This window comes from Budorcas taxicolor, chromosome 24, assembly GCF_023091745.1.
Source record: "Budorcas taxicolor isolate Tak-1 chromosome 24, Takin1.1, whole genome shotgun sequence".
NCBI lineage: Eukaryota > Metazoa > Chordata > Mammalia > Artiodactyla > Bovidae > Budorcas > Budorcas taxicolor.
Window position 1 is genome coordinate 14,453,652 of NC_068933.1, and position 288,358 is coordinate 14,742,009.

A 288,358-nucleotide genomic window follows, 5' to 3' on the forward strand; every position below is an offset into this window, starting at 1 on the left:
GGGGTTGCAAAACAGTTGGACATGACTTAGTGACTAAACAACCACAAAGAACGGGCTCAACTGTCAATGTACTACAAAACTACAGCTTTAACAGAGTCTTTCTTTAAAAAGTAATTTGCAGCACACAGGACCTAGTTCCCCAACCAGGGACTGAACCTCAGCCTTCTGCACTGCTAGCACGGTCTTAGCCACTGCACCACCAGGGAAATTCCTGCAACAGCCTTAAAGGAGTTATTCCTGCTGCTCTCTACTCCTCGGAAATAGGAATCCCTTATTCCCAATTAGGAGAATTTCAGTTTTCTGACTTAAAAGTAATGTACGTTTACTACAGAAATATTAGAAGAAATGCAAACCACTCATGTTTGCACTTACATTCCTTTGTTAAGAGGGAAATTCTTCCCCTCTCATAATACCTCTCCCAGAGCTGACCATCGGGGAACATAAATGGTTTATTCCATACCTCCCCTCCCCCATTAGCCCTGTTAACAATTTATGGGTAGAAAATGATTCATTTCAGTGATAGCCTTTATACTCTGCTATTCCCCATTCCTCAAAGCAAGGAAACAAACAAAAATATGGTCATATTTAGGGGCTGTGGTTTGTGAGAACTTAGTATCCTTCCTGGCATCATGTAATTTTAGAAACAGGGCCTTCTGAGAGGGCCCTAGAGGGAACAGGAAGGCTCCTTTACCCTATTTGGTAATTTACCACCATCTCAAAGTGTTTGATTAAACGGTCCCGTCACATCATCGTCGGTCCTCCCAAATCAAGCTCTTGGTTAAAAACATTTTAACTTCAATTAGCAGCATATCAGAAACAATAACAGAAACTTGAACGCATTGGTCATTTTAAATTAAAATTTGTATTTGGAAACAGAAATGCATAATAACAAACTTTTTACAAAATTGTCACATAGGAACATACCTTCTGATCCCACAGCATGCTTCATTCACTCAGAAAAAGTTACAGACACAATCAAAACAAAGAGCGTTCATTTATAAATGTGAGCACCGTTGTTTAGCACAAGAAAGCTCATGGGAACCAGTGGGTTACAGCAATGCAGAAGGTTCAGCACCTCCTGAGCAAGCAGGCTCAGAGCCTCCCCGGTCTGCGTCCCATCTCTGGCCTTCAGTTTCCCTGGGCACCAAAGCAGGGAAGATTGGATGCCTGCTCAAGTCCTGGGTGCCCTGCTTCTTGCATTTCAGAGAAAAGTATATGATCATAACAGTATCATTCTCCCTTGATTGTAAACATTAACAGAATAAAAGTTAACATGCTCAAAAATTTTACTGCCGAGGGTGCTATGATTTTTTTCCCCATTTTCTGCAAAGGATGGATGAGGGTCCAGACCATTAGGCCACATTCACTGCTTATACTGGAAAATGAGGAAATGCTAATGAAATTGCTTTTACGGGCTGACATTCAGGAATGGCAGAAAGGGATGTTTTGGAGTGAGTGCAGGACTTGTTCTTCGGGAGAACCGTAGCTCCTGGACAAAGTTCCGTGGTGAGGTGCACACTTGGGCACATCCATGCCCATGCGTAGCAAAGGTGACTGAGACCTTGTTAGCCATGAAGGGCAAAGAGAAACCTTAGTGTTTTCCCCAAACACTCAGAGCCTTTTGTAAACCATATTCAGGTACTTAAGCATTAATTTACGCAATTCCTGAGAAGCTGAAAACTGCAGACCTCCTCCCCCCCAGCGTCAAGTAAGAAGTGGACTGATACTCAGTGGTAGTGATGTCAAGTCTATTTTATAAAATGGACTATCTGCAGAAAGGTGGATAAGAATTCGCTTTAACATCCAATTAAAAGCCATCATTTGAAATAAAACAAAAATTAGAGGGCTAGGATTTTTATGATGACTCTTACCCTCTTTGGAAAATTTCCATTTCAGAAGTTTAATTTGATTCACTTTCTTGGAGCTTCTTGCCTTGGGAGCATCTTCCACACACACCCGTAGCTGTGAAGAATCTAGCCCGTATTCTTTTTCTTGAAGCAGTAATCTATGGCTCTGACCCCACCACACAGAGGCTGCGCAGTGTCCCTGGTCAGGCTCGAACCATCTTCTAATTATGGAGTGCCCAGCTGACGGACTGACTGTTTCTTCCTTCTACCTCACTGTTTATTGAAGTGGTGTTTTAGTATGTCCCTACAGAATTTCTTCAACTCACGCTCTTATCAGTGTGATCGAAGTCTGAGGTTTTGACAGAAGAGCCCTTTAGATACTCTGCAGGCACATGAGGCCCAGCAGCTGCTGGAAGAGTTGTATTTCAGCACCTTATAGTCCTCAATCCGTCGCCCTTTATGATTGCTGCATTTACCCTCAGGGTCAACTTAGTTTTCTCACACCTTCCCAAGTAAGACATTTAGTTCTTTTTCAATGCTAAAACATGATTTCTTTTAAACAGCAAAGATATGCTCAGCACAAACTTCACAAAACCATGAGCTCAAACAGGTGATGTAAAAATACCACTGTCTTAAGATCCAGGTCTTCACGTCTTAGACCACACGTATGGACCACCGAGTTCTAGGATACCTCATTCCATATCATCACTGCTGTTGTTTGACAAAAACCATGGCATGTTCCCTGATACAGTGGCATACCCACATGACTGAAATATACTACTGCAGTGTTTAACTTTTTCCATCATTGCTTGAATATGTGTAGCATAGCATCAGCACTAAACCTCGGTAATTAAGAGAACTGCTAATTTACAGTCATTTTCTTCTCATAATGATTTCTACGATCCAGTTTTATTTCATCTTCGTTAAACTCAGTCTCAACTACCCAATTGTGTTTGAGGTAGCTGCAGAGTAGTTCTATTGCTAGGAAGGTGGCATGTTTCAAAGTTATCACCTGGGTCATTAGGTTAGATTTAGAGGTGTGAGGAAAATATAGTATCAGTTACACCGTTTGGTCACTTGGCATACAAGTTAAAAACAAAAATCATCCGTGTCTTTAGTGATTAGAAATACAGTTCTTTTGTGAGCATAGACATAATACAAGGAATCTGTTTCTTTGCATGAAAAGCAGAATCGGTGGAAAAGGACTCATATTCTGTCGCTACCTTTCGGTTAACCCGAGTAAGAATGTGCATGAGCTCGAGCTTGTGAGCGTACTTTTTCAGCATCTCACAAAGAGCCTGGATGAACCAGGATCCGTACTTTGAGTTTCGCCAGGAATAGTAACCTATAGGGCAAAATATAACCAAAATATCACAGATAGTTGATGTCAGCTGATTTAATCAATTGTGACATATTCATGAAGGTAAAAAACAACATAAACATGCATTGGTATTATTAGCCATAAAAAGAAAAATATACCATAACTTTGGTTCCAGGGGAAAACAAAACAAAAACCAAGTAGATGTTGTCTATATACCTCTGCTTCTGACAAGGAAAACAATTGCAGGCTAACTGCACCACTGAGTGAGAATTCTACTTCCTGGGCTTCCCTTCCAATAGGGAAGAACAGGTTTATAGGCAGAAAATGCAAAAGCAAAGAAATAAAAAAGGATCATTATAAGTAGCATGGTGTTGCAGTGAGATGATTGGCTTATCCAACAACCTGCTTATGTATGCACATACATTTGAGGGTCTTAAATTTGTCTACAGGGAAAAGAATGGAGTATAATAAACATATTATAGCATATTCAAAAGTCCAAAAAGGGGAAATAGTGTATTTATCGTTATTTTCCCAGATAAACTAGTGGATTCATTGCTGTGTTTTTCGCCACGTTGAGTGGTTTGGGGGACCTAATTCCTGGACCTGGGAATGAAACCCGGGCCCACAGTAGTGAAAGCACCAAGTCTTAACCCTTGGATTACCGGGAAGTCCCTGGATCCATTGCTTTTAATCTGAACTGGAAAGATGCCTGGAGGTTAAAATAAATCATATCAACTATATTTTAAAATGTTATACTGTTTAAAAATACACTTGCCCTGTATTTCCAAACACACCCTGAGTTAGTTGTATGAGTAAACAAGTACATGATCAATATATATTAATTTATATGATGACAAGAACACACACACATAACGTGTAATACAACCACAGACAAAGCGCAGGTTGATAACCTAGCCATAAATCATTTTTAACCTTATTTTCTCTTGTTCCACTTCTACCCACTCATATGCTATTCATGTTTATCCTTTCAGTTTCCTAGCTCCCAAAGAATTCCTGGAAAACACACCTCTCTCCTATTTCAGGAAGTGGGTGAAGCTCTGACTTGGCCTGTATTATAATATGGATTCCAGGTGGTGTCAAGTTCATGAATGACATTATGCAAATGTGCTTTCTTACACGGGCACATTTTCTAGCCAAACTGGGCTAAAGACAACTTTTTGAGACTTTTCCGTGGTTAGGGTACCCTAAAACAAGACACAGTGGCTTTTTATGGATATCAAAATCCCTATAGCCTTTGGAACACACTCTTCAGTGTTTAAAATCTACCTATTTCAGTATCTGTAAGTTTCTTACCAGGTGCTGTAGAATATGCATACAAGAAGTCTGCCTCAACTGGTATTTTCTGACAGGCCATGTCGTCCTCAGAACCACTGTCTGTCTCAATACCACAGTCCAGTTCTGTGCCTCGGCAGGCCTAGAGGTTAGAAAATAAACACCTATTTAAAAATTAGAAAAAAAAGAAAAGAAACATTTATTGGAAAAAAATGTGTGTACGTGCAAAATGCGTAACTTATTCCTAAGAAATGCAAAGGCTCTATAAAAACTGATGTTAATTATTCAGAATCATTTTGCTAGAAGTCTAAAAATTAAAGTTTATGCTATGTCTCCTAAGCAGTGGTTTAAATAAATAAAAAAGTAGCAATAGTTTAGTAGCTTCAAGGAAAAAAAAAAAAAATCCTTTGGATAATCCACAATGGAGTAAATTAATCCCTAAAGAAGCCTCAATAACCAAATCGCTCGGTTATCTATTACCTGAATAATGAAAAGTTTGGGTTTTCCAGTCAGACTTCTGCAACAGTCCCCTCTGAAGAAACTTGCTAATTTTTTCAGATCGACGGGTCCATTGGTTCCAAAAATGATTCCTTCTTCACCATGGCTTAGAAGCACGCAAATAAAACTGTTCCTTTTGCTATGGTCTTCTTTAGAAACTGGAAAAACATTTATAGACAAAAAAAACCAATGCAATTTTATTCAACAATTTCATATGTACTGTATGGGAGTAAGATGAAGAAATCTGAGAACCGAACTAAGAGATCGTGTAAACCCAGCTTGGGGAAGAGCAACATACCTCAGACTACTCTAGGGAGTCGGTATGAATACCTCGTTTTACTTACATAAAATGTACAGAGTAGGGCTGTGTACTCTTTAGTTCCACAATTCTCATGCTTTACTTTCATGTAGGTTATAGCTAGATTGTACATACATTGGACAATGAAGGTCATTCTTTTCATTATTTCTTACCGTCGCTCATTAATTCCAACATTTCTTTACATGTAAGATCGTTTTTAATCCTGACTTCGTATTTCAAGCTCGTGAAGGTTTCCCTGAGGTTTGCTGCATCCACGTCTGTACCGGATCGACAGGCCATGCCTTGAATAGAAAGTTACTTTTAATTGCATGAAAAAAAAAGATAAACTGCTTTGAAATGAACTATTCAGGGATCCACACAATCCACAAGAAACTCTTCCTTTCAAATGCTAAGGAAATTCAATATTCTGACAGTGGTGACACTAAGTCTCTTTCATTTCTTCGCATACAAGACACTTCATGATGTAATCTGTTATCTGTGTTCTCTGTTACAGTCACAAAGATGTTTTTCACAGCTGCTTAGACAGTGATAAACAAATGACTTAAATGCCTAAAAAGAGAGATTTGGTTAAATAAATTACAATTCATTTATAATATGGGATACTATGTTGCCACTGAAATTCTGTAGACAAAATTTTGCCATAGGAAAACGGTCACTATTATTAAAAGAAAAAAAAAGAGTAGAAAATAAAAGGATCCTACTTTTAAGAAAAAATTATACACACACACATAAACATACACAAACACATACACATCACCATACACAGACGTATATATCAACACACACCTCACACACTCAGAGGAACTATTTCTTTGATTCTAAGTTTTCAGCAATTCTAAGATACATCAATAGTTTCATCGTATCTTTTCGGGGGAAACAAAAAACCCCCCATAAACCACTAGGCCACATTAACACTTCAAAAGCTTCTAAGCCTTCCGACCACCATGAAACCGTGATCACGACCGGCTTCATCTGCAGAGATGTGGGACCCACAGCACAGAAGAGTCCAGCAGAACTCAAACAAGGCTCTGCAGCTGCTGTGTGGCCTGTACCCCGTAGTCCTGGGCTTTCCTCGCCCCTTAGAGCGCCTTCCACACGCATGTATGGACTGACCGAACAATGCCCTCAGATTTAAAAATCTAAAGTGTTAGGCATAGCAGGGGGAAGGCACTCAGATAAACTTAACACATATGGAGGAGGCAATGGCACCCCACTCCAGCACTCTTGCCTGGAAAATCCCATGGGTGGAGGAGCCTGGTAGGCTGCAGTCCATGGGGTCGCTAAAAGTCTGACACAACTGAGCGACTTCACTTTCCCTTTTCACTTTCATGCATTGGAGAAGGAAATGGCAACCCACTCCAGTGCTCTTGCCTGGAGAGTCCCATTGACAGCGGAGCCTGGTGGGCTGCCGTCTATGGGGTCGCAAAGAGTCAGACACGACTGAATTGACTTAGCAGCAGCAGCAGCAACACATATGAAAAAAAAAACAAAACTAGGTGTTTCCAGCTCCAAATTATTGTTGATTGTCTCTGAGTGGTGTGATTATGAATGATTTAAATTTGTTTCTTTCGCTAATCTATAATTTCTGAAACTTATCACCATATATTATTTTTACAAAATTAGAAGTAAGCTCATCAAGGTTTTGACATTGGAAAAGGGAACACTGGGCACTTGTGTGACAAAGCAATTAAATTCTGGCCCTGGTTTGTGAGACACTTAATAGTTGAACAGAAGACACCAGGCTGTCAGAGATGGTTTTGAGAACCCGACCTTCCCATTTCAAAGCAGAAAAGGAGCTCACTGTAAAGGTAAAGTCAGATTATGGGCCAAAGTATCTTGGGGAGAGAGTTGAACAACGTGCCCCACCCCCTTTAAAGATAAGTAAGTACTCAGGCTGTTGTTGTTTAGTTGTGTTGTGATCCCATGGACTGTAGCCCGCCAGGCTCCCCTGTCCATGGGATTCTCCAGGCAAGAATACTGGAGTGGGTTGCCATTTCCTTCTCCAGGGCATCTTTCTGACGCAGGGATCAAACCCACGTCTCCTGCATTGGCAGGTGGATTAACTACCACTGAGCTGCCTGGGAAACTTGGGCTGTAATGTACACATGATAAACGTAACCAACAATGCTGTACGTTATACATGAAAATTGTTAAGAGAGTAAATCCTAAAAGTTCTTATAACAAGGAAAAGACTTTTTTCTATTTCTTTAATTTCATATCTATATGAGATGATGGCTGTTCACTAAGCTTATTAAGGTCATCATTTCATGATGCATGGAAGTCCAGTCACGCCGCACACCTGAAATTTATGCGGTGCTGTGTGCCAATTATATCTCAATAAACTGGAAGAAAAACACAAGACTCCAGTAAGTTCAACAACGTAAAATTCTATGGGAAGAGGGCATTATAATTAGCAACGCGGGTCAGAATACCTAAGGTTGAAGGTGGTCTCTCAATTTAGAGCCAAAAGCAATATAAACGGGCCAGTTTTAGACACTCATTTTCAACTATGCTTTCCTCATTCCTTATAATGAATCTACACCCAATCCTGCTAATCTTTCCAGTGTAATTTTGCTTTTTCCCCTTTTCACCAGCATTATGATAGATAGCCTCCTAAAGTGAATCAGGAGATTCTAATTTCTTTAATTAAAATTCTAATATGATTAATATGCCAATTCAGAGTTAATCACAGTACCAATTTAAAAGTGAAAAAAAATGAAGGAACAGTCAGTGTTGATTCATATGGTAAATTATGCAAGTCAAGTGAACACTCTATTTCGGGAATGGGACATTATATAATCATTACAATAGCAGATATGGAAATTATACAACAATACAAAAAACTCTTATGTTACATTAAATGGAATAACCAGCATACCATATTGCTTACATGTTATGGATAAAATTTAACTTTGAAACTGTTAAGGAAAAATTACAAGTAATACAGTAGGATGTTAATTAGCTTTTTTAGGATAATAAGCGGAGAAGGCAATGGCACCCCACTCCAGTACTCTTGCCTGGAATATCCCATGGACGGAAGAGCCTGATTGGCTGCGGTCCGTGGGGTTGCTAAGAGTCAGACACGACTGAGCGACTTCACTTTCATGGGTTGAAGAAGGAAAAGGCAACCCACTCCAGTGTTCTTGCCTGGAGAATCCCAGGGACGGGGGAGCCTGGTGGGCTGCCGTCTATGGGACTGCACAGAGTCGGACACTACTGAAGCAACTTAGCAGCAGCAGCAGCAGGATCATGAGGGATTTTATTTTTCATATACTCTTAAAAAAAAAGAAAAAAACCTCTGAAATATGCTATTAGATTCAAGCCAGACATGTACAGGGACTGAGACGTGGATCTGGGAATCAGGCTATTGTGACCCTAAGAGCAATTTCTATAGGGCGGTCGAGGTGATGGAAAGAAGAGGCCAAGTTTAGAACATGCGTTGTCAAGACTTAGGGAAGGAGACAAAAATCAGATCAAAGCTTTGGGGGCAGCAGGAATAAAAAAGATAAGGTCTCTTTAAGGTGGGGAGTCTGTCTTCTTTTCAGGGGAAGACAAAGTCAACAGAACAAACAAAGGCCCAGGAGGTGAAGTGATACAGGGGTGGATTCCCAGCTCAGGCTGGGGGTCGGGCACACCAAGGCCGAGAGGTCCAGCTACTAAATTGTCTGTGGGACTCTGTGCAAGGACTCTTCACCTTTCGGTAACTAATGGTGGTTACTTTCACGGTTGCTAGAAGAATTAAATAAGATTTCTGTGAGGTGCCTCACACAGTTCCTGGAAAGGAAAAATACTTCTCCTTACTATTTGGTGAGATCCTTCCATTAACATGAAAGAGGGAGCAGGAAGATAAAGAAGCAAGGGTTACACAGAAGTCAGGCCTGGGACTTCCCCGGTGGACTGCTGCTGCTAAGTTGCTTCAGTTGTGTCCGACTCTGTGCGACCCCACAGACAACAGGCCACCAGGCTCCTCCATCCCTGGGATTCTCCAGGCAAGAATCCTGGAGTGGGTTGCTATTTCCTTCTCCAATGCATGCTTGCATGCTAAGTCGCTTCAGTCGTGTCCAACTCCATGTGATCCTATGGACGGCAGCCCTCCAGGCTCCTCTGTCCAGGGAATTCTCTAGGCAAGAATCCTGGAGTGGGTTACCATTTCCTTCTCCAATGCATGCTTGCATGCTAAGTTGCTTCAGTCATGTTTGACTCTGTGCGATCCTATGGACGGCAGCCCTCCAGGCTCCTCTGTTCACGGAATTCTCTAGGCAAGAATCCTGGAGTGGGCTGCCATTTTCTTCACCCCCCACCCCCAGTGGTCTAGTGGCTAAGGATCTGCCTGCTTGTGCAGGGAACATGGGTTCAGTCCCTGGTTGGAAAAGATCCCACATGTCACGGGGCAGCTAAGCCCCGTGGGCCGTAACTACTGAAGGCCGCACACTCTATGGCTCGTGCTCTGTAACTAGAGTAGCCCCCGCTAGCTGCAACTAGAGAAAGCCCTGATGCACCAATGAAGACACAGCACAGCCAAAAAAAAAAAAAAAAAAAAACCAACAGAGAGAAGTCAGGGCAGAAGAGGTCAACGTTCGGATAGAAGAGGGAGATTTTGATCATACAGAGAAGGTTTACGAGTTCCTGTTGAAGGATTCGTAGGATCCTGGCTCTGTTTTTACTTCATGGCTATTCTATGTCATTAGTTTATTAACTAATAACATGAGTTCTGTTTTTTTATACTATACCAAATATAAATGGTACAAATACTTGTAAAGGTTTAAAAACTATCACGACACATACCAGTATTTTCGTGGAAGTTCTTATTATTAATTATTATACATAAACCCATTTCAGGATAATCCATTTTGTAACTCTCTTCCAAGGATATTCCGGAGTCCACTGATTTGCTTCCGTGTAAGATCGTTCTGTTTGTAAATCAGACAACAGTTTACAAAGAGAGAAGTGACCAAATGCTGCTCTTCGCATGAACAGAGACTTCTCTAACACGTAAGAACAGTTAACACGTGTTGAATGTAATGTGCCAGGTTGTATGCAACAGGCTTCTCCTCCCTAAAATTTCACAAAAACCCACTTCACAGATAAGGAAGTGATTACGATGAGGCTAACAGTTATGCAGCCCGTGTAAGACACAAGACTGAGAGCATCTGTCGAACTACAGGGTTCACGCTTTATATTGTTTTCCTTTACATTTTATTAAAATTTCATTAAATACATTTTATACTTAGCCACTTCATCCAGCTGGTGGAAGTGGCCCTGGACAGTATGTAAATAAACGGGGGTGGCTATTTTTCAATAAAACTTGATCAGAACAGTCTACAAGCCTGACCCCTGACCTGGCCAGGAATCAGGAAACAACAACGAAACACTGATACCTATTGTTCATGTACCCCATACACTCAGCCTAGGAGTATTTCACATTATATGCAATTTTTTAAAAAATTGTTGGGAAAAGAGTAAAGTAGTAAATTATACTCTGTATCATAGGAAAAGGTAGCAAAATGTGTAAATCACTTTAAAAGGGTTTTTAAAAAGACAAAAGAGGAAGACCAATCTTACCTCTAAGATGAGATTGCATTTCAACAGTTTAATTTTTAGGCAAATTCTTTTGCTAAACAAATACTGCAAAAATCTTTATTAGTAATCTAGTAATAGCTCTGCTGTAACTGTTTAGTACTGTTTAGTACTAAAATTAATATAATTCCCTAGGTGGTCCAGAACAATAATACTATACCTCAAGAAGAAACGTTTAGAATTAAATGTACCCCAAGAGATCCCAAAGGGATAATAACAGACATGGATTAAATTAAGAGTGTTTTGAGTTTTATCTTTTCCCTTTATCCATCTATTGAAGTATTAATAAACAGAATATTCCAAAAAGGAAGACTGGGAAGGAAACAAAAAAGGGGGAAAGATAATCTATAACCAGGCAATTCTTCCCCAGACTGAGAACTTGCATTTTACCTTAGCCTTAAAACTCATAAACAGGAGACCAAAAAAAACCACCCCAAAACACAAACCTCTTATCCTGCAGAGATTCAAGAAGGTGCATCTGCCTCTCCTGGGTCATCCCGCTACCAGAGAGGGGTCTCCAACCACAGGTCAGGCACCCCTCAACCTCCCCGTATTCTATCTAAGTTTTATTTTAAGGAGACTCAGAGAGGACAATTTAACATGTGTACAGTCACACAGCTGTCACATGAGGTAAGAAGTCATCTGGGCCTCTCCGGTTTGAAAGCCCCAATTCTTTCTGCTTCCTCTGAGTTTGCTGTATCATACTACACACACCCACCCTCCTTGCTGGTATGAGATTCCTTTTAAATACTCACGTCTCTGAAGTTTTAATGGATTTTGAATCCACTGAATTTTCAGTGTTCTCCATGGATACTTCTTATTTACTAGAATATAAAGAAAATAGATGTCAATCAAAAGCAGTCATTCTAAGATCACAGCATTATATTAATTATGCCAATGATTATTTATCTAAATAAACGCGCTATATGGACATTTTCACATCAGCAGTACCGTCACTCCCCAGCTTCATCCCTGTCGTGCAAGGCTTGTTTGAGTCAAACCTGAGAACAACAGTCTTCTATAAAGGTGCACACAATGTAGCCCTTTTCTCTCCTTCCTTTTTAATTGAGTTATGAAATGCATGCAGAGCACAGATAAGAAGTGTGCGGCCTGATACAGTTTTACATTTGGCTGCTCCTCTAGATCAAGATACAGATCGCGGCTCGTTTCTACTGCAACAGATCCCATCATTGGTTAAGAACTGTCTTCTAGTTCAACACAGTTAAGACAAAACCTGAAAACTTCCCATAGCAATGGTATGCCTCAAATAACACAATTTTATGATGCTTAGATTCCCAAGAGATTCGGTGCCAGAAGTTCCAAACCTCCACAAAACCTTTACTCTTAAACTAGACACGAGAACCCTACTTTCTCATTTAAGGTGGTCGACTGGCTTGACGAAACCTGGAAGTAAAAACTACAGTTCCTGCTTCCATTCTCCCATCAGGTAATTCTGTTTACCTTGCACAGTGAATGAGTCCTTCTAGTCAAAGCAGCTACCACTTATTGACCATTTATTACACAGCAGGTGCTGTGCTAGGCATCTTATCTTTTATCTTCCCAACAACCCAAAAAGCCAGGAAATCCAGCCCTTAGTGGTGAAATGACTTTGTCTGCAGCCATAGAGCTAATGATGGCGGTCTTCTTCTTCCCTCTCCCGCTGGCTGCCTTGGGAGAAGCCAGTCCCTCACTATTTGTCTGGAGTTCTGCCAGATCTTCTCTGGTTTTCCAAAAGCAAAAGGTACTTCCTATGACCATTAATCTGCCTCCTTAAATAAAGAATATAGAAAAACAGGGACAACAACCTTTCTCCAGCCTCTAGAAGCCCTGCCTATCTTAAAACTCCAACCTAAACAGAACTTTTAACCTTACTCTTATGCTAGAATCAGAAATCCCCATCCACAGGACTCCCTCCTAGGGAGGGAGTCTAGGACTAGAGTTGAACAGTGGATATAGGTAATTAAGAGTCTGGAACTCAGAGAGAGCTCAAGGCTGGAGACATACTGGGGCACTCTGACAATGAAAGGGTTACTAGAGGAAGTAGAGCCAGCAAGAGACTCAAGAGAGGTACAAGAAATGAGAGGACATCAGGTAACTGGGGTGTACCAAAGTGTGCAGAAGTCTTTCAATGAGCATTTGATCATTACAAATCTCGCTAAAAGTTCAGTTCAGATGGGAACAGAAGACCATTAGCTTAGGCAAGAAAGTTATGGGGACAGTAGAGATTGTCAGGAAAAATTGTCCAAGACTTGGAAATAGGCAAAAGAAATTACTGGATATTATTTTCGGGTTCAGTTCAGTTCAGTCGCTCAGTCGTGTCCAACTCTTTGCGACCCCATGAACCACAGCACGCCAGGCCTCCCTGTCCATCACCAACTCCCGGAATGCACCCAAACCCACGTCCATTAAGTCGGTGATACCATCCAACCATCTCATCCTCTGTCGTACCCTTTTCCTCCTGCCCTCAATCTTTCCCAGCAGCAGGGTGATGCTGGGCATAATTGTCAGAGAAAGCTCAGGGATTATCTGATTTTATAGGTTTTTTTTTTTAAAAGATTAAACATTTTTTTTATTTGAGTATAAGTGGTTTACAGTGTTGTGCTACAGCAAAGAGAATCAATTATACATATATCCAATCTTTTTTAGATTCTTTTCCCATATAGGTTATTACAGAATATTGAGTAGAGTTCCCTGTGCTATATTGTAGGGCCTTATTAGTTATCTATTTTATATATGACTTCCCTGGCGGCTCAGACAGTAAAGCGTCTGTCTACAATGCGGGAGACCTGTGTTCGATCCCTGGGTCAGGAAGATTCTCTGGAGAAGGACATGGCAACCCACTCCAGTACTCTTGCCTAGAAAACCCCATGGACGGAGGAGCCTGGTGTCCATGGGGTCACAAAGAGTTGGACACGACTGAGCGACTTCAAATATATACATATTTTATATATAGTAGTGTGTATATAGGGTCTCCCCAGTGGCTCAGTGGGTAAAGAATCCGCCTGCAATGCAGCAGACACAAGAGACGTGGGTCTGATCCCTGGGTCAGGAATATCTCCTGCAGGAGGAAATGGCAACCCAGTCCAGTATTCTTGCCTGAAAATTCCCATGGACAGAGGAGCCTGGTGGGCTACATTCCAAAGGGTTGCAAAGAGTCGGAAGCGGCTGAGAGACTAAGCACACACACTGTGTGTATGTCAATCCCTATCTCCTAATTTATCCCTCCCGCCCCTGCCCTTTACCCCCTGGTAACCGTTAAGTTTCATTTTCTACATCTGTAACTCCATCTCTGTTCTGTAGATAAGTTCATTTGTACAGGGCGTCCTCTTTTGACTGACTCCCTGACTAGGCTATTTTACAACTTGTAGGAAGTTAAGCCACAGGAAAGGGAAGCCATGCAAATGACTCTTACTGACAGCAGTGAAAATAAATTTTGTCTTGAAGTGATATAACTAATTTGCAACTTGCAGAAAAGATGACCCTCTCAAATAACACTTTATTGTTCTACAGGATATTAACCAGTTTCCCTTCTACTAACAAATTCATTTCATTGTTTCCAACCATTTATATCTATGTTTGTTGTTTAAAGTCTCCTTTGAACTGGTCTTATCCTACTAGTTCTATTATCAGTTAACTGAATAAGATATTTGACATGTATTCCATATTTACACAGCATCCAATTTTATACCTTTTGAAAATTATACTTTAAAAGGATTGTTGCTGCAGTGGGTACTCCAGTGTTCTTGCCTGGAGAATCCCAGGGATGGGGGAGCCTAGTGGGCTGCTGTCTATGGGGTCGCATAGAGTCGGACATGACTGAAGCGACTTAGCAGCAGCAGCAGCAGTGGGTTGAGGAGACAAAGGGAAAAGAAAAAATGAATAAACACAACATGAGTAAGTCAACATAGTTCTACTGTGAAGGGGCAAGGAGAGGGGATGATAGCTGAAGTGGGACCAGGAGTAGAGGACACTTCCTGTTTGGCCTGGTTTTAAAGACGAGCCATCTTAGGCATGCTTTTATGCTGATGAGAATCATCCACAGAAAGTGAGAAATTAATAAGGCAATAGGAGAAAAAGAACAAAGTTCTTGAACGAATGAGAGAGTCTGTGAATCTAGTTCACATATGGAGAGAGAGGTATTGGCCTCAGGTAAGAACAAGAACACCTATGATAATCCTGGACAGCATATTAAAAAGCAGAGACATCACTTTGCTGACAAAGGTCCGTCTAGTCAAAGCTATTTCCAGTAGTCATGTACGGATGTGAGAGTTGGACTATAAAGAAAGCTGAGCACCAAAGAATTGATGCTTTTGAACTGTGGTGTTGGAGAAGACTCTTGAGAGTCCCTTGGACTGCAGGTGATCCAACCAGTCCATCCTAAAGGAAATCAGTCCTAAACAGTCTTTGAAAGGACTGATGAGGAGGCTGAAGCTCTAATCCTTTGGCCACCTGATGCAAAAAGCTGACTCATTGGAAAAGACCCTGATGCTGGGAGAGACTGAAGGCAGGAGGAGAAGGGAACGACAGAGGATGAGATGGTTGGATGGCATCACCAACTTAATGGCCATGAGTTTGGGCAAACTCTGGGAGATAGTGAAGGACAGGGATGCCTGGTGTGCTGCAGTCCATGGGGTCACAAAGAGCTGGACACGACGTGGCAACTAAACAAAGAACAAGTAAAGGCTCGACAGGGAGGCCTGCCGTGCTGCAATTCATGCGGTCGCAAAGAGTCAGACACGACTGAGCGACTGAACTGAAAGACTCATCCATTGTCATGCAAGGAAGACAAACTGTGTGGCACAAAGTATGAAGGCTGGTAACCTGGATGCAAGGAGGATGAGGAACTCCTCGTAGGATCACATCCACTTGCTCTCTCGTTAGAAAACAGAGACAAAAATCCCCAATAAATAAATGCATTTTACCACGTAATACAAAAACTAACCATGCATACATCTAGCACAGGTGTATGAGACAGGCGTGTCCAGACATGAGTGGGAGGGACACAAGTTGGTATTACCTCCTGAGAACATGTTGATAACATGTCTCGCCATGTCTCAACAGAAGCCTTAAAGTGTGCTCTAGGAGACTTATACTGCTAAGAATGCAGCCTAAGGAAGCAAACATTTCCAGCTCAACACAGTTTAAAGCAAAACCTCTCGCTGGCCCTACTTCCTCTAGTAACCCTAATCTAGAGATTAGGGAGAGGAGAGAAGGGGAGGCATATGCACTACTCATCAAAATATTGAAAACTTGGACAGAGAAACAGTGAAGCCTCGATGTAGCCAATACACTGGTTATATAGCATCTTTACCTTTTAACCTGTTTATTAACAGTAACTATCTCTGGGTGATGGGATTACTGGCAACTTAATTACTCTTCAATGTTTTTGTATTTTTTTTCTGTAACATCTTTTTAAAAGTTAGGAAATAGTAACACAGATTATTTTATAAAATATATCTTTCAACAGTGGTGGACTGTATCAACCAGTACTGTGCTAGCCAATTTCAGCTCTCAGCCCTGTTTCGAAAGCAATAATAAGGGTATGTTACGTATGAAAATCCCATGGACAGAGAAGCCTGAGAGGTTACAGTCCAAAAGGATCACAAAGAGCTGAACATGACTGAGCGGCTGAACATGCAAAAACATGCACTCTTCTGAAAGCAACAACACTTCCTTGACTGCTGTGGATCACATCCCAGTCTGTCTTTCTCTTTTTCTTCCATAAGTACAATAAACATGTATTATTAGGTACAGAGAAATCTCAAACTTCCTCGAACCAGAAATACGGAGGCCAACTTGCCTCAGTGCATGTCAAAATAATTATCTACCCATAGTTGAAAAATAAAGCTTTGGTTAAGCTTTGGTTTATTTTTATTTAAAAATAAAGCTCTGATTAATTGAGAGAACAGTACAGGGTAGCTAGTAATTGTGGAAACGTAGGCAGATACATAACAAATGGTTTATTGATATTATATTGTAATCCATGAGAAAACAGTATTATCTATATTTCGAGACTTTCCAGCCAGCTTGTGGAAAATCTGGAGTGAAAACACAGTGGAATGGGAAAATAAGACTTAATAAAGATAATTTCTGAAGGGGAACACAGAGCTCCTGCCAGTGTCTTTCTGGCTCCAGGGTTTTGCCTCAAACTGGCCCTTTGAGTAAGTTTGCCAAGTGTGGGGTATACTGTATATATTCAGGAACCCCTAAATGCTGCTATGTTCCATCAGTGATCAAGGCCTTAAGGTCTTTTTACCAAATACTTCTGCAAAGAGTGATTATTGGACTGAAATACTAACTTCTAACAATTTTTTATTTCTTGCCATCAATAAAGCTCTGGGAATAAAGTTATTCTATCCTTGTGACTGATAATAGGAGGTTTAGATTTACATAGCAGCCAGCTTTCCAGAGTTTTAAAATACAGCTGTCTCTTGAACAACTGGGGTTTGAATGGGACAGGTCCACTTACACGTGGATTTTTTAAAATAGCAAATCTACAGCATTACACCATCCAAGGTTGGCTGAAATCCACGGACATGGAACTGTGGATACGAAGTGCCTGCTATAAATTATACACTCAGATTTTCAACTGTGGGGAGAGTCCCTTCTGTTGTTCAAGGGTCAACTGTGTTTGGCTTCTTGGTTTACACCATGGTTAAGATTTCATCTAAATATAAGGTGACTTTCAAGTAATAACTTCCTTTTCATACATTTAATCAACTTTCTTTAACCAAATCATTCTTAAAAGTTAAAAAAATTTCAGCTAGATTATCGTTAATATAAGTAACTGTAATTAATAATTTCCAAAATTAGACATCAGAGACAATTTTGTTTCAATAAGGTATTTGATGGCTGAAAGGAAAAAAAAACACCTGAATTCTCTTAGAATAGGATTTTTCTATTTGATAAGGATTTCTCAGGAACAAATACTATAATGTATTATTTTGTTCCCTTTATTATTCATAGACTATTGACAATTTATATAATGGTAAGTAAAATCCTCACTGCATCAGACATTTGCTTTCTGCCTGTCACCATCTGTTTTTCCCACACGAAAGCATCTAATCCACACTCTTGGGAGCAGCGCTTTGGTTTCTGCAGAACCAAAGGGGTTAAACTCAGTATGACCTCATCTCCATTAACGAATGCCTGGCTGAATATAAGTTATTCTAGGTGTGGTGATCTCATCTCAGAAGGATAAAAAAAATTGTCCCCCAAGGGGGAAAAATGGCCTGTATGATGACAAGGAGTTTCAATTCTTAGAACACTGTCATTTGACCAAACATAAATAGGAAAAATACACAATAGGGGCTTAAAAATACATTGCAGCATACCAATGGACTTAACACTAACTGCTTCTTACTGTACTGAGTATATAATTCTTCCCATCAGTTCAGGGTGCTCATGATAAATTTCTGAACACATTTTGGGTCCTAGGGGAATTCTAAGGTAGACCAGTTGCTATTAGGTGGGAGCCTGGAACCTGGCTCTTATAATCAAGCCTCTGAATTCCTAGATCCATTAAACACTTGCCAATGAAGCTCTAAGAGCCAGATGATTCGAAAGCTAAAGGTCCTTCCAACGATGCTTTGAGGCATAGTGATTTCCATTTTCATAGTTCAGCTGACTGAGGCTTACAGCAGATAAGTAACTTAGGACTCTGTCCTAACTAGGATCTGTCAGCTTCCCTCACTTCTCCATGTTACTACTACCTAGGAGGAGTAATGCTATCACTAATTTCAAGGAAGGAAACAAATCCATGACCTAGAAATACTGAGACAGAAAGCATAAATAACATGATAGAAACTGACTGCAGGGACAATGAAATAGTATAAAGTACACTTTCTCTAATTCATGAAGAAAACAGGAATGATGGTTATGGTGTTTGGGGGGCCACTAGGTAATTTACTTCTAAAAGTAAAATTACAAAATAGGAATAACTTTCCTATTAAGCATCGAGCAGTTTTTTCTATATCTCTGCTTGTCTCTAAAGGAAAGGTGAAGACTTTTCGCTATGATTTCTGGGGAGATTATTTAGTCCTTCTTCAGTATCTGTGGAGGATTCATTCCAGGACACCCACCTCCCCTTCATTCCCCACCCCACCCTTGCTGCCCCCATACCAAAATCCACAGATGCGCATGTCCCTTCATGTACAGTGGTTCCACATATGGTTACAGATCCTACAGACAAGACAGGTGGCCGGTACTTTGGCCAAGGAACTTGAAAAACATCGGGATTACATTTATTACCAACTAGAGAGAACAAATGATGAAGGACTGGTGCTGAAGCTGAAACTTCAATACTTTGGCCACCTGATGCGAAGAACTGACTCATTTGAAAAGACCGTGATGCTGGGAACGACTGAAGGCAGGAGGAGAAGGGGACGACAGAGGATGAGATGGTTGGATGGCATCACCGACTCAATGGACATGAGTTTGAGTAAACTCCAGGAGTTGGTGATGGACAGGGAGGCCTTGCGTGCTGCAGTTCATGGTGTCGCAAAGAGCTGGACCACGACTGAGCGACTGAACTGAATTGAGAGAGGACAAAAATCTCAAAAGCAGTCATGTTTCTAGATTTGGTAAGTGAAAGAGAAACAAGATTTTCTTTTTTTCACAATAGTTTGGATAAGTGGAGATTTCCGCTGTGACATCCTAGAGCTTTTACTGAAATAATTTCCTAACTCGTCCCTGCATTTCTTTGGGAAGAATCACCAAACTGGATACTATCATTTGGCCTGGTGAAGTCAGATTGTTAATATTTATTTTGTAATAAAGGAGGAATTTCACACATGGCAAGTAAAATTAAATACAGAAGAAACTTAGTTCCGTTGCGCCACACGAACAAAACCATTCTTTCCTTTTCTCTGGCAAGGCCCACACCACCAGGGAGACAGACAGGAGGGCTGCCCACTACTCGAAGCCACAAGCCAGAACGGACACAATGCTTACTGAGCGCCAAGGGGCTACATCCCCTCACCTGATGCCATCCTAAGATGGTATCCCTGACGGGGCAGAAGAAGAAACGGGAAGTCCTTGCCGACCTAAGTATTATGAAATAAACCTTGAATGAAGGCTCTGGGATGCCTTTTATAAAAATTACAGATAACCTCTAAGACCTCCTTCCTCCCACTGAAAATCAATCCTTTGTAGAAACAATTCAGTTTTACAACCACCTGCCAAAGAAAGTCTGAAACTGCGAAAAGCCAGGGTCAGTAATGTTTATTCATTTGTGCCGGAACAACTGACTGAACACCAACTGTGTGGGGGTGTCATAAACCCTGAGTGTTTGAAGTAATGGAGAATAAGATCTATCCCTGTGTGTGACCTGCCCTGAAGCTCACTATATTCAAAAGTGGCTCAACAAGACAGGTGCCGATGTACAGTACCAAAAAGAGAACTTCGTCGTGTGCTCAGCTGTGTCTGACTCTTTGCGACTCTGCGGATTGTAGCCAGTCAGGCTCCTCTGTCCATGGGATTGTCCAGGCAAGAAAACTGCAGTGGGCTGCCACTTCCTCCTCCAGGGAACTAACCTGTATCTCCTGCACTGGGACGTGGATGCTTTACCACTGAGCCACCAGGGGAACTTTGTCTTACTCTACTCTAATGCAGATACTCTCAAAACAATTTGAAGAACAAAATAGGTGGAGAATTAAATAACATTACATAGAGATTTACAGAGCATTGTCACAGACATTATCTCATTTTATCCCCATAATAACCCTCCAAAGTACGTATATTAACTGCTGCCTGATTTATGGATGAACCAGGAAAGTACTGCCTTTGGGAAGTGGCCTCAGGTTCTATGACAGCCCAGCCCCTATCCCCCTCCATTTTACTTGGATTTGTTGCAAGCGTGCACAACAGTAGCTAACAGTCTAAGCACTCTACGTCTTGTAGATCCAAACACCAGTGCTTCCATCTTCGAGGCAGAGCCTAAAGAACTCATACTAGGCACCAGAACTGACCTAATGCCATTCACAGAAAGACTGGTTTTCAGCGTCACAAGGGGCTGAAGCAGTAGGAGGTTGTGTTAAATTAGGTGTGAAAGCAAAACAGTGAGGAAGCATTGTAACTGCCTCTATCAGACGTCAGTCTCTTAAAATCAGTTATAATTGCCTCTATCAGATTGCAGTCTCTTAAAATGCAAGGAGGCTAGGCCTCTTTTTTCAGGATTGTGAAAGCAAATCTGACGTAGCTAGATATGTTTCTCTTCTTTCTTACTGGGAACAGGTTTTATTGCTACACTGCAACTTACTGTTCATTCCTTCATTCATTAAAACACATTTTAACCTTCAAAAGCCTTCATTGCAAAAGAGCAAAGCAAAACCAAATCTCAAACAGCAGGTTGGGGTAGGGATGGTTTAAACTTTTACATTTCATTCTTAGAGATCACGTAACTCTAATATATTCAAAGTGGCAGAGTGCATTTTGACACAGGCAGGTCTATGCAGCTTGCTCAGCACCATCCTGCATACACACACTGTCAGAGCAAATCCTGTATTTCACCTCTACCATTCCTTTCTAGTACGCATCATTTAATTATAATTTGCTAAGTAACCTTAAAATACATTCATTTTTTTCTAGATAGGGCATAATTATCAATAAAAAAAAGCATAATATTGTAGTATTGGCATTCATTTGTACCAGGTCCTGGATATGAAGAAAGACAAGCAACAAGATAACAAGCCAGAGTTCCGTGTGGAATTTGCTTAGGAGCTAATAGAGGAGAATGTAAAAAGCACCTGCAAAGGATATGACTCTTTTTCCTCTCAGGACCAGGCGGATGCAAAAGGAATACAAAATAGATAAGACTTAACCAATGGCACCCCACGCCAGTACTCTTGCCTGGAAAATCCAACGGATGGAGGAGCCTGGTGGGCTGCAGTCCATGGGGTCGCTAGGAGTCGGACACGACTGAGCGACTTCCCTTTCACTTTTCACTTTTATGCATTGGAGAAGGAAATGGCAACCCACTCCAGTATTCTTGCCTGGAGAATCCCAGAGATGGGGGAGCCTGTCGTCTATGGGGTCGCAGAGTCGGACACGACTGAAGCGACTTAGCAGCAGCAGCAGCAACCTTGAAATGTTGAATCAGAACATAAGCATCAGAAGTTTCTCAAGGAAAGGTGTCGTTATGGGAAGAGAGGGGGAAGGCAAGACTGTTTGAGGAAGAGGATAGTTGCTGTTGAGATCAGCATGGCTGTGCAGAATGTGACAGATAAGGCAGCGGAATGGACCAAGGAGCCAACCTGTGCTTGACTTTGTTAACTGTTAAGGGGCTGGATTTATCCTTCGGGCAAAGGAACAGCTTTCTGGATTTTTATTCTGTAAGATGCCTCAGCGACTGGAGAAGGGCAGAGGACACAGACATAATGGAGGCCAATGAGGAGGCTCCTATAGCCAGCTGAGCGCTTCAGTCAATTCAGTTCAGTCGCTCAGCCCCATGAGTCGCAGCACGCCAGGCCTCCCTGTCCATCTAGGGTGGCTTGAATCTGAGATGGAGAGAAAAGGCTAGATCCACTGGATTTCAGGAGGTCTAAGAGGCTTGGCCACCAACTGGAGGAGCCGGGAGAGTTAGCTGAGAAGGTTGGTTCCTAGTTTTTGGCATGGGAGCCACATCCTGAGAACTGGGAAAGAGGCTGCTGCCTTGGGAAGTAAGGTTTGATAGCAGACCCACTGGAAACAGGAGTGACTAAGGAACTCTTATTCAACTTGGGCTGAGAGGATTTCACATAGGCTTCCTTAAAGTGATTCAGACGTTTAAAAAGCCTGCGATGTAGGAGATGTGGGAATATCACAGCCTAAGGGATTTGGGCCAGGAAAAATAGTCATCAGCACGAGCTAGAAGGATTCATGTAAGCCTTCAGGTCTGAAAATGAACAGGAGTTTAATACTTGAAACTGGGACTTCCCGGGTGGCTAAGTGGTAAAGAATCCGCCTGCCAATGCAGAAGAGGCAGCTTCCATCCCTGAGTAGGGAAGATCCCTTGGAGGAGGAAATGGCAACCCACTCCAGTATTCTTGCCTGGAGAATCCCCTAGATCGAGGAGCCTGGCGGGCTATACAGTCCATGGGGTCGCAAAGAGTTGGACACGATTGAGCGACTGACCACGCATACACTTGAAATCACCTCTTTGAAAAGCAGAGTCACACCATTTCAACCTGAAAAAAAAAAAATCTAGACAAAGGCAGCAGAGGCCAAATCCTCGTCTGAAACAGGAGGATAAGCCCCGAGGGCCAAAGCCTCGGAAACAGCGCCAGCCAGGCTCCTGCCCTCAGGCCATCTACCCTCCGCGCTCATCTTCCTCACCACCTTTCCTATTCAAATTTCAGCCTGCGATTTCCTCTGCCTCCCTCTCCCGAGTCCCACCTCCACCACTCAGCCTCGGCGCTCCCGCCTGGCCTCCCCGCGCCTCTCCTCCCCCAGCTCAGCCACCAGGGTCAAGCCTCCTGCTACCAGGCTTCAGCGTTCCGACCGGGTCTCCCGACCCTCCCCCCCTCCCCCCATTCTCGGCCAGGCCACCTGTCCCCCGGGCTCGGCGTCTGCGGCCAGGTGTCCGCTCCCCAGCCTCCCGCTGTCTGGCCGGTCTCCCGCCACCCCCCGATCCAGCCTCTATCCTCGGCTCATTCTCGGTCCCCCGGGGTTCGGCTCCTGCAGCCGGATCACCGTCTCCCGGCCCGGCCTCCAATCCCCCGCCCCAGCCCCGTGTCTCTGCATCTGCGGGCTTCAGCGCTCGTTCCCGCCCTCGCTGTCGTGGCAAAACAAAGGATCCGCCGCCGGATCGTGCCTGCATCCTGTCTCCTCCTCGGGGTAGCTGCAGGCCGTTGCAGGTCCCCAGGGCAGGCGCTGGGCTTGGGGGCAGGGGGTGGTGGTGGAGGGAACCAGCCTAGGACTGACGGCGCGACGGCATCACTCACCGTTCAGCCACAATGTTGCAGCTCTGCTGGACTCCACTCCTGGTCTGCTTCCGCCGCAGCGGCGCTCAGAGTTGACCCTCAGAGCAGGCCCCGCCCCTGGCCCCGCCCATCACCCGCCCCTCTGCTTTGAGGGCTCAGTTCAGCCCCGACACGTCCATCAGACCCCGACTCGCCCCTCCGCGCGCCCCGCCCGCCCTTGAACCCCGCCTCCTCAAGGCCCCGCCCCACCGGAACCCCGCCCCCTCATAGACCCCGCCCCGCACGACAACTCTGTCCTCTCACGGGTCGAGCGAGCTCCAGCGTCCCGGCGACGGTGCGTAAGCGGTTCCCGGCTGTTGCTTGGTTGTGGTCCCTGTTCTGCTCTAGGACGCCGCCTCCTTAGAGGCCCGTGCGCTCCCCTACTTCCTGCTCCTGCCCAGTTCCCGCGCTCGGTTTGAAGATTCCGTCCCGCCCCCGGAGGCAGAGCTCGTGTCCAGCCAGCCGCAGAGGAGCCACGGGTTCCGCCCCCCGCGAAAGTTTTGGAGGTAAACGGAGGCCGGACCCCTGGGTAGAGAGCAAGACGTTACCAGCGGGCCTTCCGGGAGGGCAAACCGTCTCTTCCCGCCCATTCTCACTGCCCCTTCCCCCACTAGCCCGCCAGGCTCTTCTGTCCACGGGATTCTCCAGGTGGGAATACTGGAGCGGGTTGCCATGCTCTCCTCCAGGGGATCTTCCCGAGTCACGGATCGAACCCAGGTCTCCCTCATTGCAGGCGGATTCTTTCTCATCTGAGCCACCAGGTATTATTTACTTCGTTCTGTGTTATGGCTACCATTCCTTCAGTGCTTATCTGTGCTCTAACATTGTGGTAATGTCTTTTCAACAACCCCTGGAGGTAGGAATAACAGTTCGCACCTGGGCTTTAAAAGGTTAAAAAGGTTGGTTTGCTCTTGGTAAGGGTTATGCAACTCAGATCCTAGGAATAAAGCCTGTATGCCTCCCAGATTGAGAGAAGACCAGTGTTTGGCAGTCCCTTTGATGCTGCATAAAACTGAAGACTAGGACCTACTCCCAACGTGAACAGTGGTTGGCATGCAGTTATTTGTAAGAGATAACTAGTGGGCTAGCTTTTTAAAACCAGTCCCATCACCCTATAGAGAGGCTCAGGTCGCTTCCTGTGCTAAACTTGCTTATCAAATGATGCTCCAGTTAAAGCAGTAGGAGGGGCTTTTGTGTAAATTACACTAATTTACTTAGAGAAACTTTAGAGGAAAACAGCTGGCAATGTCTTCTCAGTTTTGAGATTTCTTTTTATAAAGGTGTCTCAACTTGATCTGGGCCTCCAGGGGAAAGACTTTGGGGGAAGGTGGGCGGCACTCCAGCTGAGGGAAAATGTGCAGGAGTGGGCCAGATCTTGCAGGCAGTGGTCATTATGGTTCATTTGGTGAGAAGGCTGAATAATAAGACATCAAATGGGCAGTGGTTTAGGGCAAGATTTTGAAGAGTTTGGACTTACTGAGGTAAACTTGAGTGTGCATTTAGTGATGATCTGAATCATTAATGAGTGATTAATTGTGGAAAAGTTATGTAAATAGTCCTTAAAATTTTTTTTTATTGGAGTATAGTTGAGTTACAGTGATAATTTCAGGTGTACAGCAAGAGTGATTCAGTTATGCATGTATCATTCTTTTTCAGATTTTTTTTCCTCATATAAGTTGTCACAGAATATTGAATAGAGTTCCCTGTGCTACTCAGAAGGTCCTTGTTGGTTATCTGTCATCTGTATAGTGTATATGTGTTAATCCCAAGCTCCTGATTTATTCCTCCCACTCTCGCCACATTTCCCCTTTGAGATGGCTGGATGGCATCACCGACTCGATGGACATGAGTTTGAGTAAACTCCGGGAGTTGGTGATGGACAAGGAGGCCTGGTGTGCTGCGATTCATGGGGTCCCAAAGAGCTGGACACAACTGAGCGACTGAACTGAACCATAAGCTTGTTTGCAATATCTGTCTGTTTTGTAAATAAGTTCATTTGTATCATTTTTAAAAAATACTTAAGATTCCACATATGAGTGATATGGTAGGATATTTATCTTTCTGTGTCTGACTTCGTTTAGTTTGATAATCTCTAGATTCATCCCTGATGCTGTAAATGGCATTATTTCACTCTTTTTTATGGCTGAATAATATTTCATTGTATATGTATACCACATGTCTTTATCCATTCCTCTGTTGATGGACATTCAGGTTACTTCCATGTCTTGGCTACTGAAAATGGTTTTAAGGGTGGTTAGTCTGGCAGAATTAGGCTGTTTGGTTGGGAAATCCTGTGAGCAGGGTAGAAGGGTGAAAGAATCAGAAAAATTCTGATTTTCTGAATCACTGAATGTTTTCTTCCTTACAGGAGACTTTTGGGAAATTTAAATTTGAGTTACTCTGTTCAAGCATAGACAAAATGATTGAAGGAAGGGGGAAAAAAAGAAAAAGTCAATTAGTATACTTAATTATGTAAAGAGTATATTTCATCTGGGAAATAAACAATTACTGTAAATGAAGTTTTAGTCACATTATTATGAATACTTTAGCAGTGGGAGAAATAGTATAAATGTATTACAAGAGGCCCTAAAAGGAATGATATTAAGAAAACATTGCCAAATATTAGAACTTGAACATATATATCAGAAAACACAAAATACTGTTGAAACTATTCTCAGGACAGAGGGAGAAGTTGTTGTGGGGAATAGAAATTGATTCTGAAGGAGATCAGCCCTGGGATTTCTTTGGAAGGAATGATGCTAAAGCTGAAGCTCCAGTACTTTGGCCACCTCATGCGAAGAGTTGACTCATTGGAAAAGACTGATGCTGGGAGGGATTGGGGGCATGAGGAGAAGGGGACGACCGAGGATGAGATGGCTGGATGGCATCACTGACTCGATGGACGTGAGTCTGAGTGAACTCTGGGAGTTGGTGATGGACAGGGAGGCCTGGCGTGCTGCGATTCATGGGGTCGCAAAGAGTCGGACACGACTGAGCGACTGAACTGAACTGAACTGCGATTAGACAAAAAAGAAACTAGGAGAACTGGGCTGGAGAGAACCTTGGGAGTCAGGCTTCAGCTCTTCTGGTGTGTGTGTGTGTGTGTGTGTGTGTGTGTGTGTGTGTGTGCGCGCGCGCGCGCGCTCAGTCAGGTCTGACTCTCTGCGGTCCCACAGGCTAGCCTACCAGGCTCCTCTGTCCATGGATTTTCCAGGCAAGAATACTGGAGTGCATTGTCATGCCCTTCTTCAGTGTATCTTCCCAACCCAGGGATCCAACCCTCTTCTCCTGCAATGCAGGCAGATTCCTTACCACTAGCATGGAAGCCAGTAATCATGAAGCACGTACCAACTGTCCAGGTGGTAAAGTGTCAACAGATGAGCAAGTCTAGCCATAATCCTAGGGAAACCAAGGCTACTTAGGTTGGCTTTCTGAGTTATCTCTACACCCCCGTTCTCACTGCCCTCTCTCTCACTACAGTTACTCTAAAAATACTCAGCCAGCCTTTTTCCAGCCTGACTACCTTTAGTTATAAAATCGGTATGCAGAATGGTTAAACAATCTTTTCTGTGCAAACCTAGGAAATAAAAGACCTCTTAAGCCTGCTGTTTTAAAATACAACAAATATTTTTCTTTGGGGCTTGGAAATGGTTACAAAAATAGTTATGGTCCCTATGTGAAAAGGGGTTTTCATGTTTAATTATATATATACAATAATAATGCTTTCCCAACAGGAGTGAAAAGCACTTCTAACGTGGTGATATATTCTCCCAGGGTGTAGGGATAAGGAATATGACAGTCCAAAACCAGAATGCCAGATGCGTTTCTGTTCTCCACTTCCTCTGCTTTCGTCATTCACCCCTGCTGCTTGAATGTTCTAAGCTCCAGTTGTCTTTCAACCCAGCTGCTACAATTTTAAAACTGCAAAGAACAAGAGGGCATGACGTATTTTGAACGTCTCTCTCTCTTTTTCTGTTGACATGTATGGTTGCCTCAGTCTAGTAAGTGTTAAATTGGTTTTCTGTTGTGACCCTGACTTTCATATATACTTCTGTGGTCATTCTTACAAAACCAGAAAAAATTTTTCCTGATACTGTTAAGTGTGAACATTGACGTGGTTATTTCTAGCCAGTTATTTGTTAGACACTAGTCAGTTCACATCTGATTGGATTCTGTAGTTTATTTTCTTCATTATGTAATTGGTGGACGTTATTAAAGGTTAGTTTCATAAAGTCAGTTCTCAGCTAGGAGACTAGTGGTCTCCTAGCTGTTGAAATGGAGGAGACTTTTATCCATGTGTGAAGCAGATTAAAATAATACTCAGAATCTATCTAGCAGTAAGGAGCAGCAGCACTTACATTGAAAAATTAACACAGTTGTATTAAAAATTGCCCCATCTCTTCAATGAAATTGTATTCCTTTCCTAGGCATATGTGTTATGAAATTTATGTTGATGGAATTTTATTTCTGTTTCTTGGTTTGTAATTTTCATGTGGATTGAATCTAACTCAGAGAATGAAATTTCTTAGTCTGAGTCAAATTTGAAATCTGTGGATAACATGGATTTTTTTTTTCCTGATAATGTCATATTATTCCCACCCTCTCAATCTTCTAGGGTGATTGTGTTTTTCCTTCCAGAAAATATGTCATTTGCTTGTGAGTTTACGTTGTTGTAAAATTTTCTGCTAGCATTCAAGAGTATGTTTATTAACATAATAAAGTCCTAGATATGTGTTGCCAAAGGAACATGGGGATTTTGCCTTCAAATCCTTTAGTATATGATACTGTGTCACTTAAGAGAAACAAATATATCTGTTTTCTGCATGCATAAATTACAACCTAGTTGAAACTAGTGAAGAAGGAAACTATTAGTTATTTCTATTTTTTGGTAAAAACTAGGCCAAAGCTTGCTGGGTTTAAAAACAATTTTTGGGGCAGTTCTTTGGATCTCTCACCTGAACTCACTTAGGCTTACTCGAGCATTGAGTTCAGGTGATGGTTTAAGATGGCTTAACTCCCATATCTGATAGTTAGTGGTACTGGCTAATAGCTGGGGTACCTTGGTACCAGGAAAAAACTCTAATGTGAGGCTTGAGCTATAGCGTGAGGTTCTCAGAGCAGGACTCCAGGATCGCCAAATCCCATGCAAAATCACTTATTAAACCTCTACTTGCTTTACATTTGTCGATGTGACCTTGGCTGAAACCAGTCACAAGGCCAAGGCCAGAGTCTATACGGGAGTGGTCTTAGCTGGCAGCCCTTGATGGGAGGAATGCCAGAGAATTTGTCCCTATTTTTTTCTTTACACTAGCAGCTTTTCCCCTCTTCTAAAAATCCTTTTTTCCTGTGTAAGTAAACCATAATCCATCCCAAATTGGCAAAGTATTGCTGGACTCCCTTACCTTGGTATGGCTAACATGGAAGCTTTGTATTCAAACAAAAACATATGTCATTAATAAAAGGGTTAAAATGCAATCATTTCAATTTACTAATCATGAAAATACAGTTATTAAATTAACAGAGATGAAGATTGATTTGGGGCTTCCCTGGTGGCTCAGATGGTAAAGAATCTGCCTGAAGTGTAGGAGACCGGGGTTCGAACCCTGGGTCGGGAATATCCCCTGGAGAAGGAGCCTCCCAACTTCAGTATTCTTGCCTGGAGAATTCCATGAACAGAGGAGCCTGGTGGGCTAAAGTCCATGGGGTCTTTTCTAAAACCATGCTTATGATTACCATACATCCCAAACCAAAACTAGCCAATATTGTAATTTCTCATTCATACACTGGGTTATCCTCCCCACTAATAGCTGTTTGAGGAGAAAAGAAGAACAGTGGGCCAAAAAGGAAAAGGGAGCTAAGAATTGTACAGTGGTGCCTTAGAAATGAATTCTGCAGTAGGAAATAATAGCACAGGAATACCACCCACCATCTGGGCCAGGTAGATGGCACTTGATGTAACAAAATGGTTATAGTAATGCATAGGGATGCAAAAAAAAAAAAAAAAAAACCACACCCCACATATTTACATGAAGTATTGTAATTTGCAAAACATTTTCATATTGCATGTGTCCTCAAGATAACTACCTAGAGATCATGTTGCTTCTCTTTTTGCAGCTGATTACAGTTTAGGGAACTTCAGGTCTCCTGCATTGCAGGTGGATTCTTTGCCATCTGAGCCAGCAGGGAAGCCCACGAACTTCATTAACGGTTCAAAACTGTAGCACTGTCAGATGAAAGAGCCAGGATCTAAAGATTTCTGATACTCAGTCCTGTCCTTGTTTCACATTAAAACTTCATGCAAAACACGCTGTGGAAGCAGACAGAGAAATAAGCAGAAATGAGTTTTGAAGTTTTACAAGACACAATATATTCTAAAGACGGAAACTGATGTCCTTGTTTTGTTTTGTTTTAGTTGTAATTGACAGAAGTCGTACACGGGACAGGATTTAGTCGTCCCATACTCCTGATCCAATGAAGAGAAAATGGGAAGCAACACTGAAGCAGATTGAGGAACGAGCATCCCATTATGAGAGGAAACCGTTGTCCTCGGTGTACAGACCGAGGTTGTCCAAGCCAGAAGAACCACCTTCCATTTGGAAACTGTTTCATCGGCAAACTCAGGCTTTTAATTTTGTTAAAAGCTGTAAACAGGTAATTGTACTCATCCTTTTATTTAGGGCCACTATAACTTAAGATTTCTAAAAAGACTCTGTTGTCTGTCTGCATTTCAGGCCACATATTTTACCAGAAGAATTTAATTGCAGTCTTTTTATACTGTTTAGGAAAATTATCCCTATGAGTCATTAACCATTTACTTTATATGAATAATGAAAAAGGGTGACGTATCTGGTGCCAAATAGTTTAAAAAATTTGTAGTGACATGGAAATGAAGCTATGCTTAGAGGAAAAATGACTGTGGACTGAAAAATAATAGTATGCGTTTAAGAGTAAAACTAAAATAATACCCACAGAAATATCAGCAAAGAGAGTGAGTGGTGTGTGGGATTTTAAGGATGAAATTAGGGATCAGAGATTTGAATTTGAACAGCGGCAAATGACAGTGTCTCAGATGTCATAGCTTAGCATTGATAAGCCCTGGAGCTTAAATCATGCCACCAGAGCACCCATGTTTCCCTTTCTTCTGTCCCCTCTGTGTTTTGGAGTAGTAGAGTGGATTTCTCATCATTTCCAACACATTAGGAAAGTGGGAGGAAGACGTGCTTGCTGTGTGCTGGCCTGACAAAGGGGATGGTACTCACAAATAAACAGGCAGCTGTGTATTGCACATCGTTTGCTTCTTGGGCCCTGTTCGGAATACAAAGAAATATAATGAAAAGATGCATGTATCCAGCATAAATGAAATATATTGTGATTCCACTCATTGATCATCTGTAAAAATAATGCTAAAAGTTTTTAAGGAGGAGGACCTTCTTTTCCTAGTAACTTGTTAAAGTTAAGCATTTTAAAACTTTCCTTAAGCTTTTGAGATTAACATGCAAATATATTTTTTAAGTGGTTCCCATGTGTTTTTGTATGTTCTAGGGAATTTATTTAGGTTTAGCCCAAATTAGAATAGTGTTCAGGTAGTTTTAAAAATTACGTAAATTAGTAAAATTACAGCAGGAAGTCAAATGATTACAAAATATTTATTTATTTTCTTTTTAGTCTGGATGTTCTAATTGTTTGCACCTTAAACATGTATTACCTGAGTGAATAAATATAAGTAAAAACAACTAGATTTTGACTGGCATTGATTTAGTGATTTTCTTATTTTTAATAATACAAATGTTTCAGTTTTTGAAAATTTGAATGGTAAAATTCTATATGAACATTTAATAGCTATAGTTGATTTTGAATTTGCACTTTTACTAATTTTTGATAGTTTTGATTTTATAAAGGAAGTTCATGTATTTGCTTTGGAATGCAAAGTGGGTGATGGACAGCGTATTTACCTCGTAACAACCTATGCTCAACTTTGGTTTTACTATAAATCCCGGTAAGTAGCTTTTAAAAGACAGCATGTTGAAGGTACATTTCCTTCATCTGGAAATGCTTGTGAAGTTAAATCAGGCTGCCTGGGCGTTCATAGTTCTCAGTCACCAGTTCGTTACTCCTTCCCTATTATCATTGAATTCTGAAGTTACCTTGTCATACGCAACACTGACTCTCAGCAGGTGCTAGAGGAGAAAAATTGTGTGTGTTTGAATTCCTGTGCCATGTGATCATGCAATTCCCCCGTCACGTTTTTGTTCAAATTGGTATAAATGTTTTATTTGCATTGATATCACTAAGCAGTTTATCAATCAATTCAGCATCTGTTCTTAATAACCCATATTAAGGTCATCTTTTTTCAAATTACTCAAATGACACCTTTATTTTTAGTTAATTTTCATATATGGATGCCTTTCAGTTTTCTATCACCTGGACAGAGCCATGAATTCTGTCAATTTTTTCCATTTCTGGCATCTGTTGTAGAGATCTCTGCAAATAGATAAATCTGTATATATATCTTCCCCTGGCTAACTTCACACCTTTTTCTCCCCTGAGCATTCTTAACATTTAAGGCCAGAGTCAGGGCCAGACTCTGAGAGGAGAGTGGGCACATTATTTTTATTGCTGCTTCTGTTTTACCTTTCCCTTCTTAAAGTCAAACCCTCTTGGTGAGGTATTTCATTCTCATACCAGTGAGAATGAAATTGCAGATGTGAGCATTGAAAGCTCCTTGAAGTCAGATGATTCAGAATGTGTGTAAGCAGTTTTAAAAATATTCTTAATGAAAATGTGAAAGTTAAAATTTTTCATTAAAAATTCAGTGACTCCCAAGTATACGTGATCCTGGGATCCCAGTTTGAGAAAATTGTCTTCTCAAACAAAATTTGCTTCATGGTAATATCAAAAGCAAATGTAAAAGTAATGTCTGATATCAAAATCATCTGTAAATAAATAACAGTATGAAGTTAGACTGTATTTTCGTTAAGTAGTGTTACAGAATGTGATTACTATATCTTGTTTGATGGAAACTCTTGATACTGTGATCCATAAACTTGGGGTCAGCAGTTGTTCATTTTATCTTGCCTTCACAATGTCATAGTTATATGTCATTAAATCACAGTTAATATGCTATTTTGAGATACAAGAGCAGCTTCTATGATTTAAAAAGAATGAGATATAAGCCTAACAATCTTGAATTATTCAATTCAGAAGAAATCTCTTACACTGCTATGAAGTCATTCCTGAAAATGCTGTGTGCAAGCTTTATTTTGATTTGGAATTTAACAAACTTGCCAATCCAGGAGCTGATGGGAAAAAGATGGTTGCATTACTCATTCAGGTAACTTTCAGATTCAGGTTTTTCTCCTTATATCTACTTGTATATTTTTCCGTCATTCAGTCATTAAAAGAATTAAATGAATCCAGCCCGTGTAACATACAGGTTCAGTGTTTCTCCTGCTTTTACTTTTGATTTTCATTTCCTAATAGCACTCCTCAGAGTAAACCTCTGAAAAGGAGGAAGTTTCAGTTTATGTTTGTATATTTCATATTACTGTATCCAATTAAGAAAAACTGAGAAAAGTGGCAGTTTGGGAATTTTCTGTTTCTTATATATCCTTTTACATTACAGTTGATTATGAATATCAAATGAAAGTAATTTTTACAGTAAAAATTGAGTTCTGAGATAAAATTTCAAGAAAATTCGGATAAAAATAGTGTGAGAATTTTTGAGCTGACAGAAATGTTGGGAACTATTCTTACATCATCATAAGTGAGGACGCTCAAGCCTAGAGAGACTTAATTCCAGTTCCAGGTCCAACAACTAGTTACTGGCAAAACCTGGTCTAGAAACATAATTATCATTATTTTTAACAAAGAGAAAAAGTGTAGTTCTAGTGTTTATTTTTGATTTAGCAATGTCAACTAGGAAGTTAGTAATAAAAGGAATATGGGCTTGTGCAACCAAGCTCTGTTAGGTTCATTTATAAAATCTTTTAAGATTGTATTGGTTAAGGTATACTATATTAACTATTATTTGGCCTCAGTAGATATTAACATTAACTATTTTTTGTTTTAGATGTTAACTGTAGATGACTCATAATGTTAGAAATACATCCAAATTAAAATGTTTTTGATTAAGAATATCTGCTGATTATGATCGATGTCTGCATGTTTTATTATAAGTTTATTTGAAAAAGATATGCAAACGCTGTTTAAAAAAAAATCATGTTAGCTTTCTCCTGGCTTTGAAGCAAAAAAAGTACACATAAGTTCCCCTAACCCTCCCAAAAAATAGCAAAAAAGTTATGTTTTTCTTAAGGTAGCCTTTGGACTCTTAAAAATAAATTTAAATGTTTTATTTCATTATAGTTGTTATGTTTACTTTTTAACCTTAATTACAGTTTAAATAATCGATAAACACTGACTCTCTTCTGATGTATGATATATACTCTACTACCTAAGGAAGGATTTATTAAGTGGTCTCTGGCGAACAAGGAGTTAAGATTGAGATTTTTTTTTTTTTTTCCTACCGACACTTTAATACGGTTAAAAAAGAAGTACTTCATTGTATTATAAACTAAAAACTTATTCCTAAAGAAATCAATACTAGTGCAAATCCTATTTTTAATAATGATTAATAAATATTGATATGGCAAAGAACATGTAGGTATTTAACTTACCTTTTTTTCCTTTTCAGTCTTTACAATCTTACACAAATTAGTCTTGAACCACTAATCTTTTACATCAGCAAAAGTTGGAAAAAGTTGTAGAAATCTGAATTTAAAATTATACAGCATTTTTATTTAATACATTTACTGTGTTGGTAGAAAAATTATTAGGATTATTTTACTTATATGATCTTGTAAATGATTCTATTGAAATTAATTTCATTTATTGGTTAGTTGAAACAAGCTTATAATCCAATAAGTACTTTTCCTTTAGAGTCTCTGTGAGGAGGTATAAGTTAGATTAACTGTTACAACAGATTGTTAATAAGTAACTGGCTAATCATAACTGGTGATAATAAATAATGCCCTTTGATTTAGTAACTTAACTGACAATTTCCGTAAGCAGCTTCTGCCAAATGGAGTGAATTCTGGTGCTTAAAGTGTTTTATAAAACGGTTAATAAGGTAGCATCACTCAAATAATCATTTATTTTAACATCTGGATTTTACAATTTAAATATTTAAATAAATTAAAACCTTAAAAAATTGTTATAGTTAAGTTACAGTATTATGTTAGTTTCAGGTGTACAATATAGTGATTCAAAACTTTTATAGATTATATATTTTATTTTAAATTTAACTTGGAAAAGAGAACTTAAGGGAATAATGAGTATTTTTATTACCTCAGAATTATTACATTTATTCTGTACAGCTCCAAAGTTCAAAACTCCACTTTATTAATTTACCAAAATCCTTTCACTCTGTACTGTGTGTGTGGCTAGGCGTTGAGAATACAATGGTTAGCCCAAAGAGGCATGATTTCTGCTTTCGTAGAGTTTATCGTGTAATGGAGAATAATAAGTTAGGATAGGTTTACTGCCGTAATAAAGGCCTAAAACTAAAATGGCATAAACAAGATAGAAAGTTATTTCTCTTTCATGTAACACCTGGATGTGACTCCATTGTATTAGAGATGAGGCTTGTTGCTTTGCTGTTCCTAAGATGCCTTTATTTACATTGTCCAAGAGGGCTCACCACCCCTCTGTCTGCATTTTAGTCCGTGGAACAGGGGAAAGGGTGAGCATGCCCCTCAGCTTTCAGACTGTAGTGTAGAAGCGGAATATTTTCCTTCAGCTCACATCCTGTTGTCCAGAACTTGGTCACATGGCTCCCACCTTACTGCAAGGGAGTCTGGGAAACGTGGTCCTTTTTCTGGATGATATTATATCTATCCATAATCAGGGTTCAATGACTACAGAAGCAGGAGAGAACAGATAGTGAGAGAGATTCTCTGTAATATAGAGGAAACTTAGCAAAAATTCCACACAAGTTAAGATAAAATAGCAGCTGTATAAGTGCTACAGCTCGAGATAGAGCATATGGGGGAATTTGATGTAGATAAGGAAATTGAGGAGGCCTTCTCAAAAAATTTACTGAAGGAGAGTAGGATCAGAGAGCCTGGTGGGAGATGGCATGCTATAAGAATATCAAAATAACATTAATAAACACAATGTATTGCTTAACTATTAGGTATCTAGGGCTTTCCTCAGAGCTCACTTGGTAAAGAATCTGCCTGCAGTGCAGGAGACACGGCTTCAATCCCTGGGTCGGGAAGATCCCCTGGAGAAGGAAATGGCAACCCACTCCAGTATTTTTGCCTGGAGAATCCCATGGACGGAGGAGCCTGGCAGGCTACAGTCCACAGGGTCGCAAGAGTCAGACACGACTTAGCAATTAAACCACTACCACCACTGGGTGTCTAACCCCAAGATAACCCTGCATGGTGGTTCTTAGTATGTCCATTTTGCAACAGAGAAGACTGAGGCTTCATAAGTGACCCATCCAGTGACTGCACAGCCAATGCTTTTACGCAGTTACGTGTACCAAGCACTGGGCCAACTCTTTACTCTCATTTTTCTCTTTGCTTCTTACAACAACCCGAAAAGTTGGGTTCTATCATTATCCCATTTTGCAGTTGAGGAATGTTAGGTTTGGACTTGACTAAAGTGACTGATCTGTTAAGTGGCAAAGCTAGAACTCCAACCTAGGTCTTTCTGATTTCTTTTTAATTTTTTTTTTAATTGAAGGATAATTGCTTTACAGAATTCTGTTGTTTTCTCTCAAACCTCAATATGAATCAGCCATAGGTATACATATATCACCTCCCTTTAGAACTTCCCTCCCATCTCTCTTCCCATTCCACCCCTCTAGGTTGATACAGAGCCCCTGTTTGAGCTTCCTTAGCCATACAACAAATTCCTGTTGTCTGTCTATTTTACATGTGGCAATGTAAGTTTCCATGTTACTCCTTCCATACATCTCACCCTCTCTTCCCCTCTCCCCATGTCCATAAGTCTGTTCTCTATGTTTGTTTCTCCATTGCTGCCCTGTAAGTAAATTCTTCAGTACCATTTTTCTAGATTCTGTATATGCGCATTAGAATATGATATTTATCTTTCTCTTTCTGACTTCACTCTGTATAATAGGTTCTGGGTTCATCCACCTCAGGACTGACTCAAATGCATTCCTTTTTATGGCTGAGTAATATTCCACCGTGTATACGTACCACCACTTCTTTATCCATTCATCTGTCAATGGACATCTACGTTGCTTCCATGTTCTAGCTATTATAAATAGTGCTTTAATGAACTGTGGGATACATGTGACTTTTTCAGTTTTGGTTTTCCTCAGGGTATAAGCCTAGGAGTGGAATTGCTAGGTCATACGGTGGTTTTATTCCTAGTTTTTTAAGGAATCTCCATACCGTCTTCCATAGTGTCTGTATTAATTTCCATTCCCACCATAGTGCAAGAGTGTTCCCTTTTCCCCACACCCTCTCCAGCATTTATTGTTTGTAAACTCCTTGATGATGGCCATTCTGACTGGTGTGAGGTGATATCTCATTGTACTTTTGAATTGCAAATGCAACTCACTCTAATAATGAGTGATGTTGAGCATATTTTCATGTGTTTGTCAGCCATCTGTATGTCTTTTTGACAAATGTCTGTTTAGGTCTTTTTCCCACTTTTTAACTGGGTTGGTTTTTTTTCTGGTATTGAGTTGTATGAGCTGCTTGTATACTTTGGAAATTAATCCTTTGTCAGTTGTTTCATTTGCTGCTATTTTCTCCCATTCTGAGGGTTGTCTTTTCACCTTGCTTATAGTTTCCTATGCTGTGCAAAAGCTTTTCAGTATAATCAGGTCCCACTTGTTTACTTTTGTTTTTGTTTCCATTACTCTAGGAGGTGGGTCTTAGAGGATCTTGCTTTGATTTATGTCATCAGGTGTTCTGCCTATGTTTTCCTCTAAGAGTTTTTATAGTTTCTGGTCTTACATTTAGGTCTTTAATAGAGTTTATCTTTGTGTATTGTGTTACGAAGTGTTCTAATTTCATTCTTTTACATGCAGCTGTCCAGTTTTCCCAACACCATTTATTGAAGAGGCTGTCTTTGCCCCATTGTATTTTCTTGCCTCCTTTGTCAAAAATAAGGTGAAAAATAAGATACCCATAGGTGCATGGGTTTATTTCTGGGCTTTCTTTCTTGCTCCATTGGTCTATATTTCTGTTTTTGTGCCAGTACCATACTGTCTTGATGACTGTAGCTTTGTAGTGTAATCTGAAGTCAGGAAGGTTGATTCTTCCAGCTCCATTCTTCTTTCTCAAGACTGCTTTGGCTATTAGGGGTCTTTTGTGTTTCCATATGAATTGTGAAATTTTTTGTTCTAGATCTGTGAAAAATGTCATTAGTAATTTGGTAGGGATCACACTGAATCTGTAGACTGTGTTTGGTAATATAGTCATTTTCACAATATTGATTCTTCCTACCCAGGAACATGGAATATCTCTCCATCTGTTAATGTCATCTTTGATTTCTTTTGTGTCTTATAATGTTCTGTGTACAGTTCTTTTGTCTCCGTAGGTAGGTTTATTCCTAGATATTTAATTCTTTTTGTTGCAATGGTGAACAACCATTGATTGATTCCTTAATTTCTCCTTCTGATTTTTCAATTAGTATATAGAAATACTAGTGGTTTCTGTGTATTGATTTTGTATCCTGCAACTTTGCTAAATTCACTGATTAGCTGTAGTAATTTTCTGATACTATCTTTAGGGTTTTCTATGTACAGTATCATATCATCTGCAAACAGAGCTTTACTTCTTTTCTGATCTGGATTCCTTTTATTTCTTTTTCTTCTCTGATTGCTATAGCTAGGACTTCCAGAACTATGTTGAATAATGGTGAGGAAAGTGGACGCCCTTGTCTTGTTCCTGATCTTAGGGGGAGTGCTTTCAGTTTTCACTATTGAGAATAATGTTTGCCATAGGCTTATCATATATGGCCTTTACGATGTTGAGGTAGGTTCCTTCTGTGCCCGTTTTTTGAAGAGTTTTAATCATAAATGGGTGCTGAATTTTGTCAAAGGTTTTTTCTGCATTGATTGAGATTATCATATGGTTTTATCTTTCAGTTTGTTAATATGTTGTATCACATTGATTGATTTGCATATATTGAAGAATCCTTGTACCCCTGGAATAAACCCAACTTGATCATGGTGTATGAGCTTTTTGATGTGTCATTGAATTCTGTTTGCTAAAATTTTGTTGAGGATTTTTGCATCTATATTCATGAGTGATATTGGCCTGTAGTTTTCTTTTTTTGTGTTGTCTTTGTCTGATTTTGGTATCAGGGTGATGGTGGCTTCGTAAAGTAAGTTTGGAAGTGTTCCTTCCTCTGCAATTTTTGGAAAGAGTTTTAGAAGGATACGCATTAGCTCTTCTCTAAATGTTTGATAGAATTCTCCTGTGAAGCCATCTGGTCCTGGGCTTTTGTTTTTGGGGAGATTTTTGATCACAGCTTCAATTTCAGTGCTTGTAATTGGGTTGTTCATAATTTCTATTTCTTCCTAGTTCAGTCTTGGAAGATTGAACTTTTCTAAGAATCTGTCCGTTTCTTCCAGGTTGCCCATTTTATTGCCATATAGTTGTTCATAATAGTTTCTTATCCTTTGTATTTCTGCATTGTCTGTCGTAACCTCTCCTTTTTCATTTCCGATTTTGTTGATTTGACTCTTCTCTTTTTCTTGATGAGTCCGGCCGAAGGTTTGTCGATTTTGTTTATCTTCTCGAAGAACCAGTTTTTAGTTTTATCCATCTTTACTGTTGTTTCTTTTTCATTTGTTTCTGCTTAGGTCTTTGTGATTTCTTTCCTTCTACTGATTTTTTGTTGTTGTTGTTCTTTTTCAGTTGTTTAGCGTAAAGTTCGGTTGTCTGTTCGATGTTTTCCTTGTTTCTTGAGGTGGGATTGCATTGCTCTAAACTGCCTCTTAGAACTGCTTTTGCTGCATCCTGTAGATTTTGAGTTGTCATGTTTTCATTGTCATTTGCTTCTAGAAATTTTTTGATGTCTCTTTTGATTTCTTCAGTAACCAGTTGGTTATTTAGAAACATATTGTTTAATCTCCATGTGTTTGTATTTTTTACAGTTTTTTCCTTGTAATTGATATCTAGTCTCATAGCATTGTGGTCAGAGAAGATGCTTGATACGATTTCAGTTTTTTTTAAATTTACTGAGGTTTGTTTTATGACCCAAGATGTGATCTATCCTGGAAAATGTTCCATGAGCATTTGAGAAGAAGGTGTATTCTGCATTTGGATGGAATGTCCTGCAGATATCAATGAGATCCATCTCATCTAATGTATCACTTAAGACTTGTGTTTCCTTATTAATTTTCTGTCTTGATGATCTGTCCATTGGTGTCAGTGGGGGGGGGGGCGTTAAAGTCTTATACTGTTATTGTGTTACTGTCAACTTCTCCTTTTATGTCTGTTCGTGTTTGTCTTATGTATTGAGGTGCTCCTATGTAGGTTGCATAGATATTTGCAATTGTTATGTCTTCCTCTTGGATTGATCTCTTGATCATTATGCAGTGTCCTTCCTTATCTCTTGTAATCTTGTTTATTTTAAGGTCTATTTTGTCTGATATGAGGATTGCTACTCCAGCTTTCTTTTGCTTCCTATTTGCATGGAGTATATTTTTCCATCCTCTCACTTTCAGTGTATATGTGTCTTTAGGTCTGAAGTGGGTTTCTTGTAGACAGCACATATATGGGTCTTGTTTTTATATCCTTTCAGCCAGTCTGTGTCTTTTGGTTGGAGCATTTAATCCACTTACATTTAAAGTAATTATTGATATTTATGTTTCTTTTGCTATTTTCTTAATTGTTTGGGGTTGATTTTGTAGATCTTTTTCTTTCTCTTGTGTTTCTTGACTATGTAAGTCCCTTTAACATTTGTTGTAAAGCTGGTTTGGTGGTACTGAATTCTCTTAATTTTTGCTTGTCTGAAAAGCTTTTTATTTCTCCATTAATTTTGAATGAGATCCTTGCCAGGTACAGTAATCTTGGTTGTAGATTTTTCCCTTTCAGTACTTTAAATATATCCTGCCATTCCCTTCTGACCTGCAGAGTTTCTGCTGAAAGATAGCTGTTAAATATATGGGGTTTCCCTTGTATGTTACTTGTTGCTTCTCCCTTGCTGCTTTTAGGATTCTTTCTTTGTATTTACTCTTTGTTAGTTTGATTATTATGTGTCTTGGCGTGTTTCTCCTTGGGTTTATCCTGTATGGGACTCTCTGTGTCTCTTGGACTTGATTGACTATTTCCTTTTCCACGTTGGGGAAATTTTCAACTATAATCTCTTCAAAAATTTTCACATGCCCTTTCTTTTTCTCTTCCTCTGGGGCCCCCATAATTCCCAGGTTGGTGCGTTTGATATTATCCCAGACATCTCTGAGACTATCCTCAGTTCTTTTCACTTTATTCTGCTCTTCAGAAGTTACTTCCACCATTTTATCTTCCAGCTTACTGATTCGTTCTTCTGCTTCAGATTTCTGCTGTTGATTTCTTCCAGAGTATTTTTAATTTTAGTAATTGTGTTCTTTGTCTCTGTATGTTTATTCTTTAATTCTTCTAGGTCTTTGTTAATTGATTCTTGCATTTTCTCCATTTTGTTTTCAAGGTTTTTGATCATCTTTACTATCATTATTCTGGATTCTTTTTCAGGTAGTTTGCCTATTTCCTCTTCATTTATTTGGACTTCTGTGTTTCTAGTTTATTCCTTCATTTGTGTAGTACTTCTCTGCCTTTTCATTTTTCTTTTTTTAACTTACTGTGTTTGAGGTCTCCTTTTCCCAGGCTTCAAGGCTGAATTCTTTCTTCCTTTTGGTTTCTGTCCTCCTGAGGTTGGTCCAGTGGTTTGTGTAAGCTCCTATAGGGTGAGATTTGTGCTGAGTTTTTTGAATGTTTTTCCTCTGATGGGAAAGGCTGAGTGAGGTGGTAATCCTGTCTGCTGCTGATTGAGTTTGTATTTTGTTTTGTTTGTTGTTTAGATGAGATGTCCCGAATAGGGTGCTATTGGTGGTTGGGTGATGCCGGGTCTTGTATTTGAGTGGTTTCCTTTGTGCGAGTTCTCACTGTTTGATCCTCCCTAGGGTTAGTCCTCTGGTGGTCTAGGGTCTGGGAGTCAGTGCTCCCACCCCAAAGGCTCGGGCTTGATCTCTGCCTCAGGAGGAGCCCACGCCGCCCTCTGCTCTGTGGCCAGGGTGGGGGCTCCTGCAGTCCTTTCCCGCTGCTGACTTTTTCTCCACGGCTCTGCCGCCGTTTCTCCAGGACCCCTCCTGGGCTCCAGGCCTCACCGCATTCGCGGGGTTGCTGGGCTTCCTTCCCAGCATCACGTGGAAGCGCTAGGCGCTCCGCTCACTCCCTGCTTCCCGCTTCCCGACATAGTTTCTGGTCTTTCTGATTTCTAGCCGTGCCCTCCTGACCCTGCGCTGGCTGCTTCCCTGCGGTGCGTAGCTGCCTTCGTCATCGTTTTCTAGCCCCGGAGGCCTTCCCCTTGGAGGTAGACTTGGGCTCAATGTACGCGAGGAACTTTCCGAAGACTAAAGTTATAAACAACAGAATTAGTGACTTTTTAACTCATAGATAATATTTAAAGAGCTGCTTAAAAATATTTTTATTTTGATTTTAGAGATTAACATATAAGGTAAATTATTTGAATCTTGAGAGGCCTTTAATCTGGAGAGCCTATGAATTTTTAAACATAAATGTGTAGTAATAATTTGGGAGAATGGCATTGAAACATGTATACTATCAGGTAAGAAACGAATCGCCAGTCTATGTTCGATACAGGATACAGAATGCTTAGGGCTGGTGCACGGGGATGATCCAGAGAGATGATATGGGGTGGGAGGTGGGAGGGGGCTTCAGGATTGGGAACTCATGTACACCCATGGCTGATTCATGTCAATGTATGGCAAAACCAATACAGTATTGTAAAGCAAAATAAAGTTTAAAAAGTGTAGTAATTTAAATATGCATATTTCAAAAAAGTAATTCAACAAATTGTTATATAATCTGATATCAAAATAGGTTAGGTTTATTTGTACTAAGATTTGAATTTTGCTTATGAAAAAATTTTAAAACAAATTAAAAATGTTTAATTAATTTTCCTTGCATTCTCAGCATGTTTGTAAAGCACTTGAAGAGTTTTATACAGTTAACTGTTCAGCTGAAGATGTTCTCAACTTGGATTCTAGCACTGAGGAAAAATTTAGCCGCCATTTAATATTTCAGCTCCATGATGTGGCGTTTAAAGATAATATTCATGTTGGTAAGCGAGCTGTCTTTTTAAGTTGCAGTTATACTGAAAACTTATATTTTCCTTTCTTCTTAAAGTTTTGTAATTGTCACATTTTTGATGGTCATTAATTAACCTACCCTAAAGAGTACATCATGACTTTCACGTTTTAGGTACTTGCCTCTAGTTCTAGACTGACTTCCGTGCCCGACACAGTTTAGATGAATTCGTGTACTCAGGGTATCCTTGGCAGTGGTGCCTCTTGCTTTGGATACTGGGATGGTCATGCATGCCACAGGCCTGGTTTTTATTCCAAGAAGAGTCGTTTCAGAATTTTTCTGGGTGATGCAGGAGAGACCCAATTCAGGTCTTACCTGTGATGCCTCAGATTGGGATTTCTGACCTTTGCTTTAGCATTTTAGCATTGCTTTATCCTTTAATACATGAGGGCTGGGCTTGAGTTCCAGGCCACACTCACGAAGCCTTGTTTGTTGTTCCAGGTCAAATGTTAGGGTGGGGAGAAGTCTAGATGTGTAACCCTGAAAGTATAACCAGAGGATTAATTCCAGGACTGGACATTTAGGGGTACAGGCCCAGATATAAGTGAAATTGGTGCACAGGAGAACAAATAGGCAGAAAGGAAATACTGAAAACCAAGGTCTGAATAAAAGTCAAACTCCTGAGTGTTTGTCTTAGCAGAGGTAGGGCAGGCAGGTGATTGATGGAAGTTCAGGTAACAGGTAATCCATTCAGAACAACTATCTGACAATTTCAAGGGTACCAAGGGCAAAGGCATGAACATAGCTATTAACAGACTGGCATAAAAGTCAAAGGTCTAATTGTTAGAGTAGGGTAACACGAGGTCAGGTGGCCTAGTGTGCTGTGTACCAGGGACTCATTATCTTCCCATTTTCTGTTTGCTTAGTTGGATATTTCTTCTCTCTTTAATCCCTAGTTGTTGTTCAGTTGATCAGTCATGTCTGATTCTTTGAGATCATACGGACTCCAGCACACCAGACTTCCCTGTCCCCCACTATCTCCTGGAGTTTGCTCAAACTCATATTCTCTGAGCCAATGAGGCCATCCAAGCATCTCATCCTCCATTGCCCCCTTCTCCTCCTGCCTTCAATCTTTCCCAGCATCAGGGTTTTTTCCAATGAGGTAGCTCTTCACATCAGGTCGCCGAAACATTGGAGCTTCAGCATCAGTCCTTGCAGTGAATATTCAGGGTTGATTTCCTTTAGGATTGACTGGTTTGATCTCGTTGTCCAAGGAACTCTGAAGAGTCTTTTCCAGGACCACAGTTTGAAAGCATCAGTTCTTTGGCACTCAGCCGCCTTCATGGTCCAACTCTCACATCCGTATATGACTACTGGAAAAACCATAGCTTTGACTGTGTGGACCTTTGTCACCAAAGTGATATCTCTGCTTTTTAATACACTGTCTAGGTTTGTCAGAGCTTTTCTTCCAAGGTGTCAGAGCTTTTGTTCCAAGGAGCAAGCGTCTCTTGATTTCATGGCTGCAATTACTGTCTGCAGTGATTTTGGAGCCCAAGAAAATAAAGTCTGTCACTGTTTCCACCTTTTCCTCTTCTATTTGCCATGAAGTGATGGGACTGGATACCATGATCTTAGTTTTCTGAAAGCTGACTTTTAAGCCAGCTTTTTCAGTCTCCTCTTTCACTTTCATCAAGAGGCTCTTTAGTTCCTCTTTGCTTTCTGCCATTAGAGTGGTGTCATCTGCATATCTGAGGTTATTGCTATTTCTCCTGGCAATCAGGATTCCAGCTTGAGCTTCATCCAGTCTGACATTTTCCGTAATGTACTCTGCATGTAGGTTAAATAAGCAGGGTGACAGTATACAGCCTTGATATACTCCTTTTCCAGTTTTGAACCAGTTCATTGTTCCATGCTTTGTTCTAACTGTTGCTTCTTTTCCTGCATACGGGTTTCTCAGGAGGCAGGTAAGGTGGTCTGGCATTCCCATCTCTTTAAGAATTTTCCACAGTTTGCTGTGATCCACACAGTCAAATGCTTTGGCACAGTCAGTGAAGCAGAAATAGATTTTGTGGGAATTCCCTTGCTTTTTCTATGATCCAGTGGGTGTTGGCAGTTTGTTCTCTGGTTCCTCTGCCTTTTCTAAATCCTCTGCCTTTTCTTATACATCTGAAAGTTCTCAGCTCACATTCTGTTGAAGCCTAGCTTGAAGGATTTAGAGCATTACCTTGCATATGAAATGAGTGCAATTGTGCGGTAGTTTGAACATTCTTTGACATTGCCCTTCTTTGGGATTGGAATGAAAACTGACCTTTTCTAGTCCTGTGGCCACTGCTGAGTTTTCCAAATTTGCTGGCATATTGAGTGAAGCACTTTCACAGCATTATCTTTTAGGGTTTGAAATATCTCAGCTGGAATTCCATCACCTCCACTAGCTTTGTTTGTAGTGATGCTTCCTAAAGCCAACTTGACTTCACATTCCAGGATGTCTGGCTCTAGGTCAGTGATCACACCATTGTGGTTATCTGGGTCTTGAAGACCTTTTTGTACAGTTCTTCTGTGTATTCTTGCCACCTCTTCTTAATGTCTTCTGTTAGGTCTATGTAATTTCTGTCCTTAGCCCATCTTTGCATGAAATGTTCCCTTGGTATCTCTGGTTTTCTTTAAGAGATCTCTAGTCTTTCCCATTCTGTTGTTTTTCTCTATTTCTTTGCATTGATTGCCTAGGAAGGCTTTCTTATCTCCTCTTGCTATTCTTTGGAACTCTGCATTCAGATTCTTATATCTTTCCTTTTCTCCTTTGCCTTTTACTTCACTTCTCTTCTCAGCTATTTGTAGGGCCTCCTCAGATAACTGTTTTGCCTTTTTGCATTTCTTTTTCTTTGGGATGGTTTTGGTCACCACCTCCTTTACAGTGTTACGAACCTCCATCCATAGTTCATCAGGCATTCTATCAGATCTAGTCCTTAAATCTATTTTTCACTTCCACTGTATAGTCATCAGGGATTTGATTTAGGTCATACCTGAATGGTCTAGTGGTTTTCCCCACTTTTATTCAATTTAAGTCTGAATTTGGCAATAAGGAGTTCATGATCGGAGCCACAGTCAGCTTCCAGTCTTGTTTTTGCTGACTGAATAGAGCCTCTCCATCTTGACCTGCTAAGAATATAATCAATCTGATTTCAGTTAAGACCATCTGGTGATGTCCATGTGTAGAGTCATCTCTTGTGTTGTTGGAAGAGGGTGTTTGCTATGAGCAGTGTGTTCTTTTGACAAAACTGTTAGCCTTTGCCCTGCTTCAGTTTGTACTCTAGAGTCAATACTTGCTAATATCCAAGCTGTCATCCCTTGGGTATTGGTCGTTATCCAGTCTGTCCTTGTCCTTCTGTCTGTGACCTTCGTGACCATCCACTCGTGGCTTCAGTTCCCATTTGTGTGTTGATGACCCTCACATCTTATCTGCAGCCAAGATGGGTCTCATGGTAGACATCCCCCCACACTTCAAACGCAGCCTGTCTTTAGCCACACTTCTCATCTTTTCCTCCAGACTTGCTCCTTCTCCTGTGACACGTGTATCTGAGTGCTGTGAGCGTCCTCCCAGTTACCTCAGTAGAGATGCTCTCACCCACTCCCTCTAGTCCGATAGCGAGAGTGCTCTGGTCATACCACTTGTGTGCCTGGAACTGTTCCAGGATCTTTCCTTGCCTTCAGGGGAAGGTGCAGAGGCCCTGGCTCGCAAGGTGCGGCCCATGGGGTGCTGGCCTCGTCTCCGGCCGCTTGGCTCTTCTTCCTCCGCCCTTCACTCAGCTCCCACCCGGCCACATGCTCCCTGGTGCTTTGCACTTTTGTCACCGCTCTCTGGCCAGTTCGCTTGGTCTGTTGAGATTCAGTGTAGGTACTGTCATCAGAGAAGCCGTGTCTGTTACCTCTCAAACCCGAAGACTTGGGTTTGTGTGTTATCTGGGTTGCAGAGCGCACCCAGGACCTGTTACATCAAAGCATCCACCGCCTTCCAGGGTAATTTCTTGTTTTTGTTGTGTTTTCTCTCTTCTAGTTAACGTTTCTTTAGGGCATGGATTGATTCTTACTATTGTATTTCCAGATCTTATCAGGTAATAATGTCTTTATCAATAACATTAATAAGATAACAATCATAAATACGACTGCATGTTAGGTGGGCTCTACCGTCAGGGTGTGGAGAAGGAGCCCTCAGCAGGACATTTCTTTGATTCCTATTTACTCCTCACAGTCTGCTCTGTGACTTCTAGCCCCAAGGCTAAAGATTGAGATTTGTTGCTGGGGAAGAAGGGGAGAAGGGAACTTGGACAGGTAATTAGCAGTCTCTGCTACAGCAACTTTCTCAAGGCAGCTGACAGTTAAGCTGGGCTTGGAAGCAAATTCCATCATACAGACTAAAATAAGAAAGGCTTTACTGTCAGCAACATAAGCAAAAGTACAGAGACGAGTCTGTGACTAACGTGGGGAGCAGTGGGGATCTAGGGTGGTGAGAGTGAGAGAGAGAGTCCCAGGTGATTAAGCTGGGTGCCGTCTGAGGCTTCGATCCTCTAGCATTATAAGCGGCCAGAACCAGAGGTGCAGAGACTGTGAAGTAACCCCAGCTCTCCACTTGGGTTCCTCTCTCTCAGTGTTTCTATTCCCTGTTGTCAGCCTTTCGGAAAGAGGGATTAGGCTAGTGTAAGAGCACAGACTGTGAGCAGGATGGACAAATCTGGTCTGCTTGAAGCCGTCTGCTGCCAGCCTGCCACAGAACCTGACATTCTAGGATTGATATGTTCTTTTGGGTTATTCCAAGCCAGTAGTCCCTGTGTGAATGATGAGGGGAGGGAAACACGGACCGGGGAAGGGCAGCAGAAGGCAGAGCTGTTTGCAGAGCCGGTGTTGATGTTAAGGTGACCCCTCCGTGGTCCCAGCCTAGCCTGGTTGGCTCCGTGCCACAGGTCAGAGGCTTGAGGTCAGGTCAGGTCCCCTGCTCAGCACGGCCTTCACAGCCACGCCTTCTGAAGTATCAAGTGATACCCAGGAAAATGGACTTTAGCAATTTATTGCTTTACTGTCCTTTGATATATCACGATTACAGCTGGTTCAGTAACCATGCGTTCTTTCTGTCACGTAGGTGTAATTTTTTGTACATTTCCAGGAAAATTGACTTTATCAGTTTTTTGCTTTATTATCCTCTGATATAGCATGGTTTGTTTTTTTTTATTCAGTATTTGTTTCCCTCATCCCAGAGATAATCTTGTCTGATATGATTGCAAGCATCAAATGCTTTTGCTTTCCTTTTGATGCTTAGTGTTATACAAGATAGTGAATTTGTTCCTTTGCTTAAGGAACTAGTTGAGTCTAATTTGGAGGAAGAATTTTGAACTTAGAGCATGTGTATCTTGTAATTTAAGGGTTCAGGCTGTCTGGTAAATAAGTAACAAACGCAGACTGTACTAGCTTTAAAGATTAAAGTTTGGTTTGTCTTACAGTGGTGCATTTGTCCTCTGTTGCTACGCATGAAACAGCCTAACCAAATTATTTACTTGATTTTTGTGGTATAAACAATATATGAACGTTTAAAGAGGCTCCAGACTGTCATACCATCTTTTCCAGGTACAGATATCACTACTGATACTTAGAGCTCTTAGAATAAATCTTGACACACGGTAAATGTATTTACTTGCTTTAGTTCTGGATGTCAGTTATTGGGCCACAACCCAGCTCATGGCCACGTAGAAGCAGGGAGGAGGAGCATGAGCCTTGAACTGATGGCTGCGAATGTCAGGGTTCTTGGGGATGTCAGGGCGGGTAAAGGAGAGAGAAGCAAGCTCTGAGAAATTTGCTGACCTCCTGATCAGGAGAGTATGGCAGAGCCTGATAGAGGACTGTCCACACATATAAGCCTTGTTTTATTTATTTTATTAATAAATAAAATTCGTTAGTCATTGATTTGAATGTAAACTCTATGCAGTTTGTATTCATCAAAGAGCGTTTTTGATGGTGACAGAGCATTAGACCCAGGCCCACACTAGCAACAGTGACGAATCTCACGTTAACCTTCCCTTCTGAGATTTGATCATAAGTTACACAAGCTCCCTTGCGAAAGGGAGTTTAAAAAGTTAAAGATTAAACAGAGGAAGGACACATAGGAGACGTGTGTTACAATTTGTAATAACTACTCAACCTTAAAACCAGAAATCAAAAATAGAAGCCCTACTGCGTAAAATTGCCACGTGTGGCTCTGTGCCTAGATCTTGGTATGGTTTGCAGAAAAGAATTTGATTAACCTTTTTATTTTTCCTTTAGGTAATTTTGTGCGAAAAATCTTGCAGCCTGCTTTTCACTTAATTGCCAGTGAAGATGATGATACGACCCCAGAGACGACAGGCTGTGAATTTACCCATTTTTCTGAAACAGCAAGTGAACAAGGAACTTGCTTTAGTAAAATGTCCACAGATAACGACGTAGGAAAGAGTGGGACATCGAATTCAGAGAAACTGGGGAGGCTGGGGTCGGCTCAGCAAAGCAGTCCTGGTCTTTCGTTTTTAATAGTGAAGAATGACATGGGAGAAAAGCGCCTTTTCGTGGATCTAGGTACGTGGAATTGGCCGCTTTCTGTTAGACGGAGCTGTGTGCTGCTGTGAGGCACTGCTCCGTGCCCGCTTGTCACTCGCCTAGGATCCTCACCCCTAGCACTGCCCCTCGGTGAGAGCAGGGTCACGAGCAGAATGGGATCCGTGAGCTCAGGTGCTGGAACTCTCGGAGGTTTCTGGGCTGAGATCTCAGAGAGGGCCTGGGGGACCCACAGACAGGCTGGCCGGCGCTCCGGAGGAGGGTGGTTGTGGCCGGCTCCTGCTCTGAAGTGCTCACAGGGGCACAGTTGGGTCAGCAGTCTCTAGCACTGGTGACAGGTTTAATTAGATGAAATAACCTATAAAAAACAGATACAGTGTAACAATGACATGCTCGGTGGGCAGAGTAAGGCTGACATGTTCTGCACTGAGGAGCTTTGCAGGGGCTGCCTCCTCAGCTTCCTGCTGCGACTGCACCAGGCTTCTTCAGCTGTGCTCTCTTCTGTCCTGCCCCTTTCTGCTTGCTGAATCCGAGGGTGTATGTATGAAACACTGCGTGAGACCTCAGCCTTGTTAGGTAGCACGCAGGCCAGTCAGCACCCCTAATTCAACTGAGCTTCCATTTGGCAACCTAAACCTGACTTGCTATTGAGCTCTAGCTTGTGATTTGAAAAGCTGTTAAGAGCAGCATTTTTCCATTGATGGTTAGAGCAATTCAGAGAGCTTCAGTGTCTACAGCTTGAAGACAACTGAGTTTAAACCATAAGCAAGGTTACCAGGCCAGCCAGGCTGAGAGTAGGAAAGTGTTTCTGTTGTATGGCCTGTCTTCCCAGCACCTCTTAAGACCAGCTATAAGAATTTAGAAGTATAATAGCCATACCTTTTATTATATTTCACAGACACTGCATTTTTTTTTACAAATTAGTTTTATGAATTAATTAATATCACAGTTTTTCCAACAGCATTTGCTCACTTTGTGTCTTTGTTTCATGTTTAGTGATTCTTGCAGTATTTCAGACTTTTTCATTGTTATTATATTTGTTTTGATGACCTATGATTACTGGTCTTTGATGTTAACTGCTATGACTTGAAGGCTCAGATGATAGCACTTTTTAGTAAGAAAGTATTTCATAATTAAGGTATTTACATTTTTGAAGACAATACTGTTTGCACCTTGAATGAACTGCAATGTAATGGAAACATAACTTTAATATGCACTGGGAAATGAGAAATTCCGTGGGACTCTGTTCTGGTATCTGCTTTATTGTGGTGTTCTGGAACTGATCCCGCTGTAGCCCAGAAGTGTGCTTGTGGGTTTCCGTGCACAGGTCTTTTGCTTCCTTGGTTAGATTTATTCTTAGATATTTTGTTCTTTTTGATGCAATTGTAAATGGGATTGTTTTCTTAATTTCTCTTTTGACATTTGTTATTAGTGTGTAGAAACACCACAGATTTCTATACATCGATATTATTTTCCGCAGCTTTATTATAGTCATTTATTCTAACAGATTTTTGCTGGAGTCTTTAGAGTTTTCAGACAGACAGTCCCCGACTTATTGATGGCTTCACTTAGGTTTTCTCCTCCACTTCCTGATTCCACGATGATGTAAAAGTGGTATATTCAGTGGAAACCATACTTTGAATTTTGAGCTTTGACCTCTCCCTGGCCTGGTGATATGTGGTGTGTGTCGCGCTCGTCTGAAGCTGGGCGGCGACGGCGAGCTGCAGCTCCCGCAAGGCCGGGAGACTGACGCGCTTGCACGCGGCCTGTATGCGGACGGCAGGTTTGCTTTTCGCTTTCAGTATGCTGTTCAGTAAGTCACATGGGATATTCAACACTGCGTTACAAAACAGGCCTCAGGTTAGATGGCTTTACCCAGTGGTAGGCTAATGTAAGCATTCTGAGCATGTTTAATGTGGGCTAAGCTAAGCTGTGATGTTTAGTAGGTTATTTAAAGGGGGTGAGGACATTTACCTTCGGCAGTTGGCTGCCTGGAAGTCAGCTGTGTTTGGCATCTACTTCTCCAGTACCTACCCCAGGATGTTTCCTGAGGGCAGCTGTCATTAACCCAAACCCAGGTCCTGTGGAGTGAGGTCCTTTGAGCACCAGGGATTATGTAGTAGTTACAGAAAATGGAAACAGTGACAGACTTTACTTTTTCTTGGGCTCCAAAATCACTGTGGATGGTGACTGCAGCCATGACATGACGCCTGCTCCTTGGAAGAAAAGCTATGAAAAACCTAGACAGTGTATTTAAAAGCAGAGACATTACTCTGCTGCAAAGGGCCGTATAGTCAAAGCTACAGTTTTTCCAGTGGTCATGTGTGGATGTGAGAGTTGGACTATAAAGAAAGCTGAGCGCCAAAGAATTGATGCTTTTGAGCTGTGGTTTTGGAGAAGACTCTTGAGAGTCCCTTGGACTGCAAGGAGATCCAACCAGTCCATCCTAAAGGAGATCAGTCCTGAGTGTTGAAAGACTGGAAGGACTGATGCTGAAGCTGAAACTCCAATACTTTCGCTACCTGATGTGAAGAGCTGACTCATTAGAAAAGACCCTGATGCTGGGAAAGATGGAGGGCAGGAGGAGAAGGGGACGACAGGATGAGATGGCTGGATGGCATCACCGACTCGGTGGCCCTGAGTTTGAGCAAGCTTTGGGAGTTGGTGATGGACAGGGAGGCCTGGCGTGCTGCATCCCGTGGGGTTGCAAGGAGTCGGACACGACTAATGACTGAACAGCAACACAGAAGCCGTGCCGAGGCTGAGCACTGTCTCGGCCGCCTCTCTTTCCTGCAGCAGCCAGGGCCGTGGGGAGCGTTGGCTTCCTGGGCGTGAAGTGGAATGGACTGTGCCTGAGCAAACATGAAAGGCTGTGAGTCTACCTGCTGTCTTCCCCTAAAGCAGCACACAGACACCCCGTCCAGACCAATCTGTTCAGTCTCCACAGTACGCTGTTGCAGGTGCTGAGATGCTAGCAGGCTCCACTCTCAGGAAGGGGGCTTCAGCTGGGATCCCCAGCACAAGAGAGATGCAGACCGGCTGAATTTTGCCTTGAAATTCCTCGAGGACTTGATGCCACACCGGCCTCTTGTCCCAGCCAGACCTGGCACACCGTAGACCCTCCCATGGGGTTCCACCCGGGGCACCGAGCCTGGCTGTGTGGACCCCACCTTCGTTGAGCAGAGGGACCCAAGCCTGCTCGGTCTCCAGGGATGGGACAGCACCCGTAGTCTGGGAGGTGGGAGATGATCAAGGAGGCATTGCTTTTCTTTACCATCTTGCCGATGCTCTCCTGTAGCTGATTTGCTGTGTTGTGGTAGCTGTCAGCGTACAGCCCCTGATTCAGGTATTATGTTATCTGTGGGCTAGCTCTACTGTTTTCTCGAACTTTTTGCCCTAGAAATTCGAGCAGAGTGGTGAGCATAGGTCCTTATGAATCATTTATCTCCGAGACACTTTTCTGTGAATACCAAGCAGGAAGAGAGGAGATAAGTTTTGTGGATTCTCTTGTAGAGATACAGAATCCCTGTATATGTCCAAGGAAGGAAGGAAGAGGGTAATCGTTGTGGATTATTTGTTACAGATACTGATCTCTTAGCGATTTACATACTGACCTCCTCATTTGTTCCAGCCCTTCACTTTGGTTTCTTCGTTTTTCGGCACCATCTGTTAGACTTTGCCTTTTCAGACTCTCTTTTTGAATTGTCAGTTTGCTGCCTTGTATGTCTGTTTTTCGTTTACCTGGAGAATTCCTCATGCACCACGTTCTGCCTCTGCATGACTGACTTTCCTTCGTGTATGAGCCCATCCCTGCGGCCACCAGCGTCATAATTCCGTAACTTCAGGGGCGGTTTTACAGGAATGAGAAATAGCCTACCACATCTAAGTGGCACGTCCTGTTTAAGCTCTGATCCCCTGTTCGAAGTGCTGGTTGTGTGTCCTGGCGATTAGAAGCGGAGCTGCAGTGTTCCTTGGGGCTCATGTGCCTCTTGCTCTGTGGTTTTCTCAGGATACAGGCCCTGGTGTGGGAAAGTCAGATTCTAAGCTTAGCCTGTCTTATCAGTTTTATTTCAGTCATTTGAGGCCTCTCCATTATACTGGCTGCTGCCAGTGTGTATTTCTACCGACAGCTTAGCGGCATTCTTTGCTTCTCCAGGCAGCTTTCTCTGGCAGCATTGATTGTTTTTAGAGTTGGAAAGATGGCCATTGTGATGGGTGGGATGTGAATTCCCATTGACTTTTTTTTTTTTAACAGTTTTTAATGAAAGCTGTAGACAAGATGGCTTCATTCCTGCTGCTTCTCAGTTGTTTCTTCCTTATATTTGCCCTTTTCCTTTCCTACTTGGCGAGGTTTGGCTTTGCGTCCGAGGATCTTTTTGCAGTCTTTGTCCAGTTTTAGTCTGGTGATAACCACCTTGCTGGGGTCAGTGCCCGCATGGACAGTCGTGCCAGTGGCCTTCTCCCGCTGCGCTCATTCAGCGTAGATGACGTATTTCTTCCTGTAAACCTGGGCCACTTTGCCAATGTGCTGCCCTTTGTAGTGCCCTCGTACAACCTCAACTTCATCATCCTTTCGGATGGGCATGGATGGAACGTTGTACTTCTGTCTTAGCTCTTTAGAAAGAGGAGAAGACATAATTTTCCTGTGAATGTGGGAAGGTGTAATGAAATGTCTTTTTTGGTTTTTGCTTCGGTCAGAAGTCAAAGGGATTGAACTTCATTTTGGCAGCTGGAACTTCAGCGATGGCTACAGAAGGGAAGGGATCTGCGGGCTGCCATTGGCTTTTTGATTGACATTCCTGCAGCAGTTAGGGATGCTTAGCATCTTACCTGAGGTGGAAGTTTCAGGTTGTTTTTCCTTTTTTTAAAAAGGGGGAGAGGACAATTTACTGTTGTCAGTAGACTTCTTGGAAGTCAGCTGTGTTTGAAATTTACTTCTCCAAAGGCAGGGCAACCAGAGATCAAATTGCTAACATCCGTTGGATCATCAAAAAAGCAACAGAGTTCCAGAAAAACATCTACTTCTGCTTTATTGAATGCCATAGCCTTTGAGTGTGTGGATCACAACAAACTGTAGAAAATTCTGAAAGAGATGGGAATCCCATACCACCTGACCTGCCTCCTGAGAAATCTGTATGCAGGTCAGGAAGCAACCATTAGAACTGGACATGGAACAACAGACTGGTTCCAAATCGGGGAAGGAGTACGTCAAGGCTATCTATGGTCACCCTGCTTATTTAACTTATATGCAGAGTATATCATGAGAAATGCTGGGCTGGATGAAGCACAAGCTGGAATCAAGGTTGCTGGGAGAAATATCAATAACCTCAGATATGCAGATGACACCACCGTTATGGCAGAAAGTGAAGAACTAAAGAGCCTCTTGATGAAAGTGAAAGAGGAGAGTGAAAAGTTGGCTTAAAACTCAAACATTCAGAAACCAAAGATCATGGCATCCAGTCTAATCACTTCATGGCAAATAGATGGGGAAACAATGGAAACAGTGACAGACTTTATTTTTTGGGCTCCAAAATCACTGCAGATGGTGACTGCAGCCATGAAATTAAAAGACGCTCGCTCCTTGGAAGAAAAACTATAACCAACCTAGACAACATATTCAAAAGCAGAGACATTACTTTGCTGACAAAGGTCTGTCTAGTCAAGGCTATGGTTTTTCCAGTAGTCATGTATGGATGTGAGAGTTTGACTATAAAGAAAGTTGAGCACTGAAGAATAGATGCTTTTGAACTGTGATGATGGAGAAGACTCTTGAGAGTCCCTTGGACTGCGAGGAGATCCAACCAGTCCATCCTAAAGGAAATCAGTCCTAAATATTCATTGGCAGGACTAATGTTGAAACTGAAGTTCTAATATCTGGCCACCTGATGAGAAGAGCCAACTCACTAGAAAAGACCCTGATGCTGGGAAAGATTGAAGGCAGGAGGAGAAGGGGACAACAGAGGAAGAGATGGTTGGATGGCATCACCAACTCAATGGACCTGACCTGCTCCGGGAGTTGGTGATGGACAGGGAGGCCTGGCGTGCTGCAGTCCATGGGGTCGCAAAGAGTCGGACACGACTGAGCAACTGAACTGAGTACCTGCCCCAGGACATTTCCTGAGGGCAGCTGTCTTTAAAACAAACCCACAGTTTTATGAATTTAGGTTCTGTGAGCATTCGGTAATTAAGTTCTGATTACTGTAAATGTCCACAAAGCGGGAGCACTTTTTCTCACCTACCATTTTATCCTGAGGCCACACTCAGTCATGTCCAACTCTTTGCGACCTCAAGGACTGCAGCACACCAGGCTTCTTTGTCCTTCACCATCACCATTTAGGTCACACGACCTAAATGCTCAAAGGACCTACTCTTTCCCCCTAAAGCATCACACAGATGCCCCGTCCAGACCAATCTGTTCAGGCTCCACAGCACACAGCTGCAGGTGCTGAGATGCTAGCAGGCTCCACTCTCAGGAAGGAGGCTTCAGCTGGGATCCCCAGCACAGGAGAGATGCAGGCCGGCTGAATTTTGCTTTGAAATTCCTCAAGGACTTGATGCCACACCGGCCTCTTGTCCCAGCCAGACCTGGCACACCGTAGACCCTCCCAAGGGGTTCCACCCAGGGCACCGAGCCTGGCTGTGTGGACCCCACCTCCGTTGAGCAGCGGGACCCAAGCCTGCCAGGGATGGGACAGCACCCGTAGTCTGGGAGGTGGGGGATGATCAAGTAGGCACTGCTTTCCTTTCCTTCCCTTCACGCCTTGCCGATGCTCCTTTGAAGTGCATAGTGGAGTTGCCGTGTTGTGGTGGCTGTCAGCGCACAGCCCCGGGTTGGGGTGTTATGCTACCTGTGGGCCAGCTCTACTGGTTTTTCGGACTTTTGCCGTAGAACATCTAGCAGATGGTGTTCCTCAGGTCGCTGTGTATTGTTAATCTCAGAGACACTTTTCTGTGAATACCAAGCTGGAATATAGGAGATAAACTTTGTGGATTCTCTGTTAGAGATACAGAATCCCTGTATATGTCCAAGGAAGGAAGGAAGGAAGGGTATAATCATTGTGGATTATTTGTTACAGATACTGAGTTTTCAGTTTACATACGGACCTCCTGATTCATTCCATTCTTTCACTTTGGTTTCCTTTTTTTTACCGAAACCATTTGTTTGACTTTGATTTCTTAGAGTCTCTTTCTGCATTATAGATTAGCTGCCTTGTATGTCTGCTTTTTGTTGACCTGGAGAATTCCTCACACATCACGTTCTACCTCTGCATGACTGACTTCCTTAGCGTATGAGCCCATCCCTGCGGCCACCAGCGTCATAATTCTGTAACTTAAGTGGCGGTTTTACAGGAATGAGAAATAGCCTACCGCATCTAAGTGGCACGTCCTGTTTAAGCTCTGATCTCCTGCTGGAGATGCTGGCTGTGTCCTGGTGACTGGCAATGACGCTGCACTGTTCCTTGCTGCACGTGCTTTTGCCGTATGGTTTTCTCAGGATACAGGCCCCGGTGTGGGAACATCCGATTCTAGGCTTAGCCCATTGTGACAGTTTTTTTTTCCAGTCATTTGAGGTCTCTCCATTATACTTTAGGCTGCTTCCAGTCTGTATTCATACCAACTTAGGGGGATTCCTTTCTTCTCTAGGCGGCCTCTTCCGGCAGCGTTTATTGTTTTTAGAGTTGGGAAGATGACCATTGTGCCAGGTGGGATGTGATTTCCCATTGGCCTTTTGACTGACATTCCTGTGGCACTTAGGGATGCTTACCATTTTACCCGTGGTGGAGGTTCAAATTGTTTTTCCTTTTCTTCTTAAAGTGGTTGAGGACAATTTACCTTTGGCAGTTGGCTTCCTGGAAGTCGGCTGTGTTTGGAATTTACTTCTCCAGTACCTGCCCCAGGACGTTCCTGAGAGCAGCTGTCATTAACCCAAACCCAGATGTGAACTGAGGTCCTGTTAGCACAGGGATTAAGCTGTAGTTCCTAAAATGTCCACAAGGCGGGACCACTTTCTGTTCACCCACCTTTGTTTCCTGGGGCCACCACACCGTGAAGGAGTTCGCTTCTTGGTTGGTGAATTAATGGATTGTGCCTGAGAAAATACTAAAGCGTTTGAGTTCTAAAGCATCACACAGACACCTCGTCCACACTTATCTTAGGGGTTCACAGTACATTCTTGTGGGTGCTTAGAACCTAGGAGGCTGTGCGCTTAGGAAGAGGGCTTGACGTGGGCAAGGAAAAGTGCTGCCGCCTTGTGGCCATCTTCGGGAACTACAGCTTAATCCCATGGAGATCACAGGAGTTTAATTCATAGGACCTGGGTCTGGGTTAATGACAGCTGCCCTCGGGAAATGTCGAGGCGGAGAAGGCAATGGCACCCCACTCCAGTACTCTTGCCTGGAAAATCCCATGGATGGAGGAGCCTGGTAGGCTGCAGTCCATGGGGTCGCTAAGAGTTGGACACGACTGAGTGACTTCACTTTCACTTTTCACTTTCATGCATTGGAGAAGGAAATGGCAACCCACTCCAGTGTTCTTGCCTGGAGAATCCCAGGGACGGGGGAGCCTGGTGGGCTGCCGTCTATGGGGTCACACAGAGTCGGACACGACTGAAGTGACTCAGCAGCAGCAGCAGCAGGTATTGGAGAAGTAAATGCCAAACACAGCCGACTTACGTTAGTAGCGTTGTTATTCAGTTGCTCAGTCCTGTCGACTCTTTGTGACCCCATGGACTGCAGCACTCCAGGCTTCCCTGTCCTTCACCAGCTCCCAGAGCTTCAACTCTTGTCCATCAAGTCAGTGATGCCATCCAACCATCTCATCCTCTGTCGTCCCCTTCTCCTCCCACCTTCAATCTTTCCCAGCATCAGGGTCTTTTCTGGTGAGTTGGCTCTTCTCATCAGGTGGCCAGATATTGGAACTTCAGTTGCAACATTAGTCCTTCCAATGATTATTCAGGACTGATTTCCTTTAGGATGGACTGGTTGGATCTCCTTGCAGTCCAGGGGACTCTCAAGAGTCTCCTCCAACGCCACAGTTCAAAAGCATCAATTCTTCCACACTCAGCCTTCTTTATGGTCCAACTCTCACATCCATACATGACTACTGAAAAAAACCATAGCTTTGAATAGACAGACCTTTGTTGGCAAAATATTTCTGCTTTTTAATATGCTGTCTAGATTTGTCATAGCTTTTCTTCCAGGGAGCAAGCATCTTTTATTTTCATGGTTGCAGTCACCATCTGCAGTGATTTTGGAGCTCAAGAAAACAAAGTCTGTCACCGTTTCTATTGTTTCTCCATCTAAAATGCCATGAAGTGATGGGACAGAATGCCTTGATCTTCGCCTTTTGAATGCTGAGTTTTAAGCCAGCTTTTTCACTCTCCTCTTTCACCTCTTTAGTGAAAGAGGCTCTTTAGTTTGTGCTCAATTTTTGCCATTAGGGTGATATCATCTGCATCTGAGGTTCTTGATATTTCTCCCGGCAGTCTTGATTCCAGCTTGTGCTTCATTCAGTCCAGCATTTCACATGACTTACTCTGCATATAAGTTAAATAAGCAGGGTGACAATATACAGCCTTGACGTACTCCTTTCCCTATTTGGAACCAGTCCATTGTTCCATGTCTGGATGTAACTGTTACTTCTTGACCTGCATATGGATTTCTTAGGAGGCAGGTAAGGTGGTCTGGTATTCCCATCTCTTTCAGATTTTTCTACAGTTTGTTGTGATCCACATAGTCCAAGGCTTTGGCATAGTCAATGAAGCAGATGTTTTTCTGGAATTTTCTTCCTTTTTCTGTGATCCAGCAGTTATTGGCAATCTGATCTCTGGTTCCTCTGCCTTTTCTAAATCCAGCTTGAATATCTGACTGTTCTACAGTCACGTACTGTTGAAGCCTGGCTTGGAAAATTTTGAGCATTACTCTGCTAATATGTGAAAGGAGTGCAGTTGTTTGAGAATTCTTTGGCATTGCCCTTCTTTGGGATTGGAATGAAAACTGACTTTTTCTAGTCCTCTGGCCACTCCTGAGTTTTCCAAATTTGCTGACATATTGAGTGCAGCACTTTTAACAGCATCATATTTTAGTACTTGAAGTAGCTCAGTTGGAATTCCATCACTAGTCACCTCCACTAGTTTTGTTTGGAGTTATGCTTCCTAAGGCTCACCTGACTTTACATTCCAGGATGTCTGTCTCTAGGTGAGTGTCCACACCATTGTGGTTATCTGGGTCATTAATATCTTTTCTGTATAGTTTTTCTGTGTATTCTCACCACGTCATCTTAAGCTCTTCTGCTTGTTAGGTCCTTGCCCATTCTGCCTTTTATCATGCCCATCTTTGTATGAAATGTTCCCTTGGTATCTCTAATTGTCTTGAAGAGATCTCTAGTCTTTGCTGTTTCGTTTTCTTTATTTCTTTGTATCATTCACTGAAAAAGACTTTATCTCTCCTTGCCATTCTCTGGAACTCTGCATTCAGTCGGGTGTTTCTCTTTCTCCTTTGTGTTTCCTTTCTCTTATCAGCTATTTGTAAGGCCTCCTCAGACGACCACTTTTCTTCTTGGATTTCTTTTCTTTGGGATGGTTTTGCTCGCCGCCCCCTGTACAGTGAGTGTTACGAACCTCTGTCCATAGTTCTTCAGGCACTCTGTCTACAAGGTCTGATCCCTTGCATCTGTTCGTCACTTCCACTGCATAGTCATAAGGGGTTTGATTTAGGTCATATATGAATGGTCTAATGGTTTTCCCAACTTTCTTCAATTTCAGTCTGAAATTTGCGATAAAAAGTTCATGATTTGAGCCACAGCCTGCTCTCAGTCTTGTTTTTGCTAACTGTATAGAGCTTCTCCATCTTTGGCTACAAAGAATATAATCAGTCTGATTTCAGGAGTGGCCATCTGGTGATGTCCATGTGTAGTCATCTTCTGTTTTCTTGGAAGAGGGTGTTTGCTGTGACCAGTGCGTTCTCTTGGCAAAACTGGTAGCCTTTGCCCTGCGTCATTCTGTACTCCAAGGCCAAACTTGCTGGTTAATCCAGGTATCTCTCGACTTCCTACTTTTGCATTCCAGTCCCCTATGATGGAAAGGACATGGTTTTTTTTTTTTGCTGTTAGCTCTCGATCTTATAGATCCTCATAGAATGGTTCAACTTCAGCTTCTTCGGCATTACTGGTTGGGGCATAGACTTGGATTACTGTGGTATTGAATGGTTTGCCTTGGAAACAAACAGAGATCCTTCTGTTGTTTTTGAGATTGCATCCAAGTACTGCATTTTGGACTCTTTTGTTGACTATGAGGGCTATTCCATTTCTTCTAAGGGATTCTTGCCCACATTAGTAGATAATAATGGTCATCTGAATAAATTTACCCATTTCCACCCATTTTATTTTTTTTTATACATCATTTTCCTCTTTATTCATAAATATTTACAGAATTAAGGTATTCACATGTAGCAATTAATTAGCAACTAATGAGGCACCAAAAAACCCCATTTCCATCCATTTGTTCACTGATTCCTAAAATGTCGATGTTCACTCTTGCCATCTCCTGTTTGACCACTTGCAATTCACCTTGATTCATGGACTTAACATTTCCAGAGTCCTAGGCGGTATTGTTCTTTACAGATTTGGACTTTCCTTTCAGCACCAGACACGTCCACAACTCGGTATCCTTTCTGCATTGGCTCAGCCTCTTCATTCCCTCTAGAGCTATTTATCTACTCTTCTCCAGTAGCATATTAGACAGCTACTGACCTGAGGGGCTCATCTTTCAGGGTCATATTTTTTTGCCTTTTCATAGTGTAAATGGGGTTCTCAAGGCAAGAATGCTGAAGTGGTTGGCCATTCCCTTCCCCAGCGGACCACATTTTGTCAGACCTCTCCACCATGGCCCGTCTGTCTGGGTGGCCCTGCGTGGTGTGCATCATAGTTTCATTAACTACATGAAGCTGTGATCCATGTGGTCATTTGGTTAGTTTTCTGTGATTGTGCTTTTCATTCTGGGTGCCCTCTGATGTACTTATTGCCATGTTGTTCATCATTTTCTGCTGTTTCATACTTCCTCTGTTTCTTTCCAGCTTTCTTGCTCTCCCCCTTTGCAGTTTGATGCCTGTCTAGCGGGCCTCCCGGTGGCTCAGCTGGTAAAGAATCTGCCTGCAATGCAGGAGAGCATGCTTCATTTCCTTTTGTCACGTTGTGTATGGACTGTAGGTTTTTACTTTGTGGTCACCATGAAGCTTACATGTAACAACTTTTAACAGTCTGTTTTAAGTGATAAGAACTTAGGTTTGGGAATACTCTTAATTTCTAACTTCTAACCCCACCCCTGTCATCTGTGTACCCCTTAACTAAGTATAGTATTTGTACTACTTCTGTCTTTTAACCTTCATACTAATTTTATGTCTTAGTCCACCTCCTGTACTATGTATTTGCCTTTACCAGTGATTCGTACCTTCCTATGTTTTCTTAGGGCTTGCCAGGTGGCTCAGACGATAAAGAATCCACCTGCAGTACAAGAGACCCAGGTTTGATCCCTGGGTCACGAAGATCCCATGGAGAAGGGAATGGCAACCCACTCCAGTGTTCTTGTCTGGAGAATTCCATGGGCAGAGAAACCATTAATGTCTTTTATTTTTTCAGTATAAGGAAGTCCCTTTAATATTTTTACAAGGCTGGTTTGGTGGTGAACTCATTTAGCCTTTACTCATCTGGAAAACGCTTCATGCTTCCATTATACATGGTAACTTTGCCAGTAGAGTATTCTTGGTGGTTTGTTTCTGTCAGCTGGATTCAATGTATCATGCCACTCCCTTCTGGCCTGGAACATCTCTTAAGAATCTGGTGATTGTCTTACAGGGATTCCCGTGCAGGTAACAAGTTTTTTGTATTGCTAGGTTAAGATTCTCTCCTTGGCTTTAACTTGTGACATCGTATTTGTGTGTCTTGGTGTGGGTCTCTTTGGTTTGATCTCATTTAGAGCTCTCTGGACTCCCCATATCTGTATGTCTGTTTTCTGCCCCAGGTTAGGAAAGTTTTCGGCCGTTACTCCTTCAGCTAAGTTTTCTGTTCCTCTCTTTTTCTAGGACTCCTGTAATGTGAATGTTAGTCTGCTTGATGCTGTCCCATAAGTCCCTTAAGCAATATATAGTTTTTTTTCTAGTTTTTTTTTTTTTGCTACTTTGATTGGGTAAGTTCATCTGCCCCGGTTTTGAGATCATTGATCCTAAAAGCTCCCCTTTGGGAGATACTGGCACTCTGGAGCAAGGTAGAGGGGTGAAGATGATACCGCTGATCCAAGAAGGGAAGGTGACTCCCTCCAGCTTTAGCAAGGGAAAAGGCGGGAGGGAAGGTGGTGCCCAGCAGCCTCCGTCCTTCGGGATACCAACGAGACCTTGCCCCTCAGGCCAGTGCTTTAAAATTAGCCAACGAACTTCTCACACGAGGAATGGGTGCTTTTCAAGGGGCTGCTTCTGGACTTGACTCCGAGGCAGGTGAGTCTCACACTGCCTCCCCTGTGAGCCCCTCAGGAACCCAGTAGGTTTTCACAGCCCCACGGGTTTCTTGCCTTTTCATCGTGTTCGTGGGGTTCTTGAGGCAAGAAGTCTGGCATGCTGGAGGTCATGGGGTCACAGAGTCAGACACAGCTTAGTGGCTGAGCAACTGCGGCTCTCGTGGGTGGGAGCCAGGGGGTCTTCAGATCCAGGTGTTTTGTGGGGCTCATCTCTCAGACGCTGGTCTTAAAAGTTGAGGTACCTGAACGGGCAGTACTTTGATCCTTGGGGAGAAGTTCCCGGTTTGAGTTCCCTGCAGGCTGGGAGCTGCTGTGTCTGGGGTGGGGTTTATGGCCAGAGTGTGTCTCAGCCTTTCCTAGCAGCTTCAGTGTGATTTCCCTCTCGCTGCCTGAGAAGGGGTCTTCCACCCAGTAGATTTAGTCCACTTGAAATTGTTTTGTATATTGTTGTAGAGTGTCCATAGGAGAAGGTGAATTCAGGATCTATGTCGCTGTTTGGAACCAGAACCATGCGTTTTTTCTAATAATGCTGAACAGAATTAATATTTGCTGACTATAGAAATACACCACTGAAACCATGTACTCATACTGTTTTTTAATTATATAGGAGTTTACACAAGGAATAGAAACTTTCGACTCTATAAATCATCAAAAATAGGAAAGCGTGTGGCTTTGGAAGTTGCTGAAGATAACAGATTTTTCCCTGTACAATCGAGGGATATTTCGAAAGAGAATCAGTACTTCCTGGCGTCTTTGGTCAGCAATGTCAGGTGCGCAGGATTGTGTGTTCAAGGATATTTATTAAGCAATGAACGGCACTGTGAATTCTGAAGTGTGAACTGTACGAAGTTTCTATATTTTGAGTAAAAGAAAGTTCTGAGAATTCTAGGTTAACTGTTCTTTTTTGCCTACTAACTAGAAAATAATAGTAAAAGTTATTTTAACTACTTATTTTTCTCTTTATATCCTTTTATATTTGATATATTTTCCAGGTTTTCTAAAATGATTATTCTATTAAAAAATAAAAACTACTTATTGCATTTGGAAATGTAATTATTGTTAAGATAAAAATTTTTTTTATATATGCACATACAGAAATATAATTTACATAGATCCTTCACTTGAAACATATTTCTTGGGATTATTTATGATTGTCACCTGTCTTGTCTACTCAATATTATATCATAAATATTTGTCAAATGAATAATTGACCAATAAATTATCAATAATTTCTCTAGAATTTTCTGTTATACTGACACACTAATTTATTGTCAAGTCTATTACTGAACTTTTAAATTCTCATGTTTTGGTCATTTTAAGAAGTGTGAAAGACATCTTTCAGTAGAAATATGTGGCCTTCATTTCTCTTCACTCTGAGCTGGCAATTTCTGTTAATTTAAGACTCGTGGTTAAAGATCAGAATAAACTGCCTTGCTAAAGTAACTTGTTCTGATCCTTCTCCTTTTTGCAGCTCTTAGATATAATTTTAAAGAGAAATCCCATAGAAGTAAATTATAATAAAAATATTTAAGACACTGCACAGGGAAAGTTGTGTCCAAGTGTCCATTTGAAAGTGGTAGCTCAGGAGGGTGGGAAGATGCATTGTCTATGTATTTATGGACTGTTTTGAGTTTTCGTAACAAATCTTAGAAGTTACATCACCATCTCAGTTTCCTTACCTTTAAAATGGAAATAATAATAACATCTACTTTATGGGGCTGTGAGGATTAAGGAAGTTAGGACTGTGTGTGTGCTTACAGCAGCGCCTGGCACACGGTTGGTGCCATGGCACGTGACGTTGCCAGTCAATGTTGTCACCTCTAAGATTCTAGTAGTACGGTCCTAAAACTTACATGATTGTTGCTCCCCAACAATCATGTTGGCAGCAGAATAAGGTCACATTCTGTCATGTATCGGAAAAGCAACACAGTTGGCATCTAAAAACAGCCTGAAGTACAGGCAGTCTCCTGATTCTCAAACCTCATTTCTCTCATAGTTTCAGTATTTTACAGAAGTGCAGAGGGCTACCCTACTGAACAAAGTAACATTTGCTGTCATTGTGTATCTGACTAAATACCAGGTCTTGTTCTTCCTGAAAGAAAGGCTGAATTCTTTATGGTTGTGAACGTGTTTTTCTTTTCAGTTAATTTTTAAGCTATTTTCCCTTTGCTTTTGTTCCTTTCTTTTTTTCTTCCTATTATCGAGACTTTTAAAATTAACAAAAATTTCAGAGGCTTCTGTGGCTTCAGCATTTCTCAGGTCTTCTGACTGACTCTGCAGTTGAAAATACTATAAATGGTCTTTTTGTAGGGGTTGGATCGGTGCTTTTGTAGGCTAGTGTGGGATAAACACCCAAGAACAGTTAGCTGTTGAGCAAAGGATTTTATTATGAGACTATCTGAAATTGTGTTCCTTCAGTAGTCAAATCCCTCTAATTCTAATATTACTTTCTGTTGTACACATTTTCTTCTTCAGATTCTCAGATGCTTTACGAATTCTGACATGTGACACACCTCAAAGTAACCAGCGAATTCCGTGTTTCAGTCGTACCAGTACTTCAGGTAAGTTTAAGAAAACAATCTGCTGTGAAAATTTAAGGATGCAAAATCGATTTTTCTTCAAAATCTTATGTATATGTACTGTTCTTTCAGAACAACTGCATTTCTCTCCAAAATGGAAAGTGTAAAAGAAGTTTTTTAAAGCTTACTAATTTTCATTTTATAGTGTTTTGGGGAAAAGTGTGAAAATAATGTAGGTTTGTCTAAAATAAGCACATATTAAAATGAAAAATCTTAAAGATCTCTTCACTCCTGTGCCCACAAAGATGGGTCACTGCTGTTAACAGTTTCCTGTTTAACCCAGTAGAGCTTTCCTGCATTTCCAGCACATGAACAGCCTCTGCATTCTTTCAGTGGCCATATAGTTTTTCATGAAATCTATACGCTCTTCATTCCTTTACTGAAGAAAACGTCTTTTTTTAAGATAAATTTAAACTCTCCAGCAAATATTTTTATACACACACTTTAGGCTATCATTCTAAGAGACTGAAAATTTAAATAAACAACAAAACTGGATTGGTTACATACTGTAAAATACTCTGTAGCCATTTGATTTAGATTTATACAGCCTATATAGTATGGAAAATGCCCATTTAAGATGTTGAGATAAGGCTCTAAGGTTATATGAGGTGCGATCACAAGTTTATTTTAAAAATATGGATAACATTTTCTTATCTGTTTACTGTCTCCGCTGTTTAACAGTTGTTTCTAGACATCGATTTGAAGTTTCTCATTTCTGCTTTAATATATTTTCCGAAATTTAATTATGTATACTATTATGTGTACTATTTTTGTAAGCGAAAGTGGTCTTTAAGAAAAGTAGATCACTCTGTCTTTAAAGATTTTAAATAGTCTTCCTGAGAGTTTGCAGAAAGAAAATGTGAGACGTTAGAGCTCTGCAGCTACAGGACGCTGGAGAAGGCGCCTGTGGTGAGTGAGGTTATCACTGGTTACCTCGGTGGAGACTGCACACCACAGGAAACGGGCATCTCAGAAAAAGGGCGTTAGAAAGGACTTCTTAAGGATCCAGGCTTGCGTTAGATGCTTTGAGGAGTCTCCAAGGAAGAGTGGGCTTGTTTTTTGAGTTGGGCGCTGTCAGTGACAGTTTTAAAATCTTATCTAGAAAGAAGACTAAAGCCACAGTTGGTAAAGGAGGAGCAGCTGCTGAGACAAAATAGGCTGGCGTTTGGTCCTTTTCGTGGTTTGGAAAATGTTGATGTTTTGTCTTTGTTCACACATGATTACAGAGTGGTCTTCATTCTTGTCCTGAATTATCGTGGCCACAGGGTGACCTTATATGACGCTGAAGTTCTGTGAAGCAGTTTATGATTAATGGGAGAATACCAGGGCTGAGCTCTGAGTCCCCAGCCAGCTTGTGGCCACACCACGGTCTCAGTGACATTATTAATTACAAGGCCAGCTCCCAGGTGTAAGGGGCTGTTTTTCTCTTTATCAGAGTGAAGCAAGCAACTGAAGTGATTCTAAATGCTTTTTATGAACACTAGCTACAATTTGATTTGAAAGGTTTGCATTTTACCTGCTTCCTTGTGAGAATACACAACTGATTAAAAGACAAACTGCAGAGAAGCAAAAAAACTAAAACACAGTTGTACTGAACAACTTAGATAGAAACTTAACTCATCTTTTAGCTGTTGATTTATAATTAATTTTTCTGTTGCCCTAGAAGCCATTGAAGGGTTTCAGTGCTCACCTTACCCTGAAGTGGATCAGTTTGTTCTCTCACTGGTGAATAAAAACGGCATTAAAGGAGGTAAAGATAAGTTTATTCTTTATTAACTGTTATATGATAGAGTAATAGTACCTTTAGAAACATTATTTGTGGTTCAGGAATTCGGCGGTGGAACTACTTTTTCCCAGAAGAATTGTTGGTTTATGACATTTGTAAATACCGCTGGTGTGAAAACATTGGAAGAGCCCACAGGAGTAATAATATCATGTAAGTAGGTATTGCTTGTTAATGAGTTCTATGTATTTAACCAGTATTTTATTTTAAGTGTTTATAATTTAAGGTGAAAATATAAACATGATTTTGTTATAACAGATTTAGTTGTAACTCATACAACTTTTATTTGGCTTGGGCTTTTGAATATTTAATTTTGAATATCTTAATTATTACCTTGCCTCAGCACATATCGTCTTTATTTGTACTTTATTTGGTAAAATAACCCCTTAAATAGTGAAATCTTGAGGAAACTACAGCAGAATTGAGTGGGGCTAGAAAGAAATGAGCCACCGTAGACACCTATGGAGTCTAAATCAAATGTGAGCAAATTTGGGCAAGAAGGAAACTACTCTGTTAGGGTTTAAGAATTAGAGTTAAAGGTTATGTTAACATGTTCAAGACAAAGAATAGTCCAGAAGAGAACCAGTATTTATTGAATGCTTGCTGTATATGCAAGGCCTTGTTTTTGGAGTTGTCTTAAATGCCCCTGGCAAAATAAGAGGAAATAAAGGGTGCGGTAAGACCAGAAGTAGAATTTTACGTCATGTAAGGAAATAGTCAGAATAGGGATAAAACAGAAACCCAGTCATTATCATTGATGATGTTAGCAGAATTTCTATGTTTTAATATCTAACATCTGGAGGAAATGGCAACCCACTCCAGTATTCTTACCTGGGAAATCCCATGGACAGAGGAGCCTGGTGGGTTACAGTCCATGGGATTGCAAGAGTTAAGACACAACTTAGCAACTAAACCACCACCAGCCAGTATCTACTATCAAAGCTCAGACTTCAATATATAAAGCTTTTACAGCACATGGGCCAGGTCTGAGAAAACAATCATGAAACTTTTGTTAAAAAGCTGGAAAACATCTTAGATATTATGATTCAGTGCTATAATGTATACATAGATTAATTCAGTTAAAAAAAAAAATTTCAAAAACTCAGTGCACAAATCTGTAACAGAAAAACATAAAGGCATAGACCACCTGTAGTCCCAGAACTATGGTTGTGATTTTGGTGTATCTTCCTAGTCTTTTTCTCTGTTCATGAATGTTTGCCAGAAAGTCATTTCATATGATTATTTAACTTTGAGATTCTCAGGTTGCTATGTTCTTTCTTTCTGAAGAATTACAGGTTGTATTATTATCCAGTGTATTCCTTTTAAGTGTGAAATACATCGTGTGTGTGTGTATATATATATATATATATGTGCATATACTTGCCATATCTACCACTTTTAACCTCAGAAGTACCTTGTGGGCCCAGGTACAGATTCTTTAGAGATAATAGCTGTTGTCCTGAATTTTGTGGTAATCTTTCCCACTTTATGATTTTTTTCCATATTTGCTTGTATCTCCAAACAACATAATATTTCATTTTACATTTTTTAATCTTATGGTAAATTGGTTCTTTGACTTGCTTTTTGGTCAGCATTATATTCATGAGGTTTAGCTGTTGCTTGTCTTCATTACTGTATATGTTAAGTAGACCAGTTCATCTGCTGTCCTGCTGGGGACACTTGGCTTGCTGCTGTAAACAGTGAAGCTACAAATACTGTATATATCACTTGGTACACATATGCAAGTTTCTCAAAGTGTATTTCTGAAACTAGAATTGCTGTGTCATAGAATATGCATGTATTTAATTTTATTAGATAAATTATTTTCCCAAATGGTCATGCTACTCAATATTCCCACCAGCAGTGTTTTCAGACTTTGTCCTGCCCCATATTCTTATCAAAATTTTACTATCGTTATGTTTTTTAAATTTGTTTTGCTAAAATGGTGACTTTAAATGGTATTGTGGTTTTCATCTGAATTTCCCTGATTACTGATAAATTTGAGGATTGGATTGTCAGACCTCCCTCATCCAAATCGGAGATCTTACCCAGTGGTAAGCTTTACTCGGTAGTTTTAAAGGCATAAGGAAGCAGAGTCAGGCCTGGGACACCAGGCGCGGCTGCCCACGTCCTTGATCCACCGGACGCCTTCTCTAACTCCAGCTGCGAGCCGAGGCAGGCGCCAGCGCCACCACACAGCAGGGAACCCTGAGGTTAGGGGCCATCTGTCTTATCTTCATGGTTGCATAGCATGTGTGACACGTGCAGGGAACCCTGTGTTATAAACTCACAGACTCTAGGCTTGTTTACCATATACAGCAATCAGAGACCTCCGGCCAAGAGCATTCTTTATAGACAAGGACGCTCAGCTGGGCAAACTGCCACTGGCCCAGTGGTTCCCAGACTGTCTCAGTTCATGGTGCCTTTAGTATCTTAACTTTTTCACATTGCTCCAAGGACAAAAGAAATACCTATACTTATTAATCAGTTTCAAGCAACTTAATATTTGCCCTGATAATTTAGTAGTACTTTGAAAAAACAATATTCATCAATTGAAACAAAGTATTCTTATTTCATTTTTAAGTTGAGATATAACTGACATTTAACATTATACTAGCTAGCTTCAGGTGTAAAACATTTGGTATCTATGTACAACTGCAAAATGATCTCAGCAGTAGGTCTAGTTAACATCCATCACCATGCATAGTTACATTTTTGTTTTCTTGTGATGAGAACCTTTAAGATTTACCAATTTACAAACATGCAATATAGTATTAACTGTAGTTGCTGTGTGTATATTACATCACATTGACTTGACTTATACTTGGAAGTTTGGACCTGTTGACTCTTAAGTACACTTATTAATGGGCTGTGTGTCCTTTTGAACCCTGCATGCATAAACTCAAACTTTGGGCTCAGGCTGGACACTGCCAGCCTCACCGTCACATCTCATTCTACATTTATGCTACTTTTTTTTTATCACCACCGCCAGTACCAAACACCCAGCTCTACAAAGACAGGACATCACTGAAAGGAATGGAGAAGGGTGACGCCATACTGAGCCTGTGAGTTACAAGCAAGCGGCTGCGAGGTGCCTGACAGATGTCAGGTGTCACCCTATCCCCTGAAAGACAGAAATATCCTGCATCGCCCTGGGGCACTTCGGTGCACAGTTTGGAAACTGTAGCGTATGTCTGTTTATTAGGAAGTCTATTATTGGAATGTTTATGGACCCTTAGACTGAGTTGCCAGCCCATTTTTCTCTCCTTGGTAAATGTCCCAAACACATAGTTAGCCATTTTGTGTTTCTTTTCTATGAAATGTGGGAAGATCTTAAACTACGTAAAAAAAAATACTAGTGGTTATAGGATTGTTTGGGTTTCCCGTAACTGCTTGGTTTGGTATATTTTTATCTAGTACTGTGTCTATTCTATGAAAATTTTCAGCGTTACTAGAAAAAGTTTGTAATATATATTTTTAATATATTTTATATTTGTAGTTATATCTCAATTTCTAATACCACTTATGTCTTTATACCTTTTTTGATTAATCTTGAGTTTTACTAGTCATTTTGTCCTCATTGACTTTTAGAAATTTTTGTTCTTTATTACTTTCTGCCTTTTAATATTTGTTGTTCATTTTCTAAATTATTTGTGTTACTGCTAAAGATTCTAAATTTATTTCTACAGATCACTTTAGCTCAGTTTCACATTATTTATTTTTGGCACCACTGTGAGGCTTATGGGATCATTGTTCCCCAACCAGGGATTGAACTTGGGCTCTTGGCAGTGAGAGTATGGAATCCTAACCACTGTACCGCCAGGGAATTCCCCTCACATATTTCAATATGTAATTTCAATTCATTCAGTTTTAAGCATATTCTAATTTCCATCATGAATTTTCCTGAGTCACTTGGTTATTTAAGAAAAATGTTTTAAATTTTTAAGTTTTGAGTTTCAGTTTTTATTGCTTATTTCTAAATAATCTGTTTTGTGGTCAGAGAATGTGTGAGTACTTATAAATTTAATGATTCATACTGTACCTAGCATAGTCAGTTTTTTAAATTGTTTTAAGTTCTCATTCAAATTTTTGATATCCTGAGTTTTGGGGAGGTTGTTTGGTATCAATTATCAAAAGAATGTTTTCTTTTTTAAATCTTAAATTATGGTTAAATATTTGTTTACCCCTGAAGTTCTGTAAGCTTTGCTCACATATTTTGAAGATCTCTTAATTGGTGGGAACAAGTTGAGAATTTCTTCTTCTTGGGAGAAACTTTGGTCAGTATGTAATTTTTGCCCCAAAGTTCATATTTTTGGCAAACATCATGTGCCAGATATGTTTGCATCCTTTTACTTTCTATCTTTTCTCCATCTTTAAGTCTTAGGCATCTCTCTTGTAAATGGCATGTAACTGAATTTTGCTTTTTATCCTGTCTGGAAAGTACTAATTTTTACTTTTTGTTTTAAATGTAAAGGATTTTGGTTGACCTGAAAAATGAAGTTTGGTATCAAAAATGTCATGACCCTGTCTGCAAAGCAGAAAACTTCAAATCTGACTGTGAGTTACTAATTTTTACATTTACCAAAAGGAAAAATTAGATATTATATCAAACAGTCCTACTGTCTTTCTGATTCAGGCTTTCCACTACCTGAGGAAGTGTGTCTTCTGTTTCTTCTCAAAGAGGTAAGTGCAGTTGGTAGTTTCCTTCTGGTTTCTAACTAGTTCTTGGTACAGTGGTTCAAGGAGCTGATGGTATCCAGGCACTGTCTAAACACGGTTTGGTCCTTTGTTCCCACTTGGGAACATGCTGCAGTGATTGTGCCACCTCAGCACACATCTGCTATCAGCCTCATTTTTTCCCACTGCTGCATAAGAAATTGTGTAGATAGCTATTAACCAGTTTCAGACATTTTAGTTTCTCATTTTTTGCTTTACAAATATAAAAATATATTTTCTTTATATCTAGAAAGAATTTCTTGGAATAGTTCTAGGATTTCTAGAATTGTGTCAAAGGATATATATATATACACTTTAAACTTTGGTATATATTACCAGATTGCCAAACCAATATTTTCCTTTGAAAAAAACTTTTATCTTACTTACCCAAGTAATTCACATTCATTGTAGAAAAACATTACAAAATACATAAAACACAAAAGGAAAAATCATTCTCACTCATAATTTTACCCCTCAGATAAATGTTTTGGTCTGTAGCTTCCAAAATTAATAGAGTATATACTGTATTGTGGACTTCCCTGGTGGCTGAGACGGTAAAGCGTCTGTCTACAAGGCAGGGAGGGATTTTTCCTACTTAGACTGTCATATTTTCTGTGAAAGTGAAGTGCGCTCAGTCGTGTCCGACTCTTTGCGACCTCATACACTGTAGCCCACCAGGCTCCTCTGTCCATGGGATTTTCCAGGCAAGAGTACTGGAGTGGGTTGCCATTTCCTTCTCCAGAGGATCTTCCCAACCCAGGATCGAACCCGGGTCTCCCACATTGTAGGCAGACGCTTTACCATCTGAGCCACTAGGGAAGCCTGTATTACCAAATTGTTCTCCATGAAAATGATAGGAAATTAGGTTACTCTCCACTTGCCATTTATTTTTACCTTTTAATCTGTACCAAGCTGGTAGACATAAAGTGGTATTTTAGGTGTTTTAATTTACAGTTTAACATTCAGATTTCTACGTTTCTATTATGGATTGCCTATAACTGCCCTCTGTTTACTTAAATATGAGGTCTAATATTTTACAAGACCTTTGTATTAAGTACTCTTCTGTACTTTTCCCCCCACATCTATCAGCCGTTTGTTTATAGTGTTATGGTTAAAATCAAAGTTACCTGCTATAGCTGCATGAGTGCTTAAGTTTATAATCTAGGTAACTGTCTGGTACATATTCAACTCTAAAAATGTCTCTCCTGAAAAAATTTATACTGAAATGGTAGAAACCTCCTTGATCTGTAGGAGCCGGATGGATATAAAATACCTGATTGCCAGTCTCTGTTTTCAAAGAACCAAACTTTGTCTCTGAGAATATTTCATCCTTGAAGTGTTATTTTGATAAATGGCTGTGGTTTTAGACATTTCTAAACGTTTTTTTTTTTTCCTGCTAATCCAGTAATACCTTGAAAACACCAAATTGTAAGTACCTTTGGTGTACAGTATTACCACTGCTTGGATTTAACTTATTTTAGCTTTTTACTTAAAAACTGATAGGTTTATTGTACTGTTTAACAGTTAACGCTTTTAGTATTTTAAGCTAAACTCCAGTGTTACTGATATTTGCCTGTTTTTCTATTGCAATGGAAGAGTTTTAACCTGCAGAAATGCTGAAGAACAAAGAACCCTCCTGTGCGCCTTTTGTCTAGATTCGTTCTTAAACACTTGGCCACACTTGTTTCCTCCTGCTACTGGACACGTGACACATTATTTTTGATGAATCTTGTCCTCGGCATTTCAGGCTGCTGTAATAGAGTACCTCAGACTGAGTGACTTAAAAACAAATTTCTCACAGTTCTGGAGGCTGGACAGTCCCAGATCAAGGTGCTGTGGACTCACATCAGCTCCCTGGGCCACTGAGTTGTCCCTGGTAGAAGGGGCCACAGAGCGCAAGTGCCATCCCCTCTGATCTCAGCACCTGCCTCCTGCAGACCCCACCTAATACCAGCACCCTGGGCGTTAGGATCAAGCCAATGAATCTGGGGAAGGGGGTGGCAAATGTTCAGTCCATAACAGGTCTCTTTAGAGTAAGAGCAGACATCAAAACCCTTCATCTCTTAATACTCAAGCATGGAGCTGGAGAATAAGAACATTCTTATACATCTGTAGTGAAATTATTCAGGAAATTCCATGTTAATACAATACTGTTTAATACTCAAAATCCAGTCATGCTTTGACAGTTATCTCAAAACTTTTTTCAATCCATGTTAACTTTAAAACTATCAAGAAATTAGAGAAGTTAGTCTGTTAAGATGGCAGACACCAGTTTGCCTTCAGCTAGACTACAGACTGTCCACTTTATCAGCTGCCTTTGTGGAGCCCATCTGTGTACACGGGGAAGAATGGGCCACAGGAGCAGCAGGCATTTCCAATGTGGAGTTTTGTGAGTGTCCCACAAAGGCAGCAACGATGAGCCCATGATGGCTGCACTGGAGACAGTACCGTCCAGTGTTTAGTATCTGTTGAACTGAATACCTTATTTCAGTATAGATCAACTGTATGGTGAAATTATCACACATTCTGTTTGAATAATCGGTATTTTCTCCCTTCTGTTCTCCCTCCTCTTTGGAACTACAGGAAGAGGAGTTTACAACAGATACGACAGCAAACACTGAAACCAGGAGTCCTCATGAACCATCATCTTCTGTGTCGTCAAAAGGGGCATTTTCCGATGCTGACTGGGAAAATGGCATTGATGATACCTACATTTTGGAGGCCACAGAAGATGCTGAATTAGCAGACGCTGCAGAGAACAGTCTTCTCGCTTATAATGGGATGGATGAAATTCCTGATGAACTACTACTAGAAGTATTACAAGAGTAGCTAATTATGGACACTGACATAACTAGGCTGTAATCTACATGAAGGCAGATTCAGTACCATTATAGTAACTTATAAAATAAGCCTGTTATATCAGTTGTTTTATTTATCACTTTACTTCCAAATCTTATGTACTGAAATAAACCAGTTTTATTGAAAATTAGCTCCAGTGTGCTTATTAAAATTCAGTAGAATTCTCCTTATATGATTAACTATGTTCACATCAGCTTAATTTTGGATATTTATTTTTAGGGTAAAGCATCTGTATGTTTAAGGGCTGATGAGGTGTCAATGTTGTAAAACATTTTAAAACTTAGTACTTGGTGTTAACTACAAAAGTTAATTATGGCCTCTAAAATTACTATACCTAGCCATTTAATTTTAATGACAAAGCAATATTAAATTCTGGTGACAAGCTCAAAGTCATACATACAGTCTGAACAGTAAGACAGTTTCCCGCTTTTAGACGTATCTGAGAATGTTATAACAATAAAAAATATTCAATTCAAATTAATAGTAATAAAGTTTGGGTTTTCTTCCCATTCTTCTTTGTGCAAAAATGTATACTGCCTGTTACCTTCTAAAACTGTATCATGAGACTAATCCTAAATGTGCACACCTTAGTAGACTGCTCTCATTTCTGGTCAAGGAGATTCTCTAATTGATAGTTGATATTTTGCAGATGATTTTCGGCTCTTAAAAGGGGTCTTGCTTTGAACAGCAAAGCTGGAAGGCTGGATGAATCATACTGTTGAAGAAAAATATTTAGATGAATAAAAAAACTTACATAACCCTTTAAAAATCCTATCCATTTTATGTAGTCAATGTTATGACCAAATGCCAATGATAACAGGGTTTTCCATGAAACACTGTTCACTCACTTTTATGAAGTTGGTTTTAATCCATCACCTCAGAACAACCGATAAACAGGTTGCAAGGGAACCGTTCTGCAAAGCTTGAGCTACTCATCCAGAAGACCAGCTGGCTCAAAGAACAATGGCATCTGAATTATTTAAACCGAAATCTCCCTGGACAGGTCAAGACGTGGTCTGGGCAAGTTAGCTAGAGCTCTGTGGGGTCAGCAGGTTCACTGTAAGAACTGATGTAATGAGAACACCAGGCCCATAAAACTCATCTAGAAAAATTATGTTTTGAGAAAATTAACGATGTGGTTCTCAGTTGCCAATCCAAATGTCCTTAATGATTAAAAACAAAATTAAACACAAACCCAGCATAAAAATAGGAAACAAAACTCAACTCATGAGTTTGAAATTAACGCCAAATATCATGGTACAATTTGTATCTAAGGGCAAGTGACTAAAATCCTGACAGCTATATCATCCTTACAATATTTTGTTCCTTATGTTTTCAAGGTGGTTTTCTTAGAAATGAAATTAAGCACAAAGCTATCAGAGTGACTACAACCCAAATAATTTTGTCTATATCACCTACCAATAGGAAATTCAGTTTAACAAATATTTGAGAGCCTAATGTGTTCAACCTATTGTACCGGGGGGCACCTGCTCTCAGGGGAGGAAGAACTAACATTAGGTACTGGATTCTTAGTTTAAGAAAAGAGGTAAGGCATATACCCTAGTATCTACACTCTGAAAGCATAACACTCTGAAAGACACACTACTATATATGAAACAGATAAACAACAAGGACAGGGCCAGCTATATTCAGTGTCTTGTAAGATCACAGAAAAGAATCTATGCCAACCACCCTTTTCCCTCCTGCATGCCCTCTTAAAACATTTTTCAACTTCTAAAATCATACCTACCATTTATATGGGATAATGGCTACTTTTTCAGATACAAAAGATAGTAAAAATACAGGCTAAACAAAGAACAAGAGGTTGGTCTTTAAAACTTGTATAGGTTTTAGTGGTCTTAAGTGTTAGGTTGACGACAGTTGAGTTTTGTCCAGAGGATACACTTCCCTTCAAGAAATTCAGTTCTCTGAAGCTTAAATACCTTAGTAAAATCAGTGTTTCTGGATTTTCCTTTACCTCTCTGGCCTTAATTATCTGAAGAAGTGGTGTGAACAAATTTTCACCAGTTTATAGGGATGCTTTTTGGGCAGACCTGGCATCTCCACTGTTCTCCCCTCCAAGCTCGGGCTCTCTAACAGGCTGCCCTGTGTCTTCGGAAGCAGAGTGAGAATTAAAACCTGAACTTACTGTTTCCTTTACATGTGTTTCTTCCTCTTGAACTTTTGAGTAATCTTGATGAAGCTGTTTGAGATTAGACAGGAAATACGCTGCCTTCCTAAGGGAAGCTTTTCTCTCCTGAAGTTCCTCAGACTTTATTTGTAGTTGTTTCAGCTCTGGTTCTACCCTAAAACAGAAAGGCATTTTTCCCAAAAAGAAATGACAAAGTGGAACTATAGCCTAAGGTGTATGAGGTGGAGTGTGTAAGGATTCTGAGTGAAGCAAACAAACAGGAGGGGAACTAGGTGGTTTAAGGTATCATTAGCTTTGAAATTATCAATGTGAATGATTCTGAAATCAATTTAAATATAGCAAAAACTCTGAAATATAATGCCTAAAAAGTACTTAGCAGTGAAGCCCACAGAAAAATATGCCTTATGTACCTTAAATTCATTAAGTCATTTTTAGAGTCTTAGGAACTACTGAATTAAAGCATATACTTGGGTATCAAGATTTCAGCGCCCCAGACGGATGTAGACCAACATTGTAGTTCAGCAGTAAAAGCATGGACAAAAGGCCTTTCCTCTGCCCCTCTGTCTTACTGAAATTTTGCCCAAGTCTAATAAAGGCAGTGGAGAAACTATCTCAGTGCCTGGATGCGACGTGCAACCTTGGGCAACCTGCTTTCTGTCTCAGTGGCTCATGAGTCTCTAAACATATAAAGTAAAAAGGATAACTTGGATTTTGTGGACCAATTCATAAAAGAATGGGGAATGGCTACCATCTTTCATTCTCACAAAGATATATTTAAAACCTGCTCTAATATCATTTTATAGAAGTCCCCGTAACAGTTCTGTGCGTTGAACCACTGCCACGTTCTGGGAAAGCCCCTGAGCCAGCAGGGTCGTGGGCAGGAGCGCTGGGTCAGGAGCCAGCAGGGTCGTGGGCAGGAGCGCTGGGTTGGGAGCCAGTGGGCAGACACTGGGTCCTGGCTCCCCCATTCCCGGGTGGGGGGCTGTCGGAACGTTACTGCCCTGTGCCTTGGGTTTTCCACATGTAAAATGATACACATTTTGTTTCTATGCCTTTTCAAAATACTATACCTCTCAACTTCTACAGTTCTGTCTAGAAAAAGGATCGAAAGCTCTGAGAGACAGATCCAAGTCTTACACAGTTGTCTTGTGGCCAAACCACGTGCCTCCCAGGGTTATGGTGATGATTAACGAGTTGGTATCATAAAGCACTTAGGACGGCGCCCAGCGACACACAGCTAACACCCGAAAAAGCATCCTGTCATGATTACTTTTCTGACTTTGGCCTGGGCCCACGAAGGCTGCAGCGCTGGCCAGCAGCACCTGTCCAGAGGCTGGATCTGGAAACCAAAAGCCTAGGCAACCTGTTTCTCCCTCTTCTAGGCTTCTGGGGCAGGTCTCATATTTCAAACTTAGTACGTACTCACTCAGGTTGTCTTCTAAGCCCACTTTCTACACTATTTTAAGGCTCCTGAAGGGCAGAGAGCATACCTGACACTGCTTATTCTGCTGCTGCTTTGCTGCCAGCCCTCCGGCTCACCCGGCCATCCTGTCTGTAAGGAAGACCACCAGAAACACAGCGGACGGCTTGCGCTCCAGTCTTCCTGAGACCACGTGGAGACAGACCTGGAAATTCTTCTGGCCTGACACCTGGGCCCAGGTGTGTCATACCAAGCGATACGTCTCAACGACACTCATGAAAACTGGTGACGCCTCATATGACACTGTATGCTATGCCAGTCACTGTGTGGCACTTTCTGTGCATTGACTCACTTAGGTCTCACAGCACCCTGTGAGGTAGTCACTGTTATGCTCACTGCAAATGAGGGAACTGAGGCACTGAGAGGATAAGCAGCCTGCCCAAGGCTGCCCAGCCAAGAAGTGGGAGGGCCTGCACTTAAACCTCGCGTCTATGCATTAAGTGTTCAATCAGAATGCCTCTCAGGTAGGAACTGAGGGATCTAGTGGTGGATACATCAGGGCTGATTTGCTAAAAGCTTCTCAACTCGGCAGTATAACCTCCCTTGACTGAGCTTCCAAGCTCAGAGAAGACCTGGTGTTTAAATGCAACATGGCAGCAAGTTTTACAGCAAAGCCTCACATGAAACGCCACGATTAAATCCTTGTTGTAAGTTCTCAAAGAGGATTTCGATATTACTTACTGAAGCAATTCATCCTGGACTTCAATCAAATGCTGCCTTTTCTTTTCAATATCGGAGATCATCTAGTAACAAAAATTTGTTACGTTGGTTTTGCAAATATTTGAGCACCGCCTTGTACACTGTGCCAGGTACTGGAAGCACAGTGGGAAACACTGCAAACCCTGTTCTTAGCAACTTTGGTCACACAGGGAAGACAGACATGACATACAAAGGGTGTAACTACAGCTTGTGACGTGTGCTATGAAGGGAAAGAACAGGGAACTGGAGAAGTCCAGGGGGATCCTCTTGCGGACAGCCCTGAAGAGGAGAGCCGTATTTTACCACCCTGTGAGCTAACAAGTAAGGCATTTTGATGCCCTCTAGGTACACTAGGAAAATACTGAAGCACGGGAGTGCCATGACACAATTCGTATTTTACAGAGAACATTTCAGCAGAATTCACTGCATCATCTCAACTAGCACTTTCAGCGACTACCTCATATTCCACTGCTGGACATTCAGACTAGCCCTGCTTGCTTATGAGAGATGCAGGAATGACCAAGAGATTAAAACTGAAAAACAACAAAGGCTGTTGTTTTTTCACCCAAGGAAAACTATCCATGTCAAGCCCATTTCTGTTATAAACGTAGAAGGGAGCTGTGCTTCCACACATGGGTTCATGCAACTTTACAGCTAGAACAAGGGATGTGTTTTGGTCCAACTGTAAACAGGGGGGCTGGAAGGGCCTCGTGTTTCCTTGCAGACCAAGTGGCAGCAGGACATCGAGGCGGCAGCACCGTGACAAGAAAGGAGATCTCCTGACCTTGACCCAGTATTCTTCCTAGCCTGCCCTTTCTGAGACACGACACAGTTCTTTAGTCTGAAAGACGTCTGACATACACAGTAGTGATAAACATATCACATAGTACTCAACCATATTAAGTGGTCATTTTGGGCTTGAGAGCTGTTTTCAGGCCAACTGGGACCCCAATTCCTTAGCCTGAGTCTCTCAACAACATTACTGACTTGATCAGTACTCACCTGAACAGTCACCAGATCGACCAAACAAAAGCCTGACTAAAAAGATAAAAGGCCTTACACAAACTGTAGGTCACAAAACCCAGAGTCGGGTCTTTCCTTGCCATGAATGTGCATATTCTGCAGGACTGTGTCTTTAATCACGTACGTGACTTACCTTAGCATTCTTCCTTTTCAGAGTCTTCAACATCTGGACTTCCTGAAGCTACACAAAACAGAAAACAAATATTTGCATGCATTTTCCAAAGTCAAGTGTTTATCAGTTTACAACATATCATATCCAGTTTCTAAGGGGCTCTTCACCACACTGGCAGCAAATGCAAGCTTTTCCAAGACAACAGTGAGCGGCTCAGGGTTAGTTAAAAAAATAAAAATTAAAAAACTAGACCAATCAATTTATGTCACTGAACTTACCATTTTGATGAGTTCTTCTTTCAAATTAGAATGAAATTTGTTGATGGCTGCCTTACAAACGCGAGAGTCTATTTTTTGTCTGTAGCAGAATTAAGAAAAAATCAAACTTAGGTATTCTCTGAAGGATTTGGAAAGGCGTGTTTCATTTGTTTAGCATTCCCAGGTACACACACAGTTTGGTATGTGCCATTCTGAATATCTAAGATGGCATGGTCAGCTTGCACCCCCTTCTCAGATTTAAAAAGTACTGGAAGCATCTCAAGAAAAGAAAAAGAACTGGAACACTCCCTCCTAAGTCCTCACACGTGTGGCCAGCTTTTCCCGACACGGGCCACAGCCACAGGAGACACTAAACCATGTGGAAAGTGATGGTCCCAGACAAGCCCAGGCTTCCCTGCCACCTGATCCAGTGGCCAGCAGACTTTAGCCCTTTCCTCCCTCCCTGCCACAAGTGGGGACGGGACTGGGCCACACATTTGGACTAACCAATGCGTAAGCAGCCAGAAGCCAGCTCTTCAGCTCTGCAAAAGCTGACCCAAACAAAGAAACTGGTTTGGGTCCCTGTCATCAGGGACAGAAGAGCCCAGTCTCCCTTCCTTGGAGCTGGGCACAGACCCATGGTGACCCACACCCTGCCAGGGTAGAGCTAATCCCTGCTCGGCCTCGTCACAGAACAACACTAGAATTTAAAGCCTGAATTGAAAATAAACCTCTTGTGTGAATGAGAAGTTGTCATATAGCCATTTTTTTCTTGGGGCAAATACATGAGGGAAAGTCACCCAAGAGAAGGGGACTAGGCCCATGGCCTAATTCTTCAGACGCTAAGCAGGAGAGATGGCCTGCACTTCTGAATACAATTTTTTTTAAAACTTAAAAAAAAAAAAGATGTTAAAAAGTATTTCTAGTGACATCAGAAGATGGTGGAATAAGAAACCGCAGACCTCATTCCTCCACAGGGAAACCAACAACCACATATAACCCCAAAAGCCTTATGAGGAGGACTCCAGGAACCATTAAGAAGCTGCAATTAACTGGTTCTGGCAAGTTCAAAGTCTAGATCCTGAGGTGAAACAGATAACAGAAGCCATTTCATATCAACTCTGATCGCCCTTTTCCCAGAATTAAACAGTGTCCAGGTATTATAAACATGATGTGCTTTGGGGTGGGGGCAGGGAGAGAAGACCAAGATATCACAGCTTGCCAAAGTTCTAATCTTACTGGTGGGGAGTTATAAATTTAAAAAAGGATAAATACATTATTCTAAAGATATGGGTAATTAAGTGTAATGGACTAAAGTGAAATTCAAAGATGGACACTGGACTTAAAAAGGATTTTGTAATTAACAGCTTAATGTGAGACAAAAGTAGGAAGTAAAAGTTAAAAGAATGTAAAATCTGGCAAATACTAAAGAAATCTAGTGACATATGAGATAAAAGATTTTAAAACCAAAAAAAAGAGCATTTTTAGGAATGAAAAGAGTCACTTCATAAGGATAAAATGTTCAATCTAAAAGAGCAATTTTAAACATAATATCCTAGTAAAATAAGCTCTATAGAGATAGCATAAATTGATAGAAATACCAGGAAAAACTGAGTAATACTGATTCTACACAGATCCAATAATTAAGAGCTTCCCCACAGATTATGTGCTAGGCCATAAAGGAAGCCTCGGTATTTCAAAAATAGGTATTACCAGTCCATGAAACTGGACTATAACTATTTAAGACAGAAGATTAATAAATACACATTAAAAAGTCACATACATGGACATACAAAAACATACTACTAAATCAGAGGCTTACAGAAAAAAGTATAATAGAAATTTAAAAGTATGTAAAAATGATAATGAAAGTTCTACATATCAAGCTGTGCTATTTCAAGGGAAATTTATTAGGGACATAAATGGCAAGATCAAAAGACTCACTCATACTCTAGAAGAAAGTTCTCAAATGCAGACAAAAACACATCTAATTCCGTGATGTCACTGGCTTTCTTTTCTTTTAAACACCAAATAGGTGCACAGTCCGAAGTATCTAGAACATCAGGATAGGTTAATTTAATATACTGATTATCAGCAATTTAGCTCTAGGTCCAGGGATCTGAAAGCCTACAACAAAAGCATTCCACCAAATTGCTAAAAATAGTACAGAGGTTTTGAAGAAACACAGGGGAGCAGACAGGCCCTGTCGTAGGGCGCCCTCTAGTGGCCGCCTCCTTGGTTGGCCCACTTCTGAAGCAGCAAAAGCACAGCCGTCCCTTAGTTACCCGGCTGTGCCGGCTGCTACTGAATGCTACTGGTGATGCAGATCTCTGTTAACTGCGTTTTGTTAGTCTTCATCTACCCGACGGATCACTTCTAGGACACATGAAAGTTACTGCGTGTATTGATTCAGACAGCTGATATAAGAGATTAACTATGTACATTTGTGAATGAAATATTACATATTCATTAAAATAGTATGTAGAATACCGAATGACAAGGATATGAGCCCACTTATGGCGAGGAAAAGCTCAGTAAAAGGACTGAAGAGTATAGACCAAAAAACATGGCAGTTACTTTGGGGTGATGGAATTGCAGGTGATGTTATCATCTTTTCTATACCTTTGAAACTTTCTAAAATAAACATTTTTATAATAAAAACATAAAACTTATCTTTTGAAAACCTGAAGAGAGAAAATGCTTTATCTTCCTCCCATTTGTCAATAAACTTTGTGCCAATAAAAAAGATGCAGAATAATATGCATGAATCTCAGAGTTACGCTGAATGAAAAAAGGCTTCTAAAAGTACAGTTTGATGTCTGAAGAGTATATAACATGATGAAAAATTAAAATAGATTAATGAATAGGTGCTAGAGCAAGTAGAAACAAATTCTGATGGTAAAATCTAGTTAGTAGGTATATGAATATATATTGTTCAATTCTTTATCCTTTGTTGTATATTGAAAATTTTCATGATAGATTTCTAGAAAACTCAGCTACTCCAAAGTCACATATTTTTTAACTTTTTAAAGTGGAAATTTTATATACTTAAATGTACTACTTTATCAAATTAAAAAATATATTTTTAAAAAAGAACTTTCTAAGTGATTGACTACATATAAAACACTGTTCTATTACCTGAGTCTGTGGCGTAACTTCTTGGTTTCTTCCTTTTGCCAGGAAACATCTTATTTTTTTGAGTTTTCTAAAAAACAAACAAACAAACAAACAAACCACCCACAGCAAAGATTTTCATGTAAGAGAAGGTTCTCTTAAAACAAGAATTAAGACAGCATTATCAGACACTGTCAATACTTTAGCTACAATTCGATCCCTATGTTGGGACAATACCCTGGAGAAGGAAACAGTAACCCACTCTTGCCTGGAAAATCCCTTGAACAGAGGAGCCTGGTGGGCTACAGAGTTGGACCAACTGAGTGACTTTCACTTTCTCATTTTGTTCTAAGTTAATATATTAATCATATAAATTATCTAACAATATAAGGAAACACTGAACAAATTAAACTACCTCAAAATAAAAAGTAATTGAAACTTTCAGTTGCCTTATAACAATGGGTGCCTTGGAGGAAATTGAGCTTTTATTATTTAAGATAATAATATGTGGAATCAGCTCAATTTCTGCTCCAAGCTATGATGAAGTGACAGCTTCTGAACTAGCTCTCTTGCCATGCACAACCATAAAGGAGGGAAGGGGGTGGCATCGGACAACAGGCAGAACAAGCCTGAGATGCTCAGAACGCAAACCTACGGCTGCTCCGGCCCCCCAGGCCCGGGACAGCTTCCTTCAGACGGCAGCACAGCAGCTGTATCCCCACAGAGAACAGCATCCTGCCCCGCTGAGGAGGCAGAAAGCAGGGCACAGTGGCCGAAGCCCCTGCCACAGGCTGTCGGAAGAGGACACGAGGGGTCTCGGTGGGGTCCCTGACGCCTACTCCACGCTTGCAGGGAGCCTACATTGGGGCACTGGACGTGCTGTCGTGGGATCAAAGACGTACAGGTGATAAAGGACAAGGAATACTGGCGGAAATTAGATGGAGAAAACACAGAGGACTCAGTAACTAGTTAAGAGCTGTTGATCCAGCTGAGCGGGGGTGGGGGTGGGGGTGGGAGGAGACCCCAGCTCAGGGGTAAGAACGTGCCCAAGAACGTGCCCGAGATCGTGCCATCTCCAATTGTCCCCAGGGCGGGGAGGCAGACAGCCTTAGAGATTACAGTACAACAGTTTATGACCCTCCGAAGTACCTGGTACATAAATAGATACACAGCATATTTATGATGTTAAAATTCAGTTGAGGGAATGGTTAGGAGGAAAAATGTCTAAAAAGGCTTCTTAGGGAAGACAACAATGAAAAAGGTTTAAGAAACACTGCTTGAGAGTTAGGGCTGCCCTAGACCCATCCTAACTAAGCCTAAAGCCAGTCTCTGACCAGACTCAGCAGAGCCTGGGGTGTGGTAAGCACGACCCCCACTGACCTGTACGCTCCCTGCTCCTGAGCGTTAGTGGCTCCTGTGACTCCGGTGGGACGGTCACCCCCCTGATGAGTCACTTCATGCAGGAGGCCACCGCTGCAGACTGAGAGGCCCTGACTAGCTCTGAAGACATCGCCAGCTGCCCTGTCGGGAGAGGGCCCTGTGGGGAGGGCCTCGGGGCAGCCTCTGCTTGCTGAGTGTGACCCCCGGCTTCCACCAGGGAGGAAACAAGACCGCAAAGATTCGAATTCTACCCACAGCTTGTGTGATCTCAGATGAGGACCCTGAGTCTCAGGTGAGAGTTCGGTCCTGGCTGGCACCTCGACTTCAGCCTGTGAGACCCTGACCCTCACCAGCTAAGGCGAGCCTGGACTTCTGACCTACAGAGACTGTGGGAGGTGTAAATGTGTGTCGTTTGAAGTCACAAAGTTTGTGGTATTCTGTTTTACAGTGACTGACACTATTAATATAGAGGTTGAGTTCCACTGACTTAGAGAGGCTTGGGAGACCAACTGAGGCTTTCCACAGACTGACCCCAACAAGGGATAAATCACACCCACAGAAGTTCAAGCTGATCAGCCAATAATCAAGCTACGTATTAGAATGAAAGTCAACATTCAGTCAACACAACTCAAAATCTCAACCACCTGTCAACAACAATGTATAACACACAATTTAAAACTACTAGATTAAAAATGTTACACAAGAAATGTGACCTGTAGTCAAGACAGAAAAGTACTCAAAAGAAGCTGACCCACCATAGTCCAGGTACAGTCACCCCCTAATGTTCAAGGAAGGTGGGTTCAGGATCCCCCAGGGACCCCCAGATCCACTGATGTTCAAGCCCCTTGTATAACATGGTAGCACTTGCACACAACCTACTTCTTCCCATTACATTTAAATCATCTCTAGATTACCTATGATACCTAATACAAATACTATGCAAATACTATGAAATACATACAAATACTATGAAAATAGCTGCTGGTGTGTGGCAAATTCAACTTTTGCTTTTGGGGAACTTTATGTAATTTTTGTCCCTGAATATTTCCTATCAAGTAGTTGGCTGAGTCTATGAATGTGCAACCTGCAGATACAGAGGGCTGACTGTACCTGACTTAGAAAGCAGAGACTTCAAAGCCGCTCTCATAAATATTAGTATGTCCCAAGAAGGAAACGATGGACTTAATGATTAAGCAGATAAGGAATCTCAGCCAAGAAACAAACTATGAAGGAAGAAAAATTAAGGATGTTCTAGAACCCAAAAGCACGATACTAAAAAGGAAAAGTTATTGGGTGATGTTTTATTTCTTATGACCACTATAATAAATTACCACAACTTGGCTTAATAAAGAAATTTCGATAGATCTGGAGTTCAGAAGCCTGAAATCCATTTCAGTGGTCCAAAATCAAGATGCTGGCATATTATGAATATTAAAAGCTTGATTAAGAGATATTTCATATCAAGAATCTTAAAAGAGAATAAATATGACCCAGAATTCTTATCAATTTCTTTCCTAAGGAAATGACCAAGGATGTACACAGAGATTCTGCTGGGAAAAGAGAAATCAAAGCACTTACATTTTAGAAACTGCACTTCTTCATTAGTAAGAGATTAACTAAACTACGGCACATTCATGAATGAAGTATCATGTGTTAAAACGGTCTGTAGAATACTTAATGCCAAGGACATAGCTCGCGTAGGGGAAGAAAAGCTTAATGAACGACTGAGGCGTGTAGACCAAAACATGCGGCAGATATTTTATTTTGGGGTGATGGAATTAGATTTTATCTTCCATCCTATACCTTCTAAATTTTCTGAAGTAAATAACTTTTATAATAAGAAAAATAAAAAACTTCTCTCTCAAAAGAAGCGAAGGAAAAAGAAAATGCTTTCCCTCCCCCTGGACATCTTCAGCCTTCTCCCCTCTCCAGGGGGATGGCAGACACTCTTACCCGCTGACGTCCTGTGGCCAGCGTCACTTTCTCAGCAGAGGACTCGGCACTCTGGGGTCCTGTCTTCTGAGGAGTGACCGCTTCAGCTGCTTTCTCCGAAAGCTCTGGAAGTGCTGAAACAGCTCCCTGCCATGAGCTTATGTTCTCTGTGGGTTTAACTTTTCTCCTCACGTCACTTTCTTCAGGGCTTTCAGATTCATCACTGATGGGCTTCAGTTTTCTTCTTGGCTGTATCAAGAAAACGGCCTTACTGTTTAGAAAATACAAATGCTTACCATTCCTGTTAGTAAATAACCATAAGATCCACATTTCTTATCTCCAAACTTCAAGACTGAACGTAATAGGAAGATGATAACCTCACTAGTGGACACTGGATTAAAGGGTTATCAGGAAACACTCCCAACAGAGTGTCGAATCACCCGTGACATCTACACACATTACAAGGACATTATGAAAACTGACATGGTACACAGAGGTTTAAGATCTCTGTGATGAAAAATACTTCAGATATAAAACGATCTGATTTTTATTTTTAAAAAGTACTTTCTGAAACACAATAAACTCTTTCTGAAAAATGCTGCTACACGAACATTTTCTCTGTGAGCAGTCAAACAGTGTATGAAATATTTTACAAAACATTTCTCCTACTTGCATCCAATCTAAATAGTATATGAAATATCTTACAAATTAAGATGGGAGAACAGGCATACCTTTTTGGCACTAATCTTTACAGACTCATTTTCACTTGCTTCAATTTCAGAAGTGTCCGAACTGTACCAAAGAACAAATCATCAGTATCTTGCACACGGTTTTTTTATTCACACCTGTCTTCTAAAAGCTGCTCCTCTGACACAAACACAAGCACAATTTAATGAGATTTCCCACTTGTTGCAGCGGGGGGGGGTGGGGGGTGGTGGTGGTGGTGGTGGTGTGTGACCTGCCACCTCCCCAGACTTACCGTCACCTCCTACGCCTTGGCACACCCAGGCCGCATCACTTGAGCTCCAGCAGGCAGTAACAGCCAGTCACTGCAGCCCCTGCGGCCCCGTCAGAAGCGCCCCTCCCTCTGCCACCACTCCCGGTACACGGGGACCACTGGTACCAAGCTGCAGATACAGGCCCAAGTTTAGGGGCCAGAAAAGGGAATACCTTCTTTCATCCTTTGAAAAGGAAAAATAACGTAAATTTCTGATGAGAGTGCTTTCAGTTTTTTCATTCGCCCTTTAACACCAACTTCGAAATTCAAGTATGAGGAATACTATCACTTGAACAATGAGGAGGCTTCCTGTGACCTGATCGGTGTCTAGGAGGAAGGCCATAGATAGCGGAGCAGAGGAGACAGGGACACCCGGCTATGGCACCAGGGACACCATGGTTGTAAGATGAGCTGACTTTTGAAAGCACTTTTTCAGGCAGAGGAAAAAAAGGGAAGAGGATTTAAGGATGAAGGAAAAGTAAACTGAGAAGCAGACGGGTGTAAAACACCCTGGACGATCAAGGGACAGGACGGGAATCAGAGTAGAGAGCGCATATCTTGTTGAAGAGAAAACAGTGCCAGAGAAGCCAAAGGTCAAGAGCGGGAAGACAGCGAGGCGCAGGGTCCTGCTCGCCCCTCCCCGCGCTCGGTGCAGCGCCGCTGCTCATCTGCACCGAGGGTCACTCGAGCGGCGGTCCCCCGCCCCAGACCGCGGAGATGGCAGCACCAGGCCCGGTCTCCCCGCTCCCCAGGGAGGGCGGGAGCCAAGAGCAGCGCTGGGGTCTGCGGTGTCTCATCCTGATCCATTCCCCTGTAACGCTCACGGATGCTAACAAACCTCTTCAGTCCTCACTGCCTCGGTGTCCACTGACCCGGGGAACCAAACGGGCGCCTGAGTGACCCTTGCACAGCGGGGGGCGTGAGACTGAGCCTCCACGCTGGACACACTGTGCCGGGAGGTGGGAGGTGAGCCTGGAGGGGGCGCGACTCCAGAGACAGAGGGACCAGGCAGGAGAAGCGGGCGGCAGGAGCCTGGACCGTGGCGGTGCACAGCGAGAGAGAACGCAGCCAGAGGCAGAGCAGAGACGGCCGAGGACAGAGCGCGCCAGCAGAGGCCCGGACTGCTCTGCTGGGTGCCAGGGTGCCGGCAGGACCATGCGGCTGGAGAACACAAAGCGGCTTGCTGACACTGACGAGGGGGCGGTGATGGGGCCTGGGGGCGCCTCTGTGGAGTCGAGGTGCCTGAGGGCGTCCGGGGGGTGCGGTCCACGTGGAGGACAGCTGGGGGCTCGGGAGAGAGGCTGGGCAGAGGGAGCCCTGGGGACAGCGGCTGGGGGGGCGGGGCGGCGCCAGGAGAGGAACTGGGGAGGGGCGGAAGGAGAGCGCGTCTGACAGAGACAGGAGAGGCGCCTCCTGAGTGCTGGCCCGCCCCCGCCCCGCGCATCCCTTCCACCCCGACCTCCTTCCGAATCCATGGATAAACCCTGTCCAACTCATCCAAATGAGGCTTTTTGTTTGGGCTTCACACACCCCCAAAACCAAGGTCACTGAGGAGGTCCACACTGTTACCACTGCAAGTGTTCAGCCTTAACCTGACTCTTCTCAACTGCACTTCAGCCTCCCGAGAACACACCCTCTCCTGGCTTCTTTCTTCCCCTCCAGCCAGGGGCTCCTCTCACCTCCGCAAGCTCCTCCCTTGGACGGGTGCCAGGTCTCCTGTGGGCTGGCCCTGGGCCCCTACCCCCTCTCAGGCCACTATCTCTTCCTGGGAGGCCCGGCGTAGCCAGTCTGATCACCAGCTCAGCCCCTCACCTGAGCACCAGCCCATGGACACAGCAGCCTGAGGCCTCCACACCACGCCCCCGGCCCCCCTCGGGAGGACCGAGCACTCAGTCTCCTAGGCAGCCCTACCCTACACAACAGCTGACGGCCAGTCCTCTGACCCAACCCTGAAAGCCAGGGTCTGTCTATGACAAACAGGGTTAATCTCACTCGTGTTTAAACACATTCATAGAAGTCAGAAAGAAAATGACCAACATGGGAAACACGGAAAAAGGATATAAAGAGCTTGCAGAAAGAAATTCAAGAACTTGTAACACATACAAAAGAGGTTACTTAACTCAGTCATGAGAAAAATACAAACTAGAACTGAGCTAGCACAGCACCCTGGCAAAAATCCAAGCCTGATGCCACGCTGGTGGGAACTTGGCAGTAACTATGACAATCACACGTTTCACGTGACCGAGGCTTTTCTTTATGGAAACATCCTACAGAAACAGGCCTGTGTGTGAACTGGAGTACGTATCACCTTACTGATTACGGCACTGCTGGTGACAGCAGAAGACTGGGAACGACCCAGGGGCCTGCAGACCCAGGCCTGGGGAAGTAAGCTACGACAATCCAGACTACGGAAAACCTGCGACTGTGGACAGAAGAACGAGGACGCTCCACGTGCACGGACACGCACAGCTCTGCGACATACAGAGAGCGGAAAAAGCCAGTGGCAAGGCACCCTGTCTATTTGAAAAAGGTAAAAACTCCGTACTCTTACTTTGACAGGCACAAACGAAACGGAGCAGGACCCTGCGGTCCCTGCCCCCTGGCCATGTCCTCTGCCTGCTTTCTGTCTGTGGAAAACTTTAGACAAAGAATCAGCTTAATCAGAGAAGTGAGAAATGTGGAAACAAAGGAAAACAGTCAAAGGAGACTACATAATAATAATGTCACTAAGCACAGTCAAGGACTTTCAGTTCTGTCTCAAGGGCTAACATTCTGAGCCGTATCCTGTGAGCTGTCTTACAGATGCTGAAACCCCAGGCAGAGAAGTTACCTGCATGATGACCAGACTGTGCCCACAACATGAGCTGCCACAATTCCGAGAACTAGCCTCAAAAAATGGGAACAGACTCTGGAACTGAAGGTTAACTGCACCTAGAACACCCAAGGTGACGCTGGTCAGACCACTGATGACCAACTGAAGATGACTGCTCGAGATGACTGTGCTGTTTCTACATGTCGTCCCTGGCCGCCACTCGGTCTATAAAAACTGTCACCCCTGCTTGTCAGAGGTGGAGGTAGTCGGCCTTTGGACAGATGTTCACCCCTCTCCCCCACAGTTGCTGGCCTCTAAAATAAAGCAACCTTTCCTTTCCACCAACCTGGTTTATTGGCTTTTGAGTGGCAAGTAGCCAGACCCACACACTCCTTGTGGTTAAGATCCTGGTGCCCAGCGTGGGGCTGGCTCCTGCGCTTTCATGGTGCCTGGCTGTCCTGGGATTCCCAGGGGACGCTGTGGCCGTGACGGTGTACCAGCTTGCCGCTTGTGGCTAGCCAGCCCTGATTAGAGGATGTGGGGATGTTTCGAGCAGCTGCCTAAACCATTTGTTTTGAGGATCCTCCCTGTTTCTCCCCTGCTCGGCTCTGGCTACAAGCTTAATCTTTTCCTTGGTAGAATGGAAACTAGTATTTGGGAAAAGCTGACGAGCTCCAACACCAGGTAAGTCCACTGGTGTGCAGACAGGCAACCTTCCCATTTGTGCGTGCTGGTGCCATTTGGGCATTCTTGTCAATTGGTTCTGACTGCCACTGAGGATTGTTTGTGAGCACTGGTACTATTTGGTCCAATTTAATTCAGATGACCATTATATCTACTACTGTGGGAAAGAATCCCTTAGAAATGGAGCAGCCTTCATAGTCAACAAAAGAGTCCGAAATGCAATACTTGGGTGCAATCTCAAAAACGACAGAAGGATCTCTGTTTCCAAGGCAAACCATTCAATGTCACGGTAATCCAAGTCTAGCCCTGACCACTAATGCCAAAGAAATTGAAGAGTTCTATGAACACCTACAAGACCTTCTAGAACTAACACCAGAAAAAGATGTCCTTTTCATCATAGGGGACTGGAATGCAAAAGTAGGAAGTCGAGAGATACCTGGATTAACCAGCAAGTTTGGCCTTGGAGTACAAAATGAAGCAGGGCAAAGGCTAACAGTTTTGCCAAGAAAATGCACTGGTCACAGGAAACACAATCTTTCAACTTAGCAAGAGACAACACTACACATGGACATTACCAGACGGTCAATAACGAAAGCAGATTGATTATATTCTTTGCAGCTGAAGATGGAGAAACTCTATACAGTCAGCAAAAACAAGACCAAGAGCTAACTGTGGCTTAGATCATGAACTCCTTATTGCAAAATTCAGACTTAAATTGAAGAAAGTAGGGAAAAGCACTTGGCCTTTCAGGTATGACCTAAATCAAATCCCTTATGATTATAGACTGGAGGTGACAAACAGATTCAAGGGATTAGACCTGGTAGACGGAATGACCGAAGAACAATGGGCAGAGGTTTGTAACATCCAACAGGAGGTGGTGATGAAAACCATCCCCAAGAAAAACAAATGCAAAAAGGCAAAATGGCTGTCTGAGGAGGCCTTACATATAGTTGAGAAAAGAAGAGAAGTGAAAGACAAAGGAGAAAGGGACAGATGAATGCAGAGTTCCAAAGAATAGCAAGGAGAGATGAGAATGCCTTTTTAAATGAACAGTGCAAAGCAAGACAGAAAAACAACAGAATGGGAAAGACTGGAGATCGCTTCAAAAAAATCGGAGATACCAAGGGAGCATTTCATGCAAAGATGGGCACAATAAAGAACAGAAATGGTAAGGACTTAGGAGGAAGCAGAGATATTAAGAAGAGGTCGCAAGAATACACAGAAGAACTATACAAAAAAGATCTTAATGACCCAGATAACCATGAGGGTGTGATCACTCAGAGTCAGACATCCTGGATTAAGTTAAGTGGGCCTTAGGAAATATCACTACAAACAAAGCTAGTAGTGGTGATGGAATTCTAGCTGAGCTATTTCAAATCCTAAAAGATGATGCTGTGAAAGTGCTGCATTCAATATGCCAGCAAATTTGGAAAACTCAGCAGTGGCCACAGGACTGGAAAACGTCAGTTTTCATTCCAATCCCAAAGAAGGGTAATGTTAAAACTACTGCACAATTGTGCTCATTTCACATGCTAGCAAGGTAATGCTCAAAATCTTTCAAGCTAGGTTTCAACAGAACGTGAACCAAGAAATTCCATATGTACAAGATGGATTTAGAAAAGGCAGAGGAACCTGAGATCAAATTGCCAACATCTGTTGAATCATAGAAAAAGCAAGAGAATTCCAGAAAAACATCTACTTCTCCTCCTTTGACTACACTAAAGCCTTTGACTGTGTGGATCACAACAAACTGTGGGAAATTCTTCAAGAGATGGGAATACCAGACCACCTTATCTGCCTCCTGAGAAACCTGTATGCAGGTCAAGAAGCAACAGTTAGAATCAGACATGGAACAATGGACTGGTTCCAAACTGGGAAAGGAGGATGTCAAGGCTGTATATTGTTACCCCGCTTATTTAACTTCTATGCAGAGTACATCATGCGAAATGTCAGGCTGGATGAAGCTCAAGCTGGAATCAAGATTGCGGGGAGAAACATCAATAACCTCAGATACGCAGATGATACCACCCTAACGGCAGAAAGTGAAGAGGAACTAAAGAGCCTCTTGATGAAGGTCAAAGAAGAGTGAAAAAGCTGGCTTAAAACTCAACATTCAAAAAACTAAGATCATGACATCTGGTCCCATCACTTCATGGCAAATAGATGAGGAAACAGTGGAAACAGTGACAGACTACTTTTCTGGGCTCCAGAATCACTGCAGATGGTGACTACAGCCAAGAAATGAAAAGACTTGCTCCTTGGAAGAAAAGCTGTGACAAACCTAGACAGTGTACTAAAAAGCAGAGTCATCGTTTTGCCAAGAAAGGGACATATAGTCAAAGCTATGGTTTTTCCAGTAGTCATGGAAGGATGTGACAGTTGGACCATAAAGAAGGCAGAACACTGAAGAATTAATGCTTTCAAATTGTGATGCCAGAGAAGACTCTTGAGAGTCCCTTGGACAGCAAGGAGATCCAACCAATCAACCCTAAAGGAAATCAACCCTGAATATACAGTGGAAGCACTGATGCTGAAGCTGACGCTCTAATCCTTTGGCTACCTGCTGCAAAGAGCCAGCTTACTGGAAAAGACCCTGATGCTGGGAAAGACTGAAGGCAGGAGGAGAAGGTAATGAAAGAAGATGAGATGGTTGGATAGCATCACCAATTTCAATGGACACGAGTTTGTACAAACTCCAAGAGATAGTTTAGGACAGGGAAGCCTGGAGTGCTGCAGTCCATGGGGTTGCAAAGAATTGGACACAACTGAGCAGCTAAACAACAAGTGCTATTTTGGCATTCCTGCCAGCTAGTTCTGATGAGTGTCTGATGTTGAGAACTGTTTGGAACATGAGGTGCTACTCGGCACTCCTGCCCCTGGTTGTGTGTGTCTAATGTTGAGGATCATTTGTGAGCACTGACTGCTAATGGGCATTTTTGCCAGTTGGTTCTGATGTCTGTCTGCCAATCAGGACCGTTTGTGAGCATGAATTGCTACTTGGGCATTCTTGCTAACTGGTTCTGACATCTGACTACCACTGAAGACCATCTGTGAGCACCAAGTGTCATTTGGACATTTTCCCAATTGGTTCTGAGATCTGATTGCTTTGAGGACCATCTGTGTCAGGGAAGTGTTCGTTTCAGGCTCTAAACCGGTCACCCTGAGAGAGAGCTTGTGACAGATTTGTCATTTGGTGTGTGAGCATGTATTCCATTTGTATGATTGGTACTCTTGTTGCCTTAGGTAAAATGGGAAATTCAGGCTCAATTCATTAAGAAAAATTTTAGCTGGGAAATACGACTAAAGAAAAAGAAAGCTGATTTATTTTGGACAATGTATGTTTGGCAACAGTATTCTTTAGACTCTGAAAAAAAACAGTTAGGATGAAACTCTTGAAATTCACAAAAACTGGGTTTTCGCATATGCAGTTAGGGAAAGCTAGCTTGATAAAACACTTTTTTTTTCAGACCCTGAGAAAATAATAATAAGCGTAGGAGGAAATCTGAAGTTAAGGCTTATCGTGTCCTTGAAATACAACCACAGTCCATGTTGCCTGGAATGCCAGCCATGGGTTAATTATAAAACTTCAAGCTAAGAGAAAAAAAAAAGGAGAAAAGCCTTTTAAGATTGAGTATGTAAATTTGGCTATTCTACCTATTATCCATAAATTGGTAAGTTTAATTACAATGCCTATTCATGAAATGTGAAAAGATAAAACAATGAGATCTCTGTTGGTCTGGACATTTGTATGTCTCAATATGTGTTTTTGTCTTTGGATGATATTGCTGAGGTTAATTTGTAAAGGAGTTCTATTTAATCTGCCTTAAAAAATATGAGCACTTACAAATCAAACAAATCTAAGTTTACCTATTTTGTCTTCTTATAAGACCAAGAGGGAAATTAAAGATGTTTTAGTTTATTAAACATGCATGTTATACCACTGAATAAAAATTATGCTGTGAAAAAATGTATGTTTTTAGAGGTTGTGGAGTATGTTCTTAAGCTTGCCAATCAGAAAAGGCTGGTGTACCATTTCAATCACTTGGTTTTCTCAAGGTTTCAAGGGTTAAAAATTGTGAAATGTGAAAATGATAACCTTTCTATGTGTAAAACAAACAGGATATGAGTTGCTGGTGAAGAAAAGGTATAAACAAATGGAAATATTTTTGTTAAAAAAAAATAATAATACTGTCCTACAGTTGTTTCTCTGGATAGGGAAATACAGGACAAATTTGTTTGGATCCAAAGAATGATAAAAGGTTTATAAAAAAAGGAACTTTGAGAACAAAATTTTGTGTGCTGTCAGGATTAAGATTAGACTAAATTTAATTAGGTATATAAATTCTGTTATTAACAGTAAACTGATGCAAGACTAAATTTTTTTTTTCTCTTTGTTGAAAAAACAAAATTCTCCTGGAATATTGATCTAATTATGATAACAGAGACTTCTAATGGAAAGCAATTGTTTTGTTTCTAATCATACTTTTGACCCTAATATTCAGGATGGAAAAAATTGTCCAGTAAAGATGTCACAGAGTATAACTACTCATGATGGATATAGCACTACTGGCTTTAATTTTACAGCTTAAAGCACATGTACAATGTTTGTGTGAAAATTGGGTACAGATGATAAAATGTGGCCTATAACACATTTCCCTATGAACATACACAGAGCCTGTTCATGGTATCTGAGTAGTTATCCCCTGATGTGGACAACGATTCAAGTATATAAATAAAAAGGAGGCCTAGCACCAAGGGACTTGGATGGACCCAGAGCAGGTGAACCACTCTGGCAACACTGGAAAATATACTGATTATCAACGCTCTCTATGGAAAGAGCTGCAACTTAAAAGGGGAAAATGAGGGATGAAGTGCTCACATACTGAGGTATGGGGAAGTCATTCTGACCTATACATGATTAAGTTTGAACTTTAGGCTAAATAAAACAGCCTGTTTGTGGCCTATTAAACAGACACTGTACATCAGCTTTAATCATGAAGACAGCACAGTACAAAGGTACATTTTGATTATTATCCTCACTGTAATGTGTCTAGTAATTTTCGAATGTTTGTCCAGGTACTACGAAAGTTTATTGCCTTTCCTGTTCTGTACCTGTCCCTCCTCAAGACTGAGGAAATCAAAGAAAAGGGGGGACTGAAACGGAGCAGGACCCTGTGGTCCTCACCCCCGGCCATGTCCTCTGCCTGACTTTCATCTGTGGAAAACTTTAGTCTAAGAATAAGTTTAATCAGAGAAGTGAGAAATGTGGGAACAAAGGAAAACAGTCAAAGGAGGCTAATAATAATGTGGTCATTGAGCACAGCCAAGGACCTTTACAAGTTCTTTCTCAAGAGCTGTAAGGTAATATTCTGAGCCATATCCTGTAGCTGTCTTATAGGCTCTAAAACCCCAGGTGGAGAAGTTAACTACACGATGACCAGGCTGTACCCACGACACGAGCTGCCACAACTGGCCTCAAAGAAATGGCGACAAACAAACCCTGGAGCTGAAGATTAACTGTACCAAAAACAACCAAGATGACGCTGGTCAGACCACTGACGGCCATTTTGAAGATGACTGCTGGAGATGACTCTGCTGTTTCTGCATGCAGTCCGCCCCCTACTCTGCCTATGAAAGCTCTCCCCCCTGCTTATGAAGGGGCAGGGGGAGTCAGCCTTTGGACAGACGTCCACCCCTCTCCCCCTACAGTTGCTGGCATCTGAAATAAGGCAAACTTTCCTCTCCACCAACCAGTAAGCAGCCACCGCATACTTCTTTTGAGAACACAAAGAAACTGTAAAAAGACATAAGAAATGAATATTGGGGTTGGGGGGTTCCTTTCCTGGTGGTACAGGGGATAAGAATCTGCCTGCAAATGCAGGGGATACAGGTTCGATCCCTATTCTGGGAAGATCCCACATATCACAGAGCAACTAGGCCTGTGCACAACTATTGAGCCGTGCTCTAGAGCCGGGAGCCACAGCTGCTCAGCCCCGGCGCCCTGGAGCTCGCGCTCCTCAAGAGAAGCCACTGCCACTGGAGAGCAGGCTCTCCGCAACCAGAGAAAGCCCGCGCAGCAAGGGAGACCCAGGACAGCCAAAAAAGGAAAACCAGTGGCAGGGAAGGGAAGAAGTGGGTACAGGAGCAGAGTATGACAGAGAGGAGATGAAGGCTCTTACTAACCTTTTTAAACCATGTGAATGTGTCACCCATTCAAAAATTCTTCTGGAAAAATTATATTCACCACTGTTTAAAACGAAGTGTGTAGTTTTCCAAATATTCAGCTTTTGTTACTGATTTCCAGTAACATCTCGTAGAAAACCTGGAGTCTCCCGACTGACCAAGGACCACAAGGCATCCCCAGATAGAGAAACTCGGACAGACGTCCCATCTAGGCTCCTGCCCAAGTGGGATGTTTGTTTTAAAAATGCAGTTTGTTACTCTCAAAATATAGTCAGTAACTAGAACTGACTTATTACCTAACAGAGGTCCTTAAGTCAGGGTTTGCTCTAGCAAATAGTTTATAATTCATACTACAGCTACTGAAGAGCTCTTCACCATGTGGGCCCTCGAGTTGTCTATGTTGAGTCATTTGTACAGATTTTCCTGACCCAGCTACCCCACAGAAATGTATAAAACTCCAACCTATGCACCCAAGGGACAACACAGCTGAAATTTACAACAGACTTTGTGTTTCCTTTGGGATTATCAGTTTCTTTCCCCTATTCCCACCCTGCCCCAGAAAACATCCCGTTTGTGATGGGTAAGAGAATTTGTAAAATCACCTAAAATTCTACGCTCTTAAAACCTTTCCTCGCCTCGTTTTATCTCAAAGCTAGATAACCTTCACTGGCATGTTTTCTAGGATAATCAGATGTCAGTTCTAGTTATTATAAGTAACATCAATTACTGAAAAATTAAGTTTTTATGTCCCAGTTCTCTTGAGGAAAAACATAAGATGACTCAAAGGATCTTTAAAAAGCTTTGGTCTTGTAAGCATCTATCTTAAAGAACATCTCAGAAATGCTGTTACCCATGAGTAAACAACTGCTTGCGATCCACCCATACCTTCTCTTCGCTTCTTTTTCTTGAGGAGTTGAGGGGAGATGTGACCCGCAGTGCTTGGAGAATTCTTCCTCATCAGCATATATAGCCGTGCTGTGTAGAGGAGGGTCTACAAGAGATTAAAAAAAAAATTTAGAAGTCTGGTCGTCTGGGAAGTAATCAAATTTGTCTTTTTACACCGGCATACAAAGCAACCTGTTTACATGGCTAATAAAATCAAAACCAATTACACAGGCTACTTCTGATCTCACACCTCAATAAGAACAAATATAAACCATTTCACCAATACATACATGGATAGTCATCCTATAACCTCACTGTCCTTATAGATGATACAGAAACTTTTAAATGAGCTAAAAGATAAGCATAAACAGGAGGTCTGACATTGCTCCATCCTCTGGAGCATCACACAGCTACCCGGGAGACACTGCATGAACTCCAAACCCAAGAGCCCGGGGTGCCTGGCCACTCCCCTGACTCTCTCACCCCACAAAGTGCCTGGCAAGGCCAGGCTCAACACCCTTGGACGACTGGCCCTTTGGGGAGGATCCGGGTCCTCCTGCACATCCCTTGCCTGCTCCACACCTCTGCACTGCCAGAGCGTGGAGCAAAGCAGGAAAAGTTCACTCGAATCGAGACACAGGAGAGGAGACCAAACGGCCTTGGTGGGAAGATACAGAAGAGATGCTGAGAAGGATGCTCCCACCTGCTGAGGAAACAGGGGTCACAGGAGAGGCCCTGGGGCTGGGCCTGTGAGAGGCAGGGAGGAGAGGCAGGGAGGAGGGGAGGGAGGAGGGAACAGCTGCAGGGGGCCCTGGAAGGAGAGAAGCACCCAGGTCACGCTCAGGCTTCACCACGAATGCACAATAAACAGCTGTTTAGATAGTGAACAGAGCAACTGCACAATCTTAAAGTTAGTAGTATACTTGGTACTGACCTCAAACTAGGCATTGGAAGGACTGATGTTGAAGCTGAAACTCCAATACTTTGGCCACCCGATGTGAAGGGCTGACTCACTGGAAAAGACCTTGATGCTGGGAAAGATTGAAGATGGGAGGAGAAGAGAGCAGCAGAGGATGAGATGGCTGGATGGCATCACTGACTCGATGGCCATGAGTTTGAGCAAGCTCCAGAAGATAGGGAAGGGAAGGACAGGGAAGCCTGGCGTGCGGCAGTCTAAGGGGGGCTCAGTGTCAGTAGGACACGACTGAGTGACAGAACAACAACTAAGAAAAGGGATTTATTTACTTTAAAACTGCTGGGAATAACAAGGGGAAAAAAGAAAACTAGACCAATTTTTGAATCTCCATATATAACCAGTCACATGTTTTGGACTCTAACCTGTCAACAATAAAAAGATAAATAACCTGATTTCAAAATGAACAAAGGATGTGAATAGACACTGCTTCAGAGAAGACACAGGAGTACCTCATTTTACTGCACTTTGCTTTATGGCACTTTGCAGATACTGCACTATTTACAAAATGAAGGTGTGCGGCAACGCTGCACTATCAGGTGATGATTAGGTTAATCTGGATTGCCACAAACCTTGCCAAAAGCCCCCTGAATAACCTCTAACAAGCTTCGGGACCCCCGAGTAAGCAAAGACGTCCACTCTAGGAAACACCCTGCTGCTGCTAAGTCGCTTCAGTCACGTCCAACTCTGTGCAACCCCACAGACGGCAGCCCACCAGGCTCTTCCATCCCTGGGATTCTCCAGGCAAGAATACTGGAGTGGGGTGCCACTTCCTTCTCCAATGCATACATGCATGCTAAGTCGCTTCAGTCATGTCTAATTCTGTGTGACCCCATGGACAGCAGCCCACCAGGCTCCTCTGTCCACAGAATTCCCTAGGCAAGAATACTGGAGTGGGGTGCCATTTCCTTCTCCAAGTAAACACCCTGGAGCACCCTCAAAATTAACGCCACCGTTTCAGCAAGAATTTTGTCTTGAGGCTATAAAAATTAACTCATGAGGCTATTAACTCGTGAAAACGGCTGGCTTTCCCTGGTCTATCAGGAGGTGCGTCCACTGCGCTTGCAACGTCAATACTACCTCTGCTCTTAAACCCACTCCCTTATGAAATGCTCTGTATCTGGAAATTCTTTTCAAACACGTGCTCATATTGCCTCAACACTAACTACACTAAAGCCTTTGTCTGTGTGGATCACAACAAACTGGAAAATTCTGAAAGATATGCAAATACCAGACCACCTTACCTGCCTCCTGAGAAACTTGTATCCAGGTCAAGAAGCGACAGTTAGAACCAGACATGGAACAATAGACCGGTTCCAAATTGGGAAAGGAGTAAATCACGGCTGTATATTGTCACCCTGCTTATTTAACTTATATGCAGAGTACATCATGTGAAATGCGAGGCTGGATGAAGCACAAGCTGGAATCGAGATTGCTGGGAGAAATATCAATAACCTCAGATATGCAGATGATACCACCCTTATGGCAGAAAGTGAAGAAGAACTAAAGAGCCTCTTGATGAAAGTGAAAGAGGAGAGTGGAAAAGTTGGCTTTAGCTCAACATTTAGAAAACTAAGATCATGACATCTGTTCCCATCACTTCATGGGAAATAGATGGGGAAACAGTGGCTGACTATTTTCTTAGGCTCCAAAATCACTGCAGATGGTGACTGCAGCCATGAAATTAAAAGACGCTTGCTCCTTGGAAGGAAAGCTATTACAAACCTAGACAGTATATTAAAAAGCAGAGACATGATTTTGTCAACAAACGTCCATCTAGTCAAGGCTATGGTTTTTCCAGTAGTCATGTATGGATGAGAGAGTTGGACTATAAAGAAAGTTGAGCACCGAAGAATTGATGCTTTTGAACTATGGAGAAGACTCTTGAGAGTCCCTTGGACTGCAAGGAGATCCAACCAATCCATCCTGAAGGAGATCAACCCTGAATATTCATTAGAAGGACTGATGCTGAAGCTGAAACTCCCAATTCTTTGTCCACCTGATGCAAAGAGCTGACTCCTTAGAAAAGACCCTGATGCTGGGGAAGATTGAAGGCAGGAGGAGAAGGGGATGACAGAGGACAAGATGGTTGGATGGCATCACTGACTCAATGGACATGAGTCTGAGAAAGCTCTGGAGATGATGAAAGACAGGGAGGGCTGGCGTGCTGCAGTCTACAGGGTTGCAAAGAGTCGGACACAACCGAGCGACTGCACAACTACAACAACTGACTATCCCAACCCACTTTGGGGCTCCCTTGGGATGTTAAACAATTAGGACACCCTGAGCAGCTTGGTATTTTGATTCTGACTTCATCAGACCAACCAAGAGCAAAGTCCTATTCCCAGCCATATTCTACAAGGGGAGAACCTGCATTTGGGACTAAGGAGTACCCGGGATGGTCATCAATGTCCAATCTGAAAGAAATAACCTTAGGCCAGGAGCCACTTACCCTAACAAGAGACAATATCCCATAAAGTTGGAAACAAAGAAGGGGTTATAATCCCTCGTAGACAAATTTTTAAAACACTGCCTCTTGGTGACCTTCCAATCTCCATGCAACATTCCCATTTTTCCGGTTGTTAAGTCAACTGAGGAATACTGAGTGATACAAGACCGCAGAGCAGGAAATGACGCTGTGGCCCCTCATCACCCCCTGTGGTCAAGCCTTACGAAATATTAGTCCGAATCCCTGATGATGCTAATGCTTAAGTGTTCCTGTCCTCAAGGACACCTTCCTTTGCATCCCAGTCTATCCCTCCTCACAATGTATGTTTGCTTTCGAGTGGATTAACCACCAGTCAGGACAAAGGCAACAATACACCTGGACAGTATGGCCTCAGGAGCTTCAGGACAGCCCACACGGTGGGCTCTTAGGTCCGAGGAAAACAACTATGGGAGATGCATGAAAAGATGGGGCTATTCTACACGATCTCCATGATATATATTAATATGTACCTCACCACGGAAGTCTCAGATCAAAATACCACTAAGCCCTTAATTCACTGGGTTAGAAATCCTCTCAAAGACACAACAAATCTCAAGGCATCTGAGATTCACTACAAAACCCAGAAACAGACAGTTATCTCCACACAGAAAACAAGCTGTATTTTAGGCTCAAGCCCTCCGAAGATCTGCCTGCAATTACGGAGACATGGGTTCAGTCCCTGGGTTGGGAAGGTCCCCTGGAGAAGGAAATAGCAACCCACTCCAGTATTGTTGCCTGGGAAATCTCACTGACCCAGGAACCTGGTGGGCTGTAGTCCTTGCGGTCGCAAAGAATTGGAGATGACTGAGTGACTGAACAACAAGCACCAGCCTAGAGTTACTTGCTGGGATTTTAGAGAACAAAAAGATAGGTTTGAGCATTCTTATCTCCTCTGCTTTTGCAATGTAGATCCTCTGCCTGAGCTCCAGGGGATTTACTTGCTCTCTTCTGCTCTGTGACTATTCTGTCCAGGCTCTTAGGAACTATTTGACTCATCTGTCGTCCCTCAGACTGAAGGGGGAGCAGGGCCACTTTATATTCAAGTGAGACAACTGTGAGATCTCTGGGTCTGTCTTTAGGTAAAAACTTCTAAATGAGCTCTATTTAATTGGCTTAAAGGAAAATGAGCAGTTATAAACATTCTCAGAAAGATAAAAGAGGCTCACTAGGATACATTTGGGTTCATGTGATCTGAGAAATATTCAATATTTAATTAACATCTGGCATTAGAGCTAGCTTAAGCTTGTAGGTTTAATTAATACAGACTTTAGAGTGATCAACATTAAGTATACTTTTATTGTACCTAGGGTTATTGAGTGTAAGTACATACTGTTTCTATTATGAAATTTGCCAACAGGGAAAATAAGCTGATATGAAATTTTTAAGTAAATATAACTGGGATAAGAACTTTTTAGTAAACTCTATAGCAATAATTATGTTTTGGAAACATCCGTTGAAAATACTCTGCAAATTTTGGTAAATTGAAACTAAATTAAGTTCAACGACAGGAATTCATTGAAAATCCAGGCCTTTTCAAGTAAGATAAAATATCGGGAATATTAATTTATACACAGGTCCCAATTTACCAACTTTTGTCTTCTTGTGAGAGAAAAACTAAAGCTGTTTGGTGCCGCCTTGAGGTGTCCTTCACCGACCTACAGAATGCTAACGTAGAAGACAGTTCACGGTGGCTTAAGGAAAATAGGATGTGTGTTTTCAGAAAAGAGGGTATGAGAAATGGAAATGTATACTGTTGAAAGGGGAAAAGGTGACTGTGCCCTGGAACTGGCTATTTCTGAATGGGGAAAGAATAAGGGACAAAATATGGCTATAGAAAGCAGTGAATGCTTATAAAAGAGGAACACTGACAAAGGAATTTTGTATGTGGTCAGAATTTTCTAAAGCTGGATTAAATAAGGTAAACACATTTTATTAAGAATAGGTTGATGCAAGACTGGATTTGGTTTTTCTCTCATAAGGGAATGAGATTTTGCTGGAATACGCCTTTTGATATCATATCATGTGAGTTCCTATGCCCTTAAGGGACCTGTATTTATTTTTGAAAAATTTTTTCACCTTAGCTCAACAAGTCATTGTTTGACTCTATGATTCTATCCGACTGGGTGTTTTAAAACTTTCTGAGAGGCTTCCCTGGTGGCTCAGTGGAAAAGAAACAGCCTGCAGTGCAGGGGATACCAGTTCCATCCCTGATCCCTGGCTTGGGAGGCTCCCACGTGCCAAGGAGCAACCAGTCCGTGTGCCACAGTACTGAGCCTGTGCTCCAGAGCCCAGGAGCCACAACTACCGACCCACGCTCTTAGAGCCCACACTCTGAAACAAGGGAAGGCACCACAATGAGAAGCCTGCGCACACAACCGGAGAGGAGCCCCTGCCCGCTGCAAGCAGAGAAAGCCTGCCGCAGCAACAAAGACCCAGCACCGCCAAAAATAAAAATAAATACATTAAGAAAAAAAAACTTTGAGATTTTTGACAGACTCCTCAAATATCAAAACTGAACTAAAGTTCTTTTGACCTCAAGATACTTTGGGGGTGCTTCAAAGGGTCCCTGGAGCACCCCAAAGAAAGATCCTAAACTAACTGGGTTCATTTGGTATGTTAAATTACGTGGGAAACGTTGTCCAAACTCAATGTTGTCTGTCTCAGATAGAATCATTACCCTCTCCCCGATTTTACTGAAGCCATCCAACAGACAGAAGAAAGGGTTTGGGTTCTTATCCCGTCTAGTCTCTCACCTTACTCCCGGTCCAAACAATCCCCTGTGGGAATACTCCCACCTCTAGGCCCTCCTTGTCTAACACTCATGGCCTTTTCCACTGCATCCAACTTCAATTTCCCATCAGAGAGGCCCTGCAAGTCCCGCAGGAGTTCACTTTGCACCTCCAGGACGTCCTTCACTCCTCCACTTGCCAGCACTCACACAGGGACAGACTAGCTACCGGGCTGGCCACCTGCAAGCAGTCCCCATCCTAGGTTTTACAGATGCTCCCCATCAAGGAATACACCCCAACACAGGGAAACCTCTCACAGGACACAAGCTTCACGGACAACAGATCCCCAGCTGGAGTCTGGCCGCCACACTGCACTACCTCAAATGGCCCCTCACTGGAGCGCCTGGGGTGACTGGAGAAGTCAGGTTACGAACGAAAGGGAGCAGAGACTCTCAAAATCCCAGGAGATGAGAAAGGAATTCAGAGGACACTCCAACTTTCCTCTGACAAAAACCTCCAAAGGACTGTCTCCAGGACTCTGGACTTCGATTCTAGAAGCGCTCTTGATTGCAGGTTACTCAGCAGGGCAGGATCCTCCTCTAAGCCGTAAGAAACACATCTGGAATGCATACTCAGCAGCAGTAGTAGTGTTAGTAGCTCAGTCGTATCCAGCTCTTCGAAATGCCACGGACTGTAGCCCACCAGGCTCCTCTGTCCATGGGATTCTCCAGGCAAGCATACTGGAGTGGGTTGCCTTTCCCTTCTCCAGGCGATCTTCCCAGCCCAGGGATCGAACTCTAATCTCCTGCATTGTGGGCAGATTCTTTACTGTCTGAGCCACCGGGAAGATCCCAGGTTGTACACTTTAAAAAAATAGAAGGACTGAAAAGAGAAAAGCTTAAACTTCACTGTAACACTGCCACGCCTTTATGTAAGTTAGGGAGATGGAGAAAAATGCCCTGAAAATCGGTCTCTAAATTACAATAACATCTTGCAACTGGATCTTTACTGTCACAAGATGGGAAAATAGACTGAGATTCCCTATGTTCAAGCCTTCATGGTTCTTTACCAAAACCCTGCTCTACCAGGCTCCTGTAATCAAAAGACAGGGGAATGAGAAAGCACTCCCGACACTTTAGATGATCCCCTTTGACCTTCTCCAATTTTCAGAGGTGAAACAAAGGCTCCTCTGTTTCCCCAGGGCCACCACGTCTCCCAAATCCCTATGACTAATCCCAAACTCCACGTTCCTACGTTCCATACACCCTTCATCACCCCTGAAGGGAGACTGACTGCCCCCAGGGTAGACTCATAGTGGAACTTCCTATCAACCAGGATCAGAGAAAATATGCCCTTGAAGGGAAGTGACAAACAGTGAAGGGACAGTCAAGTACACGTGCCACTCTCTGGAACTGATTTAGTCCAGTGCAAACAACGACTGGGCCGGTATACTGAGGACAATAGTCAGTTTGTTGCAGGGTTTCAGGCCCTAACTCTGGCCTTTGACTGGGAGCATGTCCGAACAGTCCTACTATACTTGCTCTGGACCTGGGGAAAAGCAGAGAATGTGGGCAGCCGTCCAGTGGCAGAGTACCAGCTTGACCAACCCGAACATCTTGTTACGGATGGAGACGCGGCCCAAAGTCAGGAGCCCCACTGGTATTGTGAATCTGGGGGCAGGACAGAAGCCGTGAAACACATGATCCATTGTGTTATTTGAAGGGATGAGAAAACCTATCAAAAATGCAACTAACTATGAAAGGGTTCAAGCAGTGACCCAAGAGGAAAAAGAAAACCCAGCCTTCTTTCAGGGACCACTTGTGGAGGCTTTTGGAAAACTGACGAACATTGAACTCTCTAATCCTAAGGGCAAATCCCAGCTATGACAACATTTGATCAGTTTGCCCTTGAGACTACGCAGAAACTCCAGAAGGTATAATTAGGCAACACACCCTGATGACCCAGCTCCTAGAGGTGGCCTTTGGGTATCTAATAATGGAGTTCAAGCTGAGCAGAAGAGAGAGCCCAACATGAGAAAGACAGGCCAGGGCTCAAGCTAAATTGATGCGGGGATTCTGGGGGCTCGCTCCAAGATGTCTATCTCCATCGAGGGGCTCTGGGTAGTTCCTGACATGACAGGTAAGAGGATGGATTTTTAATTGATACCTGAGCCACTTACTTCTTCCTGATTTTTCAAGTAGGGCCTCTTTCCTCCAAAAGCTGCACAGTGACTGCTGTCGATGGAAAGTCTCTCATCGGTTACCTCACTGGGCTTCTCCCGTGCCAATCTGAAGTGTCTGATGTCACCTGCCTTTGTGGTTGTCCCTCAGTGTACTAATAGAGAGGGGACCTTCTGGGCTCCCCTGGGAGCAGTAAACAATTAGGATACCTCAAACAGCCCCATATTTTGACTCTGACTATAGGAGACAAATGAAAAGAGCAAGGTCTTATTCCCAGCCATATTCTACAAGGAGTGAACCCGCATTTGGGGAACAGTGTGTACCCAGGAGGTCCATCAACGCCCAACCTGAAACAATCAGCCTTAGGCCAGAAGCCACTGTCCCCACCAAGAGACAATGTCCCATGAAGCTGGAAACGAAGAAGGGTTTACAACTCCTCATCCATAAATTCTTACAACATGGCCTCTCGGTGCCATGCCAGTTTCTACGCAATACTCCTATTTTCCAGTTATTAAACCAAATGGGGAAAGCAGAGTGGTACAAGACCTCAGAGCAGGAAATGATGCTGTGGGCCCTATTCACCATCCTGTGGCCAATACTTATAAAACATGAGCCCAATTCCTGAGGATGCTAAATGGTTGACTGTGCTCAACCTCAAGACCCCTTTTCTTGGATCCAAGCCTATTCCCCCTCACCATTGTTTTGACTTCCACTCAGGCCAAATAGCAACAATACACATGGACAGTATTGTCTCAGGGGTTTCAGGACAGCCCACACTTGATCTCCCAGGCCCTAAGGACACAACCATGGTAGACACACCTAGAAGAACGGACTGTTCTACAGTCTGTACACGACATATTAATATGCACCTCACCATGGGGGTCTCAGATCAAAGCACCACTTAAGTCCTTCATGTCCTTAGGGCTACAGAGCCTCTCAAAAGCACAACAAATCTCCAAGCAATGAATTAAATATCTGGTATATACTAAGGTCCGTCTAGTCAAGGCTATGGTTTTTCCAGTAGCCATGTATGGATGTGAGAGTTGGACTGTGAAGAAGGCTGAGCTCAGAATTGATGCTTTTGAACTGTGGTGTTGGAGAAGACTCTTGAGAGTCCCTTGGACTGCAAGGAGATCCAACCAGTCCATTCTGAAGGAGATCAGCCCTGGGATTTCTTTGGAAGGAATGATGCTAAAGCTGAAACTCCAGTACTTTGGCCACCTCATGGGAAGAGTTGACTCATTGGAAAAGACTCTGATGCTGGGAGGGATTGAGGGCAGGAGGAGAAGGGGACGACAGAGGATGAGATGGCTGGATGGCATCACTGACTCGATGGATGCAAGTCTGAGTGAACTCCGGGAGTTGGTAATGGACAGGGAGGCCTGGCGTGCTGTGATTCATGGGGTCGCCAAGAGTCAGACACGACTGGGCGACTGAACTGACTATAAACCCCAGGAATAGACAATGATCTCCATATAGAAAACAAGCTATATTCGGACCTAAGCACTGCAAAGGTCTGCCGGCAACGCAGCAGACATGAGTTTAATTGATTAGTCAGGAAGATCCCATGGAGAGGGAAATGGTAACCCACTCCGAAATTTTTGCCTGGGAACTCTCCAGGGCAGAGGAGCCTGGCGAGCTGCAGCCTACCAGGTCTCAAAAGAGTTGAACACAACGACTAAACACCTCTGTTACCTGAGGAAACCGAAGTTGAAAAAGACACACGTACCCCAGTGTTCACTGCAGCACTATTTACAATAGCTAGAACATGGAAGCAACCTAGATGTCCATCGCCAGATGAATGGATAGAAAGCTATAGCTGCTGGCTCAGCAGTAAAGAATCAGCCTGCAATGCAGGAGACGCAGGTTTGATCCCTTAGTTAGGAAGAGCCCCTGGAGGAGGGCAGGGCAACCCAGTCTAGCGTTCTTGCCTAGAGAGTTCCATGGACAGAGGAGCCTGGCCGGTTGCAGTCCATAGAGTTGGACATGACTGAAGAGACTTACCAGCAGCCACAGCAGTAGACACAATGGAATACTCAGTTCAGTCCCTCAGTCGTGTCCAACTCTTTGCAACCCCATGGACTGCAGCATGCCAGGCTTCCCTGTCTTTCACCAACTCCCAGAGCTTGCTCAAACGCATGTCCATTGAGTCGGTAAAGCCATTCAACTATCACATCCTCTGATATCCTCTTCTCTGCCTTCAATCTTTCCCAGCATTAGGGTCTTTGCTAATGAGTAAGTTCTTCACACCAAGTGGCCAAAGTATTGGAGTTTCAGCTTCAGCATCAGCCCTTCCAATGAATATTCAGGACTAATTTCCTTTAGGATGGACTGGTTGGATCTCCTTGCAGTCCAAGGGACTCTCATGAGTCTTCTCCAACACCACAGTTCAAAAGCATCAATTCTTCGACGCTCAGCTTTCTCTATGGTCCAACTCTCACATCCATACATGACTACTGGAAAAACCATAGCTTTGACTAGATGGACCTTTGTCAGAAAAGTAATGTCTCTGCTTTTCAATATACTGTCTAGGTTTGTCATAGCTTTTCTTCCAAGGAACAAGCGTCTTTTAATTTCATGGCTGCAGTCACCATGTGCAGTGATTCTGGAGTCCCAGAAAATAAAGTCTGTCGTTGTTTCTCCACCTATTTGCCATGATTTGATGGGACTGGATGCCACGATCTAAGTTTTTTGAATGCTGAGTTTTAAGCCAGCTGTTTCACTCTCCTTTCACAATGGAAAGTAATATTTCACAATGGAATATTACTCAGCCATAAAAAGTAACACATGAGTCAGTTCTAATGAGGTGGCTGAACCTAGAGCCTATTAGACAAAGTGAAGTAAGTCAGAAAAACAAATACTGTACACTAACATATATATATGGAATCTAGAAAGATGGCACTGATGAAATTATTTGCAACGGAGAAACAGACATAGGGCACAGACTTATGGACACAGGATGGGGGGAAGAAGGAGAGGGTGAGATATATGGAGAGAGCAACATGGAAACTTAACATTACCATCTGTAAAACAGATAACCTATGGGAATTTGCTGTATGGCTCAGGAAAGTCAAACAGGGGCTCTGAATCAACCTAGAGGGGTGGGATGGGGAGGCAGATGGGAAGGAGGTTCAAAAGGGAGGGGACATATGTATACCTATGGCTGATTGATGATGTCTGGCAGAAACCAACACAATTCTGTAAGGCAATTGTCCTTCAATTAAAAATAAATTGAAAAAAAAGACACATCTCTACCTTTCTGCACATGATAGGATTTTGTAGAGTTTGGATTCCAAAATTTGGGCCAATGGCTAAGCCTCTGTATCAAGTGATTAATGCTCAGACATAGAACCATTACTTTAGAATGAGGAACAAGAAAAGGCTTCACATGATTATCAACCAGACCCTCACCAGAGCCCCTGCTCCCAGTCACCCCAAACTGAAAGCGCCATTCACCCTGTATGTGGCTGAAAAGCACGGCACTGCTCTGGGGTTCTTATACAGAAGCTGGAGAAGATTCTGAGCCTATTGGGCATTTTTCCAAACAGCTAGATTTCATGGCCCAAGGATGGCCTGGCTGTCTCCAGGCAGTAAAGGCCATCGCTTTATTAGCGGAAGAAGCTAACAAGCTTACTTTAGGACAGCAGCAGAAGTCCAGTCCCATCAACAAGTACAAGGGATTCTGGAGATTATAGGTCACTACTGGCTAATTGAAGGCTGTCTTACTAATACCACGCTGTGATCCTTGAATCATGAGAACTAACCTACAAAACTTTCCATACCCTCAACTTGGCTATGCTTAAGCCTGATGAGAGCCCACAGATAACAGATTCTTGCCTCAGAACCCTTAAGCAGGTGTATGCCTGTAGGCCTAATCTCAGAGACTAAGCTACAGGAAACCGAGGACAAATGATTTCCTGACAGCAGCAGCTTTATTAAGGGCGGAGTCAGGAAGGCAGGGGATACTATTATGAGTGCTCAGAGTGTCCAAGAAGCAAAACCTTTCCCGGCCTACACTCCAGCCCAGAAGACTGAACTGACAGCTCTAACCTGAGCCTTAACCCTAGAGAAAGGATAAATTATAAATATACACACAGACTCAAAATATGCCTTCCCTGCTTTACATGCTAGTGGGGGTATCAGGAAAAAAAATGAGAAAACTTACAAGTACAAAAAATTCCTCTATAAAGTATGAGGCTGAGACTTTGCATTTCATAGAAACAGCTCCAAAACCAAAATACGTAGCAGTCATTCGCTGCCACAAGCATCAAAAGGGAATTTCTCAAATTATCCAAGGAAGCAAGTGGGCAGATTGGGATGCAAAGAAAGCAGCTCTGATGCCCATAACAGAAATGGCATTGTTCCCAGCCCTTGCGCCTTCTACCATTACACTCAGACACTCAATTTCCAAAGAGACCTGGCAACAAGACCAAGGGGGGACAAAGGTACAGTTGAGTGCAATTGTACGGTAGTTTGAACAGTCTTTGGCATTTCCTTCTTTGGGACTGGAATGAAAACCGACCCTTTCCAGTATTGTGGCCACTGTGGAGTTTTCTAAATTTGCTGGCATATTGAGTGTAGCACTTTTATAGCATCATCTTTAGGATCTGAAATAGCTCAGCTAGAATTCCATCACCTCCACTAGCTTTGTTCATAGTAATGCTTCCTAAGGTCCACTTGACTTCACACTCCAGGATGTATGGCTCAAGATAAGTGATCATACCACTGTAGTTTCATTAAAACCTTTTCTGTGCAGTTCCTCTGTGTATCCTTGCCACCTATTCTTAGTATCTTCTGCTTCTGTTAGGTCCGGGCCACTTCTGTCCTATATCGTGTCCTTTATCCTTTATCGTCCTTTATCCTTTCATCTTTGCGTGAAATATTCCCTTGGTATCTCTAATTTTCTCGAAGAGATCGTTAGTCTTACCCATTCTATTGTTTTCCTCTATTTCTTTGCATTGTTCACTTAAGAAGGCTTTCTTATATCTCCCTGCTATTCTTTGGAACTCTGCATTCAGATGGGTATATCTTTCCTTTTATCCTTTGCCTTTCGCTTCTGTTTTCTCAGCTATTTGTAAAGACTTCTCAACGATTTTGCCTTGCTGTGTTTCTTTTTCTTGGGGATGGTTTTGGTCACTGCCTCCTGTTCAGTGTTAATGAACTTTCGTCCATAGATCTTCAGGCATTCTGTCTATCAGATCTAATCCCTTGAATCTATTTGTCACTTCCACTGTATAATCATAAGGGATTTGATTTAGGTCATACCTGAATGGCCTAGTGGCTTTCCTGACTTTAAGTCTGAATTTGGCAATAAGGAGTTCATGATCTGAGCCCAAAGAATGGCGATGCCAAAGAATGTTCAAACTGCAGCACAACAGTGCTCATCTCACACGCTAGCAAGGTAATGCTCCAAATCCTTCAAGCTACGCTTCAACAATACATGAACCGAGAACTTCCAAGTGTATAAGCTGGATTTAGAAAAGACAAAGGAGCCAGAGATCAAATTGCCAACATTTGCTGGATCACAGAAAAAGCAAGGGAATTCCAGAAAAACATCTACTTCTGCTTCATAGACTATGCCAATGCTTTTGAATGTGTGGCTCACAACAAACTGTGGAAAAATATTAAAGAGATGGGAATACCAGACCACCTTACCTGTTTCCCGAGAAACCTGTATACAGATCAAGAAACAACAGTTAGAACCGGACATGGAACAATGAACTGATTCAAAACTGGGAAAGGAGTACGTCAAGGCTGTATATTATTGCCCTACTTATTTAACTTATATGCAGAGTACATCATGCAAGGGACAGGCTGGATGAAGCACAAGCTGGAATCAAGACTTCTGGGAGAAATACCAATAATTTCAGATATGCAGATGACACCACCCTAATGGCAAAAAGCAAAGAGGAACTAAAGAGCCACTGATAAAGGTGAAAGAGAGTGAGGAAGCTGGCTTAAAACTCAGCATTCAAAAACTAAGATAATGGCATCTGGTCCCATCGCTTCATGGCAAATAGATGAGGAAACAATGGAAACAGGGACAGACTATTTTCTTGGGCTCCCAAATCACTGCAGATGGTGACTGCAGCCATGAAATTAAAAGACACCTGCTCCTTGGAAGAAAAGCTATGACCTACCTAGAAAGCATATTAAAAAGCAGAAAATATCACTTTGTGGACAAAGGTCTGCAAAGTTATGGTTTTTCCAGAAATCATGTATGGATGTGAGAGCTGGACCATAAAAGAAGGCTGAGTGCTAAAGAATTGATGCTTTTGAACTGTGGTGTTTTGAGAGTCCTGTGGACTGCAAGATCAAACCATTCAATCCTAAAGGAAATCAACCCTGAATATTCATTGGAAGGAAGCTAAAGAAGCTCCAGTACTTTGGCCACCTGATGCTAAGAGCTGACTCATTGGAAAAGACCCTGATGATGGGAAAGATTGAAGGAAGGAGGAGAAGGGGGCGACAGAGGATGAGATGGTTGGATGGCATCACTGACTCGATGGACATGAGTTTGAGCAAGCTCTGGGAGATGGTGAAGGACAAGGAAGCCTGGTGTGCTGAAGTCCACGGGGTCACAAAGAGTCGGACATGACTGAGCGACTGAACAACATCATCACTTCATGTTGGTCAGAGTGGCCATCATCAAAAAACCTACGAAGAATACATGCTGGAGAGGATGTGGAGAAAAGGAAACAATCCTACATTGCTGGTGGGAATGTAAATTGACACAGGCACTTTGGAGAATGGTATAAAACTAAGAAAGATCTACCATATGACCCAGTAATCCTACTTCTGGGCATATATACTGACAAAACCATAATTCAAAAGGCCACATGTACACCAACGATCACTGCAGCACTATTTACAATAGACAGGACAAGAAAGAAACCTAGATGTCCACTGACAGATGAGTGGATAAAGGTGCAGCATATATATATACAACAGAGTATTATTCAACCATCAAAAGGAACGAATTTGAGTCAGTTAAAAGTGAGCTGGATGAACCTCGACCCTGTGAAGGAAGTCAGAAAAACAAACAGCATGTATTACAGCAGAAACTAACACTACATTGTAAAGCAATTATCCTCCAATTAAAAATAAATCAAAAAATAAAGAATGATCATCGCAGGATTGTTCCACATAACCAAAAAACAATTATTTTCAAGATTAGTTTGCATGACGAATGTGTGGTATCATCATACAATGTAGCAACTCACACCAATGGAAATGAACAAACAACCACTATCCACAGCTGTTTTGGGGCTTCCCTGGTAGGTAGTTGGCAAAGAATCCACCTGCAGTGCAGGAGACCCTGGTTCGATTCCTGGGTTGAGAAGATCCACTGGAGAAGGGATAAGTTACCCACTCCAGTATTCTTAGGCTTCCCTTGTAGCTCAGCCGGTAAAGAATCAGCCCGCAATGTGGGAGACCTGAATTCAATGCCTGAGTTGGGAAGATCCCCTGGAGAACGGAAAGGCTACCCATTCCAATGTTCTGGCCTGGAGAAGTCCATGGAGTCCCAAAAAGTGGGACAGGACTGAGCGACTTTGACTTTTACTTTTCATAGCTGTTTAGATGATTTCACAAAAGGAAATAAGTGACCAAAAGAGCCAGAAAGGAGAATATATAATGTATGAGAGCATTTATATAAAGTTCAAAAACAGGCAAAACTAAAACAAAATGTTAGGAAGATGATAGGGATCACTTTACATCCAGAAAGAGGGAAGAGCAATGACTAACAGGACACCCAAGAGCGCTTCCACCACGGCGGCAACATTCTGCTTCTGAACCTGGGAGGTGATACCTTGGTGAGTGTTTTCTAGTAACTTCCTGGGCAGTATGCTAAGAGAAGTCAGTCAGACAGAGAAAGACAGATACTGTATGATATCACTTATGTGTGAAACGCAAAAATACAAGCTAGTGAATATAACGAAACGCAGCAGACTTCCACATACAGAGAAAAGACCAGCGGTTACCAGTGCGGAGGGGAGAGGAGAGCAGTACAGAGGAGGGGATGAGAGGTGCAACCATGGGGTGTGACTGGGCTCAGATGTACTGTACAACACCGAGAATACAGCCAAGATTTTACAGTAAGTGTAAATGGAAAGCAAACCTTAAAACTGTAAAAAACTTTTTAATTAAAAATAAATTTTGAAAGAAAAGAAAATGAGGCCTATCCAAACAATGGATTATTGAACTGTAAGAATTTTTAGGAATGAAATACCGATACTTACTACCATGTAGATGAACCTTGACACTACTACCCTAAATGAAAGAAGCCAGTCACAAATGGCCACATACATCGTGCAAGAATCTATTTAAATGCTCAGAACAGACAGATTCACGGAGACAAGAAATAGGTTCATGGCTGCCAAAGGGCTCCAGAGAAATTACTAGCGGATGTGGAGTTTCTTTCTGGGATGATTAAAACGTCTTGGAATGGAAAACAGTGATGGCTGTACCCTCTTGTGACTACGCTAACACTGAACTTTATAGCGCGCTTAACACAGTGGCTGTACGGCGTGTGAACTACATCTCAATTTTTAAATTATGATTTATTTTAGATTCAGACCTTTTACATTTAGACTTCTTTTAGTTAAGAAATTAAAACATTTTATCAGGTCATTATAAGAGATGTTCTGGTAATGATTACTTTCCATCATGCCAAAAGTACAATAATTTCCTTTATTAACAAAAATTAGACTCAAAATACTAGATACCAAATAAAAAGTATGTGAGAAGGTTTACGTTGTCAAAATTCCCTTGAAACTTACTCCTACAAAAAAATATCCAATCACTGCTGTTCTAGACAGAGAAGGCGATGGCACTCCACTCCAGTACTCTTCCCTGGAAAATCCCATGGACAGAGGAGCCTGGTAGGCTGCAGTCCATGGGGCGCTGAGGGTCAGAAATGACTGAGCAACTTCACTTTCACTTTTCACTTTCATGCACTGGAGAAGGAAATGGCAAGCCACTCCAGTGTTCTTGCCTGGAGAATCCCAGGGACGGGGGAGCCTGATGGGCTGCCGTCTATGGGGTCGCACAGAGTCGGACACAACTGAAGTGACTCAGCAGCAGCAGCAGCAGCTGTTCTAGATGTGGGCATACCAGCCCTTCTCTAACACCTCTGGCCCCTGGAGTGCCCAGTGATGCACAGAGAGCAGGGCCACCCGGGCAGGTCACACACCCCTCCCTGGTCCGCCGTGGCGGCGCTGTCTCCCAGACACTTCTGGGCCCACAGGCAAAGCTCTCCTGCAGGGTCCTCTGCCTTCCTGTGTCTAAGAAAAGAAAGAACATCCTTCTGCTCCTCCCTAAATTAAAGCCCCTTTCCGCGTGACTACGGGAGGTATGAAGTGAGAAATATTAGTCTACATCCCTCTTGTTACAAAGTCATTTAACAGGAGCCCTAATCTGTCTGGCTCGCTGACCAGTGCTACCAGCAGAGCCCCACTTTTTCTTAGTTTCAGGGTACCTAGAAGTGAGAAAAATCAATTCAAATTATCAAATACTCCCCAGAACACTGTATTCATGTGTAGACCACCTTGCTTTTGTACGTGAAGGCATTTCTACATTTTTATTAGTAATTAGCCTAAATGCTGTTGCTCGAAGTACTTTAAAGTTTTCAAAATATAGATTAAAAATACTAACCAAAGGTTTCATAGGATTCTTCATCTTTCTCATTTTCACCCAGCCTGCTGAGGCTTGAGAGCTGAGAATGATCAGGAAAATCAAATACATCCAGAGGCTTGTGCTTCCAGCCAGCTTTCTGAAAGTAAATAAAGTTCAAAGTCACTGGCCTGGTCATAACAACAAGAACATCACAAAGCTGATCTGCGTGGCAAGGACACTGCTGCTGTCTCCGGTGCCTACAGAGAGAGCCTTCGCACTCTCGGGGGCAGAGGCTCTTCTGGTGATCTAAGGCGGGGTTGGGGAACTTTTCTAGAAAGGACCAGGGAGTAAATACAGTTGACCACTGAACTATGCAGGGGTTGGGGCACCCAGCCTCTACACAGTAGAAAATCCCCGTATGACCCTGGCAGCTGGCTTCCTTATCTGAGGTTCCACCTGTGGGGGTTTCAACCTTCTAGAATTAGCCAATTAGCCTTCTAGAACTAAAACCCAAGAAAGATGTCCTTTTCATCATAGGGAACTGGAATGCAAAAGTAGGAAGTCAAGAGATACCTGGAGTAACAGGCAAATTTGGCCTTGGAGTACAAAACAAAGCAGGACAAAGGCTAACAGAGTTTTGCCAAGAGGACACACTGGTCATAGCAAACACCCTCTTCCAACAACACAGGCGAAGACTCTACACATGGACATCACCAGATGGTCAATGCCGAAATCAGATTGGCTGAACTCCTTATTGCAAAATTCAGACTTAAATTGAAGAAAGTAGGGAAAACCACTAGACCATTCAGGAATGACCAAAATCAAATCCCTTACGATTATACAGTGGAAGCGACAAATAGATTCAAGGGATTAGATCTGATAAGAGCGCCTGAAGAACTGTGGATGGAGGTTCACAACATTGTACAGGAGGCGGTGATCAAGACCATCCTCAAGAAAAAGAAATGCAAAAGGCAAAATGGTTGTCTGGGGAGGCCTTACCAATAGCTGTGAAAAGAGAAGCGAAAGGCGAAGGAGAAAAGGAAAGATATACTCATCTGAATGCAGAGTTCCAAAGACCAGCAAGGAAAGATAAGAAAGTCTTCCTCAGTTTTGAGGATACACAGGGGTAAAAACTCCTAACTCCAGGAAAGAGACAGGGCTTTAAGGGCAATATACTAATAAGCCCCATGAAGACTGCCCCCTATATCCTCATGAAAGACCATAACACACAGAAAATGAGAAAAAACATTCAGTAGCTCTGGACAATTTGGAGGGAGCCATTAACAGACAAGAAAATAAGTGGAAATTCTGGAAGAGATACAGGAGATAGAATAAGACTCCAAAACAAAAACTAGCACTCACAGACTCTCAGTGCAAAACCACCTGAGGGGTGTTTGGGGTTAGAAAGAACGCTGAAGGGGAGCTGACGGAGCCTCTGGCCTCCCTGAGCAAACAGGCCCCCAGCCATGTATGGCAGCTGCCTTCCCAAGAAGAGGACAGGATGCTGGAGAAACCCATCCAAAGAACAGGTGAGCTGGGATAGGGGTGCAGAGGGATCCTAGGACTTCCCAGGGGAGAAAAGGGGCCCCTCCAAAGGCAGGGGCCTAGGGAAGCAGGGGGAAGACACCCCCCAAGAGAGAGAACCAGGGGCGGGGCACAGAGCAGGGAGAACCCCCAAGGCCTGGGCACCCCCAAGCAGACACTGCCTGAGGCGTTTCATGTGAATCTCTAAGGCCAACTTGACAAGCCGCTGGAAAATAATATGAAGTGAGCTGGGAGTATTAAAGAAATGCACCTGCCTTCACACACATTTATTTCTAAGACTCACCCCACCCTAAAGTAAAAATACCATGTGAGTAAAACTACATGGAAGATGATGAGATCATAATTGAGGAAAACTATTAACATGGAGAAATGGCTACAAGTGAAAAAAGCAAAATACAGAACACTGCACAATTTTTAAATGATGCTAATCATCCAAATGAAAATGAAACCAACCTAGGCCCAGGAAAAAAGATTCAAAATGTTCTCTGGCTTGTACTGAAAAGAACAGGAGGAAAATGAATATACTTTTCAACTACAAGAAAATAGAGCTTACCAAGTCTACGGAATACTGAGTCTCCCACAAAATGTTATTTTGCATTTTCAATTATGAGCATTATATTATATTAAAATATATAACGATAACTTACATCTTTCAGGGAATATGTTCTGCCTGCATGGTTCTTCGAAAATCTCGCACTAGGGAACAGCAAACACACACACAAGTTAGGAAATACTTAAAAATAACTGAGGAAACACGAGAACTGGCAATGTAGTCCAGGTATTTTCTTTCCAAGTTACTCTCTTTGTTAGCTGTACTAACAATGTGCACGTGATGAAATTTAGGTAATGGCAAATCCCTTTGGAAAGCAGAACCCATATCTCACACACAAATAATTTATAGGCCAAATCATACTACCCACATATAAATAGCACAGCTCTGCCCTCAGGGCACAGAGAACTCCTAACCCTGCCATCACCTGAAGTGGCCCTGAAGTCGCATCAACAGCCAAGGCTGGCGTCCTGCAGAAATGTGCTAAAGAGGTGCCTACTCCTTAGGCACCGGACCCCGATGCATCCTGTGCCTGACTCTCACACACGTGTTCTCATTTAGCTCCTTAACAGTCCTCCAGGTAGCAGTGAATCCCTCATCCAGAAGCATATTTGCCCAAAGCCGCAGGTGGCTGGGAAGGAGGAAAGCCTGCGATAAAATCTGCTATCAATCCACACCCAGAGCTGCCCTCTTCCCTCCCCTTCAGGATCCCTCCAGAGGGCATCAGGATGAAAGGATAAAGTTGTTTCTTTAACCAGCTTAAATAAACCAGATGTCACAACAGAGACCCAAAGAAAAAGTGAAAATAAGAGACACAGGAAATACCCCAGCCGGTGACTGTGGGCTGAGTACCCTATGTGCTCCAGCGTGGTGCCAGGGAACAGGACATCCTGCACACACCCTGGTGCCAGGGAACAGGACATCCTGCACACACCCGTTAGCAGAGAGCAAAGTCCATTTAGTGTCTGAACAAGTAATTCTTTACCTACCTCTTTATGTGATATAACTTCAAACTTAAAGAGAAAAATTGTGAGAAGACTCTGAGAATCTTCTGTATACCCTCTACCCCACTTCACCAACTGTTCACATTTTGTCTCACCGGCTTCCTGTGTGTCTGTGTATGGTAACCTGGCAACACACGTGTGTGTTTTCTAAGAGGGCATTATCCTGTGTAGTCACAGCACAACTTCCAAAGCAAGAAACTTAACACTGACATCATTGTCTAATTTACAGTCCATATCCAAATGTTATCAATTGCCCTGTCATGTCCTTTAAGGTTTCCCACAGCATTTTTAAAAATTCGTTTTGCTGTTATTTCCTTTAAAAATTTTTTTCTTGTTCTAGCATTTTTTAAAAGGAAATACAAAGGGATATAAAATTAAGATTTCTTAAAACTTGTGTTTTATCATATGTGCACATTTGTGTACCCACTGTGATGTAAAATATTATTACTGTGAATTACAGTAAAAAGAAAAAGTAGGAAAACTGTTTGAGTGGTTCTCAAACATCAGGAATCACAATCACCTGGAAAGCTGTTAAGAATGCTTGGCTCCACCGCCAGAGAGGCTGATTCAATAAACCTGGGATGGCCCCTGATGGAACATGCATTGCTAACAAGTTCCCGGGGCTGCTGATGCTGGTCAAGACACCACAATTTGCAAAACCAATCCTTTATTTGATTCTCAGACCCAAAAAAGAAGATGGAGCAGATATTCTTTTACAGCCTTTATGGTTCTGGGGTTCAGAAAAGTTAACTGACGTCAGTGGTCACATAGCCAAGTAACAGGACTAGAAGCCACATCATATAAGATCTTAACCCACTCTTTCCTGCCTTGTCTGTGCTCAACAATGTGGTCGTTTCCTCCTCAAAAGACAGAAACCTCTGTGATAACACACAGAAAAATTTTGGTGTAGGCATACTAGTGCGTTTCAGGGGGAGGGATGAACAAATTTCATGAGTCTCAATCAAAGGCGAAAATGCTATATGTGTGTGTACCGCGTGGCAGGGCGGGTAGGGGGAGGGAGAGAGAAACCCCCTACTGGCATAGCTGATAAAGTTCACCTCTCATAGATCAGCTGGTTAAGAATCTACCTGCAATGCAGGTGACCCAGGTTCGATTCCTGGGTTGGGAAGATCCCCTGGAGAAGCAAAAGGCAACCCACTCCAGTATTCTTGTCTGTAGAATCCCATGGACAGAGGAGCCTGGCAGGCTACAGTCCATGGGGTTGCAAACGTCGGACACGACTTGGCGACCAAACCACCAACACCACTATGTCAGCTGAGTCTCAAGCATCTTATTCCTTCCCAATCCTCCTCTCTACTCGGGGAGTCTGGTCCTACCTGCTGGCCACAGGAGCCTCGTCTGTTTACTCCACCCTCACGCTGCATCTACAAACTGCACCTTCTCCAGCAGCCCTCCCACCGCCCAGGTGGGACTCCTCCGGCCTTGAGGACCAGCCCAGGCCTGCCAAGGCCCCTCCAAGCCAGGCCCAGGTAGGGCCTTGGATGTGCTTCCAATACCTCCAGAGACACTTGCCAGTGAATCCTGGAAAAACAACACTTTAGAGAGCAGATAGGCAACGTAGTTCAACCTGCATGTCCTTTCAGCTTAAAAAAAAAAAAAAAAAAGCTTGAACCATCTTGGCTAGAGTGCACCCCTTTAAAAGTAACAAGCGGCAGCTTGGGCTCCCCCGCCGACTTAGTTCGGCTTTACGGTCTGTGGTTTGGGTTACAAAAACAAGCAGGGTCTTGAAAATAAGAATACTGACTCCAGCCCGAGGGTCAATGCTAGTGTTCTTGCTAGAAGGTGAATTCTGGCAAGTAGTAGGTACTCCTTAAGTTACTATCCGTGGGAATAGTTTGTTTCAGAACACCTGGCGTCTACTTTAGAGCACGTTCACCCGCACAAAATAAGGGGACGCTAGCCGACGCCTCTTCCCCCCGCCAGACACGGCTGTAAGCAGACGCCCTTCAACCTCCTCGCAATCCTGTCTCGGTGGGGACATTATTATCCCCACTTTACAGAAAGGCCCCAGACGGTCAGTCGCTCGGACACGGTGCGCAGAGACAAAGCCAGGGAGCTCGAGCAGCTCCGAGAGGCCTAAGCCCGGAGGAAGAGGAAAATAAAGGGGGGACCCCGGCGTCGCGCCAACAGCCCGCAGAACTTACTGCGACAGCCGCGCAGGCCGCGGCCGATCCATTCCCGCCCGCAGCGCTCGGCGCCGACGCAAAAACTCCCGCCAAACCTCGCGCTGCTCCCGGCAGCCAATCCGGGCTGAGCACGCAGAAACGCTCCCGCCCCCGCCCCGGCCACGCCCTGTCTGCGGCCCGGGGCTCCGCCCATCGTAAAGCGCTAGAGAAATACAGCCCGGACTATGCGAGAACAGAGCTGGAGTCCACGCCTTCTCCTGCCTACCCGTTCGCCACGCAAGTTTTCCGCCAGGGCCCGCCCCCGGGTTGGGGAAGGGAGGAGCCAGTGCCGGAAAGCTACCTAAGCGCGAGCTCGCCGCCGAGGGGCGGATCCAAACCCCGGGTCCTCTCGCCGGGTTCTTAGGCGCCTGCGCAGTTGTCTGGTGTCGTGCATTGAAAATTGACACGGTTAGGCTTTCAGTGTTCTTGCCTAGAGAATACCAGGGACGGGGGAGCCCGGTGGGCTGCCGTCTATGGAGTCGCACAGAGTTGGACACGACTGAAGCGACTTAGCAGCAGCAGCAGGGGAGCCCCGTGGGCTGCCGTCTATGGGGTCTCACAGAGTCGGACAAGACTGAAGCGACTTAGCAGCAGCAGCAGGCTTTCAGTACCTCTGGTACTGAATCAGATGTGTGAGCTTGGCTTATTATTTTATTTCTACCCCAGCGTTTTTATTCGTAAATGGGGAGGACTCCTTCTAATATGCTCTGATTCTCTGCTTTCTCTTTAAAAACGTATTATCCTGCAAAAGAATGGTGTTGGGACTCCTTTCAGTTCAGTTCAGTCGCTCAGTCGTGTCCGACTCTTTGCGACCCCATGAATCGCAGCACGCCAGGCCTCCCTGTCCATCACCAGCTCCCGGAGTTCACTCAGACTCGCGTCCATCGAGTCAGTGATGTCATCCAGCCATCTCATCCTCTGTCGTCCCCTCCTCCTCCTGCCCCCAATCCCTCCCAGCATCAGAGTCTTTTCCAATGAGTCAACTCTTCGCATGAGGTGGCCAAAGTACTGGAGTTTCAGCTTTAGCATCATTCCTTTCAAAGAAATCCCAGGGTTGATCTCCTTCAGAATGGACTGGTTGGATCTCCTTGCAGTCCAAGGGACTCTCAAGAGTCTCCTCCAACACCACAGTTCAAAAGCATCAATTCTTTGGCTCTCAGCCTTCTTCACAGTCCAACTCTCACATCCATACATAACCACAGGAAAAACCATAGCCTTGACTAGGCGGACCTTAGTCGGCAAAGTAATGTCTCTGCTTTTGAATATGCTATCTAGGTTGGTCATAACTTTTCTTCCAAGGAGTAAGCATCTTTTAATTTCATGGCTGCAATCACCATCTGCAGTGATTTTGGAGCCCAAAAAATAAAGTCTGACACTGTTTCCACTGTTTCTTCATCTATTTCCCATGGAGTGATGGGACTGGATGCCATGATCTTCGTTTTCTGAATGTTGAGCTTTAAGCCAACTTTTTCACTCTCCTCTCTCACTTTCATCAAGAGGCTTTTTAGTTCCTCTTCACTTTCTGCCATAAGGGTGGTGTCATCTGCATATCTGAGGTTATTGATATTTCTCCCGGCAATCTTGATTCCAGCTGGTGTTTCTTCCAGTCCAGCATTTCTCATGATGTACTCTGCATAGAAGTTAAATAAGCAGGGTGACAATATACAGCCTTGATGTACTCCTTTTCCTATTTGGAACCAGTCTGTTGTTCCATGTCCAGTTCTAACTGTTGCTTCCTGGCCTGCATACAGATTTCTCAAGAGGCAGGTTAGGTGGTCTGGTATTACCATCTCTCTCAGAATTTTCCACAGTTTATTGTGATCCACACAGTCAAAGGCTTTGGCATAGTCAATGAAGCAGAAATAGATGTCTTTCTGGAACTCTCTTGCTTTTTTGATGACCCAGCGGATGTTGGCAATTTGATCTCTGGTTCCTCTGCCTTTTCTAAAACCAGCTTGAACATCTAGAAGTTCACAGTTCACATATTGCTGAAGCCTGGCTTGGAGAATTTTGAGCACTACTTTATTAGCGTGTGAGATGAGTGCAATTGTGCGGTAGTTTGAGCATTCTTTGGCATTGCCTTTCTTTGGGACTGGAATGAAAACTGACCTTTTCCAGTCCTGTGGCCACTGCTGAGTTTTCCAAATTTGCTGGCATATTGAGTGCAGCACTTTCACAGCATCGTCTTTCAGGACACACCATAAATAAAAATGAACTTAAAATGGGTCAAAGACCTAACTGTAAGAGCTGAAACTCATAGAAACACAGGGTAAAGGCTTCATGACATTGGATCTGGCCATGACTTCTTGGATGTGATGCTAAAAGCACAGTTTGGGATGATGAAAAAGTTCTGGAAATGAATAATAGTGGGTGGCTGCATAACAGTGTGAATCACTTAAGTAGTGCCTAGATTGTACAGTTAAAAATGGCTAAAATGCTAAGCTTTATGTCATGTACATTTAACCACAATAGAAAATTATGGTTCACACATACATAAGAATATAGCACATATAATATAAAAATAAAAATGACCACTTGGGAGTTCCTTGGTGTCTTACCGGTTAGAACTCAGCACTTTCAGTGCAGAGGCCCAGGCTTCAGCCCTGGTTGAAGAACCATCCAGCATGCCTCACAGTACAGGTAAAACACTAAAATAAGTAAATAAATACAAATTAAGAAAGAAATAAAATGATTGAAACTTTTAAAAGCTTTAATAACAACAAAAAATAGCACCCATCTGTCCACCAGTGGATTAGGAAATTAATAACAGTCGTTCCTTCCAAGGATAACCAATCTTCTGATTTTGTGTTTCTCATTTCCATGTTTTTTCTACCTTGATACATCCCTAAATGATGTATTAATTATTGTATGTCTTAAACTTTATATAAATGATATTTAGTATGTATTTTGGAAGTGCTCTTTCTTACTCAAAGCTTTGATTTTTGGGGTTTATCCACATTGATGCAGGCAGCTGTCATTCATTCATTTTCATTGTCTTTGGAATGTATTAAGTAAATATACCACATTTTACTAATCCATTCTCCCGCATATGGAAACATCAGTTGTTTTCAGTCTTTTTGCTGTTGCTAACAATGCCACACTAAACATTCCTGCAAGACACTTTTTCCAAACCTAAGTGTCTTGCAGTCACAAACCTAAAAGACAAGGATAGATTCAGTAGTAGTATTATGACCATATGGGATAAAGACATTTTCAGCTTTACACAACAGTGCCAATTTTTACACATTGTTTTGTTGACTATATAATTTACATCCCCATCAGCAATATGTAAAAGTGCCCTTCACCACATACTTGTCAATATTTAGAATTTTCAGGATTTAAACATTTTTCTTGAGTAGCAAGTTGAAATGGCATCCTGTTGTGTTCTGGATTTGCATTTCCCTTAAGTTGGTCTTCTTTTCTTTGTTTACAGGTCCTTCCTGATTCCTCTTCAGTGAAACACCTATTCACTCTACTTAGGAATCATTTGGGCAATTGCCACAGAAGAATAAATCATCTTTGTGGTTTTGAAGGTAGTTCCCCGCTGATGCATAGAAATAGGGTTCCTAGAATCACTGGAAGCTGTTAACCCATAAGAGTATGGAAAGCTAGCTCAATTTCCCAGGAAAGGGGTTACTGTCAAACCTTTTGGACTTATGGAGCTGAAAAAATGAAACCACCCACGTATTAAGACAAGAAGCAGCTCAGTGCTCTGGGTGGAGATAAAAACTCAACCCAAGTAGGTTTAAATGCTAAAAGAATTTATGAGCTCATGTCACTGAAAAGTCCAGTGGCAAGATAGCTGCAAGATGGCTCACTTTGACCTGCAGGTTGGAGAAGCCCCCAGGGCTCTGAGTCTATTTCCTTGCCCTTCTGGAGCCTGAGCTTTTCCCGCAGCCTGGGTGCTGTCACCATCATCATCGCCCGGATTTAGTGAGCATTTACTATGATCCAGGCATCGTTCTAAGTGTTCAGCATCTATGAACACATTTCATCTTCTCAATAACCCGCTGTGACAGGCACCAGAACCTCACCCTGCACGTGAGAAGACTAAGGAGCAACCCACAGGGAGGAAGTGGCTGTGGCTGTGCTAGATCTGAGGACTCTGTGCGGGAGCCTGCGCCCAGCAGCTCTTCCGTGTTTCACATTGGAATTCCATACTTCAGAGAAAGCCAGCTATGTCCCAGCAATCTCAGAGAAAGATGTACCCTAATTTTACCAGCGTGCATCACGTACCCACCTGTATTAGAGTTCCAGAGAGAAAGAACCAATAGGATGTGCACTGGGGTTGTGAAGAAGTAATGACAGGGTCGGGTGGGACGGGGTGTTGGACAGGACTGGAAACAGGAGCCAGCAGGTCTAGAGCCCCAGGCAGGAACCTGGAGCCATATGAGGAAGCTCAGAGGTGCTGCAGAGTGCCTACGGGCCCGATCATTGAGCTATGTAATATACTTTCATGTTTGGAGAATTAAAGAAAAAATAAAAACTGTTGCTTTTCTGATATAAATACAGAACATAAAGAACTACAAACCATTCTGGATCTTGGGATAAACAGAGTGGTTAGGTGTGGACACTTCTCTGCAGAAACATATCTTCCTTGTGGAGTAGGTTGATCTCTATATTAGTTCTATTAGTTCAGTTCAGTCGCTCAGTCGTGTCCGACTCTTTGCGACCCCATGGACTGCAGCACACCAGGCCTCCCTGTCCATCACCACCTCCTACAGTTTACTCAAACTCATGTCCATTGATTCAGTGATGCCATCCAGCCATCTCATCCTTTGTCGTACCCTTTTCTTCCCATCTTCAATCTTTTGCAGAATCGGGGTCTTTTCAAATAGTCAGCTCCTCACATCAGGTGGCCAAAGTATTGGAGTTTCAGCTTCAACATCAGTCCTTCCAATGAATTCTCAGGACTGATTTCCTTTAGGATGGACTGGTTGAATCTCCTTGATCCCTCCTTGAAGGTCCAAGGGACCCTCAAGAGTCTTCTCCAGCACCACAGTTCAAAAGCATCAATTCTTCAGTGCTCAGCTTTCTTTATAGTCCAATTCTCACATCCATACATGACTACTGGAAAAACCATAGTTTTGACTAGATGGACCTTTGTTGGCAAAGTAATGTCGCTGCTTTTTAATATGTGTCTAGGTTGGTCATGGCTTTTCTTCCAAGGAGCAAGTGTCTTTTAATTTCAAGGCTGCAATCACCATCTGCAGTGATTTGGGAGCCCCCCAAAATAAAGTCTGTCACCGTTTCCACTGTTTCCCCATCTATTTCCCATGAAGTGGTGGGACCATATGCCATGATCTTAGTTTTCTGAATGTTGAGTTTTATATCCTGGAATTATTAGCTTGATGTTTAAGTAAAGTATAAATGAGAATATTATTATTTATCTTATAGGATTATCATAAAGATAAGAGAGAAAGAATTTGGAGGTCAAAGCATCTGCCTGCAATGCGGGAGACCTGGGTTTGATCCCTGGGTCAGGAAGATCCCCTGGAGAAGGAAATGGCAACCCACTCCACAACTCTTGCCTGGAAAATCCCATGGACAGAGGAGCCTGGTAGGCTACAGTCCATGGGGTCGCAAAGAGTCGAACACGACTGAGAACTTTACTAGGCAGATAGAGCCTGGCAGGCTACAGTCCATGGGGTCGCAAAAGAATCGGACACGACTTAGTGACAAAACAAGACAGAAGGGCTTACCACTTCTCACTGAGCATCTGCTCTGTTGGTAGCGCTTTCCGATGAATGTGCTGTTCTGCGCTATGTCCACTAGAGGGAAGCAGAGGAACGGGACTGGAGACTGGAAAACAAATAACCGGAGATCAGAGCTACTTCCTTATGTTCACTGTCAGTAATGTTTACAGTTGATTAAAAGTCAGTTCAAGACTGATAAGGCTAGACATCTTAACTGCCACTGCCCAACTCATTTTCCCCTTCATGTGCATGATGCTCTTCCATAATTTATCAAAGCCATTCCAGTAAGATTTCTGTTGTGGAAAAGAGAACCAGTTACTTCTTAAACTTTCCAACTTTCTAACTTCTTATGCACCTGTGAGTTATTGGGTATAACTCACATTGGGAATAACCCACCGAGCCTGGTAATTCTCAACAGGTAGAAACTAAAGTAGTTACCTATTTCAAACAGACCAATGGTTTGACCCTGCAGAAAGAACTGGAAACATCTCAGGAGGGTGAGAGGCAGGGCCAGGAGGAAGGAGACCTCCTCTTGGATGCCTCTTCTTTCAGAAAAAGGGGAAATAAAAATTCAGAAAGGTAGGACTATTTGGTATCGTTTACTAAGTCAGAGGGCAGAAAGATTTTTCCATTGGAGCAAATAGCAATGATATTGGCTCCCTTCCTCCCAGGTCACGTGCTTTCCAACACCATCCTGGCTCGGATACCCAGCTACTAAACTTGTTTGTTCTGTAACTAATGTTCTACTTTTTCCAGACCTAACTGGCACTTCTCTTATCCAAGCTGAGATCACAGGGCTGAATAGGTCGGGTCACTACCTCCGGACGATGCTTTGTCACGTGCTTCAGATTCCGTTCCCAGCTCCCTGCAGGACTCAGAGTGTGGTGTAGGAACCCAGGCAGGAACATTCTAGCAAAATCCAGGATTTCACTCTCGCTGAGGAAAACCAACTTCCAACCTGCAGAGGGAATAACTATATGACTCAGACTTGTACAAGGACCAGAGGAGCTCATACAGCTGAGAAAGAGGAAAGGAGATGGAAGGACACCCCGAAGGAAAAGATTTTCTTAAGGAAAGAAGGGACATAAAATTTCTACACGAGAAATTTGTCTCCATGATTCACTCTCAAGCTCTGGTCAGAAAAGAATTTTCTGGAAAAAGTTTTCATCCTGGTAATGAGCTTGCTTACTTCCCAGAAGGAATCAAGCTCTCACTTACCCCTGGGCCTTTGCACGTGCACCCTCCCTAGAGCACTCTCTTACCCTGCCTGGCTGGCTCCTGTGCTTTATTGCAGTGAGACCACAGAAGTCGCTTCCTCTAGGAAGGCTTCTCTGATTCTCCAAGTCCAGGACAAGCAGGGTCCTCTCCTAAGGGACCCTTTCTGCTTAGCTGAGAAGGGAGAAGTGGGCGAGCCAGGGACCTTCAGACAAGCTCAGGTCACCTGCCTCTAACCCCAGGTGACACAGAGACCATCTTCCTGGAACCTTCTGTAGCAAGAAACAGCTCTCCCACCCCACTCTCTGGCTGTTGCCATGTCCAGCTCACTCACCCCTTTGACTTTGTGCCTTAATAGAAAAAGATTATCTCCTTACCCCTGCACCTCACACCACTACTAGACCACAAATATGCTCAGTAATCTGTCTCCTGGACTTGGAGAATCAGAGAAGGCTTCCTAGAGGAAGCAGCTTCTATGGTCTCACTGCAGTAAAGGACAGGAGCCAGCCAGGCAGGGTCAGAGAGTGCTCTAGAGAGGGTGCCCATGCAAAGGCCCAGGGGTAAGTGAGAGCCTGATTCCTTCTGGGAGCTAGAATAAGCCCCATGTGGCTGGAGGAGAGTTGGGGAGGTGGCAAGGGATGAGGCTGGGGAGACAGGCAGGAGCCCTGCAGTTCTTGCTCCTCAAAGTATAATGCACAGGTCCGCAGCACTGGCTTCAGCTGGAAGCTTATTAGAAGTGAAGAATTTCAGGCCTGATTTCAGATTTATTGAATCAGAATCGCATTTTAAGATCCCCTGGGGATCTGCTGCACAATCAGGTTTGTGAAGCCTTCCTCTAAGTACATTCAGCAGTTCCAACTTGTGAGCAATAGGAAACCTGGGCATGATTAAGCAGGGGAATCACATGATTAACACTTGGGAGAAGTCATTCCTGCTGCAAAGTGGAGGGAAAGGGGGTGAGTTAGTAGAGGTCAATGTAGGAGATAAGGACGTCAGGTAAGAGGATGGTACATGGTCAGGGCAAGAGATGGCACTCTTGGGCGGTGGTACTAAGGGAATGTGGGAAGGGGACGGATTTGACGACCCACAGAGTTAGCAGCAGCAATCCTGGCGCCTGAGCTGCCTGGGGCTGCCCTGGAGTTTCTCCCAGATCGCAGAGCCTAGAGACAGCTCTGCCTGGGCAGGGCAGGGAGCTGGCAGGAGCCAGTATTAGTGGGTGTGGGGAAGCAAGAGACTCAAGAACAAGAGTCTCTGGACCTGCGCTCGCTGCCCAAAGCAGAGTGTGAGCCGACTGGTTCCCCACACCCTCTGGGTGGAGCAGGGACCTTGTAGCTGGCAAGGACAGCTTCTGTTAGAGAAATGTGACATCCACAACAATCCCCTCCCTAAAAGATCTGCACAAAAGAGAGTGGCTAGGGACTTACATGCAAAATATATTCGTGAAAAGAATGCCGCTTCCGGGCCAAGAACGGAATCCCTCTGCACCTGAAGAACGGTGCTGGGGAAGCAGAATTCGCCCAGCGAGACTGCCACCATCCGAGGAAATCAACAGCGAAGGAGTGAGAAGTCAGAAGACTTCTTTTTATGCCAGATGTATGCATGAGTAAGTCAGGTTGGCGAGTTTTCCAGTTCCTCAGGCTGAGTGAAGGGGTGAGATCAAGATGAACACAGATTTGAGCATCATTCAAGGTTATAGGGGTGAGAGGGCAGCTGGCTGTGGGGGTTGGGGGGTGATTACTCAGCTAAGGGAGGACACAGAGGAGCCGTCTCTGCGCTGTGAGCCGCAGGAGAGTTCCCTTTGGTCCCACTCACAGCCACGGCCACCACCGTCCACAGTGACTGCGGAGACTGGGGGGCCTGATCATCCCACAGCTCATGCTGCTGCCAGGGCCTTCTGTCCTCTGTCCACTGCTCTGCCCAGTGGCTGGGGGCAGGCTGGCAGCTTCTCTCCCACAGTGAAAAGCAGCCATCACTGGGAATAAGGATGAAACACGACAAGCAAAGTCCAGAGTCCCTGGCATTTACCCGATTCCTCCTGGTGGCTTGACTCAATCTGCAGTGAAGACTGTAGCTGGCCCTGGCTGCCTAATTGAAAAAAAAAAACCCAAAACAAAACGAAAACTCATCCAACACAGCAGTCGGGCCTTTGGGATGCTCAGGACACTCATCAGGCATCACACCATGCAGTGGGGAGGGACAGAAGGGAGGTGGCCCAGACATGGAGAGGTCTCGGAGTCAGAAAATCCAGCTCAGTCACTTACTAGGACCAGTTGGCCGATCTCTCCAAGCCTCGCGTTTCTCATCCATAACAAGGACGTAATACTTCAATGAAAAAAGAGAGAGCTATTTGGACAGGAGCTCCCTAATTTTTCTAGGTCAGTCACCATGGATCTACCTATATCTACCCCACATTCTCTAGTCCCCTTCCTATTACAGTAGAAGCGCATCCTATCGAAATACCCCATTGATGGGCGATCTCTGCAGTTGACTGCGGGCTCTAACCTGCCCTGTCTCAGGACAGCTGTCCCCCCCTTGTTCCAGCTTCATCACTTTCTGGGTTAGTGGGTCATTGTCACCATTTTCTCTCTCATCTTCAAAACCCCCACCACCAGCAACAAAAAAAAAGCATCGACCCTCTACTTCCCCGCCGTTCTCCAGTTACCATCCATCCACTCATGGGACAAAACTTCAAGACAGAGCCGGCCACCCTCTGTCCTGATTCCCTAGGACTCAGGAACTCGCTCCAGCAGGCTTCTGGCCTCCCTGCTCTGCCGGACACTCACTACCAAGTTTGCCGCCATTGCCAAATCCAGCTCCTCCGTCCCAACCCTATTCCCTGATGCAACAGCAGGCTGTCATACCCACCGCCTCCCTCCCCTCCTGACACTCTTTCTCTGGGCTTCAGGGACACCATGCTTTTCCTCCCAGCAGGTGACCCTCCACCCCCGTGGCTGCCCCTTTTCTCAGTGCCCCCACCGTGGAGGTCCCCGGGGCTCCACTTGGGGCCTGCTCCACTTCCTTCCAGGTTTCCCGCTTCCCCAGGCTGCCTGATAAAGCCCCTCAGCCTGCATTTTCTGTGCTGTTAACTTTTCAATCTGTCATCTCCTGAGTGGTCTTCTGAGAGGCAGATATCTATCTTCTGAGTTGTCCAGCAGGAACTTGAGATGGAAACTGGCCCCACCCGGCCTCTCAAGGCCTTTCTACAGGGTCTTCTCATCCCAGTAAGCACGGCTCCACCATCCACCGCAGCGCTCACCCCCGAGCCCACCCTCTTCCCAATTCCCCAAGCGCAGTGGTTTGGCCGCCAGCGGCTTTTAAATTGACTGTCTGCTGCCTCCACCGCCACCAACCTGGTTCAGGCCGCCTCACTTACAGGTGAGTCTGTCCTTAGGTGAGCCTGTCCTCACCCTCACTCTTCCTCTCCTCTGACCCCTCTGCACCTGGCTGGAAGGGTCATTCAGGGAACGTCACTCCTTGCCTCAAAGCCTTTACTGGTTTAAAAACCCTGGATTCCTTTCTGGGCTGCGGGGCCTGGTAACCGGTCCTCCCGCTTCTCGAACTGCTCTCAACTGCACTCTTCCCCGTGCTTATTATGTTGCAGCCGTGCCAGCTTCCTTTCAATGCCTGGACTAGAGCCAGCTGGTTCCCACCTCAGGGCCTTTGCACACCCTGCTTCTATTTGCAAACTCTTTCTCCAAAGGTTTGCAGGGTTCCTCCTCCGTCTTCAGGTCATCACCCCAAGTGTCACGTCCTCAAAGAGACCTTCTCTGACCACAACACTGAAGACAGGCCCTTGTGGTCCCCTCACTGAGACTCCACCTGTTGTCTTCAAAGCCCCCATCGCGATCTGAAGTTGTTCACTCTCTTATCTGCTTACTGTCTGTCTTTCTTGGCAGAGAGTTACAGGGCAAGGATCCCGTGTGCTGTACTCGCTGCCGAGTTCCCGCAGCTCAGAACTGTGCCTGGCACTTAGCCGATGCTAGACACAGAACTGTGGATCTGTAGCCTGCAGGTTTGTGGGGGCTTTGTGAGGATTAAATGAGAACGTAAGTTGAGCACAGCCTGGTGCACTGCTCATAGCAAGTCCACAACACCCGTAGCTGTCACCACCTCCACAGCTGATGATTTCTGGGACGTCCAAGGGTCCTCATGAAGCTGCCACATGACTGTGACCCAGCTTTACACCTACTTTCCTCCTGAAATAGAGTGGCTGGTTCTACCTGACTTTTGATCCTTGATGGATTTGGGGTTTCCAGCATCACAGACAGCAACTGTATTTCATGTATGATGAGCTATAAACCAGAATGACACTGGCAAGTGGTACTAGCCTGTGCTGTGGCAAAGAATAACCATTAGGTAGGAATCAAAACCGTCTGGGCCGAAGCTCAGAGGCATAACTACTGGCACCAAGAAACAATCCAATGACATGTCTCTGTCAGGAGGTTACTGGCCCAGGCAGACAAGAAGCAACCTCCACAGTGTGAGGTGGAAAGCTCAGTGTCCAGAGCCAGACTGCCCAGCAGATATACAAGTGACCAGTAAGCAGACGAAAGGACGCTCAACTTTATCATCATTCATTTCAGTCGTTCAGTCGTGTCTGACTCTTTGCCACTCCACGAACCACAGCACTCCAGGCCTCCCTGTCCATCAACAACTCCTGGAGTTCACCCAAACTCATGTGCATCGAGTCAGTAATGCCATCCAGCCATCTTATCCTCTGTCATCCCCGTCTCCTCCTGCCCTAAATCCCTCCCAACCATCAGGGTCTTTTCAAATGAGTCAGCTCTTCACATCAGGTGGCCAAAGTACTGGAGTTTCAGCTTCAGCATCAGTCCTTCCAATGAACACCCAGGACTGATTTCCTTTAGAATGGACTGGCTGGATATTCTTGCAGTCCAAGGGACTCTCAAGAGCCTTCTCCAACACCACAGTTCAAAAGCATCAATTCTTCGGCCCTCAGTTTTCTTCACAGTCCAACTCTCACATCCATACATGACCACTGGAAAAACCATAGCCTTGACTAGACGGACCTTTGTTGGCAAAGTAACGTCTCTGCTTTTGAATATGCTATCTTGGTTGGTCATAACTTTCCTTCCAAGGAGGAAGCGTCTTTTAATTTCATGGCTGTAATCACCATCTGCAGTGATTTTGGAGCCCCCCAAAATAAAGTCTGACACTGTTTCCACTGTTTCCCCATCTATTTCCCATGAAGTGATGGGACCGGATGCCATGATCTTCGTTTTCTGAATGTTGATTTTTAAGCCAACTTTTTCACTCTCCTCTTTTACTTTCATCAAGAGGCTTTTTAGTTCCTCTTCACTTTCTGCCCTAAGGGTGGTGTCATCTGCATATCTGAGGTTATTGATATTTCTCCCAGCAATCTTAATTCCAGCTTGCAAATCAAAACCACAGTGAGGTAGCACTTCACACCCACGAGGATGGGTATTATCAAAAGAAGAGAAAGAAACCAACAAGTAATGGCCAAGGAGGTGGAGAAGGTGGAACCCTTGTGCACTGTCCCTGAGAATCTAAAATGATGCGAAAAACTGTGGCAGCTCCCCGGAAAATGAAATGACACAGAATGACCCAGTGACCCAGCAATTCCACTTCTGGGTGTTTATCCAAAAGAACTGAGAGCAGGGACTCAGAGAGATATTGTACAGTGACGTTCACAGTGGACAGTCTCAATAGCTAGAAGGTAGGAAAAAATGTCCATCAACAAACGATTATATAAACACAATATGATGTAATCGTACAAATATTAATTCAGCCTTAAAAGTGAGAGAATCTTCACATTTCTGACGACACAGAGGGACCCAGAGGGCATAATGCTAAGTGAAATAAGCCAAACCCAGAAGGACACGCACTGTACGACTCATTCATATACGGCACTTAGAGCGGTCAAGTCCAGAGACAGGAGAATGGTGGTGGCCAGGGGCTGGGTGAGGAGGGAACAAGGGTTATTAATGGGCAGAGCTGCAGTTTTGGAACGTGACAAACTACTGGATGGAGATGGATGGTGGTGACGGCTGCACAGGCCGCATTTAGTGAATGCACTAAATGCCACTGAACCTTATGCTTTTAAATGATGAAGGTGGGGGATCTTAGGTGTGTTTTATCAGAATTAAAAAAAAAAAGAGAGACAATGTTTTTATCAACCTCATGACAGAAGCTTGGTTCAAACTTTCAAGTATTTGTTCAAATGAGAGTTATCTAACACCCACCAGTTCCTAAGTCCTGTGCTGAGAGCTCAGGAAGGAGACAGGAAGGTCACGGGGTTCCCCAATGACAGGAGAGAGCAAGAGGAAGATAGAGAAGGAAGAAGGTAAAGAACTTGAAAAGCAAGGTAAAAAGGCAGCCTGGATGAGGAGTCTTACCAGAGAGCTGTGCACAGACAGGGCTTAAGCTTTAGAGGAAGAAAGCAGACCTCAGCGCCCCAACCCGAGACCGAAGCAGGGCGGGGGGGGGGGGGCGGTTAATTCACACTTCTGGAAAAGACAAGTCTTTTAAGATGACAGCGTAGGGTAGCGACAGGAGAAAACAGTCAGCCGCTATGAATGAGCCATCTCCCCGAACAGCATTATGGGAAGAGGATGACTAAAGACGCACCAAATGAAAACCCGCTAGAACCACCCACCGCAGCGACGCCTCCTGCAACGTCGCTTCCCGCCCCCCCGAGAATTTGCGTTTTCAAGAACACCTGTGCCATTCATACCATGACTTTCTCCTCTGAAACACAGCAGGATCGCTGCTGCCAGGGGAACGGGTTGGAGCCCCGGTTCAGCATCTGGAAGTGGCGGGATGACGGCGCCCCGAGAAGGAGCCCGGAGAAGGGAGGACACACAGGGAGAAGCCTGTGGCTGAGCGCATCCCCGCTCTTCGCACGTGCTCATCCGAGGCCGCCCCGGCCCTCCCATGAAAAATGGAGGCGTCACTCGCTTGAAATGCAGAAATATTTATTTTGGTTTCCTTCACTGTTTTTGGAAATTCTGTTTTGGTTTATAAAACATAGAAAGAGCCAACACTTAAAGCAAACATTCAAAACCCCGATGTGACCAATTATTGACTTCTTGGGCAATTAAGAGTACACGTAGGAAGTTAGGCTACCAAATAGTGTTATAACGACGACAGCTCTTTAGGGCAAACCCTGTTGTGCTTGTATAATACAGGTACTCCTCTTTCCCAAAACAACTGTTTTCGGTGTACAAATGAAAACTAAGTTCAGTCACATGTGGCAAAGACTTGCAGTAAAAGTGAAATTCGGCTAATTTCCCAAATTAACTTAAAAAAAAAACCTTGAGAATCTAATCCCAGGAAATGAGTTTTCCAGATTCCTATGTCCTAGAATTTTGGCTTGTCAACTATATTTCATAGAAATCAAGTAGCATTACGATAGAAGAGCATTTATTTATCACCATCCATTTCAATAAGTACCCAAGTGTATCTACCTCCTTAATATTTTTAAAGACATGCCTTGCCTGAGAGTTTATATTCTGGGGGGGAGCAGGGGGTCGGGGAAAAGCCACTTGATCAAACATACTCTTTCAATATGAAAACCACATTAAAATCCATCAGAGACAGAGTGACCAGTTCGTCGAAGGAAAAGTGGACAGTTATTCAGGCGTCACAGTTGAGCATGGTTGATCCAGGTAACTGTTTCCTTGTTGAAATGCTTGTCTTCACTGCAGAGTCTAAGGCAGATTTTTTTTTTAATAACCCCCGGGAGGCGACAGATGGAGGAAATCAGGAAATTGGGTCTGGAGAAGAGGGTTGGAGAATATTCTGCTCTATGGGCACCAGAATCCATCCTCTCTGGTGAGCGGCTGTCCATCCAGAATTCAATACCTGTGCTGTTCTGAGCTGGGTCTGCCCTTTGCTTCACTGAGAACCTCTGCTCCGACAGGAAGGACAGGGGTTAATCAGAAGGTTCGTGAGAGTGAGTGTGACACAGGGAAGGGAGGGTAGCAGGAATTAAAAAAATAAAATAAAAAACCCTCTGGTCCTCTTGTGACCTCCTGCAGGCGAGCCAGGTCTTGCTTGTTGGAACGGTGGTTCCCTCCAGTGCACGGGACTCTTTGAGCAGCAGAAATCTGCAGAATTTGCAGTGTGTAGCAGACATCTCAGAAAGAGCAAAGTCCTAACCCTTTGGTTAGCAGATCGGGGAGACAAAGTGTTCACCCGCCTTTATAACTGAGGAATTGGTAAAGAACTTAGCACGTTTGCAGTTTCCCCTCTACGATTTTTTAAGGCTCATTTTGGAAATCGTGGATCACCGTGGACACGGTCTGCGGTCTGCGACGCGAGGTGGCTGTAAGGCAGTGTTCCGTTCCCTCCAGGCTCCTATGACGAGAATCTGGACGGGAGAGGCACCCGAGGATGCTCCCTCCCTTCCTGCCGTTGTCAAACTCCCCTCCGCTTCCTCCCTCGCGTTAGACTTTGATGGTGGAGTAAAGCTCATCGATCTGTGACCTGAAATAATTCCGAAGCTCTGGCCTTTTAGCCTTCATGGTTGGGGTCAGAAGGCCATTGTCGATAGAGAAGAGTTCAGGGTGGAGATAGATGCCTTTGACCTGTAAAGAGACCAGGAAGTCAAAGGAGGCAAGGAGGACAGATGCTTCTGAAGGGATAAAAACCCTTCTGGGCCATTCCTGCCAGCTTCACAGGCCAGGCCAGCTGCACCATCTCAACATAGGGCAGGGAGTGGCCTGATATCAGGACAGAATCGGGACCACAGCCTGGCCACCCAGGAAGAGGATACACCCCCCTGGTTACAGAAATCCCTCCCCAGCCAAACCACACCACTGTCTCTTCCGCACAATGTCTTTACATCACCTCATCCTCTTCTAGAACCTGTTCACCAAAAACACCCTCAAGTCAAAAACCCATTTTTCGGGAATTCATACACTTGGATGTGAGTCTTACCTGTTCAAATGGTTTCAGGCCAGACTCCTTCCCGAGTCTCACCATGTCTTCTAGAATACCTTTTTTGACATCCTAATAAGGTAAGAAAAACAGGATCCTTATTCCCGTGGTGGGTTCAGGGGGTGCGGGGGGCAGGGGTCCCTGCACTTTGCACTTAACACAAAGGGAAGCTCAGGAGGATGGCTGCACACTTTGGAACCCACCTTGTTTCTGCATAGTTCTTCAAAGGAGCCTACAATGCCTCTCTTCCGGGCCCAGGCACCTAGTGTCTCAACGTCCGGTACCACAATCGCTATGAGAAATGCCTTTAACAGAGACAAGTCAGTTATTACACAGTTTGGTCCCGATGTTCTAAAATTGTAGTTCCTTATTATCTGCTTCGCGGGCCCCTGGGAGAATCTGGGAGTTAGAGACCCTCTCTTCAGAGCATGTTAACAGCCCTGGCGTCCACAGGGCCCAGGTTAACTCCTGCCTCTGAAATACAGACAGTATCAGGATTTTGTAATAAATATTTTCAAAGAACCACTGGAAATCAAAATATAATAAAACCCTAGTTTTTACTTATTTTTATATATACTTTTAAAAATAAAATAGGGTCAAATAAGCAAATAATGGGATAGATATCAGATAACTGCTTTATAAAAAGACAAAAAGAAAATATATACAGATTCACTTTAAAAAGAACTCTAGCACCTCATTCTTTACAACTGAGTGACAATGAAATGAAATAAAAATCAAAGGCATAGTAGGCCAGGTCTAAGAAGATGCAGTGCATTCTTGAAGAAAAATAGGCGTATTTTCTTATAGGAAAATGTTCTGCCACAATTATTTGAAAATTTCAAGATTTGTAGAAATTTTTAAATTTATTTAAATAGGAGGATAATTACTTTATAATATTGTGATGCTTTTTGCAATGAATATGAACCAGCTCTAGGCATACATGTGTCCCCTCTGATTTGTAGAAATATTAACCCTCAGAAAACTAGAACCCATTCTCTTCCTTTCCACCATCTGTCCAGAATTTTGGTAAATGAGGTTCCATTGCAATACTGCCATTAGTTTTCAACTTTAAGATATGCTGGCTTCCAAACCATCATTTGCTCAAGAATGATGAAGAAGGTATACCATAAATAAGTTAGGTTTAATATGTCTGAAAATGCTAAGCTTTCTTATAACCCATATATCAATATTTCTCCTCGTAATTAAATTAGAAGCTTATTTTACCTATCCCCCAGTATTTTTATGCCACTTCCCTTAGTGTAGCAGACTAAGAACTGCCAAGAATGAGACACAAATTGCTAGTTACAAAATAGATGGGGGAGAAACAAAAAAAGAAAAGAAACGCCAAGCAACAAAACCCAATAACGTGTTGATTATGTTCTAGCAAGTCAGGCATCAAAGTCAGACAGTCAGAAAGCCAGTTCACACATGTGGCAAACTTCCCATTACACTGAAGGTACGTGGACATCTTATAATATTGTGATGCTTTTTGCAATGAATATGAACCAGCTTTAGGCATACAGAGCCAGCCACAGAGCTCCTGGCTCGGGCAGCACATACCTGCAAGCTCTCTCCATGGACAAACACCTGAGCGATAGGTTCACTTCGCTGGTAGATGTTTTCGATCTTCTCGGGAGCTATGTACTCCCCTTGTGCCAGTTTAAAGATGTGCTTCTTCCTGTCGATGATCTTCAAGGTGCCATTCTGTTTGGGGGTGCGGAGGGGAGGTGTGGGCTGTGAGCAGGTCCCAGGGCTGTTTCCCCCCAGCAGTGGCCACACAGGGTACTGAGCATTTCCTGTGCACAATTACTTAATCCTAATAAGGTCTGGCAATGGCAATGGCACCCCACTCCAGTACTCTTGCCTAGAAAATCCCATGGACAGAGGAGCCAGGTAGGCTGCAGTCCATGGGGTCGCTAAGAGTCGGACACGACTGAGCGACTTCACTTTCACTTTTCACTTTCATGCATTGGAGAAGGAGAAGGCAACCCACTCCAGTGTTCTTGCCTGGAGAATCCCAGGGATGGAGGAGCCTGGTGGGCTGCCATCTGTGGGGTCGCACAGAGTCGGACACGACTGAAGTGACTTAGCAGCAATAAGGTCTGGCAGGGGTCGGCTGTTAAACCATTTTACAGAGAGACAAACTGAGGCTGACAGAGATTATGTAACCTCCCCAGGCTGAGTAGTGAGATAGAGAAGGGCTGAGGGAGTCCCTCTCACTCCACTTCCGCCTCTCAGCCAACTAGAGCACCCCGCTTGCTCCCTTCAGCTTAGAGAGCTTTACTCTGTGTCACAGGGGCCCGAGACGGGGTCAAGGTGCTCTTGAGGAGAGATGCGCTCATCCTCCCCACAGTGCTCGGTGTGGAGCAGGGGCTGCAGAGGACCTGCTCCTGGCTCTCTGAGTGATGACTGTGGGGACTCGAGAATCTCTGACCCAGACTTGAAAACGCCAGTGGTGCCTGCCTCCCCACCTCTGATAACCCAAAGCCCCATTCCCACCCTGGGTCACTCGCTCACTTCCCAGAGTCATCTGCTGGAAAGTGCCCGGGGTTCTCTCAGCCTGCAACAGTTTTCCTCCGGTTCCAACAAGAGCAGACTAAGGTCCACGAAGATTAGGATTAGGAGATGGGCTCCTCAGAGCCAGAGTCAGAATTAGAATGGATACTTAATCCCTCCTGAGTCTCGAAAGAGGGACTTGATTTATTTCTAAATAGCCTGGGTATTCTGAAATCTGAATTAGTTTGGGGTGGGGATATTTTTTCAGGCAAAAAAAAAATAAATTAAGCACCTTAAATCTGTAAGACTTGAACAATTACACAATAATAATAACGACACTAGCCATTGGAGTGTTTGCAATGAAAATCAGTAATGACTTTAAAAAGCAATGGTTGCCACCACAGCAAAAGTGGTGACACCTATGTTGCTTCCTGCAACAGCATCTTGACTCCCGAGATGAACTCCGAATTTCTCTATGGTAAACAGTTCTGAGGCTACACTCGAAGGGCTTGGCCTCAACCTCTAAACACTTACCCTGTTTTTACTGAGATGACGATGCTAAGAAACGTTATGTGTTCACAAATTCTGGCCTGTCATCCATTCCCAGCAGCTTAAATACAGTGCTCTCTCCCCCCTACCCAAAATGAACCAAGGCCTCAACTTCAAGGCACAGTACTGAAATGGGAAAAGCCAGTCACAGTGTTTCTGGATTTCAGACCAGAAGCAGCAACCAGGAAGGATGTCAGGTATCAAAACAAAACCTATGTGCAGCAGTTGCAGTGAAAATGCTACAGGAGGATGCTAAACATAAGCCTGTTTTCTGCGTAAAGGGAGGGAGGGAGAAAGATGGGGGAGAATCAGGGCGCCGTGGCTGTGCTGGGGCTCGTCTTCCCGACAAGGGAGGGGACCACTTACTGGTAACCACTTGCCAATGTCCCCTGTGTGCAACCAGCCGTCCTTATCCAGAGCTTCTGCTGTTTTCACTGGGTCTTTCAAGTAGCCTTGAAAAACGTTTGACCCTTTCACACATACCTGAAGGAAAAAGAGGGCGAGGGAGGTGTGGCCATGTGAATTGGAAGAAGTGGGTGAAAGGTACAAACATCCAGTTATAAGGTAAGTAAGGACCAGGGATGTCACGTTCAGCATGCCAACTACACTTGGCATGGCTGCGTGGGATGTTTTCAAGTTGTTAAGAAAGGAGATCTTAAGAGCTCTCATCACAAGGTGGAAAAAAAATCCCTTTTCTTCTTTTTGTTACCGGTATGAGATGATGGATGGTTATAAAACCCACGGCCGTGATCATTTCACAATACCTGTGACTCAAATCAGCTTACACTTAGACAGTGCTGGCATCAGTTCCATCTCAGTGAGATGGGAGGGGGAAGAAAGATGATCTGTTAAGAGCATTGACTGGGACTTCTCCAGAGGAAACTGCGTGTGTGTGCGTGTATGTGTGTTTGTGTGTGTGTGTGTGTGTGTGCGCGCGTGGGCGTGTATGTCTCCCTCAACCTTTAGCCAGACTCTGAATGTCAGTATCCAGAGGGAGCTACCAGAGCCTCACTGACGTGCTGGTACCTCCAATGCCCCCACTTCCTTCCTGAATGTCTTCGGCTGCAGATTCTAGGGCTCACAATCACCCTAGGTTCTGGCTCCAAGCTGCTAGAAAGCCCCAAAGGGGATGAAGTCACACAGCAGTTGGGCATACCTTCCACTAGCCAGCGGTCACTCAGGCACTGAGGGCAGTCAGCAGACAGGAAGCCGGGGCCAGGGACTTTGGGCCCTGAAGCCTTTCTGCCCTCCTGGGCCCTGAGGCCCATCGTGCTAGTGGCAAAAGGTGGTGCTGGTGCCCCCCACGCCTCCACCCCCTGAGACTTAGACATATGCACCTTCCAAAAGAAGCCTGTATGACCGCAAGATCAGCAGCAACACCAAGCTCAGTGGCTTCACCTGCTGCAGTTCTGAGAAGTGGTTGGTTATAGAAGTGGCTGGTTACCGGAGGCGACTGCCCAGAGGGGGTGACTTCGGGGGGGTTTTACTCACCTCACCCTCGCCCTTGGCAGCCAGGTAATTCATTTCTTCCACATCAACAAGCTTGATAATGCTGCAAGGCATTGGGGCACCAACATGGCCTGTGTATCAAATAAAAGAATGATCACTCCTAATGCGACAACCAGTATCCTTAGGCCAGATTGCTGAGAACAGCTGGTGCGAACCTCTGGCTTGGCAAACACTGTCTGTCTCCCTCTGCCAAACTAATTGAGAGTTTATTCCCAGAAAAGAGGTACATTCAAAAGTCTCTTAGGGACCTTTCCTAAGTCTGACGCTCCGAATTACTTTTCAAAGTGTAAATGATTTGGCTGCTGATTTTTAGGGTTTCTTTGAATACCTGGAAGTGGGTTTTCTAAAACTTTTATGTGGTTCCTATGATCCGATTGACAGAGTCATTTCCTAGGCAGGTTGATAGGAAGTCTAGGGGTCCCCAAGGAGACGGTGGTCTGGAATTCTCAAGGAGGAAGAAAGGACAAACTTTTTTTCCTTCTCTACATTCCTTAGGATTATATAACAATAATGTATTCTGCCTGAGGACAGTCTCTGGATTAAACCTTCTGGCTAATTCTGTTATCTTAAAATGTAAATTATGGGAGTAGGTCTGGTGAGGTCTTTACAACCTCCAGACATTCTTTGGATTCATTGGAGAGTATATAACTTCATTGCTAACACTAACAAGTGGGTACTCTTTCTACCCTCTTCTGATGCCTGTCAGAAGCTTTCTCTATCTCCTTTATACTTTAATAAAACTTTATTACACAAAAGCTCTGAGCAATCAAGCCTTGTCTCTGGCCTCGGATTGAATTCTTCTCCTCCGGAGGCCAAGAATCCCGGTGTCGTGATTCAACAACAACCTTTCACGATGGCCCTGCTCTCCCTTGTACAGATGTAACTAATGTCTGCGTTCTCTATGAGAATAAACTGTGATCGGTCAGATGGTTTTGACCAATATGGCCTTTTCCCCTAGATTAAGAAAGAACATGTCTTATATGTAAATTCATTTAAGACAGGACAAGGCTTCTTTTCACAGCTCACTTCACTCTCTTGCCAAAGGGTGCTCAGTTCAGTTCAGTTCAGTTCAGTCGCTCAGTCGTGTCCAACTCTTTGTGACCCCATGAACCACAGCACACCAGGCCTCCCTGTCCATCACCAACTCCTGGAGTTCACCCAAACTCATGTCCATTGAGTAGGTGATGCCATCCAGCCATCTCATCCTCTGTCATCCCCTTCATCTCCTGCCCCCAATCCCTCCCAACATCAGGTTCTTTTCAAATGAGTCAGCTCTTCACATCAGGTGGCCAAAGTATTGGAGTTTCAGCTTCAGCATCAGTCCTTCCAAAGAACAGCCAGGACTGATCTCCTTTAGAATGGACTGGTTGGATCTCCTTGCTGTCCAAGGGACTCTCAAGAGTCTTCTCCAACACCACAGTTCAAAAGCATTAATTCTTCCACGCTCAGCTTTCTTCACAGTCCAACTCTCACATCCATACATGACCACTGGAAAAACCATAGCCTTGACTAGACGGACCTTTGTTGGCAAAGTAATGTCTCTGCTTTTGAATATGCTATCTTGGTTGGTCATAACTTTCCTTCTAAAGAGGAAGCGTCTTTTAATTTCATGGCTGCAATCACCATTTGCAGTGATTTTGGAGACCAAAAAATAAAAGTCTAACACTGTTTCCACTGTTTCCCCATCTATTTGCCATGAAATGATGGGACTGGATGCTATGATCTTCGTTTTCTGAATGTTGATTTTTAAGCCAAATTTTTCACTCTCCTCTTTCACCTTCATCAAGAGGCTCTTTAGTTCTTCTTTACTTTCTGCCTTAAGGGTGGTATCATCTACATATCTGAGGTCATTGATACTTCTTCCAGCAATCTTGATTGCAGCTTGTGATTCCTCCAGCCCAGCGTTTCTCACGATGTACTCTGCATAGAAGTTAAATAAGCAGGGTGACAATATACAGCCTTGACGTACTCCTTTTCCTATTTGGAACCAGTCTGTTGTTCCATGTCCAGTTCTAACTGTTGCTTCCTGATCTGCATATAGGTTTCTCAAGAGGCAAGTCAGGTGGTCTGGTATTCCCATCTCTCTCAGAATTTTCCACAGTTTCTTGTGATCCACACAGTCAAAGGCTTTGGCATAGTCAATAAAGCAGAAATAGATGTTTTTCTGGAACTCTCTTCCTTTTTCCACAATCCAGCGGATGTTGGCAATTTGATCTCTTGTTCCTCTGCCTTTTCTAAAACCAGCTTGAACATCTGGAAGTTCACAGTTCACGTATTGCTGAAGCCTGGCTTGGAGAATTTTGAGCATTACTTTACTAGCGTGTGAGATGAGTGCAACTATGTGGTAGTTTGAGCATTCTTTGGCATTGCCTTTCTTTGGGATTGGAATGAAAACTGACCTTTTCCAGTCCTAACCAAAGGGTGCTAGGACTGGGCTATTTTCCCAAAACAAAAATAACAGAAATCAGATTAAGTTTTAAGAGTGTCACAAATCATTCTTCCAATGTTTTGATCATTTTAGCTTAAAGTGGTCACTATTCCAAATTCTCCAGCTGGTAAGGCACCAGGGATTAAAAAGTAAGTACTGTGAAAAAGGTTCATAAACTGTCAGTGCCAACTGCAACAGAATGATGTTCCCAGAGACGGCCTGATATTAGAATCTGTGTCATTAGGTATTCAAACATGTAAAACGGCAACTGTATCAGGGAATCTATTGATGACGGTGTAGAGTACACTGCTGGTATGGGACAGGGGAGGCATACAAGTCTTGTGGTCAAACATGGGCTGGGATCCTGGCTCTGAAGCATAAAGCTATATAAATTCTTAGACTTTATGGACAAGCTTCTTAGTCAACAATCAACCATGTCCTCCCAGGGTTGACAAGGCTGACCTCACAGGCATGTTGTCGGGATGAAATGCACGTAATCTGTGTCCCTCAGTGCCTAGCACAGAACCCCATCCAGAACAGGTACTTGTATTTATCCTCCACTGTTCTTTCCTTTTGGGAAAAAGGACTTGTGTTTATTTCTGCCTGGGGTCTCAACACCAAGTGCAGCACACAGTGGAAATGCCATTAAAATTCACCAGCAAGTAATCAGGCCCCAATCGATTCCCGGAAAGCTCTGGTGGGCCAAGCACTCTGAACCTGGTATAAAGGGCACCGTATTCAGATGTGAGCTCCACCCAGACTGACAAGTCAGAGCCTCCAAATCACCACTGTGCCCTGGGAGACCCCATCCACAGGGCTCCCGGGTTCACAGGATTGTTGGCCCTAAGGCCAAATCATCGGAGACACAGCACTTGTTTAAGTTGGGTAGTTAACCCAGTTCCAACAATTTTGATGTGAAGAGGAAGATCCTCGTGAGCAACGTCTTGCCCCTGTACCTGCGGTCCAGTCCCCAGGAGTAGTCAGGCAGCAACCGGCGGTGCACTCGGTCTGTCCGTAGCCTTCGTAGAACTGGGTGCCCAGGCGAAGGGACAGAAGGAGAGGGGACAGTCACACTTCCACTGCAACTGCTCAGTAACTAAGCTCCTCTAGCCGGATTAGAAACCTCAGCCCACACGTTACAACACGCTTTATTACAGCGCAAGCATGCTCACACACACAGAAGACAATGCCGCACAGATCACTTCGCAGGATCCACCCAGGGATGCACTCACTCTGCGGGCTCACGGCTCCTTGTCACCCAGTCTCTGATGCTCCCTCCATGTAAGCCAGGGTCTCTGCGTAGTTTATGACCCATCCCCACACCCTCACGCCTGATCTAAAGGCATCTTTTGTGCCTTACCCCAGGGAAAATTACCCAATGGTGAACACAACACATACTCTGCCAGAGGTGAAAGATACATGCAGGAACACCAGAGACTGCATGTCTTACAAATTGAAGGTTGATGGCAACGCTGTGTTGCCAGAAGATGGTTAGCGTTTTTTAGCAATGAAGTATTTTAAGGTATATACAATGCCTTGTTTTTTGGACAAAATGCTACTGCACACTTACTAGACTACAGTCTGGTGTAGACAGGGCTTTTATATCTACTGAGAAACCAAAAAGTTCAGGAGACTCGTTTTACTGTGACACTGGCTTTACTGCACTGCTCTGGGACTGTAGGATCTCCAAGCTGTGCGTGTACTTCTTTCTCCAAGCCACCCAGTAATAACACATCCGAAGAAAAGAAGGGGCACGCGCAGGCAAAGAAGACAGCCTTTTGGAAAGCGGCCACATGGGCGTGAGTCAGCTGAGAGCCCGAGCGGCAGGGAGCCCCTCACCTGGCAGCCCAGCGCGGCCCTCAGGAAGGTGAGCACGGTGGCAGACACGGGCGCTGCTCCTGTGATCATCAGCCTCACTTTTCCTCCCAGGCTCGACTTGCAAGGCAGGAAGAGGGGAGAGGGTGAGGGCAAGTGGCTGGAGAGCAGTGGTCTTCTCCAAGATTCCTCCTGGGAACCCTGATGCCCTAGCCCACCAGCTCCTGGTCGGCGGGCTGCACAGAACTTCACTCCGCACAAGCACGCACAGGCGCTCCAAGAGGGACACCCGACGGGTTGGTTCCACCCAAAATCATGCCACTCGCTCTCAACGGCTGTGGACAGCAAAGCAACACCTCTACACTCACAAGTGTTTTGAGGAATTAGAACAAGAGTGTTGTTGGTTTGTGGCAACTATCACATTTCGTGGAATACACTATTATTCCATATGTAAAACAAAATAGAGAATCAGAAAGGCTATGCTACCTGATCCCTTTTCTGCCCTGGATAGTGAAACACTATTCAGAATTTTCTTGGACACTGAGGTTTTGCTAATGGCTTTGTCCTTAGTTTTAAGAAATGTGCCAGAAATTCTCTTTCTCGCTGACCTTCTCTTTTAAAAAGAGCTCTCACACAATAAAGGGGTAGAGGATTAAGAGGTACAAACAACTAGGTATAAAATAAGCTACAAGGATATATTGCACAAGGATATATTAGGTGAATATAGCCAATATTTTATAATAACAATAAATGGAACATCATCTTTAAAAATTGTGAATCACTGTATTGTATGCCTGTCACTTATATAAATTTGTACATCAACTATTCAATTTAAAAAAAGAGCCCTCACAGAAAGTTTGAAAGCCAAATTAGTTTAGACGACAAGCAATAATTGAGAGTCAACATGCTACCTGTATTTTGTGGAAGATCAGTTTATCCCAGAGGCTGTTGTTTCTAATGATGCCACTGCGAAGTTCAGCCTCTTTCCTCTTGGAGGCAAAGTCCAACAGCCATCGCTTCAGCGTGGTGTTTGCTTGTCCGAAAATCTAATGAGTCAAGAGATGAGAAGGTTTCCCGATGAGTAGAATGCAAGAATGAAAACGTCAGGTAATAACAAGTGTTGGTGAAGATGTGGAGAAACTGGAACCTTCATGCCTTGCTGGTGGGGATGTAAAATGGTTCAGCTGCTTTAGAAAACAGACTGGCAGTTCCTCAGTTAAACACAGAGTTAGTCATGACCCAGCAATTCTGCTCCTGGGCACACACCTAAGAGAATGAAAACACACGTCCATAGAGCCCCTTGCCTGTGGATGTTCACAGCAGCATTATTCATAACAGCCTAAAAGAGGAAACAACCCCACTGACCATCAATGGCTGGACAGATAAATAAAACATGTTGCACCCATGCAGTGGAATATTATTTGGCCATTAAAAGGAACGAAGTATGGATCCAGGCTATGACATGTATGTACTTGGAAAGCATACTTAAGTGGAAGAAGCCAGTCACAAAAGAATACTCTGTGATCCCACTCATATCAAAATCCAGAATAGGGAAATGTATAGGCTCAGGAAGTAGATTCATTTTATGGGGCAGAGGGAGGTAGTGGGGTGGAGGATGATGCCACATTCTTTCTGAAGTGATACAAATGTTCTAAAATGGACTTTAATGATAGTTGCAGAACTCTGTAAATATACTAAAAACCTTTGACTTGCACTAAAAACACTTAAATGGGTGAATCATATATAATGTGAATTATATCTCAATAAGGCCACCTAACAATTTTCTTAAAAAAAAAAAAAAAAGAACCATTAAAAAAAAAATGAGAAAGGAGAATATATCTGTAATGCAGGTGACGTGGGTTCAACACCTGGGTTGGGAAGATCCCCTGGAGGAGGAAATGGCAACCCACTCCAGTATTCTTGCCTGGGAAATCCCATGGACAGAGGAGCCCGGCAGGCTACAGTCCATGGGGTCACAGAGTCGGACACAACGGAGTGACTAAACAATCACCACCACAAAAGATTAACAGAAGCTAAAACATCCCACGGAAACTGGGGAGTATTAGCTGGCAGGAAAACAAAAATGTAAGAAAAGTGAGACGTTCTCATAGATGACAAAAGCCATGCTTCAACATGAAGAGCATTAAAACTGCCCCGTGCAAATCCACCGTGAAGACCGCTCCCGCCACCCAGGGTCCTGCCCTGGCGGTGGGCCTGTGGTCCAACAGCCCCCCACCTTCTCCTGGTCCCGGGCTTGGCTTAGTCACGTCTCCCAGTGTGGCTGCTAAGTAGGTAGCATTTTTACACGTGGTGGAACTTCACAGTTTATAAAATCATTTCACAGTTATTATCTTTATTGTTTTCATTTTTTGTTTGTTGAGTTTTAAGCTAGCTTTTCTACTCTCTTGTTACCCTAGACACCAGTATGAAAGTGGAAGCATTAGTTGCTCCGTCATGTCTGACTCTTTTGAGATCCCACAGACTGTAGCCTGCCACGCTCCTCTCTCCATGGGATTCTCCAGGCAAGATTACTGCAGTGGGTTGCCATTTTCTCCTCCAGGGGATCTTCCTGCTCCAGGGATCAAATCTGGGTCTCCAGCGTTGCAGGCAGACTCTTCTTTACTGTCTGAGCCACCTGGGAAGCCCAATAAAATCATTTGATAGCTATTATTTTCATGTGATGTAATTAGCAACTTTATGAGATGGAGGAGGAGGTAACAGTCCATTGTAAAGGTGAAAAAATGGAGGCTCCAAGAGTTGATTGTGAAAATAAAGCAACCTCCAACCCACATCTGTATTATGCCTTCTGATTTATAAGGTATGCTTACAGTGCTTTCTCTTATAATCCTCACCCACAGCTCTGGGAGGTAAACAGACTCTGGTTTAACAGCGGAGTAAACCACAGTCCCACGAGTCTAAGAGCAGCCACCACGTTTGCAGAGAATTTGGGGTTCAAGATCCCACACTCTGCCCTTGGCACTTACTCGGTCAAACATCCGGTTCAGCAGTCTGGGGACCACGGGGAAGATGGTGGGTTGAAGGGCCTTGAGATCATCCATAAGCAGCCTGATATCTCCTTGGAAAAATCCTATTTTAGCTCCATGACAGAGCATCACACACTAGAGAGGCAAACAGAAATATCTAATGTGTCATCATTGCAGCAGGGGTTACACAACACACACAGACACACAAGGCTTTGGTTTTAGCATTTCAGGCCAGTTTCCAGAAATCACAAAGTTCCTAAATGTAGGGAGCTTTCAAAACAACATTCCTGGGACTCCCCTGGCGGTCCAGTGGTTAAGACCCTGAGCTTCCAATGCAGGGGCTGCAGACTGGATCCCTGGTCAGGGAAGTAAGATCCCACACGCCATGTGACATGGCCAAAAATAAAACAAAATAAAATGAAACAGCATTCTTGTGTTTTAGGGTCCTTGTACAACAGGGGGCTATTGCACTACTCCTGATCATCCTGGAGATAGAGGAGCTGGCTAATCAGCAACCAGAGAATGTGGTTTTTAGTGATGATCTTAGAAGTTTTGCTGTTTTAGTTTCAGGATCAGTATCTGCCAAAGGAAGGACATGGTGTCAGATAATCCAACTTATTTTTAGCCTTCCAGAAAATTTAGGTCTAATTTATCCCATAATAAAAACTTGGCTACTTGCCTACAGTCTAAGCTTTCTAAATAATGTTTGTTTGTTTATTTATGGCTGTGCTGGGTCTTTGCTGCTGTGCAGCTTTCCTCTAGCTGTCGTGAGTGGGGGCTTTTCTCTAGTTGCGGTGCTTGGGTTTCTCACTGCAGTGGCTTCTCGCTGTGGAGCACGGGCTGTAGTGCGCATGGCTTCAGTAGTTCAGACACATGGGCTCAGTAGTTGTGACTCCCGGGCTCTACAGCACATGCTCAGTGGTCGTAGGGCACGGGCTTAGCTGCTCTACGGCACGTGGGATCTTCCCAGATTAGGGATCAAACCCGTGTCTCCTGCATTGGCAGGCGAATTCTTTACCACTGAGCCACCAGGGAAGCCCCAGTCCAAGCCTTTTAAAGTCTCATTTTTCCTGTTTGTATCTAACTAAAAAATATCTGAGTCATCAGTTGAGACTGCACAGAACAGTCTGCCTTCGGTTATAACCTAGTGCCTGAACTTCCTCTTGTCTGAGGCAAGCTGCACTGGCAGGTCACAGGCACTTGACAAAGAGTCTGCCTGTTTTAAATTTTAAAAAGAAAGAGATTCAAGGGATGCTGCAACGGAAGTACAAAGGACCTCAGGCTTGAAAGCAGAAACCATTTTAGAACGGTATACCATGGTTCATTGTTTAAAAATTAAAGCTCAGAGGCTTTGTTCAGTGTGGACTGGCTCCTGGGCACTGTGAAAACTAGGGAGGTAACTACAGTCCACTGTCAACACACTTGTGATCACTCTGTACACGTGCAAGGTCTCCCGAGGTGTGCAGGAAACAGAAGTGTCGGCTGGCAGATCCTTGATCCTTTGGGAGAAGTAAATCCTCCAGGGCGGCAGCTGGTCAAAGCGCAGAGTCTTTATCAGCCCCTCACCCCCCAATACCTGTCCAGTGCCTGAAACACAGCTGGTGCTTCATGAATAGACATTAAATGAATGAGCAGTGCTCACTGTTTCTCCCATAAGCATACAAAGCAAAACTGTCCAAGAAGGAAAAACAGATGGTTCTTGGTCAGCTTTTAAATGAGTCACACAGCTGTGTGTGAGCAGCTCAAGGAGAACTTGGCTGAAGGTCATCCACTTTGCCAAGGGCACTTGGGATATTGGTGAAAAAAAAAAGAATCTGAAGTCAACTTGTGCCTTATAGGTAAGCACAAAATAAAACTTCTGGGACTTTCCTGGAAGTCTGGTGGTTAGAGCTTCACACTTCCAGTGCAGGGAGCCACAGGTGTGATCCCTGGTCAGGGACCTAAGATCCCACAAGCTGCTCAGCATGGCAGAAAAAAAAAAGAGAGAGAGAGAGACAGAGAACTGTCTCTCTTACAGAACTCAAGCCTCACCAGGCTTTGTGGGATGCTATTCATAAAAATTCTACATTTACAGCTCATCTTTCTGAATTCATATTTGTGTCCTTCAAAAGTTTGAGCTTCTAATTTTAAAATGAGTATTAGAGTTTAGTACCTGGACCCAGAAAAAAAGTATACTCTTAAAGAATTAGCTTTATTTCTAAAACGGGGGCTGAGCGAAGAGCTGCCTACGGGGAGGATGTTATACTTGAACTTACCAGCATGAGCTGCTCATACATGTGTGCAAGCGGTAAAAACGAAATGTGTATGTCACTGGCATTCAACATAAGTGCTTTCTGTAAAACACAACGACTTAGAAAACAAACAAATGCGCATGCACAGGCAAAATAAAACCCAGTGCCTACCTCTACAACTCTCTCAAACATATGGGCCAGAGGCAAGAAAGAGATCAAAGTGTCATCTGAGGTAGGAATGAACGTGTTCTGCAAGCAAAGACACCAGCAGGCAGAAAAGCATTAGGATTTCCAGGAATTCTCCATTTATTTCAGAGCACATAATATCTCAAGGCTAAGAAGTAACAGCATGAAGTTACATCTGCAATTATTTCTCATTGAAAAAGGAAATGCTAAGCAATACTTTAATAAGTTATTCAAATCGAGTAGAGGTCATTCCTAATGACAAAGTAAATCCATGCAGGACTTGAGTCACAATTAGGAAAATGTGGCCCACATTGGGATGGCCAGATATCATGTGCTCTAAGCACCCAGACTTTCAAAGCTATAGGACCTCGATGACCAGCAAGCTCCGCTCCACCTTAAGAAATACAAGCTTCACTCCAACAAAAGACCAGCCTCTTTTGTTGTCAAGGACTTAGGGGAGAAAAGAGAAACTTGGAGATTTCCATGTTCCTTTTATTTACAGTACAAATGTATTTTGAGCATTTTAGTTTGATCAACATTTTTACCTTACAGCCCTACTAGACCCCATTAAAAAAAAAAAAAATCCCAATGTGTTTAATGCAAGCTCTGAACTGGCCCCAGGGAATTTGCTCTCCCATAAAATGCTGATCATGACAGGTCTGCATCTCAAGTAACATCTGGTTTCCATTTCATGGACAAGAATGAGTTTAACTTACGGTCAGGCACAGTGAGGGATGTGCATGGAATGTTCTTGCTATTAATATAGAGAATTCAGGCCCAAACAGGGGCTGCCAACAGAGCTGCTGCCCCACCAACTAAGAAACAAAGGCTCTGTCAAGTTGCCTAGGGATGATGCGCCCAGCTTAGAGTTGGGCTCTCCCTTCTCTGAGGCTGGGCCATCCTTCATAATAAAGCAATCATACGTGATGTAGCCTGATTGTGCCATAATCTGAGAATAATTTTATTCCTGCTTCCCAACCGGTACCTGTCAGTACAAAAGTGCTACATAATGAGAAATCAGACTCAATAACATCTATACTCTTCAATTTTCTTATTTAGGTCAAACAAATAATGTGCATTTGCATAATGAGAAGTTTTATAAAGTTGAGAATGCCCCTGATAATATTCACATTAATATTAACTGTAATCATTTGCCTCAATGATTCATGCATTTTAAGTTATCTTTGAAGGCCAATGAGGAAATAAAAATCTCACTTTGGTAAAGTACTAAATGTTGAACTCTGTTTAGAAAGTATATACCAAAAGGACTAAGAAGTTGTAAGAATACAGTTACGCAGTCGCTGAAGATACCCGTTCCCCAAAACCATTAAGCACAGGCTCCTACCACAAAAAGCAGACCTTAGAGAATCCCTCCAGAGGCACATAATTTGCAAACACAAATTATGAAAAAATGTGCAAAGGATACCAGGGAAAGGTATTCATTACATTATTCAATACGTACTTTTTTAAAAGGCAAGTTGGAAATAGACCTTTGGTGCTATAGACTGATTGTAACGACCCCTCTCAAAGTCATATTTAAAGCCCTAACCACCCCGCTCCATGTGACTGTATTTGGAGACAGGGAAGGTCATTCGGGTTCAATGAACTCATAAGAGTGGGGCCCTGATTCAATCAGGCTGCTGTCCTTCTAAGGACAGGAAGAGACACCAGAAACCTCTCCATGTGCACACAGAGGCGAGGGCAGGGAGGCATGGAGAGCAGTCGGCTACAAGCCAGGAAGAAAGCCTTTACCAGAACCAACCAGATTTGCTGACACCTTGATCATGGACTTCTCGCCTCCATGAGAAAATACATATCTACTGTTGAAGCCACCCCACCCAATCTGTGCTATTCTGTTATGGCTGCCCACACAGACTAAGACACTTCTACAGCACATTTTAAAAGTATTAGAAATACCTATAAAGTTATTTGATCTAAAGTTCAAGGCTTTAATCCTTCATATAAAGTGGAAGTCAAATTAAGCATAATGAACAGTGAAAACAATAATAATTCAAAACACCTTCAGCAACATTTAACATTTCCTTGTCCACCTAAAGAAATTAATTATTTTCTACACACTAAAACAGGAGATAAAATCACAAGAGAGTCAGTTTTTCTCTGTCCTTTCCTAAAAACATTTATAAGGCAGTATCCAAATGAAGTTTCACTACATAAAAAATGTAATAAATTCGATCTGTCAATTCAAGTTAACGGTCACAGCGGGAGTTGGGGATCAGGTCCATAGTGAAAAACTATTTGAGAGGAGGTGACCTCAGACCCCGGGAAAGCTCAGACCTTATCTATGTTTCAGGTAGTGTTTCAGATACAGTCTGGGCCTAACATGATGATGGGGCCTTGACCTCCTTCATTCTTGAGGCTTGCTGCCAACCACTGGATATACGGAAAGATGGCCCTCTCCCCCAAGTTTACCTCTGTCATTTTCACAAATGCTGAACAATCGCTCACTATATTTCGATGCGTGATCATTGCTCCTTTGGGGTTGCCTGGGGACACATATGAGCAAAATAAAGTTAGAAGACAGAAACTCCATCCAAGAATGGCGGACGTGAGACAAGCCCATAAACCCCACATCATCAGGGTCCCTGATGCCTCTCATGTGAGGTACACCGTGAAAGCCAAAAGCTGAGTTGCACCGAATTCCTGAGCAACCTGTAATCCTTTAAATGAAGCTAATTATCTTAACAACTTGTTGACCAGAGGTGCATTAATACGTCTTTTGTTACCTGAACATTATTGATTGGAGACGTTTCAACATTCACTTACATAACAAATTGCCAGCCACAGGCGTTAGTTTCTGGAAAAATCCCCAGGTCAATAATGTGTTAAACCATCTTTACTAATATGGGCAAGTCTTAGAGGGTGCGTGTAGCAATAAGAGACGAAAATCCAGGAATTTTATTTCTGGAAACCATGGATACAGTTTGTCCCAGAAAGATGGGTGATGTAAATGTGTGAGGATACACTCAGATCCTGGGGATGTTGTATCGAGCTACTGGAAGACAGGTTTGAACACTTCTGTCTCTTTTGCATCCAGTCCATCTACAATTCGAATAAGTCATCCGCAAGAGGAACCAGGAAATATACAGTTCCAGGTACCACTTAGAAACAATTTCTTTTCAAAACTGACCTGTAGTTCCACTAGTGAAGCAAATTACTGCAAGATCTTCAGGTGCTGGAGGCTACAGCACAATAAAAAGAAAAAAGCCAGTACAAATCAGAAAAGAATAGAAAACTCTAAGTCATTATGACCCAATATTTCTACTAGCCTCTGAACTAATTAGACACAGAAGCTGGACAGAGGCTGGGGCCGGGTTGGACACAGTGCACTCACCTTGGGCTTCTGTCTGTTGGCTCTTCCCAGGTCCTTAAAAAGAAGAGAGAAAAAAAAAATTTTAATGGAAACATTTAAGTCACATCAAGTCAGTTCAAGCTGACTTTTCTGTGGGATTGATTCACTCACAGCCGACACAAAGACAGCACAGATTTCAAATTACATAAACGACAGCAATTTAACCTGAACCCAGATACTTACCCATTGTTCTAAGAATCCGTTTTATGGTTGTTTTCTCTCTTATATAAAACCATATCGATGGCCTTAGGACTGGTCTTGGAAACAGGACTGATTCCAAGGACAGGAATCGAAGTCTCTTACATGTAATTCCAGTTTCCACTGCCATTCCTATCATGGCCTTTAACAAAGCCCAGCTCTTCACACTAATCAGAGAACTGCAGCTGTTCTGCGCCCTCCCAGAATCAGAACTCAGCACTGATCTGTGATCACCGGTTCTACAAAACTGACATCTTCAGTATGGAGAGAGAAATCAGTCTCCACCAGATTTAAATGCTGACCATTCTGGAAAGGCTCAAATATCTGCAGTTCCCCACATGGAGGGGAGAAAGGACTTAGGCGTCTATGATTACAGATCAGGCCACGATAGAAGCTCCAGGACCACCATCGAATGGCCATGAGGGTTAAGAAGGACAGATTCAGTTCTGAGGTGTGGCATCTCAAGGAGAATTCTGTTACTACCCCGGAGTCATTCTGATGTTGTTACCGCATGAAGGTATCTCCACAACCACCTTAATACCTATTAGTTTTTGAATGAATGATTTATGTTTTTTTCTTATTGAACAGCTTGAGTGAGCATAGGAAACAAGTGTGCCTGGAATTAAGTGGAAATTAGATGGGTGGCCTCTGGGCTCACCTGAGTAGGAAATGGCAACCCACTCCAGTTTTCTTGTCTGGAGAATCCCCACGCACAGAGAACCCTGGCGGGCTATAGTCCATGGGGTCTCAAAGAGTTGAACACGACTGAGCACCTAACACTTTCACTTCCACTCAGGGCTCAGTGAGTTGCTGCCCAGTATACAGTTTTAAATCTTAATCACACTTTTAAATTATGTGTATGATTGACCACTAATTAAAAATAGGGACACGGATATCCAACTAGAAGTCAACTAAGAGCTAAAGTAATGATAATTCCAATTTCTTCCCAAAATAATCTTTTATCAGATTCAAATTTCCATGCATCTTTTTAAAATTCCTATATAACTTAAGATCTCTAATTCTTTATCATATATAGCAATCAAAAAAAGACAAAAAAAAAAAAAAGCCTGTGTATGTGTCTGGGGAAGGGTAGGGGGATAAGGAAAAATGGGAGGAAAAGAATTATCTTGAAATGGGATTACAAGTGAAAAAAAACAGGGAAACACTAGCTGAAAAACTAGCTAAAAACCCCATTTAACAATTCTGCACACCTATTAACTCTTATAGGTTGCTGTCCTATGCTATTGTTTGTATGTATACGTATGTGTGGCTGACACTCTAATAGAACAAATGACAGATTCCCTGTGCCTACTAAATTCCCCAGAAAAGGTTTTATAGATCCTTACTTGGAGCTCAAATTCTTGGTAGAAGGAGAACTATAAATAAAATTCAAAACACTATTTATAACAACTCCAGGAAAATATTTATAACATTTTCAGAAAGAGAATGATTTATCTATTGAACCTATTATTTCCCGCGATGTGCACGTAACAGAAGCTTCCTCTTGCCTGCTGTTGTGGATGGAACTTTTAACCCAAGAGCAACCGGGGAAACCAGCTTCATCAGCTTCTTGTATTGGGTTGGCCAAAAAGTTCACTCAAGCTTTTCTGTAAGGTCTAACGAAAAACCAAAATGAACTTTTTGGCCAAGCCAATACGATCTAATGTTGAACAACCAGTTTAAACATGGACCCACTCATTTTCCTAGACTGGTTACCTTTACAACTGTGATTAATCTGTCTTAAAATGAAAATAAATCGAATCAAGCACCTATGCTAGAAATTCACCAGAGGCCTAAAAAAGCAACCTTGGAAAAAGAATAATGAGGCAGATTTCTATGTCTGACTGTTTTAGAGACAAATCAGTAAGTAAAAGACATTAATACTTAAAGAGGACATACAGACTTAAATCTCCGCTTGAACCTGAAATTCTCATTTCCAGCATTTATTAGCAGGGCTTGTCAGTGCTCAGGAATGACTTTGTTAGCACTGCAACTTGCTAGATGACAGCACTTAGGCAGAATGTGATGGGTTAACACTGGGAATGTGTGCAGAATTCTTCTTTCCAGTAACGAGACAGATTTCTGTTCTCTTTACAGGACCACCGAGAGTTGGGACTTTGTGGTCACACTGGAGAGACACCACAGTTGAACCAAAATGACCTCGGAGGAACTGTTCAGGGAAGTGAGCAGGGCAGGGTGACTCACCTCCATGGCCTTCATGCTGATGATCTCCACCCCACACTTCTTGCCTCGTTCCAGCAGATCACTGCCGTAGGAGTCCATGAGAACAATAGTTTTAAGGCATGGTATTAACTTATTTTCTACACCTTCTAATAGGAGGTTGGCCTTCTCTGGCTTGTCCACAAAAACCAGAGAGAGTTCGGCTGGAAGTAAAGAGACACAGTGAGGAAGCAGCTCTGGGATATTTAAAAGCTTGACTGTAACATTTGACATCAGGTTTAAGAACTACCTTCTTTGAATAGGAGGATAAGTGTACATTTAAATGAAAAATCCCTATTCCATCATGTAATCATTACATGTAGCTGCTGTATCTACCCAATAACTAGGGTAACATGCTCCCAAAGACCACAGACATACCTTTGTTGATGATGTAGGTGATGGCTTCAGTTCCGAGGGTGTCATAGAGGGGAACGATCACCATCGAGTAAGTAAAGCATCCCTGTTCAATGATCACCCACTAAAGAAAAAGTAGAGGTCTGGGTGAGAATATGAGAGGTCACCATGGAACCCCTCCAGGAAAAACAAGACTCTAAAGACTCAACGTGGAAACACTGGATGTACCAAAACTAACATCTGTGTATCAACTACCATGTGTCAGGCACTGGAGGGATTCCTAATGAGCAAAACACTTGCCCAGTTCTTACCAAAAAAAAAGAAAGTACAATCTGCCTGAAGATTTGGGGCAAATATGTGAAAAGAGAATGAACAACACAATAAAGTGATGAGCTCAGAGGTAAGAGAGCCCACAGTGGGCCTCCATGGAGTGGGAGGGAATCGAGCTCGCCCTTGGCAAGAGCAGCACAATTTCGACAGATGGAGAGAAAGGCACAGGGACTCCAGGAGAGGGACCGCGAGGTCCAAGCAGGGAGGAGGGATGTCAGTGAGCCCTGAGGCTGGCAGGGACGGCCCAGCAGGGCTGTGGGGACCGGCTAAGCTCGACAGAGGGCTGGAGTCAGCCTGAGGTCACAGAGGAGCCTGGCTCTATGAACCAGGCAAGACACTGCCTCTGGGGCTCCTCCGTCAAACAGTGACCGGAGGTCCGAGGAAGAACAATTTGGTCACAGTGTGCAATAAGGCCTAGGACTACGGGAAGAAGGACATGCCATCTACCGGGAGAACCGTCCATGGAAGTCTCCCCAGGAAAGTGAGGAAGGAAGGAAGTGACATGGGTTGCTGGTCATCTTCCTCTAAACCCATCAGTCACACAGCAACTGACCCGCCTACAAGGCAGATGCAGCAGTCACTCTCTCCCTGAAAACCCTCGTGGCGCCCATCACCTGCAGATCACACATGGGTAAAGGCACAGGGCCATGGGAAGCACAGCCTACTCACGTTCACTTGGCCTGGAGCTGTTTTCTCTCTCTTCCTGCCACTCCACCCTCCACCACAATGAAATGATTCATCTCCCAACAGACACGCTGCTCCAGGCAAACATGCCCTTGTTCCTGACATTCCCTTGGCCTCCCCACCCTTACAGCCATCAAGACTCCACTTGGATGCCACCTCCAGAAAGTCCTCCTTGACTGAGTTCCCATAATCCTTCTATTTCGTGTCCACACAACACATTAAAAGAAAATGTGGGTTTATGGGGCTGTCTTCAAGGTACCTTATGAAGAAGATCCACTGTGGTATTTTGGTGCCTGGCAGTGCCTGGCAATATACGAGGTTCTCAATAAACATTTGGTGAACTAACTGATAAATATCAGAAGAAGCCCACTCCATCCACGAAGTAAGGAATTTATGTCCTAGTCATAGACTCATGACTAGTGATATTCCACTGAAACAAAAATTTTGGACGTGTTCATTCAAATGGGCTTCACTTTAAATGAAAGAAATGGAATTCCATGAGCCTAATTGTGGCCCAGCTGTGGAAAATGCTATTCCTCCTTTAACTGTACACAAAATGCTGAGAAACCACTGTTAACTATAAAACAGTAGCACATTAAACCAAAATGTTTTTGGACCCAAGCAGGTCTAAGAGTCAATGTAGCTTTTTCAAGTCCAGCGCTTGAATTTTTCTGTGTCAGCTATGCCACTAATTTTTTATCTACAGCGTAGGTAATAACTCCAGGGGCGCTTCTCATTTCAATGCACTTTAATACAGTGGTTTACAGAAGACCACACACAGGCCTGGACGGCCAAACAACAGTCCGCCTGTCTAAATTACGGCCAGCTACTGCTGAAGCTCCTTCCCCATGCCCCCTGAGATTTTAAACTTTGCAATCTGAGCAGGGGGAAAGCCTCAGAAAGAAAAGGTGTGAGTTTGCTACTGATAAACACGTCCCCAAGTTTCTCTGTCATTGACTAATACTATTATTCTAACCACAGAGGCAGTCCTTAAAGTGGGAAGACTTTTTGTTAGCTATTTGTTTTTATTTGTTTATATACCAAAGACTTTCTTTGTCAGTTTCTGTTTGGGGACCTGGTTTAAAAAAAAAAAATTTTTTTTTCCCCCTACTTAAAGGCTAAGAAAGACCTGCTTTGGGTTTTCATACATGTAACTCTCTAAGGCACAACAAAGAGCTATGTTGGTGGTGATCAGACCACAGAATCTGGTCTGAGGCAGAGGCAGGTGTGAACCCTAACTGACTCTTGCATGGAGAATTCTCTGAGCTGTGGTTGCTCAGCCCCTAACGGTTAATACCTCAGGTCTGTTCTGAGCGAAGATGCCGATGAACTGGTCTGGGGCTGCCTTGAAGCCCTTGTGAAGCAGTGCCGAGCCCACACACTCTGACATGTCTGCAACCTACAACAGAGGAGAAAAATCAGTCAGGAACAGCATCAGGTCCAACTCAAGGAACACAGCTTCCCGTGACGGCCGAGCCTAATATCTTCACCAAGAAGCAGTTCTGCCCAGAGAGAAGGAACAGGGGTAGACAGGTATCCCTTTAGTTACAAATTTTTGCAAAGTTCAAGGTTTGACTTTCCAGAACTCATGGTGAGGGGACTGATCACACAGCTCCCTCTGCAAAGCAAATGAATCTCACCGCAACAGCTGCCAGGTCACACACGATCCATGTCAGAGTTTCTGTTTTATACTTTAGTTTTACAAAAGCAACCCAGGGACACAGAATTTTGTGTCTGTGTTTATAAAGAGCAATGAAGAAGCTGAAACTTGTCCTTTGTTATAAACACAGAAAGGACAAGTTTGGGGGAGACCTTTGGAAAATAAGGATGAGTTCTAATCATTAGACTCCACAACTCTATTCTTGAAAATTAGTTCTTACGAAATAATCCAGTCCTAAAGCGAAGTTTGAAAAGACTTTAGGTACAAGAATATATATTTCAAAATTATGTAAAGTCATAAAAGTTTAGGGGAAAAAAAGACCAATGGCTGGATGATCAAGTAAATGACGGTAAATCTAATAAAATGCTCTACACCAGTAAACACTACAATTACAAAAAACCATATCACACTTGAGTGTCTGTTACAATTTTAAGATAAATGAATACAAAATGTACACTATTAATTACAACTAAGTAAAAACAGGCAAGACTATCTACCTACCCCAATTTCCCATCCTCTCCTCATTCCTACCCCAAATGAACTTAAAAAAAATTTTTTTTCATGTTAATTTGGAATTCTTTATTCTTGGTTGGTAAATTATCAGGAGCACTTTAAATCCACACCCACGCCTGCAGAGAACAGAACCACACCTGATGCTGCTCCAGAAGCCTGTTGGTTCGGGGACATGGTGCCATCCCTGCTCTGCCAATGGCAGTAAGAGTGACAGCAAGAAGGACATTAACATGCTTATTCTCCGATACCCCAGGGACTGCTTCACAACTCCTGCTTGTTTGTAAGGGCTGGGAACCTGTGAGTACTTAGATGGTCTGCAGAGCTTACTGGATTCTATGCACACACTTGGGTCTCTAGAAAGATGGTCCAGACGTTTCCTTGAAAAGCTTTACAGGGATTCCTGACCCCCAAAGCTCAGAATCACTGGGCTAGGGGGGGAAAATGATTTAAATACACACATCCAAAGTTAGCTTCAGTCTACTTTTTTTTATCTTCACTGGTCTCTGTCTGAAATGTACAAAACACCTTCTGAAACCCCAGGGATTTTCAACCTGCCTCAAACATCCCGTTGGCAGGGGACCTATTTTCCCTCTGGCAGTCAACATGTAACAGAAGCTATACAGGAACATATTACTATAAGTAAGGGTAGTGTAAAGCCCAAGGGTTTGGTTTTCTCTTATTTGGTAGTCCAAGCACCTGCCTTAAGCTTTGATGGCTGATGCATCCTCTTCCAACGCTGATACATTGCCAGCCACAAAAAAGATAAGGAGCCAGGCCCCCTCCTAAACAAGCCTCCTTTGTTTTAGAGATCTTGGTTGATGCGGATAACTGCCCATTTGGGCCACTTGTTTTTTCTTTTTCCTGTGCTTTAAGTTACTGCTCTTGTGCTTTAAATTCATCAATAAGAGTGAACCCAGATCCCACGGGAGGATACTGACCCCAATAAAGCAAAACCCCAGGTGCTCTGCACTCTCTCTTCCCCTACCAGAGACCTCACTTGTGAGGCCCAGGTGTGCTGTGTATTTTCCAAGTCTTGTAGTAAGAAAGCTTTATTTTTTCCAAGGTTCTTATAGTTATTGCTGAAGGGCATCTTGCAATCATCTTATGAACTACAAGGGCTGGCCCAGCCACAATACTGATTATTGACAGGCTGAGACCCGCACAAAACAGTAACATGACAAGAAGATGATGCAAACCAGAAGCACTGGCAGATTCTGTGAGGCCTGAAGACCGCTGTGCAATGTTAAATCTCCAACAAACATGAACTGCTTTTACACCACTTGTGAAAATGAAGGATCTGAAAACTACTATTTCGATGGAAAACTACTATTTGGCTCTGTTAAGGGAAAATAAAAACCAGTCTCTCTGCTCACCGGACCTACAGCTCATGATTCCTACAAGCAAGGAACGCGAAGCTGTCTTGTCTGTCTCTATCTCTCTTGCCTTTTGCATTTCACTGATCCTCAGATGTGGGAGGACCAGGAAGCATTTTCCCACAGGCTGGTTTTGCAGATCCTAACGACAACCCACTTCATACACCCCCACCCCTTCCCAGGACACATCAACTACCCAGAGCCCCAGCCACAGAAGGGGGATTGGTCCTCTGCGTCCTGCGCCTACTCCAGGGAGCACTCTCGACAGCTGCGCTGGAAGCACAAGGCAGCAAAGCGGATGCCCCCATTGGCTCCTGCGTTGTCTCGGGGGTGCTGCCTTGAACTGGGGAGAGTCAGGAGCAACTAGACTTGTTGTAATCACAATACAAACAAAAAAAAAGGAGCAAGCCTTCCTGCTCTGCTACCAGCCATCTGCAAACCACTATGTACAGTTAAAAGCCATGGACCTGCTGGGACCAGAGTGACAGGAGTGAGATGGCCCAGGTCCCAGCCGCCTCCATGTTTGTTCGATTACACAGGCGTCATCTCTGCTGCTCTCCATGCTGCCCTCAGGTTAAAGGTCACCCCAGGATCAGTATGATGCTTTGGAGGCTCCTTACAACAGATGGCGTGGGCCTCCCTCCTGGTCCTGGTTCAGCTGTGACCAGGGGTGAGTCCCAGCCCTGCCTGGGGCCCATTTTCTCTCATCTATAAAATGAGAGGGCTCCTCTACACTGGGGCATGTGTATTTGTCCAGCACCCTCAAGACAGAAAGGAGTAAGTAATCTTATCCTCCTGTGGGGTCTGGGAGAAGAGTCATCTGCTTCAAGCACATTTCTAGCATTTTATTTATTTGTTTGGCTACACTGCAAGGCTTCTGGGATCTTAGCTTTTTGACCGGGGATTGAACCTGGGCCCTTGGCAGTGAGAGCTCAGAGCCCTAACCTCTGGACTGCCAGAGAATCCTCTAGCATTTTATTTTAAAATTTATACTGTACTCCACAACACACCCACAGCAGTTCTAAAATAAACTACTTTGAACCACCCATTCAATTACTGATCTAGTGTTCCCCAAATCTGTGTGTTTAATCTCTCGGGATGCTGCACGTCTGTTCTAAAGCCCTGAGCCAGGTCGGCATCTACACTCCATAGAAACCTTCCAACCCAAACTTCAGAGGCTCCAAGAACTGCCGTGTTCCCACCCTATGGCTCAAGTGAGGCGTCCATAGAGCCGGAAAACTCACCTGTTTGTATGAAAGCCATTCATAGGGTTGGTCTGGTTTCCGAGAGCCTAAACAAGGGCCATTATCTAAAAGAAGAAAACAAATGAAAGAATAAACGATGGGCTAAACATGCCTAGATATTCCTAGGTTCTCATTTGTATCCTTCATTCCACAAAGTGGTCCTCAGGTGTGAAACAATGAATTCAGATCGGACGCACTTTCCCCCTGGGTCTGGGTCTGAGTTTTGCTTCTCTACTTCTATTTTGTTTCTCACATGGGGCAGGAGGGAGATGGCGTGGCTGCCAGGTACCCGGGGTCTCTGGTGCCACCGTCAGAGATGAAGGGCAGTCTCGTGAGCCAATATCCCTCAAGTGTCTCTGATGGAATCCCACTTCCTTGGGTATCAATGTTTATTTCTCAAAATATGGGTCTTCTGGTTAAGCAAGCTTGAGAAATGTTGGATCAAGCCCGGTTAAATAGGTCTCTTTATGCAGGAAACGTCAGAGCCTGTACGGAGCTAACGGATGTGTGACTCTCCATGAAACACGCCACATGTGACTGCAGAAATGCCTTGACCATGGGCCACACCCGATGGGACCTGTGTGCGGGGGGACTCGCTCTGCAGAGGTTAACAGGAGGAGACAGGGAGCTGGGAGCCAGGCTGTGTCGGAGAGAGTTGTGAGCAAATACGGCTTCTTGAAGAAAGACCCCTCTGTTGAAAGGAAAAACCTGAAGCGCTAGTTGCACAGATTCGGACCGATGCTTACTGGACACCTGTATGCCCCTCTGGAAGCCTTCGTATAATGTTCTGACATCATCGTAGAAATACACCAGGGGCTCGTCACTGTCCAGGAGTGTGGATCTCCGGGCACCATCACTGCCCTGGGAAAAAAGACAGACAGACAGAAGGTCAGAAGAAAGCATTAAAAAGAAAATGTCTACCGCGTGCGCCCTCTATCCCCTCCAGGGCCTGGGAGGGGTGAGCGTTTGCTGCATGGACTCCAGGGCCAGATGCGCTGGCGTCTGACATAAATCCTCCACCTGAGACAAGCGCTGGCTTCAGAGAAGCAAGGCTGGGCCCATGTCCGTCCAGGCAAAAAGAAAGAAGAAAGAAAGATAGTGCTAAGTTGTAGCTGACTCTTGTGATTCCATGACCTGTAGCTAGCCAGGCTCCCCTGTCCATGGGATTCTCCAGGAAACAATACTGGAGTGGGTTGCCATTCCCTTCTCCAGGGGATCTTCCTGACCCAGGAATTGAACCCAGGTCTCAGGAATTGAACCCAGGTCTCCCGTATTGCAGGCAGATGCTTTACCGACTAAGCTACACAGACCCCTGGGAAAAGGAAGTGACGGAGGGAAAGGAAAAGGGGCTCAAAGGGGCTCACAGACTTATAAGCATTGGTCTTGTCAGACAAGGCTGAGGAGTCTGAGGACTGGAAACCAAACCCTTGGACACAACTGGGATGATACTCAAACCATATCCACTGGCAGATAAAGGATTGATTCTGTCTGGTCTTGGGGAAATGACACACCGTTCAGTTTTACTTCCATCACCTTATCCGTATTCTTTTGGAGATCATGTCTACTGTTTTTCCTCTTTGCCAACTACCCTATAATCTGTTAGGAACGTCAGTTTCCCATGTAGCATCTACTAGTTACCATCATCAGCTATAACATGTACGGATGCGCATGGACTCCTCATCCCTACACGACTGGAGGGAGTCCATGGAGTACAGGCTGAGGAGAGGAGCACCGAGGGGGCTGGAACTGATAGAGAGGAGAAGCCTGGAATCTACAGGGCACTGGCTCACCCCAGAGCCGAAGTCCTCGTAGGATGGGCAGGGGAACACCTGGGCCTTGTGGGGCAAGCAGTTCGCAAGCTCTTCACCAGATCTACTGAGTTGGAAACTCTGGGGGTGTGATCCAGCAGTCCACCTTTCAGCCAGCCCTTCAGGGATCCGGTGCACCACTTGGATGCATTATGGTCCCAAATTAAGCCTTCCCTGCTGACTCAGTGGTAAAGAATCTGCCTGCTAATGCAGGAGACATGGGAGACCCAGGTTCAATCCCTGGGTTGGAAAGATTCCCTGGAGAAGGAAATGGCAAACCACTCCAATATTCCTGCCTGGGAAATCCCATGGACAGAGAAGCCTTGGCGTGCTATACAGTTCACGGGGGTGGCAAAGAGTTGGATACAACTAAGTGACTGAATAATAACAACATGGTCCCCAGGAGGGAAGTGGTGAAGATCAGGGTAATACCTAGTAGGAAATCTACGAGGGTGCGCAGCGTGCAGAACACAATGGAGACAGACCAGCTGACAAGGGCCTGATGAGGGCAGGGCAAGTCTGATGCTGGAGGCACTAAGCACTAATGACTGGGATTTGGCAGGTTACTGGAAGCAGGAGGACAAGAGCGAGTCAGAGGCCTGTGAGAACAGCAGTTCCAGTCTATCCAAAATCAAACACTAGGACTTAGCGGCAGGTTTGAGAGAAGAGATTAAGTTTGTGTGCTTAGTCGTTCAGTCGTGTCTCACTCCTTGCGACCCTCTGGACCGCAGCCCACCAGGCTCCTCTGTCCATGGGGTTTTTCAGGCAGGAATACTGGAGTGGGTTGCCATTTCCTTCTCCTCCTCCAGGGGATCTTTCCAATCCAGGGGTCGAAACTGTGTCTCCTGTGTCTCCTGAACTGCAGGCAGATTCTTTACCTGCTGAGCCATCAAGGGAGCCCAAAACAGATTAAGTTTAACTTTGAATATGTGCAGACTCTCTCTCTTCAAGACAGCAGGTCAATTCCCCAGTTCCTACTTGGAGAATCACTGCTCTTGAGTATCATTTTATAACAACTTTTGCTAAATAACTCTGGTTACACTACCGTTCTGGTGATATATGAACTTCAGGACTTTGAAGGTAAAGTCTTCAGGACTGTTTGGTAAAACAGTCAAATCAAAGTTAAAGAAGTTAATCACATCCCAAATAAAGCCATCCTCTTCACAAAGTAACCCGAGGACAAAATATTTATTACTACTCTAATTAGAAATTAGAATAAGTAGCAAAAGTTTGGAGATGAAGCAGTAAATGAATTCTACGCCAAAAAGGTATAGGTGAAACGCTGGGTGACAGGTCACATGATCAATGAACTGTAAGGCATACTCTGTAATTTCAGGAAAAGGGATGAATGAAATGGAAGTGGGGGAGACCAAGCAATAAAGGCTGTTTTGAAAACTGCTGCTCTATGATGTTCAGTTCAGTTCAGCCGCTCAGTTGTATCCAACTCTTCGTGACCCATGGACTGCAGCACACCAGGCTTCCCTGTCCATCACCAACTCCCAGAGTTTACTCAAACTCATGTCCATTGAGTTGGTGATGCCATCCAACCATCTCATCCTCTGTCATCCCCTTCTCCTCCCACCTTCAATCTTCCCCAGCATCAGGGTCTTTTCAAATGAGTCAGTTCTTCATATCAGGTGGCCAAAGTATTGGGAGTTTCAGCTTCAGCATCAGTCCTTCCAATGAATATTCAGGACTGATTTCTTTAGGATGGACTGGTGATGATGATGATCACGCATGCCCATAAGAAATCATCTTTGATGTACATGCACCACCATTCTTCTTGAATTAAAGTCCTGTCCATAAACACTGAGCACTGGCAACCTTGGTGACACCTGCAAAGGTGTGGGCTTGCACAGCTACAACAGCGGGGGCTCAAATGTCTGTGTGTGCTACAAAACAGAGCCATTTCAAGGACAGGGCATTTAACTATTGGCTTATCCAAGTACATGCAGCTATTTTTAGGAACACCTACTTAAATGAAGAAATCTTCTATATCTGGCCCTTTTGGACTTCTGACATATCCTACAGTTCTGGTGTGGAGGTGTGGGTTTCAGCTGTGCTCAAGAAATAGGGAGAGGGATACAGAACAACCCTGTGTGTAATGTGCAGGAAATCACCAGTAACACTGAGTCACGGAGGACTATGGGTCTTTTATTTCCTCTTTAATGTTTTTCTACAGTTTTCCCAGTTTAAAAAAAAAAGGAGTGAGTCAGTGTGTAGTGACCACACTACAGTCAAATCAGCGGTCACGAGGTTATTTGGCTATACAAGCAAAGGTTCCTCTAGAGGTCAGTCTCCCCACGTGGCTGAGTTAGGAAATCAAAGTTCAAGTTCCCCTCGAGGGCAGTGAGGACAGGATCACAGTGAACCGTCTGTGAACCAATGGTTCCCAGGACTAGAACTCTGGCCAGTATTTGAGGAAAAGGAACACCTTGATGGGGAGAGTCATTTTGCCTCACTTCCTTATTTAAATGCAAAAGCAGATAATTACATCCTTGAGAATTTCTCCAGGATAGAAAGGCCTGAGCTTTATGAATTGTGGTCCCATTTATCTCGATCTAGAAAATAGACAACTACAGGCCCTAACAGTCAACCACCCACTATGTTACTACTACGGTTTATTCCCTCTAAGGATAGGGCTAGACAGTGGGAGGGATAGGGGAGGGAAAGGAAGAGACAGCGGAGAGGAGGCAGGGAGAGCCGATAATGGCTAAAGAGACAGCTGACGACTTGGCTGGGCTTAAATGTCTCATCCATCTCTAGGGAGAAAAGCAGCAGGTGGAACCATGGTCCTTGGGGGAAAAAAATGACTTTTTTCTCCACCTCTCCCAGCCCCCAGCATGTAGATTTCCCATGCATCTTACCTACCCAGGCCACCATCACCTACCACCTTTTATGAACAGGCACAAAGAGGCTTTTCCAATCCAGGGACCTAGACGCCCTCTGGCCATCGTTCTCCCCTCCAGTAACATGGGATCTCTGACAGAACAAAGTAGGTCTTTATTCAAGACCAGCCAACGGGTGATGCTCCCAACCAGATCTTTCAGGATAATGAACAGGGAGTTTTGAAAGTATTAATAGCTAGACTCCTCCACTATGCTAACATAAATGCAATCACGTAAACTACGAACTCTCAGGTTCACTACCGACGCTCTGCCATTGAATCAGCCAGCTTCCCAAGGTCCTCCATGCCCAGTGAGTGAAGAAGGGGCAGAAGCACCCATTACAATTGGTGCTAGGCATTGAAATGTGAGCACAGGAGAGATGGAAGCAAGGGAGTATTCAGTTTGCAGATGAGAAAACAGACAGACGGTGGGGAGGCCTCCCTGTCTCAGTCCCACGTCTAAAATGCAGTGGAGCGAGCTTCAAACCAGCCTGAGGGACTTGCCCACACACTGTCCACCTCCACCATCTTGGAGGATTCAGGGCCAGAGCGCGGTGGCCGACTGGGGGTCTGGTTCCCCATCGCTCTCCTCTAACCCTCAGAAGGCGCTTCCTTGTCCACCCTCCCTCCCAAGCTTGCTCTCCAGTTTCCAACTTCCTGAGCTGCCCCTGTCCCCATGGGAGGACCTGCCTGGGGGTGAGGGAGGCTGGTTGGGTTACTTAGCAAACCAGTTCTGTGCCACCAAATGCAGGGCAAGCTCCTCACCAGAGCAAACCAGCCAATCCCTCAAGGGAAAAATAGCTCCCTCCCACCTTTGTGGATGGGGAGAGAGTTGAGTCACAAATTCAAATCCCCTGCCTGTAGCATCTCCGAGTGCCTGCCACTTGTAACGTTCAAGGCACTAGCTCACAGTCTGAAGGAAACACATCTGTTCCCTCACTTGCTCGGCCTTTTAGACGCTGCCGTCAAGGCAGGGTTTTTGCCGAGACTCTCACAAAGGCCTATTTCTGCCATTGTTTTTCACTCCACAGGAGTGGACCCGGCTTGTGGGGGAGGCTATTTTTAAACTTCAAAAAAATTACAGCACACATTTCCGTCACGTATGTGTACACATGGTCCCTGCTTCATGAAGCCCATGAGCATCGTCTGTACAAAATCAATGGTGTCTTCAGGCTTGTTTTACTATATGTATTCCCAGAAAGTAACTTGAGCCTTTCCTCCTGGCTGAAGGGAAGCCGGAAATTTAAAAAAAAAAAAAATTTCTGACATAATCACCATTCTTTCTTTGAATTCCTAAAGGCAGCTCCTTAATACTCTGGAGGTCTATTGTTGGTACAAAGATGAGACCCTCTGCCTTCAGTTCTCTGGGACTCCCGCCCCTCACCTCACAGCTCATCCCACCCAGACACTGCGGCCCCCTGAACAACTCGGGCGCTTCTACGCCTCCTTCAAATCACCGGCCACTCTCCAGCGAGCAGACACATCTAACCACATTAGAAACTAGTTAGTTTTCTACTAAATAGTTTAGTTAAGAAGTACTAGTTAGCAAGGTTTTTCATAGCTGTTATTAAGAAGCCCACTAAGTTTTAGAAATGATGCTGAGATTAACTTCAGGTATAAAAACACTCCCAGAAAAACACTTCTCATCAAATCCACTCCCTTCCAGCCATCTCTTCATCCCACCCACTGTGCCCCAACTGCTAGGACAGCTGGCGGAAAATACGCTCAGATGTTGTGATGCTTCCTGAAAACGGGCGTGAAAATTCTCTGAAAACCACAGCAGCAAAGTCACCAGGGATGAGGCTGAAGGATTTATCTCTGTCCACTCTTTACCTGACCACACACACAGCCATACAGCAGGGAAGAACTAGCTGAGGGGCAAAAGGACTAGAGCCTGCAGTCAGGGAAGGCAAGTGAGCGAGCGTCCACGCTCACACATAGGTTTACACAAGGACTCCTGATAGATACAAAGCCAGAGCCTCAAACCCAGGGATTCTTCCAAAGTCTCACACACCCTGCTAGCCGGCTGTTCTCAGGCTTCCGGGGGTGAGAATGATGCTCACATTCATGTTCATATTTACTGCACAAATGACTGCAGGGATGAGACTGCCCCTGTTCTCCCTCCCTTCCTCCCAGTTGAGGACCTGGCTCACACTCGTCAGGCTAATAATGCCCCTTGCAGATGGCCCTGCCAGTCCTCCACGAGCCCACGGGGCTGGAGTCAGTGGAGTGAGTGATCCCACCATCTGGCCGCACCTGCCCTTCCTGGACAGCCTTCCCCCTGCTCCCCTGCAGCTTCCCCGAAGGCTGGTCCTGACCCGGCTGCCTCCCATCCTGCCCAACTCAACAACTGCTCAAGCTCCCTCCACTCCGGTCCAGAAGGCATCGCCATTCTTGATGTGTTTTTGTTTTCTGTTTTTTGTTTTTTTTTTCAGCTTTGGTAAGGTATAAATGACATGGTGGTAGTTTATTCACTAACTTGTATCCAACTCTTTGCAACCCCATGGATTACAGCCCACCAGATTCCTTCGTCCATGGAACTCTCCAGGCAAGAATACTGGAGTAGGTTGCCATTACTGGAGAAGATCCTTCTCCAGGTGATCTTCCTGACCCAGGGATCAAACCTACATCATTGCAGGCAAATTCTTTACCAATTGAGCCACCAGGGACACCTAAGTTCTACTCTCAGCAAATTTCAATTATATGATACAGTGTATCAGCTTCACCTTGACATACATTAGATCCTCAGACCTTATTCCTCTGACAGCTGACAGCTTGAACCCTTTCACCCACCTCTCCTAGTTCCGTCCACCACCACCCTCAAGCCCTGACAACCACCATTCTACTCACTGGTTCTAGGAGTTCAGCTCTCTTTTTTTGGGGGGCACTGTCATCACCCTTTTGTCTCCATAAGTCCAGAGTGAGAACTGCATACAAACTTTTAAATAACACTCTCTTCTTGTGCAGAAACTGCTTTGCCAGTTTGCAAGTGGGTCTTTACACCCATGCCTATGTGTCAACAGCGTGATTCTACTGGCTACGGGGGAAATCCTACTCAGTGACCGTCTCACAGGTACCTGTACAGACAGACTAGGAGCACCATCCCTTGTCACTGTGGCCCCAGCCTGAGGTTTGTCTGGATAACCCATGGCATCCAGAAGGCTTCAGTGGATGGGAACTGTTGAATTTCAAAGCCCTGCAATTTACTGAATGTGGCTTCCAGGGGTCTGGTGTGCTCCATTTAGGTTGCTTCCTTCAAGTTCTCCGATGAGGAACCGCGGTTCTAGTTTTATGGCATGAAAATAAGTCACTCGCGTGACTCTTAGGAAGGACCTCTCCACAGCGTCCTCTCCAGAGCGGTCCTCCCTGCTGGGCCGTCCACTCCACAGGGGCAGCAGCCTCTTCTTCCTGTGTCCTGTGCACACCATGCACTTGCTGAACGAATGCCAGTCTCACGCCTACTCTCTGTGAGCAGGGAGAACTGAATCCTGAGGGTCACAGCCTCCATACTCAACTTTTAGCAGCACAGGATTCAAATGCTAAGGTTAAGTTCCTCACCATACAAACCTCAGCATATGAATGCTTAAATCTCAACCTTTCACGTGAAAGGGTCACCCAGCCAACAGGTGACCTGGATGTGATGAGGTCATTTGGAGTGACGTCATCCCACAGGGAGATGAGTCATGCCCAGTGAACTTGGTCTGCCTACTAAAAGAGATGAACCCACTGTATAATATCATATATGAAATGAGTCACCAGTCCAGGTTCAACGCATGATACTGGATGTTTGGGGTTGGCGCACTGAGATGACCCAGAAGGATGGTACGGGAAGGGGGGTCAGGATGGGGAACACGTGTATACCTGTGGCAGATACATGTTTATGTATGGCAAAACCAATACAATATTGTAAAATAATTAACCTCCAATTAAAATAAATAAATTCACATTTTAAAAAAAAGAGAGAGAGAGACATGAACCCACTCTAAGCCAAGGCCTGGTAACAAGTTTAAACAGTGACTCTTAAGCTATTACCAGAGGTACAGCTTTATTTTTGGCTGCACTGTGCGGCTTGCCGGATCTTAGTTCCCCATCCAGGGGCTGAACCCGAGGCCCCTGCAGTGGAAACGTGGAGTCCTAACCACTGGACCGCCAGGGAAGTCTCCCTTGAGGTACATTTTTAAAAGAAGTTCTGATATTCTTCAAATGAAGCCTTTAAAAGCTAAGGACTGGAAGGTATAAAAAAGTTTTTACTTGCTATGATTTATTCCCTTCTCTAATATTTAAGGACAAAACAAAACAGGTAAGTTGAGCTTTCATTTCACTCTACAACAATCTCCTGGCAGGGCTCAAAAAACTTCCTGACTTCATTTAAAAAGATAGCCGTCTCAATGTCTACAGGACATGGCAGGAATTCAGATTGGTTCTGCCACCTCCTTCCACAGTGGCAATGGTTCTCATCAATACTTTGCAATGGGTTTGTTGCCTAACCTCCTTAAACTCTGGCCCACAACCCCTTCAGCAACAAGTTCTGCTCTGACCTGGCTCAGGGAAGGCAGAAGCCACCAGGACCCACTTGGACTGCCGCCGCCCAGGTTCTGCCAGTCCTCTGGCCCTCCCCCAGCCCCCATCTCTACCCCGTCCTTGACGGTTTCTGATCCTACATCCAACTCGGGTGGGGAATCCCGGATTCCATTTCTTATCTGACCTGCCCCTTTTCCGCCTTCCATTTCTGCCACTACTTTTGCCTGCAAATCCATTTCAGAAGAGTCCGCTCCCGGGTTCAGAAGGTCCAGCCACTGGCTCATCAAATTTATCTACATGACCTGAAAGCTTCCTTATTTACTCTGCTTTATCCTCTCCTCACACGCCCCCCACACCGACCCCTGAACAAAGAATCCTAGTTGAAATATGTAACTTTCAGCCACTGTTAGGAGGCAGCATAACAGAGTTTCAGATTTTCCTCTTACTATGTGGTATATATAATTTCACCTGGGTGGGCTCCCGTTGTTCTCTCATCTCTAAAATGCGAGGGTTCAAAGAGAAGAGCTTTAGGGAAAAGGAAACCCAACATTTACTGAACACTTCTCTTGGGCTCAGTTAGATGCTGCCTGTATCTACGCAGCCTCTCAACGTGGTGGGAGGGAAGGCCCTGGTCGTTTCTCTTCTCCAGATGAGGAATCTGAAGGTCAGGCTGGGTGAGCCTGCCCAAGGCTACCTGGCCCCAGCAGAGCAGACTGGGCTAGCCTCGGCTACATCCCCGATTCTCTGGTCCTTTCCGGCTCCGACACACTCTCCTATGCCCTGAAACGGCAACCGCCACAGTCTGGGCCCTGACCAGTCCCCTGGGGTTTCTGGTCACTCGGGAAAAGACTGTTTTCACGAGGGGAACATGGGGACCTCAATTTCAGAGGAGACTTTTGTGGTGGTTGTTTTAGTCACTAAGTTGTGTCTGGCTTTTGTAAACTCAGGGACTGTAGCCACCCAGGCTCCTCTGTCTATGGAATTTCCCAGGCAAGAACACTGGAGTGGGTTGCCATTTCCTCCAGCGTATCTTTCACACCCAGGGCTCGAACCCAAGTCTCCTGAATTGGCAGGCATATTCTTTACCACTGAGCCACCTGGGAAGCCCAGAGAACAGGTTGAAACCAGTTAAAACCAGAAAACTCCCTCATCACTCGAGTGTGATTAAAAAAATAATAATAATAAAACAGATGAACACAGAAAAACTTGCTTCTGTGCTCTGCTCAAAGTTATGGGGAAAAGCAGAGAAATCTGTGAAGAGTTCTTCCTGGACTCGCACTGTTGCAGCTGGGGGCTGCACCCCAGACAGGAAACCCCAGACAGGGTCCTGATCAAACCAGGCTCCAAAATTTAAGAGAGACTTTTGGGATTCTATGGCCAACTCCAGCTTCTCTGTCCCATGCTATAGCTCGTGTCTGTATCCTCTTTCTGGCACAAGTCTGTAGCAAGGGTGCTAACATCTTCTTTATTATCCTGATTTGTAAAAGGAAATTTTAGAAACTTTAACTTATCCAGAAGTTCTGTGCTGCTGCTTTAAAAAAAAAAAAAGGTGCTAGTGGGAAACAGCCAGTGTGAATAATGATAAGATGCAGCCAAACCCAAAAAGGGCAGATTCTTCTCATTTTAATAGCCACGTGAAGTTTATGGAAAGAGGAGAGTGAAAAAACTGTTCATGTGAAATGGGAGGGGGTGTGAGAGTGGGGTTGTGCTTACTTGTCTTCAAAGTATGAACAAAGCAAGGAGACTTTTATCTGGTGATCAGCCCCTATGACAGTCTAAGACAGGCTCTGGACTAATACTTAATGAATTAAGCTCCTATTGCTGCCTCGGAGGCCCATATGACAATGCTAGCAATATAAAAGCATCTACAATTATTAAGTGTCATAACTCCCAAGCTAATCTTAAGTTCAATATTTTAAGTTCTTTCTTAGAAATGCAAAGCAAATTTTGTACCTCTTCCTAAGACCTACAAGTTCCAAAAATCAGAGCTTAATCTACTATTCCTACAAAGAGCAAAGTCAGGAAGCCCATATACCAAGTAGCAGAATTTGAGATTTTAATTTTCTTTCTGCTTATCTGAAGTTTTGAATTGTTCTATAAAGAAGACGTATGATTATTTTAAAAAGGCTCATCGACTTGAGGCTAAGCTGGAACTGAAAGAACACATTGCCTCTCCAATTTCTCATACAATAAGAATTTGGCTTTTTTACTTTTTACAGTTACAGCTAAATTATAAATATCTTAAAGTTGCACTTGCCAAGCACTGTTTTCATAGTGATAGCAACGCTATGATGAGACACCAGGTCCTCTGCCAGAAGAGAAGCGATGCCAGAAACTCCACACATAGTAGGAAAAATTAAATTCTTCTCACGATTGGTATACGATTCAGTCCAGTTCAGTTCAGTTCAGTCGCTCAGTCGTTTCCGACTCTTTGTGACCCCATGAATCGCAGCACGCCTGGCCTCCTTGTCCATCACCAGCTCCCGGAGTTCACTCAGACTCACGTCCATCGAGTCCATGATGCCATCCAGCCATCTCATCCTGGGTGGTCCCCTTCTCCTCCTGCCCCCAATCTCTCCCAGCATCAGAGTCTTTTCCAATGAGTCAACTCTTCGCATGAGGTGGCCAAAGTACTGGAGTTTCAGCTTCAGCATCATTCCTTCCAAAGAAATCCCAGGGTCGATCTCCTTCAGAATGGACTGGTTGGATCTCCTTGCAGTCCAAGGGACCCTCAAGAGTCTTCTCCAACACCACAGCTCAAACACATCAATTCTTCGGTGCTCAGCCTTCTTTACAGTCCAACTCTCACATCCATACATGACCACTGGAAAAACCATAGCCTTGACTAGGCGGACCTTAGTCGGCAAAGTAATGTCTCTGCTTTTCAATATACTATCTAGGTTGGTCATAACTTTTCTTCCAAGGAGTAAGCGTCTTTTAATTTCATGGCTGCAGTCACCATCTGCAGTGATTTTGGAGACCAAAAAATAAAGTCTGACACTGTTTCTACTGTTTCCCCATCTATTTCCCATGAAGTGATGGGACCAGATGCTATGATCTTCGTTTTCTGAATGTTGAGCTTTAAGCCAACTTTTTCACTCTCCTCTTTCACTTTCATCAAGAGGCTTTTTAGCTCCTCTTCACTTTCTGCCATAAGGGTGGTGTCATCTGCATATCTGAGGTTATTGATATTTCTCCCAGCAATCTTGATTCCAGCTTGTGCTTCTTCCAGTCCAGCGTTTCTCATGATGTACTCTGCATAGAAGTTAAATAAGCAGGCTGACAATATACAGCCTTGACGTACTCCTTTTCCTATTTGGAACCAGTCTGTTGTTCCATGTCCAGTTCTAACTGTTGCTTCCTGACCTGCATACAGATTTCTCAAGAGGCAGGTTAGGTGGTCTGGTATTCCCATCTCTTGAAGAATTTTCCACAGTTTATTGTGATCCACACAGTCAAAGGCTTTGGCATAGTCAATAAAGCAGAAATAGATGTTTTTCTGGAACTCTCTTGCTTTTTCGATGATCCAGCAGATGTTGGCAATTTGATCTCTGGTTCCTCTGCCTTTTCTAAAACCAGCTTGAACATCAGGGAGTTCACGGTTCACGTATTGCTGAAGCCTGGCTTGGAGAATTTTGAGCATTACTTTACTAGCATGTGAGATGCGTGCAATTGTGCAGTAGTTTGAGCATTCTTTTGCATTGCCTTTCTTTGGAATTGGAATGAAAACTGACCTTTTCCAGTCCTGTGGCCACTGCTGAGTTTTCCAAATTTGCTGGCATATTGAGTGCAGCACTTTGACAGCATCATCTTTCAGGATCTGAAACAGCTCCACTGGAATTCCATCACCTCCACTAGCTTTGTTCGTAGTGATGCTTTCCAAGGCCCACTTGACTTCACACTCCAAGATGTCTGGCTCTAGATTAGTGATCACATCATCATGATTATCTGGGTCGTGAAGATCTTTTTTGTACAGTTCTTCCATGTATTCTTGCCACCTCTTCTTAATATCTTCTGTTTCTGTTAGGTCCAGACCATTTCTGTCCTTTATCAAGCCCATCTTTGCATGAAATATTCCCTTAGTATCTCTAATTTTCTTGAAGAGATCTCTAGTCTTTCTCATTCTGTTCTTTTCCTCTATTTCTTTGCATTGATTGCTGAAGAAGGCTTTCTTATCTCTTCTTGCTATTCTTTGGAATTCTGCATTCAGATGCTTATATCTTTCCTTTTCTCCTTGGCTTTTCGCCTCTGTTCTTTTCACAGGTATTTGTAAGGCCTCCCCAGACAGCCATTTTGCTTTTTCGCATTTCTTTTCCATGAGGATGGTCTTGATCCCTGTCTCCTGTACAATGTCATGAACCTCCGTCCATAGTTCATCAGGCACTCTATCTATCAGATCTAGACCCTTAAATCTATTTCTCACTTCCACTGTATAATCATAAGGGATTTGATTTAGGTCATACCTGAATGGTCTAGCGGTTTTCCCTACTTTCTTCAATTGAAGTCTGAATTTGGCAATAAGGAGTTCATGATCTGAGCCACAGTCAGCTCCCAGTCTTGTTTTTGATGACTCTATAGAGCTTCTCCATCTTTGGCTGCAAAGAATATAATCAATCTGATTTCAGTGTTGACCATCTGGTGATGTCCATGTGTAGAGTCTTCTCTTGTGTTGTTGGAAGAGGGTGTTTGCTATGACCAGTGCATTTTCTTGGCAAAACTCTATTAGTCTTTGCCCTGCTTCATTCCACATTCCAAGGCCAAATTTGCCTGTTACTCCAGGTGTTTCTTGACTTCCTACTTTTGCATTCCAGTCCCCTATAATGAAAAGGACATCTTTCTTGGGTGTTAGTTCTAAAAGATCTTGTAGGTCTTCATAAAACTGTTCAACTTCAGTTTCTTCAGTGTAACTGGTTGGGGCATAGACTTGGATAACTGTGATATTGAATGGTTTGCCTTGGAGACGAACAGAGATCATTCTGTCATTTTTGAGATTGCATCCAAGTACTGCATTTCGGACTCTTTTGTTGACCATGATAGCTACTCCATTTCTTCTGAGGGATTCCTGCCCGCAGTAGTAGATGTAATGGTCATCTGAGTTAAATTCACCCATTCCAGTCCATTTTAGTTCGCTGATTCCTAGAATGTCGATGTTCACCCTTGCCATCTCTTGTTTGACCACTTCCAATTTGCCTTGATTCCTGGACCTGACATTCCAGGTTCCTATGCAATATTGCTCTTTACAGCATCGGATCTTGTTGTTGTGAAATACCAAGTTCATCTTCTAACTAGAAATGAAGTACAAAATCAACTTGCCTCAACAATAGTTCATTCTATTTTTATATTTTGGCATGAATTAGACTGATATCTTCTATATATTTTAGGAGTTTCACATTAATGAATCCGAGAGACAGTCTGAAATTAAACAAAGAAGTGAAACCCTTTAAATAACAAAAAGGTATTAATCGGGCACAAGTTTATTTGGAAGGACACACGCTCCCCCTCATGGCCATCAGCCTGGGTTGGGGGGCGGGGCAGGTGACCTTCCACCACATAGCTAAAAGTAAATGAGGTGATTCTGTCTTTCACAATGTTCTTCTTTTGCAAGTCATAAGTCCTGAAAATGAAATCTGACTTGGGGAGGGGAAAGCAGGAAACGTCAAAGCAGAGAGCAGGTGAACAGTCAAAGCATCTGCGAACGCCAGGCTGCTTCATCTTTGCTGCTGACCTTTTAAGAGATGTGCGAGGAGAGGAAGGTAGAGCAGGCGCACTGAGAAAAGAATCCTTCTGGAAGAACCTTTAGACTGCCCTCTCATCCCACCCAGGAAGCCCTAAGTATGGAAAACCACTCACTACCTAGATTTTTACAACAATGAGAGCATGACCTTTCGTCCGCCCAAGTTAAACGACAACCACGGTACTGAACTCGACTTCTTGAATGTCCTTGTTTTTTCTCACCCATCCTAAATTCTGTGGCTCCATTATTCCTGAAGGCTCCTAGACTGGCCTCATTCTATCATTAGTAGAAATGCCCGAGTCCCTTTCCAGCTCTGCATGATGTTCTCCAGGTATCAGACAATCACAGGTGAAATCCTTCTTTCTCTAATGACTGACAACCCTCTTCTTGGCTGAGGGAGGGGACCCTGTGCTTGTCTTCTCCCCTCTCAGGGCCCTCTGGGCAAAGCACACTGCCCAGCGCTGCACAGAAGCCCCATGCAATTTGGGGATGAGCCTCTGCTCTGTGTGACGTGGGCAGACACCTAACCAGCACCACCACACGCATCCCTCTGCCCTATATTTTGACCTCTTTCTCTCATTGCTGCTGAAGTTCTGTCTGGGGAGCACATTTCAGTTTGCAAAGTGCCCTGGAGAACAAATATTTGCTTGGGATTGTAATCCTGCTGGATGTCACCGTGATGGGGCCTAGAAACTGGGGAGAGAGGCAGGAAACCTGGGGGCGGCCAGGTTCCACTTACCGGCACCTCCACTGACTGCATGGCCAGGTCACATGGAGGCTTCAGGGCCCGTGGCCGCGTGGCGTACCAGAAGGTGGTGAGTGCGGCAAACGCCCCGAAGCCCATGAGCGTGTTGGTTGGAAGGGTGCGCACGTACTGCCGGAAGTCAACCAGCTCTGGCAGCCGAAAGTACCGGAACAGCTCGTGGGCTTGCATCATCCTGGGCTGGCAGTGTCCTAAGCCACAATCTGTAGGAGAGAAAAAGGTCATGTTCATTCCAGGGAGGAGGGATGCTGTTACAAACTCCCCAAGGCCGATGACCATCAACTTGATGGTTGGCTCATCAGCGGGGGCATTAGAGCCATGGGCTGATAGCTCAGGACGTCTTCTCCTGGCTGGCAAATCTCACTTTTCTAAAAGCACTTTAGGAATTCATTTTACTCTGTCGGCTTGCGTAAAGTTCTCATTATCCACATTCAAAAGACTTAGCCACTCAGAATTCTTGCTGTAAAATGTTAACATAAGGGGCATGAGTTACCATTTTCTTGTCTTACATTCCCTCCCTGTTGTCTTCCACCTGATCAAACACACTCAACTCTCATTATCAAGGCAGACGGGGAGAAGGACAGAGAGGCAGACACATGCCCAAACCACCCGAGGGCCATCAGTTTTCACGTCTTCTCACAAAACGCAGCACAAGCTCCCCAGCTGGTGAAACAGGTCACGCTGGGTTTCGGGGTGTGTGTGGGGTGTCTCTCACCTTCCCCACACTCTTTGTAGCATAAAAGCAGCCACGTAGATGTAGGGGAAACTGGAGTCAGTTATCCTGATAAAACAGTGTCTTTTATATTCCTCAAGCTATTATAGCTAAATAATAAAAGGGTGTGCATAAATATCTAGAGATATTCATTCAGCAAATATCTAGAGAGATTACAGAATAGTATTTGAAAGAAAGTGTCAAATAGTACTTAAGATCCCAGATTCTAGAGCCAAATCCTGCCTCCCCAGTTCATTCGCTGAATAACTGGGGACAAATCACTCCCCTCTGTCCTCAGTCTTTTCATCAGTAAAAACAGCACCTATCTCGTAGGGCTTTTATAAGGACTAAATGGTTCACATAAAGAATTTAGAATGGTGCAAGGCACCACAATGTGTTCAATTAAGCTGGGCATTATTATTATTTTCTCTACTAATATTCTATATTTCTCCTGCATGAGGAACAATAAGAGACATAGGTACTAAAAATTGACACTTATCTACAAGGAGTTTACATGCAAAATTAAGAAGCCAAAACACACAGAAGAAAATCAGATGAACAGCCCATACAAACACACACACACACACACACACACACACATACAGAAAAGCCTCTAACTAAATATTATAGACAATTTATATATATATAATGATATAAAAAATTAAGAAGAAAATCAGATGAACAGCCCATACAAACACACACACACACACACACACATATATACAGAAAAGCCTCTAACTAAATATTATAGACAATTTATATATATATGATATAAAAAATTAATGTACAGTACAGAGAACAAATAATAATTCTAATTAAAAATGACTGATCAGTAACTACTCTCAAGTATGTTTGGCATACATATGGTAGGAAATCCTAGTAAACTATCTAAAAGACTTCTCTCAAAAAACTCCCCCGTAATGCGCTAAGTGGTAACCTTTAAATCATAAATTCAGATAGTATGTTTGAGCTCCTTACTATATGTTCTTTTAAATAGTTAGGTCCCAAGACTGAAAATAGTTTTTTTCCCCTCAGATACAGAAATCCTCTTCAAATTTAAATCTATATTATTGTATAAATATCTTCACAGTCACAGAATACCAAGAACTTTCCCTGATCATCAGTACTTCTAGAAGGCAATGTCACATCCAGCCTTGTGGTCCCACAGCCCAGTGCAGGCGTACAGAAAACACACACACATATACACAGACACAGACAATTTCCAGCTTTAACACGACAACAGAGAAGAAGCAGGTTAAGTGCATTTCTTCAGGTCACAACTGTGGAGAGAAAGCACTCACCATCTGTGCCACCGACAGCTGACTGCTGGGTGACACACCAACCTCAGAAAGGGACCAGGACACGGGGGTGGGGGCGGGGCTGGGGGTGTATGCGCTCAGCCGTTGCCTGCACAGCCTGCCAAGGTCTCTCCGGGCATTCGTCACATGCCCAGTCCTGCGCTGCTGCCCACTGGGCTAAAGGTAACTAGCAGACAAAATCCATATGTGACTTCTCAGGAGAACAGACGGTGGAGGGTGGGCCAATGAGCAGCTGGGAGCAGTCACCCCACTGCTCCACCCATGGGCAGGGACAGGCATCGGTTAGTGCCACTGCTGGTGCCAGTTCCAAAGGCAGACACTGGTTTCTTTCTGCTCGCCTCCCCAGTCAAGAGAGACAATGGGCATATTTAAAAAACAAAACAAAACACTGAAATGAATGATCAGATGCTGGGTGGCCATGTCAAACAGACATGAGACAGATCAAGAAAGGAACTGACTGTCAGCCAGACACTGACAGCAGATTTCTTCTAGATGAATTCATAGCTCGGACTGACCTACCCCAGCCATTCACCAAATGTAAGCATCTAGTGTAGGCTAAGGGCTGGAAGACGGTGCCCATGACCTGGCCAGGGCTCTCAATGGGTGAACCAGCTATTGGGGGAGATTGCTGTTGTTCAGTCACCAAGTCGTGTCTGACTCTTTGTGACCCCATGGACTGCAGGCTTCCCCCCAGGCTTCCCTGTCCCTCACCATCTCCCGGAGTTTGCCCAAGTTCAAGTGAGGGAGATACAAACTTAAAAAAAGCAGTTATCTGTTTGCAGGTGGGGTAAATGTTAGCACTGTTAAGATCCAGTGATCAGGGAAGACCCCTCTGAGGAGAGGGTGTTGACACTGAGACCTTAAGGATAGGCAGAGAGAGTCCAGGTCCTAGTACCCCCGAGCGGTTAGATTTCATAAACAGTACTGCAATTCCACGGATGCACAGAAACATTATACATAAAACGTGCATACCTCCTTTTCCCTCCAATCATTCTGGCTGTCTTTATCACCCATGGCACTTCAAGTTTATTACACACATCCCTGCCCTTCCCTCCTATCTCCCCAAAGTCCCTGAAATCATTTTCATAAAACCTAGATCATGTGAATTTATAGGAGTTGTTCAACAGACTCACAGCCCTGTGTGAGAATATTAAATCATCCCCCCATAAACAAACACTGTCATAAACAAGTGATTAACTTTTTTATCTTAAGCATTGGTAATAGCCAAGCTACAAGCAGCCAGCACTGTACTAAAAAAGAAATGTCTATTTCTAGAAATAAGTCTAGGAAAGAAACCTTAAAAAAAAAACAACAGAAAATTGCTGATTCAGTAGCATCCCTGCAAAAACATTTATTAGGTACTAATCTGTAAGGCTAAGGAGTTAAATCCAACTAAACTCTTATCCTTACTGGGTGACGACAACAAGTTTATCGTTGCTGTTCAGTCACTTAACCGTGTCCTCCTCTTTGCGACCCCATGAACTGCATCACACCAGGCTTCACTGTCCTTCACCATCTCCCAGAGCTTGCTCAAACTCATGTCTATTGACTTGGTGATGTCATCCACCATCTCATCCTCTGTCACCCCCTTCTCTTCTTGCCCTCAGTCTTTCCCAGCATCCAGGTCTTTTTCCAATGAGCTGGCTCTTCACATCAGGTGGCCAAAGTATTGGAACTTCAGTATCAGTTTAATTCACACTTCTTAGACAGCAGCCAGGTAAAAAGGTGCAAATCAACTCTGCTGAACAAACTGGCTAACGCTGTACATGGGAAAACTATAGTCCACGCAGTGAAGAACAAAGGCAATATCTCATACAGGCCCACATAAGGAACAACTCTTAAATGTGAAAGGGGGGCATTATAAATCATTTCCCTTCTGATTAACTACTTTTAAGGAAAAGGCTCTTAGGCTATTTAGAAATGGAGGCAGACCTACATGCAAAGAAAACTGCCCACAATAAATAGCCTTTAAATGCTCAAGGTGAACACAAACACCAGGCTCTAAAACAGTTGTATCAGGTCTTCTATAAGTATCAAAAGACACACATACTAGTCAACAAGTGGTAGTAAAATAAATAAAAGCCAGATTTTATTACTATTCTAATGGTGTTTTAGTTGGAAGAGTTTCCCTAATGTTTTTCAAAAGCAAATTTCTACATCATCATCTCAGGAAGTTTTTATAGCCAAGCCATATAATCATGGTACTGCTTGCTAAGAACATGATTCAATCGGCTTAAAGGCTTAAGCAGCCAATATTTCTTGAAAACACAGGACTAGTGACAGCCTGCCTCTCCTTCTCTAAAGCTACTCCCACAGCTACAGAACGTGAGCTCGCTCAGTTGAGTATTTTGACTCTCCTATAGAGCTAGAGTCTAAAACTATGGATGACAGGGAGCATCCCCAGGGTGGCAAAAACCTGGCAGGAGCTCAACACAAAGAACCAGAGTGAAGGATGCCTTTAAATAGATGGAAACAGATGTGGAGGCAGGGGAATCAAAACCAACTGCATGACTGCCGAAAAACACAAGTCCTAGTATCCAGCTGCTTGAACTATGGGAAAAAGAGATAAATGACACAGGATCAATTTTGTGTTTTGGAAAGGTTTTCACGTCGTGTGTCTTATCTAAACATCACAATATAAAATCTGATGAGGAAACTGAGGCTGGACATTTCCAAGGATTCCCAAAGGTATCTCCCAAGATGTGGACACCAATCCAACTACATTAACACTTTTTCCTCGACAGGATTCATTCTTACTCTCTGCTGGCCAGCCGACTCTCTCCACTCGGGACATGCACACTCTTCTGTGCACCTGGGGCTCACAAGGTCCCTGCAGTCCACCCCCCAGGTTAGGAATCATGACAGTAGGCAGCCCCTACAGATCCCTTCAGCACACACACAAGTGAAGTGAAGTGAAGTGAAGTCGCTCAGTCGTGTCCGACTCTTTGCGACCCCATGGACTGTAGCCTACCAGGCTCCTCCATCCATGGGATTTTCCAGGCAAGAGTACTGGAATGGGTTACCATTTCCTTCTCTAGGAGATCTTCCCAACCCAGGGATCGAACCTGGGTCTCCCGCATTGTAGGCAGACGCTTTACCATCTGAGCCACCAGGGACAGGCCACGGTATTGTTAATAGGAGAGCTCAGCGTCTGAAATCCATCTTACCCTCCGTGTCCTACAGAGCTGCCAGCATCTCCCCCCTTCACCTCAGCCTCAGAGCATGCGGGTTCAAGACCCACTGTACACAAAGGTTCACCTCTTACCATTCTATTTGCACCAGGAAAAGAGTGGCTCAGGGTCACTTTCTGTGTGATCACAAGAGCATCATTTTCTAAGGACACACACACACACACATATACAGCTCTGGTGATTCTGCAAATAGATACTTACATTAGCATTTTATTTTCTTTGTGTCATTTATAAACCCCCAAAATGGGTGAGTTGGATGTTTCTCTCCTTCTAAAGGTCCTCAAGCTTTCATCCAGTTGAGTAACAGCGGTTTGATGGACTACTTCACCAGGAATGCAGCGCTCCAACAAGATCACCTAAATAGCACCCTTGCCCCGGCAGTAGCAAATGAGAAAGTCCTGACATCTCGCCTTAAAGCAGCAGGCCGAGCTGGCAAGACACTGCCTTTCCTTGCTCCACCTCCTCCCCTGCACAATAGGCTATTTACAGAGCCTTGAAAGCACCCTCTTTGTCCGGCACTAGCTGGGCAGAGCTGGGCCTCGGGAGCAACAAGAGAGCAGCGGCCAGGCCGTGTGCTGTTCTTTCAACAGGCCTCTCCAAACCCACTGGATTCTTGCTCCTTAACCCTGGCTGGCAAAGTACCTAAAGCTAGATTTGCTTAAACCATCCCCTCTGGAGCTAAATGAGCAGTCGGGCTCTCCGTAGAGAGAGGAGCTACAGAAGCTCCACAGTGGTGCCAAAGTCCACGGGCCCAACCTCATCCCACACGGGAATTCCTGACCATGGTCACTGCCTTTGGACCATCTCCTCATCCTGAGTATGAGCAACAGAAGGACCACCTGGGTCACTGCAGGACCCCGGGCACACAGAACAAGTAGTTCCACGGGAATTTATCCCCATCTGCTGCCTTGGGGCTTTCCCTCCCGAGGAAGCAAAGAACACCTTAAACCCATCGAATTTTCACTAAAGTGATTCCAATGGCTCCCCAGGTCAATTTCCAAAAAGATTTTAAAAGGAGAAAGGGAACAGAGATGCTCTGTGTTTTGAAAGCTGATTTAATGAAATAGCTGAGGCAAGTTGAATAATTCTATACTCAACCATTCTCTACTCACCTTCTTAAAGTTGTCCAAGAGTGGGACACATAGCTTTCCCAGGCAAGTATAGGGCTAGACTGATTTTTTTTTAACCCATAAGATTAGGGCCAGGCCTCACTCATTCAGATTGGCCACAGGCCACCACTACCACATATGTCCCCAAATAAAGAAATTCCAAATATAACGTACCCAACTGGAACGGATATATTTTGGGGGGATTAGATGAAATGGTCAAATGTCTACTTATAACAGTCTCTCTATTACACATATTTTTAAGTCGTCCAACAGCATACATTACTTTATAAATATCTGTTGTTTTCCTATTCACATTTCATGAATTCAAAGTTTTTGAACGTGCTTCTTCCAATAGGGTCTCTGGAAACACCAAAGCTATTTTTTTGAGGATTAAAGTTTTCTATAGCATATCTTCACAGTTTTCTCTTCCATTTAAGCTGGTTAAATGGAAGCATTTCTTGAAGTTCTATCTGCAGCTACCACTGCAAAAATTCTCGTAAGTTACAGGAATACAATTCGTATAATGTTAGGACAGTTAAAAAAAACATTTGTCCTACAGGTCCATATTCATATAACTAGACCACACACATCACTGCTTTTTACAAAAATATTCGACACTTGCCTTTGTAAAGCCCAGCTCCCAGAAGTAATTACCTAGCCAGTGTTCAATTTCTTTGCCTTAGCCTTTTATAAGAACCCAAAACTTGGATTGCTGCTGTCCATGGGGTCATACCACTGAGCAACTGAACTGACTGACTGAAGACTTGGATTGGCAGGGCTGGCTTCAAGATTGGGTGTCCCCCTCCACAACTGACATTGTTCAAAATAGCATCCAAGAGAGCACTCCGAAATGGGAAAGCCTTAGTAAGACTCTGAAAGAGGACTGAAAGAGAGTTTGGGGAAACCTCACCTTCTTTGGGGCAGGGATCTGATTTAATATCCACATGGGGGTATAGACTGCAAAATCTTGCAATCCCATTCATGAAGCTTGAAGTAAACTGCATAACAATGGTATAGATACCAAATAGAGAATAATGAGGTGGCTTAAGTAAGAGAAAAAAAAAAAAGGTAGACTTGATCACAGGCTCTGGGGGAACTGCGTGCAGAGGCAAGAAGTGAGTGTAGTCCAACTTCAGACAGAAACAGGACGATGAGAAGTGACTCCTCACCTCTAGGATTTGGGGAAGTTAATCTGGAACGAATGACAGAGGTGAGTCACACAGCAGAAGGGAAAGTACACCTTCAGGGAAATCAGCATGAGATTACGACTATCTGTGAGGCCACTGTTAGCTAAGCACGCGCCTTGTGTCAGGCCAGTGCTGAGCAGTTACCGTGAAAGCATGCTTAAGGCTCCTAACAGTCCTCATTGCACGGAGTCATTACCATCAATGTAAAGATCAGAAGACAGAGCAGGGAAATTCAAGTCCCCGCCCAGCTCCACACAAGAACAGAACCAGAGCCCGGGCCAAGGGCAAGGCTGCTGCACCTAGAGAGGCAAGTGTACGCGGTGAGATTCAAAGCCAGACGAAGGTGGGACACGACACAGAGGACAGTAAACAACCAGGACACACGGGGCTTTAAAAAGTTGGGGTGTGACTCCCAGTATAAAGGGACAAACGGGGCTTGAGCACAGTCGAATACTCTTCAGCCTTAACAGAAGGAGGAAATTCTGATACACGCCAAGACGTGAGCGAACCCTGAAAATGCTATGCCAAGTAAAAGAAGTCAGACACAGAAGGACAAATGGTGTATGATCCTGCTTATACAAGGGACTGAAAATAGGCAAATTCACAGAGACAGAAATAGAGGCTACCCCGGGGTGGGGTGGGTGGGAGTTAAATGCTCCACAGGTACAGTGTCTGTTTCAGATGATGAGAAATTCTGGAACTAGAACGTGGTAATGGTTACACAACACTGGGAATATACTTAATGCCTCTGAATTGTATACTTGATGGTGGTTTAAAAAGGTATATATTCTATTTTATCAGAAATTTTTAAAAATCTTGATCACTTACAAAAATACTGACCAGGATTTAGTAACTAAGTGGATATAAATGAAAAAAAAAGGGGGGGAAGGAATTGGAAGGCTGAGTTTTTGAGCCCGGAGGATGATGGCAGAACCCTGAAGTGGAGAGAAGGCTGCAGGGGTCTGCAGGCCCCTCACAGACAGTGTCCTTTCCGCTTGCTCCTCTGGGTGCCCCTGCTGATTGCTGGCCTCGGGGCCAACACAGAGGCACAGGTCCGGCCGCTCATCACTTCCATTCCTCCTCTGAGTTCCTCCCCTTCTGGCACCTCAAAACCCAAGGTTCAAAACCCCTCCGGCTCCATGGTCCCCCTCCCCTATACCTCTCCTCCCTGGCCCTGCTGTAAGATGCCCAGTTCCTACCCAAATAGGCCAGAGGCTGCTTCCCTGAGAAAATTCTCACAGAACCCGCTCAGTCAGCAGCAGTGAGTCCTTCCTCTGAAATCTAGGCATGCTTTAGTTCCAGCCCTCGCGTGGTCCTCGGCACCTGGTGTAGGCTCCCCTTGGGGAGATGCTCCCCGTCCTGGTGGGTCTTGAGAGGCCCTCGCACGATGCCCTGTCTAGGACAGGTGCTTCCTACACACTTGCTGAGTCACGAACAACTCTGTGACTCTGCCTGGTTCTCTGCTGCAAGCCCCAGAAGATGTATCATATACACAGAGCTGCGATTCTCCAAAGAGAAAGGGGGTATTCAAGGTATTTTCAAACTTCAGCCTCCTCCCTCAGCACCCACGCTGCTTGTGTGAGTGAGGGCCCTGGGAGGAAGCAGCACCTTCCAGAGGATGTGGAGGCAAAGAGACACACAAGAGGGCAACCCACCTCTGACACGCGGCCTTAATACATTCTCCTTCCCAACTCAAACTTATGCATGATGTCACCCCACGGTTATCTAAGGCAACCATCTTCACTTCTCCTTCGCAGAAATTTAGACATCCATTCACACAATAGTGTGATTGTGCTGTCATTGTTCAGTCGCTCAGTCGTGTCCGACTTTTTGCAACCCCATAGACTACAGCACGCCAGGCCTCCCTGTCCTCCACCACCTCCTAGAGCTTGCTCAAACTCATGTCCATTGAGTCAGTGACCCCATCCAACCATCCTGTTCTCGGTTGTCCCTTTCTCCTCCGGCCTTCAATCTTTCCCAGCATCAGGGTCTTTTCCAGTGAGTTGGCTCTTCAAATCAGGTGGCCAAAGTATTGGAGGTTCAGCTTCAGCACCGGTCCTTCCAATGAATATTCAGGGTTGATTTCCTTTAGGATTAACTGGTTTGATCTCCTTGCAGTCCAAGGGACTCTCAAGAGTCTTCTCCAACAACACCGTTCAAAAGCATCAATTCTTTGGCACTCAGCTTTCTTTATGGTCCAACTCTCACATCCATACACAGCTACTGGAAAAACCATAGTTCTGACTAGACGGACCTTTGTCAGCAAAGTAATGTCTCTGCTTTTTAATATGCTGACTAGGTTTGTCATAGCTTTTCTTCCAAGGACCAAGCGTCTTTTAATTTCATGGTTGCAGTCACCATCTGCAGTGATTCTGGAGCCCAAGAAAATAAAATCTGTCAGTGTTTCCCCATCTATTTGCCATGAAGTGATGGGACCAGATGCCAAGATCTTCATTTTTTGAATGCTGAGTTTTAAGCCAGATTTTTCACCCTCCTCTTTCACCTTCATCAAGAGGCCCTTTAGTTCCTCTTCGCTTTCTGTCATAAGGGTGGCGTCACCTGTGTTATCTGAGGTTATTGACATTTCTCCCAGCAATCTTGATTCTAGCTTGCGCTTCATCTAGACCAGCATTTCTCATGATGTACTCTGTATAGAAGTTAAATAAGCAGAGTGACAACATACAGTCTTGAGGTACTCCTTTCCCTATTAGGAACCAGTCTGTTGTTCCATGTCTGGTTCTAACTGTTGCTTCTTTCTCGGGAGGTAGGTCAGGTGGTTTGGTATTTCCATCTCTTTTAAGAATTTTCCACAGTTTGTTGTGATCCACATTGTCAAAGACTTTGGGATAGTCAATGAAGCAGAAGTAGACGTTTTTGTGGAATTCTTTCGCTTTGCATGTTAGTGTAAAACAAATCAAGGCTGCCCATGAGGAAGGCGAGAGCAGAAAGGCCTCTCTTAAGTAGAACAGCCAATGCCAGAGGAAAGTCTGAGTCCAGAGCCTGACCCCAGGGCTGGCCACCAATTTCTGAAAGTGTGTTTTCCCTGACAGAAAAGGAAATCTTCCAAACCAGAGAAGCCACCCAGCGACTGGCATGAGGAGCCCTCAGAAACGCCCAGAGTGGCCATCTGGGACACAAGGAATGTTCACAGCAGGACCTACCTGCTCAGCATTCCCCAGAGAGAAAACACCACCAGGCACACAGCTCTCCTCTGTCCTCTCTTCAACACCCAGACAGAGACCTGTCAGGTACACACTTGGGAAAGTGGTAATTACAGTCAGGCCCTGTCCAGTGAAGATATCCAGGTCACCTCAGAGCCTCCGGGTAGGAGCCAGGGCAGCGTGGATCTAAGAGGAAATGTTTCCATTCAAAACAAAATGCCTATGAGAAGCAAGATGTTTCTCCCGGTCTTTAAACAGCGATTCACGACTGTGAGGCAGTATCTGGATGCGTGTCAGGTAGGGGCACGGGCCGTTTCCTGATACGAGTCAGACAAGGGACAGCCCTGGACAGCGCGGCCCTGCGGCCAGTCAGCTCTGCTTCAGCGGCTGGAGACCGGGAGGCTGTTAGGCTGACCCAAGGCTTCTGCAAGAACCACGGCAGAAGAGGCTCCTGCGGGCCAAGCTCCCCGCTCACGAGCGGGTCTGACAGGCGTGTGGTTTCAGCTGATCTGTGCACAGAAGGGCTCTCATTACGTCTGTGGGTCTGCACGTCACAGCCCATGACACCGTGGTCTGGGGCAGTCAGGCAATACAAGGAGAGCCTGTTATGACCACAGCTGCAGAAGAAGGAAAATTCCTCCGGGAAGAAAAGCCTCTCTGCTTCCCTGGCCAGCAAGAAACCACAAAGTAAACCCCGAGGCAGGAGGCTCCCAAGAGAAGGGGAGAACAATTAAACAGGAAACAGGACCAAAGTCCTTCCACAACGGCCAGGGCTGGACCCAGCTGGCAGGGGCCCTCCTCTGAAGGCCTCAGGACTGCAAGGAGGAGGTCCATTTGTTCGAGGAACTGCACACAGAGAAGGGACCAAAGTCCTGGGGTCCCCTCAGATGCTCTGTCCAAAGCTAGTATGTAACTTCCAGTAGCAGCTACGGGAGGAGGCAGAAGAGAATCAGGAAAGAACGTGAGACCCACGTGCACAGAGCTCTCTGTCCAGGGACTGGCCGTGCCCATGAGCTGCAAAACCCTGAGCCGATGCCCCCTGCTGCCAGGGTGGGCTGGGGTGGCGGGGGGTGGGGCGGCAGGGAGAAAGGGGGAACAAGGGAAGATTCATCCCTTCTGTCACCAACATACCACACCGCATCTCCGAGACGATGCTAAAAGAGGCCCAAGCTGGCCACACAGTCCTGGCATTCAGTACCAAATAACAGGATCCCACCCACCCAGAAACTCTGGGTGACAGCGGGATGTATATAAAGAAAACTTCTAAAGGAAACAGCCCATTGTTAAAAACCATCAGTTCTATGGGGGGTCTGCTTTATGGTTTTATTATTCTTTGTACTTTTCTGTGTGTGTGTGTGTGTGTGTTTTTAATTTTTCAAGATAAAGAAGCTATAACTAGCTCAGGTCAGTTCCTTTCCTCCTGTATTTATGCTTTTCTCACCTGCTCCAGAAAGGGTCCCAGGTGGTAAACTGCCCTTCCCACAGTATGACAGATGGGGTGAAAGCCCCTCCCAGAAAAGACATGTCTAAGCTCTCACCGTCTGTCCTAACCTTTAAGAGTTAACGCATCTGCGGGAGAGAACCAAACTATCCAGGGCCCTGGCTCCAGGAGCCAGACAGGCAAGAAAGCACTGTGTATGGGCTGGAACGCAAAGGGAGGTCAGTCCAGTGAGCCAGGAGCCAGATAGGAACAGGCAAAGGCAGGCAGGGGTGAGCAAACACCGAGGCCCTACCTGTGCTGGGATTCACCGGGGTGGCGGGTGGGTTAAAGACGTTGGTGACATATACCAGAAGCCCGGACACTCCTCTCTCCCAGGAGAGCACCCTGGGCAGGCCGCAGGCTGGGCATCGGCTAGCTGCAAGAGCCACATAGGAAGCAGCCCAGTCCTTGCTGCCCCCAGAGGTCGTGGGGATCAAATAGCAGTGACCTGGAGAAGAAGGCTAAGGGGACACATGGTTGGGTAGAGTTACTCACACCTCTCAAAATAGAGCAGGGTTTCACAGGGATGGATACAACCAAAAAACGGCTAACAGAGCAGGAGTGAGTGGAAAACTGAATAAAAGTCAGACTTTGACCCAGAGACAGAGCGAGGCCAGCTACTCTCAGGCTTGGAAGAAATCCACTTTTGAGTGTTGAGAGATTTCAGCCCCAGGGATGCCCTCCGTGGTGCTGGAGTGGGAGAGACATGAGAAAAGGTTAAGGAGGATTTGGCTCATTGTGGGTGGAGAGATGAGGGAGCCCTTGGCAGCTAGGGTTACACCCAGAGTTCAGGTAACTATAAGAAAAGGTGATTAGCCCTGGGGAAGCTAAAGACAAAACAAATCCAACCAGTTGCAGAGAGTTATAGAATAATGCCCCAGTGTTTAAAAGAAGGAAGGGGGAAAAAAAAAAAAGAGATTGTCCAATCTGGCCTCCTTGGAACAAGCAAGTGCTAGTTTTGGGTCTCTATTTCCCACTTATGCTTTCTTTACATTCTTATTATGAAAACTTCCAAATCTATTCAAAAGTATATAGGGTAGTACAAGAAGCCACCATGTACCCATAATAATCCCAGCTTCGGTTTCAATAACGATCGACACCTTGTCAGTGTTGTTTCATTCTATATCTGTTTCTTAAAAAACAAAAGCAAATCCCAAACATCCTATCATTCAGGTGACACTTCTGAGGCCCATTTTAGCTCTATGATTCTACAGCTTTGGGGACTTGGTTCTAAGAAGATTAAGACTGGCACATACACGGCCACCTGCCACTAACCAAAGGTTTAAACAAAGAAAGCCAACACAAACATTGATTTGAAGTGGCCAATCCAGCATATTTAATTCACATGCAAAAAAAAGTACATATATAGACACCGAGAATATTTAGGGAGCTAGAGGAGAAGGAAATGGCAACTCATTCCAGTGTTCTTGCCTAGAGAATCCTGTGGCCAGAGGAGCCTGGAGAGCTGCTGTCCATAGGGTTGCACAGAGTTGGACACGACTAAAGCCACTTAGAATGCATGCATGCATTGGAGAAGGAAATGGCAACCCACTCCAGTGTTCTTGCCTGGAGAATCCCAGGGACGGAGGAGCCTGGTGGGCTGCCGTCTATGGGGTCGCACAGAGTCGGACACGACTGAAGTGACTTAGCAGCAGCAGCAGTGGGAAAGAACCTGCCTGCCAATGCAGGAGACGGAAGAGATGTCTCCATCCCTGGGTCAGGAAGATCCCCTGGAGGAGGGCCTGGAAACCCACTCCAGTATTCTGGCCTGGAGAATCCCCATGAACAGGGGAGCCCAGCGGGCTAAAGTCCACGGGATCACACAGAGTCAGACACTACTGAAGCAACTTAGCACAGATGCAGGGGGCACGCGAGTGGATAAAATAAAATCCTTGTCCTAAGGACACTTCTTTCTACCCTGCCACGTCTTGGGTCCAAAGGCAAAACATCTTCCAGACTTAACCCGGCTCTCCTAAAGTCAGAGACCAATTTGACATGAATCACAACCCAGTGTCACAAAGCACTGTCTAGTCTCCCTTCACTAACAAATTCTCTCATTTTAAAAATGGCACTTGGAAGGATCTTGCCACACTGCTGGCAGAGAAGGAGTTACTTTTCTGGCTCTTGAAACTTTTGATAATGCATCAAAAAGCATACATAAATATACCCCTAATGTGTAGATGCACTTATTTATAAACTATATACAAATATTTTCTGGATGTTATGAACAAAATTATGAATTTGAAAAGAAAGCTGAAAAATAAACATCTACGTAAGCTGTAACACATCCACCTGCACCCTAATAGACGGTCTACCCCACAACGGAGGGTGGGCAGTGCCCCCGATCTTGGAGACCAGTGTTCCTCCTCTGTGTCACCTGCCTGCCAAGAGTCTCGGTCAGTTCCCGATTATGGGCGGCAATAAATGCAACTGCTCACTGGAGCACCTGCAGAAAGAAGCCCGCCACACCCAGGACGTGGGCTAACGGTGCCCGCCCAGGCTGCCCATGGACTTGCCATCCAGGAGGGAGACAAAAATACCCTGCAAGGCCCCGTGATGGAAAGAAGAATGTTGGGGAGGGCACAACAGTGAGGGTCATGGGCACCCAGGTCAGTGCAGAGGCCAAGTGTCCCAGGCAAGGCCCCTGGCAGGCAAAGGGGCTGGCTCATCAGCGGTGGTCTGTCTCAGACCCCATAGCTGGAGCCCCTACGTGCCCTCCCAAGAGGCCCTGAAGTCTGAGGCATTGGTCGCTGACTCATGTCAGGAGGGAAAACAGCCTAGCACCATCTCTGGCATCTAGGCTGCTCAAGCTGCCTGGCGTACCCTCTGACTGCAGGTCCCTCCCCCATGAGGTGGTTGGCTGGACTGCCTGACAGCAAGGTCCCTGCTCCATCTGGGGCACCTCCAAGGCTTGCTTGAGGCACAGCGTGGCTAACTGTCTTAGAGGAGGAACAAACAGCTATCTGACAATTTCACCATCCACACAGAAACAAGGTAGGATTTTTGGTAGGAATACCAGGTAAATGAAGGCTACAGTACAGTTACGTAACATTGTCTAGAACTTGACATTGATCTTCTTCCTGTGAAGCCCATAGCCACCTGTTGCTCAAATATAACAAACTACCCCCGGAGAGACCTCAGACGCCCTCTGGCTTGCCAAGTTCAACCCCGGGAAAGCACAGGCTTTGGTCTGGGGATTTTCAATGGCTTGATGTCAGCTATAAGATCTGAGCCTTGCATGGATTATAATATACAAACCTTGAACAATGGAATGTACATTCTTATCAGTGACAGCATTTATGGGATAATTGTCCATCTGAATGGATGACTGGCCTCCGTCAGTCATCAGATGATTATTAAGTACTTACAAGCAGTCAGGTCCTGTGTTAAATGCTACTGAAGACACAGAAATGACAGTGATCAGGTCTGCTAAATGCAGAGCTGAGTATGTGGCTGGGGGCCTATCTGGGGGGACTAAGCTAAGCACATACGAAGAGGCAAAGGAAGGGTGAGAGGGGTGGGGTGCTTGCCACTCAGAAACTGAAGAACCAGTGCACCTAGGCATCAAACAACTGGAACAGAAGTAGGCCAACCACCAGAACAGGGTTCAGGACAGCCTCCGCCGGCCCGGCATTACCCCTTTGGTTTCTGAATGAGGGCCGGGTGCTCAGGGTAGCAGCTCTTTTCTAACCAGAATGTGACTGTCTCAACATTTTAACCACCAGCTCTTGTCGGCTGAGGGTTCCAGTGAGTGATATGGAGTCTGAGGATGGTGAGGGTCACTCCAGGAAAAGGGCCTCTGAAAAGCAGGGGCATGAGCAAGGAGGCAGGGACCAGGATATCACTGCAGCCGGGGGGTGGGGGGTCATGCCAGGGAGGCTCACCCGGGACACAGGAAGGTGGGTCAGGTGACAGACAGTGCTCACGTACAGAGTAGTCATGGGTGCAGAGGCCTTGGTTCAACCCTGTGCCACCAGAGTCTCTTTCCAAAAGTCCCAGCATGTGGCTGTTTGGCAGACTCACGGGAGACAGCAGGTTCGAACTGGATTCCAGAAGCCCCCAAGAGCCAAGCTACCCAAAGACTTGGGGCCTTCCAGAGGGACCCTGGGAGGCTTCTGGGCAGAGGAGGGATTTGATCAGAACTCTGTGTTAGGAAGTGTCACCATCATTTTTTTTTTAACTAAGTACCCTTGTTTTCTAAACTACAGGTGACAGACTGTGGATGAGGGTGGCGACCTGGACAAGAAAAGGAGGAAATGCACGTGTGCTGGGCAGCATGGTACAGAATAACGGAAAATGCTGACTGGCTGGGTCTCAGGGCGCAGGTCAAGGATGACACCAAGGTCCAGCCATTCCTCCAACAGGCAAACTCCACCATGCGTCACGGCCTGAGGGGAACACAGTTTATGCAACCTTGGGAAGTCACTCCGCCCCTGGGCACCAGGTACTATGTCAGGTGATGAGTGAGTTAGGGTCCCTGAGCCAGGGGGGTGCTGGAGTGTCTCCAAGGCCAGGAACCAACTGTATCTCCAGTTTATGTGACCTGGGACTCCCACCCTGCCCTCCTTCAACCATGGCAGCCCTGCTTTTATTTATTTCATATACTGGGGTTCTGCCTAAAATTGTCTTGGGGGAAAGGGGGCCACAACTGATAGACAATATCTCTGTGCCTTCAAACCCTGCAAGATATTTAAAGGTTTCCAGCACAATCTAGAACAGGAGCAACTTCTAGGGCAGGCAAAGCCTTTTGCTCTCTAATTCTCTAAAAAAGTCACAGCTGTGTAGCAGGTGATCTCACTGGCCAAAAGGAACGGAATCAAAATCTGTCTCCGTTTCAGCCTGCTGATGGTGAAGACAACGTGTGAACAGGACAGGGGACAGCAAAGGAGCAAGGCCAGGGAAGAACCAGCTCTGTCCTCAGTCTTGCCACCAGCTGGATAACCTGGAACTTTCCAGGGCGCCCCCTTAGACTAAGATCCCTTCAAGTTCGAGAAGAAGAGCCGAGCCAGTAGGCGCTCTGGCTCTGAAACCGGACTGCTGAGGTTCAAACCCTGGTCTGAGAGACTTTATCTGTGTCTGTTCCTTTTTACCTTTCATCAGGTATGGATATATGTAGGACTGCTTTACAGGGTAGCTGGGACGATGAACTGGGTTAACAGCTCTGAAGCGCCGAGAGCAGCGCCTGGTGCTGTTGGCTGTATGACCCTTCATCCTATTCGCTTAGCTACACTGCCCTGCTTCCTAGTTGACAGCTGAGCCTGGTGGGAGAGGAGCTCCTGTAGCAACTTTCTATTTACTCTGGTTAACAAAAGAAAAAATAGTACCCAGGGCATTTTGGCCTTATGTATATGGACATTTCCCCCACAACAAACCTGTGGGGAAAGTGCCAATTTCTATAGCAGCCAAGTAAGTGTGCCAATGGACAGATAATACATTTATCAGAAGTCCCTCCCAAGTGAGGAAATGGTCTAAAAGGCAGCCCACACTTCCCCCTGTGGTGCCCTAACTTCTTTCCACTTATCTTTCCAGAGCATGAATCCTTATTTCAACAGTTTTTGACTAAAACACATGAACCCATGGTTCATTAAAACCATCCAGTAATAAAAAATAATTTCCAAATCATGGTCAGTTTCAACAGTTTTAAAGCAGTGAAAGTGAAAGTGTTAGTTGCTCGGTCATGACCAACTCTTTGCAACCCCATGGACTGTGGCTCCTCTGTCCTTGGGATTCTCCAGGCCAGAATACTGGAGTGGGTAGCCTTTCCCTTCTCCAGGGGATCTTCCCAACCCAGGGATCAAACCTGGGTCTCTTGCATTAGCAGGCAGATTCTTCACCATCTGAGCCACCAGGGAAGCCCCTTTAAAGCAGAATATTCCCTAACTTAAAGAAAAAAAAGACATACTGAAATATATAAGATATTTAGTAAACTTTTCTAAATGTCCAATAATAGGGGAAAGGTAAATAATTTATGACACATTGCATGAACTATGTAAGACAGTCATCTTCAAAACTCATTTTTTTCAAGAGTATATAACAACGTGGAGAAAGTGTCCACAATATACCTTAGGTCATTAAAGTCAAATGAGCAAAAATATTATCTTCAATGCAAAAGCAAAAGCAGCCTGTAGGATCTAGTTCTTCAACCAGGGACTGAACCCAGGCCACAGCAGTGAAAGCACAGAATCCTAAACCACTAAGCCACCAGGGAACTCCTAGATTTATTTTTTATGGTTCTCAATTTTCCATAACAAGTATAGATTTCTATTATAATATTAAATGGATATGTTATATAAATTATACACCACATAATTATATACTGTATTTATATAAATACACAATTTTACTCATATAGCTTTTCTGAGGCAAATGGTTTTTGAGTTAGCTATTAGACAGCTTTCAAATTTTTATTTACAACTAGACAACTACATGGAGCCACCAGTCCTGAAACCTTAGACATGGGACAGAACTGGCCTCCAACTGAATGTATTCTTTGGCAGAAGAAAGCACAGGGGAGCAGAGTCCTCACCTCCAGCTAAGTTTTTGGCCAAAGAATGTGCCATCCCTCCAAGCTGGCCAAATTTCTGGGAAGGATCCTTCCTATTTCACCCTCCCCTCTTGATTCTATAAAAGCGACCACTAATAACTGTGTCCTCTCCAACACAGTGAAAGTGAAAAGTCAAAGTCACTCAGTTGTATCCGACTCTTTGCGACCCAGGCCAGAATACTGGCGTGGGTAGCTTTTCCCTTCTCCAGGGGATCTTCCTGACCCAGGAATCAAACCAGGGTCTCTTGCATTAGCAGGCAGATTCTTTACCAACTGAGCTATCAGGGGAGCTCACGGTGAAGAACTTCTAAATGTGTGTGTGAAAAAGCAGACAGATGAAGATGACACAGATAAAGTGACCAGTTTCTCCTGTCTCTGTGGTACAAATTATGTATCATCTCAAGCTTCACAAATTAGGAATTCTTAAAGAGTTCGCATTCAGCATTTTAGGTGACCAATGGGAGAGGAAATGACATGGAGCTGGGCACACAAGCACTGGTGAGCCTGCCTCCACGTTCTAGTTCATCAAGTCCAGCTATGTATTTGTTTAAAAGTTCCCCAAAGCTCCTGTTAGGACTAGAACATTGAAACTCAAACTCAACCGCTGGCAGCTTCAGATTAGCTCTGTTCACTGAGACTTGATCTCCAGGAATGAGTGTCAAAGCGAAGTGACTCTAATGTGTTTGTCTGAACACCAAGTTGAACAGCTAACCTTCAACAAAAACTGGCACCTCTGATCTCTCTCCTTACTGGCCATGGCCTGTCAGAAAGCAGAGCTTGAAGGGGACTTCGAGTACCTACAGCTCTGAGCTGCCTTAAGGGATATTCCTTTGTATTTTCGAACACAGGAGCCTAAACCATTGCATCATCCAAACAAATCTGTTCACAAAGCATGATTAATTCTGTCACCATTGACAGCATTAGGTTATGAGAGTAAACGCAAAAGAACATAGGACATAGGTGGTAAATTTGCACAAAAAATTCAGAAACAAAGTTATTCTGTCCCTTCAAGGTTACTGAACATCACGTCTAGAAATGACTACTTATTCCTACAGTCATGCTCTTTTTCAGAAAAGTGAAACTTGAAGGGAGAGAGGAGAAATCCCCAGCTGTGAAGACAAAACAACAATCTTTCCCCACCCCCTCCTCCAAACTTCCACAAGATAGCTACATCAAAACCAAAGATGCAGCCTGCCCTGGACGTCAAGGAGGACACTGTGGCATGCGGGTACACAGTCAGCTATACCAAAGCTCAACCAAAAGCTGTGATAGTTATGAGAACTCAACCTGTATGATATAAATAGAGACCTTTCTTTACCTGCATTTGTCACAAGTATCATTCTCTTAAATGCCCCAAATTTAAAAGCCCAGAGATTCTTTTTAGTCAGGTTGCCCACAATAATAAAAAATACTGCCAAACTATGCTTAACAGAAACAGGAAGGAAATAGGTCAACATGCTAATAACTGTGAGAGAAGGGTGATTTTAAAAGTCTGTTCCATTTACAGCAAATGCAGAAAACAGGTCTATAACACATGGTCTATGATGTGTCTATCTGAAGTGAGAGAGGGAGATATGAAGTGGGTTACTCTTCAGGGTTTGCTTTTTTCAGTCACAGAATTTTAGTTTCTGAAAGACTTTAGTCTAATGCACCTGTTCCCACATGAGGAGTCAAGTTTCAGCCTGAGAAGGGATTCTCCCAGTTGAATCAGAACAAGAATGAACATTTCCCAGGACTTGGCTCCACACTGATGGGAAGGGAAGGTTACTTTAAAGGTCCCACCTTCTCAAGCCCATCCAACCAGACAATCAACTCAAATCTTAAGTTTTAAGCCAATTCAACCTGCCACCTCAGTCTGAAAAAGCTGAATCAAGACAGAGGTACCCACTAGCTTTTAGTTTGTAAGTGTTAAGCAATTAATTGTTTAGGAGATAATAATCACAGCTGAAATTTGTCAGAAACTATGAAATTAACCAGTTTCTCTCATGCTAAGCCAAGGTAAAAAATAAACGGATATTAAGTTGGGGCACTTTACATACACCTGCACCAACAAGAAGCTTAAATGTTAGAAATTTCAAAGGCAAGGGCACTATTATAACGGTATTAATTAAGCTCCATAACCTTGAAAGTGGGTAGGGTGGGGAAGGGGTTTGCAAATTCTAGCCTAACACACCGATTAAGAGGAGCATCTGTCTCTGTGTTCTCGTCCACGTGTTCATTCAAGTCACCTACCACCACGCTCCGTCTAGGCGGCAAGGAGATAGATATCATGATTTTTACTTCCTAATTTCAAAACATGCCAGGCTCTTTAAAAAGACTTCATCACGGCCATGTACAGCAGCTGTGGCACTCCTCTGCAGGCACCGCGAGAATTTCCACATGTGGCCACCGGCTTCGGATGCTGCCTTTGACCCTCCCGCGGGCGCGCAGGGACCACCCTTCACGCGGAGGCTCTGATGCTTCCACGCACGATCCGAGCATGCCCCCAACCCGCCTCGGAGGGGCAAGAGGGAGGCCGCGACCCAGAGAGCATCGACACGGCCCCGCGGCGATCATCGCCCCGAATCTGCAGCTCCGGGTCCGGCTTCCCGCTGGGCGGTCCCCGCCGCCACACAAACAAGGACCCGGATCCGCGGCGCGCGTCACCCGCACCCCGCCGTGCACCAGCCCAGCGCCCGCGCCGCCGGGGGGAGAGGCGGGCGGGCATCGCCGGCTCTCTTGCACAGGAAGCAGCGGCGGATCGGGCGGCTTGGAGGCCTCCGCGGCGGAGGGAACTCGGGGAGCCGCCGGGCAGAGGCCGGAAAAGAGGAACGTCGCTGCGATCCGAGGGCGGGTTCTCGCGTCTCCGTTGCGGCCGCCACCTCCCGGGCTCCGGCCGGCGGGGCAGCCTTAGACCCGAGCCCCCGCCGAGACCCGGGCGGCGCCGCAGCAGGTACGGATGCGGCTCCCCCCCGCTAGAAGGAGCACTCACCTCCTCCGCAGGCCCGGCCGTCCGCCGCCGGCTGTCACTGCAGCCCACTGCCGGCCCAGGCTGGGTCCGGATGCTATTTAAGGGCGCCGCCGCCGCTTCCGAGAGCTGGCTGCGCTCCAGCCGCTCGCTGCAGCCTAGGAGCCGGGCTGAGGCCAGAGCGCGGGCCCCGCCCGCCCCGCCTCCGGCCCCGCCCCGCCCCGCCCCCGGCCCGCCCCTCCCCGCCTGGGCCCCACTCCCCCGCCGCACGCCCGCCCTGCGGTCCGGTCGAGCGCGTGCCCGGCGGCTGGTGGAACCTTGGGGCACCGCGGGGGACGAACGCATCTCCAGGCGTCCTGACTGCCCTGGATTTCACAAGGAGTCCAAGGAAGGGCAAAGAGTAAATTGTGGTGGCTCAGCCCAGAAGTCTGCAGTGCCGGAGGGCGGGCCGGGAGACGCCCTTTCGCGTCTTCCACCTTCAACCACAGGCCCTCTGACTCCTTGGGGGCGGAGGCTTTTGCCGGGAGGCTCCCTGGACGTCCTGAGGGCTTTCCTTTCCTATTGGCTTTGGCAGAGAACTTGCATGATCCTTTTAACCTGGTTTCACCTCCCCATCCACCACCCCCTCCCCCGCCCCCATGCGGTTTCGCCACAGTCCCTGGCCGGGAAAGGCCCTGTTCTGGACTTCTGCAGAGCGCTGGACATAAGACCAACAGGACAGATGAGCCTCAGGATAGTTGGATCAGAGCACAGGCTCGACACCACTCAAGGACAGTGCCCCCCTGCCAAGTTCTGAGGGCCCGTTCGCGGCTCAGCCCTGGCCATGCGGTTTTGAGGGCTTCTGTCTCTGTGCATGCGATGTCCACTGGGGCCTTCCAGAGCCCAGCGCAGTTTTTTTCAGGCTCCTGGTCCAAATGGTATTTTTCCTCTTAGCTCCTGAGGCCTGCCAGTAGCCTTAACCTCTAATACCAGGGTTCTAGTTACAGTGGCACTTGTGCCCGATGGTGGATAGAGGACTCTTGTCTAGTACTGCTTTGAATTGGAGGCATGAGAATTAGAATAAATGCCTCTAATAATGACAGATAACCTCTACTGAAATATTTCACACCCATTATCTTATTGAATCTTCATCATAACCTTCTGAAGTGGATGCAGTCTCTATTCCCTTTTCACAGATGAGGCCCAGAGAGGTTGAATGCTAGGGAAGGCAAAATTATGTGGGAATTTAGGCGGTCTGCTTCCAGAGTGCATCCATAATAGTCAGGGGAAGTGTACAGGTTCTTCTGCTCAGGTGAACTTGTGCTGGCTGAGGCCTCAAGCACTCAGATCGAGGCCATGATGATGCCCTAAGGACTTCTCCTGGGCCCCTCTCACTGGCTCAGAGCATCTGCTGTGGCAGCAGCACTCATCTCCTGCACGTGATACAGCGATGGTGAGGCAGCCCACACTCCAGCAGCCTCTGCAACAGCTCGCTTCTCCTAGGCTCTCTTCTCCAGTTAGATCTGCTAGCTCTGGACTCTCCATTTAAAACTAACAATGGGCTCCACTTTCGTTTTTACTCATTTCCACTTGGCTAATCCTGGATTTAGACCTCTGTCCAGCTCTCCTTCTCACCTGTGGTTCCATCATTTCAGTCCCTCTTTCCCACCCACCCCCTCCGACTGCTCCAGCCAGTCCTCCAGGCCCGGTGCCTCTTCAGATGCTTCCCAAGGTCTGTGGTATACTAGTTTGCCAGGGCAGCCATAACAGGGTGCCACAAACTGGGTGAGTTAAACAACAGAAATGTATTATCTTACAGTTCTGGAGAACCATACAAAAAAGATCTTAATGACCTGGATAACCACGATGGTGAGATCACTTACCTAGAGCCAGTCATCCTGGAATACGAAGTCAAGTGAGCCTTAGGAACTATCACTATGAACAAAGCTAGTGGAGGTGATGAAATTCCAGCTGAGCTATTTCAGATCCTAAAAGATGATGCTGTTAAAGTACCACACTCAATATGCCAGCAAATATGGAAACCTCTGCAGTGGCCATGGGACTAGAAAAGGTCAGTTTTCATTCCAGTCCCAAAGAAAGGCAATGCCAAAGAATGCTCAAACTACCGCACAACTGCACTCATCTCACATCAAGCAAGGTAATGCTCAAAATCCTTCAAGCTAGGCTTCAACAGTAAGTGAACTGAGAACTTACAGATGTGCAAGCTGGATTTAGGAAAGGCAGAGGAACCAGAGATCAAATTGCCAACATCCATTGGATCATCAAAAAAGCAAGAGAGTTCCAGAAAAACATCTACTTCTGCATCATTGACTACTCTAAAGTCTTTGTGTAGATCACAACAAACTGTGGACAATTCTTAAAGAAATGGGAATACCAGACCATCTCACCTGCCTCCTGAGAAACCTGTATGCAGGTCAAGAAGCAACACTTAGAACTGGACATGGAACAACAGATTGGTTCTAAATTGGGAAAGGAGTACGTCAAGGCTGTATATTGTCACCCTGCTTATTTAACTTCTATGCATAGTACATCATACAGAATGTCAAGCTGGAAGAATCACAAGCTGGAATGAAGATTGCCGAGAGAAATATCAATAACCTCAGATATGCAGATGACACCACCCTTATGGCAGAAAGTGAAGAGAAACTAAAGAGCCTTTTGATGAAGATGAAAGAGGAGAGTAAAAAAGCTGGCTTAAAACTCAACATTCAAAAAGTGAAGATCCTGGCATCCAGTCTCATCACTTCATGGCAAATAGATGGGGAAACCATGGAAACAATGACAGACTTTATTTTCTTGGGCTCCAAAATCACCGCAGATGGTGACTGCAGCCATGAAATTAGAAGATGCTTGCTCCTCAGAAGAAAAGTTATGACCAACCTAGACAGCATATTAAAAAGCAGAGACATTACTTTTCCAACAAAGGTCCGCTTAGTCAAAGCTATAGTTTTTCAGGTAGTCATGTATGGGTGTGAGAGTTGGACTATAAACAAAGCTGAGTGCTGAAGATTTAATGCTTTTGAACTGTGGTGTTGGAGAAGACTCTTGAGAGTCCCTTAGACTGCAAGGAGATCCAAACCAGTCCATCCTACAGGAAAACAGTCCTGAATATTCATTGGAAGGACTGAGGCTGAAGTTGAAACTCCAATATTTTGGCCACCTGATGCGAAGAACTGACTGATTGGAAAAGACCCTGATGCTGGGAAGGATTGAAGGAAGGAGGAGAAGGGTACGACAGAGGATGAGATGGTTGGATAGCATCACCGACTTGATGGACATGAGTTTGAGTAAACTCCGGGAGTTGGTAATGGACAAGGGAAGCCTGGTGTGCTACAGTCTGTGGGGTCACAAAGAGTCGGACACGACTGAGCAACTGAACAGCAACAGTTCTGGAGGCTAGATGTTCAAGATCAAGGTGTTAGCTGAGTTGGTTCTCTCTGCAGGCTGTGTAGAGAGAATCTGTTCCAGCCCTCTCATTTTGCCTTGGGAATAGCTGTCTTCTCCCTGTGTCTCCTTGTATGACTTTCCCTCCGTTAAATGCCTGTGTTCAGATTTCTCCTAATAAGGATATCAATCAAACTGGATTACAGGCTTTCCTGATTGCTCAGCAGTGAAGAATTCACCTGTAGAGCAGGAAACAGGGGTTTGATCCCTGGCTCAGGACGGTCCCTGGAGAAGGAAATGGCAATCCACTCCAGTATTCTTGCCTGGAGAATCCCATGGACAGAGGAGCCTGGCAGGCTACAGTCCAAAGGGTCGCAAAAAGTCGGACACAACTGAGCAACTAAGCATGCACTCACACACTGTATTTTGTTCAACTTAAGTCACAATCAGTTGTAAGATGCGCCATTACTTTATATGTCCCTGAAAAAACAAATGCTGCCCATTATACCTGCAAGACATTCTCAATTGGAAGATGCATCCTATATTGATGAGCTTTCATAGCACATCACCTTAAAGTGGCTTAAACAACAATCGTTCGTTAGCTTATGATTCTGTGGCTTGGCATTTGGGCTGGGTTTAGCTGGGCAGTTCCTCTGTTGGTTTCTCTTGGGCTCTCTCCTACAGCTGGTCAGCTGGTGGATAAACTGGGGCTGGCTGGTCTGAGGATGGCCTTGCTCACAGGTTTGATGATCATCGGGCTATTTGCTGGGGTGCCTTAGTTCTCTTCCACATGGCCACTTCAGTAAGCTAGTTCAAGCGTGTTCAATCGGTGGTCTCAAGGCTCTAAGCTCTCTAAACTCAACAAAGGGGAAAATTGGTTTTCAAACCCCTGTTTACATCATGTTTGCTGCTGTTCCATTGGCCAAAGCATAACCATGTCAAAAATCCACGTGAGAAAAAACTACCCAAGGACATGGATACAGGGAGGGGAATCATGATGGTCATTTCGCAATAACACATATCAAATAATTACGTTGTAATCTGAAACTAATGTTTTATGTCAATTATATCTCAATTTAAGAACATAAAGGAGAAAAGAAATGTTCAGTAAGGCGAACATAGTTTAGGGATATTTATTTTGTTTGTAGCTTTCATTTGTAAAGATGGAAGAGATTAGAGCACGTACAAACCTATAAGCTTCAAGTCAGAAGCCAGAAAAATGGAAGAGATTGAAAATAAAATAGGGAACAGGGTTTACTGGTAGAGTTAGATCTCGATGTTGGAAGAGAGATGGGAGGCAAATGTTTTTGAAAACAGTTAGAACTTCTAGCAGAGGAAAACACTTTTTTTCTAGGTCCGGAGAGAAAGAGGTATAAGAGCAAACAGATAAAGTTGGAAAATACTACAATTGAAAGAGAAAGGAATTCCACTCTTCACTCTAATGACTAAAGCAAGTCAAATAGTCTCCATTCTAAACAGTAGATACTCATAAAGCCTTCCCCCTCATTGCCCATTTCCTTCGGAGATTATGAATCCTGCAGTCCTTTTGTTTTCACAGAAGAAATAATGCTTTTACAGTAGACATAATGTTTCTGTGGGGTTTTGCCAAGGAAACAGTTCCTTGATCAACCTGAAAACATGGAGGGCTGTCCAGTTCAATGGGCAACAGTGGCATACACTGCTTTCCCTAAGGAATTTCTGCTCTGGTGCATTCCTGGCAGGTCCACCATTTGAGCCTTCCAGCCACACATACACTTTACTTAAAGTCCAGAGGGTTTAAAGAACTAAAGCTCCCAATTCACAACCACGACTGCTCTGACAAACCACAAATTCCTGGAATGTCACTGTAACTGTCACTGTCAGCGTAGGGTGACAAAATGAAATGTATCCCCAAGAGAGCTCCTTTCAAAGTATTTAAATATGAACCACAGCCCTGTCTTCCAAACACTGTGCTCTCTCTTCTCTCGGGGATCACTCAGCCAACCTAATAGAGGAATACTTCAAACAATACGTTTGAAAGTGTGTTTTCTGCTTATTAGAAGAAAACTGTAATTCCTAAAAAAAAGAAAATTCTATATCTAATTTTTGAATAAGCACTTAGAGAGATGGATAGGTGTATAGATGATGAGACATAAATAGATATGGATGGATGCACAGATGGAATAAGTGTGTTTGGAGTATGGTAGGCCCTATGCTAAGTTGTGTCTGACTCTCTGCAACCCCACGGACTGTAGCCCACCAGGCTCCTCTGTCCATGGGATTTTTCAGGCAAGAATACTGAGTCGGTAAGATAATTCTAATGTGGTCCACTCTACCTTTAAAGTTCTAGGACTTAGTTACTCTAAAGGTACATTGGAGTATGCATATAAAAGGCCTTCGGTTTTAGGAAAAGGTATTTAAGCTACTTATTGATTTATTCAACAGATATTTATTGAATGTTTTCTGTGTGTCAGGCATTGCTCAAGGTAGATTTCAGGGAAATAGCAGTGAATAAGAAAAGTCTTGTTCACCGTATGAGAGCTTATATTCTAACCGGGAGGGGGCCAACAATAAAGAAACAGCTATAGCAATGTAAGGTGGCAATATGGACTATTAAAATTAAAACAGTAGAAAACTAAAAATTGGGGATTGAGAATGAAAGGAGGAGCGAGGTGCTCTCTACAGAGGCTGGGAGGTAAGGCCTCTAGAGGGAGTCAAACAGAGTTAGAGCAGAGCCAGATGCACAGAGCCAGACACGACTGAAGTGACTTAGCACACAGCACTAGCACATCACAGGAGAAGCTGAAATTTGGGGTCTGGGGGAGGGAGGCCATGGAGATGGAGAGCCTTAGTCTAATTGCAGAGATGAGCACAGAAGGTTCCTGTTCTGTTGTGGAAAGGAACAGCCAAATTCATGTTAAAGATTTCTGCTCGGCATGTCCCTCTTCCCTTAAGCTAATTTTCTCTGCAATTCTGTAGCAGTGCAAACTCAATGAATAACCCATGATTTAGTTCCATGGGGCTTCCCTGGTGGCTCAGAAGGTATAAAGAATCAGCCGGCAGTGCAGCAGATCTGAGTTCAATCCTTGGGTCAGAAAGATCCCCTGGAGAAGGGAATGGCTACCTACTCCAGTATTCTTGCCTGGAGAATCCCATGGACAGAGGAGCCTGGTGGGCTACAGTCCATGGGGCCGCAAAGAGTCAGACATGACTCTGACTGAGCGACTAACACTTTCACTTATGTTCCACGAGTGTTTGATTTCTCCTTCATCTTATCTGTGTTCCAGCAGGGGAAGCCTACTTGTATGTTTTGTATGTTCTAAGTGGGAAGGGAGGGTTCTGCTTTGCTTGCTTCTGAGTGGGGAGCATGGATGGTGAGGTGAGCCCAACACCACTGGGGTGGAGAGTGATGCTGTAGGGCTATTGTACCACCACTGGGAGAAGGCTGGGGGAAAAGGGGAAACAGGGGGGCAAAGCCTTGGCCTGCCTGTCTCTGGATCCCACATCTGTGGAGAGCTTTATAAACAGAGTCAATTTCTGTCTGGACTAGCCTAACTGAAGGCAGGTACACATTTAGATGACTGCCCCAACTGTTTCCATCCACCAGTTTGTCTGATAGATTGAAGCACGTTTGTTAAATACATATTAAATTGTTCTTGTGTGTGTGCTCAGTCTTGTCCAACTCTTCATGACCCCACGGACTGCAGCCCTTCAGGCTCCTCTGTCCATGGTATTTCAGCCCCCACCACCACTTACCCCCCACCCCTGCCCCCGCAAGAATACTGGAATAGGTTGCCATTGTCTCCTTCAGGGGATATTCCTGATCCAGGGATCGAATTCTTGTCTCCTGGGTCTCTTGCATTGGCAGGCAGTTTCCTTACTAGTGAGCCACATAGGAAGCCCTTTAAAATGTTCTTACAGTCAAGTTTATTGGGCAATCATTTCCTTGTCTTTGTCAGAAGGATAGCAATGGTTCACAGAGTTTCTGGGAGCAGGGGCAGCAACACGTGGACCAAGTAGGAACAGTAGTACCAGTGAGACACCAAGGTGGCTTGTACCAAAGTGGTAGCAGTGATGGAGAAAGTGGAGTTTCTGGAATATGTTTTGCAGTAGAATCAATAAAAACTTGTTTCTTGATTGGTAGAGTTGGGCTGATATTAATGGGGGATATAAGAATACTTAAACTGATGAGGTTTTTGCTATAAACAACTGGGGGGTCATGGTTCCACTTATTGAGACTAGAAGGACTTTGGCAGAAATGACTTTGACAGAAAAAATAAATTAAAAAAAAATTATCCTTTGGGGACTTCTCTGGTGGTCCAGTGGTTAGGGCTCCACACTTCCAGTGCAGGGGCAAGAGTTCAATCCCTGGTCTGGGAACAAAGAGCCTCCTATGCTGAGCAGTGCAGCCAAAAGTTAAAAAGAAGAAGAAAAATTCCACTTTGGAGATGTTAAGTTAAATTTCCCTTTTATGGCAGTCAGACATACACTAGGGGAGTTCAGGACAGGAGATTCAAAGCTGAAAAATAAAGTTTGCAAATATCCAATTTCCTTCTCAGGTGTTAGGTTAAGGTAAGGACAGGGAGGAAATCCTTCTTGGCTTCAGAGAAATGAGTAACTAGTGTCTATTTGTTAATTTATATTTTCATTTGTTCCTTGAATATCTTAGTCCTTTTCAATGTTAGTGTGTTGAATTCTGTGGTTACAATGGTAATTAGATGAGCAAAAATAGGTACAGTCACTGCCTTCACTGAACGTGACACCAAGAACAGAACTGTGCAACATAATCTGAGTTTCTTACATAAGCCTAAATTTTCTAGTAGCCACATTAAAAATGTAAAAAGAAATAGAAGAAATTAATTTTAATAATATATGTTATTTAATCCAATATGTCCCCAAGGAAATGGCAACCCACTCCAGTATTCTTGCTTGGAAAATCCCATGGACAGACTGTAGCCTGGCGGGCTACAGTCCATGGGGTTGCAAAAAGTTGGACATGACCAAGTGGCTGAGCATGCATTGTCATTTCAGCACGTAATCAATATCAGAATTATTAATGAGATATTTTACTGCTTTTATTAGGTGTTCAAAATCCATTGTGTATTTCACCCATTCAGCTCATCTCAGTTCCGACTAATCACGTTTCAAGCACTCAGGAGTCACGTGTGGCTGGTGGACAGCTCAGATCTAGAGGGTGTTGTACACATTTGCGCATTGATATGCAAACCCTATCCTTCTGCCTACTGATCATTTCAGGATAGTGGGACCATCTGGAGCTCCAGGATGCTGTAAAATAGCAAAAAAAAAAACAAAGTGGAACCTCTAAGGACCATGGCCCCTGAGCAAAGCCATCAGTTCATGCTACACAAAGTAAGCAATTCGTCTGCAATGCAGGAGACTTGCTGGAGGCACAGATTTGATCCTTGGGTCGGGAAGGTCCCCTAGAGGAGGAAATGGCAGCTCACTCCAGTATTAGTGCCTGGAAAATCCCAGGGACAGAGGAGCCTGGTGGGCCACAGTCCACAGTCCTCGTGTCATAAGAGTTGGACACGACTGAGCAACTAAACAACAAAGGGCCAGCAGTGGCAGCCTGATAACACTGGTACTACCATTCCACATACTGGTATCCAGCTGTCCCCAGCCACACCTAGATTAATTAGTAACCCTCTGGAGGATAATCGCTGTGTGCTTTTGAAATGGCAGCACGTGAAGTAAATCAGAAAAAGAAAAACAAGTATCATGTATTAACGCATATATATGGAATCTAGAAAAATGGTACTGATGAACCTACTTGCAGGTCAGGAATGGAGACACAGACATAGGGAACAAACCTGTGGACACAGAGGGGGAAGGAGGAGGTGGGACGAATTGAGAGAGTAGTATTGAAACATACACATTATCATATGTAAAATAGATAGCTAATGGGAAGTTGTTGTATAACACAGGCAGGTCAACGCAGTACTCTGTGACAACCTAGAGGGTGGATGGGCTGGCAGGGAAGGTTCAAGAGGGAGGGGACATATGCATACGTATCGCTGATTCACATTGTTGTGTAGCAGAAGCCAACACAACATTATAAAGCAATTATCCTCCAATTAAAAATAAATTTTTTTAATGTAAAAAAAAAATAAAATGGCAACATTGACATTATGGTAAATATGTTTATTGGCAAGGTAAAACAAAAAGTCAGTTTTCAGTAAACCAAGCTATCTCAACCCCAGAGTCTCCGTGGACCATCTCCCTTGTCATGTGTCCCTGACACGCGGTGGTGACTCCATTAGGTGGTATTTCTCCTCTGAACCCCAGTACGTGGTCATGCAAGGTTCAGTGTGTTCAGCAGGTGAACGTGGGAACAGTAAGCTTGTTCTGTGACTCAGGCAATGAAAGCACGTGGGATTACGTTTTTGAAATCGGTTCTTTCTTCAAATGACAGATACAGGCAAAGACGGATCCCTTCTCTGACATCTTCCTCTCAGGAGGTATCAACACAGGTATTTCTTTAATAAGCATGCCTCATAGCTGGTTGCCTCTTCCCTATCACATGCAGTTCAAAGGTCAATAGAAACAACTCTCTTGGACCACAGCTTCTGAAACCCAACAGAGGTGCTGAAGCTCAGAGAGACAGGCTTCATGGGGAGGACTGCTGCTTAGGAAAAGCACTTCTCCTGACCGAAGGATGCCCATGCAGACATGCCTGAGGCAGTGGCCATTTCCCTGCTTAAGTTTTCCCCTGAACATTCCATATCTCAGGACAGATTCAGCCCATTGTGGGCAAGCACGTTGAAAATTGCCCAGGCATTTTTTTGTTTTTTTGGTCTTTTTGGTTCATCTGCTGTTTCAGTAGAATCTGAACACTAGTTCCGCACCTTCCCCACCACCACCACCCTCCCACCAGCTTCCTAAACCTGAAGATGTGGCTCGAAGGGGCATCAGCAACAAAAGACTGAGAAAGGCTGTGATAAGCCCAGTCCTTCGAGAAGTGGCCGCCAGGGACTGATCAAGGAGCCGGAGAAAGCGGGCCGGCCATCAGTCTTGAGTAAAAGAGAAGAAGGAAGATGGGATGAATACTTCCAATGAAGGAACGATGGGCAAGGTCAAAGGGAGCCTGAGACAGAGCCACCAGCCAGCCAGAGGGGTTCCACGTCTCCCAGGAAGGGCCTGTTCCTAGGGCCTCCGCCACCCTCAGTCATTGGCGGGGAGCTGCCTGCAGGGCGGTTGGCCTCAGCCAAGGCAGAGACAGATTTCAGAGCAGCAGCTGGTACCCCAGACCAGCGATGCCTCCGGTCACTGGAGGTCTGGGAGGTGCACCCTCGTGACCGCTTCCAGGGCCCGGGGCCAGTTTCTCTCATGAACAAGCTGTGTGGACCCTGCTTGGTCCATACATGGAGCAAGCGCCTCATGACACGGGGGGCTGTCCCTGGAACTGGCGCTGAGGTCCCAGGTCAAGTTCCCGACCATCACTTATTAGCTATGTGATCTTAGAGGGCTCACTGGGCCTCCCTGAGCCTGGGCTTCTTGATTTTAAACCAATACCTGTCTCACAGGGTTGTGGTAAATGAAATGAGCACATGTGGGAAGACAGTGCTTTGTATGTTGATACAAATGCTGAATGTCCATGTTATAACAAAATCAACAATGTGCAATCATTAAAGACTGATGACAGGAAGTCTGGAATTTTGCTCTAAGGAAAGTCTGTGGCAATGAGAGAGACTTGCCCATCTTTGTGGTTACGTTTGTGGAGCACAGCTCATTAGCGCAGTATCCAGGCTCCACAGAGTCTCCGTCACTTAATGTATGCCAGTCTCTAGACTATGTTCTAGGCAGATATTTATGAAAATTTTAAAATGCACAAAGATTGGCGAAGATGATGAGTGTTCTCAGAAAGGCCTAATATTTTACAGAAGGTGGCTCTTCTGCAGCTCCTGAGTAATTCACGGTGGAGGCTAATTCACCGTGAGCCACTGGTAGCTGCCTACTGCTTCCTTGCTTTCTTTCCTCTCTGCCATCTAAGATGAGGAAGATGCTGGGGACACAAAAAGCTGTTTGAGTGAAAGGTCATCTGGCATTTTTATCCTAGGGCAACATAGATATCTGGCCCCCAGGGTAAGAGCGCAGGCATAAGCGGCGGCTCAGAGGCCTCCTCTGGAGACTCAGATTCAAGGGCAGACTTGTTCACTGCATGAAGGATTCTAGAAGATGGGGAGAGTGAAACTGGAAGAAAAAGCTGAAAATATTCTGTGGGTTTATCTCCAAATAGTTGAAGGATTCAGAACTGCATAGATTTTATTCTGAGAAAAAAGGCAGGGAAGTAGATAATCTGATATTGGAATCCAGGCTTCTAATATTAGCTCTGTAAATGAAATTCGACATTGGACTGGTAGCAATCGGGTAGCCAAAGGTGGAAACTGAACTGCACCAAGTGATTCACATCATTAACAATTTATTCAACTATGAGGAAATAGGTGACCCCACCCGAGGACTCTTCTAGACAGAAGACTCCCCAGTCAGGCCACTTGCTTCTCTGCTAATCTCCATGAAGGGTTTTGCCACCACCCAAAGATCAAAGGCAGTGATTTCTCCTTCAAACATAGCCCTGAAGTTATGGCTTTCCCAACGTCTCTCTCCCAGCCACGCCACCTCTTCTAGTCCGTAGCAACCAACAGCCATGACCAGCTCAAAGGGCACAGAAATAAACCAGACACCAACGGAGGGGGTCTGACTAAACCAGGGTTTCTGCCAGTGTGGTCCAGGGACCACCAGCATCACAGTGACCTGCAGAGCTCACCAAGGAGGAGATTTCATCACCCCGCCCAGACGTACTTATTCAGAACATCTGGGAGTGGAATGCAGAATCTGCATTCTTTCCCCACCAACACACACTGGTTTTCCCCAAGCCATTCTTTTGCATACTAGAGTGTGAGATCCCATTAGATGATCACTAAGCTCTCAGATCAAAAATCCTACGGCTTCATGATCCTGACTTGAGAGAATTAATCTTATTTTTCAGTTATTTAAAATTTTAAAGTTTTAAGTTCTTTTCCCCCAAGATATACTCTCTGGACTTTCTCTTTTAAGAGTCAGGGATCTATTTTTTAAGTCTCAACAAAACATTCATAAAGTTACATATATATAGTGTAGTATAGGCAAGACCCTGTGTTTTGCATGGGGGATGGAAACACTGGACAAAAATATATGAGGCACTCTGCGCTGAAGGTGTATATAGGCTACTAGAGGAGCTAAGACTATGTGCAACCAACTTTGCTGCAAGGTGGAGGGTCACCAGATCATAGGAGAAATAACACAAGAGGCCCTTTTCTGCGTGGCCAGTACTTGGCCTTGCCAGGAGTGAAATGTGCTGAATATTAATTGTGATGATAAATATAAGTGGTAGAAACAAAGTTCTCCAAGGTTTGAGAGGACAAAGATATCACAACCAACTAGGGCAACGAGGGGAACTTCATAGACCACATAGTAGCTGAGTGAACTCATCAAGAAGTAAGATTGCAATGGGAAGATGACATTCCCATGGAAGTAATGGTGTGAGGAAGGCCCGGGGCAGGGAACTGCGAGATGCAGTCATAGAATGGAGAGTTCAGTCTGGAGTGAGTGGAGATGGGTTTCACTGGACTTCATTGGAAAGATAGATAGTTCCCTCACGTCAAACCATTCTGAAACCTAAAGGCTTAAAACAACCACCACCATTTCTTTTGCTCATGAATCTATACCTTTTCTTTGTTCTACTCAATATCAGCTTAACCGGGACTGGGGGGTCCACTTTCATGAGGACTCGCTCATGCGACTGGAGGGTTGGAGGTGGCTGTCTCTTCTTCATGTGGCCTTCTCTATAGCTTGGGCTTCCTCACAGCTATTGTGTTGCAAGAGTAGATGTCCCCACAGAGCCAGATGCAAGACATATGACCTTTTATGACATAGTTTGAGGAGTCATAGTATCACTTCCGCTGTGAGCACAAGCGCAAAATAAAAGAGAGGAAACAGAGCATTCACCTCGCCATGAGAGGAGCGTCAGCGATTTTTATGAGAAGGGAATATTGGAAGGGCGATGTTATAGCCAATTTTAGAAAATACATGTGAGAACAATCTCTAATGATGCATTAAATAGTAATAAAAAGCACTTTTAAAAAACACAGATGATTTTATTATACATATCATGCTGCTGCTGCTGCTAAGTCACTTCAGTCGTGTCCGACTCTGCGATCCCATAGACGGCAGCCCACCAGGCTCTGATGTCCCTGGCAAAGCTATTACTGTTCTTGTTTTGCCAATGAGGAAGCAAAACTGAAAGAGCAGAAAGGTGGATTAGCCATGATATAACAAAGTTTTAATTTCAGAGCCCCTCACTAGCACTGACATCGTCTCCCAAGGCCCTTAAGGGGCCCAGAACTGTGTTCACAGGGTTTTGCAAATTTTCAGAGAGAAGACAGCTTAACTGCAATTGGTTAAATCTACTCTACTTTTCCACTTTGACCTCCTCTCCATCATATTTCTACTTGTCAGGTGTCATTGGGATGATTATGAGCATTTTGGAGATTCTGTTGAGGGGAAAGTGAATTACGAATACACTTAGTTTTCGTGGAGTGGGATTTATAGATGTCACTTTCAGTAACTTCAACATATAGTTATTACTGGGCTTCCCAAAGCAGATATGACTGCCAGGGATACTCCTAAGTCCAGGGCCAGAGGTCATACTGTGATATGACTGTGTCCTATGTTATCTAGAATTAGAATGAAAACACATGTGTGGTGGAGGAGAAGAAAAGTTCAAAACATACATAACTAGAAGCTAGTCTGTGGAGAATTCTTCCAATCAGAAAATAATTGTACTTGCCCAAAGGTAGAACAGAATGCAAGGAAAGCGGAAAAACTCTATGATGCAAGTATTAAGAGAGAAACTCTCTGAGAGGAAGACTGGAACTCAGAGCTGCTGACAACCAAGGAAGTTAATGATGCTTCCCATTCTGGGGGCTTCCCAAGTGGCTCAGTGGTAAAGAATCTGCCTGCCAGTGTAGGAGATGCAGGTTCAATCCCTGGGTCAGGAGGATCCCCTAGAGTAGTAAAAGGCAATCCAGTCCAGTATTCTTGCCGGGAAAAGTCCATAGACAGAGGAAAATTCCATGAGTTGGCAGGCTAAAGTCAATGAGGTCACAAAGAGCTGGACACAGCTGAGCAACTGAGCACATATACACACCATGGGTTCGAAAGAACTTGAAGAAAAATGAGGCTATCTGGTTGTTACCATGAAAGATGAACTCATAGAGAATAGGAACAGGGTCACAGTGATTATCGACTCATCAACAAAAAGCACCAGTAAAGTACCATTTCTCATGTTACAAGGATCCTGGAGGGTAGAGGATGGCCTTTAGTTAGTTACACATGCTAGGTTAGACATGGCTTCTGACCTGTATGATGTAGGGTAGCGCAAAATGAGGCTAACTCAGGCTAGCTTATTGGGTAAAACCAACAACAGAAGGGAAATAAAACATTACTTATATGATTCAGCTACTGTATCTTCATTATTCATTGGCACACACTTTTGTTACTTGAATGGGATGTAGGTAGCATGTTTGGGAAGAGGAAAAATGGGAAATCATCGTGGAAGTCCTATGCTTAACCATGACAGGAATTGGAGAAATCCAACCACAGAGGCTTTGCGGAGGAAATAGGATTCTAAGAATCACTGACAAAATGGGCTGGGCAGGGAGGTTATTCCCAGTGAAGATCATGGCATCCGGTCCCAACACTTCATGGGAAATAGATGGGGAAACAGTAGAAACAGTGTTAGACTTTATTTTTTTGGGCTCCAAAATCACTGCAGATGGTGATTGCAGCCATGAAATTAAAAGACGCTTACTCTTTGGAAGAAAAGTTATGACCAACCTAGATAGTATATTCAAAAGCAGAGACATTACTTTGCCGACTAAGGTCCGTCTAGTCAAGGCTATTGTTTTTCCAGTGGTCATGTATGGATGTGAGAGTTGGACTATGAAGAAGGCAGAGTGCCGAAGAATTGATGCTTTTGAACTGTGGTGTTGGAGAAGACTCCTGAGAGTCCCTTGGACTGCAAGGAGATCCAACCAGTCCATTCTGAAGGAGATCAGCCCTGGGATTTCCTGGGAAGGAATGATGCTAAAGCTGAAGCTCCAGTACTTTGGCCACCTCATGCGAAGAGCTGACTCATTGCAAAAGACTGATGCTGGGAGGGATTGGGGGCAGGAGGAGAAGGGGACGACCCAGGATGAGATGGCTGGATGGCATCACTGACTCGATGGAATCACTGACTCGATGGAATCACTGACTCGATGGACGTGAGTCTGAGTGAACTCCAGGAGTTGGTGATGGACAGGGAGGCCTGGCATGCTGCAATTCATGGTGTCGCAAAGAGTCGGACACGACTGAGCGACTGAACTGAACTGAAGTGATGCTCCAAACAACAGTTGGGTACAGCTCTTGATACAGTTACGGTATAAAAGGTAAAGGAACTCTGAGTGTGCTTGAGAGGAGTGATCTGAATAACAATTGTTATCATTTTTTAGATACCTGTGTCAAAGCAGAAGAAGACAAATCAGCTAAAGTAACGTTCATTCCTGATGATGCCTTTGAATGAGAAACAATCTTTAGATGTGTTTGTTAACGGTCATAGGATCCAGGGCATCATCAGAAATGGTGAGGCTGGGCTCCAGTGGATGAGGTTATGAGTATGGTAGCCAGAGCCAGATCTAAAGAAGAAGATGAGAGTTAATAGAGGTCAGACTAGGATGGTGGTGGTGGTGATGGGACAAGGCAGCATGTCCGTGAAGAGATGAGCCGTGGCAAGGGCTGGAGATGAATGGAAGCTCACCTGAGGCTTACTGGTGGTATTGGCCTCTCCAAGAACAAAAAGTAACCTGTTTGCCCTGCTACTACCCCGAGCCACAGCCTAGTTCTCTCTGTATATTTATGTCTAAAATCAATGGGCAGGTGCTATTCCCACCTGGCTCCTCCCAGCCTGGGTTCCATGCTTCCACTGCACCAACTGCAGAATTCTTTTCCTAATCTCCTCAATCTTTTCTCCCCACAGGAGCCCTGGGCACAGTGGACCCTTCTTTCCTTTTGGAAAATCCCTTCCCTGATGCATGACTTCCATGACCTACGTTTGAGTCTCTGCTCCTTCCTTTCATCCTTCTTTTTTTTTGTTTGTTTTAGGGATCAGTGACAGCTCCGCCCTTTTCTCGCTTTCAGCTCCTGTTTATTTTGGTGCCATTATCCTCAAGTCATGATGTCTCTGCAGGAGTCTTTTTAGTCTCTTGTTCGTTTTGTAGTGTTGGTTTAGTTAATGTTTCTGTTGTTGTTTAGTTGTTAAGTAGTGTCCAACTGTTTTGTGACCCCAAGGACTGTAGCCAGCAGGCTCCTCTGTCCACGGGATTTACCACCAAGAATACTGGAGTGGGTTGCCATTTCCTCCTCCATGGGATCTTTCTGACACAGGGACTGAGTGCTAGTCTCCTGCATTGCAGGCAGATTCTTAACTGCTGAGCCATCAGGGAAGCCCCCCCTTACATCTTTCAGTGACTCCTTTCCCATATCATGTCAGTTGTGGGGACCCCCCCAGGTGTCAATCCTAGACCTCTGGTCTGCTGTCTTTATACGGAACTCTTGTTCATTTTTACTTTTCAAATAAGTGCACTTATTACAATAATCTCCAAATCTACATTTCCAGAGTCAACCTTTTAACCAAAGCTTGTATTACACACTCCTTGATGTATTATCATCATTTTAAACTCAAAACATCCAAAATTTACCTTCTCCTCTATCTACCAATACTAACTCCCTCTGTCACCTCCTAATTCCTGGCCATGTTATTACACTCATATTCTCCTAAGTTTGTGCTTTGGGGTTTTTGTTTTCCTTTGTCCCTTACATCAGTCACCAAGTTCTGTAGGTTCATCTCTGCCATGTTTATAAATTCATACCTGTCTCAGCTTATCCCAAGAAGTCCAGCTGTCTCATTACATCCCTCCAGGGAACAGATCAGTAGCTGTTTTTCCCCTCATTATCTGCCTTAAACACCATTTGCGTAGCAGTGGGAGTAGTACCATAAACTACTAAACACTTACTGCTTTGTCAAGTACTTTAGTAGAAGGTTTAAATACATCACCTCATTTAAGTCTTCCAACCCTATGAACTGATACTACTGCTTTTATGCAAGTAGCTTAATGTAGAAAGTTGAGAATATTTTACAGAAACGTCAAAGGTAGATTTGAAAGTTAAAAAAAAATGACCAATATGACGTCGGTTATGTAAAGAGAAAAGGTTATTCTTAAGCAATAGCATGCAGGATATGAGTTAGAAATAAAGCTAGAGCTCTTTGTCTATGGCAGAGAAAATGGCAGAATCTCCTCCTGGAAGGTAGATGGACTTACTTAAAGTCATCAGACCAATAACCATGTTTTCTCTCTCAGAGTCCTCAGGTAACAGAAAAGATGTTTCAGCTCCAAATACAGGGAATTTTATGTTAGAAAGGTGCCATCTAATTTAATGCCCATTAAAAAACTAAAAGAAAGTAAAGTCTTGAAGCAGTAAAATGATTTGTTCAATGTCACAGTCTAATTCTACTCCATGAAGCGGTATTAGCAATCCTATGGTTTTGTTGAAATTGAGGCTACTTGGATACAAAATATCATGAGTGCTTTGACAAAATGGGTGGTAGGAAGTAAGAACAGAGGAATTGGGGGGTCCTGGTTTCTGAAGCAGGGGTAAAGAAAGCATCTGTATTCAGGTGGGCGAGCCTTGGGACTGGGGGACGAGGCAGCCTTCATGTGCTCAGGAGCCAAGAGGATGAAGCACTGTTCCCTGACACCTGTTTGTGGCAGGAAATGACACTATGGGTCAGTCCAAACCCAGAGATGGGGCGGGCTGGCTGCCAAGGTCCCTGACAACTGAACTGGGATTCTGAGTAAGGCTGGCCTCCCTGCAGCCTAGAAACCAGACAGGGCAACAGATCAGATGCAAGGAGGGAGTGCTTAGCTAGAGATGGGCGCAGGGAGAGAGGGCTTTGGACTAGGTGAGCACTCTGGATGCTTCTGGAAGCTGCCAGGTCTTATATAAGGTCCTTCTGGGAGTCAGTTGAGCCAAGAAGTTGTGGCCAGGCTGCAGGACCCAATCTGGACTAGTGGCTTACCCTCAAGCCCCCTAGGTATGTGAGGAGGCGTGGAGACACTCATGTTTTGCATCTGTGGCATCCAGGACTGACTCTGGGGCTGGTGGGAATGAAAAGATGTAACTGGGAGCAGATTAGAAAGCAAGGCTCCTGGAAGCAGGGTAGATTATGTGGAAATGTGGTAGATCAGGAGAATACGAACAACAGGCCCAGCAGCCTGGGTCTCCTAAAGGTCCTACGTTGGTCCTCTGAAGACCTGGAACCTCAGCTCAGCTTTATCACCCACTGGTTGTGTGCCCCTGGCAAATGATGTGTATCTCTAGGTTTCGGCTTCTTCCTTTTAAGGGAGGAACTAATACAGCTGATAAGCAGAGGCACCGATCTCATGAGTTTGTGCAGATGGTGGAGATACTGGGGCATCAAGGGTCTGGGCACAGGAAGTGCTCCCAGAACTGGAAGTGGCTGCTGTCGCCCTTCTCAGTCACCTCTTCCCTGGGGCCCCAAATCCATTCTTCCAGATTTTCCCTCACTGGCCAGTGATCCATTCTCTCCTCATAGGATCAAGTCCAGAGTTGGACAAAGGCCACGAAGGAAGGACTGTCTGCCTAAATATTGTTACTCCCTATACCCATTCAGGCAACATCACTACCAGTGAACAGTCCTTGAATCCTTCAGCTGCCAGATTCCACACTAGCTGCTTTGTATTCCCAATCCCTCCCCCAACAACTCTATAGCAGAGTTTCTCTAAGCAGCTGCAGTTTATAGATGAAGTCACTGAGGCCCACAGAAGTTACAAACCAGTGGTGGGATCAGAATTCCTCTCTGAAGGAGAGGGTAGGATGAATTGAGAGATACAGCAAAAACCACTACAATATTGTAAAGTAAAGAAAGTGAAAGTGAAGTCTCTTAGTGGTGTCTGACTCTTTGTGACCCCATGGACTGTAGCTACCAGGCTCCGCTGTCCATGGGATTCTCCAGGCAAGAATATTGGAGTGGGTTGCCATTTCCTCCTCCAGGAGATCTTCCCAACCCAGGCGTTGAGCCTGAATCTCCCGAATTGTAGGCAGACACTTTACTGTCTGAACCACCAGGGAAGTCGTTGTAAAGTAATTAGCCTCCAATTAAAATAAATAAAAATTTTAAAAAAGAATATACATTACCATATGAAACAGATAGCCAGTGGGAATTTGCTGTATGATGCAGGGAGCTCAAATCCAGGGCTCTGTGACAACCTATAGGGGTGGGATGGGGTGGGAGCTGGGAAGGAGGTTCAAGAGGGAGGGGACATATGTATACCTATGGCCGATTCATGTTGATGTATGGCAGAAACCAACACAATGTTGTGAATCAGTAATCCTCCAATTAAAAAGAAATAAATTAAATTAATTTTTAAAAACAGCAAAAAAAAAAAAAAAAAAAAAAGAATTTGAACTCAGACAGCCTGTGCTTTATAACCACCAAACCACTTGTCTTTCCTAGACAAGGTGGCTAAAACATGAACAAGTAGAAACAGAGAGTAGAAAAGGAATTTTCATTGGTAATAACTGATAACTAGAGATTTGGGGAAAGAAATATGAAAAGAATTGAATTGGAGAAGAAAAACATCAGGTTTTTTGGGGAAAATACAGAGAGCAAAATTTGTCTTGAGAATAAGATGAAAATGAAGCCATCAAAGCTGGTTTTATTCATGTATCACAGACTTATAAATTAAACATTCACTGAATAGCTAGAATTAAACATGATATCAGCATTTAGAGAATTCATAGCCTAAAAACCAGATGGTCATAACATCTCCAAAATCTAGTTTAATGATGAGAGATTTCTGACAGAAAGTGGGAAGTGCTGCCTAAAATAGATCCCTAGGCCAAAGGTTACAGAAGAATTGCAGAAGGTGGTGGAGGCAAGAGTGGGGAGGTTCTTGATATTATCATCAAGAAAGTCCAGTAAATTCTATTCATTCAAGTCAAGCTCCTTCCCCTAATCCCCGCCATATTAGATGAGAAAGAACAAACTTAGGGTCAATAATTTGGAAGCGGAGAGAGGACGGTCCAGTGGTTAAGACTTCACCTTCCAATGCAGCGGGTGTGGGTTTAATCTTTGGTCGGGAAGCTGAGATCCTCGACGTGCCACAGCCAACTGAACGGAAACAAAACAGAAGCAATGTTGCAACAAACTCAATAAAGTCTTTAAAAATGGTCCACACACAAAGTTTTAAAAAGAAAAGAAAACTCCGCTTAGGAAGAAAACATTTTCTCTCCACAGTTAATTTTGTCTCTACAGTTAATCAGAATAACCAAATCATTCTGATAATAATCAGAAATAATTGCCTGATCCAAAGTCACTAACATTTGGGTTTTTTTTTTAGAAAAAAAATATTTATTGGAATATAGTTGCTTTACAATGTTGTGTTAGTTTCTACTGTACAACAAAGTGAATCAGCGATATGTATACATATATCCCCTCTCTTTTGGATTTCCTTCCCATTTAGGTCATCCCCATTCAGGTCATCACAGAGCACGGAGTAGAGTTCACTGTGCTATACAGAAGGTTCTCATTAGCCATCTATTTTATACATTTTTTCAGGAGTTAAATCATTCTATTTTTTGGTTGCAAATGTGGTGGATTTACTTATTTTCCTCTGATGCAAAGCCGAAGATTCCACTACAGCACAGAGACCGATGTATGAAAAGGTCACGAAGAAGCGTGAGACCGGCAGCATGTGATGTACAAACTGGAGGACCACCGATACCACACTGATGCCGAGGAACACACCTAAAATAACACTTCAGAGCTAAAATGTGGCACCAATGCCACAGCTTCCAGGTACGCCTTCAAGCACCTTCCTTAGGATGGACTTAAACCATCTCTACACTTTGGTATGGGCAAGATTACAATTCTTTGGAAGAATAAAAAGTTTACACTTTTCAAAGCTCATAGAAGAATTTTAAGGCCAAGACACAGTGGGGTTCATTTCTCTTAACTCCCAGGGACAAAGCTGGTACATTGCTCAAAACCACATTAAGCTTCTTCATTCAAGTCCCACCCCAAACTTGTGACTTCCTACACTGAGGTTCCTCCCATCAATTCAAGTAGATCAGGTCAATTTGACTCCTGGGCAAAGTGTCTGAATATGACCCAGTCCAACCAGCCTGGCAAAACTTACTTTAGCAGATAAAAAAAACTTCTATAAGTCACTTTGTATTTATCAGTGATGATAAAGTGTATTTATCACTTTGTATTTATCAGTCAAATGGGTACTGTTAACCACCAGTCATCCAAGCGATGTTCGGTGACATTTCAATCTTCCTCTAACCTTCTGGGGGACAGAATCTCCAAATTCAATGCCATGGTTCATGTAAGTGTGGAGCTGGAAGCCTGTAATTCAGGGCAAAATTATTCTGCAACAGTTTGGACAAACCTGTGTTGAAATTTATTTAATGGTCAGTAAGCCGGCCCTCAAAGACTAACACAGCCAAGTTACAAATGATTCAGAAAAATCTGTATCAACATTATTGCCAAAACTAGAACAATCCCATTTATAGGAGACCTTCAAATTCTCACTCTTCTTTCCTGTGTTCAACATCAATATAGTATCAAGAATCAGTTTCAACCCTTCAGCCAACTTATTCTATAAAGAAGTTTCTGTCCCAAGAAATGTTTCACTTTAGAGTGTAAATAAGCCCATAGGCAGGCTTTGCAGGTGGCCCAGTGGTAAGGAATGTGCCTGCCAATGCAGGAGATGCAGGAGATGAGGGTTCAACCCCTGGGCTGGGAAGATCCCCTGGCGAAGGAAATGGCAACCCACTCCAGTATTCTTAACAAATAGTGTAAACATAATTTTATTCATTTATTTATCTAGGCTGTCTGGGTCCTCACTGCTATGTGGGTTTTTTCTCTAGTCGTGGTGTGTGGGTTTCTCATTGCGGTCGCTTCTCTTGTTGCAGAGTATGGGCTCTAAGGTGCTTGCATTTCAGTAGCTGCAGCACGTGGGCTCAATAGCTGTGGCTCCTGGGTTCTAGAGCACAGTTGCTCCTCAACATGTGGGATCTTCCCAGAGCAGGGATTGAATCTGTGTCTCCTGCATTGGCAGGTGGATTCTTTAGCCCTGAGCCACTAGGGAAGCCCCACTCCAGAATTCTTTCTGGGAAAATCCCACAGACAAAGGAGCATGGTGGGCTATAGTACACGAGATGGCAAAGAGTCAGATACAACTGAGCGTGCACACATACACAAGCCTATAGCTGCTGATCTTATGTTTGGTTTCTAGCTTTCCTGATGCTTTTCCTGAATCAATGTAAACACGACCAGAAGTAGAAAAGTCCTCTCCATTACAAAACTTGTCTCTCAGATATATTCAACTATACCAAACCCATATCCTCTGATGAAGACATCCGTCCTTGGCAGCTTTTCCTGGGTCACAGTAAATCAGTGTGTTATACATACTTCCAACCAGAGGGCCTGTTTCCATTCTGCAGGGGCATCCTGAATGTTAAACCATTCTTGCATTCTTGAAATAGTCCAATATAGTCATATTTCATTCACTAGATGTTACTGGATTTGTTTTGCTAATAGTTGATTTCATTTTTTTATTATAATTTTATACAACATTATGTTGTATTCCCTGTAATTTTCCTTTCTTATAATGTTCTTGGCAGGTTTTGGTATCAATATAACACTGGCCTCAGAAAACAAGATGGGAAATGTTATTTAAAGGATCATTCTTAATTTCTATACATGGAGGGATCTTCAAATGCTCTTTTTTAGCATTTATTTCTAATGTAATTCCACTTCTGCCAGACAGGAAACTTTATGTAATTTCAGTCCTTTGATATGGGTTGAGATTTTTTATTAAAACCCAACATCTGATAATTTTTATAAAGATTTCAAGTATACTTCAAAAAGTTAAATTTGCAGTGTTAGAGGAAATATTCTTTGCATATCAGTTAGGTCAAATTTGTTAATTTCAAGTTCAAATCTATATTTTTCTTCTCCTTAATGAGAAAGGTATGTTAAAATTTCACACTATGGCTGTAGATTTATCTATTCCTCCCAGCAGTTAGGTTAATTTTTGCCTCATACATTTTAAGGCTAAGTTACTAAATGCATGCAAAATTTTTAAATATTCGTACTGTAGAACACAAATCTGGCACATGAAAACTGAAAGTCAGGTCTAGAAAGACTGTGTTCATCAGTTCAGTCACTCAATCATGTCTGACTCTTTGTGACTTCATGGACTGCAGCACACCGAGCTTCCCTGTCCATCATCAACTCCCAGACCTTACTAAAACTCGTGTCCATCGAGTCAGTGATGCCATCCAATCATCTCATCCTCTGTTGTCCCCTTCTCCTCCTGCCCTCAATCTTTCCCAGCATTTGGGTCTTTTCCAGTGAGTCAGTTCTTCACATCAGGTGTCCAAAGTTTTTGAGTTTCAGCTTCAGCATCAGTCCTTCCAATGAATATTCAGGACTGATTTCCTTTAGGATGGACTGGTTGGATCTCCTTGCAGTCCACGGGACTCTCAAGAGTTGTCCCCAGCACCACAGTTCAAAAGCATCAATTCTTCAGTGCTCAGCTTTCTTTATAGTCCTCTCACATCCAAACATAACTACTAGAAAAACCATAGCTTTGACTAGACAGTTTGTTGGCAAAGTAATGTCTCCGCTTTTTAATGTGCTGTCTAGGTTGGTCATAGCTTTTCTTCCAAGGAGCAAGCATCTTTTAATTTCATGGCTGCAGTCACCATCTGCAGTGATTTTGGAGCCCCCCCAAATAAAGTCTGTTACTGTTTCCATTGTTTCCCCATCTATTTGCCAGGAAGTGATGGGACCGGATGCCATGATCTTCTTTTTCTGAATGTTGAGTTTTAAGCCAACTTTTTCACTCTCCTCTTTCATTTTCATCAAGAGGCTCTTCAATGTTCATACAAGCCATTAAAATATGAAGCCAAAATGTAAGTGAAAATGCATAGACTTCACTCTCAAAATAGGATATATTTCTCTTAATCTCACTTTCTGACTCAGTGTCTCCTTTATGGGTTTCTTTTCATGAATTATGATGATATGGTTTGATGAAATGATCCAGTGATTTGATCCAGAAACCCTCTCCTTGTTTTGAGCTATCTTGAGTTGGCTTGAAGAATGGTATGAAATCCCCAAACAAATGAATTACCAGTTGTAATTTGTTTAATCAAAAACTAAATATATATCAGAAGGGATTAATGGATATCCCATGGGATGCTGTAAACCCAAACAATCCAAGAGTGTACTCTTTCTAAAAAGTTTGGAAATCTTTGCATTATCTCAGTTCAGTTCAGTTCAGTCGCTCAGTCGTGTCCGACTCTTTGCGACCCCATGAATCGCAGCACGCCGGGCTTCCCTGTCCATCACCAACTCCTGGAGTTCACTCAAACTCATGTCCATCGAGTCAGTGATGCCATCCAGCCATCTCACCCTCTGTCGTCGCCTTTTCCTCCTGTCCCCAATCCCTCCCAGCATCAGAGTCTTTTCCAGTGAGTCAACTCTTCACATGAGGTGGCCAAAGTACTGGAGCTTCAGCTTTAGCATCATTCCCTCCAAAGAACAGCCAGGGCTGATCTCCTTCAGAATGGACTGGTTGGATCTCCTTGCAGTCCAAGGGACTCTCAGGAGTCTTTTCCAACACCACAGTTCAAAAGCATCAATTCTTCGGCGCTCAGCTTTCTTCACAGCCCAACTCTCACATCCATACATGACCACTGGAAAAATCATAGCCTTGACTAGATGGACCTTAGTTGGCAAAGTAATGTCTCTGCTTTTGAATATACTATCTAGGTTGGTCATAACTTTTCTTCCAAGGTGTAAGCGTCTTTTAATTTCATGGCTGCAGTCACCATCTGCAGTGCATTATCTCAAGGATATCTAAAAACACTAGTTTCCTTACATATGTCTCAAGGTCATCTGAAGCTGTAACATTTCCAAAAAAACAAACCAAAGAACTGAGAGGAAAAGTCATGATTCTAGGATAAGTAACATAAATGGTTGATTTATGCTCTTTGCTTTTCATCAAGTGGAGTCCTCTGCCAGTTGTAAAGCTATTGTCTCTTGAGTTCCAGCTTACTTTCTGTATTTGGTCTTGTAACAGTGGGGCTGGGACTCCATACACACTTTTCTTTTCCCAGCTGGCTCCCTCGGTGACGGTAAGGAGCCCTAGAGGAAGCCAGGTGGGAGGGAAGAAGGAAAAGGATCTACTCCTTCTGGGGGCTTCCGGTGGGCTTCCTGTTTGCTTCCGGTTCTGATCTGCATCAGAAGCCTGGCATCTCCACTGCAGCTGTGTTTTGTTTAGATGCAACAGTTTGCAGCTCTCTTAACATTTCAAGAACCTGCCTCATGGTCCCCTCCAGGCACACCAGTACTAGGCGCCAGGTATCTGGCCTCAGAGCCCAGATGTCTGCTCAGTGGGCCCCTTTTCTAAGCATCGAAGTTTTAAACATTCCAAAATCGTCCCTTCATTGGAGTCCTAGGGGAACTGCTGCTTCCTGCACTTGCTGATTCAGTCTAGGAAGTGTGAAACCTTATTCTTCTATTTTTGCCTTGTTGGTTACTTTGATGGGTAGAAGAATGATCCCCCAAAGATATTCACATCCTAGTCCCCAACACCTCTGAATATGTTACCTTACACAACAAAAGGGACTTTGTAGTTAACTTAAGGACCTTGAGATGGGAAGATTATCCTGGACTATCATCTGTAATGTAAGCACATGGGTTGAGCCAAGAAAGGGGCAGGGAGGTCAGAGTCGGAGAAGGAGTCGTGACAAAGGAAGCAGAGGTTGGAGTGATGTGAGGCCAGTGAGACAAGAAACGCAGGTGACCTCTCAAAGCTGGAAAAGACACAGAAACACACTGTCCCCTGGAGCCTCCAGAAGAAACAGAATTCTGCTGACACCTTGATTTTAGTCCAGTGAAACTGATTTTGGACTTCCGACCTCCAAAACTATAAGGTAATAGTTGTCCTAAGCCACTCAATCTGTTGTAATCTGTTACAGTTGCAGTAGGAAGCTACTCTAGTTACCTAGTTAATAATGCTATGTATTAACTTGTCTGTTAAAATAACTGCTGTGATTTGTACCCCCTTGACTGGACTGATTCAAGTAGAATCTGCACATCTAGTTCTGTATTGTTAAAGGGCTTAGAATTGCTCAATTAGCTTTTTAATCGGAATTCTCAGGTCTCAATTTTCCAAGTTTAACATTAGTTTGTGATGATATACTTAGCACTGAATTTCTGAAAAATGGTTTTCTTTTCCTATTTGTAAAATTTTGACCTTCTTATCAAGATGGACTTTATATCATAGATTCTAATATTAAAATACATGAACTAAATTAGAAATTATAACAAAGCACACACAAATATAAATTTGTAAGGTTGTTGTGACAATCAGGAAAAGAGAGTCTAAGGTCTGTGGTGCTCAGTATGGTTATTATCTGGGAAGCAGGGCAGAACACCTGGCCTGGCTGGGACCCAGAGTCTGGTTGATGATGAGATGAGCAAATGTTATTTATCTGAACACAAAGGCTTAATACAGTGACTGGGAAGTCCAGGAAGACTGGGAGATAGAATTAGTGCAAATTCTAGGTAAGAATGAAGGAATGAAGGTATGTATAGTGATTCTGGTAACTGAGCTGAATCCAACATCCAGAAAATGCTCAGCGGATTAGAAGCAAGGTTGCCATCATGGTTATTAGTAGACAAATAGAGTTCATAGTCCAGAAGGGTATATAAAGGCAGTAATAAGCAAGTGGATCCCAAGAGGTCTTTGGAGAAGGAATTTTGACCCCTAGTCTCAAAAGAGATACATGAATATACATAGTGTTCACTCTGATTTCTGTACCATCTGCCCCTCAGTGAAAGGATATACAAGGGCTTCAAGTCAATTTAGGGGATTCAAAATGTGTGTGTGTGTGTATACACACATATAAAATGATTTACATGTACAAAGATATAAAAATATATATACATATACATGTATATATGTATAAAGAGATTTACTTTAAGGAATCAGTTAACACTATTATGGAGACTGGCAAGCCCAAAATCTGCAGGATGGGTCAGCAACTTGGAGATGCAGGAAGAGCTGATACTGCAGTTCAAGTTGAAAGGCCGTCCATCTGCTAGCAGAATTCCTTCCTGTTGATGATCTCATGCTAGCCGCAACCACTGAGGAGGCATGCCTAGAAGCAACAGGCAACCTCCTTCAAACTTTGGGGACCTTGGGGTACCGGGCTAATGCAAAGAAGGCCCAAACTGCTAAGCAAGAAGTCATATCCTAGGGTATAAAATAAAACAAGGACGGAGATGGCTGACGCAGGCCATGGAAGAGGCCACACTGCAGATCCCTGAGCAGGCAACTCCTCAACAAGTGAGAGAATTTCTTGGGAATATTGGGTACTGCCGGCTATGGATCTTGGGATTTGCTGAAAAGGCCCGGCCACTGTACGAAGGAAGTAGAAAAAATAAAAACTGGACTTGGACTGAGCCAATGAAATGGGCTTTTCAAGAACTCAGACAGGCTCTGCTGGAAGCCCCAGCCCTTGCTCTCCCTGAGGGAGATTAGTATTTGTTCTATTAAGACCTTCAACTTGTTGGATAAGACCCACCCACCTTATGGAGAGCTGTCTTCTTTATACAAAGTCCACCAATTTAGATGTAAATCTCATCAAAAAACATCTTCACAGGAACATCCAGACTAATGTCTGCCAAATATTTGGGCATCATGGCCCAGTCAAGTTGACATATGAAATTAACCATCACAACCTTTTTGCCGAACTACCGAGGTAGAGGATATTACATTTTAAGATCAGAGGATATTGACATAATTTTTCTTTCTTCCCATACTCTGAAGATAACAGAACAATTTGAGAAGCAAATTATATAGTACTGTCTTCAAACACAGGCTCTCAGCTTAAACTCAATTTTACTTTGATTCAAGGCTTAAAAAATTATAGTAGAATATCACATATTTATAAAGCAATAATCTGGGAAACTTTTATATACTGTAATTGCGAAAACAAAAATCTTCCCCCTGGGGTGGCAGTGTTGAGAAGCAAAAGCTTCTATAAAGCACATGCATATTTTTTGTCTAAAGGAGAGGCAAATGTACAAAACACAAGATCACTGGTTACAATAGAGAGACAGAGAAGGAAGTGAGAATTCATAGTTGAAGCAAACAATGTCCACCAGACCTCTGACTGCTTTCCATGTCATCAGCAAACATCTGAGTATCACTTAGTGTTTGGGTGAAGTAGTGCCACTCACACCTCCATAGCCCCTGAAGGTATTTTAGTCCTGGAGCACAGGACAATAATGTAAACAATAACTGACTTACATGAAATTGACTTATCTTCAGTACAACACTGAATCTACAAGAAAGAGAGAACAGATACTGATTAGATTGAGATGGAAAACTGAGTGTACATTTCTACCCTAGTGCGAATCACCCAGAAAAACTACCTTAAAACATCAAAAGAATGAATTAAAACAGACACATAAAATAAGCACAACCAGAGAGCTTAAAACTTTGAGAAATTCATGAACAATAAAAAGCAGATGGGATGATACTAACTGAGGAAACCCTAATCCAGAACACAAACAGAAGGTAGCTTTGGGGTCAGGAGAGCTCCTGGCAGAATTCCAAACTGGGATTTGGAGGGATCAAGGAGGAAAGAAGCAAGTGAACAATAGAGAGAGATGGGTGCCTCATCCTTTCTCCTCTTGTGAGGAGCAGAAGCATCAGCAGAGTTTATCACGTGCTTACAGCTGGACTGGTCAACAGGAGCACAGGATCTGAGCCACTGTCCCCAGAGAGATCTGAGATGTGTGTTAGATGTCCAAGGACGACGTCATAAAGGCTACTGCAAGTCTGACTGTGGAACTCAGGAAAGGCAGGGGCTGAAGAGACAATTTGCAGTCACCATATCCGTCTGTGTTCATGCTCAGTTGTGTCGGATTCTTTGTGACCCCATGGATGGTAGCCCGCTGAGCTCCTCGGTCCATGGGATTTCCCAGGCAAGGATACTGGAGTCGGTTGTTATTTCCTCCTCCAGGGGATCTTCCTGACCCAAGGATCGAAACTGCATCTCCTGTGTCTCCTGCATTGCAGGCGGATTTTTACCCACTTAAAGCCATGAGATTAGATGAGAACAGATTAGGGAAAGTACATGTACAAAGAAGAGGGACCAAGACTGAGCCCCAGGACACCCCAAAGTATGGAGATACGTCTGACTCTGAACCAACCAGTTAGTTATTTAACTATGTGAAAAAATGAATGGCATGGGTCACTGATGGTTATGCAGAAGGGGGCTTGCCCGTATAGAACAGAAATAGAACATAATCTAATTCCCTGGCAAATCCAGGGCAGCCTGACTGGGAGCTATGTAAGGAGAAGAGACAGCCTGCTCATCTTTGTATATCTGAGTTTCCACACAATAGGCACTTGATAAATGTTTAATGAATAAATCTGTAAATTTATAAATAAACTTTGCATTGTTTGGGGAGAATTCAGACCAAATTTCTAATTGTTGTTAACCATTTTTCTCCACCCACCTCAATGGTTGCTCTCCATTTTGGTCCCTTTGAAATTAATGTCTAGAAACATACCTTTTAGGTTTAAAGGCTTTTAAATAATAAAAGCCCTCTTCATTTTTACCTACCTCAATATTAAATTAGCATTTTGTCACTTTATTTCTAATTTTCCAGCTGCACTAATTTCACTTTTCCATCAAGATCTTTTGGAGAAAAGTATGGGATAAGAAAATATTTCCTCTATGGTCTCCTCCAAGGGTGATGATGGAAGGTGATTACCTGAGAAGAGTTGTGACTACACGGTTTAGCTACTTTCTCCCAAAAGAAGGTCTGGCCTCTTAGATGACCGCTGAGCTTGATTTCATTAAAGGAACCAGCAGGTTTCCTTATACTGTTTTAATGAAACTGTAACAATACTCACATCCTTCTAGAATTCTAAAGTCTATTTAGAGTTCAGTGGAAGAGTTCTTGATTGTTTATTGATGTTAGTTATTGCTGATGGTGTGCTTCTCTGGTGGTTCAGACTGAAAAGAATCTGCCTGCAATACAGGAGACCCAGATTCAGTCCCAGGGTCGGGAAGCTCCTCTGGAGAAGGGAGTGGCTGCCCAATCCAGTACTCTTGCCTGGAGAATCCCATGGACAGAGGAACCTGGTGAGCAATAGTCCATGAGGTCGCAAAGAGTTGGACACAACTGAGCAACTAACACAGACACACAGACACACACACATTGCTGATGGTTGCAGCCACCGTTGCAAAGAGAGGGGACAAAGCAGACCAGAAATATATGCAAAAGAAAAAATGTACTGTGGAATATTTCCATGCCAAAAAATACAGCTATACCTCAATTTTTTAGGAATTCAGAGATTTCCATTTTACAAATTTATAACAATTCAACCCAATCCTCGTTCTTAGACACTAAATTTTCTCCAATCATAAACATCTATCGCAGACAGTTTCAAACTCAGTTTGATTATTTTCTTGGGAAGGAGATTAGTAGTTTAAAGGACATGTGTCTGAAAGAGGTTTTGATAGATATTGCTAAATGACTCTTCAGAAGAGTTATTCCAGTTTAAATTCCCATTACCAGTGACCTCCTTTTCGACACTATTGCTAACTTAGGGCATGGGTGGAAAGGTAGCTAACTGTTCTATTTTTACATTTCTTTGCTTATGTTTTTCAGACTTTTATTAAGGTGCTATTTACCAAGCAGTTAAAGATGCAAGAAGGAAAACAGAATAAAGTGCCTTTTCTTTGTTCCAGGGTGCCTTGTACAGCAACTGATTTTGCCCAACAGGCTTCCAAGGGTCTACTAAGTGCCCCGAGCAGTAAAGTGTTCACATAGCAAAGTGCCGACTTGGCTGAGAAGCCTGAGACTATGTCCCAAGTGTTCATCTTGCATCAAAATCACGGCCTTTCACAAGTTTGCAGAATGGTGTCTTAAGGATGAAGAAATCTCTCTCTTTCAAACAGACTTTATCTAATGATGAAAGGTTTTTGCTGTTGGGAATGTGTTGGATTGAAAAACAACCCTGTAGAAAGCAGGATGTGAAAAGCAGTTCCAACAGCAAGAAGCTCTTTGCTTTGGGGGACAAAGGTCAATCAAGAGCCCCTAGTCTTCACATGTCCCCTTTCAGAATTTCATAGGAAATTTTATTACTCTGAGATTGATGAAAAGATCGTCTATTGCAGCACCTGCGGTCTGGGTTTGTGGTTCATTCTTGTCGTTTGTGTTACTGACATGAGAGGTGCAGGCTGTGGTTTCCCTGCCTTGGTCAGTAGCACAGTGGGATGAAGGCTTTGGGGTTTTAGAGGACTATAAGTGAGAGTCGATCATGGCTCCAAAAGCAGAAAATGGCATTCTATCACACAGTCAATGAAGTCCTTGGGTCTTCTCTAAAGGAACAGAAATTATTATATTGCCTAGGGCCAGAGCTTTCCCGGTGGCTCAGAGGTTAAAGCGTCTGCCTGCAACGCAGGAGACCTGGGTTCGATCCCTGGGTGGGGAAGATCCCCTGGATAGGAAATGGCAACCCACTCCAGTATTCTTGCCTGGATAATCCCATGGACGGAGGAGCCTGGTGGGCTACAGTCCATGGGGTCTCAAAGAGTCAGACACGACTGAGTGACTTAACTTTCACTTTCATCTTTTTCTCTAAAAGGGGAGAAAATTCTACTTCCAATTCAGGTAGGATATTAAGGACTGCAGAAAAGTGAATGCAAGGCAATGGAGTGAAGACAAAATGCTGATGAAATACAGAAACCAAACCTATTGAAGTGTGGGAGAGGGATGGCATAATATTCAAGCTACAACAAAGCACTTCGCTTCTGGCAAAAATGCACTTAGCCACCAGTGCTCAGTGGAGTCTACATCAGGATGGCTGCTTCCCAGCCCAGTGCGTGGTCTCAGTGAGTGCCCTCAGGTCTGACCCCTACCCACCAAGCAGGAACAGCCCCTTCAGGAGACAGGACAGGACTGCCTTTTAGAGCCTGGGGAACCTCAGAATGTACCTCAGACAGACGCCTCAGCCAGCCTAGAGGAGATCCACCAGACACCCTGCTTGGTCATTCTCCCTTCAATGCACTTCCTCTCCCAACCCGGGGCCTCTCCAGCCCCCTCTCCTATTGGCTGCTCCTCTATGGGAGCAGGAGGAGCTCTCGTTATGTACAAAAATACATTCATAGATGAAATATCCTGGGAGAAATATCAATAACCTAAGATACACAGATGACACCACCCTTCTGGCAGAAAGCAAAGAGGAACTTAAGAACTTCTTGATGAAGGTGAAAGAGGAGAATGAAAAAGCTGGCTTAAAACTCAACATTCAAAAAACTAAGATCATGGCATCTGTCCCATCACTTCCTGGCAAATGAATGGGGAAACAATGGAAATAGTAACAGATTTTATTTTCTTGGGCTCCAAAATCACTGCAGATGGTGACTGCAGCCATGAAATTAAAAGATGCTTGTTCCTTGGAAGAAAAGCTATGACAAACCTAGACAACATATTAAAAAGCAGAGACACTACTTTGCCAACAAAGGTCTGTCTAGTCAAAGCTATGGTTTTCCCAGTAGTCCTGTACAGATATGAAAGTTGGACCATAAAGAAAGCTGAGCACTGAAGAATTGATGTTTTTGAACTGTGGTATTGGAGAAGACTCTTCAGAGTCCCTGGACTGCAAGGAGATCAAACCAGTCAATCCTAAAGGAAATCAACCCTGAATATTCATTGGAAGGACTGATGCTGAAGCTCCAATACTTTGGCCGTCTGATGCAAAGAGTAAACTCATTGGGAAAGACCTGATTCTGGGAAAGATTGAAGGCAGGAGGAGAAGGGGATAACAGGATGAGATGGATGGATGGCATCATTGACTCGAATGGACATGAATCTGAGCAAGCTCCAGGATGTTGGAGGACAGGAAAGCCTCGAATGCTGCAGTCCATGGGGTCATAAAGAGTCGGACACAACTGAACAACTGAACAATAAAGACTTCTAGAGATGGGGGGCCACTGGTAGGGACAGAGATGAAACAAAATCAGCTATGAGTTGATAATTGCTAAAAATGATCACGGATACATGAAGGTCAGTGTACTAACCTTTCAGCTATATTTGAAATTTTTCCATAACAAAATACTTTTTAAAAATCATAAGACAATGGAAAAAACAAAAGTCAAAATTTCTCTAAAAATCAGGGTGTGGAAATTCCCTGGCAACCCAGTGGTTAAAATACAATGTTTCCACTGCAGGGGCCACAGGTTTGATCCCTAGTCAGGGAACTAAGATCCTGCAAGCTGGGTGGTGCAGCCAAAATAAATAATTAAGGTAAAAATCAGGGTGAAGGGAGCTAGGAGATTTCTACAGAGCACTGATCTAGTGTCCTGTACATGGCTTTTGGTTGATAATTATGAACAATAGTGTAAGTGATTAGAACAATGATGTGAGAAGCCTGTAATAGAGAAACTCAGTAGAGAAAGCCAGTGTAGGAATCTACTCTTTGAATAAGCACTCCAGATTACTCAGAAGTAGGTGGCCCAAGGGCCACAGTTTGAGGAACTCTTCACTGATGAGCCTGATTTTCAGCTTCCAGTTGGGTTCATTTTCCTTATTCTAGCAAAGCCACTCTACCAGTAGGATATGGGCAATTAACTTTCTGCATTGACCCAAAGGTTTGAAAACTGTGATAATGTGTAAGTGCTATGCACCAAATTACTGCACCCTCAACATATTCCTATTTATTGACAGAACAATCTTCATAGTTCTTAGAAATCAGTATGCATCTGACTAAAAAAAACCCACCAGTTTGAAGCATATTGTTAGGAGATTTAAGAGAAAAACTATTAATTATTAGGAATAAATGGAGAAGGCAATGGCACCCCACTCTAGTACTCTTGCCTGGAAAATATGGGGTCGTGAAGAGTCAAACACGACTGAGCAACTTCACTTCACTTTTCACTTTCATGCATTGGAGAAGGAAATGGCAACCCATTCCAGTGTTCTTGCCTGGAGAATCCCAGGGACGGGGGAGCCTGGTGGGCTGCCATCTATGGGGTCACACAGAGTCGGACATGACTGAAGTGACTTAGCTGCAGTAGCATTAGGAATAAAAGATAGGAAAATACCAAAAGTTTCTAGTATCAATGAAAGCCTTTGATCAGCTAAAAAATATTAACATTTTTTTAACTTACATTACTTTTTTGGAACAAAATATTAATATCCTAGGTCGCACAGAGTTGGACACGACTCTGTGTAGCAGCAGCAGCAGCAGCATTTCTTTGGATCACCAAAAAAGCAAGAGAGTTCCAGAAAAACATCTACTTATGCTTTATTTACTACACCAAAGCCTTTGACTGTATGGATCACAAAAAACTGTGGAAAATTCTGAAAGAGATGGGAATACCAGACCACCTGACCTGCCTCTTGAAAAACCTGTATGCAGGTCAAGAAGCAACAGTTAGAACTGGACATGGAACAACAGACTGATTCTAAATTAGGAAAGGAGTACGTCAAGGCTGTATATCGTTACTCTGCTTATTGAAGTTATATGCAGAGTGTATCATGCGAAATGCCAGGCTGGGTGAAACACAAGCTGGAATCAAGATTGGCAGGAGAAATCTCAATAACCTCAGATACGCATATGACACCAACCTTATGGCAGAAAGTGACGAAGAACTAAAGAGCCTCTTGATGAAAGTGAAAAATAGTGAAAAAGTTGGCTTAAAACTCAACATTCAGAAAATGAAAATCATGGCATCTTGTCCCATCACTTCATGGCAAATACATGGGGAAACAATGGAAACATGACTGACTTTATTTTGGGGGGCTCCAAAATCACTGCAGATGGTGACTGCAGCCATGAAATTAAAAGACGCTTACTCCTTGCAAGAAAAGTTATGACCAACCTAGACAGTATATTCAAAAGCAGAGACATTACTTTGCCAACAAAGGTCCATCTAGTCAAAGCTATGGTTTTTCCAGCAGTCATATATGGATGTGAGAGTTGGACTATAAAGAAGGCTGAGCACTGAAGAATTGATGCTTTTGAACTGTGGTGTTGGAGAAGACTCTTGAGAGTCCCTTGGACTGCAAGGGGATCCAACCAGTCCATCCTAAAGATCAGTCCTGAATATTAGTTGGAAGGACTGATGCTGAAGCTGAAACTCCAATACTTTGGCCACCTGGTGTGAAGAACTGACTCATTGGAAAAGACCCTGATGCTGGGAAAGATTGGGGGCAGGAGGAGAAGGGGATGACAGAGGATGAGATGGTTGGATGGTGTCACTGACTCAATGGACATGAGTTTGAGTAAACTCTGGGAGTTGGTGATGGACAGGAAAGCCTGGTGTGCTGCAGTCCATGGGGTCACAAAGAGTCAGATACAACTGAGAGACTGAACTGAACTATTTCTTTGGCAGGTCCAGGGAGCCAAATGGGGTTCTGGGGAAGGGATTAACCAACAGTTTCCCTCTAGGTCACAGTCGCTAATTTTGGATCAAGTCATATAATCTGTGATTTTGAGAGCAAGGCTATAAAGGATTTCTCATACCTTGTTTTAGGATTGCAGATGGTCACAACCCCAATGGAGGGAAATTTGGCAATTTCTGTCAAAATTACAAATTCATGTGCCATTTGACCCAGCAATCCTGCCTTGAAGTACTTTCCTGTAGACACAACTCCACATATGTAAATGATATGGCCTTACCACATGGATTGTAATAGCAAACAACAGGAAATAAGCCAACTGCCCTTCAGTAGCACAATGGTTAAATAAGTCATATATTTCTTATTTGTTTGATTTTGTATTAAGAAAAGCTTGAAGGAAGTAGTGAAAGTGGTTAACAACAGCTAGGATTACCAGATTATTTTTTCTGCCTAAATGGGATATTTTTGAGAGTGAAAGAGGTCACTATTAACATTTATACCAAGATCATAGGTACAGCTTGGGACTGTCCTTGACAAACCAATCTCTACTTTGAGGGTGGAAATGGGGCTTGGGGGACAAGGTAACTGGGGCCCGGTGGGAATGACACTTCACGAAGTCACGTTGTTGCACTGCTTTGACTTTGAATCCATGCATATTACCTACTGGAAACAACAAGAAATACAATTAAGAAAATATTTATGAATATCATGGTCATTGTAAACTCTGCTACAGGATTTTAGTGGTCTTTAATGGTGGCTGTGACAGTGCAGGAGTGGCAGCTGCAATGGCGCAGGAGCAGCCAAGAGGAGCTACCCCACGTCCAAGGTAAGAGAAACCCAAGTAAGACAGTAGGCGTTGAGTGAGGGCATTAGAGGGCAAACAGACTGAAACCACAATCACAGACAGCTAGCCAATCTGATCACATGGACCACAGTCTTGTCTAACTCAATGAAACTAAGCCATGCTGTATGGGGCTACCCAAGACTGACGGGTCATGGTGGAGAGGTCTGACAGAATGTGGTCTACTGGAGAAGGGAATGGCAAACCACTTTAGTATGCTTGCTTGAGAACCCCATGAACAGTATGAACAGGCAAAAAGATAGGACACTGAAAGAGGAACTCCCCAGGTCGGTAGGTACCCAATATGCTACTGGAGATCAGTGGAGAAATAACTCCAGAAAGAATGAAGGGATGGAGCCAAATTAAAAACAACACCCCGCTGTGGATGGGACTGGTGATAGAAGCAAGGTTCGATGCTGTAAAGAGCAATATTGCATAGGAACCTGGAATGTCAGGTCCATGAATCAAGGCAATTTGGAAGTGGTCAAACAGGAGGTGGCAAGAGTGAATGTCAACATTCTAGGAATCAGCAAACTAAGATGGACTGGAATGGATGAATTTAACTCAGATGACCATTATATCTACTACTGTGGGCAGGAATCCCTCAGAGGAAATGGAGTAGCCATCATAGTCAACAAGGGTCCGAAATGCAGTACTTGGATGCAATCTCAAAAACGACAGAATGATCTCTGTTCGTTTTCAAGGCAAACCATTCAATATCACGGTAATTCAAGTCTATGCCCCGACCAGTGATGCTGAAGAAGCTGAAGCTGAATGGTTCTATGAAGATCTACAAGACCGTCTAAAACTAATTTCCAAAATAGATGTCCTTTTCATTATAGGGGACTGGAATGCAAAAGTAGGAAGTCAAGAAACTCCTGGAATAACAGGCAAATTTGGCCTTGGAGTACAGAATGAAGCAGGGCAAAGGCTAGTAGCATTCTGCCAAGAGAACGCACTGGTCATAGCAAACACCCTTTTCCAACAACACAAGAGAAGACTCTACACATGGACATCACCAGATGGTCAACACTGAAATCAGATTGATTATATTCTTTGCAGCCAAAGATGGAGAAGCTCTATACAGTTAGCAAAAACAAGACTGGGAGCTGACTGTGGCTCAGATCATGAACTCCTTATTGCCAAATTCAGACTTCAATTGAAGAAAGTAGGGAAAACCACTAGACCATTCAGGTATGACCTAAATCAAATCCCTTATGACTATACAGTGGAAGTGAGAAATAGATTTCAGGGACTAGATCTGATAGAGTGCCTGATGAACTATGGATGGAGGTTTGTGACATTGTACAGGACAGGAATCAAGACCATCCCCAAGAAAAAGAAATGCAAAAAAGGAAAATGGCTGTCTGAATAGGCCTTACAAATAGCTGTGAAAAGAAGAGAAGTGAAAAGCAAAGGAGAAAAGAAAAGATATACCCATTTGAATGAAGAGTTTCAAAGAAAAGCAAAGAGAGATAAGGTCTTCCTCAGTGATCAGTGCAAAGAAATAGAGGAAAACAATAGAATGGGAAAGACTAGAGATCTCTTCAAGGAGAAGGCAATGGCACCCCACTCCAGTACTCTTGCCTGGTAAATCCCATGGATGGAGGAACCTGGTATGCTGCAGTCCATGGGGTCACTAAGAGTTGGACACGACTGAGCGACTTCACTTTCACTTTTCACTTTCACGCATTGGAGAAGGAAATGGCAACCCACTCCAGTGTTCTTGCCTGGAGAATCCCAGGGACAGCAGAGCCTGGTGGGCTGCCATCTATGGGGTCACACAGAGTCGGACGCAACTGAAGCGACTTAGCAGCAGCAGAGATCTCTTCAAGAAAATTAGAGATACCAAGGGAACATTTCATGCAAAGATGGGCTCAGTAAAGGATGGAAATGGTATGGACCTAACAGAAGCAGAAGATATTAAGAAGAGGTGGCAAGAATACACAGAATAACTGTACAGATAAGATCTTCATGACTCAGATAATCACAATGGTGTGATCACTCACACTCACCTAGAGCCAGACATCCTGGAATGTGAAGTCAAGTGGGCCTTAGGAAGCATCACTACGAACAAAGCTAGTGGAGGTGATGGAATTTCAGTTGAGCTATTTCAAATCCTGCAAGATGATGCTGTGAAAGTGCTGCACTCAATATGTCAGCAAATTTGGAAAACTCAGCAGTGGCCACAGGACTGGAAAAGGTCAGTTTTCATTCCAGTCCCAAAGAAAGGCAATGCCAAAGAATGCTCAAACTACTGCACAATTGCACTCATCTCACACGCTAGTAAAGTAATGCTCAAAATTCTCCAAGCCAGGCTTCAGCAATACGTGAACCGTGAACTTCCAGATGTTCAAGCTGGTTTTAGAAAGGCAGAGGAACCAGAGATCAAATTGACAACATCCGCTGGATCATCAAAACACAAGAGTTCCAGAAAAACATCTACTTCTGCTTTATTACCTATGCCAAAGCCTTTGACTGTGCGGATCACAATAAACTGTGGAAAATTCTTTAAGAGATGGGAATACCAGACCACCTGACCTGCCTCTTGAGAAACCTGTATACAGGTCAGGAAGCAACAGTTAGAACTGGACATGAAACAATAGACTGGTTCCAAATAGGAAAAGAAGTACGTCAAGACTGTATATTGTCACCCTGCTTATTTAAGTTATATGCAGAGTACATCATGAGAAGTGCTGGACTGGATGAAGCACAAGCTGAAATCAAGATTGCTGGGAGAAACATCAATGACCTCAGATATGCAGATGACACCACCCTTAAGCCAGAAAGCGACAAAGAACTAAAGAGCCTCTTGATGAAAGTGAAAGAGGAGAGTGAAAAAGTTGGCTTAAAGCTCAACATTCAGAAAATGAAGATCATAGCATCTGGTCCCATCACTTCATGGCAAGTAGACGGGGAAACAGTAGAAACAGTGTCAGATTTTATTTTTTGGGGCTCCAAAATCACTGCAGATGGTGATTGCAGCCATGAAATTAAAAGATATTACTCCTTGGAAGAAAAGTTATGTCCAACCTAGACAGCATATTATAATGCAGAAACATTACTTTGTCAACAAAGGTCTGTCTAGTCAAGGCTATCGTTTTTCCAGTGGTCATGTACGGATGTGAGAGTTGGACTATCAAAAATGCTGAACACTGAAGAATTGATGCTTTTGAACTGTGGTGTCGGAGAAGACTCTTGAGAGTCCTTGGACTGCAAGGAGATCCAACCAGTCCAACCTAAAGGAGATTAGTCCTGAGTGTTCACTGGAAGGACTGATGTTGAAGCTGAAACTCCAATACTTTGGCCACCTGATGCGAAGAGCTGACTCATTTGAAAAGACCCTGATGCTGGGAAAGATTGGGGGCAGGAGGAGAAGGAGATGACAGATGATGAGATTGTTGGATGGCACCACTGACTCAATGGACATGCATTTGGGTGGATTCCGGGAGTTGGTGATGGACAGGAAGGCTTGCTGTGCTGCGGTTCATGGGGTCACAAAGAATCGGACTCGACTGAGCAACTGAACTGAACTGAATGGTGGATGAGCATTTAATAATCTATCGGCTCCTTACTGGCAGTGTTTGAAGATAAGGCAGAAGCATGAATGGATACAGAACTATGTTCTCAGAGGTAAAATCTCCAGAAGAGAGAGTAGTTCATCTATCCAGTCAGTCACTCATTCAGCTTTCAGCAAATAGTCTTGAGCACTTTTATGTGCTGGGCTAAGTGAGTGATGGGGAGTCTCTGGTGCTTGGGATAGATCCTGACCTTCTCATTGACCTCTAGACAATTACTTAGAAGATGAGAACAGCATGGTGAAGTACACTTGCCAGAAAAGTAGCTATGCTGTGGATTCATGGGTTTCCCTGAGGAGATCACTGAGCAGTTAAAAGTGAGTGAAAGGAAGAATGGAAGAATGGGGATTTCTCTGGTGGTCCAGGGGTTAAGACTCTGAGCTTCCAGTGCAGGGGATTTGGGTTCGATCCCTGGTCAGGGAACTAAGATCCCACATACTGCATGGAGTGGCAAAAAAAAGAAAGAACAGATAAATGCATGCAATCACATAAAATGACCTCTTATATCACTTTTAAATGTGCAATTCACTTGCTGTATGACACACTGGGCTACTGCTATTTTGGAAGAATGAGAATGAAACAAACTCAGTTGCTCAACTTTGTTAATGAGTTTGGTAACAGAATAGTCCAGAATTCTGGATCTTAGTTCCCCTCTTCCACTGGCCTCTGAGATTTTAGGGAAGGTCTAAAGGACATCAGTCCTGGGCGTTCACTGGAAGGACTGATGCTAAAGCTGAAACTCCAGTACTTTGGCCACCTCATGCGAAGAGTTAACTCATTGGAAAAGACTCTGATGCTGGGATGGATTGAGGGCAGGAGTAGAAGGGGATGACAGAGGATGAGATGGCTGGATGGCATCACCGACTCGATGGACATGAAGTGAAGTGAAGTGACGTCGCTCAGTCGTGCCCGACTGTTTGCGACCCCGTGGACTGTAGTTTACAAGGTTCCTCTGTCCATGGAATTTTCCAGGCAAGAGTACTGGAGTGGGTTGCCATTTCCTTCTCCAGGGGATCTTCCCGACTCAGGGATCGAACTCAGGTCTCCCGCATCGCGGGCAGACGCTTTACCATCTGAGCCACCAGGGAAGCCCTGAGTTTGAGTAAACTCTGGGAGTTGGTAATGGACAGGGAGGCCTGGCGTGCTGCGATTTATAGGGTTACAAATAGTCAGACACGACTGAGCGACTGAACTGAAATGAACTGAAACTTTAGAAAACATAAAATAATGGTGTTTGGTAAATTTTTCTCTATGGTTCTTCTAGATTCATAATTCTCTGTCCAACATGCAGATTTTTATCTTGGTATTTTCTTTTAGTTCAATAGCAGATATTTAACTTTCCCATCTCAGGACCTTAGAACAGGCTGTTCCCTCTGCATAGAGTGGCCTTGCTCTCAGTCTTTACCTGGACAGCTCTCTCCCTTCTGCCAGGTCTCAACTTCACCTTTTCAATGATCACTTATCGAAGTTAAACGTCCTTGTTAGTTTCTACTTCCTTCCCAGATCTTCTTATAATTTCCAGATATTTTGTGTGACATTGTAAGCTTTGTAAAGCAGAAACAATGCCTGTTTTGTATCTCTAGGGTCTAGTCCTTGGGATAAGGATATGTTGAATGAGTCAGTGAAAAAGTCTTTTCATCCCATTGGACTCTAATTGCTTGGGTTGAGTTGGAGGTAGCCTAGATAACCTCTAAAAGTCCCCATTTCTGGCTAGACAGCAGCTGTGTCTGGTCCAGACCAACTTGGCACAATCTCCCCCTCCCCCACACCCATTTTCGGAGGGGAGAGGAGTGCTTGCACTTGTGTTGCTGGAACACTCAAGTGATTGCAGGCTGCGGCGGCAGGTTTCAGAGGCAGTTAATCCTGCTTCCGAATCTGGATATTTCCGAGATGTAGATTCACGTGACATTCGCTCTTCTGCCTGGATGTAATTTTTGCAAAACCGATAATTATTTATAGCAGTATACACAACGGGCATATAATTCTGCTGGGACGAAAGTAGCAGAGTCGACAAGAAGCTTGCCAATTATGTAGTATTTCAGGCCCCTTGGTACAAATCTATTCTCTCACAGACCAAAAATGATCTTCCTTTGGGCCTCTTCCTTTCCATGATTTTTTTTCACTTCTGCTTTGAAATGGAACTTTCGAGGGTACAGCTAGCTTAATTTAGGAGTTACCATGATGACACTGACTCGCCTGTTCGTTTTATCAATGACATCAGGCCAGGCTGGAAATAAATGTTGAGGAAAAACCAGCTACTGGAAATGGACAATGTTTTTAAAACTGCTCAATTGTGTTCTGAAAATGTAGAGTTACTTTGAAAATGTTTCCAAGGTGAGCTTTTCATCAGATGTTCTCTTCCTCTTGCCTTCCGCTGATGTTTTTCTGAGAATGTGGAACATGGAGAACTGGCTGGAGCTGTAGACAGAATTCATTCCCAAAAGTTCACTTTACAGGTGATGGTGTGGAGGCCCAGAAGATGGAGTGGTTTGCCTGTAGCCTACCAGGCTCCTCCGTCCATGGAATTTTCCAGGCAAGAGTACCAGAGTGGTTTGACATTTCCTTTTCCGGGGGAATCTTCCTGACCCAGGGATCGAACCTGGGTCTCCCGCATTGCAGGCAGACGCTTTACCATCTGAGCCACCAATTCATTTCTTCCTGCCTGAATTCAAACCATCCTTTAGATTTCTATTCATTCAGCAAACACCCCTCTGAGCCAGACGCTGCACAGGCTGCAGTGGGGGCCCTGCATCTCTTGAGAGCCTTTCCCTGCATCCTCACTGCTCGCCTCTGCTTTCAGCTGCCAACTAAGTCCTCACCGCCCGGCGCCCTCCTTCTGGCCTGATGTGGGGTTGAAAGTCCTGCTCCCTGATGAAGATGCTAGCTGTCCGCATCCAGCACCCACGGTACATGTTCGACGCGTCCTTGTGGGACTGAATTCACAGCTTTAGTTCCCTGGTTTGGTTTGCAGAGCCTTGGTGTCTGGGAGCACCTTCAGACCCAGCTGAAGCTGCCCCCACCTCTCTGGGGGTCTCTGCCACCAGTAAAGGAACAGGAGGGAGGAGGGGAAGGAGTAAAGCAGAGGGGAGGGAAGGGTCTCAGTGGTCACTGTTGGACCCTGGCCTTACTCTGGTGGGCTGTGAGCCTTTGAGTCTCTGGCTTGTGCACAGCCCTACCCCCCGAGCCCAGGTAATTCGCACCTCTCTGAGGAGGAGCTTTTGTGGTATCACATAGATAGCAGGGCTTTGCTCTCTAGCCGACCTGGGCTTGGATTCTGCTTTGTCCCCTGCTAGCTGGTAACAATGAGCAACTGCTTAATTTCTACCATCCTCATCTTACCTCTACAGTGACACCCTCTTCGGTATGTACAGATCGCAGATAGCACAGTGCCAGACATAGACAGTGTGCCCAGGAAACGAACGCCATATACCATGATAGGGCCTATGGGGCCCTCCTTTGATTCCCGGGCTGACCACGCCAGTTCTAGGATGTTCAGTCCCTTGCCTCCTGACTTTGGCTAGTTCCAGGGGGCAAGGTCCGGAAGACTCTCAGGAGTGAGTCCAGCACGAGTTACCTGCCCCACAGACATGGATAATGGATGTGTCCCCGGGAAAACTAGGGATGAGGGAGTGTTGGTAGAGGGGAGTCACGAAGGAGTTACGTGGCCTCCCTGGGAACCTCAGCTTCCTCTTCCCTTGAGAGTTTGTAAGAGCGTGATGCCGATCATCTCAGATGCTTGGAGAGTGAGAGGACTCAAGCCTCTCTGCCCTGCTCTCAGAGACAGTGCAGTCACACACAAGGGGAGTCGTTGCTGGGAGGACCAGCCACCAAGCTCCCGTGGAACACTGGTGTAGTTCCGAGGTCAGTCTACAGAGGCCCCATCAAGTGGAGTCCTCTCTTCTCACCCAGCCAGGAGTATCGGAATGGCAGAGAAAGAATGAAGGGACTATGAACTGAAATTCCAGAAGGATTCTCCACAACTTCCTTCAGGGCACTTGATGGCATGCGCTCCTCATCCATCTCTGAGGCATCCAGTCCTCGGGTTGGAGATGAGGACACAGCCCAGAGCAATTGCCAGGGCAGAGCTCTGCTCAGAACCCACGTTTTCCAACTCCAAGACCAGTGTTCTTGCCCCACCTCTATCCTGCCTCAACCCTTCTTCCTGCATGACAAGCATCAGTGACCATCCACCTCGTTGACAGATCCCATATTTTATGCCCTGCTTTTTACAAAGGATGATATGTTACATTGGTAAAGTGCCCATTTTCTGTGGCACTAGTGGTAAAGAATCTGCCTGCCAATGCAGCAGACACCCAGTTTCAACCCCTGGGTGGGGAAGATCCCCTGGAGAAGGAAATGGCAATCCAGTCCAGTATTCTTGCCCTGGAGAATTCCATGGACAGAGGAGCCTGGAGGGTTACAGTCCATGGGGTCACAAGGAGATGGGCACGACTGAGCAATTGTCAGCTGTCAGCATGAAGAACTCAAAGTGTAGCCATGGGAGACTCTTCGAGGGCTGTGGCTTTCCTTTGCCTGAGTTTTCCAATATGCTGCTGCTAAGTTACTTCAGTCGTGTCCAACTCTGTGCGACCCCGTAGATGGCAGCCCACCAGGCTCCCCACTTCTCCAATATGCAACTGCCAAATCTTCGTAAGTACAGCTGCTTTCCCCAAACTGGCAGGAGCTAACTGGAACTTCATATTCCTTTACCCTTCCTTTCATTTGTTTTTTAGGTAAAAGGTGAAAAGTCTCCAGCTCTGCAGAACTCCTAACAGATAAATAATTAGTACAAAGGGTCATTGGGCTCAAGGTCAGTGTTAAGTTCTGCCTGATCAGCAGAACTTATCTTTGCACCACCCCCTTTCAGTTCAGTTCAGTTCACTCTCTCAGTCGTGTCCAACTCTTTGCGACCCCATGAATCGCAGCACGTCAGGCCTCCCTGTCCATCACCATCTCCCAGAGTTCACTCAAACTCATGTCCATCGAGTCAGTGATGCCATCCAGCCATCTCTTCCTCTGTCATCCCCTTCTCCTCCTGCCCCCAATCCCTCCCAGCATCAGGGTCTTTTCTACCCCCTTTAAACATCCCAAATTTGCCGACTCAATCTCAGTCTGGCCTCCGGGGCCAATCCTATCCAGAGTTTAGGGGATTCAGCCCAAGGCCCTAACACCTTTTCCTGGCTCCTGTTTGCTGTGCTCCTGCTTGACCCCCCAAAATGGACTCCATTTTGGACTTGATTGTTGGGTTCCTGCCCTATTTCTTAAACTTGAATATCCATGTACAAAGTGGCTGTATAAATATCCATGTACGGGTCTTGCCAAGCACTTCAGTCCTTATGGGGCTGAGTTTCTAACTCTCAGAGACCCTCCCAGGGACAAGAAACCTGTTCTTGGAAATGGGCAACATGCCTAGGTCCTGCCGCTTGCCACCAGGGCACCAGATGCCACCTGCCTGCAAGGTCTCCCAACAGCACCTGCTCCCATCTTCTTGGGTGCCAACAGCTGTCAGCTAGTTATACTACCTCTTTCTGTAGCCACAGCCTTTAGAGACCTCATTCTGTCTCCCAGACTGGCCCTGCTCTTAGCCAAGGCCTCTCCGTGTGTGTTCCAGGTGCCTGTCCCATTCGGGTAGGGACAACTAGTCCCAGGTTCTGATCCTCATCTTTTCCCCCCCTGACTGGTAACCAGGTCCTACAAGCCATGCCCCAAGACTGGCTAGTTCAGAGAAAAGGTTCTAGTCCAGGCTCTTCTACTAACTGGACAAGTAGCCCCAGGCAAATCACGTGGTCTCCCAGACCTCCCTCCTCAAACTCAGAATGGTAAAGATTAAAGTGCTAAAATAGGGGAGGCATGGGGGGAGTGTTTAGAACTCCCCTGGATCCTCTGCAATTTGAGGATTTTGTTAATTCCTCATTTGCACAATTAATTTATACCACGAATAAGATGAAAGGCCCTTGCTCTCAATGTGCAAATGCACACTGCCATGGTTAACTTTGTGTGTCAGTCTGACTGGGCTTAGGGATGCCCGGAGGGCTGGCAAAACACTATCTCTGGGTGTGACAGAAGTGTGTGTCTTCTGCAAGTGTGTTTCCAGAGAAGACTAGCATTTGAATAGGTAGTCTGAATAAAGAATATTTCCCTCACTAATGGGCATTAACCACTCTGTTGAGGGCCTGAGTAGCACAATCACCACCAAAACCAGGAAGGGCGTATTTGCTGTCTCTGGTTGAGCGGGGGCATCATCGCCTGCCCTTGGACACTGGTGCTCCTAATTCCTGGACCTTTGGACCAGCTGACTCCCAATTCTCAGCCTCCATAACCACACAAGTCAATTTCTAGAACAAATTTCTTTATCTATCTATCTGCGTATATTCTTTTTCTATGAAGAACTCTAACATAACACCCTTGTTTTATGCCCAGTTCTGGTGTGTTTAAAATAAAACCGAGAAGCTCAGTTGTCATAGGCTGCCAACCACAACCGTCCTTAAGGGAGCATGAGGCCCAGGAGAAGTGATACAGTTAGAGGGATGGGTGCTCATTACTATCTGCCCCACCCAGGTCTTAACTGAGACTCATTTTTTTTTAATTTTTATTTTTAATTGGAGGATAATTGCTTATAATGTTGTGTTGGTTTCTTCCATGCAACATGAAACAGTTATATATATACATGGAATCTAGAAAATTGATACTAAGGCTGATCTTTAACTTGGCTCTCCAGGGAGCTGGATCAGTCAGTCACAAGGCAGAATGCACTGTTCTCACAGTAGAACCAACTGGTCTCCTTTCCTGGAGCAAGTCCCACCGTGCAACCACTTCCCACAAATCTGTGAACTCAGGTGGAATCCAGGCACACTAGAGACAGCCTGGGGAAAGAGAGGCTGGCCTCCAAGGGCAAGATGCTGCGTGGTGGGGGTCTGCAGGGGAGAATCTTTTGTCCAGGCCCCTCCCCAAGGCTGTGTATGTGGGAGCTTCAGGCCTTTTCAGGCCCCTCCTGTCCCCCTAACCTCCACAAGATGCTTTCTATCTGATCAGGACAAGTTCTCTCCCAGGTCCTTGGTGTGGCAGAGCTCTAGGAGAGAGGATTCATCAAGAATGCATCTAACTGATCTATTCTGGGCATTTTCAAAATAAAACACTTGGAACTGATTTCACTTCTTAACACCTGAATAATTTTACAGATTTTCATTTATAGACCAGAAGAAGATGACATAATTTCGCATTCGTATAAATGAACAAAGTAGGTTTGCTTATAAACATGTATTTCTGTTCCTTTGGCCAGCTATCATATCTGTTATTTGTTCTCTGAATTTGAAAAGCTGAGTTTAATTTTTCAAAATAAACAACGATAGCAAAACCCTGCCCGTGCCCATTAGGGAGAGGGTGGAGGGCTGGAAGGTGGATGTGTTGCCACATTGGGAAGGCTTCCCACCTGGGGGGACACATGCCCATGGGTCTGTCACGCCCTAGGTGGCTTACGTAAGAAGGAAAACACCCTCCTCGTCCACAGCAGTCTTGAAGGTAGTTTGGACACAAGTGTTACTCTTATTTTGCATGTGAGGAAATCAAGGCCTAGAGAGGGCCTGTCCCGAGATCTCCTAACCATCTCTGATTGGAAACAACACAGTCCCCTGTCGCTTTCTCCTGCCCTCACTGGGACCCAAAGCTCTGACAGTTCTGCTCTGCGTGCTTGAGCCCCAGCCCTCCTCACCGTCTTCGAGACACACTTCAGACACTGAACAGCAGTGTACCCAGCAAGCCGACCCCAGAGAAAACTGCTGCCTGAACTAAGAGATTCTCCAGGGGAATGGAACAGGCCCACAGCCACAACTAACGCAGGAAGGACACAGAGGCCTGAGGGAGATGGTCTTAGAGGGAAAATGACTGCCAGTGGACCTGAGACCTGGCCGTGGGCAACTGGAGGCTCCTCACCAGGTCCCCATCCTTAGAACGAGCATTCAGCTTGCGTCCCTGCTCCCAGAAGCTGCCCCAGGGACACAACTTTGAGACAGTGATAGTGGTTGAGACATATGTGCTGAGCCCAGTGAAGGTCTCTCTATAAACTCATAAGATCTGGTGGTGGGTGTGGAGACCTACTGTCTTGCGGGGCCCAAGACAAGCCTCCTCTGTCAGTTCCCTCACCTGTTAAATCTACCACCCCCCCAGATCGGGAGTGTCTGCCTCTTCCTTCAGTCTCTTCTTGTCCTTTGAGGAGAGTGTCCAGTTTGTGAACCAACAGAGAGAAGGTTTCACCCTCTGTGTTGCTAGCACACGCCTATGTACAGAGGGAGGAATCAGGTGAGGCGAATGTTAGAAGTCCATCCAGATGTCCCTAGGGTCCCATTTCAAAGTGACAGTTCCTTTACCTACCATCTCTTGCTGAGTAAGTAAATCAAGGAATCTACACCCCTGGGTTCTGGTAAAATGAGAATAAGAAAACTCGCCTTGAATGAGGGCAAATGGAGACAATTTGCTTTATAAACAGACAGCTTCTAAAACAACGTTACCATGATTACTGTTAGGTAGTTGGAGTGTGGACTATGCAAATAGCAGATGGTTTCTGCTTCCTCTTAAAGGGTTGTAATCTAGGAGGAGTATAATCTATATTCACAGGAAAATGCTTTAAAGACAACTGCATTCCTGAAGAACTACATCATTCAAAACTTGCCTAATTCAAGCATAATTTTCTTATAGTTATAATCACAAAGTTGGTGTGGAGAGTACATTCTCAGATACATAAATAGTAACATATTTTTGCTTTAATGATGCTTTTTAAAAAGTCTTGGCAATATCGCTTTTATTTTGCAGCATTTCTCCCAAATTAACAGCTCTGTGGATCATGGCCAATGTCTTCCATAACTCTTGCATTTAATTTCATTTCATAGTCTATCCTAAAGGAGATCAGTCCTGGATGTTCATTGGAAGGACTGATGTTGAAGCTCCAATACTTTGGCCACCTGATGTGAAGAGTTGACTCATTTGAAAAGACCCTGATGCTGGGAAAGATTGAGGGCAGGAGGAGAAGGGGATGACAGAGGATGAGTTGGTTGGATGGCATCACCGACTCAATGGACATGGGTTTGGGTGGACTCCGGGAGTCGGTGATGGACAGAGAGGCCTGACGTGCTGTGGTTCATGGGCTCGCAAAGAGTCAGACACAACTGAGTGACTGAACTGAACTGAACATAGTAATTTACAGCACATGTTCACCAAGGGTACTTTATATGAATTTAGATGGCACTATCACAGGGTAGAAAAGATGTCAGACTATCAAAACAACGAATGTTAGAATAATATCAGTACAGTCACCAAAATCACACACAAAAACCCTCTGTGCTTGATTCACAAAGACAAGGGTCACGGGAGTTTCTGTTTACTCGTATCATGAGGTGGCCATCAGACAAGGGACTAAACTTGGTGTGAACTTCCCTACGTTGGTGTTCTGGATCTGTTATGGCATTCTGGATCGATCATAAGAACTGGAAAGAATTTTCACTATTTCAAATGGTACCCTTTCCATGATATTTTAGTACAATTTTACACAGCATGGTTTTAAATTTGCATCATTCAAATTTATATGAAATTTGAGTGCATTGTTTCAAGGAGAGCAACTTGGAGCAAAGAGCATTCAAGTGACGGCTAAGCCCTCTGAATAGAATAAAGGTGGGAACAACTGGCTAGGGGAAGGGAGACGCAGGCTAATTGGGGGATACTGTTTGAAGAAGGAACATGCTGAATACGAAATACATTTTGAACATATTTGAATGGAAAATAATTTGGAATGTGCTGAAAAGAAGACATACTCTAATTACTATAATATCCCAATTCTTTGGTTCCACTGGAACCAAATTGCTCAATTTCAGAATCAATAGTTCTTCTGATTGCTATACTTTTGAAAGGACCTTGGATCCTTTCTGTTTGGAAAAGTTCTGCTTTCATCATTTGGGCTTGGCCAGGGAATGAAGCTACCCCTAAAGGGTAAGGTGTTCTGCCTCAGATTCTTGGAGGGAACTCAGAATTTAAACCTACTTTGTTAAGTACAGGGTATGTGAAAGTCACTCAGTCATGTCTGCCTCTTTACAACCCCATGGACTGTAGCCCACCAGGCTCCTCTGTCCATGGAATTCTCCAGGCCAGAATAATGAAGTGGGTAGCCATTTCCTTCTCCAGGGGATCTTCCCAACCCAGGGATTGAACCCAGGTCACCTGCATTGCAGGCGGATTCCTTACCTTACTGTCTGAGCCACCAGGGAAGCAAGTACAGGGTATATAGATCATGCAATATTTCTTAAAAACTAAAAGTAACTAAGGATATCTGCCTAAGAGAAGCTTGAGTGGGAGTTCTAGCTTCCTTTGCTAAAGGATACATTAAATCCTCTTTGGTGCTTGTTGGAATGAATGGCATAGATAGTTTCAATTGCTTGTCTGTATGCTCAGTCCTGTTGGACTCTTTGCCACCCCATGGACTGCAGGCCCCCAGGCTCCTCTGTCCATGGGATTCTCCAGGCAAGAATACTGGAGTGGGTTGCCATTTCCTCCTCCAGGGGATCTTTCCCACCCAGAGACTGAACCAGAGTCGCTTGAGTCTCCCACACTGGCAGGCTGATTCTTGACTTCTGAGCTACCTGGGAAGCCTTTAGATTGCTGAGAGCAACACAAAGTTTTGGTTTTTATCTTCCCCCTGAATGGGCAATTAGAAACTCTGGCTTTGTAACAAAAACAAAATTCCTTCTCTGCTTGAATTAGCACATCAACTGGTCAATCAACAAATATTTATTAAGTTCCTACAATGGAACCTTTGACTTTCTTGTTTAATAATTCTTGATGAATTCTCTAATATCCTGTCAAAGAAAATATTTTTCTATCATATTATCTTAAAACATGTTTATTTTTCCATTTCATCTTTGGACTAGCTAAAGGTGCATTTCAGTTATTACTGTTCATTTCTTTTCCCCAAAGAGATGGATTAATTCAATCCTCTATCTCTTGGCAGTTCTAACGTCTACAACCTTAGGTCAGGAATGTGAATTTGTGTTGCCATGTTATAAAAGATAGACTCATAGGTTAAGATCACCTTGTCCAGTGGTTCACAAACCTGATTGTGCATCCATTTCCTGTGGAGAATATATAGACATATAGACACAAATGTGTAATTGAATGGCAGCCAGTGCTCCTTTAATCTATAGAATTTCACTTGGGGACCACTTTTCCTCTTACAGGCAAGGAAACTGAAGGTTACCATTTGTAGTGGAGCTGAGCCAAGAGACTTCAAGACTCCTGACTCACAGGCCAGTTAAAGTCCTACTGAAGTTTCCATTACATTCAATAACTGCAGGGCTTTAAAAGATAAAAATCTCTCAGAGAAATTCCAAATGGATTTTGGGGCATATCCATTTTATCTCTTTCCTTTAGATCTCTAGTCTTTATGAGGATATTGGGTCTCAAGTCTCTTAACAGTAAGACCATTACTTAAAAGTGATTAATAGCTTTTCAGGTGACTCAGTGGTAAAGAATCCACCTGCCAATGCAGGAGATGCAAGAGAAGTGGATTTGATCCCAAAGTTGGCAATATCCTCTGGAGGAGGAAATGGCAACCTGCTCCACTATTTTTGCCTAGAAAATTCCATGGACAGAGGAGCCTGGCAGCTACAGTCCACGGGGTTGCAGAGTCAGACAGGGCTGAGCAACTGAGCATGAACACAAACAGCACATAATCCTGTCCCAAGTACTACTGGAGACAAATGGCAAAGGCTCAGTTTCAGCCCATTAGGAGCTTGTCGAATCTATCATTTGGCATGTACTGAAGACTCATTTTGTGCACGGCTCTATGCTAGACTCTCAGGGAATATAAAAAAATTTTTTAATTAAAAAATATACAGGTGGGTTCCAAAGGAACTTAAGGCTTAAGAGAAGGGACTCAAACATATGAAAAGGCAATGACATGAATCAATAACACTTTCTCCTCTTGGGTGTGTTAGGGCAGGTTAACTATTGTAACACACAAACTCCCAAATGTTTACTATAAATTCCTGGTAGGTGGACGTCTTTTCTGCAGGAGGTGACTCAGGTCTTAAGTCTCTCTTCCACCTTTTAGCTTTGCCATCCTTACCACCATATTTCACACAGTAACAGCTCCCTGTTGATAGTGCTATAAAATAATCAGAACCATAAAGAAGACTGCTTCACAGTCCTCTCTTCACTCAATCAGTTATAAGGCAGCTCTTCTGGTTGAGATTCTCTTAAACCATTAGGGCCTCAGTGGCTGAGTATCCCACCCAAACATTTTTTTTTTTTTTTAAATTTTTGGCCACACTCTGCAGCATGTGGGACCTCAGTTCCCTGACCAGGGATCAAACCCATGCCCCCTGCATTGGAAGGCTGAGTCTTAACCACTGGACTGCCAGACAAGCCTCCCACCCAACCTTGGTAATTCAGCATGACCACATCATAGGCGTCCTGTGCACGAATTTCCCATACAATTGCCTCCTCCTCTACTTTTACTGTCCCTTTGCTCTGATTTCCTGGGCTTCCCTGATAGCTCAGTTGGTAAAGAATCCTCCTGCAGTGCAGGAGACCCCAGTTCAACCCCTGGGTTGGGAAGATCCCCTGGAGAAGGGAAAGGCTACCCACTCCAGTATTCTGGCCTGGAGAATCCCATGGACTATACAGTCCATGGATTTGCAAAGAGTCAGACATGACTTAGCTACTTTCACTTTATTTCACTGATTTCTTTCCTTCATTTAAAAATTTTTATTGAAGTATAAATTTGGTAAACTCCAAATTATAAATACAGACTCATAAGTGAAATCTAACCTAAGAATATGAATGCTGTTATGCCATCTCCAAGCCTTTCTAATGAAGTACAAACTGCACATGAAGATACAATATCCTGCTATTGAATCCAAAGAGGAACACACAGCAACTTTGCCAGCTTCTGTGATATTTTTTAATCTGAAGAATCGGTAGCAAAATAGAGAAAGTAGGGTTCTGTTCCTAGACTGTGTGTTGACAGCCCTCTCACCCACCTCCTTGCCTGTGGAACACAAGGGACAGGAGTCTTGATTAGGTCCCCTTTCATGGCCAGGCAATGGGATCCAGCCTCACCAACAAACAACAACAACCATCCTTTCTTGGGGTGGGATGGGGCAGAGAGGAGATATTGATAAAACAGATTGCACAAGGAAAGCCCATTTTTAAAGACTGTGTAAGAAGAGGTTAAAATTTTCACCACAAATATGTACACAGTCACTTCTGCTAATATTTAACAAGATTCTACCCTTTCACCTTGCTGGCACCGGTTGGGCAGAAAATTCAGGGAGTAGATATTTTCTGAGGATCCTTTTCGGCTCTCCATGGGCCTTGCATGATCCTGACATAGGGTACCATCTAAGGGCAAGTGTAAGAAGATGATGTGGGATTCTCTGGCCAGATGGACTGGTGCTGGACAGACCACATGAGGAAACAGTGTTGGTAGACACCCGCCTACATATATATTCAGCTTTAACACACACATATAAAGTGCTTTTCCCCAATTTTGCAATATATGATGTGGACATGTAAGTCTCTCAGTCATGTCTGACTCTTTGTGACCCCATGGATTGTAGCCCGCCAGGTTCCTCCATCCATGGGGATTCTCCAGGTAAGAATACTGGACTGAGTGGCCATTCTTTTCTTTAGGGGATTTTCCCAACCCAGGGATCAAACCTGGGTCTTCTGCATTGTAGGCAGATTCTTTACTATCTGAGCCACCAGGGAAGCTCTTTGCAATATATACTTACTGTTTAAAAAATTTAAAAAAAAAGGACTCATGGAAAATTTAGAAAACAAAAATCATTCCTCACCCATCTCCCAGGGGCAAATTGTACTTTTACATATATCTTTCCTGCTTTGTTATATATATGAATATATATACATATATTTGTGTGTGTGTGCATATATACATATCACATAATTGGGTTCATATTATATATGTTGTTCTGTAGTCTTTTTTGGATTCAACATTATAATCATGAGATTTTTGTCCATCTTACTGAAAAAAATCTAAGGACAGTATCAGTAAAGGCTCAGATGAATGCACCATGATTTCTCCAATCAGTTCATATTATGGAACATTTCAGTTGTGTTCAGTGTGAAGGCTAACAGAAGGGAGAGTTGTGTGTATGTCTGTCACTGGTTGAGCTGCCGTGGCGTATCTAAAAGGAGGTGTGTGCCTGGACACCCTGCTCTGATCTCCTCGAGGGGACTGCTAAGGATGGATCTGCTCTCAAACGTCGTAAATCAGTGGCTGTGTGTTTGGTCTGAGCCTATTTTAAAGACTGCTGTACCTCCCTGCCTCCAGATAATGACCAGCTCTAGCTGGAGCAGGAGGTCCCTCATTCCATGTGCCTTCCATTCAGCGGGGAGCATAATATCCTGATTTGCCTGCATGGTCCAGTTGACGCCAGTCATTCCTGCACAGTTACTAATTGGTCTCTTCTTCACCTTTCAGAGTATTTGTATCTGGAAGATCAATGACATGGTCACCACCTATACCCCGCCTCCTTTACCCACCCAAGTTCCTGCCACGGAAGCATCTGAGGTGACAACGTGCTCCTATCCTCTCTGGTGCAGTGGTCCCCAGGGCTGCAGGGATTAGAAGGAGCAGCAGGGCCATCTGGATTCCCTAAAGCTGTATTCTAACCACACTGGCCCTGTGGGTGTGCATAGAGCTTTCTACCTTCCAAATACACACAGCATATGATAAAAGCAGTTCTACTGGGAATGTAAAGAACCCACCTGCCAAAGCAGGAGACATAACAGACGTGAGTTCAATCCCGGGGTTGGGAAGATTCCCTGGAGGAGGGCATGGCAACCCACTCCAGTATTCTTGCCTGGAGAATCCCATGGACTGGGGAGCCTGGCAGGCTACAGTCCACGGGGTCACGTAGAGTTGGACATGACGGAAGTGGCTGAGTGTGCATGCATGCATTGAGGTTGGTAGAAATTTGATTTTAGATCTTATATTCTTATGTATGTCACATAGATTAATTACAATTCAAGAGTATAAATATTTATCTGTCTTAATTTTAGTTTCCTAACACAGCACGCTATGCATACAATGGATGCTCAATTAATGCCACAATTTCAGTCTTTTAAGATCGACATTTAAAAGAAACAATAAGATTGGTGACAATTCTGATATGGAAAAACCTCCTGCTAGACAGAGCAAGAAGAAGCGACAGTTGAATTGGACTGTTGACAATGCATTTTGAAAGTGAGCACTAAAATGGAATATTTTGATATTTTTAAAATCTGACTAAGTCAACGTGGCATTCATTTTTTAAGAATAAAAATAGTTCTATTTTTGTATAGTATGAAAGTAAATATCACCAATAACTCCATCCTCCAAAATAAGCACTGCAAACATTTTGGTTCATATCCTTCCAGATTATGTACTATAAATGCAGTCACCAAATAGATGTGGGATGGATGGGCCCCCATCCCCTCCACGGGTGGCATCCAGTGGGGACATCTGCAGGAGAGAAAGTCCCACACAGTGTTCTCTACATAAAGAAGTAATTGGAAATCGGCCACACTTTCTCTCCTGCAAGTGTCCCTGCTGGATGCTCCTCTGCCACCGCCGGCTTCCACCATTGCCCATGTTGCCATGTGGGGACCCACGCTGGGGTCCCTCCTGCTGGAAACTGGGCGGAAGTTCTAGGTGAGGATAGAGGGCTATGACCTCCCCTTTGCCACCTGACCCTTTTCATCTCCCCCAGAGTAGCACGCCAGACTGCAAGGTGAGGGCAAGTGTAAAAAGGAATTGCAAGGACTCACTGATGTTCATAGCAGCACTATTTACAACAGCCAAAGGTGCAAACAACCCAGATGTCCATCAACAGATGAATGGGTAAACAAAATGTGGCATATACACACAGTGGAATATTATTCAGCCTTCAAAAGGATTGGAAGTTCTGATACAGGCTGCAACATACATGAACCTCGAAGACACTGCGCTAAGGGAAAGAAAGGAAAGGAAAGTTAGTCGCACAGTCGTGTCTGACTCTTTGCAATCCCACGGACTGTGGCCCACCAGGTCCTCTGTCCATGGAATTCTCCAGGCAAGAGTACTGGAGGGGGTTGCCATTCCCTTCTCCAGGGGATCTTCCTGACCCAGGGATCGAACCCGGGTCTCTTGCATTGCAGGCAGATTCTTTACCAACCAAGCTACTAGGGAAGCCCCAAGAGAAAGAAGCTAGACACAAAAGGACAAATACTGTATGAATCCGTTTGTGTGAGGAAATAGGCAAATTCATACAGACAGACAGTAGAACAGTGGTTCCCAGGGGTTGGGGGAAGGGGAGTTGCTGTTTAATGGGTAAATATTTCTCTCTGGGATGATGAAATGCTTTGGAAACACAGTAGGTAGCAGTGATGGCTGCACAACAATGTGAAGATACTTAATGCCACCGAAAAAGGGTTAAAATGGCAAATTTTGTGTTACATATATTTTATTACCGAAAAAAAAGTTTTGGGGGTGGGGGAAAGAGGAATTACAATGTAAGACAGTGGGTGCTCAGGTTCTACCTACAGACAGTCCACCTTGTGGTCCCAGCGACCTAGCCTCCCCTGGGGGATGCCCAGGGCCCTTCCACCTCCTGCAAACCTGGCTGTCTCATCCTCAGTTTGCGCCCCCATGCTCCCTTCATTCCAACACAGCCTCCACTGCTGCTAGTGTCTCTGTTTAAAAATTCATCCCATCCTCTGAACAGCTCCACGCCTGCCCACAGGGTGTGCCCTCGCTTGTGGGTGCTTCTCCACACTCGGGGCATCAGGAGGGCTGCAGGCCTGGTGGGGTTCTTCTAGCTGATCTAGTAAGACAAATATACCTCTTAGAGGCAAGTGATTCTTCTTCCTGGACAGAGCAGAGTTGAACCCATTCTGAGGAGCTCCTCAGTTAGCAAAGCCCTTGCTCTGCTCTTGAAGCCAGTGGTCTCCATCCTTCAACAGAAAAGAGCTGGGTTTCTGATGCTCTTCTGAGGAACTTCTTGTTGGAATCACAAAAGACCTTATTCCCCGAACGTCTGCTCTCTCCTCCCCAGGAGGGTCTCAGGACTCCAGAGCCATTTCGTGTAAAAGGTGGGGAAAGGGTGGCAGTTTCTTCTGTCACATGAACAGAGAAACTCTGGCAACAGAGTTGTGATTGCACCAAAGCCTCAGATACACTGATGTGGGGGAGATGCAGAGACAGACCAGTTGTCGGGGACAGGCCAAGCTCCTTAAAATCAAGGGATGTCAAAGGATACTTGAGAGACCGTCCAGCCACAGCCTTGATCTGTCGGAGGCTCCATGGGAAAGGACTTGTATCCTGTCCAAAGCTGGGATCCCCGTGCATGTGCAGAAAAGTTGGATGGGCTCTGTGGGGCCTGACAGACACGAGGTCCAAGCACTGAGTCCCCAGAAGACTAATTCCTCACAGCTGAGGAAGGAGGGGTGAGACAGCCAGAGTCAGCAGCAGGATAGGCCCGGGGCTCTGAGTCTCTCAGGGTTGTGGGTGATGTGCCCTGACTCATCCCTAAAGTGGGACCCAGGCACCCCAGGAAGGAGACTACTTGTAAAGAATTAACTAAACCAAAGGACAATATTCCTGGGAGTTCAAGTCACCGGGATAAGCAACCTGCTAAAAAGGCTAGACTGGAGAGGTGGAAGGCACTCTCCCACAGGCTGAAGCAGCTGCAAGTCAGCAGAGTCAGGGCAGGTTACAGGAGACCAGACATCCAGGGTCACCAGAAGTCATGGGTGGCTGGACCATGTGAGCAGTTTAAGAGTCAGGAGGACGCAGGCCTCACCAGGGCTGTGAGATAACCAGGGCCACAGAGGGACAGCATGGTTATTTGTGAAACGCCTGTGTCTTTCTTTATCACCACACTTTGCCTATCTTCAGTGTGTGCATGCTTAGTTGCTCAGTCGTGTCCTGCTCTTTGCAATTCCATGGACTGTAGCTGGCCAGGCTCCTCTGTCCTGGGGATTCTCCAGGCTAGAATACTGGAGCGGGTTGCTACGCCCTCCTCTAGGAGATCTTCCCAACCTGGGGACTGCAGATGGATTCTTTACCATCTGAGCCACCAGGGAAGCCCTTTCACTTACCCTCAGAGAAGCTAGAAAAAGGATATTGCGTCTTTCAGGGGCTAAATTTTGAACTGGGTGACCTTGATAAAAACTAAATAAACATCCTTCTGCTCTGTGGATGGTCCCTTATACATACAAATAAAAGCAAAACACAGTAATAGCAATAAGGTATATGAAAGGTTTGATCTAGACTCTGCTGCAGGGAGAAAGGCCTCTTAACATACTCATTTCTATCACCCAGGTCACTGCCACCTGAGTGCTACCTTCACAAGATATTACCCTCTGTGTTTTCATCATCAGGTTATCATGCCATTTCTTTCGAAAGATGACATGATGTGGATTTGAATACAAAACCAAGGGGAGAAATAATGTATTTCTTAAAAGGGAGTAAGTGTACTTCTTTTCTCAGCCACTTGAAAACAGACTGCCTTCTGTGTAAGAATTGCCAGTAAGCAACAAGACACCCAAGGAAGCATCAAATGAACAGAAACCTTCGAACATGCCACACATATTCTGCTCCCAACTGATCTAGCCACAGTGCCACAAGCATGGCTTGGGCAGCCCTCTCCCCAGACAGATAAGGGACGTAGAAAAGGAGCCTCCAGGGAACCAGCAGTGCTCACGTTTTGCAAGAGCGGAAAGAGCACAGAGGGCGTGATTTCGTCCCAGAATTTCATTGCTCCTTGGCCAATTTGTGTCCAGCCGGCCTGGCGGAGCCACGGGCAGTTTCTAAGAACTCCAGGGTACAGTTATTGTGTTAATTTGTCCTCATACCAATGCCAGCATGGAGCCTCTGCTCTCTGACTTCTCACACTGAACTGACAGCCAGGGCCGGGAAGTTGGCCAAAGGGGTCACAGGAACAAGTACCGAATGTAGCTGATTTCCGCTGGTGTGCGTGGAACACATTTACAAGCACATTCAAGTCCATCCTGTTCCACCATTACAAATCCCTGCCTTTGACGGGGGCTCGGGTGAGAGTAGGGCTTCCCTGGTGGCTCAGCGGTGAAGAATCCACCTGTCAATACAGGAGATACGGGTTCAGTCCCTGGGTTGGGAAGATCCCCTGGAGGAGAAAATGGCCATCTACTCCAGTATTCTTGCCTGGAGAATCCCATCGACAGAGGAGCCTGGTGAGCTAGCAAAAATTCCATGGGGTCGCAAAATCGGACACTACTGAGTGCCTGAGTGCACACAGGAGAGAGTGTGGCTTTTATCCATATTGCAGCATGCCTCCCATCATGCCTGGATTGCCAGATGTTGGTGTCCTGGTGTCTTAAAATGCTTTATCCCTCATTCTAGAGAAGAAGGAGATAGTTCATAGGAACAGAAAATGTTGTGTTAAATGGGAGAAGGTGGCAGAGATGTCCCTAAGAACCGAATAGTGACATCTACTGTATCAATACTGGCTATAGCACTTTTATTCACTCATCCACTCATTGTTTTATTTTTTTTTAATTGTGTATGTGTGTGTGCATGTGTGTGTGTGCATGTGTGTGTGTGCGCTCATGAGGCACAGCACGCAAAGGTGACTTCTTTCTGCGCTGTTTACCAGTTTACTTGAGGCCACAAGACTTTAAGTAGATGGATGAGTGGCAAGCTGGATTAAAGGAATGCTTAAGGCACAGTGGTTTATCTCTGGGCCGAAGACAGATTTAGGCTTTCCCGAAGTCTGTTCCAGGGCCGCTTTAGGTAATAGAGATGGAGGAGTGGACCTAGAAAGGCTGGAGAAGTTTTAAAAGAGAGACTGACTGAGGTCACCCGTTAGCAAAAGGATGAAATCCTGCCCTTTGCAGCAATGTGGACGGAGGATGGACCTTGAGGGCATTTGTGAAGTGAAATTTGAGGGGACAAATCCATATGATATCATTTACATGTGACATTTATGGGGAAAATCCAACAGCTCATAGATAGCGAACAGACTGATGGTTGCCAGAGGCAGGGGTGGGGGAAGCAGGTGAAGATGGTCAAAAGTATAAACTTCCAGGTATAAAACAAATAAGAGACAGGAATACAAAGTGCAGCATGATAACGATCGTTAATAATAGTGCATATTTGAAAGTTGCTAAGAGTAGATCTTAACATTTCTCATCACAGGAAAAAAAGTATACCTATATATGGTGATGGATGTTAATCAGACATTGTGGTGGTTATCTCACAATATATATAAATATTGTCATTATGTTGTATACCTAAAATTAACATAAGATGTCAAATTTACCACAATTAACAATTATTTTTAGTAAATTATTAGAAGAGGAAGAGAGACTGAAGGGGCACAGCTGCCATAGGGAATGGAAACTTGGGAGAAGGGGGTTATGTTTCAGAAGGTTTTTAAGCGGCTTTAGTGATTTGTGGTGTTAAAGCCCTCTTCCACAGGCCAAAGAAGCTGCCATTAAAAATCCATGTATTTTACACTGTAAAAGGATATAAACAAGAGGACGGGGCCTATCTCTCACCTGGGGAGTCAGGAAAGACTTAAGAAGCAGCCTTCAAACTCGATCTTGAAGGGTGGGTGCGAATTTTCTAGAAAGAAAAAGATGAGTAGGGAAGTGGGTTTCAAAAGCAAGCCCTGGACAGATGCTGGAAATTTATTTTTCCACCGGTCTGAGGAAAATAAGAAAAATAAGGATAAGTGTTTCCAAAAGCTAGATACACTCAATTTAAAGAAATTTTGGTTTGAGATGAGGCTTCTTCCTACCTTTGAAATGTGACAGTTTTTCTTTTTATGAAACCAAGATGGTAATAAAGTATACCATTATGACTTCAAGCATCTCTTATTTGACCCAAATAAAAATAACACACATTATCCACACTTTAAAAAAAATGTACTGGTCTTTGAAATGTTAAGATTTGAGATGAGTGGGTAACGAAGTGCCAGTTGAGGAGATGGATAGTGTAGAGGCCAGTCTGCAGGGACAGGCCAGGGTGCACGTGGAAACCAGGGACGAGTGAGGAGGAGGGTGGGGCAGAGCAGTGGGTTAAGGTTCCACAGGGGAGGGGCAGGGTCTTTACGAAGGAGCTCGGACTTTATCCTTCAGGAAGCAGGAACCAGTAAGGATTTACAAGTGAAGGAGAGAGCTGATTATATATGTTGTGTTGGAAGATTAACTGTGTTCCAGTAAAGCAGACAGACTGTAGAAGAAAGAAATGCGACAAAAAGACCAGTGATATAATTAATATGAGAGGTGCTGTGCTTAGTTGCTCAGTTGTGTCCAACTCTGTGACCCCATGGACTGTAGCCCACCAGGCTTCTCCGTCCATGGGGATTCTCCAGGCTAGAATACTGGAGTGGGATGCCATGCCCTCCTCCAGGGGACCTTCCTGACCCAGGAATTGAACCAGGGTCTCCTGCATTGCAGGTGGATTCTTTACAAGCTGAGATACCTTATAGCACTGTAAATATAATTATAGTGATATAATTATAATATGAGATGAAGGTGTTAATTATAGCAATAGGAATGAGGAAACAGAACAAGACTTTAAAGATTATCCCAAGATGGAACTGGTCTCAAAGACATTCAGGGAAAGGCTATAAGGAATGTATTAGGGCACCATTAACCAACAGAACGGAGAAACAACCAGTGTATCCAGGTGCATCTGAGGATGTCTCAGATCTGAGTTGTAAAGGTTGCAAACAGCCTATCAATCCTCTAGACTCACAAATTCCAGTTCCTCAACCAACCTGAACAGTTAAGAGCACCAAGGTCTCCAATCCACATCAGCTAACAAAGTGTGCATTTGGGGGCGTTGGTCAGGACTGGCAATAGGGAATGGTGGAGACTGTGGCAAACCAGAGCTCACATGACCTGTCTAAGGAGCAGCTGCTATTCTGCACCAGCCATCGTTGCAACATGGGAAAGAAGGCAGATCTTCTGATATTTTTTTAACAAAGCTGGAAACCTGGATTTGTGTTGTCAGCTAATTCAAGTTTAAAAAACAACCACAACATTATGGGAGTCAAAATCCATTCTATTTGCAAGCTGAACATATTTGATTGACCTTTAATCTGAGATCTTTGGACTGGGGATTAGATAACTATTAAGCTAATGCAGATCCACAACAAAACCTCACACACGGAAGAAAAACATGAAGCCATTTAGCAAAACGGGTAAGTTCTGAGTCATCTGTGATAAGAAATAAAAGGATATGAGGTATTTTTAAAATTCAGAATTAACAAGCAACAATCTCAATTCTCCCACCTCTGTTTCCAGAAGATGTAAAAATAGGTTTTGGATAGTACACTTGTAACCTCCAAGCAATGCTATTATAATGATGATCACATTTGTTTTTCACAACTGCTTTCTATGAAGGCAGGACAAATGTTATCATTCTCAATGGACTGATGAGAAAATGGAGGCAAAAGGAGGTCTGCAGTTTCCGTAAGACGCTGAGCATGGCGGGAGTGGGGCTGAAGCTACAACCTTGTCTACTGTCACTGTCACAGACGTCAGGCCACACAGTCACTCTGATGAGCTCCCCTGGGATGTGGGGATCATCAGGTGTATCCCCTCTCAGAACAGAAAATCTCTCTCTGCAGCTGATGGTCTCTGAGAGAGGCAGAGAACAACAGTACGGGTAGACAGGCTGGGAGAGAGTGTCCAGGCCGCACGGGGCTCAACAGGGAACGCTCCTGGTTCCAGGCTTGGCACTGCCCCAACACAAGTGTGTGTGTGTGTGTGTGTGTGTGTGTGTGTGTGTTAGTCACTCAGTCGTGTCTGACTCTTTGCAACTCCATGGACTGCAGCTCACTAGGTTATTTTGTCTACAGAATTCTCCAGGCAAGAATACTGGAATGGGTTGCCATGCTCTTCTCCAGAGGATCTTCCTGACCCAGGTAGGAACCACGAATGACAATCCAGGTGTGTGGAGACAGACCTCTCCTGTCTGCCTCCCTCCACAGGGGCTGCCCTGCTGTCTCCACCTGCAAAAGGAAAATGGGATTCCTGTCTTGTCCTCTTTCTGTCTTCAGAATTGGGCAGGGGCTGGAGGTAGCACTTCTAGCTCAGTTGGTAAAGAATCTGCCTGCAATGCAGGAGACCAGGGTTTGATTCCTGGGTCAGGAAGATCCCCTGGAGAAGGAAATGGCAACCCACTCCAGCATTCTTGCCTGGAAAATCCCATGGACAGAAGCGCCTGATGGGCTACAGTCCATGGGGATGCAACAGTCGGACAAGACTGAGCAACTAAACCACCACCACCAGAGGTAGGACTGCTCTGTTGTTCCCTGGGTTCCTAACTCTAGGGTAACTTATTTTGCTTTTACAATTAATTTATTTTTAATTGATATATAGTTGATTTATAATATAGGGTTAGTTTTGGGTGTACAGCAAAGTGATGTGGTTGTGATTTGACTCAGGTGAGGGAAGACAAGGAAGAAAGTCTGGTCAGAGGGAAACGCCAGGTTGTGATTCAGTTTCTTCAAAGGCCTCAGCCAACCCTGCAAGGAGTTCTGAACCTCATCAAAGCTTTCCTGGGTTGTCCTGAGTTGGGGTGGAGGCCTCTGTAACCCACATGAGTCAGGCACTAGGCGCAGGCTGCACCCAGGAAGGCAGGATGCATCAGGCAATGTGGGGTTCAGTCAGGAGCAAGAGCCTGAGAGGGGCTGACGCCGGAGAGTGGTCTGCAGGCACCAGCGCCGCTGCTGGTGGAACAAGCCCTTCTGTCTGGAGTGAAGGTTGGGAAACGCAGCAAAGCATCCACTGCAATGAGACTATCCACCAACCCAGGCAAGTTTCCATCTTCACGTGGAAAATGTAGTAGAAGTGATCGACACATAGCTTTCAAGTATTTAGGTCACTTCCTAATTTTCAAAGCACAAACAAAAATAAATGTATAACCAGGTAATTACAGAGTCGCAGGTGCTAACGGGCATTTTAGCATTTATCTCCTCCAATTGCTTTATTTATGGATGAAGCAAATTGAAGAACAGAGAGGTTTAATGACTGCCCTAGGTCACGGCAGAATCTGGCTTTAAATTCAGGTCATTGGACTTCAAGTTCAGTGCCTACCATGTCACCATAAAGCACACTGTAACAGGAACAGCAAATAGATTCCATCTTTCATGCTAACTCTAGTGAATTCATGGTGGCTGCTTGGATGACTATGTTGAGAAGGAAATTTCAAATTAGAGCTTCAAGAGAATAATCTCATTAAAGTCCTGTTCTGGGTTCTATAACCTCCTTGGCCTAGAGATGAACAGAAAAACGACAAGCAAGTTAAAAATAGGACTTTTAGAGAAAAGCAGACATTATTTTGGATGGAAGAAGGCCAAATGTAATTTATTTACAACTCTAAGGTGTCTAGCTGGATTACTTTTATTCCCACAGAAGGTGGTTCCTTGAGGTTTATTTCCTCTTCCTCACTTGTCAAGTGAGGGTGATAGGCCACTGAACTGTGGAAGCTTTTTTTAGCATCCAGAAATCTCTGTTGATGAGGTGAAGGCCTGGGTTGCTTCCTGGGACCACGGAGAAGGCTGAGAACATTTCCAACCCACCGAGGTAACTATATGAAGGTGAGCAGAAGTACACATCTTCATTCTTCATAGAGATGAGAGATTTAGGGCTTCAACACCAAAGTTTATGGGAATAAACTTTTTTAAAAAATGTTTTTACTGTCATGAAATACACACAACATAGAAATTTGCATTTGGACCATTTTTTGATATATAATTCAGTGGCATTAAGTCCATGTTCAGTATTGCTCAATCACCATTACTCTCCGTGTCCAGAACTGTTTCATCCTCCCATGCTGAAACTCTGTACCCAATAAATGCTAACTCCCCTGTCCCCTCTCCTCTTAGCCCCGAATAACCTCCACTCTATTGGGGGTGCCCAAAAAATTCATTCAGGTTTTTCCATAATATCTTACAAAAACCTTGAACACATTTTTTGACCAACGCAATACTTTCTGTGTCTATGAATTTGCCTATTCTAGGTATCTCATTTAAGTGGAGTCATAATATTTTCCTTCTCTGTCTAGCTTATTTCACTGAAGGTAATGTTTTCAAGATTCATCCACGTGGTACCTTATGTCAGTACACACTCCTTTTTCAGGCTGAATACTATTCTGTTGTATGTCTATGCCACGTTTTCTTTTATTTTGTTTGGTTAGTGTGAATAATGCTCCTATCAACACTGGTGTGGGAATAATACTTTTTGCACCCAGTTCATGTCTGAAACCTTAGAATCATGAAATCACTGGAGATTACCTATTGCTTATCTTACAGATGAAGAAACAAAGGCCCAGAAAGACCCACCCGTCAATCGTGGCAGGCTTAACAGGAGACACCAATACCATGAGATCTAAAACTTGGATTCACTATCTGGTACAATAATGGTAAAAAGTAAACTATTCTTTATAATCTTTGTTCAGTTGATCTAGAACAGATAGGAGAGGTAGGCTTTTAAAATAATATGACTTACTTATAACTGTTCAGTGTTTGTCAAGCCAAGTGCTCTAGCTACCTACCGTTTTACACAAGCCATCCTAAAGTTAGCAGCACACTATTTTGTTATGCTCACAAATTCTCTGGGTCTGGAATTTAGACAGAGTGTGGTGGGACTGCCTGTCCCTGCTCCACAATGTCTCAGGCCTCAGCTGGGGAGACTCAAATAGCCGAGAGCAGCTTGAACAGCTGGGCACTAGAATCATCTGAAGATGTCTTCATTCATGTGTCTGATGCCTGAGCTGGAATGCCTCGAAGCCTGGGCTGTTGATCAGTGCATCTACATTTGACCTCTCCATGTTTATTGAGGTTCCCCACAACAGGGTGGAATCAAGGTAGTCATGCAAGAAAGCATCTCAAGGCTCTAAAAATGAATATCCAGCTAACAAGGCAGAAGCAGCATGAGCTTCTATTACCTGGCCTTAGTAGTCATATAGTATCACTTCTGGGGCTTCCCTGGTGGCTCAGATGGTAAAGAATCTGCCCTCAAGGCAGGAGACCCAGGTTCAACCCCAGGGTTGGGAAGATTCCATGGAGAAGGGAATGGCCATCCACTCCAGTATTCTTGCCTGGAGAATTCCATGGACAGAGGAGCCTGGAAAGCTACAGTCCATAGGGTTGCAAAGAGTTGGACATGACTGGACAATTAAGACACACACACACAGTGTCACTTTCGTTGAATCCTATTAGTCAAAGAAGTCATAAGACTGCTCACTTTCAAGGGAACACAAACCCCATCTTTCATGGGCAAAGTGTCAAAGAGTATGTGGCCATGATTTAAAACCACTGCACCAATGCAAACCAGCATATATAGAATGGATAAACAACAAGGTCCTACTGTATGGCACAGGGAACTATGATAAATCATAATGCAAAACATATAAAAAAGAATGTGTATACACACACACACACACACACACATACACACATGTATAATTGAATCACTTTGCTGTTCATCAGAAATTAATACAGTGTAAATCACTGCACCTAGTGAACATTGCCCCCTTTCAAGCGAACACCAACTGATCATGGCCTCCTTCGAAGGAGTCTCAGGAGGATACCATGTATGTGCTCCAGGGCTATCATCCTTGCTCACAGCTTTCTGGTGTTGCTTTGTCACTTAGTCATGTCCAACTCTTTGTGACCCCATGGACTGGAGCCCACCAGGCTCCTCTGTCCTTGGGGATTTTTCAGGCAAGAATACTGGTCTGGGTTGCCATTTCCTTCTCCAGGGAGACTTCCCAGATCAGGGATTGAACCCATATCTCCTGCACTGGCAGGTGGATTCTTTACCCACCTGGGAAATCCAAAGTTCCCAGCTTTCTGGGAGCGCCTTTTTGGAAACCCAGCTAGACTCTGCTGAATGTCCTTTTGACTTACAGGTGCTGGTGAGTCTTTAAAGGTGGATTTGATTTGGGGGCAATCCAGTGATGGAGGTGGATTATGAACAACACTCATCACAGATTTCATGAACCACCAGTATGTGTTGGGCAATAGGGAGTGACATGTCAATATACAGTTCATTTTCCAGTCAAGAACTAACAGACTTGAAGCGTGACCCCTCCCCAAAGCTAATCAGATTGATTTTGTTTAGTATGTTTAACAAATGTCCACAAAAGTACTTTCTAAAAATGAACACATTCAGCACCACTAATATTTTAGGCAACAGTCATGCCCTTGCTCTCCTCTTTTGAAGGAAAGCCATCATATGGATAGGTAAATTCTGATGTGTTTGTTAAAAAGATCACCTCCTGGGACGTCCCTGGTGGCCCAGGGGCTAAGACTGTGTTCCCGATGCAGGGGCCCTGGGTTCCATCCCTGGTCGAGGAACTACATCCCACATGCTGCAATTAAGAGTTCACACACCACAGCTGAAGATCCCACATGCCCCAGCTAAACCCCGGCACAGTCAAATAAATAAATGAATTAAATACTTCTTTAAATGTTAAAAAAGGATCACCTTCCATTTTTTAAATCATACTTTTCAGGATGGTAGTAAACTAACTGGACAAGAGCTATGGCTCCATTTGCTATTTTTATTCTGGAGTCATCCAAATGGTGGAGCCGTGTAAGGGAAAACAAGAAGACGTGTTCTTCTGCTCAGGCAGATCATATCAGATCAGTCTTGGTCTCCTGTTGACTGTCAGGCTGCCTTCCTGAGCACAGGCCTTGGGGCTTTCGTGTTTCAGAGATAAACGCTGTCAGAGAGTGTAAGCACACAGAGCCATCTTCCTACAGACCTTGGCCTTGGTGTCTGAGCCTCCTGTCTATTTGGAGCCTTGTCCTAGGGGGCTGTCAGGTTGCCAAGGCAACCAGCAGTCTTCTGCGAAATGTTCCCAGCCTTTCCTGTGAATAGTGAATTTGTGTCTGTAGCTTATTATCTGACTTTTTACATAAGCGCACAGTAGGTGTAGGTTGAAGAGATAATTTCCACCTTGCAAACTAACTGATAGCCTAGAGGCTAGGTCAATAAACAGGGCACAGAGGGATGGCAGAGCCCACGCTTTCCCACCCTAAAAGTGATTCACAGCTCTGGTTTTCAAGAGAGCCCAAGCTGTATCACATTTTGCTTCTGACTTGCCCAAAGACCCATATCTGTGAAAGGACTGTTAAATTTGGGTGTTTCTTCAACTATACCAACCATGGTGTGCTTAGTCACTCAGTCGTGTCAGACTCTGTGGCCCCATGGACTGTAGCCTGCTAGAGTCCTCTGTCCACGGAATTTTCCAGGCAAGAATACTGGAGTGGGTTGCCATTTCCCTCTGTAGGGGATCTTCTCGATCCAAGGATCAGACACAAGTCTCCTGTGTCTCTGCATTGGCAGGCAGTTTCTTTACCATACAGTGCTACCTGGGAAGCCCTGTATCAACCATGCTGCTGCTGCTAAGTCGCTACAGTCGTGTCCAACTCTGTGATACCCCATGGACGGCACCCCACCAGGCTCCCCCGTCCCTGGGATTCTCCAGGCAAGAACACTGGAGTGGGTTGCCATTTCCTTTTCCAATGCGTGAAAGTGAAAAGTGAAAGTGAAGTCGCTCAGTTGTGTCCGACTCTTAGCAACCCCACGGACTGCAGCCCACCAGGCTCCTCTGTCCATGGGATTTTCCAGGCAAGAGTACTGGAGAGGGGTGCCACTGCCTTCTCCATAGAGTGGTCCAATTAATGTTCTGGGTATTAGTCCTACTTGAAATGGGGTCAAAGAAAACAAACTAGAAGAGTCAGGATATAGGCTCTGCTAAGACGGCAATCTGGCTAGCATGTTAGCCTGAGCCCTTAATCTGTCATGATGCTTCTAGAAAAAGGTGTATCATTGTGATAAGAGCACTGAGCTAAGGACGAGACCAGGCTTCCTCTTACTGCACAACATTCCCATCTGAACCTCAGATCCATCAACAATAAGACGGGAATTGTTACAAGCTTCACAAGTCCTTTGTAATATTGGATGCATTCCACAGATTAATTAAAAAAAAAAACAAACCTTTAAGATTGTTCACTTTAAAAATTATGTTAACCAAATTTTTCAAGTAAAATACAAAACAAGGAACTCCCAAAGTTATTTTTGCAACTTAAGCCAAGCACAAGATGGTGGAGAGTCTCTTAGATCTTGAACAACCTACCATTCTCTGAATATCAGAATTAGGAACTAAAGAGCAGGGATTGATTCATAGGAATTAAGTACCTGAGGTTTATTTACTTGGTAGAGGCAACCCAGGAGCTGGCTTAGACTATATTTTGCAAAGAGTAAACCAGTTACACACCACTTGAGACACTGGACACAGAGCACAAAGAAAGGGGCATATGTGCGCAGCAGACTGCTGAAACAAGCTTGAATTAGGTGAATCTATAATGTGGTCTGAAAAAATCTCAAGCAAATTATTTTCTTTACTTAGGAAAAAACAAACAAACAAACAACCCTACATAATAAGACTACTAACACTAGCTTGCTTGAATCCACTTGAGAAATACAAGTAAGTCAACAGAGTCAGAGCAGTTCCTTGGATATAGAATGAAAAAGCAAGAATTTTTAAAGATTATGGTCACTTAGTATGCAATGTTCTCATGTATACTTTCCCTGACAAGTGTGGTGAGGTCATTGGGCACTCTGAATTCAAGTTTCCTCCTCCTTTCCCCCATTTCTCAATGCCTGACTGCCCAAGGGTCTTTGTTCTCCTTTCTTCTCTAAATTCTCATTTCCTTGGTGATTTCATCAATCCATAGCTTTAAATACTGTGCATTTTTCCTACGCTGACAACACTCAAATGTATATCTCCAGCTCAGACTTCTTCTAAATGGTAAGCTGGGACTCAGATGTCAAAGAGAAATTTCAAAGTTCACAAGTTTAACACTGCTTCCACCCTGAGAATTCCCCATCCCAGTTAATGGCAACTCTATGTTTCAACTACCAAAAACATTCTTGACTCCTTTATCTCACACACACCTTGCAGACTTTAGGAAATCATGTCGGGTCTACCTTCAAAATATACCATGTATCTAAACATCTCTTGCCACCTTTCCTGTGATGCTCTGGTTCAGGCTCCCAAACTCTCGTTCCAGGGGAACTGTTACAGCCTCCTGGTAGGTATCCTTGCACCCATCCTTTAGTCTCTCATCGACACAGTTTACATGTATTTTCAACACGTTTAAGTTAGATCATGTTGCTTCTCTGTTCAAAATTCTCCAGTGGTTCCTTATTTCATACAGAGGCAAAGCTAAATTGGAAGGACCGATGTTGAAGCTGAAACTCCAATACTTTGGCTACCTGATATGAAGAACTGATTCATTTGAAAAGACCCTGATGCTGGCAAAGACTGAAGGCGGGAGGAGAAGGGGACAACAGAGGATGAGATGGTTGGATGGCATCACCGACTCAATGGACATGACTTCAAGTAGACTCCGGGAGTTGGTGATGCTGGTGTGCTGCAGTCCATGGGGTCGCAGAGTCAGACATGACTGACTGACTGAACTGAACTGAACTGATAGATAAGGCATTAAGACCAGTTTCCATTAACTCCCTGACCTCATCCCCACCACTATCATCCTCCTCAAACCCTTCTCTCCCGTCGCACCCTAGAGCATGCCCCTCTTTGCTACGATCTGAGTTCTGTGAGGCAGGGAGCTCCATACATGTTATTCTCCATTGTATCCAAAACTCACACAATGGAGTCTGGCATAGCAGTGGGCTGTCAATAAGCATTTGCTAAATTGAGGCATGAATTTTGGGGGTTTTTAGCTCTGTTGCATGGCATGGGGGATCCTATTTCCCCGACCAGGGATCAAACTCATGCCCCCCCACAGTGGAAGCACAGAACCCTAACAACTGGACGACCAGGGAAGTCCTTGGATACACAAATTAACAAATACATAATTCTCAGGCATCACCTGAAAAGAGTGAAGGAAAGCACACTCAGGAAAGTGCATTTCCTCACCTTTTTGACTCCAGAGCAGGGGTTGCCAACCTATAGCCTGCAGGCCCATCTGTTTTTGCAAACAAACGTTTCCTGGAACCACAGCCAAGCCCATTTGTTTGCATGCTACATGTGGCTGCTTCCCCATGCACTATACCAGCAGAGTTGGGTAGGTGCTACAGAAAATGTATGGCCCACAAAGCCTAAAATATATACTATCTGATTCTTTACAGAAGTTTGCTGTCCCTTGACCTAGAGGGTGCATGCTGAGAGGGAGAATTCTTACATGCACACTTGTTGTTCATACAAAAATCCAGCCACCAAACCCAAAGAAGAAAGCACACTCAGACTTGGGTAAGTGAGCTAGGCAGTGCGTCAGTTCAGTCCAGTTCAGTTCAGTCGCTCAGTTGTGTCCAACTCTTTGCAACCCCATGAATCACAGCACGCCAGGCCTCCCTGTCCATCACCAACTCCCAGAGTTCACTCAAACTCATGTCCATACCATACAAATATGCCTCAACCTTGCTTTGGGGGCATGGCAAACCTGGACGTGCTCCTGTCCCATGTACAGGCCATATTCTCTCTGTTTAAGTGGCAAAAAGTAGTCCTGTCTGCCCACACACTTCACCAATGGGAAGATGAGGGACGTCAGGTCTATTATTTTTACATCTACATCCATTAATGTCTCAAGAGTTGAGAAAGTTCCCTTGCCTATTTTTAATCATGTTGCTACAGAAGGGTCATTTGTATCCTATTCTTTGACTCAATGACTCATTTCAGGTTCCTTAAGATAGAGTCAGCTCTCATCCATCTTGAAGACAGAGCTGCTCAGAATGCTGACTGGCACAATGGATGAGGTGAAGGTGGGCAGTGGGACCCTCTCTGAAATGAGCCTGTTTGGCATGCAGGGGCCCTGGCTGGAGGGCTTTCCCAGGAAGTTGTCCTGCCCTCAGGGTGACTCAGGGTTGGGACAGCTGTGGGCCTCTCCTGGCCTCCCTGGGGACTCCTGGGATGTGGAAGGACTCTGTACGAAGGAGGAGACAGAGAACCAGGAAAGTCTAGTTTATACTCTTGGTAATGGCAGAATCACATCAACCTCCCAGCACCCTGTGACCCTGGACCCACGAAATGTGGAATTTGCTATTTTTGCTTTAGTCACTGAGGAGAAATATTCCTACTTCTCCACTTCTCAGGCAGAACTTTTCTTCTGGTTATATGTCCCATGGTCTTGGGTCTTCCCTTAAGAAGAAGGATAAAAATCTATAACATGAATAAGAGACGATCAATAGATCCAATGGTCCTCAAAGATGGTGCAACTATCACTTTATAAAACAAAACTCTGTCGACTTTGAGAAATGAAATGTTTCCTGCCATATCAGTAAACAAGGATGTCACCGTAACGAGCAATTGCAGTGCTCCATAATGAGCTGGTGAGCCCTGAGAGAACTCAGGAAGGAAAGAATACCTGCCATCTAGCAGCCGTCAGACTGCAGCCACTGCCTACGGTGAGCCCTGAGCAAACTCCGGACGTGAAAACAAAGGGTACTGGCCCCAGATAGCTGCAGTGCATATTCCTGTGAAAGGAATGATAGCAGAGACCCCAGATTCTGGCATCTTCAGATACAAAGAATGGGGCTTCCCAGATGGTACAGTGATAAAGAATCCTCCTGCTAATGCAGGAGATACAAGAGATGTGGGTTTGATCCCTGGGTCGGGAAGATCCCCTGGAGTAGGAAATGGCAACCCACTCCAGTATTCTTGCCTGGAAAATTTCATGGACAGAGGAGCCTGGAAGACTACAGTCCATGGGGTCATAAAGAGTCAGATGTGACAGAGCACACACACATACAGAGAAAAGTGATAAATTCCTTAAATTGAGATATCTGGTTTCCCTTTCATTAAAAATAATCTTTTGACATTCAGACTACCTGTTCTTTGTTGCACAACTTCTATATAATCCGGCTCTCCACCCCTCCTTGGTACAGTTCTCTCAGGGTTATTTGAGATGCTGCTTCCTGGGCTTGAAGTTCTAAAATTTCTCACCAAATAAAGCATAACTCTCAACTTTTAGATTGTGAATATTTTTTTAAGTTTACAACTTCAATGCAAGGTGACGACTTTCATTTAGAGGTAAATTCCACCTGATAGCCATAGAAAATACCGGATTTGAGGAACACTCAGAATTATTTGTTTATCAGAAAGACAAGCCTTGAAAGAGAGTCAACCAAAACAACAGAGTCTGGAGTTCAGGTCTCTCTGGGTGGTGATGGAATCCTTTATTCTTTGGAGACTGATAAAACCAGGCTGGTTCAGCCAGAAGTTTGATTTAATCTTATCCAAATCCAGAGAGCTGAGAAACTTCTAAAACCTCTAAATCTAAAACCAGAGAGTTGGGGAAACCTCCAAACTTCTCTTGGACTCCATGCTTCCAAGAATGATGACAGTTAAAAGGAAATTCAAGGAGAAAGAAGAGGCAGAGGGCTGGTGGATCTAGTCTGCGCTTCCAGCACCCTGCCCTGAAGCCTCTGTCTTTCACCCCAGCTACTGTTAATGACAATAGCTGATGCCATTGTCATTAACATCATGAGTTAACAAGGTGATGGCTTATCTTCCAACAGGAATGCTGGGGAACCAGAGGAGCTTCAGAACAACTTTTCAAAGTCACCTTGGACAAGACCTTTGCCTGGGGGATGTCTCTTTTTCTCAGCTTGGATGAAGGGAGATGAATGATGGGAAAAAACTCAGTGGGGCCTTTCTTGCATGTATTACCTGAGAGTCAAGAGGGGAATAATCCTGAGGCTCTGTTCTGACTACTTTTCAGGCTCCACCAGGAAATAATAAGAATTCCCAATCATCTACTTACTAATACACTAGAAGTTTATTTTGTTGGGAGTCTGAACTTGGCATGTGTTAAAGTTAACAACCTTTACAGAGTAAGTCACCAAACGCTATGAGAGGAGAAAGTAGAAAAGACCCATGAGGGAAGACTCACAGGGATACACAGATAATTCTATTTTTAAGCAAGGTGTTGAAGTTCTAGTTGCTTTTGACATTAGGAAAAATAGCCATACACAAAGTCACAAAGAATTTGGGCTGGAAACTAGGGCCCTCACATGATTATTTGAATGTACCCCATCACCTTCAACACAAGTGGTAGGACTGCTATAGACTCCGCTGACTGTGGGGGGCACTGCCTTGCTCCTGGGAAGGTCTCTGGCCTACAGAGGAGTCCGTAGTAATGTTGAATATGAGCATTTCTAAGACACTGTGGCTGCTTCTTAAGACATTTCTCCCTGGGTTGCCACCGTACTTCTCTGCCCCTACACGTACGTCTCATTCAGTGCAGGGACCAGAACCTTCTCTGGGGAAACCCAGCCTCTCCCCTAATGCAAGGGAGCCCCAGTCTCTTTGGAGTCTGGCAAACTCAGCAGCCTGGAATTGTGGCCACCCACCAGTGGGCTTCTGTCTTGGCTTCTGCAGGCTTCCAGGAGGCTGGGAAGGAGCTCAGTTCTGTAAGAGAAGAGGGCAGAGGGTGCGGCCTGTGGAGGACTTTCTCCAAACCCATCTCTCCACCCACAGCCAGTGCTGCTGGTTGGCCAAGTTTACCTCATTACCAGAACTGCCTTCTTCTGACAGTTGCATTTAGTCTCTCAGGAGGGAGGTACATTCCTCATAGCTATGACTTGTACCTACTGTGCCCATTTTAATTTCAAAACACACTTTCCTCCTTCCAATTACCGGAAAGTAGTTCCTCTGTCTGAGCCCTCTGGAAGGAAGGCTCCACCCCAAGTCATTTGTCCCCTGCAGTGCGGTGAGAGTGGGGGGCGGGGGGCATGTGTGGTCTTGGTTCCCCACCACACAGGGCTTTCTGTTTGTGTCTGGTGTCTCCTGACTGGGCCCCCATTTGCCCTGAGTCCTGCACTGACCAACAGGACACACGGCTGCCTGACTTCAGATGTCCTCCTGGGTCTGGCCCCTCTTGGCTCCAGGCTGAAGTTTCTCCCCTGTGAAGCTGGCAGCTGCAGCAGTCTCCCCAAGAACAAGCCTGTGAACAGTGCTGTGAGCGTGCCGTTCCCAGATGTGGGTGAGGGCAGCTGCCGTGGACTAGGAGAGGGGAGGCCCCTCTCACCTCCTCATCAGGATGGAGTGTGGCTTTCCCCTCCCAAACTGGAACCTTGGTACTTGTGAGCTGGAAGAAACCTTTGACTCACAAGTGAGGAAACCAAAGTCCACAGTTCAGGTCAAAGAGCTGAACTTGGCCTCTTGACTCTTAATCTATGTACTTTTCACTGTAGTAAATTGCCTCAAGCTTTCATTTCTGGTCAGTTAATCTCTTCATTCTAAACTTTTGGGGCTCACAGAGGGAGACAAACTTTCCAGTGGGTGTACCGGAGGGGATGGAGCTGGAGAGAGGTGAGGGGCGTTTCCTGCTGCTCTGTGCAACCCCCCAAGTGCTCTTCTAGAGTCACCATCTGTGAGCCTGGCCCCAGCTCCCCACAACTTCACACCTACCTGCCAGGACCTGTAGGCCAGGGAGTCTCTCCGAGGTCTTGGCCACTGTCCCAGCAGGAAATGGGGCTTCTTAGCTGTGAGATAGCTTCAGTATTAAAAGCTCCTTCTTAGTGTCTTAGGGTCTTCCTGGAGAATGACCCATGTGCCCTCAGGCACCTACTAACTTTTTAGTTCTTTACTCCTTGTCTGTCCTGTTACCCACGACCTTGCATTAACCTGGCTAGGTGTTTCCTGAACTCCTGGTTGCCCAGCAGACAACACCTTTGACCCTCTGATCTTCTGTATGGCTCTGGCCTCACTCTGGACACTCAGGCTGTGACTGCTCACATCCGGGTCCTTCTCCAAGCCTGCTCTTCACCTGCACCTCCATCTCTCACAGCTCTCCCTACCCTGCCAAGTTCTGAGAAATGCTTGATCTCTATATGGGTTTAAACCAGCCTGACCTTAAATACAAAAGCCGGAGAAACAAGCTTGTTGTTATTTTGCTATGATTGTGTCACCGAATAGTACTGGCGCTGGTCTGTACAAAACTTGACATGTGAAATGCAAACTTTCCAAACAAATACACCAGGAGGTATTTCAATTTTTTACAAAAAGACTCGAAACATTGAAAAGCTAGATTTGGAAGGGACATTAATAATACTTCAGTCCAGAGCATTTCCCAAAGTGCATTCAAGGGAAAACAAAGAGGAACATACTTTCATATATTACTCAATGAAAGAGTCCTGTGCTCAAGGGAAGACACAGCATATGACAGCCCTCTCACAGGGATTAAAAATATATGTTAACAAATTAAAGACTTGGAAAGTCCTCCGTCAGTGAACCCTCTTGAATTCTAAATCAGCGTTTCCCATGTTAATTTGAATACAGAACCGTCTCTTCTTCCATTCATCTTAATCCCATAGATTCTGTGTTCTGTGGATGACATGCCAGGAGATGTGACTGAAGTGAGTCCAAACCCTCTTCTACCAGAGGAGGAGACACAGCCTTAATGAGGTTTCAGAGGCTTGCTCAGGGTCACACAGTAAGGACCAGGTACAACTGATTGTTTCCGGAAGAGGACTTCCAAATTCCCGTTCCTGCGCTCTTTCCTCTAAACCCTGTTGATTCCTTTTTAACAAATAGATTCCTCTGAGGATTCCTCAAGAGGTCAAGCATTCTCAGTTCTCTTAAAATTAAATAACCTGTGTCTCTTATGTCTCCTGCATTGGCAGTCAGGTTCTTCAGCGCTAGCGCTACCTGGGAAGCCCAAGTGATAATACAAATACATAAAGTAATCAAAGTAATCAAAGAAATCAAAGTAATATTTCTTCAAACTGGGCTTTCTTTTTTAAAAATTCAAAATCTATCCTGGAAAATGCAAAATAAAGCAATGAGATACCATTTCACATCTATTAAAATGGCTAATAACCACAGTAAAAAATACCAAGTGCTGGCAGGAATGAGGAGGAACTAATTGGAACTCTGATACGTTGCTGATGGGAATGAAAATGGTGCAGCCTCATTGGAAAACAACTTAGCAGTTTCTTATAAGGATCAACATTCATTTACTATGCATCATTCCTGGATATTACCCAAGAGAAAGAAAAACTTAGCTTACATAAAAATCTGTATGCAAATATTTATAGAAGCTTTATTCATAATTGCCCAACACTGGAAACAATCCAAATGTCTTATCAACAGGTGAATGGTTAAATAAACCCTCATAAATATCAAACAAGCTCTCATAAATACCAGACCAAACTCTCATGAATTCATGCAATAGAATATACTCTAGTAATCAAACTGAATTAACTTTTGATAAATACAACTTCTCCAGGGCTTTGTGCTGAGGGTGGAGGTGGGGGGGAAGACTAATCTCCAAAGGTCATATACTACATGATTTAATTTATTTTTTAATTGGAGTATGTTGTTGCTGTTTAGTCACTTCAGTCATGTCTGACTCTTTTGCGACCCCATGCACTGCAGCCCGCCAAGCTCCTCTGTCCATGGGATTCTCCAGGCAAGAATACTGGAGTGGGTTGTCATTTCCTCCAAACTGGAGTATATTTTGCTTTAAAATGTTGTGCTAGTTTCTGTTGTACAGCAATGGTGAATCAGCTATTTGCATACAACATATACATGTATCCTCTCTCTCTTGAGCCTCCCTCCCACTGTCCCCAACCCACCCCTCACGGCACTGAGCTGAGCTCTCCGTGGTACATGGCAGCTTCCTGCTAGCTAGCTATTTCACACATGGTAGTGTATATAAGTCACTGGTGTGTCCACAAGCCCATTTTCTACATCTGCATCTCTATTCCTGTCCTGCAAGTAGGTTCCTCTGTATCATTTTTCTTTATTTGTTTTTCTCTTTCTGACTTACTGTATGACTCAATTTATGTACCTTCTTGAAATGACAAAATCGGAGAGAGGGAGAATAGATTAGTGGTTGCCATGGGTAGGGAAAGGTGGGACAGAGGAGGGGAAGGGACTAACTATGAAGGAGTCACACTATGGAGATGTCTGTGGGGCTGGGATAGTTCTCTGAGGTGGTGCTCACAGGTCTCGCTGCATGTGATAAAATGGCAAACATCGTATCAATGCCAATGTCCTGCTTCTTGTACTATAGTTGTGTAGGATAGAGCCACTGGGAGAAGCTGGTCAAGGGCACAGGGAACCCCTTGGCACTATCTCTGCAACTTCCTGTGATTCTATTTCAAAACAGAAACTTTATACACACAAGTATATACACACATGCCTCCACACACATATGATACACAATAATTTGGATAGATCTCAAATACATTATGCTAAACAAAGGAAGCTAGGCACAAAAAGCTGCATGCATTCTGAAGGGTTTCATTTTATGACATTCTGGAAAAGGCAAAAGTTTAGGAGCGTAGAACAGATTAGAGATTTTCCAGGGATTATGTGGAAGGCAGCAAGGGGCAGTCTGGGATGATGGGGCTGTTCTGTATCCTGATTGTTGTGGAGTCACATGAATCTATACATGTGTTAAAACTTATGGAACTATACATCAAAAATTTTTTCACTATTTGTAAATTTCAAAATAAATATTAAAAGATAGATTGTCAGTAAAACACAGAAAATTATAGTTTCTATTCCAAGAAACTATTATGATGGCTTTTGCATAAATTATGCATCTGGCTTTCACAAATTAAACACCCATAATGATAATATCCAAAGGCGAAAATCATTCCTTGAGATTGTGTAATTAAGTAAAGGGTTATCTTTGCTTTTAATCTCTTCAGTGTTTTAGATTTTAGCAATACAGATGAGTAGTTTTGATGGCTTTTGTTTTATTGACCAGCCAGCTCCAATTACGGCTGGTGGTTACCAAAGCTTGATTACACCATGACATTGAAGCCCTGAAACCAAAATAGGATTTAGGGGAGAAAAGAAAAAAACAGAATGGAAAGGAGGAGGGAAGAAAAGAAGAAAGCCAGCTTGGAAATTAATTGTATTATCTGACTTCATTCCCTGTTTCTTTGAAAACATTTTCAGTTGGCTCTCACAGAGGCTCAGGTGTACATTCTGTTATTTGGCAGTTAATTCTTTAGACTCACTGGGATCTGAAATGTAATATGTTTGCTCTCCATTGCACCCACCCCTGTGAGTTTCTCCCACCAGATTTATTTACTCATTCTTTAATTTCTTTTGAATGCTTTCTCACCTGAGTGTATCAACAACAGGATAAGGCTAGAGGACAGGCAACCAGAGTTCAATCAATAGGACAAGTGACTGATTGGTCAACAACTTTGAATTTCAAGTTGCCACTCCTGTGCTCATATTTTCCTCATGTTATTTTTGGCTTGGTTCCACATCAGACTGTGTAAACACTGAAGTCTAAACTGCTTTTAAGAAAAATCAGCTCATCTTTTGACGTCCAATCATCTTTCTATAGTCCTTAAGATTTCCTTCTCAGCATCGTGGCATAAAAACATTAAAAATTGAAGTTGTAGGTTACAGCTGGTGTTCAATCATCAGAGAAAATGGAATTGCGACTCTGGCTGTGTCTTCTCCCACCTCTGGGCAGGCGCTGCTTTCCACTCTCTCTGCGTCTATCACATCGGGGCTGAGCATCTCTTCACATTTAAAAATGGAACTTTCTGGCTCTGAGTTCAAGGTGTCTCAAATGATGTTGGTTGGAAGTGTGCTTTAGAATATTTACCCCTTTGTTTCCTTTATTAGTTCAGAGAAGCAGGCTATGTGGGCCTTTTGCCATTTATTTATATGTTTAAACGTTGTATTAAAGTTATACCAGCATGGATTTTAAAGAGTAAAATAGTTCTAGAGTGTTTTGACAAATAGTAGTTCCCCCACTACCCCTTCTCCAGAAGAACAATCCTCAGGTGTCCGAGTTGATGCTTTTGGTATTGATCTCTTTGTTGCTAAAGAAAATGCTCACTTACTGTTCTTGAAGGGTAGCCTGTAAGACATCCTAAAATATGTTGCTTTGGCATATTTGCTGCTTTGAGCTCTGGACACTGGAGAAACAGCAGTGCAGGGAGCAGCTTTCTCTGAACTCTCCTTATCCACCTAAAGACAGAACCTCCAAAAGGAGCCAGTGGTCATGGATCCCCTCTCCAGGAGTTTCATCAGTCAGGAAAGAGGGACTCTTGTCACCTGAGAGGAGACTACAAGTTGACACCACACCCAGACACAACTATCATCACAAACTATCACCCCTCTTGTCTACTCTTGTAAAGGCCCATTCACCATCCTAAATATCATTTCCTCTCCCTGAAGGGGCCAGCATACCCGCCTTCTCCTTTTCCTGTGAAGATGGCAGATAAGTTTGAATTTTAAGGCATCTTGGGGAGTTTCTCAGTTTCCCTGAATGTCTTCCAGGCATACACAAAGTGCTGCTGCTGCTGCTGCTGCTGCTAAGTCGGTTCCAAATCTCTGTGACCCCATGTGACCCCTCTGTCCGTGGGACTTCCCAGGCAAGAATACTGGAGTGGGTTGCCATTTGTGACTGCAGGGGATTTTCCCAACCCAGGGATCAAACCTACACCTCTTGTGTCTCCTGCACTGGTAAGCAGATTCTTTACCAACTGAGCTGCCTGGGAAACCCTAGGCATACATGAGGTACACGTTAATAAATGTCTGTTTTTCTCTCATTCATCAGTCTTTTATTACAGAGGTCTTAGCTGCTGCTGCTAAGTTGCTTCAGTTGTGTCCAACTCTGTGCAACCCCAGAGACGGCAGCCCACCAGGCTCCCCCGTCCCTGGGATTCTCCAGGCAAGAACACTGGAGTGGGTTGCCATTTCCTTCTCCAATGCATGAAAGTGAAAAGTGAAAGTGAAGTCGCCCAGTCATGTTCGACTCCTAGTGGCCCCACAGACTGCAGCCTACCAGGCTCCTCCGTCCATGGGATTTGCCAGGCAAGAGTACTAGAGTGGGTTGCCATTGCCTTCTCCGAGGTCTTAGCTAAGAACTCAGAAAAGCAGAGGAAATATTATTTTCCCTCCTACACAGTTTCCTTGATTTTTCACTTTTAAACATCGGCTATTGACTTAGCACTTTTCGAGCTAGGTAGGGATTTGGCTCTCTCTTCTCCCCAGACCCCCATGAAACACATGTACCCCATTCCCATCCTCTTATCTTTGCAACAGTTATATCATAGTTTTTGTTAGATCTTTCAGTCCAGTTCAGTCACTCAGTATTGTCCGACTCTTTGTGACCCCATGAATTGCAGCACGCCAGGCCTCCCTGTCCATCACCAACTCCTGGAGTTCACTCAAACTCACGTCCATCGAGTCGGCTACTCTGAGCAAAGTCTTGCAGTAAACTACACTGGCTTTTTCTATCCTAAATAACTTTCCCCTGGATAATAATTTTGTTATGATAATGATGGTGATTAGTGCTTGTCAAAAATTCAAACACAACGTCTTACTGAATTACACAAACATCTATCTTCTCAAGACATTGGCAGCAACACATATTTCACTGATTTGACCTTCTTGAAGAAATATCTCTTAGGCTCTCTGACAGGCTCCAGTCTGGACTGTCTATTTCCAACAACTAGGATGGAACCACTATTCAGGGATTTTCCTTCGCCACCCTTCCGGGGGGTTTCCTTCATTTCACTCTTGTGATGGATCTCCTGCTCCTTGATCTTGTGTCTTCTTTCTTGGTTTATTCCCTTGCTTTGGCAAAATGTATCCTTTAGAAGCTTTCCTTTAGAAACCAAAGACATGTGGGATACACAAGTTTTGAAACATTGCCTTTCTAAAAACATCCTTATTCAAATTCATACATAAATGATGCTGTGCCTACATATAGAATTCTAAGGTAGGAATCCTTTTTCTTCAGAGTTTTGAAGGCATTGCTTTATTTTCTTCTAGCCTCTGGTATTACTGCTGAGAAACCTAATGACATTTTAATCTGACATGTCTATCCTTTAATCATCCTAAAATCTTCCCTTTATCCCAGGAGTTCTAAAGTTTAACCATCACACACCTTGATTTGTGTCTGCTCTCCTTCCTGCATGTCACCCTGGAAACACACCACTCTAACCTGAAAATTTGTTTGGGATTATTTTGTTAACGATTTCTTCCACTCCACTTTCTCAGTTCTCTCTTTCTCAATCTCTTATTATATAAATAATGAGACTTCCTGGATGAATCCTCTATTTTTCACATTTTCTCTTTCACATCACTTTTGGGTTTTTGCTCTACATTTTGGAAGAGTTCTTCCGTTTTACCTTTCAATTTATAAAATTTCTATTATCATGCTTCTGAATGTTTAAAGCTCCTTTTTCTTCAAAAGTTCCTGTTTTATATCATTCAGCTACTGAATCAAGGTTGAAATATCTTTTTTTGTATTGCTGAAGATTCTAACCATCCCTGATGATTTCTTTAAGGCGTCCTTTTTGGAATGTCTCTGCTATTTTCATGTTGCTTCTTTATGCTGGTTTGTCTTGGTCTTAATCTCTCACATGAGGGTTCTCCTTACATGAGATAAATTTTGAACAGATGCTCATAAGAGTGATGCATAATAGGGGTTTATCAGCAATGAACATCACCCTAGGGTGATCTGGCTCAATTGTTTCATTGGGAAACTCATAATCAGTATCTCTTAAGACTTAGTTCTTGGGCTGGTCTGATTCCCAGTGGACTTTTCCAATCTCAAACCTGGAGGACAAAAGCCTGGCTGATGTCAAATGATATCATATAAATGATAGAGTAATCATTCTGCAAAAGTTATGGTTTCTATAAATTAGGGAGCCTGGTGTGGTTAGAGCTCTGGATTGAGTGTGTGAAGTCTGAGTTTTACTAACAGCTTGGTTATAATCTATATGGTGACCTTGAACAAATCCCTTGATATCTCAGAGGCTCAGTTTTTCTCATTGAAAAAATGAGTGCTGCTTCTCAACTTCAATGCGCATGAAAACCAACATTGCTATGTCCAGGATCCCATCTCCATAGATTCTAATTTGTTTTTTTCTGAGATATGGCCAAGAACCTGCATTTCTAACAAGCATCTTGAGTGATTCTGATGCAAGAGGGCTGGTGATCACCCCAAACGGTGCATCAATTTAGACCTTCATTTATTTATTCAACAAATATTTATTGAGTACCTACCGCAACATGTTTTAGGAGTTGGAGGAGCAAGAAGGGCTTTGCTCTCTTAGATTTTACACTCTCATTGGGGAGACAACCAAAAACACATAAATAAATAGATAAATAGTACCATACAGCAGTAGTGATAACTACTGTATAGAAAGAGAAATGAAGGGACAGAGAAGGGTTGGAACGAGCAGTGGAGCCATCCTGCTCAAAGATGACCGATCACCCAGCACGTGTACACCACAGTGTCCAAACATCACTCAGCAAAAGTTGTATTAGATAATTGTCCTGGCCTGTTTTTAGAGGCCACAGATGACACCAAAGAAGTGTGAGATGCAGCTGGCTGCCTGTTCTTCAGCAAACTCCCCCTGATATTGGCAAGCAAGCAGCAAACAATCCAGAAAGTATGTACATGCTCCGCGTTGTGGTGCTGATTCTAAGTGCAGTGTAAGTTTTTCAAAGATGAGGATCAGCCTGGGCTGAAGTGGTTAGAGAAGCTTCTTGGAAGATGGTTCTGAGACAGCACTCAGGTGTGTTGATTCGGGACACAGATGGAAACCAGAACACCAGTGGGAAGATTTTGAGGCTGTCGATGAGGTTGGCAAAGACATTCACATCTAGAAATGTTTGATATGTGTTGGTGTCAAAGGAGAAGGACAACCTTGGAGGAAGAGCAGGGACATAATCTACAAATGGTAAATGTAATTAACACTGAGTGAGTGTGTGCTCAGTCGTGTTGGACTCTTTGCGACCCCACAGACTGTAGCCACCAGTCTCCTCTGTCCACGGGATTTCCCAGACAAGAACACTAGAGTGGGTTGCCATCTCCTCCTCCAGGGGATCTTCCCGACCCAGGGATCAAGCCCACATCTACTGTCTCCTGCACTGGCAGGTGAATTCTTTACCATTGTGCTACCAAATCAACACTGCTATATGTTATATACAAAAATTGTTGAGAGTAAATCCTAAGAGTTCTCATAATAAGAAAAAATGTTTTTCTTTTTCTTTAATCTTATATGAGATGATGGATGTTCACTGAATTTATTGTGGTAATCACTTCAAGATGTATGCAAGTCAAGTTGTTATGCTATTCACCTTAAACTAACCCAATGCTATATGTGAATTACATCTGAACAAAACTGGAAAGAAAAAAATAATAAATACAGCTTTAGAAGGAAATGCACAACTCTGGAGGAAAAGCAGGGGACATAAGCTCTCACCTTGCCTTAGCCACAGACTAATTTTAGGTCTCTCTGAACTTTAATTTCTTCACTCGTAAAAGAGGAATAATAGTTTATGTCAACCTCTCCCACAGGCATAGGGTAAAGAGAGAAAAGAAGCTGATAGCTGGGAACATGGTTTGGATAATAAAGAAAAGTAGGAAGAAGGCTATTATTATCTTTAGGACTTTACAACTCAGAATTGGAAATCTCTCTGTAACTGCACCATGGAGAATATTGAAGCTATGAACTCCTTGTGGGCATCTTACCTTCAAACCCATCAGATTCCGTGGATAGTGAAACCTAGTTTTTCCAGTTTTATCTTCCATTATATAGATCTAATATTCACCACCTACTTAGATCCCTATATCTCCCCTCAAGCAGCTCCTGACCTATTGCTTGTGGTGCCCTAGGTATGCAGGAGAACAGGGACTCAAGATACCGTCTCTGACTTAAGCTACACAAAAATGGAAAATATGGCACACTTTAAAATCAAACTTTCTCCCATTGGAGCACAAGATCAAATCTGCAATTTGTGATCAGTCCAGAGCTCTGGGTCTCCAACTGGAGCACTCTAGGTGGGTGGGTAGAGGGCCACAGACTGTCTTCCATGAGCTTCAGCTTTGGTTCATGGAAAGGAACTTTTAATCTCATTGTTAGATTAAGTCAAATGTACTTCACTTGGTACCTTTGGTCTCCTATGCCCAAGTCTAAAAAGGAAATTACAATCTCTTTTAAAACCAAATTGGGCTTCCCTGGTGGCTCAGCAGTAAAGAATCCACCTGGTGATGCTTGAGACACAAGAGACACGGTTTCCATCCCTGGGCCGGGAAGATCCCCTGGAGAAGGAAAGGGCAACCCACTCTAGTATTCTTGCCTGGAGAATCCCCTGGACACAGGAGGCTGGTGGGCTACAGTCCATGGGGTCGCAAAGAGACTGACATGACTTAGTCACTAAACAACAACAAAAAATACCAAATCACCATGCTGTGTACTCACAGCAGGCTGCTCGCTGGAACTTCTAAGAACTCCCAGGGGCGATGCCTCACATATTCTAGCATATATTACTTTGCTTTTGATGCCTGCTCCCTTCTCCAAGTTGTTGCCATGATGGCGCCTTTGACCTCTTCTGCAGCTCCGAGAGATATCTGCCCCTTTGGGCCCAGCTGTCCTTAGCTAGCAGCCACCACTGCCACCCACACTCAGCCTCATGGGAAGGACAGTCCCCTCTCACTCCCCACAGCTCAACTGAGATGGTGTGCTGATTGTGAACCAGGTATTGCTAGAGCCTTGGAGTAACTGAAGGGCCATAATGAGCTGACATGCCTGCCCTGGAAGGGCTTAGCATTCTCCCCTACAGGCTTGTTCACCTGCACGGTCACCATTCTGCCCTCAGTAGGCTTCGTTGGGCACAGGGTGCCACACTACCACCCACCGCCCACAGTCCACCAATGAGAATCTTCAGGAAGCTCCACACCTGGCCATCAAGACCCAGAGGGGAAAAAAATCCACTTACCCCAGTCTCAGTCACCCTCTTTTCCTCCTCTGGGATTAAACTTTTTTCAGGATGACTAACAGTAGGAGCAGGGCTTCCCAGGTGGCTCAGTGGTAAAGAATCCATCTGACAAGCAAGAGACATAGGTTCCATCCCTGGGTGGGGAAGATCCCCGGGAGAAGGAAAGGGCAACCCACTGCAGTAGTCTTGTCTGGAAAATCCCACAGACAGAGGAGCCTGGTGGGCTACATGGGGTCCATGGGGGCACAAAAGAGGCAGACATGGTAGGAGCATCCATTTGTTCAGAAGAAAACATCCATTCCTGCCCACAAGATCTGATCACCACTGGCCAATAGCAGTCAGTAATTAACAGTGCATTTCACAGAATCCAGCCCATTCAATTTCTGGTGCCATCAAGAATCAGTCCAAGGGGACAAACATTGTCCACATATGAGGTACCTAGAATGGTCAGGTTCCTAGAGACAGAGAGTAGGTGGAATCAGGTTACCAGGGGCTGGGGGAGGGGGCTGAGGAGTTAAGATGTAATGGGCACAAGAGTTTCACTTAGAGACGATGAAGTTGTTCTGGATGATGGGGATGGTTGCACAGTAATGTGAAGCTACTTAATGCCACACTTTAAAAAATGATTAAAATAGTCATTTTTATGTTGTGTATATTTTACCACAATTAAAACAGAGAAAAGAATTAGCTCACGTTGCACTGTGCCAGTCTAGACCAGTTCTTGTCATCATCTCTCTCTTGGTT

General features: G+C 44.0%; 4 protein-coding genes, 1 non-coding gene and 2 pseudogenes across 7 annotated transcripts; 1 reads left to right on the plus strand and 6 right to left on the minus strand.

Annotated features, from left to right (window-relative positions):
- Positions 1-2,811: 2,811 nt before the first annotated feature.
- Positions 2,812-23,813, minus strand: CASP3 (caspase 3). The gene is made up of 7 exons (XM_052661483.1): positions 23,776-23,813; positions 11,611-11,679; positions 10,064-10,188; positions 5,431-5,559; positions 4,942-5,117; positions 4,483-4,603; positions 2,812-3,192 (listed from the first exon to the last, which is right to left on the minus strand). The coding sequence occupies exons 2-7, from the start codon at positions 11,661-11,663 to the stop codon at positions 2,969-2,971; spliced, it is 828 nt and encodes a 275-aa protein (XP_052517443.1). The 5' UTR covers positions 11,664-11,679; positions 23,776-23,813; the 3' UTR covers positions 2,812-2,968.
- Positions 23,814-30,264: 6,451 nt separating this feature from the next.
- On the plus strand, positions 30,265-75,124 carry PRIMPOL (primase and DNA directed polymerase). The gene is made up of 12 exons (XM_052661282.1): positions 30,265-30,444; positions 31,692-31,789; positions 32,995-33,124; positions 42,978-43,125; positions 49,398-49,685; positions 63,776-63,938; positions 65,644-65,729; positions 67,411-67,497; positions 67,575-67,683; positions 72,005-72,087; positions 72,167-72,213; positions 74,830-75,124. Exons 1-12 carry the CDS (start codon positions 30,265-30,267, stop codon positions 75,073-75,075), a joined length of 1,665 nt encoding a protein of 554 aa, XP_052517242.1. The 3' UTR covers positions 75,076-75,124.
- On the minus strand, positions 53,950-54,385 carry LOC128068190 (60S ribosomal protein L26-like; annotated as a pseudogene).
- CENPU (centromere protein U) lies at positions 74,392-122,110 on the minus strand. Of its 2 annotated transcripts, XM_052661284.1 has the most exons (14): positions 122,065-122,110; positions 118,993-119,041; positions 116,840-116,957; positions 98,816-98,921; positions 87,986-88,046; positions 87,276-87,503; positions 83,967-84,033; positions 82,773-82,881; positions 80,850-80,928; positions 80,593-80,640; positions 79,419-79,480; positions 77,255-77,411; positions 75,692-75,820; positions 74,392-74,954 (listed from the first exon to the last, which is right to left on the minus strand). In XM_052661284.1, the coding sequence occupies exons 1-13, from the start codon at positions 122,094-122,096 to the stop codon at positions 75,707-75,709; spliced, it is 1,230 nt and encodes a 409-aa protein (XP_052517244.1). In that variant the 5' UTR covers positions 122,097-122,110; the 3' UTR covers positions 74,392-74,954; positions 75,692-75,706. The 2 variants fall into 2 exon arrangements, with proteins under 2 accessions (XP_052517244.1, XP_052517243.1); XM_052661283.1 differs by lacking the exon at positions 74,392-74,954 and having other exon boundaries at positions 75,250-75,820.
- A 13,828-nt stretch (positions 122,111-135,938) lies between these two features.
- ACSL1 (acyl-CoA synthetase long chain family member 1) lies at positions 135,939-201,495 on the minus strand. Of its 2 annotated transcripts, none has more exons than XM_052661547.1 (21): positions 201,450-201,495; positions 179,752-179,978; positions 164,809-164,923; positions 164,063-164,127; positions 160,570-160,671; positions 158,283-158,382; positions 157,890-158,068; positions 155,469-155,501; positions 155,265-155,316; positions 154,547-154,620; positions 152,102-152,179; positions 149,700-149,834; positions 147,627-147,761; positions 146,740-146,835; positions 145,857-145,929; positions 142,455-142,543; positions 141,330-141,446; positions 139,479-139,622; positions 138,122-138,223; positions 137,919-137,990; positions 135,939-137,566 (listed from the first exon to the last, which is right to left on the minus strand). In XM_052661547.1, the coding sequence occupies exons 2-21, from the start codon at positions 179,947-179,949 to the stop codon at positions 137,426-137,428; spliced, it is 2,100 nt and encodes a 699-aa protein (XP_052517507.1). In that variant the 5' UTR covers positions 179,950-179,978; positions 201,450-201,495; the 3' UTR covers positions 135,939-137,425. The 2 variants fall into 2 exon arrangements, with proteins under 2 accessions (XP_052517507.1, XP_052517506.1); XM_052661546.1 differs by lacking the exon at positions 201,450-201,495 and adding an exon at positions 200,652-200,712.
- On the minus strand, positions 184,851-184,922 carry TRNAC-ACA (transfer RNA cysteine (anticodon ACA)). Its single transcript has one exon. It is a non-coding gene; the product is annotated as a tRNA-Cys (tRNA).
- Positions 201,496-222,970: 21,475 nt separating the features above from the next.
- LOC128068170 (voltage-dependent anion-selective channel protein 3-like) lies at positions 222,971-224,383 on the minus strand (annotated as a pseudogene).
- Positions 224,384-288,358: the final 63,975 nt, after the last annotated feature.

What these genes read in the sequence shown, in the direction of transcription:
- CASP3 (XM_052661483.1), bottom strand. Translation starts at nt 11,663, where the DNA reads ATGGAGAACACTGAAAATTCAGTGGATTCAAAATCCATTAAAACTTCA. An exon ending in TCCATTAAAACTTCAGAGAC is followed by an intron (nt 10,189 to 11,610) that starts GTGAGTATTTAA and finishes ATTTACAAACAG; the next exon opens with AACGATCTTACACGGAAGCA. An exon ending in GAACTTCCACGAAAATACTG is followed by an intron (nt 5,560 to 10,063) that starts GTATGTGTCGTG and finishes TTTCTATTCAAG; the next exon opens with GCATGGCCTGTCGATCCGGT.
- PRIMPOL (XM_052661282.1), top strand. Translation starts at nt 30,265, where the DNA reads ATGAAGAGAAAATGGGAAGCAACACTGAAGCAGATTGAGGAACGAGCA. An exon ending in TTGTTAAAAGCTGTAAACAG is followed by an intron (nt 30,445 to 31,691) that starts GTAATTGTACTC and finishes GATTTTATAAAG; the next exon opens with GAAGTTCATGTATTTGCTTT. An exon ending in AGAAAACTTCAAATCTGACT is followed by an intron (nt 72,088 to 72,166) that starts GTGAGTTACTAA and finishes TTTCTGATTCAG; the next exon opens with GCTTTCCACTACCTGAGGAA.
- CENPU (XM_052661284.1), bottom strand. Translation starts at nt 122,096, where the DNA reads ATGGATCGGCCGCGGCCTGCGCGGCTGTCGCA. An exon ending in AGAATCCTATGAAACCTTTG is followed by an intron (nt 98,922 to 116,839) that starts GTTAGTATTTTT and finishes AATCTCTTGTAG; the next exon opens with ACCCTCCTCTACACAGCACG. An exon ending in TGGCCACAGGACGTCAGCGG is followed by an intron (nt 84,034 to 87,275) that starts GTAAGAGTGTCT and finishes TTTGTTTTTTAG; the next exon opens with AAAACTCAAAAAAATAAGAT.
- ACSL1 (XM_052661546.1), bottom strand. Translation starts at nt 200,697, where the DNA reads ATGAACACGTGGACGAGAACACAGAGACAGATGCTCCTCTTAATCG. An exon ending in TGCAGTCAGTGGAGGTGCCG is followed by an intron (nt 164,924 to 179,751) that starts GTAAGTGGAACC and finishes CTTTTTTCCCAG; the next exon opens with GGCAGTGATGGTGCCCGGAG. An exon ending in CATTTGTGAAAATGACAGAG is followed by an intron (nt 152,180 to 154,546) that starts GTAAACTTGGGG and finishes CTTTGCTTGCAG; the next exon opens with AACACGTTCATTCCTACCTC.